This window comes from Oncorhynchus gorbuscha, linkage group LG06 (assembly GCF_021184085.1).
Source record: "Oncorhynchus gorbuscha isolate QuinsamMale2020 ecotype Even-year linkage group LG06, OgorEven_v1.0, whole genome shotgun sequence".
Lineage (NCBI taxonomy): Eukaryota > Metazoa > Chordata > Actinopteri > Salmoniformes > Salmonidae > Oncorhynchus > Oncorhynchus gorbuscha.
The window spans coordinates 102,597,700-102,886,057 of NC_060178.1; the positions used below are offsets into that span (position 1 = coordinate 102,597,700).

Here is a 288,358-nt window from a genome sequence, read left to right on the forward strand (position 1 = left end):
CCCTGATCCCCACATAACTGAGGGGCAGCTCGGGACCGAGGGGCAGCTCGGGACCGAGGGGCAGCTCGGGACAGAGGGGCAGCTCGGGACAGAGGGGCAGCTCGGGACAGAGGGGCAGCTCGGGACAGAGGGGCAGCTCGGGACAGAGGGGCAGCTCGGGACAGAGGGGCAACTCGGGATAGAGGGGCAACTCGGGATAGAGGGGCAACTCAGGATAGAGGGGCAACTCAGGATAGAGGGGCAACTCAGGATAGAGGGGCAACTCAGGATAGAGGGGCAGCCCGGGACCGAAGCAGCCCGGTACTGAGGGGAAGCCCGGTACTGAGGGGAAGCCCGGTACTGAGGGGAAGCCCGGTACTGAGGGGAAGCCCGGTACTGAGATGAAGCTCGGTACTGAGAGGAAGCTCGGTACTGAGAGGGAGCCCAGTACAGAGAGGGAGCCTAGTACTGAGAGGAAGCTCAGTACTGAGAGGAAGCTCAGGCAGGTAGTAGGCTCCGGTAAATCCTGGCTGGCTGGTGGACCTGGATGATTAAGGTTGTCTGGCCGATCTAGAAGACCTTGGTAGACTGGCACTTCTGGCGGATCCTGGCAGACTGGCACTTCTGGCGGATCCTGGCAGACTGGTGACGCTGGGCCGACTGGCGGCGCTGGGCAGACAGGAGACTCCGGCAGCGCAGGAGAGGAGAAAGGCTCTGGCTGTGCTGAACAGGCCAGGCGCACTGGACGCGCTGGGCCGACTGGGAGCACTGGTGGCGCTGGACAGACAGGAGACTCCGGCAGCGCAGGAGAGGAGAAAGGCTCTGGCTGCGCTAAACAGGCGGGAGACTCCGATAGCGCAGGAGAAGAGAACAGCTCTGGTTGCGCTAAACAAGCGGGAGACTCCGGCAGCGCAGGAGGGGAGAAAAGCACTGGCTGCGCTGAACAGGCGAGGCGCACAGGAGGCCTGGTGCGTGGTGCTGGAACTGGTGGTACTGGCGCGAGGACACGCACAGGAAGCCTGGTGCGGGGAGCTGCTACCGAGGACTGGTGTGTATAGGTGGCTCTGGATAGACCGGACCGTGCAGGCGCACTGGAGCTCTTGAGCACCGAGCCTGCCCAAGCTTACCTGGCTCGATGCCCACTCTAGCCCGGCCAATAGGAAGGGCTGGTATAAGTCGCAGCTGGCTCTGCACCCGCACTGGAAACACCGTGCGCTCCATAGCATAACACGGTGCCTGCCCGGTCTCTCTAGCCCAACGGTGAGCACAGGGAGTATGCACAGGTTTCCTACCTGGCATAACTATTCTCCCTTTTAGCCCCCCCCAATAAATTATTTGGGGTGACTTTCCGGTTTCCAACCGTGTCGCAGTGCTGCCTCCTCATACTCACGCCTCTCCGCTTTAGCTACTTCTATTTCCTCCTTGGGACGGCGATATTTTCCCGGCTGCGCCCAGGGTCCTTTTCCGTCTAATATCATCTCCCAAGACCAGAAGTCCTCATATTGCTGCTCCTCACAATTAACAGGGAGAGTAGGCTCAGGTCTGACTCCTGACTCTGCCACTCTCTCTCTGCGCTTTCCCCGTTACCTACGGTTTTCGCTTTGTATAGCCGTGCTCTCCTTTTCGATTCCATCCGTGTATAGCCCTCTTCGCATTGCTGTAGGGAATCCCAGGCGGGCTCTTGCACTCGCACTGGGTCGGCCGCCCACCTGTCGATTTCTTCCCACGTAGTATAATCCATATCGTCCTCCTTCAGATCCTGCCAGTTCACACGCTGCTCGGTCTGTGAATCGTGGTGGGTGATTCTGTAATGATCTTAGTGTTAGTCACCAGATAGGCTGTATTAGTTTCACTCGTTTGTTGTTTGAAGAGAGTCAGACCGAAATGCAGCGTGTAGGTTACTCATGACATTTCATGAAGAAAATGCTGTACATGAAATAACTGAGAATACAAACAACAAACGAGTAAAACTAATACAGCCTATCTGGTGACTAACACTAAGACAGGTACAATCACCCACGAAATACAACGCGCACTCAGGCTACCTAAATACGGTTCCCAATCCGAGACAACTAGAATCAGCTGACTCCAATTAGGAATCGCCTCAGGCAGCCAAGCCTAACTAGACACACCCCTAATAATACACACTCCCAATTAATACAAACCCTAATACGAAATACAACATATAAACCCATGTCACACCCTGGCCTACCCAAACATATAACAAAAACACAAGATACAATGACCAAGGCGTGACAACTTTGTTCTTTTATTTAGATATGGCTATTAAATTGTGATCACTACATCCTATGGATTTGGATATAGCTTTAAAGCAAATATCTGCAGCGTTAGTAAAGATGTGATCAAGATGTGATTAAGTTAGATGGGGAGTGGAGGTGAACAGCAATCTTCAAGTCTTTCCACATATTCTCAATGGGATTCAAGTCCACTCACAGACTTTTACATTCTTGTTCTTAAGTCATTCCAGCGTTGCTTTGGCTGTATGCTTGGGGTCATTGTCCTGTTGGAACGTAAATATTTATGGGTATTGTGTGTAGATGGGTGAGAAAAATGAATCTATTTAATACATTTTGAATTCAGGCTGTAGCACAACAAAATGTGGAATAAGTCCAGGGGTATGCATGGTTAGTTTAAGCAGAATGTACACAAACCATAAGCAAAACCTTTTCAATAATAACATTACTGTCTCTTCTGACTGACCCAGCATGGGCGTGATCCTTCAACCGGTGGCCATAGCAACCCACAGAGGTCAGAGAGGTCAGCAGGCCAACACAGGAGCGGTAGCGGTGACTATGACAAGTACAGCGACTACAGCGAAGACAAGTATAACTATTATGACGAGGAGGAGATGTGGCAGGTGAAAGACTCTACTTCTCCCAGCCAAGGCCTGGGCAGGGTACACAGTTCAAAGGACCAGATGAAGAGAGGTGGCATGAAGGTCATGTAGAAACAACAACAGTGTATGTATGGACTGTATGGATTTCGTGTTGAAGGTTCTTGCCCAATGGTATTCAAGTTTGTCGAGGTTAACAGTCTAGTGGCTATAGTAGTGTAAAGTGTGTGTCCATTTTGGATTTTCATATCACCTCTGACAAATGTGTTTTTTATTTTATTGCAGCTTACATAAATGTTTTACAAAGATCTACGTATTAGACCCTATTGTTCTGACTTTTAATGGTTATTGTGGTCAGTGGTGGTGGGGGAGGGGCAAGATGATGAGGAGTGGGAGGAAGGGGGCGGGGCAACATGGTCAACAAGAAGCAGATGCAGCAGATGATAGGCAACAAAAACTGGGGGTGTGGTCATGGGTGAGGAGGGGCCAAGCAGGCCAGGAAGGGGATGAAGCATGTAAGGAACAAAGATTGCTTCCTAAAATGGCTTCGGAAGCTTTTTTCCAATTAATCTTTCCTTGATTTCTTGCATCCTTTCTCCTCACCTCCTAGAATGTCAGAGGGGAGGAAACTTGGATCTTCTCCAATGCAGTTTGAGAAAGTGATGAGGAGAGAAGATGAGAAGAATCTAGGAAGGATTAATTGAGAAAGAACGCTAGAATGTACCTCGGTTTAGAGTTCAGACCAATCCATTTTGTCTGTTTGGTGACCTTTCCAATAGGAAAGAAATTAAGGGCCTTCCTGGTGGTTTTCAGAAGAAACGTCAGGGAAAAGATTCCCTTTGGTTGTCTTATCCAATAGGAGGGACAGAGGAAGGGTCCTGGGGGTTTTCAGAAGAAGCATCCCATCATGGCCAATGAGTTCATCAACCAATACACACTGGAGCACAACAGGAGATACATCTGTAAATACTTCTTGGAGGGACGATGCATTAAGGTAAGACAAGTCAAGTCAGCACCTCTGCGATGAATGTAACAACAGAAATGTAAAAAAACAGAAATGTAGATTACACTACCTAAGGTCTACAAGTAAAATGCATTATGATGCACTCATAATTCATTAAGCCTTGTCACAAGTATCTATGAACTGCTTATATTGTGTTAGTATCATGACAGTGCAGATTAAATCAATTCACTTTTAATGCTGTTATTTCGATTTGCTTTTAAAAACAGTCTTGTATTCTATCTCTATCTCCCACATCTCATACTCACCCTCAAACCGTCTTTTCTGTTTCCTCAGGAGGACCCGTGTAAGTTCAAACTCGAGCTGGTTACACTAGACAAGAAGAAGGAGCTGTGTATGTGTAAAGTATACCTCCAAGGATACTGCAGTAAAGGGGACAATTGCATCTACATGTACAATATCCTTCAACATGGATCACCAGCAAATATTCTGGATTTGTCTATGGGTGGAATGAACCTGGGTTGAGGTCAATTCCATTTCATTAAGTTCATTCATGAAGTAAACATAAGCAATGGATTGGAATTTTACTTCCAATTTACTTCCTGAAATGACTGGATTGAAATGGACCCAAACCCTGGAATGAATACATTACTCCGCCTCTTGAGGGTTTACACTTATCTGATCATGATGAAAGGAGATTCATTTGTTGACTTCCCTCATGTCTTTAGTCATGATGACTCAAGGGGTCAGTAGATGGCCATCAGATATATGGACTAGGTTAAAGATGGAAACAAATGTCTTTATAAACCACTGTGTAATATGTGTGTTATAGAATGTGAGATAAGTAGGTGATGTCCTTCATAGATATGCAATGTAGCATGTGTAATAATATTAGAATAAGAAAAACTTTGTCTAAACGATGTGGAAATTTGTCTTTGGGTTCAGCACATAAAAACAGACAATTGTAATACAAGTACTCCTGCATACGTGTCCTTGTCCTTGACTTGTGGGTGTATGTGAATATCCCTGGAAGTTCTTTCAAGTGTTATCAGGGAGACAACTGTACATTCTCCTACGATCCTTTGATAAGGTAAGAAAAAGTTGATCAGAAACTTCACAAACTGAAATAATCTTGGTCTAAACGTTCTGCATGTACATGTAGTGGTTGTGCCTGGATAGAAACCGTGACATAACAGCAACATCAGTAGTCAGTAGTCTAAACAGTAGTTAACAAGTCACTAGGTCTCTACCCACAGCCACAAAGTGAAAGTAGTTATTTTGCATCAGATTGTTTGGTTGATTATGGGCTGGTTTCACAGACGGGGCTGAGATTAAGCCAGGAGTAGGCCTTTTAGGACATTTAAGTAGCTTTTATAAACGTGGCTTAAATGTGGCTTAGTCGGAGACTATGGAGTCCTAGAGTAATTTAAGTAAGCCTAAATGAGAACACCTGGGATAAGCCTGATTAGGTTAAGTATGAGCACATGCTGTTGGTCTAATGGTGCTCATAAAAACCCGGAATGGAATAGAAAACACAGTTACTGGTATGAATCTTGAGACAAAACAATGGCAGAGGCAAAAATAATTTGTTCAAAAAACTACAGTGAGTATGAAAGTATGCTACTAAAAAACATTTTGTCAAACAATACAGTTATTGAAAGTAAAAACCATACTGCTGCTACTGAGCAGACGAAAAGGAGTGGTTGGGCTGCAATTTGCAGTGAATTCAATGCAAATGAAAATGTAACCACAAGAAGAGCACAACAACTTCAGGTGAGATATCTTCATTTATCAGTATTTCACATTTCTCATATTCATGTGACATCACTTATATTGAATGATATCTGCCCTTATAGACTCTAAAAGAGAGAATGCAGAGATCAGAAGAGAGGGATTTACTGATGGTGGTGGACCTCCAAAAAAAGACAAGACTGATGAATTGAGGGGGTTGGGGGGGTGGTACTGTCACGTCTGCTCCCGCTCTTCCGTGCTTCTACACCTGCATTGCTTGCTGTTGGGGGTTTTAGGCTGGGTTTCTGTACAGCACTTTGAGATATCAGCTGATGTAAGAAGGGCTATATAAATCCATTTGATTTGATTCGTTCCTCCAGGCGCTTGAGGGCGCCAGGTTGTCCTGCATAACGCACTCCTGCCATCCATCACGCACACCTGCCTTCCCTCATCACGCGCATCAGCGTTTTTGGACTCACCTGGACTCACCTGGACTCACCTGGACTCACCTGGACTCACCTGGACTCACTTATCACCTGTTCATTTCCTCCCCTATATTTGTCTGTTCCCCGTTGCAGCATTGTATTGTTTTTGTCTGTATTATTAGTTTGCTGACACTGTTCCTGTCTCGTTCTATGTCCGCCTTTATTAAATGTTTTACTCCCCGTACCTGCTTCGTGTCTCCAGCGTCATGTGACAGAGAAGATCCTGCCACCACCTTTCAGCAGAGAACAAAAAAGTTGACCATACATTAAAAATTAGCCAGAGAATTTCATGAGCATAAAAGAAAATAACTGAAGGAAGAACATGAAATGAGAATTCTACAGGCTGAATTGGATATGAAGTTGGAAGAGAGGTATGATCCCAAAAATATACAGTAATGAGACAATTGTGATTACCAGCCATGGTGAACAATACATGTAAAACAAATAATGATTTGTCATTTGGATATTCATGAGTGAGAATTTTAATCACAAAGACCATTTTAAACCAGCCTTGGTTTAGTCACTCATTAAATGTTGATGCACACGATTTTAATTTTGTACAGAACAAACATTATCAAAGCACTTGGCTCACAAGATGGCTCAAAGGTAACTACTTTTACTTGACGGGTTCATGTATTCTTCAATATAATGGAAAGGTTTCTGTTTGCTATAAATAACATAACGATTTATGATTCTATATAATATAGAACGTTACATTGTATATCATATATATATTATATATACAGTGAGGGAAAAAAGTATTTGATCCCCTGCGGATTTTGTACATTTGCCCACTGACAAAGAAATGATCAGTCTATAATTGTAATGGTAGATTTATTTGAACAGTGAAAGACAGAATAACAACAAAAAAATCCAGAAAAACGCATGTCAAAAATGTTATAAATTGATTTGCATTTTAATGAGGGAAATAAGTATTTGACCTCTCTGCAAAACATGACTTAGTACTTGGTGGCAAAACCCTTGTTGGCAATCAGAGGTCAGATGTTTCTTGTAGTTGGCCACCAGGTTTGCACACATCTCAGGAGGGATTTTGTCCCACTCCTCCTTGCAGATCTGTTCCAAGTCATTAAGGTTTCGAGGCTGACGTTTGGCAACTCGAACCTTCAGCTCCCTCCACAGATTTTCTATGGGATTATGGTCTGGAGACTGGCTAGGCTACTCCAGGACCTTAATGCGCTTCTTCTTGAGCCACTACTTTGTTGCTTTGGCTGTGTGTTTTGGATCATTGTCATGCTGGAATACGCATCCACGGTGGGGATGGTGTTCTTGGGGTCATAGGCAGCATTCCTCCTCCTCCAAACACAGCGAGTTGAGTTGATGCCAAAGAGCTCCATTTTGGTCTCATCTGACCACAACACTTTCACCCAGTTGTCCTCTGAATCATTCAGAGGTTCATTGGCAAACTTCAGACGGGCATGTACAGTGGGGCAAAAAAGTATTTAGTCAGCCACCAATTGTGCAAGTTCTCCCACTTAAAAAGATTAGAGAGGCCTGTAATTTTCATCATAGGTACACTTCAACTATGACAGACAAAATGAGAAAAAAAATCCAGAAAATCACATTGTAGGATTTTTTTATCAATTTATTTGAAAATGATGGTGGAAAATAAGATTTCTGTCTCTCACAGACCTGACCTCCGTGGCCTCCAATTGCTCTTAAATACAAGTAAAACTAAATGTATGCTCTTCAACCGATCGCTACCTGCACCTACCCGCCTGTCCAACATCACTACTCTGGACGGCTCTGACTTAGAATACGTGGACAACTACAAATGCTTAGGTGTCTGGTTAGACTGTAAACTCTCCTTCCAGACCCATGTCAAACATCTCCAATCCAAAGTTAAATCTAGAATTGGCTTTCTATTTCGCAACAAACCATCCTTCACTCATGCTGCCAAACATACCCTTGTAAAACTGACCATCCTACCAATCCTCGACTTTGGCGATGTCATTTACAAAATAGCCTCCAATACCCTACTCAACAAATTGGATGCAGTCTATCACAGTGCAATCTGTTTTGTCAACAAAGCCCCATATACTACCCACCATTGCGACCTGTATGCTCCTGTTGGCTGGCCCTCGCTTCATACTCGTCGCCAAACCCACTGGCTCCATGTCATCTACAAGACCCTGCTAGGTAAAGTCCCCCCTTATCTCAGCTCGCTGGTCACCATAGCATCTCCCACCTGTAGCACACGCTCCAGCAGGTATATCTCTCTAGTCACCCCCAAAACCAATTCTTTCCTTGGCCGCCTCTCCTTCCAGTTCTCTGCTGCGAATGACTGGAAAGAACTACAAAAATCTCTGAAACTGGAAACACTTATCTCCCTCACTAGCTTTAAGCACCAATTGTCAGAGCATCTTACAGATTACTGCACCTGTACATAGCCCACCTATAATTTAGCCCAAACAACTACCTATTTCCCAACTGTATTTAATTAATTTATTTATTTTGCTCCTTTGCACCCCATTATTTTTATTTCTACTTTGCACATTCTTCCATTGCAAAACTACCTTTCCAGTGTTTTACTTGTTATATTGTATTTACTTTGCCACCATGGCTTTTTTTGCCTTTACCTCCCTTCTCAACTAATTTGCTCACATTGTATATAGACTTGTTTATACTGTATTATTGACTGTATGTTTGTTTTTCTCCATGTGTAACTCTGTGTCATTGTACCTGTCGAACTGCTTTGCGTTATCTTGGCCAGGTCGCAATTGTAAATGAGAACTTGTTCTTAACTTGCCTACCTGGTTAAATAAAGGTGAAATGTTTTTTTTTTAAAGTAACTTCTTCTTTAAGAGGCTTCTCTGTCCTCCACTCGTTACCTGTATTAATGGCACCTGTTTGAACTTGTTATCAATATAAAAGACACCTGTCCACAACCTCAAACAGTCACACTCCAAACTCCACTATTGCCAAGACCCAAAGAGCTGTCAAAGGACACCAGGAACAAAATTGTTGACCTGTACCAGGCTGGGAAGACTGAATCTGCAATAGGTAAGCAGCTTGCTTTGAAGAAATCAACTGTGGGAGCAATTATTAGGAAATGGAAGACATACAAGATCACTGATAATCTCCCTCGATCTGGGGCTCCGCGCAAGATCTCACCCCGTGCGTGGGGTCAAAATTATCACAAGAACAGTGAGCAAAAATCCCAGAACCACACGGGGGGACCTAGTGAATGACCTGCAGAGAGCTGGGACCAAAGTAACAAAGCCTTCCATCAGTAACACACTACGCCGCCAGGGACTCAAATCCTGCAGTGCCAGACGTGTCCCCCTGCTTAAGCCAGTATATGTCCAGGCCGGTCTGAAGTTTGCTAGAGAGCATTTAGATGATCCAGAAGAAGATTGGGAGAATGTCATATGGTCAGATGAAGTCAAAATACAACTTTTTGGTAAAAACTCAACTCGTCGTGTTTGGAGGATGGTCCCAGCTGCCTTGAGATCATTGACAAGATCCTCCCGTGTAGTTCTGGGCTGATTCCTCAACGTTATCATGATCACTGCAACTCCACGAGGTGAGATCTTGCATGGAGCCCCAGGCCGAGGGAGATTATTTTTTTGTCAGTGGGCAAACGTACAAAATCAGCATGGGATCAAATACCTTTTTCTCTCACTGTATACTGTATTTTTGGCTACATTCTACATGATCCCATTTAAATATATATATTTTTAAATCATCGGAATTAAGAATGCATATTTTTTGCATTGCAGTGGGTCCAACTTCAATTCTCAGTCCAGGGGACAGTTTCAAGGTGAGGAGTTCAGTGGAGGGGTCCCAATGACAACATGCAGCAGAGTGGACCCAACGGCACACCCCCTGTCCTCCTTACGGGGTCTCCCACTGGCTCCATGGGGGGTCTCTCTCCTCCCTATCCATTCTACACTGAGCCACCAATGCAGGAACAGCAGAGCCCCCCTGGACAGTAACACCAACCACCCCATGGGTTCCCATGCCACCACCTCCAGGTATCAACTAGCTTGTGCCCAATGCCTCCACCTCCACGTATCAACTAGCTTGTTCCCAATGCCTCCACCTCCACGTATCAACTAGCTTGTTCCCCATGCCACCACCTCCAGGTATCAACTAGCTTGTTCCCAATGCCTCCACCTCCACGTATCAACTAGCTTGTTCCCCATGCCACCACCTCCAGGTATCTACTACCTTGTTCCCCATGCCACCACCTCCAGGTAAGTACGAGCTTGTTCCCCATGTCACCACCTCCAGGTAAGTACTAGCTTGTTCCCAATGCCACCACCTCCAGGTATCAACTAGCTTGTTCCCATGCCACCACCTCCAGGTATCTACTACCTTGTTCCCCATGTCACCACCACCAGGTAAGTACTAGCTTGTTCCCAATGCCACCACCTCCAGGTATCTACTACCTTGTTCCCCATGCCACCACCTCCAGGTAAGTACGAGCTTGTTCCCCATGCCACCACCTCCAGGTATCTACTACCTTGTTCCCCATGCCACCACCTCCAGGTAAGTACGAGCTTGTTCCCCATGCCACCACCTCCACGTAAGTACTAGCTTGTTCCCAATGCCACCACCTCCAGGTATCAACTAGCTTGTTCCCCATGCCACCACCTCCAGGTATTTACTACCTTGTTCCCAATGCCACCACCTCCACGTAAGTACTAGCTTGTTCCCAATGCCACCACCTCCAGGTATTTACTACCTTGTTCCCCATGCCACCACCTCCAGGTAAGTTCTAGCTTGTTCCCCATGCCACCACCTCCAGGTAAGTATGAGCTTTTTCCCCATGCCACCACCTCCAGGTAAGTTCTAGCTTGTTCCCCATGCCACCACCTCCAGGTAAGTACAAGCTTGTTTCCCATGCCACCACCTCCAGGTAAGTATGAGCTTGTTCCCCATGCCACCACCTCCAGGTAAGTACTAGCTTGTTCCCAATGCCACCACCTCCAGGTAAGTACGAGCTTGTTCCCCATGCCACCACCTCCAGGTAAGTACTAGCTTGTTCCCCATGCCACCACCTCCAGGTAAGTACGAGCTTGTTCCCCATGCCACCACCTCCAGGTAAGTACGAGATTGTTCCCCATGCCACCACCTCCAGGTATCTACTACCTTGTTCCCCATGCCACCACCTCCAGGTAAGTACGAGCTTGTTCCCCATGCCACCACCTCCACGTAAGTACTAGCTTGTTCCCAATGCCACCACCTCCAGGTATCAACTAGCTTGTTCCCCATGCCACCACCTCCAGGTATTTACTACCTTGTTCCCAATGCCACCACCTCCACGTAAGTACTAGCTTGTTCCCAATGCCACCACCTCCAGGTATTTACTACCTTGTTCCCCATGCCACCACCTCCAGGTAAGTTCTAGCTTGTTCCCCATGCCACCACCTCCAGGTAAGTATGAGCTTTTTCCCCATGCCACCACCTCCAGGTAAGTTCTAGCTTGTTCCCCATGCCACCACCTCCAGGTAAGTACAAGCTTGTTTCCCATGCCACCACCTCCAGGTAAGTACGAGCTTGTTCCCCATGCCACCACCTCCAGGTAAGTACTAGCTTGTTCCCCATGCCACCACCTCCAGGTAAGTACGAGCTTGTTCCCCATGCCACCACCTCCAGGTAAGTACGAGCTTGTTCCCCATGCCACCACCTCCAGGTATCTACTACCTTGTTCCCCATGCCACCACCTCCAGGTAAGTACGAGCTTGTTCCCCATGCCACCACCTCCACGTAAGTACTAGCTTGTTCCCAATGCCACCACCTCCAGGTATCAACTAGCTTGTTCCCCATGCCACCACCTCCAGGTATTTACTACCTTGTTCCCAATGCCACCACCTCCACGTAAGTACTAGCTTGTTCCCAATGCCACCACCTCCAGGTATTTACTACCTTGTTCCCCATGCCACCACCTCCAGGTAAGTTCTAGCTTGTTCCCCATGCCACCACCTCCAGGTAAGTATGAGCTTTTTCCCCATGCCACCACCTCCAGGTAAGTTCTAGCTTGTTCCCCATGCCACCACCTCCAGGTAAGTACAAGCTTGTTTCCCATGCCACCACCTCCAGGTAAGTACGAGCTTGTTCCCCATGCCACCACCTCCAGGTAAGTACGAGCTTGTTCCCCATGCCACCACCTCCAGGTAAGTACAAGCTTGTTCCCCATGCCACCACCTCCAGGTAAGTACTAGCTTGTTCCCCATGCCACCACCTCCAGGTAAGTACGAGCTTGTTCCCCATGCCACCACCTCCAGGTAAGTACGAGCTTGTTCCCCATGCCACCACCTCCAGGTAAGTACTAGCTTGTTCCCCATGCCTTGGTAAGTACTCTTGTTCCCCATGCCACCACCTCCAGGTAAGTACTTGTTCCCCAGCTTGTTCCCCATGCCACCACCTCCACCTCCAGGTAAGTACTAGCTTGTTCCCCATGCCACCACCTCCAGGTAAGTACTAGCTTGTTCCCCATGCCTCCACCAGGTATCAACTAGCTTGTTCCCCATGCCACCACCTCCAGGTAAACTAGCTTCTTCCCCATGCCACCACCTCCAGGTATCTTGTTCCCCATGCCTCCACCTCCAGGTATCAACTAGCTTCTTCCCCATGCCACCACCTCCAGGTTCCCCATGCCACCACCTCCAGGTATCAACTAGCTTGTTCCCCATGCCACCACCTCCAGGTATCAACTAGCTTGTTCCCCATGCCACCACCTCCAGGTAAGTACTAGCTTGTTCCCCCACCACCTCCACGTATCAACTGTCCAGGTAAGTACTAGCTTGTTCCCCATGCCACCACCTCCAGGTAAGTACCTTGTTCCCCATGCCACCACCTCCAGGTAAGTACTAGCTTGTTCCCCATGCCTCCACCTCCAGGTATTAGCTTGTTCCCCATGCCACCACCTCCAGGTATCAACTAGCTTGTTCCCCATGCTACCTTGTTCCCAGCTTGCCACCACCACCTCCAGGTATCAGGTATCAACTACTTGTTCCCCATGCCACCACCTCCAGGTATCAACTAGCTTGTTCCCCATGCCACCACCTCCAGGTATCAACTTCTTCCCCATGCCACCACCTTGTTCCCCATGCCACCACCTCCAGGTATCAACTAGCTTCTTCCCCATGCCTCCACCTCCAGCAACTAGCTTCTTCCCCATGCCACCACCTCCAGGTAAGTACTAGCTTGTTCCCCATGCCACCACCTCCAGGTATCTTGTTCCCCATGCCTCCACCTCCACGTACCTTCTTCCCCATGCCTCCACCTCCAGGTCACCTTGTTCCCCATGCCACCACCTCCAGGTAAGTACTAGCTTGTTCCCCATGCCACCACCTCCAGGTATCAACTAGCTTCTTCCCCATGCCTCCACCTCCACGGTATCAACTAGCTTCTTCCCCATGCCACCACCTCCAGGTAAGTACTAGCTTGTTCCCAATGCCACCACCTCCAGGTATTTACTACCTTGTTCCCAATGCCATGGTATTTACCACCACCTCCAGGTAAGTTCTAGCTTGTTCCCCATGCCACCACCTCCAGGTAAGTATGAGCTTTTTCCCCATGCCACCACCTCCAGGTAAGTTCTAGCTTGTTCCCCATGCCACCACCTCCAGGTAAGTACAAGCTTGTTTCCCATGCCACCACCTCCAGGTAAGTACGAGCTTGTTCCCCATGCCACCACCTCCAGGTAAGTACTAGCTTGTTCCCCATGCCACCACCTCCAGGTAAGTACGAGCTTGTTCCCCATGCCACCACCTCCAGGTAAGTACGAGCTTGTTCCCCATGCCACCACCTCCAGGTATCTACTACCTTGTTCCCCATGCCACCACCTCCAGGTAAGTACGAGCTTGTTCCCCATGCCACCACCTCCACGTAAGTACTAGCTTGTTCCCAATGCCACCACCTCCAGGTATCAACTAGCTTGTTCCCCATGCCACCACCTCCAGGTATTTACTACCTTGTTCCCAATGCCACCACCTCCACGTAAGTACTAGCTTGTTCCCAATGCCACCACCTCCAGGTATTTACTACCTTGTTCCCCATGCCACCACCTCCAGGTAAGTTCTAGCTTGTTCCCCATGCCACCACCTCCAGGTAAGTATGAGCTTTTTCCCCATGCCACCACCTCCAGGTAAGTTCTAGCTTGTTCCCCATGCCACCACCTCCAGGTAAGTACAAGCTTGTTTCCCATGCCACCACCTCCAGGTAAGTACGAGCTTGTTCCCCATGCCACCACCTCCAGGTAAGTACGAGCTTGTTCCCCATGCCACCACCTCCAGGTAAGTACAAGCTTGTTCCCCATGCCACCACCTCCAGGTAAGTACTAGCTTGTTCCCCATGCCACCACGTCCAGGTAAGTACGAGCTTGTTCCCCATGCCACCACCTCCAGGTAAGTACGAGCTTGTTCCCCATGCCACCACCTCCAGGTAAGTACTAGCTTGTTCCCCATGCCTCCACCTCCAGGTAAGTACTAGCTTGTTCCCCATGCCACCACCTCCAGGTAAGTACGAGCTTGTTCCCCATGCCACCACCTCCAGGTAAGTACTAGCTTGTTCCCCATGCCTCCACCTCCAGGTATCAACTAGCTTCTTCCCCTTGCCTCCACCTCCAGGTAAGTACTAGCTTGTTCCCCATGCCTCCACCTCCAGGTAAGTACTAGCTTGTTCCCCATGCCTCCACCTCCAGGTATCAACTAGCTTGTTCCCCATGCCACCACCTCCAGGTATCAACTAGCTTCTTCCCCATGCCACCACCTCCAGGTATCAACTAGCTTCTTCCCCATGCCTCCACCTCCACGTATCAACTAGCTTCTTCCCCATGCCACCACCTCCAGGTATCAACTAGCTTCTTCCCCATGCCACCACCTCCAGGTATCAACTAGCTTGTTCCCCATGCCACCACCTCCAGGTATCAACTAGCTTGTTCCCCATGCCACCACCTCCAGGTAAGTACTAGCTTGTTCCCCATGCCACCACCTCCACGTATCAACTAGCTTCTTCCCCATGCCTCCACCTCCAGGTAAGTACTAGCTTGTTCCCCATGCCACCACCTCCAGGTAAGTACTAGCTTGTTCCCCATGCCTCCACCTCCAGGTAAGTACTAGCTTGTTCCCCATGCCTCCACCTCCAGGTATCAACTAGCTTGTTCCCCATGCCACCACCTCCAGGTATCAACTAGCTTGTTCCCCATGCCACCACCTCCAGGTATCAACTAGCTTGTTCCCCATGCCACCACCTCCAGGTATCAACTAGCTTGTTCCCCATGCCACCACCTCCAGGTATCAACTAGCTTGTTCCCCATGCCACCACCTCCAGGTATCAACTACCTTGTTCCCCATGCCACCACCTCCAGGTATCAACTACCTTCTTCCCCATGCCACCACCTCCAGGTATCAGCTTCTTCCCCATGCCTCCAGCTTGTTCCCCATGCCACCACCTCCAGGTATCAATGCCACCACCTCTAGCTTGTTCCCCATGCCACCACCTCCAGGTATCAACTAGCTTCTTCCCCATGCCTCCACCTCCACGTATCAACTAGCTTCTTCCCCATGCCTCCACCTCCAGGTACGTACTAGCTTGTTCCCCATGCCACCACCTCCAGGTATCAACTAGCTTGTTCCCCATGCCTCCACCTCCACGTATCAACTAGCTTCTTCCCCATGCCTCCACCTCCACGTATCAACTAGCTTCTTCCCCATGCCACCACCTCCAGGTAAGTACTAGCTTGTTCCCCATGCCACCACCTCCAGGTATCAACTAGCTTCTTCCCCATGCCTCCACCTCCACGTATCAACTAGCTTCTTCCCCATGCCACCACCTCCAGGTAAGTACTAGCTTGTTCCCCATGCCACCACCTCCAGGTATCAACTAGCTTGTTCCCCATGCCTCCACCTCCACGTATCAACTAGCTTCTTCCCCATGCCTCCACCTCCACGTATCAACTAGCTTCTTCCCCATGTCACCACCTCCAGGTAAGTACTAGCTTGTTCCCCATGCCACCACCTCCAGGTATCAACTAGCTTGTTCCCCATGCCACCACCTCCAGGTATCAACTAGCTTGTTCCCCATGCCTCCACCTCCACGTATCAACTAGCTTCTTCCCCATGCCTCCACCTCCACGTATCAACTAGCTTCTTCCCCATGCCACCACCTCCAGGTAAGTACTAGCTTGTTCCCCATGCCACCACCTCCAGGTATCAACTAGCTTGTTCCCCATGCCTCCACCTCCACGTATCAACTAGCTTGTTCCCCATGCCTCCACCTCCACGTATCAACTAGCTTGTTCCCCATGCCACCACCTCCAGGTAAGTTCTAGCTTGTTCCCCATGCCACCACCTCCAGGTATCAACTAGCTTGTTCCCCATGCCACCACCTCCACCACTTGTTCCCCATGCCACCACCTCCAGGTATCAACTAGCTTGTTCCCCATGCCACCACCTCCAGGTATCAACTAGCTTGTTCCCCATGCCACCACCTCCAGGTATCAACTACCTTGTTCCCCATGCCACCACCTCCAGGTATCAACTACCTTGTTCCCCATGCCACCACCTCCAGGTATCAACTAGCTTCTTCCCCATGCCACCACCTCCAGGTAAGTTCCCCCCATGCCACCACCTCCAGGTATCAACTAGCTTGTTCCCCATTCCAGGTTCAAATACCTTGTTCCCCATGCCACCACCTCCAGGTATCAACTACCTTGTTCCCCATGCCACCACCTCCAGGTATCAACTCTTGTTCCCATGCCACCACCTCCAGGTATCAACTAGCTTCTTCCCCATGCCACCACCTCCAGGTATCAACTAGCTTCTTCCCCATGCCACCACCTCCAGGTAAGTACTAGCTTGTTCCCCATGCCACCACCTCCAGGTAAGTACTAGCTTGTTCCCCATGCCACCACCTCCAGGTATCAACTAGCTTCCAGGTTCCCCATGCCACCACCTCCAGGTAAGTACTAGCTTGTTCCCCATGCCACCACCTCCAGGTAAGTACTAGCTACTAGCTTTCTTCTCTTCATATTAGGTTCTCTCAATGCATCTGTAGAGGTTGATTAATTAAGACCTCTTATATTCTGTTTATTCCTGCCTCCAGGTCCACCACCAACCTTCCTGAGTCACCGATCCAATATGAACCCCAACATGAAAATATGAAACCGTTCCCTCAGTTCCCAGACCCGATGCAGATGCTACTGAACATGAACACGCCGTTACAAGCCGAAGGAACCAATCCATGGGAACCTTCTTCAGGAAGCAGGCTCAGGCCATGGGCCACAGAGGTTGGTATTAAAATGATACATGGATACATTTATTTTATAACAGCCAACAGGGATTTAACAATGCACAGTATGTGGGTTTTCAGTCTAAATGCTCCTAGCAATCACCATATTATACTCTGTTGTATTCTGTGTTCGCTTTCCAGTTTTCTATTCAGTTCTTTCAATCTGTTAGCAGATGTTGATTCATCAAAACCTCTCATTCTCTGTTTATTCCTCCATCTTATCTCCCCACCTCCTCTCTCTAGTAGGGGCTAAGCACTTCAGTCAGAACACCTCCCAACAGCAGGGGTGCGCTGACTCCCAGATGCTGTCTCTGACACAGGGCAAATTATCTTTGAAGTCTGTGTGCCATCACAGGTTCTCAAATTTATTTTTCTGAGGGCTCATGTTCAGATTCAACTGGATGTTGCAGTCCTTCCAGCTTTTCTCTTAACACTTTAAAGTGCTGGATCACCACAGAGGAGTGATCTGAAAAGCCAGAGTATGCATCCACATCTAGACTGGAGGTGAACTGCTCTGGTCCCTCCAGCCCCCTCTAGCTGAGTGAACTGTTCTGGTCCCTCCAGCCCCCTCTAGCTGAGTGAACTGTTCTGGTCCCTCCGGCCCCCTCTAGCTGAGTGAACTGTTCTGGTCCTCCGGCCCCCTCTAGCTGAGTGAACTGTTCTGGTCCTCCGGCCCCCTCTAGCTGAGTGAACTGTTCTGGTCCCTCCGGCCCCCTCTAGCTGAGTGAACTGTTCTGGTCCCTCTGGCCCCCTCTAGCTGAGTGAACTGTTCTGGTCCTTCCGGCCCCCTCTAGCTGTGTGAACTGTTCTGGTCCCCCCTACCCCCTCTAGCTGAGTGAACTGTTCTGGTCCCTCTCAATGAGTGAACTGTTCTGGTCCCTCTCAATGAGTGAACTGTTCTGGTCCCTCTCAATGAGTGAACTGTTCTGGTCCCTCCGACCCCCTCTAGCTGAGTGAACTGTTCTGGTCCTTCCGGCCCCCTCTAGCTGTGTGAACTGTTCTGGTCCCCCCTACCCCCTCTAGCTGAGTGAACTGTTCTGGTCCCTCTCAATGAGTGAACTGTTCTGGTCCCTCTCAATGAGTGAACTGTTCTGGTCCTTCCGACCCCCTCTAGCTGAGTGAACTGTTCTGGTCCTTCCGGCCCCCTCTAGCTGTGTGAACTGTTCTGGTCCCCCTACCCCCTCTAGCTGAGTGAACTGTTCTGGTCCCTCTCAATGAGTGAACTGTTCTGGTCCCTCTCAATGAGTGAACTGTTCTGGTCCTTCCGACCCCCTCTAGCTGAGTGAACTGTTCTGGTCCTTCCGGCCCCCTCTAGCTGTGTGAACTGTTCTGGTCCCCCCTACCCCCTCTAGCTGAGTGAACTGTTCTGGTCCCTCTCAATGAGTGAACTGTTCTGGTCCCTCTCAATGAGTGAACTGTTCTGGTCCCTCCGGCCCCCTCTAGCTGTGTGAACTGTTCTGGTCCCTCCGGCCCCCTCTAGCTGTGTGAACTGTTCTGGTCCCTCCGGCCCCGTCTAGCTGAGTGAATTGCTCTGGGGTCTCCGGCTGCCTCTAGCTGAGTGAACTGTTCTGGTCCCTCTCAATGAGTGAACTGTTCTGGTCCCCCCTACCCCCTCTAGCTGAGTGAACTGTTCTGGGGTCTCCGGCCCCCTCTAGCTGTGTGAACTGTTCTGGTCCCCCCTACCCCCTCTAGCTGAGTGAACTGTTCTGGTCCCTCTCAATGAGTGAACTGTTCTGGTCCCTCCGGCCCCCTCTAGCTGTGTGAACTGTTCTGGTCCCTCCGGCCCCCTCTAGCTGTGTGAACTGTTCTGGTCCCCCCTACCCCCTCTAGCTGTGTGAACTGTTCTGGGGTCTCCGGCCCCCTCTAGCTGAGTGAACTGTTCTGGTCCTTCCGGCCCCCTCTAGCTGTGTGAACTGTTCTGGTCCCCCCTACCCCCTCTAGCTGAGTGAACTGTTCTGGTCCCTCTCAATGAGTGAACTGTTCTGGTCCCTCCGGCCCCCTCTAGCTGAGTGAACTGTTCTGGGGTCTCCGGCCGCCTCCAGCTGGGTGAACTGTTCTGGTCCCTCTGGCCCCCTCTAGCTAAGTGAACTGTTCTGGTCCCTCTCAATGAGTGAACTGTTCTGGTCCCCCCTACCCCCTCTAGCTGAGTGAACTGTTCTGGGGTCTCCGGCCCCCTCTAGCTGTGTGAACTGTTCTGGTCCCTCTCAATGAGTGAACTGTTCTGGTCCCCCCTACCCCCTCTAGCTGAGTGAACTGTTCTGGTCCCTCCGGCTGCCTCTAGCTGAGTGAACTGTTCTGGTCCCTCTCAATGAGTGAACTGTTCTGGTCCCCCCTACCCCCTCTAGCTGAGTGAACTGTTCTGGGGTCTCCGGCCCCCTCTAGCTGTGTGAACTGTTCTGGTCCCCCCTACCCCCTCTAGCTGAGTGAACTGTTCTGGTCCCTCTCAATGAGTGAACTGTTCTGGTCCCTCCGGCCCCCTCTAGCTGTGTGAACTGTTCTGGTCCCTCCGGCCCCCTCTAGCTGTGTGAACTGTTCTGGTCCCCCTACCCCCTCTAGCTGTGTGAACTGTTCTGGGGTCTCCGGCCCCCTCTAGCTGAGTGAACTGTTCTGGTCCTTCCGGCCCCCTGTGTGAACTCTGTGTGCTGTGTGAACTGTTCTGGTCCCCCCTACCCCCTCTAGCTGAGTGAACTGTTCTGGGGTCTCCGGCCGCCTCCAGCTGGGTGAACTGTTCTGGTCCCTCTGGCCCCCTCTAGCTAAGTGAACTGTTCTGGTCCCTCTGGCCCCCTCTAGCTGAGTGAACTGTTCTGGGGTCTCGGCCCCCTCTAGCTGAATGAACTGTTCTGGGGTCTCGGCCCCCTCTAGCTGAGTGAACTGTTCTGGGGTCTCGGCCCCCTCTAGCTGAGTGAACTGTTCTGGGGTCTCCGGCCACCTCTAGCTGTGTGAACTGTTCTGGTCCCACCTACCCCCTCTAGCTGAGTGAACTGTTCTGGGGACTCCGGCCCCCTCTAGCTGAGTGAAATGTTCTGGGGTCTCCGGCCGCCTCTAGCTGAGTGAACTGTTCTGGGGTCTCCGGCCGCCTCTAGCTGAGTGAACTGTTCTGGGGTCTCCGGCCGCCTCTAGCTGAGTGAACTGCTCTGGTCCCTCTAGCTGAGTGAATTGCTCTGGAGTCTCCGGCTCCCTCTAGCTGTGTGAACTGTTCTGGTCCCTCTAGCTGAGTGAACTGTTCTGGTCCCTCTAGCTGAGTGAACTGTTCTGGTCCCTCCGGCCCCCTCTAGCTGAGTGAACTGCTCTGGGGTCTCCGGCCCCCTCTAGCTGAGTGAACTGTTCTGGCGTCTCCGGCCGCCTCTAGCTGAGTGAACTGTTCTGGTCCCTCTGGCCGCCTCTAGCTGAGTTAACTGCTCTGGTCCCTCTGGCCCCCTCTAGCTGAGTGAACTGCTCTGGTCCCTCCGGCCCCCTCTAGCTGAGTGAACTGTTCTGGTGTCTCCAGCCCCCTCTAGCTAAGTGAACTGTTCTGGGGTTTACGGCCCCCTCTAGCTGAGTGAATTGCTCTGGGGTTTCTGGCCGCCTCTAGCTGAGTGAACTGTTCTGGTCCCTCTAGCTAAGTGAACTGCTCTGGGGTCTCCGGCCCCCTCTGCTTGATGTGCTGATGTATCAGCTGCCGTTTCCCACTTCTCATTTTGACCGTCTGAGAAAAGACTGCTAGCAGTCTGCCAGCAGATCTTACCAAACACCACAAAAAAGCAATCCGCTGCAGCAATGTCAAACTGGGAGAACATTTCTTGATTAAAGAAAAAGAGAAAACCAGTTTTAATTTTGGATTTATCAACAGATAAATATAAAGCTTGAACATGAGCTTAAACATCAAACATAGACAGTAGTTTATCTAATACAGCATCCTAATGTGTGATATAGGTGAAACGACATAGAAATACAAAACTAAATCATCACAGTTAAAATACAACCCAATACCTCTCTGCTAATATGATTAGATAACTAAATCAGGTGCAGAGCAGATGGTGAATGTGTACAGTATTTGCCATGCCAGTGAAAGGAAGGAGTGACATTAAAATATAAGGTGTATTTCTAACAAATCAACCAATCAAATATCAATGCAGCATGATTGAGATAGACCTAAGCAATCATAGTGAGCACAGTAAAGTGTTTTAGCCTTTTATTCGGGTAACAGAGCACTGCACAAGCTGGCTTTCAAAAACTATACTTAATTTCGGGCTCTATTCAATCTGCGGAAGTTCAGCCTTCCCGCATTACGACCCGTTTATACTAGCAAGTAGCATCGCACAGTGGAAAACCGGAAGCCATAACTTTCAATGGAATGAAGTGGATTGGGCTGGAGGACCGCTGAGTGATGCGAGCATTGGCGAGGGAGCTGAAGTTTGGGAAAGACAAACATAATTCAAATCGTCTGCGAAATCGCAATGCGAGTGACCAATCAAAGCTCACCATAGCTTCCACTCCTACTGGATTGGCTGACAATGGCTGTTGATACGTACCACTAGAACGCACACGAGTGCGATGGTAGGGTGGCTAGGCAAGTGACGCTTGTGTAGTATAAATCCTCTGTTAGTTTAAACTGCATTCATGGTAAACACTGCATATATTGACTTAATCAGAAATGACCTTTACATTTCTATGGCGCAAACTGTAACGCTTCAGCGACACAGACTGAATGAGCCCCAGTTAGAGCGATGCTGAGACACTTATCTAATTTCATCGCCATCACACAAAGGCCCCTCCGAACCTCCGAAGACCTTTAATATATATGTGCCACTTATCTTTTTATACCCATCACATGCTTAATTTGGGATTGCACATTCATAAACTCTTCAACCCTTTCATAAACACACAACCTGTCAGTCTAAAAAGACAAACTGCCTTCAAAAAGTATTAACACACCTTGACTTTCTGTTGTGTTACAAAGTGAGATTAAAATGGATTTCTCATTTTTTGGTCATCAATATGCACACAACAATCTGTAATTCCAAAGTGGAAGAAACATTTAATAATGTATTTTTATGGAAATAAAACTAATATATCTTGATTAGATAAGTATTCAACCATGAGTCAATAAATGTTAGAATCACCTTTGGCAGCGATTACAGCTGTGAGTCTTTTGGGGTAAATCTCAGAGTTTTGCACACCTGGATTGTACAATATTTTCCCATTCTTCTTCAAAAAATTCTTCAAGCTCAGTCAAGTTCGTTGTTGATCATTGCTAGACAGCCAAGAAATTCATCCTAAGATGTTCAAGCTGATTTAAATCATAACTAGGCCACTTGGGAACGTTGAATGTTGTCTTGGTAAGCAACTCCAGTGTATATTTGGCCTTGTGATTTCGGTTATTGTGTTGCTGTCTGTTGGAACGCAGACTGAACCAGGTTTTCCTATAGTGTTTTGACTGTGCTTAGTTCTATTACGTTTATTTTTATCCTAAAAAAAACTCCCTGGTCCTTGTCGATGACAAGCATACCCATAACATGATGCAACCACTATGCTTGAAAAAAAATGTATTTCCCACATTTTTTACAGTATTACTTGAATGCATTATTGCAAACAGGATAGACGTTTTTCTTCTGTACGAGCTTCCTTCTTTTCTCTATCATGCAGGTTAGTATTGTGGTGTGACTACAATGTTGTTAATCCATCCTCAGTTTCCTCCCATCACAGCCATTAAACTCTGTAACTGTTTTTAAAGTCACCATTGTCCTCATAGTGAAATCTTTCAGTGGTTTTCTTCCTCTCCTGCAACTGAGTCAGGACGGACGCCTGCATCTTTGTAGTGACTGGGTGTATTGATACACCATCCAAAGTGTAATTAATAACTTCACCATGCTCAAAGGGATATTACATGTCTGCTTTTATTTTTTACCCATCTACTAATTGGTGCCCTTCTTTGCAAGGCATTGGAAAACCTCCCTGGTCTTTGTGGTTGAATCTGAGTTTGAAATCCACTGCTCGACTGAGGGACCTTACAGGTAATTGTATGTGTGGGATACAGAGATGAGGTTGTCATTCAAAAATCATGTTAAACACTTATTACACACAGAGTCCATGCAACTTATTATGTGACTTGTTAAGCACATTAAGCATGTTAAGCCTTATCTCAGCTCACTGGTCACGATGGCAACACCCAGCAGTAGCACGCGCTCCAGCAGGTGTATCTCATTGATCATCCCTAAAGCCAACACCTCATTCGGCCGCCTTTCGTTCCAGTACTCTGCTGCCTGTGACTGGAACGAATTGCAAAAATCGCTGAAGTTGGAGACTTTTATCTCCCTCACCAACTTCAAACATCAGCTAGCTGAGCAGCTAACTGATCGCTGCAGCTGTACATAATCTATTGGTAAATAGCACACTCATTTTCACCTACCTCATCCCCAGTTTTTATTTATTTACTTTTCTGCTCTTTTGCACACCAATATCTCTACCTGTACATGATCATCTGATCATTTATCACTCCAGTGTTAATCTGCAATATTGTAATTATTCGCCTACCTCCTCATGCCTTTTGCACACATTGTATATAGACTCCCCTTTTTTCTCTGTGTTATTGACTTGTTAATTGTTTACTCCATGTGTAACTCTGTGTTGTCTGTTCACACTGCTATGCTTTATTCTTGGCCAGGTCGCAGTTGCAAATGAGAACCTGTTCTCAACTAGCCTATCTGGTTAAATACAGGTGAAAAAAATAAAAAATAAAAATTGTACCCCTGAACTTATTTAGGCTTGTCATAACAAAGGGGTATAATACTTATTGATGCAAGACATTTCAGCTTTTAATTTTAATTCATTTGTAAAAATGTATTAAATCTAAATTCCACTGTGACTTTATGGGGTATTGTGTATCGATAAGTGACACAAAATCTAAAATTTGATCTATTTTAAATTCAGGCAACAAAATTAGGGAAAAGATCAAGGGGCCTGAATACTTTCTGAAGGCACTGTATCTCACAGCCAAACACATCTCACTTGTTCGTCAATTACATAATTACATGTAAGGAACGTTCTGGATTCAATTGGGTTTACTCCTATTATCAGATAACACAGATTCACTGTCTGAGAAAGAGACACTGGGGTTTACAGGGCTATGGGTCTCTTACAACTGATTAGGGGCAGCAGGGTAGCCTAGTGGTTAGAGCGTTGGACTAGTAACCGAAAGGTAGCAAGTTTGAATCCCTGAGCTGACAAGGTACAAATCTGTCGTTCTGCCCCTGAACAGGCAGTTAACCCACTGTTCCTAGGCCGTCATTGAAAATAAGAATTTGTTCTTAACTGACTTGCCTAGTAAAATAAAGGTAAAAATAAAAATAAATACAATTAATGGACCATTTCTCAAGGATACAATCCCAGATTGTAGCTCTCGTTACATACCAGTACCACTCATCCCACAGCTGTATATCCCAGACAAATGAATCCCAGATTGCAACTTTAAATGGTAGTATTCTAGACTGTTCAGTCAGATCGGTTCTTATTCCTTACAGTACATTCCATCATGTTGACTTCAAAACAAGTTGTACCCAAAAGTCTTATAGAGCTAGTAGTCTGTGCATGATGGAGTAGAGTGAAGCACATTCCCTACCTTGCTATTTATAGGGTACTAGTCAACACTGTTTCTCTGCCATGGGGAGGGGCCTTTAGGAAATTCATCCTAGCCTGGATTCAAACGGAATTGTCCAGTTTCACTATTGTAAAATTGAAAAGAAACAATAGTGAAATGGAACAATTTAGACCCAGGCTATGTTCACCTGGCCACAAAGAGTAAACCATCTTATAAGGTTCAGTACTAGTCCCAGATCTGTTTATATTGCTCTAGCCTGGTCCCAGATCTGTTTATATTGCTCTAGCCTGGTCCCAGATCTGTTTGTGCTGTATAGCCAACTCCTATTTGGTCACTGTCATGTTTGGCATTATAATCACTACATTGAGAATCATAAAAAATGGTTTACTGAAATTGAAAACCTTTTTGAAAGAGGCTAAGCTTGTGATTGATCATCTGCATACCTGAGCAATAGTTACTTGCCAAAACAGCTTTTGACATTTGATTCTCATAGAATATAGCCTATATTGCACTTTTTCTTTATACATTTCTAGTAGTTTCCACAGATTGTGTTTTTTTACGCACACATTGCTGTTTAGTTACATAGGTATAACCGCAATTTAAAGGTACAATGTTAGCTTTTCTACTCATCTCTGCCCCTAGTTCATATGATAGGATACATTTAAAACATTTTGTTGGAAAAGACCATGATTTGTGAAATGCTCCAGACTATCATCGTATTCATGGTTCTTCTCAGCTTAATTGTGCCAAGTAGAATGCGTTATTGAGCTAAAAATGATTGTTAATATATCTGTTTAAGCTATCTATCCACTATCTCCACGGCCTAACTCAGAGTACATTCAACACTGTCAGTCTGAAAACACCACACTTTGTGAAAGGTGGCAAATGAAGTGTAAATGATATTCTCTAGCTACAGTTGATGATGTCAACAGGTTGATGATGTCATGGTGTTGATGATGTCAATGGGTTGCTGGGTGGTGGATGATGTGTGTTTCCTCTTTACTGTATAAAGCACTTTGAGGGCCTGGAAAAGCGTTAACTTATACAGTGCATTCCGAAAGAATTCAGACGCCTAGTTTTGTTTGTTCCTCATCAATCTACACACAATACCCTATAATGACAAAGCATTTTTGCAAATGTATTAACAATAAAACTGAAATATCACATTTACATAAGTATTCAGACCTTTTACACAGAACTTTGTTGAAGAACCTTCAGCAGTGATTACAGTCTCAAGTCTTCTTGGGTATGATGTTACAAGCGTGGCACACCTGTACCTTTATTTCACACCTGTTTCTCCCGTTCTTCTCTGCAGATCCTCTCAAGCTCTGTTGTGTTGAATGGGAAGTGTCGCTGCACAGCTTTTTCTGATCTCTCCAGAGATTTTTGATCGGGTTCAAGTTCGGGCTCTGGCTGGGCCACTCAGGGACATTCAGAGAGTTGTCCCGAAGCCACTCCTGCTTTGTCTTGGCTTTGTGCTTAGGGTCGTTGTCCTGTTGGATGGAGAACCTTCGCCCCAGTCTGAGGTCTTGAGCGGTCTGGAGAAGGTTTTCATCAAGAATCTCTCTGTGTACTCTCTGTACTCGGTTCATCTTTCCCCTCGATCCTAACTAATCTCCCAGTCCCTGCCACTGAAAAACATCTGTACAGCATGATTCTGCCACCCCCATGCTTCACTGTAGGGATGGTGCCAAGTTTCGTCCAGACGTGACGCTTGGCATTCAGGCCAGAGTGTTCCATCTTGATTTCATCAGATCAGAGAATCTTGTTTCTCATGGTCAGAGTCTTTAGGTGTCTTTTGGCAAACTGTCATGCCCCTTTTACTGAAGAGTGGCTTCCGTCTGGCCACTCTACCGTAAATGCCTGATTGGAGTGCTGCAGAGATGTTTGTCCTTCTGGAAGGTTGTCCCATCCCCACAAAGGAACTCTAGAGCTCTGTCAGAGTGACTATCGGGTACTTGGTCACCTCCCAGACCAAGTCCCTTCTCCCACGATTGCTCAGTTTGGCCAGGTGGCCGGCTCTCAGAAGGGTCTTGGTGGTTCCAAACTTCTTCCATTTAAGAATGATGGAGGCCACTGTGTTCCTGGGGAAATTCAATGCTGCAGAAATGTTGTGGTACCCTTCCCCAGATCTGTGCCTCGACACAATCCTGTCTTGGAGCTCTATGGACAATTCCTTCGACCTCATGGCTTGGTTTTTGCTCTGATATGTTCCGTCAACTCTGGGACCTTATATAGACAGGTGTGGGCCTTCCCAAATCATGTCCAATCATTTTAATTTACCACAGCTGGACGCCAATAAAGTTGTAGAAACATCAAGGATGATCAATGGAAACAGGATGCACCGGAGCTCAATTTTGAGTCTCATAGCAAAGGGTCAGAATAAATATGTAAATAAGGTGTTTTTTGTTTTTAATCAATTTGAAAACATTTCTAAACTTATTTTTGCTTTGTCATTATGGGGCATTGTGTGTAGATTGCTGAAGACGTTATTTAATCCATTTTGGAATAAGGCCGTAATGCAACAAAATGTGGAAAAAGTCAAGAGGTCTGACTACTTTCCGAATGCACTGTATAATCAATTAAACATTTCATAGAGCTCTTTTGCTTGGTTATCAGCATTTCTTCATGACAGTGACAACTTCGATGTGTGACAAAAAAATATATCTCTGTTTATGGTGAATGGAATATAATATAATTTTGACTTGAATGGGAATGTCTGCTCCTGTAATTGTATTTCTGTGGGGCTTCATAGGACTTGCTTGGCTGGTTGCCCATATAGCTATCTATCGAAAGGAGAGGGAGATGTGTGAGATAAAGAGATATTTGTGAGCAGGAAACAGTACAGAATTAAAAAGATACAATATTTCACACTCCAGAAAATCCACGTCTCACGATACTGGATCATATAGAAATGGACTAATTTACTAAACAGAACATGCTGTATCTTTGCCCTGGAAACTAAAGGAAAGACGCTGAAATATAGCATCAACTCGGACATCAGTGCTTTAAAAAAAAACATATAGATATTCTTACATTCGACTTCAAAAACTCAAACCAACCATTTCACAAAGCCCCAATTTAATACAATATGGCTATAATATATAAAAAAATAAATGTTCACTACTATTAAAACAGAGCCCTGAGGGTTTTTGTTGTCCCGTCCGTTAATATCCGCGTCATTGCCACATCCTGTCAAAGGGTGTCCACCTCCTTGGGTGTATTCAGTGACGTGAAACACTCAGAACATTGCAGATAGAAATAGAATGTTTAGAGCTAACACATCATGCCTGTTCTGCACAATATATTTATATCTGAATGTTCTGGAACATTACAGCATCCTGAACAGGCCAGTTGTTTCTTTAACAGTTCAATTTTGTTTATTTCCGTTGGCAGGAAGTTTCCTCCATAGGGACTAATTGAATTCTATTGCGAGTGTTGTATTAATTTGACACCAAACGAATGAAAACAGACAAACAGGAATGTAATCCTTGGGTTTGTTCAATAAGAAACACTCATTTCCAATTTCCGTTGCACTGAATTAGGGTCTTAATGAATCTGACCCTAGCGAGCGACACCAACCTCCACCTCAGATTTCTGCCTGTTAGTTCCCTCGATCCCCAGTCTCCCACGCACAAAAAAAAGTCTCCCTACAAAAAATCCAGAGACTTCCAGATATGGAAGATTGAAGGGCCCTTATTCCTGATTGGCTGGCTGTGGTGAAAGCCCTCAGCTCATTGGATCCTCCATTGACCAAATCCCCACACCCTGTGCTCTCATTGTCTTCTCTTTCCCTCAGTGGTTTTTTTCCACCCAATCCCAGCTCTCGTCAGCTCTGTCCTTCCTGTTTTTCTCGGCCTCGATGATCTCCCGGTAGCGCCGGCGGAAGAAACCCATCTGGGAGAGGGGAATGAGAAAAGGAGGAGAGAAGAGGATGAGAAGGAGAGAGAAGAAAAACACTTGCTGTTAGCTCCAGTTCAGTGGTTAATGAGGTGAACCTATGACCAGATGTTTGACCTGTTAAGATTGAGTCTATAACCTCTGCTCATATGGGCCTCAATGGTCAACAGCTTAAATCTCAAAGGCAATGGTTAGTGAGTGAGATGGACCTTTGACCCCTGTCAGCTGTTCTTAGGGTCAGTGGCTTCATATATATTTTGAAAATGTATTATATAGGACAGTGAGACTAAGGATTTGCTAGCAGTGGGTCAGATTCGAACCCTCGCTTGGACTGCTGCATGTATTCCTGAGGCTGTAACTTAGACCACTAGACCATCCAGGCAACGCAGTCAGGTGTTCTAAGGGCCAATGGGAAGGAGCAGTGGTCAGTGAGATGGACCTACGGCTAGATGTTTGAACTGTTAAGATTTACTAGCCTCTATTATACTGGCCATCAGGCAGAAACCACCAGGTTAGAGCCATGTGGAATGAAGGTTTCCCTGTCTGGAGAAGCTGCTCTGGGCTCTGCTTATGTGGAATGAAGGTTTCCCTGGCTGGAGAAGCTGCTCTGGGCTCTGCTTATGTGGAATGAAGGTTTCCCTGGCTGGAGAAGCTGCTCTGGGCTCTGCTTATGTGGAATGAAGGTTTCCCTGGCTGGAAAAGCTGCTCTGGGCTCTGCTTATGTGGAATGAAGGTTTCCCTGGCTGGAGAAGCTGCTCTGGGCTCTGCTTATGTGGAATGAAGGTTTCCCTGGCTGGAAAAGCTGCTCCGGGCTCTGCTTATGTGGAATGAAGGTTTCCCTGGCTGGAGAAGCTGCTCTGGGCTCTGCTTATGTGGAATGAAGGTTTCCCTGGCTGGAGAAGCTGCTCTGGGCTCTGCTTATGTGGAATGAAGGTTTCCCTGGCTGGAGAAGCTGCTCTGGGCTCTGCTTATGTGGAATGAAGGTTTCCCTGGCTGGAGAAGCTGCTCTGGGCTCTGCTTATGTGGAATGAAGGTTTCCCTGGCTGGAGAAGCTGTTGAGGCCCTTTGTTCCATTAGGAGCTCAAAGTGAGCTTCCAGGCTCTAATCTTGTGGTGACACTAGTTGGGCTGTCTTTGTTGTGCGCCAAGTTTAAAATGTTGTTTTAAGTAGTTTCTACTATTCTAAATGTTTTATTTGATGATGAAGCTATGGTTGTGTGGTATTGTCATGTTATTGTGCCATTGTCATGGTATGCTGTCTAGTTGTTGTTGTTGTTGCTCAAAGCCCCTCAAAGATAAATCACATAAAAAACGTGTTTATTGAATAATTTAAAAAGGAATGGGAAGAATACACTGGCTACACATAGCCTCTGTTCTTACTATGTGCCTTAGTGGTCAACAGACTGAAGAATATAATTGGCCTTTTCCAGAAACATTCACCAGTTGAAAAGCAAAAAGGGGAACACCAACACCCCCTGTGGTGTTTTGGAATGCCTTAAGCGATCCTGCTACTTATATTTCTTCAAAAAACATTGACCAGTCTTGAACTGGATTCTGCACTCCATGACAATACACTGAGCGTACAAAACATTAGGAACACCTTATCTTTCCATGACAGACTGACCAGGTGAAAGCTATGATCCCTTATTGATGTCACTTGTTAAATCCACTTCACTCAGTGTAGATTTATTTTATTTTTATTTTACCTTTATTTTACTAGGCAAGTCAGTTAAGAACAAATTCTTATTTTCAATGACGGCCTAGGAACAGTGGGTTAACTGCCTGTTCTTTCTAGAGGGTGAATGGGCAAGGCAAAATATTGAAGTGCCTTTGAACCGGGTACGGTAGTAGGCAACCTTTGAACCGGGTACGGTAGTAGGCAACCTTTGAACCGGGTACGGTAGTAGGCAACCTTTGAACCGGGTACGGTAGTAGGCAACCTTTGAACCGGGTACGGTAGTAGGCAACCTTTGAACCGGGTACGGTAGTAGGCAACCTTTGAACAGGGTACGGTAGTAGGCAACCTTTGAACAGGGTACGGTAGTAGGCAACCTTTGAACAGGGGTACGGTAGTAGGCAACCTTTGAACCGGGTACGGTAGTAGGCAACCTTTGAACCGGGTACGGTAGTAGGCAACCTTTGAACCGGGTACGGTAGTAGGCAACCTTTGAACCGGGTACGGTAGTAGGCACCTTTGAACCGGGTACGGTAGTAGGCAACCTTTGAACCGGGTACGGTAGTAGGCAACCTTTGAACCGGGTACGGTAGTAGGCAACCTTTGAACCGGGTACGGTAGTAGGCGCCTTTGAACCGGGTACGGTAGTAGGAGCCTTTGAACCGGGTACGGTAGTAGGCAACCTTTGAACCGGGTACGGTAGTAGGCACCTTTGAACCGGGTACGGTAGTAGGCAACCTTTGAACCGGGTACGGTAGTAGGCAACCTTTGAACCGGGTACGGTAGTAGGCGACCTTTGAACCGGGTACGGTAGGAGGCGCCTTTGAACCGGGTACGGTAGTAGGAGCCTTTGAACCGGGTACGGTAATAGGCAACCTTTGAACCGGGTACGGTAATAGGCGCCTTAGAACCGGGTATGGTATTAGGCGCCAGGCGCACCAGTGTGTCAAGAACTGCAATGTAGCTGGGCTTTTCATGCTCAACAGTTTCCTGTGTGTATCAAGAATGGTCCACTACCCAAAGAACATCCAGTCAACTTGACAACTGTGGGAAGCATTGAACAAACATCCCTGTGGAATGCTTTCGACACCTTGTAGAGTCCTGGCCCCGACAAATTTTGGTTGTTCCGAACTCAATAGTAGGAAGGTGTTCCTACGATTCTGTACACTCAGTGTATTATTTGTATAAGGAAAATATAGAAATACAGTAAACATCAGCTAGATAGACAGATGAATAGATAGACATCAACAGATCCATGGTGTGTATCTAAACATAGAGATGACGCTACTGTGAGAAAACACTAAGGGTCAGCTCAGCGAAAAGACAACAAAAGAGATCTCTCTCTCTCTTTCTGATTCAGATAGGTTGTGTCCCAAATGGCACCCTATTGCCAACATTGTGCACTACTTCTGATTAGAGCCCTCAGAGTCCTGGTGAAAAGTAACACACTATATATGGAATAGGGTGCCATTTGAGACACAGCCTGTTTTTTTCCCCACAGGAATTTCCTCAAAGAGGAAATAGTGGACATGTGCATCTCTTGTATGTGGGGTTTACTTTGGCAGAGTGCAAGGACTTGGAGAAAGGGAGGGCTGGTGTTACAAACACACACAGTATATTCCAGGAGCAACATTTCAGGGTTTAGTCGTGCTATTCCCAGTGGGAGGAGCAAACGGGGGAAAGAAAAATAGTTGTGGAAAGGGGTCTGGTCTGTATAGAGAAGTAAAGGGGTCTGGTCTGTATAGAGAAGTAAAGGGGTCTGGTCTGTATAGAGAAGTAAAGGGGTCTGGTCTGTATAGAGAAGGAAAGGGGTCTGGTCTGTATAGAGAAGGAAAGGGGTCTGGTCTGTATAGAGAAGTAAAGGGGTCTGGTCTGTACAGAGAAGCAAAGGGGTCTGGTCTGTATAGAGAAGTAAAGGGGTCTGGTCTGTATAGAGAAGGAAAGGGGTCTGGTCTGTATAGAGAAGGAAAGGGGTCTGGTCTGTATAGAGAAGTAAAGGGGTCTGGTCTGTATAGAGAAGTAAAGGGGTCTGGTCTGTACAGAGAAGTAAAGGGGTCTGGTCTGTACAGAGAAGTAAAGGGGTATGGTCTGTATAGAGAAGGAAAGGGGTCTGGTCTGTATAGAGAAGGAAAGGGGTCTGGTCTGTATAGAGAAGTAAAGGGGTCTGGTCTGTATAGAGAAGCAAAGGGGTTTGGTCTGTACAGAGAAGCAAAGGGGTCTGGTCTGTACAGAGAAGGAAAGGGGTCTGGTCTGTACAGAGAACGAAAGGGGTCTGGTCTGTACAGAGAAGTAAAGGGGTCTGGTCTGTACAGAGAAGTAAAGGGGTCTGGTCTGTATAGAGAAGTAAAGGGGTCTGGTCTGTACAGAGAAGTAAAGGGGTCTGGTCTGTATAGAGAAGTAAAGGGGTCTGGTCTGTATAGAGAAGGAAAGGGGTCTGGTCTGTATAGAGAAGTAAAGGGGTCTGGTCTGTATAGAGAAGGAAAGGGGTCTGGTCTGTACAGAGAAGCAAAGGGGTCTGGTCTGTATAGAGAAGTAAAGGGGTCTGGTCTGTATAGAGAAGGAAAGGGGTCTGGTCTGTATAGAGAAGTAAAGGGGTCTGGTCTGTATAGAGAAGTAAAGGGGTCTGGTCTGTACAGAGAAGTAAAGGGGTCTGGTCTGTACAGAGAAGTAAAGGGGTCTGGTCTGTATAGAGAAGTAAAGGGGTCTGGTCTGTATAGAGAAGCAAAGGGGTTTGGTCTGTACAGAGAAGCAAAGGGGTCTGGTCTGTACAGAGAAGGAAAGGGGTCTGGTCTGTACAGAGAACGAAAGGGGTCTGGTCTGTACAGAGAAGTAAAGGGGTCTGGTCTGTACAGAGAAGTAAAGGGGTCTGGTCTGTACAGAGAAGTAAAGGGGTCTGGTCTGTATAGAGAAGGAAAGGGGTCTGGTCTGTATAGAGAAGTAAAGGGGTCTGGTCTGTATAGAGAAGTAAAGGGGTCTGGTCTGTACAGAGAAGCAAAGGGGTCTGGTCTGTACAGAGAAGCAAAGGGGTCTGGTCTGTACAGAGAAGCAAAGGGGTCTGGTCTGTACAGAGAAGCAAAGGGGTCTGGTCTGTACAGAGAAGCAAAGGGGTCTGGTCTGTACAGAGAAGCAAAGGGGTCTGGTCTAGACATCAATTGGGAGCCATTTCCCCTCCACGATCTTTCTTTCATGTGTGTGGTACGGGCGGGCGGGCGGGCGGGCGGGCGGACGACAGACAGACAGACAGACAGACAGACAGACAGACAGACAGACAGACAGACAGACAGACAGACAGACAGACAGACAGACAGACAGACAGACAGACAGACAGACAGACAGACAGACAGACAGACAGACAGACAGACAGACAGACAGACAGACAGACAGACAGACAGACAGACAGACAGACAGACACTCTAATCCAAGAGAAGCAGCATTTCACAACTGGACCGTGTGAACCAATCCCCGGGACCTGGAAAATGTAGCACTGATAAATGTGTGATGGCTGGAGTGTGTCCATGGTGACAGCTGATGATAAATCAGTCATACTTTATTCACGAGTGCTGTGTTTCTTTAGAACTGTAGCACTGTCACAGACTAAACAATAGGTTCAGAGATGCTCAATATAAATTGCCCAATGTGACTAGTTGTTTACAAGTTAATGCGTTAGCTTGGGGCAAACAAGTTCCTCTGACAATACGCCAAACGTCATTAGACGATTGTGGTGTCATTACACATTACCACAAAACTTTTGGGTTCTGAGAATATGAAATATAGTTATTCATGTCACTGAGGGAGAGAGGGTAATGTATAACGTTTACATTATGTCAAGATATGTTATTGTTAGCCATCAGGGATCCTCTGGGAGGAGAAGAGACACAGTCTGGTACCAGTCACCATGACAGCTGTGAGTTGGGGAGGAGTGAGCACTTTGGGGTGAGAGGTCAGGTCAGATGAAGTGAGGAAGAACAGATATCACTAAGGTTCTGTCTAGCAACAGAGACCCACTGGTTGTTCAGATGTGTAGGAGGAGACTAAGCAGAGGAGAAGGGTTAATATCAGCTGGTGTAAATATGTTTTTTTGTCAGTTCAGCTGTTCGACCCTCTGGTCTAACGAACAGTTAGAGGGGAGGTGTACTAGGTTATAGTCTAATGACCAGTCAGAGGGGAGGTGTTCTAGGTTATAGTCTAATGACCAGTCAGAGGGGAGGTGTTCTAGGTTATAGTCTAATGACCAGTTAGAGGGGAGGTGTTCTAGGTTATAGTCTAATGACCAGTTAGAGGGGACGTGTTCTAGGTTATAGTCTAATGACCAGTCAGAGGGGAGGTGTTCTAGGTTATAGTCTAATGACCAGTCAGAGGGGACGTGATCTAGGTTATAGTCTAATGACCAGTCAGAGGGGAGGTGTTCTAGGTTATAGTCTAATGACCAGTTAGAGTGGAGGTGTTCTAGGTTATAGTCTAATGACCAGTCAGAGTGGAGGTGTTCTAGGTTATAGTCTAATGACCAGTTACAGTAGAGGGGAGGTGTTCTAGGTTATAGTCTAATGACCAGTTAGAGGGGAGGTGTTCTAGGTTATAGTCTAATGACCAGTCAGAGGGGAGGTGTTCTAGGTTATAGTCTAATGACCAGTTACAGTAGAGGGGAGGTGTTCTAGGTTATAGTCTAATGACCAGTCAGAGTGGAGGCGTTCTAGGTTATAGTCTAATGACCAGTTAGAGTGGAGGTGTTCTAGGTTATAGTCTAATGACCAGTCAGAGTGGAGGTGTTCTAGGTTATAGTCTAATGACCAGTTACAGTAGAGGGGAGGTGTTCTAGGTTATAGTCTAATGACCAGTTAGAGGGGAGGTGTTCTAGGTTATAGTCTAATGACCAGTCAGAGGGGAGGTGTTCTAGGTTATAGTCTAATGACCAGTTACAGTAGAGGGGAGGTGTTCTAGGTTATAGTCTAATGACCAGTTAGAGGGGAGGTGTTCTAGGTTATAGTCTAATGACCAGTTACAGTAGAGGGGAGGTGTTCTAGGTTATAGTCTAATGACCAGTTAGAGGGGACGTGTTCTAGGTTATAGTCTAATGACCAGTTAGAGTAGAGGGGAGATGTTCTAGATTATAGTCTAACGACCGGTTAGAGGGGCGGTGTTCTAGGTTATAGTCTAATGATCAGTTACAGTAGAGGGGAGGTGTTCTAGGTTATAGTCTAATGACCAGTTAGAGGGGCGGTGTTCTAGGTTATAGTCTAATGATCAGTTACAGTAGAGGGGAGGTGTTCTAGGTTATAGTCTAATGACCAGTTAGAGGGGACGTGTTCTAGGTTATAGTCTAATGACCAGTTAGAGTAGAGGGGAGATGTTCTAGGTTATAGTCTAACGACTGGTTAGAGGGGCGGTGTTCTAGGTTATAGTCTAATGATCAGTTACAGTAGAGGGGACGTGTTCTAGGTTATAGTCTAATGACCAGTTAGAGTAGAGGGGAGATGTTCTAGGTTATAGTCTAACGACCGGTTACAGTAGAGGGGAGATGTTCTAGGTTATAGTCTAACGACCGGTTAGAGGGGCGGTGTTCTAGGTTATAGTCTACCAACAATATGAGGAACAAAAACATGGACCTCCCAATAACAAGGAAATTACATGGTATAGTCCACACTTTTTGCTGTGTGTGTGTGTGTGTGTGTGTGTGTGTGTGTGTGTGTGTGTGTGTGTGTGTGTGTGTGTGTGTGTGTGTGTGTGTGTGTGTGTGTGTGTGTGTGTGAGAGAGTGTGTGTGTTAGAGAGAGTGTGTGTGTGACAGAGAGTGAGTGTGTGTGTGTTACCTTCCAGAGCAGCACAGCCAGCAGTAGGAAGATGAGTATTCCCACCAGCAGGCTGATGGCAATGATCCAACCAACAACATATCCTCTTGGCTCCTGGCTGTGGAGCGCCTCGAACACCAGCTGAAACACAATGGCACTACAGTCAAACGTAGCCTCAAACACAGAAACACCTAGAGACACACAGCAGAGAAACGGCCCCTTGCCTCGTGGCTGTGGTGCACCTGGAACACCAGCTAAAAGAACAAGATTACAGTCAACCACAAATATTTATACCAACACATTTAAAAGTCTATATTTCTGAGATATCAATCAAACGTAAGGGCTATACAGAAACTCAGGGTTCCATAGCTGCAGGCAGAACAGTTGAAACTGGAGCAGCAGCACGACCAGGTGGACTGGGGACAGCAAGGAGTCATCAGGCCAGGTAGTTCTGAGGCATTGTCCTACGGTATTACGCATACCTACTACTATCCTAAATTTCCAGAGCAATGCAGTTGTGAAAGACTGGCAATTCAAGGTAACAGCTGGAACACACGATTCCATTGGAAACAGAGACATTCACACAGATTCCCATCTCGGATTACATTCAAACACACTTTGATACAGACACACTCAAACCATGTCAGTGAAGGAAACAGAACAGAGCACAGGATTTATATGACCTCAACGTCCTGAACACTCACACACACACACGAAGATCAGCAAGGACCTCAGCCCCCCGAGCCACGGACTGTTCACCCCATTACCATCTAGAAGGTAGAGAAAGTACAGTTGCATCAAAGCTAGGACCGAGAGATTGAGAAACGGCTACCATCTCCAGACCTAAACCTCTTCAAACTGTAACATGTTTAGTTAAAAGTATGTGCGTGTGTGCATTGGAAGCATACAGTATGTTACATTCTGATCCGTTGTCTGACTGACTGACTCCAGCAAAGTTTGTGCTGAGCTATCAATATTGAACAAATCTTTACGGGTACTAAAACGTAAGGAACCATTTCAATCGAGTCAATGAGCTCATAACGCATAGAGTAGATTATTTTTATTCTCCTATCCTTTACCTCATTTACCGGGGCCTGTTTGCATGACACGGAGGATAAACTATATCTCATCAGCTGTTGATAAGTAGCAGGCTGGAAATTGAAAGAGAGCCTCGTCACAAACCAAGGCACCAAGGGACCACAAAGCTTTCTCTAGGGACTTCAGAGCTGTTGAGGGACCAGGGCTACTGAATTCACTAAAATCTCTAATGGTTTGTGGTACGCTCAGGGGGGTGGGAGGTGTTGCTGTGGAAAATTAAAGTGGTCACTAAGTGCTGGGAGAGCAGTTGTGAATGGACACATTCACAGTATCGTCTGATTTAGCGGCTGAAGCTAGCCAAGCTCTTCTTGTGGCCTGGGGGTCGAGCAGCGAGCTGGGGGCCTAGAGGTCAGGAGACGCAGCAGCGCGGTGGGGCCTGAGTCAGGAGATGGAGCTGCGAGCTAGGGTCTGGAGGTCATCACCGTAATCAGCTGAGAGCATCGAAGATAAGGGGATGCAGAGTGCTCATCACTTCATTCCACTGCTCCACAGGCACATCTAATCACTCCACACAGAGGCTTGCCCTGTGTGTGTGTGTGTGTGTGTGTGTGTGTGTGTGTGTGTGTGTGTGTGTGTGTGTGTGTGTGTGTGTGTGTGTGTGTGTGTGTGTGTGTGTGTGTGTGTGTGATACCCTGCTGTCTCTGAGGAGACCTTGTCCTTGAGGACCACAGCTGAGGACCCCCAAATACAACCCTGCCTCACCCCCATGACATCCAGGTTGATCTGGCGTCCTGCTTCCAGCTGCTCCCCAGGCTTCAATTTCCACTAGATTCAGCTTCTAGATTCACCCCTCAGGGCTTGCCAAGGAACATCACAGCAATAAACTGGCTGGTAGAATGTCTCACAGACATGATGTGTCTACTGCATGCCGAACCTGACCCAACACACTGATTAACTCATTGATTCAGCGCTTTGCAGGAGTAAATCTATTAAGAGTGATATACTTACTGAAGTGTCTTCTGATAGCCCCTGCGGTAGCTCTATGGCCCTCCCGTCCACTCTCACATTACCCCTAGTCACGAACTGGATCAGCGATGAGCTGTCCTGTAGGTAGGTGTGTGTGTGTGAGAGAGAGAGGGGGGGGGGGATTCATACTTCCTTCAGATCCATACTGTAATAAACATTATTAGCCTAAGTAAAACATAAAAATATACTAACCAGGTAACAACCAGGTAACAACCAGGTAACAACCATGTAACAACCAGGTAACAACCAGGTAACAACCAGGTAACAACCAGGTAACAACCAGGTAACAACCAGGTAACAACCAGGTAACAACGCAACCGTTCAAAAGTTTGGGGTCACTTAGAGATTTCCTAGTTTCTCATGAGAACATACATGCAATTAGTTGTGAAATGAATAGGAAATATAGTCAAGACGGTGACAAGGTTATAAATAATGTTTTTTAATCAAAATAATAATTGTGTCCTTCAAACTTTGCTATCGTCAAAGAATCCTCCATTTGCAGCAATTACAGGCATGCAGACCTTTAGCATTCTAGTTGTCAATTTGGTAATCGAAGAGATTTCACTCCGAGCTTCCTGAAGCACCTCCCACAAGTTGGATTGGCTTGATGGGCACTTCTTACGTACCATCAAGCTGCTCCCACAACAGCTCAATAGGGTTTAGATCAAGTGACTGTGCTGGCCTCTCCATTATAGACAGAATACCAGCTGACTGCTTCTTCCCTGAATAGTTCTTGCATAGTTTGGAGCTGTGCTTTGGGTCATTGTCCTGTTGTAGGAGGAAATTGGTATCAATTTCCATCCACAGGGTATGGTGTTGCAAAATGGAGTGATAGCCTTCCTTCTTCAAGATCCCTTTTACCCTGTACAAATCTCCCACATTACCATCAACAAAGCACCCCCAGACCATCTCATTGCCTCCACCATGATTGACAGATGGCGTCAAGCACTCCTCCAGCATCTTCATTTCTTCTGGGTCTCACAAATGTTCATCTTTGTGATCCGAACAACTCAAACTTAGATTCATCTGTCCATAAGATTTTTTTTCCCCAATCTTCCTCTGTCCAGTCTCTGTGTCCTTTTGCCCATCTTCATCTTTTATTTTTATTGGCCAGTCTGAATATGGCTTTTTCTTTGCAACTCTACCTAGAAGGCCAGCATCCTGGAGTCACCTCTTCACTGTTGACAATGAGACTGTGGTTTTGCGGGTACTATTTAATGAAGCTGCGAGTTGAGGACTTGTGAGGTGTCGGTTTCTCAAATTAGGGGGGCCTCCCACTCCTCTTTCTATTCTGGTTACAGTTTGCGCTGTTCTGTGAAGGGAATAGTACACAGCATTGCACGAGCTCTTCAGTTTATTGGCAATTTCTCGAATGGAATAGCCTTAATTTCTCAGAAAGTTTTGTTTCTGGCCATTTTGAGCCTGTAATCGAACCCACAAATGCTCCAGATACTGAACTAGTTTTATTGCTTCTTTAATCAGGACAACAGTTTTGAGCTGTGCTAACATAATTGCAAAAGGGTTTTCTAATGATCAATTAACCTTTTAAAATGATAAACTTGGATTAGCTAACACAACGTGCCATTGGAACACAGAAGTGCTGATAATGGGCAAACTTTTGAACAACTATGTAATAACTAATATCCATGTACTTACCCTCTTCAGTATCTCTATGTTTAGTAGAAGTTTCACATGTATACTGACAACTTCCTCTTTGGACTGGGAGCCCAGAGTACATGAGATGGTTAAACATGCTCTCCCTGGCCGGTCACAGTCCTGTTAGAGAGAAGGAGGAGAGAGAGAAAGAGAGAGAGAGAGTAAAACAGAGAGAGAGAAAGAGAGAAAAAGAGAAAGAGAAAGCGAGAAAGAGAAAAAGAGAGCGAGAGAGAAAGAGAGAGGGAGAGAGAGAGAGAGAGAGAGAGAGAGAGAGAGAGAGAGAGAGAGAGAGAAAAAAAAGAGAGAGAAAAAGAGAGAGAGAGAGTAAAACAGAGAGAGAGAAAGAGAGAAAAAGAGAAAGCGAGAAAGAGAAAAAGAGAGAGAGAGAGAAAGAGAGAGAGAGAGAGAGAGAGAAAAAGAGAAAGAGAGAGAGAGTAAAACAGAGAGAGAGAGAAAAAGAGAAAGAGAAAGCGAGAAAGAGAAAAAGAGAGCGAGAGAGAAAGAGAGAGAGAGAGAAAGAGAAAGAGAGAGAAAGAGAAAGAAAATGAGAGAGAGAGAAAGAGAGAGAGAGAGAAAGAGAAAGAGAGAAAGAGAGAGAGAAAAAGAGAAAGCGAGAAAGAGAAAGAGAGAGAAAGAGCGAGAGAGGGAGAGAAAAAGAGAAAGCGAGAGAGAGAGAGAGAGAGGATGAAAGACAAAGAGAGACGAATAGATGCTACACAACACACACATGATACATCACCAAGGGAACCTTAAAGTCCACTGACTGGGACAGTCCAGGTGTGTGTGTGTTCATGAGTGCGTGCGTGCATGTACACGCCTCTCTCTCTCTCTGTGCCTGTGCTGTGTGTGGTCATGGGTGTGTGAGTGTATAGACCCTCTCTCTCTCTCTGTGCCTGTGCTGTGTGTGGTCATGGGTGTGTGAGTGTATAGACCCTCTCTCTCTCTCTGTGCCTGTGCTGTGTGTGTTCATGGGTGTGTGAGTGTATAGACCCTCTCTCTCTCTGTGCCTGTGCTGTGTGTGGTCATGGGTGTGTGACTGTATAGACCCTCTCTCTCTCTGTGCCTGTGCTGTGTGTGTTCATGGGTGTGTGAGTGTATAGACCCTCTCTCTCTCTCTGTGCCTGTGCTGTGTGTGTTCATGGGTGTGTGAGTGTATAGACCCTCTCTCTCTCTGTGCCTGTGCTGTGTGTGTTCATGGGTGTGTGAGTGTATAGACCCCCTCTCTCTCTGTGCCTGTGCTGTGTGTGTTCATGGGTGTGTGAGTGTATAGACCCTCTCTTTCTCTGTGCCTGTGCTGTGTGTGTTCATGGGTGTGTGAGTGTATAGACCCTCTCTCTCTCTGTGCCTGTGCTGTGTGTGTTCATGGGTGTGTGAGTGTATAGACCCTCTCTCTCTCTCTGTGCCTGTGCTGTGTGTGTTCATGGGTGTGAGAGTGTATAGACCCTCTCTCTCTCTCTGTTTATTCACCAGGACCCTGCGTCCAGACTTGGTGAAGAAGGCAAAGATGGTGTGGAAGATACTCTCTCTGTCCTGGGAGATGGAACAGGGCTGGGGGTTCCTATGAGGGGTGCAGTTCCCTTGCCCCTCCGCCACCTGGGGAAACAGAGGAAGATGAGAAAGGGCAGGGAGAATGGGAAGAGGTGGATGGGAGGAGGATGGGAGTTGGAATGTTCAACAACACATTCTACAGGTGAGTAGAGGACTCTCCTGAGAGAGACCAATACTTTTACTTTTAAGACCCACTCAGAATTTTTAACGTTTCACAATGAATTTTAATTTTTTTACTTGTTTTAAGCAGGGGCACAACTTTCACTCGTGACAACACGTCGCCCCTATATTCTGAAATTGCATTTTTGTCCCTCACAGTTTTATCATTGGAATGTGATACAAAACGAGGCAATAATGTGTTTTAGGACCATGCTGACGCCTCCGAGCCATCGGGTAGGATGTTTACAGTGTTTATATATACACAATACCAGTCAAAAGTTTGAACACACCTACTCATTCCAGGGTTTTTTTTATTGACTATTTTCTACATTGTAGAATAATAGTGAAGATATCAGAACTATGACATGACACATTTGAAATCATGTAGTAACCAAAAATGTGTTAAACAATACATATTTTATATTTGAGATTCATCATCATTGTTGCTTCAATCCACAGCCTGAGAAAGTTAGGGCTGCGTTCCAAATTGTACACTATTCCCTATATTGGGCACTACTTTTGCCTGTGTGTGTGTGTGTGTGTGTGTTTGTGTGTGTGTGTGAGACAGAGAGACCAAGAGAAAGAGAGCGAGAGAGAGTGTGTGAGAGAGAGAACGATAGTTGACCCTCATAACAACTGCACCCTGCTATTAGCTGATTTATGGTACATGAAAAAGGTCATTTCTGACATCATTGTGTAGCCCACCACTTGGTACCAGGTTGTTACCAATTACTGTTAGGATGACATTAACACATGTTGGGATGACATTAACACATGTTGGGATGACATTAACACCTGTTAGGATGACATTAACACATGTTAGGATGACATTAACACATGTTAGGATGACATTAACACATGTTAGGATGACATTAACACATGTTAGGATGACATTAACACATGTTAGGATGACATTAATACACGTTAGGATGACATTAACACATGTTAGGATGACATTAACACATGTTGGGATGACATTAACACCTGTTAGGATGACATTAATACACGTTAGGATGACATTAACACATGTTAGGATGACATTAACACATGTTAGGATGACATTAACACATGTTAGGATGACATTAACACATGTTAGGATGACATTAACACATGTTAGGATGACATTAATACACGTTAGGATGACATTAACACATGTTAGGATGACATTAACACATGTTAGGATGACATTAATACACGTTAGGATGACATTAACACATGTTAGGATGACATTAACACATGTTAGGATGACATTAACACATGTTAGGATGACATTAACACATGTTGGGATGACATTAACACATGTTAGGATGACATTAACACATGTTAGGATGACATTAACACATGTTGGGATGACATTAACACATGTTAGGATGACATTAACACATGTTAGGATGACATTAACACCTGTTAGGATGACACCTGTTAGGATGAAATTAACACATGTTAGGATGACATTAACACCTGTTAGGATGACATTAACACCTGTTAGGATGACATTAACACATGTTAGGATGACATTAACACGTTAGGATGACATTAACACCTGTTAGGATGACATTAACACATGTTAGGATGACATTACCACATGTTAGGATGACATTACCACATGTTAGGATGACATTAACACCTGTTAGGATGACATTAACACCTGTTAGGATGACATTACCACATGTTAGGATGACATTACCACATGTTAGGATGACATTAACACCTGTTAGGATGACATTAACACCTGTTAGGATGACATTAACACATGTTAGGATGACATTAACACATGTTGGGATGACATTAACACCTGTTGGGATGACATTAACACATGTTAGGATGACATTACCACCTGTTAGGATGACATTAACACATATTAGGATGAATGTAAGGTCATGACTGGAATTCAAGGAAATTGCAATATGGAAATATTTCCCCCACATTTATTTAATGCCGGCTCATGTTTATCATGTGTGTTCATCTTGTCTGTTACTCTGACCTACTACAGAAGAAGAAGAGAACCTCAGTGTGAAATTACCTCTCCTTACCCTATTGGACAGGGAGACTACAGTCAGACAGTGTTAACACAGAAAAGACTGTATTCCAAATGGCACCCTATTCCCTGTTTAGTGCACTCCTTTTGACCAGGGCCCCAGTTTCATATCTCAGTGACTCCAGATCTACGTTGGGGATGTTATAGAATAGTAGCATGCTCCGCAGGTGCCCCATTCCCCCAGTCGTTCCATGTAAAGCTCTCTGATCCCTCCAAGTAATTCCAGATGTGGGGATGCAGGGTGGGATACGGTCCGACGTCCCTACAGTCTCTGCTCCAATCCTCCCATTCAAACAGTCAACACAATTATAAGGTTGGGCTCCCCCTGATCTACCTATATGAAAGGAGTGGTGCAGGGGTTATGGAAACAAAGCACCCACTGGGGGTACCTAAATGAGAACTGTTGTTGTGAAACTAAATGGTCGCCCAGCCAGTAGTAGCTGTATCAACACTTCTTTCCCATTTATCCAAAAACATCACCAAATAGTGCCTCGCACTGTTCTAACACGTCCTGTGTTCCATGAGCAGAGACATAGATAAACAATAAGGACATTTTAACAGTATTAAAGTGTTTGCCAACGTGGATCCACAGCACTCCGCTCTGAAGGAAAACAAGAGCGATAGACTTCAGTTGGATAAAGGCAACAAAGAATGTGGATGTGTGTAGGTGGATGAACCCCTAAACAACGCCAGAGGTACTGACGTTTGGGCCAATGGGTGGATAGTGTGGATAGACTGCTGTGCCATCATTGGTCTCCCCTCAGAGCCTGGTTCCTGTCTAGATATCTTCCTTCTAGGATGTTTTTCCTGTCTCTTTGAGGTCTAGGCCTGGTTAATGTAAAAGCACCTGATGATAACTGCTGATGTATAAAGGACCTTATAAATTGTTTGAATTTGATGAATAAACTGCTGTTGAAAGGTTCCCACCTGTGTGTCCATGATGTGGAACATGTCGGCCCCATTGCCAGCCAGTCGGTTTGGGATCCTGATGTCCACTATGGAGCCAGGTAACCTGCTGGGGCCGTTGTTGATCACCTGGAAGACGATGAAAGAGGTGGAGAGAAATATTAGGGAGAGAAAGATGGTGAAGGGTAGAGAGAAATAGAAGGTCAGGGGTAAGAGAGGTAGAGGATTGAGGTAAGAGAGGTAGAGGATTGAGGTAAGAGAGGTAGAGGATTGAGGTAAGAGAGAATGTGGGGGGTAGAAAGAAAGAAAGAAAGGTGGATGGGAAACAGGGATAGGGAGAGAATAGAGTGAGAGAGTAGTGTGAGAGAGCGAAAGAGAGAGAGTAGTGTGAGAGAGCGAAAGAGAGGGCAAAAGAGAGAGAGTAGTGAGAGAGAGCGATAGAGAGGGCAAAAGAGAGAGAGTAGTGAGAGAGGGCAAAAGAGAGAGAGTAGTGAGAGAGAGCGATAGAGAGATATGTGTACAAGGAGCCAAAATAATATGCTGCATGTTTTGACGAGGTAGATGAGGTAGAGCTACTGGTACAGCCATATCAATATAATTGACTTGAATGGGGATTCCCGGATGTACAGGTGTCACCAATACCTGAAAGGTGAAGTTTAGAGGCTGGAAGTTACACTCCATGTCCTCCAGCTGCATGAAGCGAGAAGCATCGATGGAGTTCCCATACAGGAAGGATGTTGGAGTCACTAAACTGTAGACGGATAGAAAGTGATATGGTATTGCGCAGCCCCAACAGATTCATGCCAAGATCATTATTTACGGATATCAAGTCAAATGTAAAACATGTTTTTGTAGGTCTGTATGTTTTATAGATCAATGTACTGTTAGAGAGAGACTGATTAAAGACTGGTGTGTCCCCAGATGTTTTCTTCAAGTCCTGTGGTAGAGGAAAGCTGTCATGTTCTGTGAGAATAGTAGTTCTTCCACTGCTCTATCAATCGCTACATACTTTAGTCTAAGCCATCATTGAAGTCGTTTTTGGTGAGTAGGGGCACGAGGGGCGTTGTACAAAACAAAGTCATCAGCGAATGGATTGTCTCTAACTAATCAATTAGAGTATCAACGCCAATGACAAAGGAAAGATCTAGGATCTGATAAAACACCTCAGCTACAGCTCTACTCTGCTGTCTGATAATGCTGTCTGATGTCTGATAATGTAGCTCAGCTCTGTCTGGTGTCTTTCATCTTTCAAGAGGATTAGAACAGAGGTGGAGAGACCAGGCGGGGGAGAGACCAGGTAGGGTGAATCCAAGCAGTGAGAGACCAGACAGGGCGAGTCCAAGCAGGGAGAGACCAGGCAGGGCGAGTCCAAGCAGGGAGAGATCAGGCAAGGAGAGATCAAGCAGGGAGAAACCAAGCAAGGAAAGACCAAGCAGAGAGAGACCAAGCAGGGAGAGACCAAGCAGGGAGAGACCAAGCAGGGCGAGTCCAAACAGGGAGAGACCAGGCAGGGAAAGACCAGGAAGGGTGAGTCCAAGCAGGGCGAGACCAAGCAGGGAGAGTCCAAGCAAGGAGAGTCCAAGCAGGGAGAGACCAAGCAGGGCGAGTCCAAACAGGGAGAGACCAAGCAGGGCGAGACCAAGCAGGGCGAAACCAAGCAGGGCGAGACCAAGCGGGGAGAGACCAGGCAGGGAGAGACCAGGCAGGGAGAGACCAGGCAGGGAAAGACCAAGCTGGGAGAGACCAGGCAGGGAGAGACCAGGCAGGGAGAGACCAAGCTGGGAGAGACCAAGCTGGGAGAGACCAGGCAGGGAGAGATCAGGCAGGGCGAGACCAGGCAGGGCGAGACCAAGCAGGGCGAAACCAAGCAGGGAGAGACCAAGCAGGCCGAGACCAAGCAGGGCGAGACCAAGCAGGGAGAGACCAAGCAGGGAGAGACCAAGCAGGGAGAGACCAGGCAGGGAGAGACCAGGCAGGGAGAGACCAGGCAGGGAGAGACCAGGCAGGGAGAGACCAGGCAGGGAGAGACCAGGCAAGGAGAGACCAAGCAAGGAGAGACCAAGCAAGGAGAGACCAAGCAGGGAGAGACCAAGCAGGGAGACCAAGCAGGGAGAGACCAAGCAGGGAGAGACCAAGCAGGGCGAGTCCAAACAGGGAGAGACCAGGCAGGGAAAGACCAGGAAGGGTGAGTCCAAGCAGGGCGAGACCAAGCAGGGAGAGTCCAAGCAAGGAGAGTCCAAGCAGGGAGAGACCAAGCAGGGCGAGTCCAAACAGGGAGAGACCAAGCAGGGCGAAACCAAGCAGGGAGAGACCAAGCAGGCCGAGACCAAGCAGGGCGAGACCAAGCAGGGAGAGACCAAGCAGGGAGAGACCAAGCAGGGAGAGACCAAGCAGGGAGAGACCAGGCAGGGAGAGACCAGGCAGGGAGAGACCAAGCAGGAGAGAGGGAGAGACCAGACAGGGAGAGACCAGGCAGGGAGAGACCAAGCAAGGAGAGACCAAGCAAGGAGAGACCTTGCAAGGAGAGACCAAGCAGGGAGAGACCAAGCAGGGAGAGACCAAGCAGGGAGAGACCAAGCAGGGAGAGACCAAGCAGGGCGAGTCCAGACAGGGAGAGACCAGGCAGGGAAAGACCAGGAAGGGTGAGTCCAAGCAGGGCGAGACCAAGCAGGGAGAGTCCAAGCAAGGAGAGTCCAAGCAGGGAGAGACCAAGCAGGGCGAGTCCAAACAGGGAGAGACCAGGCAGGGAGAGTCCAAAGCAGGGAGAGACCAAGCAGGGAGAGTCCAAGCAAGGAGAGTCCAAGCAGGGAGAGACCAAGCAAGGAGAGACCAGGCAGGGAGAGACCAAGCAAGGAGAGACCAGGCAGGGAGAGACCAAGCAAGGAGAGACCAAGCAGGGAGAGTCCAAGCAGGGCGAGTCCAAACAGGGAGAGACCAGGCAGGGAGAGTCCAAAGCAGGGAGAGACCAAGCAGGGAGAGACCAAGCAAGGAGAGACCAGGCAGGGAGAGACCAAGCAAGGAGAGACCAGGCAGGGAGAGACCAAGCAGGGAGAGACCAGACAGGGAGAGACCAGGCAGGGAGAGACCAAGCAAGGAGAGACCAAGCAGGGAGAGTCCAAGCAGGGCGAGTCCAAACAGGGAGAGACCAGGCAGGGAGAGTCCAAAGCAGGGAGAGACCAAGCAGGGAGAGACCAAGCAAGGAGAGACCAGGCAGGGAGAGACCAAGCAAGGAGAGACCAGGCAGGGAGAGACCAAGCAAGGAGAGACCAGGCAGGGAGAGACCAAGCAGGGAGAGACCAGACAGGGCGAGACCAAGCAGGGCGAAACCAAGCAGGGAGAGACCAAGCAGGCCGAGACCAAGCAGGGCGAGACCAAGCAGGGAGAGACCAAGCAGGGAGAGACCAAGCAGGGAGAGACCAGGCAGGGAGAGACCAGGCAGGGAGAGACCAAGCAGGGAGAGACCAGGCAGGGAGAGACCAGGCAAGGAGAGACCAAGCAAGGAGAGACCAAGCAAGGAGAGACCAAGCAGGGAGAGACCAAGCAGGGAGAGACCAAGCAGGGAGAGACCAAGCAGGGAGAGACCAAGCAGGGCGAGTCCAAACAGGGAGAGACCAGGCAGGGAAAGACCAGGAAGGGTGAGTCCAAGCAGGGCGAGACCAAGCAGGGAGAGTCCAAGCAAGGAGAGTCCAAGCAGGGAGAGACCAAGCAGGGCGAGTCCAAACAGGGAGAGACCAAGCAGGGCGAAACCAAGCAGGGAGAGACCAAGCAGGCCGAGACCAAGCAGGGCGAGACCAAGCAGGGCGAGACCAAGCAGGGAGAGACCAAGCAGGGAGAGACCAAGCAGGGAGAGACCAGGCAGGGAGAGACCAGGCAGGGAGAGACCAAGCAGGGAGAGACCAGACAGGGAGAGACCAGGCAGGGAGAGACCAAGCAAGGAGAGACCAAGCAAGGAGAGACCTTGCAAGGAGAGACCAAGCAGGGAGAGACCAAGCAGGGAGAGACCAAGCAGGGAGAGACCAAGCAGGGAGAGACCAAGCAGGGAGAGACCAAGCAGGGCGAGTCCAGACAGGGAGAGACCAGGCAGGGAAAGACCAGGAAGGGTGAGTCCAAGCAGGGCGAGACCAAGCAGGGAGAGTCCAAGCAAGGAGAGTCCAAGCAGGGAGAGACCAAGCAGGGCGAGTCCAAACAGGGAGAGACCAGGCAGGGAGAGTCCAAAGCAGGGAGAGACCAAGCAGGGAGAGTCCAAGCAAGGAGAGTCCAAGCAGGGAGAGACCAAGCAAGGAGAGACCAGGCAGGGAGAGACCAAGCAAGGAGAGACCAGGCAGGGAGAGACCAAGCAAGGAGAGACCAAGCAGGGAGAGTCCAAGCAGGGCGAGTCCAAACAGGGAGAGACCAGGCAGGGAGAGTCCAAAGCAGGGAGAGACCAAGCAGGGAGAGACCAAGCAAGGAGAGACCAGGCAGGGAGAGACCAAGCAAGGAGAGACCAGGCAGGGAGAGACCAAGCAGGGAGAGACCAGACAGGGAGAGACCAGGCAGGGAGAGACCAAGCAAGGAGAGACCAAGCAAGGAGAGACCTTGCAAGGAGAGACCAAGCAGGGAGAGACCAAGCAGGGAGAGACCAAGCAGGGAGAGACCAAGCAGGGCGAGTCCAAACAGGGAGAGACCAGGCAGGGAAAGACCAGGAAGGGTGAGTCCAAGCAGGGCGAGACCAAGCAGGGAGAGTCCAAGCAAGGAGAGTCCAAGCAGGGAGAGACCAAGCAGGGCGAGTCCAAACAGGGAGAGACCAGGCAGGGAGAGTCCAAAGCAGGGAGAGACCAAGCAGGGAGAGTCCAAGCAAGGAGAGTCCAAGCAGGGAGAGACCAAGCAGGGCGAGTCCAGGCAGGGAAAGACCAGGCAGGGTGAGTCCAAGCAGGGCGAGACCAGGCAGGGCGAGTCCAAGCAGGGCGAGACCAGGCAGGGCGAGTCCAAGCAGGGAGAGACCAAGCAGGGAGAGTCCAAGCAAGGAGAGTCCAAGCAGGGAGAGACCAAGCAAGGAGAGACCAGGCAGGGAGAGACCAGGCAGGGAGAGACCAGGCAGGGAGAGACCAAGCAGGGAGAGACCAAAGCAGGGAGAGTCCAAGCAGGGAGAGTCCAAAGCAGGGAGAGTCCAAGCAGGGAGAGTCCAAGCAGGGGGAGTCCAAAGCAGGGAGAGTCCAAAGCAGGGAGAGTCCAAAGCAGTGGGAGTCCAAGCAGGGGGAGTCCAAGCAGGGAGAGTCCAAAGCAGGGAGAGTCCAAAGCAGTGGGAGTCCAAAGCAGGGAGAGTCCAAAGCAGGGAGAGTCCAAAGCAGGGAGAGTCCAAGCAGGGAGAGTCCAAGCAGGGAGAGTCCAAGCAGGGAGAGTCAAAGCAGGGAGAGTCCAAAGCAGGGAGAGTCCAAAGCAGGGAGAGTCCAAGCAGGGGGAGTCCAAGCAGGGAGAGTCCAAAGCAGGGAGAGTCCAAAGCAGTGGGAGTCCAAAGCAGGGAGAGTCCAAGCAGGGAGAGTCCAAGCAGGGAGAGTCAAAGCAGGGAGAGTCCAAAGCAGGGAGAGTCCAAAGCAGGGAGAGTCCAAAGCAGGGAGAGTCCAAGCAGGGAGAGTCCAAAGCAGGGAGATTCCAAGCAGGGAGAGTCCAAAGCAGGGAGAGTCCAAAGCAGGGAGAGTCCAAAGCAGTGGGAGTCCAAAGCAGGGAGAGTCCAAAGCAGTGGGAGTCCAAAGCAGGGAGAGTCCAAGCAGGGAGAGTCCAAGCAGGGAGAGTCCAAGCAGGGAGAGTCCAAGCAGGGAGAGTCCAAGCAGGGAGAGTCAAAGCAGGGAGAGTCCAAAGCAGGGAGAGTCCAAGCAGGGGGAGTCCAAGCAGGGAGAGTCCAAAGCAGGGAGAGTCCAAAGCAGTGGGAGTCCAAAGCAGGGAGAGTCCAAGCAGGGAGAGTCCAAGCAGGGAGAGTCAAAGCAGGGAGAGTCCAAAGCAGGGAGAGTCCAAGCAGGGGGAGTCCAAGCAGGGAGAGTCCAAGCAAGGAGAGTCCAAGCAGGGAGAGACCAAGCAAGGAGAGACCAGGCAGGGAGAGACCAAGCAAGGAGAGACCAGGCAGGGAGAGACCAAGCAAGGAGAGACCAAGCAGGGAGAGTCCAAGCAGGGCGAGTCCAAACAGGGAGAGACCAGGCAGGGAGAGTCCAAAGCAGGGAGAGACCAAGCAGGGAGAGACCAAGCAAGGAGAGACCAGGCAGGGAGAGACCAAGCAAGGAGAGACCAGGCAGGGAGAGACCAAGCAGGGAGAGACCAGACAGGGAGAGACCAGGCAGGGAGAGACCAAGCAAGGAGAGACCAAGCAAGGAGAGACCAAGCAGGGAGAGACCAAGCAGGGAGAGACCAAGCAGGGAGAGACCAAGCAGGGAGAGACCAAGCAGGGCGAGTCCAAACAGGGAGAGACCAGGCAGGGAAAGACCAGGAAGGGTGAGTCCAAGCAGGGCGAGACCAAGCAGGGAGAGTCCAAGCAAGGAGAGTCCAAGCAGGGAGAGACCAAGCAGGGCGAGTCCAAACAGGGAGAGACCAGGCAGGGAGAGTCCAAAGCAGGGAGAGACCAAGCAGGGAGAGTCCAAGCAAGGAGAGTCCAAGCAGGGAGAGACCAAGCAGGGCGAGTCCAGGCAGGGAAAGACCAGGCAGGGTGAGTCCAAGCAGGGCGAGACCAGGCAGGGCGAGTCCAAGCAGGGCGAGACCAGGCAGGGCGAGTCCAAGCAGGGAGAGACCAGGCAGGGAGAGTCCAAGCAGGGAGAGTCCAAAGCAGTGGGAGTCCAAAGCAGGGAGAGTCCAAAGCAGGGAGAGTCCAAAGCAGGGAGAGTCCAAGCAGGGAGAGTCCAAGCAGGGAGAGTCCAAGCAGGGAGAGTCCAAAGCAGGGAGAGTCCAAGCAGGGAGAGTCCAAGCAGGGAGAGTCCAGGCAGACTCATAAACTACCAGAGACACTGAGTGTTAAGTTTTGAGTTTCATCTTACTGCGACAGTTTATATTAATCATGATACAGCTCAAATAAAAAGAGACTGTCTATTAGCTTGATTCTAGCCAACCATTTAGCATCCTGTCCATGCTGATGGATAATGTATATTTGAATAATACATGGTGTTGTCTAGTGACTTCATCTGATAGCATACGTTCAGAGACTTTACCAATACATTATGTGGATTGGGTGTGTTTGGCCTAACTCTAGGAAATGGTTTACAGCATGTCTACAGTACGTGTGTATTACAGCATGTCTACAGTAAGTGTGTATTACAGCATGTCTACAGTAAGTGTGTATTACAGCATGTCTACAGTAAGTGTGTATTACAGCATGTCTACAGTAAGTGTGTATTACAGCATGTCTACAGTACATGTGTATTACAGCATGTCTACAGTAAGTGTGTATTACAGCATGTCTACAGTAAGTGTGTATTACAGCATGTCTACAGTAAGTGTCTATTACAGCATGTCTACAGTAAGTGTGTATTACAGCATGTCTACAGTAAATGTGTATTACAGCATGTCTACAGTAAGTGTGTATTACAGCATGTCTACAGTAAGTGTGTATTACAGCATGTCTACAGTAAATGTGTATTACAGCATGTCTACAGTACGTGTGTATTACAGCATGTCTACAGTACGTAGGTATTACAGCATGTCTACAGTAAGTGTGTATTACAGCATGTCTACAGTAAATGTGTATTACAGCATGTCTACAGTACGTGTGTATTACAGCATGTCTACAGTACGTGTGTATTACAGCATGTCTACAGTAAGTGTGTATTACAGCATGTCTACAGTATGTGTGTATTACAGCATGTCTACAGTAAGTGTGTATTACAGCATGTCTACAGTATGTGTGTATTACAGCATGTCTACAGTATGTGTGTATTACAGCATGTCTACAGTAAGTGTGTATTACAGCATGTCTATAGTAAGTATGTATTACAGCATGTCTACAGTAAATGTGTATTACAGCATGTCTACAGTACGTGTGTATTACAGCATGTCTACAGTAAGTGTGTATTACAGCATGTCTACAGTAAGTGTGTATTACAGAATGTCTACAGTAAGTGTGTATTACAGCATGTCTACAGTACGTGTGTATTACAGCATGTCTACAGTAAGTGTGTATTACAGCATGTCTACAGTAAGTGTGTATTACAGCATGTCTACAGTAAGTGTGTATTACAGCATGTCTACAGTAAGTGTATATTACAGCATGTCTACAGTATGTGTGTATTACAGCATGTCTACAGTAAGTGTGTATTACAGCATGTCTATAGTAAGTGTGTATTACAGCATGTCTACAGTAAATGTGTATTACAGCATGTCTACAGTACGTGTGTATTACAGCATGTCTACAGTAAGTGTGTATTACAGCATGTCTACAGTAAGTGTGTATTACAGAATGTCTACAGTAAGTGTGTATTACAGCATGTCTACAGTACGTGTGTATTACAGCATGTCTACAGTAAGTGTGTATTACAGCATGTCTACAGTAAGTGTGTATTACAGCATGTCTACAGTAAGTGTGTATTACAGCATGTCTACAGTAAGTGTGTATTACAGCATGTCTACAGTAAGTGTGTATTACAGCATGTCTACAGTAAGTGTGTATTACAGCATGTCTACAGTACGTGTGTATTACAGCATGTCTACAGTACGTGTGTATTACAGCATGTCTACAGTAAATGTGTATTACAGCATGTCTACAGTAAGTGTGTATTACAGCATGTCTACAGTAAGTGTGTATTACAGCATGTCTACAGTAAGTGTGTATTACAGCATGTCTACAGTAAGTGTGTATTACAGCATGTCTACAGTACATGTGTATTACAGCATGTCTACAGTAAGTGTGTATTACAGCATGTCTACAGTACATGTGTATTACAGCATGTCTACAGTAAGTGTGTATTACAGCATGTCTACAGTAAGTGTGTATCACAGCATGTCTACAGTAAGTGTGTATCACAGCATGTCTACAGTAAGTGTGTATTACAGCATGTCTACAGTATGTGTGTATTACAGCATGTCTACAGTATGTGTGTATTACAGCATGTCTACAGTATGTGTGTATTACAGCATGTCTACAGTAAGTGTGTATTACAGCATGTCTACAGTAAGTGTGTATTACAGCATGTCTACAGTAAATGTGTATTACAGCATGTCTACAGTACGTGTGTATTACAGCATGTCTACAGTAAGTGTGTATTACAGCATGTCTACAGTAAGTGTGTATTACAGCATGTCTACAGTAAGTGTGTATTACAGCATGTCTACAGTAAGTGTGTATTACAGCATGTCTACAGTAAGTGTGTATTACAGCATGTCTACAGTACGTGTGTATTACAGCATGTCTACAGTACGTGTGTATTACAGCATGTCTACAGTAAGTGTGTATTGCAGACAAAGTTTTATCCTCTTACCCAGTGATAGCTGTGTCCACCTCATGGACCAGTGGGATAGACAGATCCAACTTGTTGTCCAACAGCCTATGCTCAGGGTTGGCACTACAATGAGAAAACAATAGGAGGCACTTAACAAATAGTCCATATAGTAGATAATAACACATCAACTATGCCAATTTACAGAATAGTGATTTAAGTATGAAGCTTTGTCTTCTCTACAGCAAAGTGAAAGTTCAATCTTAAATTCTTCTGTCTAAAGAAAAAAGGTCTTCATCATTTTTCCACTGCTAACTTCCATACAAATCTGGCTGCTTGGAATTATTCCCCTCTCCCAATCATGTGACAGGAGACCCCTCCCAGCAGTCTAATGTGACAGGAGACCCCTCCCAGCAGTCTAATATGATGGCAGACCCCTCCCAGCAGTCTGTGACAGGAGACCCCTCACAGCAGTCTAATGTGACAGCAGACCCCTCCCAGCAGTCTGTGACAGCAGACCCCTCCCAGCAGTCTGTGACAGCAGACCCCTCCCAGCAGTCTGTGACAGCAGACCCCTCCCAGCAGTCTGTGACAGCAGACCCCTCCCAGCAGTCTGTGACAGCAGACCCCTCCCAGCAGTCTAATGTGACAGCAGACCCCTCCCAGCAGTCTAATGTGACAGCAGACCCCTCCCAGCAGTCTGTGACAGCAGACCCCTCCCAGCAGTCTGTGACAGCAGACCCCTCCCAGCAGTCTGTGACAGCAGACCCCTCCCAGCAGTCTGTGACAGCAGACCCCTCCCAGCAGTCTGTGACAGCAGACCCCTCCCAGCAGTCTGTGACAGCAGACCTCTCCCAGCAGTCTAATGTGATGGCAGACCCCTCCCAGCAGTCTGTGACAGCAGACCCCTCCCAGCAGTCTAATTTGATGGCAGACCCCTCCCAGCAGTCTAATGTGACGGCAGACCCCTCCCAGCAGTCTGTGACAGCAGACCCCTCCCAGCAGTCTGTGACGTCAGACCCCTCCCAGCATTCTGTGACAGCAGACCCCTCCCAGCAGTCTAATGTGACGGCAGACCCCTCCCAGAAGTCTTAATACCCCGACTACACCGCTCGTATCACTTACGCGACATTTAGAAATCTATATTATTCAATTATTGCACCCACACTGCTCGTGCGCACCAACGAGCGTCTGATTTGCCCAGGGCTAAAATAGAAGTCAGTTCTATTTGTGACACAGATCGCGCTGCAAGTCCTGCCTCTCCCATATCCTCATTGGTTTATAGAAGCAGGTACCCACGTGTCATCTCCTCATTGGTTATACCCACGTGGGTGATTGAAAGACGAACTGTGTTGTCGGTCATCGTGGTAATGTTATGAAAGTTTAGACGCCAATCACCATGTAAGTTCAAAGAAGAAAAAGCCTGGAAGGAGGAGAGATGACTAGAAACGAGTCGGGTTGACCGTTTTATGTGTGGATTAATTGTCGTAGTAGAGGATCTTGTGCATTTCAGGTAAAATAACAACTCACTGTTTATATCCAAGGACAAATTAGCTAGCAACAGCAGGCTAACTAAATAGGACAAATTAGGTGTGAAGGGACAAAATACATTTATGCACGATGGCACACACGCAGCCGTTTTGGGTTCCGTGTAATGTGACGGCAGATACCTCCCAGCAGTCTAATGTGACGGCGGCCCCCTCCCAGTCGTGTGTAACGGAGGCCCCCTCCCAGTCGTGTGTAACGGAGGCCCCCTCCCAGTCGTGTGTAACGGAGGCCCCCTCCCAGTCTAGTGTGACGGCGGCCCCCTCCCAGTCTAGTGTGTAACGGAGGCCCCCTCCCAGTCTAGTGTGACGGCGGCCCCCTCCCAGTCGTGTGTAACGGAGGCCCCCTCCCAGTCGTGTGTAACGGAGGCCCCCTCCCAGTCGTGTGTAACGGAGGCCCCCTCCCAGTCGTGTGTAACGGAGGCCCCCTCCCAGTCTAGTGTGACGGCGGCCCCCTCCCAGTCTAGTGTGTGACGGCGGCCCCCTCCCAGTCGTGTGTGACGGAGGCCCCCTCCCAGTCGTGTGTAACGGAGGCCCCCTCCCAGTCGTGTGTAACGGAGGCCCCCTCCCAGTCGTGTGTAACGGAGGCCCCCTCCCAGTCGTGTGTAACGGAGGCCCCCTCCCAGTCTAGTGTGACCCCCCTCCCAGTCTAGTGTGTGACGGCGGCCCCCTCCCAGTCGTGTGTGACGGAGGCCCCCTCCCAGTCGTGTGTAACGGAGGCCCCTCCCAGTCGTGTGTAACGGAGGCCCCTCCCAGTCGTGTGTAACGGAGGCCCCCTCCCAGTCGTGTGTAACGGAGGCCCCCTCCCAGTCTTGTGTGACCGCGGCCCCCTCCCAGTCTTGTGTGACGGCGGCCCCTCCCAGTCTTGTGTGACGGCGGCCCCTCCCAGTCTTGTGTGACGGCGGCCCCCTCCCAGTCTTGTGTGACGGCGGCCCCTCCCAGTCTTGTGTGACGGCGGCCCCCTCCCAGTCTTGTGTGACGGCGGCCCCTCCCAGTCTTGTGTGACGGCGGCCCCTCCCAGTCTTGTGTGACGGCGGCCCCCCCAGTCTTGTGTGACGGCGGCCCCCTCCCAGTCTTGTGTGACGGCGGCCCCCTCCCAGTCTTGTGTGACGGCGGCCCCCTCCCAGTCTTGTGTGACGGCGGCCCCCTCCCAGTCTTGTGTGACCGCGGCCCCCTCCCAGTCTTGTGTGACGGCGGCCCCCTCCCAGTCTTGTGTGACGGCGGCCCCCTCCCAGTCTTTTGTGACGGCGGCCCCCTCCCAGTCTTGTGTGACGGCGGCCCCCTCCCAGTCTTGTGTGACCGCGGCCCCCTCCCAGTCTTGTGTGACCGCGGCCCCCTCCCAGTCTTGTGTGACGGCGGCCCCCTCCCAGTCTTGTGTGACGGCGGCCCCCTCCCAGTCTTGTGTGACGGCGGCCCCCTCCCAGTCTTGTGTGACGGCGGCCCCCTCCCAGTCTTGTGTGACGGCGGCCCCCTCCCAGTCTTGTGTGACGGCGGCCCCCTCCCAAACTAACTAACTGCTCTCTGCTCAGTAGCAAACATACAAGATATGCACTTCCAGTGGTTAGACAATGATGTCAGTTGTGTACATACAGTGTGTAGGTCCAAGGCAAATGCAATTACACACGATAATGTGAGCAAACAGAATCGACTTCCACTCGACTGAGTACCTGACATGATTAGAAAGGGTACCAATCAAACCTGTAATTGTGTCTGTGTGGAGGACTTTTAATCGCAGTACCAGACATGATTAGAAAGGGTACCAATCAAACCTGTAATTGTGTCTGTGTGGAGGACTTTTAATCGCAGTACCTGACATGATTAGCAAAGCGTACAAATTAAAGGTCTATGTAGTGTGTATACATCTTCTCATTACCAACAAATAGTCTGGGTTTAGGCTTACCTTGCACTAAAACATTCCCTTGTATTACATTTATAACGTCACAACGTACCTTTTTGCATGAACTAAAAACTGCAATGTCTCATTTTCCCCTGAAAGCCGACTTGTGTCGAAGATCACTGCAAGATGATACTGAGGAAAGACAAGGAAAGAGGAGGAGTGTTGGGGAAAGACGAGTGTTGGGGGAGGCTTTTAGTTAAATAACATGATGTACATCAAGTAGCCGTCAAAATCATTTGTTTGCTTTTCAGGCTCTCCAGGGTATATTGGCAGTCAGTCAGTCAGTCAGGCCAGCAGGCAGTCAGTGGGTACTGTAGGCTACTCCATCCGGTTTTCCTCTATACAGACTATTCACATCATGGCCCATTAACTGCAGTCAATACCAGAAGGGTATAGTACGCCATCCTGTTGCATTTGAGGTTATAACTAGATTCCACATGGTTGGTATGGAAAGACATTTATGTCTGAACTACACACTGACTGTAAAACATTTATAAGTAAATATTCTGTGATCATGTTTAAGACCGTTGCCTTAATCTGTGCTCTTGATAAAGTAAATGTTATGCATGGGTAACAATGAAGACTAGACATTGAATGGTATGGTTGGTATTAGAAGACTTGAGTGTAAAAAACATAGGAACACAAGATATTTCCATGACAGACTGACCAGGTGAATCCAGGTGAAACTATGACCCCTTATTAATGTCACCTGTTAAATCCACTTCAATCAGTGTAGATGAAGCGAGGAGACAGGTTAAAGAAGGATTTTTAAGCCAATTGAAACATGGATTGTGTATAGCAGATCCTTTGTTCAGACCACCACCCAGGACAGTGGATCTAATTCCAGAAGCCGACAACATCGCCGCAGAAGAGGCAGACGGTGTGGCCTCCTGGTCAGGCTCCGTTGGTGTGCACACCGCCCACCACTTCTGAGTATACTACTCGCCAATGTCCAGTCTCTTGACAACAAGGTAGACTAATTATAGCAAGGGTTGCTTTCCAGAGAGACATCAGAGACAGTAGAATTCTCTGTTTCACGGAAACATGGCTCTCTCGGGATACATTGTAGGATTCGGGTCAGCCACCGGGCTTCTTCATGCATCGCGCCAACAGAGATAAACACCTCTCTGGGAAGAAGGGCGGGGGTGTATGCTTCATGAGTACCAACTTATGGTGTACTCACAACAACATTGTCCTTCTGGTCACCCGACCTAGAATTATTTACAATCAAATGCCGGCCATATTATCTCCAAGATAATTTTTGTCAGTTATTTTCACAGCTGTGTGTATACCCCCTCAAGCAGGCACCACGACTGCCCTCAAAGAACTTCACTGGACTATGTAAACTGGAAATATATCCTGAGGCTGCATGTACTGTAGCTGGGGACAAAGCTACCTATATTCTATCACCATATTGATTGCAGCATTAACACGGGCAATATTTATTTAATTTGTATTTATTTTTCTTTAACTAGGCACTTCAGTTAAGAACAAATTCTTATTTAAAATGATGGCCTAGGAACAGCAGGTTAACTGTCTTGTACACTCACTGTTACTCTTACATCCGCAATGCATACAAGGCCCTCCCTCGCCCTCCCTTTGGCAAATCCGACCACGACTCCATCTTGCTCCTACCGTCTTCTAGGCAGAAACTCAAACAGGATGTACCCGTGACTAGAACCATTCAACGCTGGTTTGACCAATCGGAATCTACACTTCAAGATTGTTTTGATCACATGGACTGGGAAACATTCCGAGCAGCCTCAGAGAATAACATCAATCTATACGCTAACTCCGTGAGTAAGTTTAAAAGGAAGTGCATTGGAGATGTGACTATTAAAACCTACCCTAACCAGAAACTGTGGATGGATTGCGGAATTTGCGCAAAACTGAAAGTGCGAACCACCGCATTTAACCATGGAAAGAGGACTGGGAATATGGCCGAATATAAACAGTGTAGTTATTCCCTCTGCAAGGCAAACAAACAAGCGAAATGTCAGTATAGGGACAAAGTGGAGTCTCATTCCAACGGCTCAGACACAAGACATATGTGGCAGGGTCTACAGGAAATTAAGGACTATAAAAACAAAACCAGCCACGTTAAGGACACCAACATCTACTTCCAGACAAACTAACCACCTTCGTTGCCCGCTTTGAGGATAATACAGTGCCACCACGGTGGGCTGCAAACAAGGACTACACCCCCCCCCACTTCTCCTTCTCCGTGGCCAATGTGAGTAAGACATTTAAACTTGTTAACCCTTGCCAGGCTGCTAGCCCAGACGGCATCCCTAGCCGCGTCCTCAGAGCATACGCATACCAGCTGGCTGGTGTGTTCACGGACATTCAATCGCTCTCTATCCCAGTCCGCTGTCCCCAAAGGCTTCAAGATGGCCACCATTGTTCCTGTACCCAAGAAGGTAAAGATAATTGAACTAAATGACTACCGCCCTGTAGCACTCACTTCTGTCATCATGAAGTGCTTTGAGAGACTAGTCAAGGATCATATCACCTCCACCGCCCCCAGGTGGTAGGAAACAACATCTCCACTTCGCTGACCCTCAACGCTGGGGCCCCACAAGGGTGAGTGCTCCCTGTTCACCCATGACTGCGTGGCCATGCATGCCTCCAACTCAATCATCAAGTTTGCAGAAGACACAACAGTAGTGGGCTTGATTACCATCAATGACGAGAGAGCCTACAGGGAGGAGGTGAGGGCACTCGGAGTGTGGTGTCTGGAAAACAACCACTCAACGTCAACAAAACGAAGGAGATGATCGTGGACTTCAGGAAACAGCAGAGCGAGCACCCCCCTATCCACATCGAAGGGACAGTAGTGGAGAAGATTGAACGTTTTAAGTGCCTCGGTGTACACATTACGGACAAACTGAACCTCGGGAGGCTGAAGAAATTTGGCTTGTCACCTAAAACCCTGCAAACTTTTACAGATGCACAATCGAGAGCATCCTGTCGGGCTAGTACGGCAACTGCACCACCCTCAACCGTAAGGCTGTCCAGATGGTGGTGCGGTCTGCACAACACATCACCAGGGGCAAACTACCTGCCCTCCAAGACACCTACAAGTCACAGGTAGTCCAAAAAGATCATTAAGGACAACAGCCATCTGAGTCACTGCATGTTCACCGCTCCACCATCCAGAAGGCGATTTCAGTGCAGGTGCATCAAAGATGGGACCGAGAGACTGAAAAACAGCTTCTATCTCAAGGCCATCAGACTGCTAAACAGCATTCACTAACTCAGAGAGGCTGCTGCCTACATAGAGACTCATATCACTGACCACTGTAATAAATGGATTACTAGTCACTTTAAACAATGCCACTTTAATAATGCTAACATATCTCACATTACTCATCTCATATGTATATACTGTATCTTATACCATCTACTGCACCATGCCTATTCCGCACATCCATATATGTTCATATTCTCATTCACCCCTTTAGATCTGTGTGTATCAGGCAGTTGTTGGGGAATTGTTAGATTACTTCTTAGATATTACTGCACTGTCGGAACTAGAAGCACAAGCATTTCAATAAACTCACATTAACATCTGCTCAGCATGTGCATGTGACCAATAAATGTGATTTGATGTGTGCCATTCAGAGGGTGAATAAGCAAGACAAAATATTTAAGTGCCTTTGAAAGTGATATGGTAGTAGGTGCCACGAGTACTGGTTTGAGAGTGCCAAGAACTGCAACGCTGCTGGGTTTTTCACACTCAAAAGTTTCCTGTGTGTATCAAGAATGCTCCACCACCCAAAGGACATCCAGCCAACTTAACACAACTGTTGGAAATATTGGAGTCAACATGGGCCAGCATCCCTGTGGAGCGCTTTCGACACCTTGTAGAGTCCATGTCCCGAAGAGTTGAGGCTGTTCTGAGGGCAAAAGGGGGTGTGACTCAATGTAAGGAAGGTGTTCCTTATGTTTTGTCAACTCAGTGTTAATGTAGAAACAACAAAACATGGAATATATTTATAAGGATTCTGGCATACCTTAGTCAGATATTTATAAACATTCTGCCATGACCAGTAGGAGCCATACCGTAGTCAGATATTTATAAACATTCTGCCATGACCAGTAGGAGCCATACCTTAGTCAGATATTTATAAACATTCTGCCATGACCAGTAGGAGCCATACCGTAGTCAGATATTTATAAACATTCTGCCATGACCGTTAGGAGCCATACCTTAGTCAGATATTTATAAACATTCTGCCATGACTGTTAGGAGCCATACCTTAGTCAGATACTTATAAACATTCTGCCATGACCGTTAGGAGCCATACCTTAGTCAGATACTTATAAACATTCTGCCATGACCGTTAGGAGCCATACCTTAGTCAGATACTTATAAACATTCTGCCATGACCGTTAGGAGCCATACCTTAGTCAGATACTTATAAACATTCTGCCATGACCGTTAGGAGCCATACCTTAGTCAGATATTTAGAAACATTCTGTCATGACCAGTAGGAGCCATACCTTAGTCAGATATTTAGAAACATTCTGTCATGACCAGTAGGAGCCATACCTTAGTCAGATATTTAGAAACATTCTGTCATGACCAGTAGGAGCCATACCTTAGTCAGATATTTAGAAACATTCTGTCATGACCAGTAGGAGCCATACCTTAGTCAGATATTTAGAAACATTCTGCCATGACCGTTAGGAGCCATACCTTAGTCTTTGCTCTCATGAAGGGAAATCCCACGCTGCATTGGAGGAAGTCTAAAGCAACAAGACCACAGGAAATGCCCTTCTCTTCCTTGAATAGAGAAACAAACATGGAGGAAGGGACAGGGGAGAGAGAGAGAGACAGAGGGACGGGGGAGAGCGAGCGAGAGCGAGCGAGAGAGAGAGAAGGGAGGGAGGGACGGGGGAAACAGTGAGAACCAAGGTGGAGGCAGCACAGAGAAAATATGATCACAGTGAAATACTCACTTCACAATATATAACAACTGTGCCTGTGAGGAATGAACTTGTTGGAGGGGAAACACAAACACAAACACAGAGAGAGAGAGAGAGAGAGAGAGAGAGAGAGAGAGAGAGAGAGAGAGAGAGAGAGAGAGAGAGAGAGAGAGAGAGAGAGAGAGAGAGAGAGAGAGAGAGAGAGAGACACAGAGAGAGAGACACAGAGAGACACAGACACAGAGAGAGACACAGACAGACAGACAGACAGACAGACAGACAGACAGACAGACAGACAGACAGACAGACAGACAGACAGACAGACAGACAGACAGAGAGAGAGAGAGAGAGAGAGAGAGAGAGAGAGAGAGAGAGAGAGAGAGAGAGAGAGAGAGAGAGAGAGAGAGAGAGAGAGAGAGACAGAGAGAGAGACAGAGAGAAAGACAGAGAGAGAGACAGAGAGAAAGACAGAGAGAAAGACAGAGAGAAAGACAGAGAGAAAGACAGAGAGAGAGACAGAGAATCAGAAAGGAAAACACTACAGCACAAAAATAAAATAAAAGATCTCTCTGTAGGACAGGATAGTAATAGGGAGGTCAACCTCTATGTCCACTCTGTGTCCCAAATGGTGTGTGTGTAAACACTAACCCTGAGAGGAGGAAGAAACCAAACAGTTTGTGTTCACTAAGGGGCTGCTGTTTCTGTGTGTGTGTGTGTACAGGGCGGGACTGTGTGTGTGTGTGTGTGTGTGTGTGTGTGTGTGTGTGTGTGTGTGTGTGTGTGTGTGTGTGTGTGTGTGTGTGTGTGTGTGTGTGTGTGTGTGTGTGTGTGTGTGTGTGTGTGTGTGTGTGTGTGTGTGTGTGTGTGTGTGTGTGTGTGTGTGTAGTCATTAAAACCCGTTTTTCAACCACTCCACAAATGTCTTGTTAATAAACTATAGTTTTGGCAAGTCTGTTAGGACATCGACTTTGTGCATGACAAGTAATTTTTCCAAGAATTGTTTACAGACAGATTATTTCACTTATAATTCACTGTATCACAATTCCAGTGGGTCAGAAGTTTACATACACTAAGTTGACTGTGCCTTTAAACAGCTTTAGAAGCTTCTGATTGACATCATTTGATTCAATTGGAGATTCAAGGCCTACCTGCAATTCAATGCCTACGTTCAAACTCAGTGTCTCTTCGCTTGGCATCATGGGCAAATCAGAATGAATCAGCCAAGACCTCAGAAAAAAATTGTAGACCTCCACAAGTCTGGTTCATCCTTGGGAGCAATTTTGAAACGCCTGAAGGTACCACGTTCATCTGTACAAACAATAGTATTGTCATGACGTTGCCCTCTTTGGGTACAGCGAGCACCATCCCCCGCTCTCTGCTCCTACAACCAGACTGCTGTGGTCAGAGAGAGGACGTAAATTCCTGAGGAGAGAATCTCCTCATGGCCACACAGAGTGAATTTTCATAGAGAACAAAGGAATGTCTTCCACCTCACAGAACTTGAGGTCCGAACAACATTTATGTTCCGGAGAAGGTATAAAAGATCGGTGAAGAATCCAGCTACAAACTGGTCCGTTTGTTACATTTTGGTGAGGCTCATGGGTGACGGTGCGGCCACATTACCATCATGCTATTTATATAATAGCCTCAGATATGAGGTTTACATCGAATTGTTGTACAAGATGAATGAGTGAGGATGATACTGTTTGTAAAATTGTGTAATGTGATTTTGGACTGTTTAATGAAGGAAACTCCAATTCCCTTTTGAGTTTAACTAAATCAGAGGACCGCCCATGAACCAGTTAGGGTCGGACATCCTGGGACAGGCCCTTACTTTGTTTGTTTGTGTGTGTGTGCACTTCTGTGATTGTTTAGTTAGTTAATAAATACATGTTTTAAGACAATTGATGTATGGATGACTGATACTGTGTTCGTGCAGATAACCAACAATTTACAACGTTTGGAATGAGACTAACGTGAGGTAAAATAAATCATTCATTAATCAGAAGACGATTGATCAGATATGGAAATATCTGAAAGGTTATATTAGGAAATTATAACTTTGCAATCTGAATATTTTCCTTGGTGCCCCGACTTCCTAGTTAATTACAGTTACATGATTAATCAGTTTGATCATGTAATACTAATTACAGAGGATCTTTGATAAAAACGAAGTCTTCAATTTAATGATAGTAAAGACACGACAGTATGCAAGTATAAACACCATGGGACCACGCAGCCGTCATACCGCTCAAGAAGGAGACACGTTCTGTCTCCTAGAGATGAATGTACTTTGTTGCGTAAAGTGCAAATCAATCCCAGAACAACAGCAAAGGACCTTGTGCTGATGCTGAAGGAAACAGGATCAAAAGTATCTATATCCACAGTAAAACGAGTCCTATAATCAACATAACCCGAAAGGCCAATAAGCAAGGAAGAAGCCACTGCTCCAAAAGCGCCATTAAAAAGCCAGACTATGGTTTGCAATTGTACATGGGGACAAAGATCATACTTTTTGGAGAAATGTCTTCTGGTCTGATGAAACAAAAATGTAACTGTTTGGCCATGATGACCATCGTTATGTTTCGAGGAAAAAGGGAGGAGGCTTGCTAGCCAAAGAACACCATCCCAACCGTGAAGCACGGGGGGGCATCATCCTGTTGTGGGGGTGCTTTGCTGCAAGAGGGACTGGTGCACTTCACAAAATAGATGGCTTCATGAGGGAGGAAAATGATGTGGATATATTGAAGCAACATGTCAAGACATCAGTCAGGAAGTTAAAAGCTTGGTCGCAAATGGGTCTTTCAAATGGACAATGACCCCACAAAATACTTCGAAAGTTGTGACAAAATGGTTTAAGGACAACAAAGTCAAGGAATTGGAGTGGCCATCACAAAGCCCTGACCTCAATCCTATAGAACAGTTGTGGGCAGAACTGAAAAAGCTTGTGCTTCCAAACGGACAAAGACCCCAAGCATACTTCCATACTTCTTATCATTAACACTGGAGTGATAGATGTTCTCCCCACTGTATATATCCATACACACATGCATACATATACACATATATACATACACATACCTATATAGACATACATACTTTTTTAAAGAATATACCTTTATTATTATTCCCGGCAAACCCTACCACCGATCCCCCAATTTGAGTAAACTAATAAACACTTCGGCTTTTACCTTCAATCTATACATCTAAACATCTTATACACACTATACATTCACAGTCACAATAGCTATTTTCTATTTGTTTTTAGTCCCTACCCTATTTCTGATGTCCATTCAGTTTGATTTCTATTTGTAACTGTGCTATTTCACAAAAGTTCTGAACATATATATGACAAATGTCTTAATTTAGGCCTGCAGTGAACCCTAACGCAGGTCTTAATATTTTAAAATACTATTGTTATTGTCAGTTTGGAAAACTCCTAAATTAACTGGTTACAGTAAAACATTTTTTAAATTTAACTTGGCAAGTCAGTTAAGAACAAATTATTATTTACAATGACGGCCTAACGAGGACCAGTGGGTTAACTGCCTTGTTCAGGGGCAGAACGGCAGAATTTTACCTAGTCATCTCTGGGATTCAATCCAGCAACCTTTTGGTTACTGGCCCAACGCTCTAACCGCTAGGCTACCTGCCACCACAGCATTCAATCGGGAGTGACCTGGTTACAGTATTCAATAGGGAGTGACCTGGTTACAGTATTCAATAGGGAGTGATCTGGTTACAGTATTCAATAGGGAGTGACCTGGTTACAGTATTCAATAGGGAGTGACCTGGTTACAGTATTCAATAGGGAGTGATCTGGTTACAGTATTCAATAGGGAGTGACCTGGTTACAATATTCAATAGGGAGTGACCTGGTTACAATATTCAATCGGGAGTGACCTGGTTACAATATTCAATCGGGAGTGACCTGGTTACAATATTCAATAGGGAGTGACCTGGTTACAGTATTCCTTTCTAAAATTATCTGCTGAAATTGTTGCCACCCCTATTACTAGCCTGTTCAACCTCTCTTTCGTGTCGTCTGAGATTCCCAAAGATTGGAAAACAGCTGCGGTCACCCCCATCTTCAAAGGGGAGGGGGCACTCTTGACCCAAACTGCTACAGACCAATATCTATCCTACCCTGCCTTTCTAAGGTCTTCGAAAGCCAAGACGACAAACAGATTACCGACCATTTCGAATCTCACCATACCTTCTCTGCTATGCAATCTGGTTTCAGAGCTGGTCATGGGTGCACCTCAGCCACGCTCAAGGTCCTACACGATATCTTGACCGCCATCGATAAGAAACATTACTGTGCAGCCGTATTCATTGATCTGGCCAAGGCTTTCGACTCTGTCAATCACCACATTGCCTAGCCTGGTTCACCAAATACTTCTCTGATAGAGTTCAGTGTGTCAAATCGGAGGGTCTGTTGTCCGGACCTCTGGCAGTCTCTATAGGGGTGCCACAGGGTTAAATTCTTGGACCGACTCTCTTCTCTGTATACATCAATGATGTCGCTCTTGCTGTTGGTGAGTCTCTGATCCACCTCTACGCAGACGACACCATTCTGTATACTTCCGGCCCTTCTTTGGACACTGTGTTAACAACCCTCCAGGCAAGATTCAATGCCATACAACTCTCCTTCTGTGGTCTCCAATTGCTCTTAAATACAAGTAAAATGAAATACCTGCTCTTCAACCGATCGCTGCCTGCACCTGCCCGCCTGTCCAACATCACTACTCTGAAAGGCTCTGACTTAGAATATGTGGACAACTATAAATACCTAGGTGTCTGGTTAGACTGTAAACTCTCCTTCCAGACGCACATCAAACATCTCCAATCCAAAGTTAAATCTAGAATTGGCTTCCTATTTCGCAACAAAGCATCCTTCACTCATGCTATACCCTTGTAAAACTGACCATCCTACCAATCCTCAACTTCGGCGATGTCATTTACAAAATAGCTTCCAACCCTCTACTCAACAAATTGGATGCGGTCTATCACAGTGCCATCCGTTTTGTCACCAAAGCCCCATGACCTACCCACCATTGCGACCTGTACGCTCTCGTTGGCTGGCCCTCGCTTCATACTCGTCGTCAAACCCACTGGCTCCATGTCATCTACAAGACCCTGCTAGGTAAAGTCCCCCCTTATCTCAGCTCCCTGGTCACCATAGCATCACCCACCTGTAGCACACGCTCCAGCAGGTATATCTCTCTAGTCACCCCCAAAACCAATTATTTCTTTGGCCGCCTCTCCTTCCAGTTCTCTGCTGCCAATGACTGGAACGAACTGCAAAAATCTATGAAACTGGAAACACTTATCTCCCTCACTAGCTTTAAGCACCAGCTGCCAGAGCAGCTCACAGATTACTGCACCTGTACATAGCCCATCTATAATTTAGCCCAAACAACTACCTCTTTCCCTACCGTATTTATTTTATTTATTTATTTATTTTGCTCCTTTGCACCCCATTATTTTTATTTCTACTTTGCACATTCTTCCACTGCAAATCTACCATTCCAGTGTTTTACTTGCTATATTGTATTTACTTTGCCACCATGGCCTTTTTTTGCCTTTACCTCCCTTATCTCACCTCATTTGCTCACATCGTATATAGACTTGTTTCTACTGTATTATTGACTGTATGTTTGTTTTACTCCATGTGTAACTCTGTGTCATTGTATGTGTTGAACTGCTTTGCTTTATCTTGGCCAGGTTGCAATTGTAAATGAGAACTTGTTCTCAACTTGCCTACCTGGTTAAATAAAGGTGAAAAAAAAAAAAAATGTTTTAAAAATTCAATAGGGAGCGAACTGGTTACAGTATTCATTAGGTAGTGAACTGGTTACAGTATTCATTAGGTAGTGAACTGGTTACAGAATTCATTAGGTAGTGAACTGGTTACAGTATTCATTAGGTAGTGAACTGGTTACAGAATTCATTAGGTAGTGAACTGGTTACAGTATTCATTAGGTAGTGAACTGGTTACAGAATTCATTAGGTAGTGAACTGGTTACAGAATTCATTAGGTAGTGAACTGGTTACAGTATTCATTAGGTAGTGAACTGGTTACAGAATTCAATAGGTAGTGAACTGGTTACAGTATTCATTAGGTAGTGAACTGGTTCCAGAATTCATTAGATATTGAATACTGTAACCAGTTCACTAGGTAGTGAACTGGTTACAGTATTCATTAGGTAGTGACCTGGTTACAGTATTCAATAGGGAGTGACCTGGTTACAGTATTCAATAGGGAGTGACCTGGTTACAGTATTCAATAGGGAGTGACCTGGTTACAGTATTCATTAGGTAGTGACCTGGTTACAGTATTCAATAGGGAGTGACCTGGTTACAGTATTCAATAGGGAGTGACCTGGTTACAGTATTCAATAGGGAGTGACCTGGTTACAGTATTCATTAGGGAGTGAACTGGTTACAGTATTCAATAGGGAGTGAACTGGTTACAGTATTCAATAGGGAGTGACCTGGTTACAGTATTCAATAGGGAGTGACCTGGTTACAGTATTCAATAGGGAGTGACCTGGTTACAGTATTCAATAGGGAGTGACCTGGTTACAGTATTCAATAGGGAGTGACCTGGTTACAGTATTCAATAGGGAGTGACCTGGTTACAGTATTCAATAGGGAGTGACCTGGTTACAGTATTCAATAGGGAGTGACCTGGTTACAGTATTCAACAGTATTCAATAGGAGTGACCTGGTTACAGTATTCAATAGGGAGTGACCTGGTTACAGTATTCAATAGGGAGTGACCTGGTTACAGTATTCAATAGGGAGTGACCTGGTTACAGTATTCAATAGGGAGTGACCTGGTTACAGTATTCAATAGGGAGTGACCTGGTTACAGTATTCATTAGGTAGTGACCTGGTTACAGTATTCATTAGGTAGTGACCTGGTTACAGTATTCAATAGGGAGTGACCTGGCTTACAGTATTCAATAGGGAGTGACCTGGTTACAGAATTCAATAGGGAGTGACCTGGTTACAGTATTCAATAGGGAGTGACCTGGTTACAGTATTCAATAGGGAGTGACCTGGTTACAGTATTCAATAGGGAGTGACCTGGTTACAGTATTCAATAGGGAGTGACCTGGTTACAGTATTCATTAGGTAGTGAACTGGTTACAGTATTCATTAGGTAGTGACCTGGTTACAGTATTCAATAGGGAGTGACCTGGTTACAGTATTCAATAGGGAGTGACCTGGTTACAGTATTCAATAGGGAGTGACCTGGTTACAGTATTCAATAGGGAGTGACCTGGTTACAGTATTCATTAGGTAGTGAACTGGTTACAGTATTCAATAGGGAGTGACCTGGTTACAGTATTCGTTAGGTAGTGAACTGGTTACAGTATTCAATAGGGAGTGACCTGATTACAGTATTCATTAGGTAGTGAACTGGTTACAGTATTCAATAGGGAGTGACCTGGTTACAGTATTCAATAGGGAGTGACCTGGTTACAGTATTCAATAGGGAGTGACCTGGTTACAGTATTCAATAGGGAGTGACCTGGTTACAGTATTCGTTAGGTAGTGAACTGGTTACAGTATTCAATAGGGAGTGACCTGGTTACAGTATTCATTAGGTAGTGAACTGGTTACAGTATTCAATAGGGAGTGACCTGGTTACAGTATTCAATAGGGAGTGACCTGGTTACAGTATTCAATAGGGAACTACAGTGATATCTAATGTCATGTGGATTTTACCTAGACTCGTAACTCCTGGATATGCTGCATATTTACCAGGGAGATTAAAGATACTGTATGCTGCATATTACCTCTCCCTCCTCTGCTCACATAATTATGAGGGAAAACAAATGCATACAACTATCACTATTACAAATTCTCGTCCTCCTCGTATTGCCATAGCAACTACCAACCATTACCAGTCATTAGGATTTCCCTGCTCTGCTGACACATTTACGAGGAAACAGAAAATCACTCCACACACCTATCGTCCTGCCTCCCCTCCTCCTTCGACACCCTGCTCTCCTTACTCAGCAGTTCCCCAGCTCCAGGTCCGGGTGGGGGTTAGTGTGGGGCTGTGCCCTTCGTCTTCAATAAATCAGCTAACATAGCAAAAATCCTTGACTATGTACATATTCAGTGAGCATAGCCTTGCTATTGAAGAGACCAACATAGGCAGACCTGGCTCTCAAGAGAAGACAGGAAACTGAGCTGCACTTCACCAAATGTTTGACCACATTAGAGACATATTTTCTACAGATCACACAGAACCACAAAGAATTTGAAAACAAATCCAATATTGATAAATTCATAAGGTGAATGCACCAATTTGTAAGTCGCTCTGGTTAAGAGCGTCTGCTAAATGACTTAAATGTAAATGTAAATGTAAATACCACAATGTGCAATCAGAGCAGCAAGATGTGTGGCCCATTGCTATGACAAAAGGGCACCCAGAGGAGCACAAACAACACCGTAAATACAACCTATATTTATTTGTTTATTTCACTTGCTTTGGCAATGTAAACATATGTTTCCCATGCCAATAAGGCAATTTGAATTGATTTCAGAGAGGGGGGGTAGCCTGATTCCCCATCACTCACCTGGCAGGGCCTTGAGAGATAACAGAGCAGAGCTTTCCTTTCTCTGTGGGGAGACTAGGGAATAGAGGACTACTGTCTGTTTGTTCATCTCTCTCTCTCAATCTTTCACTGGTGTTTTCCCCCATGTCGTTTTCATTATTGTATCCCCAAACCACACACATCCCTGAGTCGCTTCTATTTTCAGTTTGCTGCAGCTAGCGACTGGAACGAGCTGCAACAAACACTCAAACTGGACAGTTTTATCTCTTCATTCAAAGACACAATCATGGACACTCTTACTGACAGTTGTGACTGCTTTGCGTGATGTATTGTTGTCTCTACCTTCTGCCCTATGTGCTGTTGTCTGTGCCATGTTTTGTGCTGCTACCATGTTGTGTTGCTACCATGTTGTCATGTTGTGTTGCCATGTGTTGCCGCCATGCTATGTTGTTGTCTTAGGTCTCTGTTAATGTAATGTTGTGGTGTCTCTCTTGTCGCGATGTGTCTTTTGTCCTATATTTTTATTTTATTTTAAATGTTTAATCCCAGTCCCCGCAGGAGACCTTTTGCCTTTTGGTAGGCCGTGATTGTAAATAAGAATTTGTTCTCAACTGACTTGCCTAGTTAAATAAAGGTTAAATAAATGTTTAAAATTCATGCCAAAGACTCTAATTGGCTAAGGCTTGAGTGTTTTTCTTCTGTGTCTTTAGTTCAGTTAAAAAACTTTCCGTATTTAGACTTTGATATGAGCTTGCCACAGCAGGACTTTACAGAAATGGTTCTCTAAATCACAACATTGCTCTGGTTACATGTCCTCAAACTAGTACCACACCAGCCTGGTCCCACACAATGTTTATAGCCAGAACCTCTGCTATAGGCGTTTGTTTACTTCTTACTTTACCACAACAGCCTGTAGCAGAGGTTCTGACTATCACAAACCCCGGACCTGTCATGATGAACATAAGCTTGCCTGGTGCAATGGAACCAAGAGTATAGTCATAAAAGTGCCAACCCCACTCTGAGGAGTGAGATGAGCTTCTGAAACTAATTCACCTCCCTGGTTTTCAAACAGCTCTGGTTGCAAGAACAACAGAGAGATAACCAGACCACCACTCTTAAAATCAGGGGGAACGGGAGTTCACACTCAGCTCCACACACACAGCACACACAGGCACACACAGAGTGAGAAAGAGCCTCAGAGGAGGAGCGGGAGCTGACCCTAACAGAACCCTTGCAGAGCAGAGAGAGGTCACATAAACACCCCTGAATTCTACCAGCAGGCAGAAGCAATTACAAAAGTCAATAGCTGTGTTTGAATACTCACACTAACCGTACTATTTGTGATGTGAATTGAGTATATAGTATAATTATTGGTCATAGTATGTATGTCATTAGTAACCCATAAGTTCCCAGTTGTTGTACTAAATTCGCCAAAATATGAAGTATACACGCAGAGGCCACTATTTCTGTTATTTAGGGCAATTCTTCAGGAAATGGGCGTGGCTTCACATAATTTTCAGATTTGAAGAAAATGGCGGAAAATATGCAGCCGAAGTACGAGAGCAGATACAAATTCATTGCTTTAACTAATTATGACAAACTTTAAGAAAATGTTGAGCGCTCAACACCCGTTGAATATGGCCGGTGTCAGTAAACGTCGGCAAAAAAAACATAATTAAATTGTTGCCTGCAGCACAGTTACAGTCACCAACTCTCTGGATAACATGAAAAGTGCTAACAGCTCTAGGGTGAGTAAAATTGTAAGAGTTATCTCATTTGTGTCTGGAAGTAGCTAGCAAGCTAGCCAACGTTAGCTTGGGTGCTTGACTGCCGTTGTAAGGTCAGAATGCTCAAATCAACCCTACTCCTCGGCCCGAGCGTCCAGTGCGCTCCGATAGCGAAATGCTCGGAATTTACAAACGGACAATCTGAAAATGCTCTGAATTCACGAGTGCACTCTGGCACTTCAGAATGAATTTAACAACACACAAGTCGTAAAATGTCTACCTAGTAATTTGTTATGCTAACTAGCTAGCAAAAATTTGCATAGCAACCGTATCAACTTCCAGTAGACAGACGAAGAGCTAGTATGCTTAACTGAAAGGATATTGTTCATTTACAGTATTCTAAAATTATCTAAAAGTATATAGTATGTAGTAAATACTCATTCATCTCTGCCCTTTTTCAATTTTCTTCTAAAAATGACATACCCAAATCGAACTGCCTGTAGCTCAGGCCCTGAAGCAAGGATATGCATAGTATTGACAACATTTGAAAGGAAATGCTTTGAAGTTTGTGGAAATGTTAAATTAATGTAGGAGAATATAACACAATAGATCTGGTAAAAGATAATACAAAGAAGAAAAAAATAATATTTTGTATGTTTTTTGTACCATCATCTTTGATGAGAGAAAGGCCATAATGCATTATTTGAGCAATTTAGATTTTGGCCACTAGATGGCAGCAGTGTATGTGCAAAGTTTTAGACTGATCAAATGAATTTCTGTTCAAATTTTGGATCAAGATTGCACAGATTTGCCTAATTTGTTTATTAACAACTTTTCATGTTCAACATTTTGCACTCTCATCAAACAATAGCATGGTATTCTTTCACTGTAATAGCTACTGTGAATTGGACAGTGCAGTTAGATTAACAATAATTTAAGCTTTCCGTCAATATCAGATATGTCCATGGAAATGTTCTTCCTACTTACAACTTCATGCTGATCGCATTAGCTCAACCGTCCTATGGATGGGACACCGATCCCGAAGAAGTTTAAAAAGCTGCTAGGTTGAGAGACTTTTTGTTTAAGAAGCTGATAGTTAGAGAGATCAGCGGGACCAGGAAGTCACAGACAGGAAGGAAACATTATTAAAAGAGGACACAGGATTCTCTCACAAATACTTTGCCTTGAGTGCCAGGTGTTGTGGGGTTTGCACTTTATGGACTGTTCCATTGGCTCCATTGCAACAGGCAAGCTCAATTAAGTAAAGCTAATATACATTATATATTATAAAGTATTTGAGATCAGTTCAAAGGTATTTAAACCCAGGTCTGGAGGAGTCTCACACACAGCAACAGCCTTAGTCTGACGACTGTAGGAAACATAAGCTGTGCTGGAATACCCATACTAGCATACTGTATTCTACACACTTAAACAGACTACCTCAACCTATTAGCTTCCCAGACAAAGAAAGAGTCTGTTACAGGAGGTAAACCAATACTAAACCTGAAGTTAATAGTTCATTCAATGAGCCAGGTGAAACGAAAACTCTTAAAATATTATTTTTGCAATATTTTAGGTCAAATATTATTGTGCATATTAGATTGAATTTATATTCAATGTCCATTCATCTCCCTCCCTCCTGCCCTCCCTCTTTCCTAAGCTTTGACTGACATGGCATCTCTCCCGGGTATGATTAGGTCTGTTCTGCTGGCCTTACAAAAACTGAGGCTGTGTCCCCATTCTCCACTCACCTTCCATTCACATGCACACTTCCCTTCCATACATGTGCACACTACCCTTTCATACAGTTTCACACTCCCCATCATGGAATTAAAACTAATTGGATTGGTGTAGAGAAAGCATTGGCTAGAGAAACATGGCATCTTACTCAGGTCTGACTAGGTCTGTCTGCTCTCTGACTATTGTTGTTGCATAGGATAACAGCAGACAGACCTAGTCAGACCTGAGTAAGATGCCATGTTTCTCTAGCCAATGTTTTGACAGACAGACAGCACACTAACCTAACCTCTAGCCTAGAGCCAACGCCCGCCCCCTCTTCTGGGAAACACATTTACAGTTACAGTTTCGGGGAAAAAGTCTGGGCTTAAATGTGGAGGTTCACAATCAGATATACTATGAATGCTGGAAAATACTGTCTCAAATACGTTTCACATCATAACGTATAAGCTGTGTTCGAATACTCACTAACCATACTATTACCGCACTAACCATACTATTTGTGATATAAATTGAGTATATAGTATGCTTATTGGTCATAGTATGGATATACAGTGGGGCAAAAAAGTATTTAGTCAGCCACCAATTGTGCAAGTTCTCCCACTTAAAACGATGAGGCCTGTAACTATGACAGACAAAATGAGAAAAAAAATCCAGAAAATCACATTGTAGGATTTTTAATGAATTTATTTGCAAATTATGGTGGAAAATAAGTATTTGGACAATAACAAAAGTTTGTCAATACTTTGTTATATACCCTTTGTTGGCAATGACAGAGGTCAAATGTTTTCTGTAAGTCTTCACAAGGTTTTCACAAACTGTTGTTGGTATTTTGGCCCATTCCTTCAGGCAAGATCTCCTCTAGAGCAGTGATGTTTTGGGGCTGTCGCTGGGCAACACGGACTTTCAACTCCCTCCAAAGATTTTCTCTGGGGTTGAGATCTGGAGACTGGCTAGGCCACTCCAGGACCATGAAATGCTTCTTACGAAGCCACTCCTTCGTTGCCCGGGCGGTGTGTTTGGGATCATTGTCATGCTGAAAGACCCAGCCACGTTTCATCTTCAATGCCCTTGCAGATGGAAGGAGGTTTTCACCCAAAATCTCACGATACATGGCCCCATTCATTCTTTCCTTTACACGGATCAGTCGTCCTGGTCCCTTTGCAGAAAACCAGCCCCAAAGCATGTTTCCACCCCCATGTTTCACAGTAGGTATGGTGTTCTTTGGATACAACTCAGCATTCTTTGTCCTCCAAACACGACGAGTTCAGTTTTTACCAAAAAGTTATATTTTGGTTTCATCTGACCATATGACATTCTCCCAATCTTCTTCTGGATCATCCAAATGCTCTCTAGCAAACTTCAGACGGGCCTGGACATGTACTGGCTTAAGCAAGGGGACATTGTGATCATTTTGACCCCACGGGGTGAGATCTTGCGTGGAGCCCCAGATCGAGGGAGATTATCAGTCGTCTTGTATGTCTTCCATTTCCTAATAATTGCTCCCACAGTTGATTTCTTCAAACCAAGCTGCTTACCTATTGCAGATTCAGTCTTCCCAGCCTGGTGCAGGTCTACAATTTTGTTTCTGGTGTCCTTTGACAGCTCTTTGGTCTTGGCCATAGTGGAGTTTGGAGTGTGACTGTTTGAGGTTGTGGACAGGTGTCTTTTATACTGATAACAAGTTCAAACAGGTGCCATTAATACAGGTAACGAGTGGAGGACAGAGGAGCCTCTTAAAGAAGAAGTTACAGGTCTGTGAGAGCCAGAAATATTGCTTGTTTGTAGGTGACCAAATACTTATTTTCCACCATAATTTGCAAATTAATTAATAAAAAATCCTACAATGTGATTTTCTGGAAAAAAATGCTCCTGTTGTCTGTCATAGTTGAAGTGTAGCTATGATGACAATTACAGGCCTCATCTTTTTAAGTGAGAGAACTTGCACAATTGGTGGCTGACAAAATAAGTTTTTTGCCCCACTGTAGTTTGCATGCCAAAAGTTTCTGGATGTTGTACTACATTTGCCAAAATTAGAAGTACACAAGCAGTGGACATTAGTTCCGTGCTTTTAGGGCCCATAATGCAATTCTTCTAAAAATGGGCATGGCTTCACATCGTTTTCAGATTTGGAGAAAATGGCGGAAGTCCAACGAGAGCGGACACAAATTCATTGCTTTAACTAATTATGACAATTGTGAAGAAAATGTTGAGCAATGTAATAAAGTAGTGACTTTTCAAATAAGTTACCTTACACGTTATATTGGCTGACAATTTGTTAGCCACACAATCCGTACGAACCACATAGCACATCATTACAACAGTATGTACCGGTATGTTAGCTAGCTACCTAACATTAGTTGGCTACGAATATATCAAGCTTGCCAGTATAGTACCTATATGCTATCAAAACCAATGCTTATTGACTTGATCATTCCAGTCAATCTTAGTCATTCTTAGCATTGTCAGTAAACCTTGGCAAAAAAATAATAATAATTCAATTGTTGCCAGCAGCACAGTTACAGTCAACAACGCTCTGGATAACCAGCTCTGCTAGGGTGGGTAAAATGGTCAGAGTGAGGTGTTCTCTCATTTGTGTCTGGAAGAAGCTAGCAAGTTAGACAACGTCAGCAAGTTATCTTGGGTGCTTGACTGTCGTTGTAAGGTCAGAATGCTTGAATGAACCCTAATCTCCTGCCAGAGCGTCCAGTTTGCGCTCTCAACGCTCCGAGAGGGAAACGCTGCGCCCAGAGTGCAGTCTAAGAGCACTCAGGAACTCCAAATTGAATTTAAGAACACATCCAAAGTCGTATAATGTCTAGCTAATAATTTGTTATGCTAACAAGCAGGCAAGAGGTTGCATAACAGCATCAACTTCCGGAAGACAGGCAAAGCACTAGGACGCTCAGCTGATAGGATACCGTTTTTTACAATATACTAATATCAACTAATAGTATGTAGTATATACTCATTAAGTATGTAGTATATGTTATGTTTGTATGGGTGTTGTTGAAATATAGCCTCAGCGAATGGTGTTGTTGAATGAGGAGTATTTTAGTTAGGTCTTGTGCTCTTGTTAGAGTTGTATAATTCTAGAAACTTAGCCAAAATTCTGAGATTTTAAAGAATTTTCAGCTGTGGGATACCCAGTTGTAGGGTTCCCTTTCTGGTTATTCCCTCCTGATTGCTGAAATCTTCCATTTCCTACAGTAACCATTGATCAACTGTTAATTCAACTTTCCCAAAATGTATTAATTTCAGAACATCACCGTAACAACCCCTAATCAAAGAAACACTAGACATGAGTCCTAAAATGTATTAATTTCAGAACATCACCGTAACAACCCCTAATCAAAGAAACACTAGACATGAGTCCTAAAATGTATTAATTTCAGAACATCACCGTAACAACCCCTAACCAAAGAAACACTAGACATGAGTCCTAAAATGTAAACAACCGACATTTCGACATGTAAACAAACATACACAACAATAGTCATGAAGAGACAGCAGAATGAAAAGACAGAACAACCAATCAATGTATGAAACCTTTCACACAACAGCCCCCACTTACAACAACAATAGAACAACAACCAACCTTCTGCCAGTAGTTGATATAGAAGACATCTCTGGAGAAGTTGAAGTAGATGTTGGTGTCGTAGGCATCGTCCCCTGCGTTGGAGATGGTCACGTTCAGAGAGACATTCCTCACTCCTCCTAGGGCCAGATGGGACCGCACGTGGAGCCTAGCCGCAGGAATGTAATAATTACTTTGATTTGATAGAGACAGAATCAGTTAAAAGATTGTGAGACGTTCCGTACGTTCCTCACTCTTGCCAAGGCTAGAGGGAGGATATGGAGCCTGGTAGAGAATATTATGGTCATTCAGAAGAAGCTTTCTTTCTTTTCTAAAGGTATTACTCTCAGTTATAAGTCATTATGAGAACTACAATGGAGTTATGAGAGATTTTCACTCCACACACAAGCAAAGGACACTAGTAATATATAACTAAGCTGTTATACTAGTAGTAATACCAGTGAACCACTGAATTACAACAGCTATTGGTTTCCAAAAGTCCACACTGCCAATGATTCATACAACAAGAGGAAAAGGACCTACCTCACTAAATATGGAGAAAGCATGGATGGCTTCCAATGACAACAAGAGGCAATGAGCACACATCATAGTTCCACTGACCACACCCACACCTCAGTGTGTACAGCATGACCTCAGTCTCCTTTCATAGCAGAGTGGTGAGCAGAGGCCAGAAGAGAACGCATGCTAGCACACACACAATCTTGTACAACTAAACTTGTGGGGACACACAATTCAGTCCCATTCAAAATCCAATTTTTCCTAACCCCTATCCTAACCCGAAAACCTAACCTTAACCCTAAATCTAACCCTAGCTCCTAACCCTAATTCTAATTCTAACCATAACCCTAAACCCCCTAGAAATAGCATTTGACTTTGTGGGGACCAACAAAATATCCCCAGTTGATCACATTTTTGTTCATTTACTACTTGTGGCTGACTTCTGGTCCTGACAAGTATAGTTAAAGACGTCCAAAACATACACTCGAATAGATATAAACCAAGTGAGTGGTCAAACAGAAGAACAGAGTGTGAGTGTGTTTTTTTACCCAGAAAGCAGTAGTTTCCCATGGAGTCTCAGGTCAGCAGCACAGTCGTCAGACAGGCAGTTCCTCTCGAACCATGTCTAGAAGAGGAAACATGACAGCGAGTAATCAAAAAATAACTAAATTGATCAATCTTCCAAATTCCGCTCAAGGAAAGAAAACACGTGGCAACACCAGGTGGTAACCGAAACCACCTCATAACGATAATCTGAGGTTATTTCTTTGAGGTCATTTCTAGACATTCCTCTGCTAACACAGAGGAAGAATATACTTTTGCTTTCAGGTACCAGTGTTAGAGGGTCGACTCCTAAAACATTTATAAAACATAAAGGAAATTGATCGGAACTAAATATACTGTATGTTTCAGTCCCTGTTTGAAAATAATTTACTTTCAACTCTGATTTGATTGTATTAGGATCTCTTTTAGTCTCCATTTGGACTAATCTTCCAAGAGTCCTTAACATTAAAATACAATTATAATACAAACACACTTTCACATATAACACACTATTACAAACATACATAATACACTAGCATAATGACCCAATAAATACTCAATCTAAAAATATATATATATATATAAAATGTTTTTTTTACATGGATTCTTCATCTACTATAGTCCCACAACATTTCTATATACTATTTTTAAATTGTTTTTAAATCTTGTTTAAAGATTGTGAAAAAATCTGCAAAAAATCTGCAAATTGATTGGCAATATCAACTGGTTTTGTTATCATTCTCCTGTCAACCTCCACACTAGATGGGCATGATGGGATAGATGTACTAAGTAAGCCCTTAACTGTGTTCCATATCTTTTTACAATCATTTTTACAATCAGTAAAAGCATTGTTGTAAAATAACTTTTTCCCCCTTCGATTCAATTTAACTGCATAATTACGTAATGTTCTATAATTCTGTTCATCAATTTCTCATTTTGACTTGGCTGCTAAGACTTTTGCCATATTTCTTTGAGAAAAAGCCTCACCCAGTTCATCATCAATCCATGGAGATGGGCGGGCACCAACTGTACTCTTTCTTATAGGGGCATGATGGTCCATTACCTCAGTGAGCAAATCAATAAAACATTCTGTAGCGTGATTTAAATCATCCTCTAGATAAATCAGCTCCCAGGGTACAGCAGCTAAATAATTTAGAAATAACTCATGATTAAATGTTTTAAAATGTATTTTGACCACAATCCTTGGGGGTTTCTTTGGAACCATGGTGTTCATGGTCACAATATTATGGTTGACTCTCAGTAGAGAGTACTGCAAGAATTCGGGGGGTAAATCAAACCAGGACTCAAACCTGGAACCAGCGACTGTCAACCACACACCTTAGCCGTTACACCAAAACTCTTAGCATGATTGCAAGGTGTTGTCACTATAGTATGTTCTGTGAGAACATTTCAACCTACATATAGGCTACACAACAGCTGTAGCCTGTTACCTCATTCAACCTACATATAGGCGACACAACAGCTGTAGCCTGTTACCTCATTCAACCTAGATATTAGGCAACAACAGCTGTAGCCTGTTACCTCATTCAACCTAGATAATAGGCAACAACAGCTGTAGCCTGTTACTTCATTCAACCTAGATAATAGGCAACAACAGCTGTAGCCTGTTACCTCATTCAACCTAGATAATAGGCAACAACAGCTGTAGCCTGTTACCTCATTCAACCTAGATAATAGGCAACAACAGCTGTAGCCTGTTACCTCATTCAACCTAGATATTAGGCAACAACAGCTGTAGCCTGTTACCTCATTCAACCTAGATAATAGGCAACAACAGCTGTAGCCTGTTACCTCATTCAACCTAGATATTAGGCAACAACAGCTGTAGCCTGTTACCTCATTCAACCTAGATATTAGGCAACAACAGCTGTAGCCTGTTACCTCATTCAACCTAGATATTAGGCAACAACAGCTGTAGCCTGTTACCTCATTCAACCTACATATAGGCAACAACAGCTGTAGCCTGTTACCTCATTCAACCTAGATAATAGGCAACAACAGCTGTAGCCTGTTACCTCATTCAACCTAGATAATAGGCAACAGCTGTAGCCTGTTACCTCATTCAACCTAGATAATAGGCAACAACAGCTGTAGCCTGTTACCTCATTCAACCTAGATATTAGGCAACAACAGCTGTAGCCTGTTACCTCATTCAACCTAGATAATAGGCAACAACAGCTGTAGCCTGTTACCTCATTCAACCTAGATATTAGGCAACAACAGCTGTAGCCTGTTACCTCATTCAACCTAGATAATAGGCAACAACAGCTGTAGCCTGTTACCTCATTCAACCTACATATAGGCAACAACAGCTGTAGCCTGTTACCTCATTCAACCTACATATAGGCGACACAACAGCTGTAGCCTGTGACTTCATTCAACCTAAATATAGGCAAAACAGCTGTAGCCTGTTACCTCATTCAACCTAGATAATAGGCAACAACAGCTGTAGCCTGTTACCCCATTCAACCTAGATATTAGGCAACAACAGCTGTAGCCTGTTACCTCATTCAACCTACATATAGGCAACAACAGCTGTAGCCTGTTACCTCATTCAACCTACATATAGGCGACACAACAGCTGTAGCCTGTGACTTCATTCAACCTAAATATAGGCAAAACAGCTGTAGCCTGTTACCTCATTCAACCTAGATATTAGGCAACAACAGCTGTAGCCTGTTACCTTATTCAACCTAGATATTAGGCAACAACAGCTGTAGACTGTTACCCCATTCAACCTAGATATTAGGCAACAACAGCTGTAGCCTGTTACCTCATTCAACCTAGATATTAGGCAACAACAGCTGTAGCCTGTTACCTCATTCAACCTAGATAATAGGCAACAACAGCTGTAGCCTGTTACCTCATTCAACCTAGATATTAGGCAACAACAGCTGTAGCCTGTTACCTCATTCAACCTAGATATTAGGCAACAACAGCTGTAGCCTGTTACCCCATTCAACCTAGATATTAGGCAACAACAGCTGTAGCCTGTTACCTCATTCAACCTAGATATTAGGCAACAACAGCTGTAGCCTGTTACCTCATTCAACCTAGATAATAGGCAACAACAGCTGTAGCCTGTTACCTCATTCAACCTACATATAGGCAACAACAGCTGTAGCCTGTTACCTCATTCAACCTAGATAATAGGCAACAACAGCTGTAGCCTGTTACCTCATTCAACCTAGATATTAGGCAACAACAGCTGTAGCCTGTTACCTCATTCAACCTAGATAATAGGCAACAACAGCTGTAGCCTGTTACCTCATTCAACCTAGATAATAGGCAACAACAGCTGTAGCCTGTTACCTCATTCAACCTATATATTAGGCAACAACAGCTGTTACCTCATTCTTTGCTGCCATCTTGTCTCCTTTCCTCCAGCGCAGTACAGGTGTAAGAGCAGGCAGGTCTTTGTCCAGGTGACCGTTCACCACATGCTTCCCCAGGGTGTAGGCCACCTCAAAGGTGATGGCTGTGAATACGTCTTTCACGTCCTTCTGTAGAGACACAAAGAGAAACCAAATGGCAGTTCAAGCACAATGTAATTTCGGAACCCACAACCAAATCTTGAATTGCTCAGATTGTTATGAGAAAGAGCCAGTGTTTAAGATATGTGTACAATACCATTCAAAAGTTTGTGGTCACTTAGAAATGTTCTTTTTTTTTGTAAGAAAAACACATTTTCTGTCCATTAAAATAACATCAAATTGATCAGAAATACATTGTTAATGTTGTAAATGACTATTGTAGCTGGAAACGGCTGATTTTTTATGGAATATCTACATAGGCATACAGAGGTCCATTAACAGCAACCATCACTCCTGTGTTCCAACGGCACGTTGTGTTAGCTAATCCAAGTTTATAATTTTAAAAGGCTAACTGATCATTAGAAAACCCTTTCGCAATTATGTTAGCACAGTTGAAAACTGCTGTTCTGATTAAAGAAGCTATAAAACTGGCCTTCCTTAGACTAGTTGAGTATCTGGAGCATCAGCGTTTTGGGGTTCGATTACAGGCTCACAATGTCTAGAAACAAAGAACATTCTTCTGAAACTTGTCAGTCTATTCTTGTTCTGAGAAATGAAGGCTATTCCATGCGAGAAATTGCCAAGAAACTGAAGCTCTCGTACAACGCTGTGTAATACTCCCTTCTTAGAGCAGGGCACACTGGCGCTAACCAGAATAGAAAGAGGAGTGGGAGGCCCCGGTGCACAACTGAGCAAGAGGACAAGTCCATTAGAGTGTCTAGTTTAAGAAACAGACGCTTCACAAGTCCTCAACTGGCAGCTTCAAGAAAAGGTTAAGACTAGCAAAAGAACACAGACACTGGACAGAGGAAGGCCAGTATCCCAGAGTTGCGTCTTCACTGTTGATGTTGAGACTGGTATTTTGCAGGTACTATTTAATGAAGCTGCCAGTTGAGGACTTGTATTCACAATTTATTTTATTTTGAATTTAATACATATGGTGTGAAATTGACACCATAGATTTGGGATGAATTGGTCCGCAGAGTGAAGGAAAAGCAGCCAACAAGTGCTCAGCATATGTGGGAACTCCTTCAAGACTGTTGGAAAAGCATTCCAGATTAAGCTGGTTAAGAGATTGCCAAGAGTGTGCAAATCTGTCATCAAGGCAAAGGGTGGCTACTATGAAGAATCTCAAATATAGAATATATATACAAATATATATTTGTTTAACACTTTTTGGGTTACTACAGGATTCTATGTGTTATTTAATAGTTTTGATGTCTTCACTAGTATTATATAATGTAGAGAATAGTACAAATAAAGAAAAACCCTGGAATGATCAGGTGTGTCCAAACTTTTGACTGGCACTGCATATATCTGAAGAATGAAATAAAACAAAGCTGTTTGACATAGAAACACCAGATTTATCTGTAAAAAAAACCATTATTAAATATGAATAACATTCCACCCATGAGGCCAAAGAGGGCAATTTTGTTCCTTGACTGCAGGAAAGGGTTGTTTTAAATGATCATTATCTGGTGAGTGGAACTGTGTTTTTGTGATAATAATGCATTCTTTTTTTGTTTTTGCTCAATCTGATTGGGTGGGCAGGACCTGGCTCCCCAGTGGGTGGGCCTGTGTCCACCAGGCAAACTCATCCCTACACCCCAAACGCAAACAGTACATCACAAATAGCCTACTAACCAAGACTTCAAACTAAGTTTTTTCAATATCTGGTTTGCACACCCATTGTTGCCTAGTTAGCATTTACTGGTAAATTGAAACATCTTTCCTACCTAACGGCTACCGATGTCATTCTGTGAGCTGATCCATGCCAAAACCAGTTGAGAGCTGCATACTCTTCCTGCCTGCAGACGATATTCTGCCGAAACTAGGCTGTGTGTGCTGCGCGCATATTCATATATTGCACATGTTTTGCGATTGTGTAGTCCACTCTGTGCATAATTTCACTATTGTACTACATAAATGGTATCTCTACTACACTACTTTGCATCAGTGGGGATTAAGAAGTGACAGTTGCTGTCCTTTGAGCAGCACAAACCTGTCACACACTAAAGTCCCCGGTCCAAATGGTTCGCCACTGCGCACACATTTCTACTGTTAAGATATTCATGTTTTGAGAAAAGAGTATATATTTGGCCTGGATAAGCAGTTTTATGTGCTCGTTGAATGAAAGCTGATAATTATGAGTTTTTTACTCCGCTGTTCTCGGGAAGAAATTACAAGTCCTTCCTGTCCGAGTCAAGACCAAGTACAAATGTATCCGACACAAGACCGAGACACTCAAAATGCTGAGTACTACAACCCTGGAAAGAACCCTATTATGTTGACATCAGATAATGTCCTCTCTAGGTGCTATCAATCTGAACTTGACTAGTAATAAAAGGCCCTTCAGAAGTGGATATGGGCTTCAGAAGACATTGCCAACCCCATCTTTACTGGCTCCGATATTTTCTCCACTCATTGTCCTTTCAGCTCAACGCAGCTCGGTTTGGATTGGCTCAGTAGGGTGAAGAGGGTAAATGTAATACATGTACTAAACAACTGGCATTGCATTGGCATGTACTGTGCTCTATCCTTTCCACTGTGAGACCATACGACCCGAGAGAACCAAAGAGAAAGTGTTTCTTTTGGCACGGGACTTGGAAACAACGAAAAGCAAAAAAACACAAGCTCTGAATATGATCAAACCCCACGTCCTCATTACAGAATACTGTTGGAAAAAGGACATGGGAAAATCACATCTTTATGTCTTTCTCTCTTTTCGTTTATTCTTTCCTGTCCATTAAACTTCACTCATTCTACCTTTAAAAAGCTAGAGACTCTGATGGTCAGGGGTTGGGCTCCAGGTTACTGTCTGGTTCCACTGACCGACCGGAGTGTCTCTCTTTGCCCATACTAGTGTCTGCCAGCTTGGAACCAAACCCCTCATGAGGGCTTCACGGTCTTCCGAACCAAACCCCTCATGAGGGCTTCATGGTCTTTTCTTCTCTGGTGGTCTCTTTCTCTCCCTCTCTCTTTCCCAGTGGTTGTGCTCTCTCTCCCTCTATTTTTTTTATATTGTTTCGTTTTCCATCATCCATCAATCCACCCATCTCCTTCCTCTTTCAGGCCATATAGGAGACCTGAAGTTCTGTCTGGTTGGATTAATACATCATCCCACACACACTTAAACACTCACACATTTAAACACTCACACATTTAAACACTCACACACTGACATCCTCTGTGAAGGGGCAGCTGTCTGCTACCTAGCAAAGTGAGAGAGTTATGGCAGGAAAGAGGAAAAGTGTGGATGTGGGCAGGACATGAATCATCAGAAACAGTCCCGGTTACAGGGCTGATTCCCCCATTGGGAGGAAAGAAAATATTGCAGGCCGCCCCTTTGATCATCAAGACCCAAATTAGAAACTTGACTAAAAGATTTATTGAATTATCCTCTTAGTACTATAGCTTACTTTGTCAAGTTTTTGGTAACGCACAGGTAAAAATACCAATATATGGAATCTTCTAAATGCTTTATCTGCTTTACTGTTGGTCATTGAATAAGTTATGAAGTCATTGTACTATATGATTGAAGTAGTTGTTTGTGAAATGTCACATTAAGCACAACACAAATATAACTGAATAGAATTTGATGGGTTTGGTTCCCAACCTTCCTATTTACATAACAGTGACAAGGCTCAGTACCATGGACGGACTATAGAAATATAATCTCATGTTAGCCGTGTTCAGCATGCCCAATGAGTGCACTGTCCAGGGGCTTTTCCTGCTCTAGTCATTCTATTTCCATGGGATGAGCACTGCTGACTGTTGACCACTGACCTACCATCCATCATTAAACTGTCTCAGAGACAGAGGCTGTGTTATTGTGGGAGATGGAGACAGAGGCTGTGATATTGTGGGAGATGGAGACAGAGGCTGTGATATTGTGGGAGATGGAGACAGAGGCTGTGATATTGTGGGAGATGGAGACAGAGGCTGTGTTATTGTGGGAGATGGAGATAGAGGCTGTGTTATTGTGGGAAATGGAGACAGAGGCTGTGTTATTGTGGGAGATGGAGACAGAGGCTGTGATATTGTGGGAGATGGAGATAGAGGCTGTGTTATTGTGGGAGATGGAGATAGAGGCTGTGTTATTGTGGGAGATGGAGACAGAGGCTGTGGTATTGTGGGAGATGGAGACAGAGGCTGTGATATTGTGGGAGATGGAGACAGAGGCTGTGTTATTGTGGGAGATGGAGACAGAGGCTGTGATATCATGGGAGATGGAGACAGAGGCTGTGTTATTGTGGGAGATGGAGACAGAGGCTGTGTTATTGTGGGAGATGGAGACAGAGGCTGTGATATTGTGGGAGATGGAGACAGAGGCTGTGATATTGTGGGAGACAGAAGATGTGTCTCAAATGACACCCTATTCCTTATAGTGCACTACTTTTTTACCAGAGCCCTATTGAACCCTATTGAGCCCTAGCCAACAGTAGTGCACTATAAAGGGAATAGGGTGACATTTGGAATACAGGCACTGCCCGGTCCCAGGGAAGGAACAGAACAATGTGTGGCTGGACTCTGAGAATGAGTGAAACTTTCATTATATCGTGCTTCTACACCTGCATTGCTTGCTGTTTGGGGTTTTAGGCTGGGTTTCTGTACAGAACTTTGAGATATCAGCTGATGTACGAACGGCTATATAAATACATTTGATTTGATTTGATCCCCTTTATGTTAGGAAACAGTGGAGGTCATTAGTAAGCCCTGCTTGGCCCAAGTTTTTATTAGGCAGTTATTAATGTTCCTTATACCACCTGCCTCCCAAGCCCCAGTCTCACCCCCAGCCCTAGTTCTAGGCTCCTACCTCACCCCGACCACCCCAGCCTCCTACCACCACACTTCATCCCAGGCTCCTCCTCCTAGGGTAGTCCACTTCTTCAGCCCCAGCCCACCCCCACTTCTCTCCCAAGCTCCTACCCCAGCTCCTGCGCACCACCACACCCTTCCCAGGCTCCTACCGCAGCCCCAGCCCACCCCACACACCCCTCCCAGGCTCCTACCGCAGTCCCAGCCCACCCCACACACCCCTCCCAGGCTCCTACCGCAGCCTCAGCCCACCCCACACACCCCTCCCAGGCTCCTACCGCAGCCCCAGCCCACCCCACACACCCCTCCCAGGCTCCTACCGCAGTCCCAGCCCACCCCATACACCCCTCCCAGGCTCCTACCGCAGCCCCAGCCCACCCCACACACCCCTCCCAGGCTCCTACCGCAGTCCCAGTCCACCCCACACACCTCTCCCAGGCTCCTACCGCAGCCTCAGCCCACCCCACACACCTCTCCCAGGCTCCTACCGCAGTCCCAGCCCACCCCACACACCCCTCCCAGGCTCCTACCGCAGTCCCAGCCCACCCCACACACCCCTCCCAGGCTCCTTACCGCAGTCCCAGCCCACCCCACACACCCCTCCCAGGCTCCTACCGCAGTCCCAGCCCACCCCACACACCCTCCCACCCCTACCCCATCACAGCGCTGCTACTACTGTATTTATAGAACACAGGAGTTCCTGAGCTCCAACTGAGACAGAGGCTGACTGGGTGTTAATGGCCTGGTGCTTTTAATTATCTGGATGGAATGGACCCACACAACAACTGGTCCTTACTTACAGTTACCTGGCACGCATGCATGCATGCACGAGCATATGCAACACCTACACAACACACACACACGAGTAACAAACACCGGTCACAGCGTCACACTCACAAATGAGAGACAACATGGCAGCAGATGACTCTCTACAGTCAAAGGCTGTCATTCTATGAACCAACGCTCGCCTAAGGGATGCTTTGTTTCATTCAAATGTACCTTTTCAAATAGGATGGAACACAAGCACGCCTAAGATGGGATGGGAGAGGATGACTGCCGTTTCATGGACTCTTAATCAACCATGCCATTTGGATTGTTTTTTTCACATTTTGTAACTTATTTTGTACATAATGTTGCTGCTACTGTCTCCTATGACTGAATAGAGCTTCTGGAAATCAGAACAGAGATTATTCACCTTGAACTAGACAAATCATTTCTCTTTAATGAGTCGGACGAGAGAGATGTACTCCAGACACGCGAACAGGCTCTCATCCCCGTCATTCAAAGGAGAAAGAGACGGAAACGATATTGTGTAAAAAGAGATTGGGGTGCCTTGGACCTGCCGACGAGTGGCTAATCTGCCCTTGGCATCCGTACAACTGGCCAACATACAATCACTGGAAAATAAATTGGACAAGCTAAAAGCACATATATCCTATCAACGGGACATGAAAACTGTAATGTCTTATGTTTCACAGAGTAGTGGCTGAACGACGATATGAATAACATACAGCTGGTAGGTTATACATTGTATCGGCAGGATAGAACAGCAGCCTCTGGTAAGACATGGGGCGGCGGTCTATGCATATTTGTAAACAATAGCTGGTGCACGATATCTAAGGAAGCCTCAAGGTTTTGCCCGCCTGAGGTAGAGTATCTCATGATTAGCTGTAGACCAGACTATCTACCTAGAGAGTTTTCATCTGTATTTTTGGTATCTGTCCACAGACCGATGCTGGCACTACGACCTCACTCAGTGAGCTGTATACCTCCATAAGCAAACAGGAAAACACTAATCCATAGGTGGTGTTCTTTGTGGCCGGGGACTTTAATGCAGGCAAATTTAAATCCGTTTTCCCTCATTTCTACCAGCATGTTAAATGTGCAACCAGAGGAGAGAAAAACTCTCGACCACCTTTACTCCAAACAAAGAGACGCAAACAAAGCTGTCCCTCGCCCTCCATTTGGCAAGTATGACCATAATTCTATCCTCCTGATTCCTGCTTATCAGCAAAAATGAAAGTAGGAGGCACCAGTGACTCGGTCAATAAACAAGTGGTCCGATGAAGCAGATGCTAAGCTACAGGGCTGTTTAACTAGCACAGACTGGAATATGTTCCGGTATTCATCTGACACCACATCAGTCACTGGCTTCATCAATAAGTGCATCGATGACGTCGTCCTTACAGTAACTGTACGTACATACCCCAACCAGAAGCCATGGATTACAGGCGACATCCACACTGAGCTAAAGGGTAGAGCTGCTGCTTTCAAGGAGCGGACTATAACCCGGAAGCTTATAAGAAATCCCGCTATGCCCCCCGACAAACCATCAAACAGGCAAAGCGTCAATACAGGACGAAGATAGGATCATACTGCTCCGACGCTCGTTAGATGTGGCAGGGCTTGCAAACAATTACAGAATACAAAGGGAAGCACAGCCGCGAGCTGTCCAGTGACACAAGCCTACCAGATGAGCTAAATTACTTCTATGCTCACTTCGAGGCAAGTAACAATGAAACATGCATGAGAGCACCAGCTGTTCCCAGACAAATGTGTGATCACCTTCTCCGCAGCCGATGTGAGTAAAACCTTTAAACAAGTTTTTCAATGTACCACATGACATTTATCTTTATAGCCGTTAGGATTGAATGTACCTACATGACATTTATGTTCATAGACGTTAGGATTTAATGTACCACATGACATTTATCTTTATAGCCGTTAGGTTTTAATGTACCACATTACATTTATCTTTATAACTGTTAGGTTTTAATGTACCACATGACATGTATCTTTATAACTGTTAGGTTTTAATGTACCACATGACATGTATCTTTAGAACTGTAAGGATTTAATGTACCACATGACATTTATCTTTATAGCCGTTAGGATTTAATGTACCACATGACATTTATCTTTATAGCTGTTGGGTTTTAATGATACCCTATTGCCTACAAATGTCACAAACACATTTGAACTCTTGATCTATGAGTATGGAGTATGTTCGCTTTCATGTCATCATTATCATCTAAAAGATAACCTGTCATGTACAGTAATATTAACCATGATGTACGTAGAGTAATTAGCCATTACTGTCATGTACAGTAATATTAACCATGATGTACGTAGAGTAATTAGCCATTACTGTCATGTACAGTAATATTAACCATGATGTACGTAGAGTAATTAGCCATTACTGTCATGTACAGTAATATTAACCATGATGTACGTAGAGTAATTAGCCATTACTGTCATGTACAGTAATATTAACCATGATGTACGTAGAGTAATTAGCCATTACTGTCATGTACAGTAATATTAACCATGATGTACGTAGAGTAATTAGCCATTACTGTCATGTACAGTAATATTAACCATGATGTACGTAGAGTAATTAGCCATTACTGTCATGTACAGTAATATTAACCATGATGTACGTAGAGTAATTAGCCATTACTGTCATGTACAGTAATATTAACCATGATGTACGTAGAGTAATTAGCCATTACTGTCATGTACAGTAATATTAACCATGATGTACGTAGAGTAATTAGCCATTACTGTCATGTACAGTAATATTAACCATGATGTACGTAGAGTAATTAGCCATTACTGTCATGTACAGTAGTATTAACCATGATGTACGTAGAGTAATTAGCCATTACTGTCATGTACAGTAATATTAACCATGATGTACGTAGAGTAATTAGCCATTACTGTCATGTACAGTAATATTAACCATGATGTACGTAGAGTAATTAGCCATTACTGTCATGTACAGTAATATTAACCATGATGTACGTAGAGTAATTAGCCATTACTGTCATGTACAGTAATATTAACCATGATGTACGTAGAGTAATTAGCCATTACTGTCATGCACAGTAATATTAACCATGATGTACGTAGAGTAATTAGCCATTACTGTCATGCACAGTAATATTAACCATGATGTACGTAGAGTAATTAGCCATTACCGTCATGCACAGTAATATTAACCATGATGTACGCCATTAGAGTAATTAGATGTACCATTACCGTCATGCACAGTAATATTAACCATGATGTACGTAGAGTAATTAGCCATTACCGTCATGCACAGTAATATTAACCATGATGTACGTAGAGTAATTAGCCATTACCGTCATGCACAGTAATATTAACCATGATGTACGTAGAGTAATTAGCCATTACCGTCATGCACAGTAATATTAACCATGATGTACGTAGAGTAATTAGCCATTACCGTCATGCACAGTAATATTAACCATGATGTACGTAGAGTAATTAGCCATTACCGTCATGCACAGTAATATTAACCATGATGTACGTAGAGTAATTAGCCATTACCGTCATGCACAGTAATATTAACCATGATGTACGTAGAGTAATTAGCCATTACTGTCATGTACAGTAATATTAACCATGATGTACGTAGAGTAATTAGCCATTACCGTCATGCACAGTAATATTAACCATGATGTACGTAGAGTAATTAGCCATTACCGTCATGCACAGTAATATTAACCATGATGTACGTAGAGTAATTAGCCATTACCGTCATGCACAGTAATATTAACCATGATGTACGTAGAGTAATTAGCCATTACCATGTCATAATTAGCACAGTAATATTAACCATGATGTACGTAGAGTAATTAGCCATTACTGCATGTACAGTAATATTAACCATGATGTACGTAGAGTAATTAGCCATTACTGTCATGTACAGTAATATTAACCATGATGTACGTAGAGTAATTAGCCATTACTGTCATGTACAGTAATATTAACCATGATGTACGTAGAGTAATTAGCCATTACTGTCATGTACAGTAATATTAACCATGATGTACGTAGAGTAATTAGCCATTACTGTCATGTACAGTAATATTAACCATGATGTACGTAGAGTAATTAGCCATTACTGTCATGTACAGTAATATTAACCATGATGTACGTAGAGTAATTAGCCATTACTGTCATGCACAGTAATATTAACCATGATGTACGTAGAGTAATTAGCCATTACTGTCATGCACAGTAATATTAACCATGATGTACGTAGAGTAATTAGCCATTACCGTCATGCACAGTAATATTAACCATGATGTACGTAGAGTAAATAGCCATTACCGTCATGCACAGTAATATTAACCATGATGTACGTAGAGTAATTAGCCATTACCGTCATGCACAGTAATATTAACCATGATGTACGTAGAGTAATTAGCCATTACCGTCATGCACAGTAATATTAACCATGATGTACGTAGAGTAATTAGCCATTACTGTCATGCACAGTAATATTAACCATGATGTACGTAGAGTAATTAGCCATTACCGTCATGCACAGTAATATTAACCATGATGTACGTAGAGTAATTAGCCATTACCGTCATGCACAGTAATATTAACCATGATGTACGTAGAGTAATTAGCCATTACCGTCATGCACAGTAATATTAACCATGATGTACGTAGAGTAATTAGCCATTACCGTCATGCACAGTAATATTAACCATGATGTACGTATAATTAGCCATTACTGTCATGCACAGTAATATTAACCATGATGTACGTAGAGTAATTAGCCATTACTGTCATGTACAGTAATATTAACCATGATGTACGTAGAGTAATTAGCCATTACTGTCATGTACAGTAATATTAACCATGATAATTAGCCACGTAGAGTAATTAGCCATTACTGTCATGTACAGTAATATTAACCATGATGTACGTAGAGTAATTAGCCATTACTGTCATGTACAGTAATATTAACCATGATGTACGTAGAGTAATTAGCCATTACTGTCATGTACAGTAATATTAACCATGATGTACGTAGAGTAATTAGCCATTACTGTCATGTACAGTAATATTAACCATGATGTACGTAGAGTAATTAGCCATTACTGTCATGTACTGTAATATTAACCATGATGTACGTAGAGTAATTAGCCATTACTGTCATGCACAGTAATATTAACCATGATGTACGTAGAGTAATTAGCCATTACTGTCATGTAGGTACATTAAAACCTAACAGCTATAAAGATAAATGTCAAACAATACTCCCAGATGGGAACAACTGCTCCAATCAGCCCCGGGGTGTATTTATCAAGCGCTTTAGAGTAGGAGTGCTGATATTGGATCAGGTCCCTGCTGTCCATGTAAACATATTCATTGTTATCTAAAAAGGTAAATACATGTTTAGATGCAGGTCCCGAAGTTCACATGCTTACATACATCACCTTTATGCTTATGGGCATAAGAGAATAGGATCGGGAATGGTTTAATTGCTTCCTGAAACAATGGCCGTGTGTGTGTTACAGTAAACCTTAATGAGCTCGGTCACATCATGTAGAAGGTATTCAGGACCCGAGACAGTTAAAACCCAGCTGGGATTCATAAAGGCACACATATACACACACACACACAGGTTTTCTGCTTCAAACACACTAAAACCATCACTACTACTTCTACATTCTGTCAACAAATGAAGAGCTTGTGGATTTCCATGCCAATGTAGATGTCTAACTACAAGGTTGTAATGGGAGTGAAAACATTCAACAAACAATGAACTTTCAGAACAAACCAACTATAAAGAAATGCCTGAACACAGCTGTACATCTTCACCCATACACACACGGGCACACGGGCACACAAACACACACACACCACGCACACACACCGCACAGTCACAGTCACACCACACAGTCACATCACGCACACACACCACGCATGTTAAGTCACTACATAAAACATCTAATTGCACTTTGGGAAGTGAAGTCAGACTATTTCCTCTAATGTACCTATGGTGCTGGAAGGGACGGCTGCAGTTTTACGGGCTCTTAACCAACTGGGCTATTTTGTGTGTTTTTTCACATTGTTTGTAACGTATTTGTACATAATGTTGCTGCTACTGTCTCTTATGACTGAAAAGAGCATCTGGATATCAGAACAGTGATTACTCACCTCCAACTGGACAAAGAGGTTTTCTTTAAAGAGTCCAACCAGGCCCAAATCCCTGTCATTCGCGAGATCGGGGTGCCTTGTGAGAATTCGTTGGCGAGTGGGTAACCATACCATCCATTCTAATGGCCAACACGCCTTCACTGGAGAAAAAACTGGATGATCTCCGTTCATGAATAACCTACAAACTGGACATTAAAAACGGTAATATCTATTATTATCTATTATTTTCCGCTGAACGATGATATGGATAATATACAGTTGGCTGGGTTTTCCGTGCATCGGCAGAACAGAACAGCTACATCTGGTAAGACGAGTGGTAAGGTTGTGTGTCTATTTGTCAATAAAACAGCTGGTCAGCAATGTCTAATATTACTCGCCTGAGGTAGAGTGCCTCATGATAAGCTGTAGACCACACTATCTACCAAGAGAGTTCTCATCTATATTTTTATAGCCATCTATTTACCATGACAAACTGATGCTGGCACTAAGACTGCACTCAAAGAGCTGTATAAGGCAATACGCAAACAATAACATTCTCATACAGAAGTGGCACTCCTAGTGGCCGGGGACTTTAATGCAGGCAAACTTAAATCGGTTTTACCTAATTTATACCAGCATGTCACATGTGCAACCACAGGAAAAACAACTCTAGACCAACTTTACTCCACACACAGAGACAGATACAAAGCTCTCCCTCCATTTGGCAAATCTGACCATAATTCTATGCTCCTGATTCCTGCTTACAAGCAAAAACTAAAGCAGGAAGTACCAGTAACTCACTCAATACGGAAGTGGTCAGAAGACGAGGATGCTACACTACAGGACTGTTTAACTAGCACAGACTGGAATATGTTCCAGGATTCATCCAATGGAATTTAAATGGTATACCACCTCAGTCACCGGCTTCATCAATAAGTCACATTTTGTTTGTCACATGCCGAATACAACAGGTGTAGACCTTACAGTGAAATGCTTCCAAGACAAACCAACAATGCTTTAAGAAGTTTAGAAAAAAAGAGATAAGAAAAAAATAGAAGTATAAAATAGAAAATAAAAGTAACAAATAATTAAACAGCAGCAGTAAAATAACTGGGGGTACTGGTACGTACTCAATTTGCGGCGGCACCGGTTAGTTGAGGTAATTGAGGTAATATGTACATGTAGGTAGAGTTAAAGTGACTATGCATAGATTATAAACAGAGTGCAGCAGCAGCGTAAATGAGGGTCGATTAGGGGTAGAAGCTATTAAGAAGCCTTTTGGACCTAGACTTGGCACTCTGGCACCGCTTGCCGTGCGGTAGCAGAGAGAACAGTCTATGACTAGGGTGGCTGGAGTCTTTGACAATTATTACGGCCTTCCTCTGACACCGCCTGGTATAGAGGTCCTGGATGGCAGGGAGCTTGGCCCAAGTGATGTACCGTCGATGAGAATGGGGGTGTGCTCGGTCCTCCTTTTCCTGTAGTCCACAATCATCTCCTTTGTCTTGATCACTTTGAGGGAGAGGTTGTCTTGGGACCACATGGCCAGGTCTCTGATCTCCCTATAGGCGGTCTCATCATTGTCGGTGATCAGGCCTACCACTGTTGTGTCATTTGCAAACTTGATGATGGTGTTGGAGTCATGCCTGGCCATGCAGTCATGAGTGAAAAGGGAGTATAGGAGGGGACTGAGCATGCACCCCTGAGCACACACCTCCCTGTGTTAATAATCAACGTGGCGGGTGTCTTGTACCCTACCCTTACCACCTGGGGGGCGGCCCATCAGGAAGTCCAGGATCCAGTTGCAGAGGGAGGTGTTTTAGTCCCAGGGTCCTTAGCTTAGTGATGAGCGCTGAGGGCACTATGGTGTTGAACGCTGAGCTGAAGTCCATTAACAGCATTCTCACATAGGTGAGAAAGGGCAGTGTGGAGTGCAATTGAGATTCCCATCATCTGTGGATCTGTTGGAGTGGTATGCAAATTGGAGTGGGTCTAAGTCTTCTGGGATAATGGTGTTGATGTGAGCCATGACCAGCCTTTCAAAGCACTTCATGGCTACAGATGTAGTCATTTAGGCAGGTTACCTTCTGCTTGAAACATGTAGGTATTACAGACTCAGTCAGGAAGAGGTTGAAAATGTCAGTTTAGACACTTGCCAGTTGGTCAGTGTATGCTCGCAGTACACGTCCTGGTAATCCCTCTGGCCCCGCGGCCTTGTGAATGTTGACCTGTTTAAAGGTCTTGCTCACATCGGCTACAGAGAGCATGATCACACAGTCGTAGGCAGGGTAGCCTAGTGGTTAGAGCGTTGGACTAGTAATCAAAAGGTTGCAAGTTCGAATTCCAGAGTTGACAAGGTACAAATCTGTCGTTCTGCCCCTGAACAGGCAGTTAACAGACTGTTCCTAGGCCATCATTGAAAATAATATTTTTTTCTTAACTGACTTGCCTAGTAAAATAAAGGTAAAAAACACACAAAAAAACAAACAGCTTAACTTAAAGGAAGACTCCCTGCTATCTGTTTCTCTCCATCACTGACCATAGCTGTAGCGGTCTGAGGCTGGAACTAGGAAGGACATCCCACGCCTCTCTTATTTTCTGAGTATACCGCTCAGTATGTGAAGTTAATACATGTATATAACCCAGTTACTAGGGTTTAGGTCAAACTTGTCCAGGAGGTGTTGGTGTTTATGTTGACCAACGCATTTTAACATTATAAAGCATTTTTCATGTAGGCTTTAAAAAATAAGTGTAACCGAATTCTATATCAAATGGTAGCTATTGACGTTCTTGGTTGCAGTTTTGAATGTACAACTAGAGAGTTTGAAGACTTCCTGAAGGTTGAAGACTTCCTGTCTTTGAGAGATCAACTTCCTGTGTCATCTTGACAGTGACTATTCGAAACTTAAAAAGGAAGCTTTTGATTTCCACTTCTCTGCATCTGATTGGACAAATGCATTCATTTTACAGACCAAAGCTCTTTGTGAAAATACCAAAGGGAGTACCAGATAGCAGTGGATAGGGAAAAGCAGATATGTTGGGTATTGTTTTAACATGTATCCAGCCTGGCTCAGCCCTGTCTGACTGAGCTCTCGCCCATTCTGGTGACAGACTGAAGAGCGCTCCAGATGCTTCCTGTAGCCTGCAGTTGATTTGGTTAAGGACACTTTTACTGGGACATTCATTGTTATTCTTGAATCCATTATTTTGGAACATTTGAACAACAGTCACTTAGCACCGTGTTTTGTTCGCAGATAGATATAAATCTTTCAAAATTGCTGTATAATGGGGCCAGCGCACTGGCTGTAGTGCATTCCAGACCTGAGTTATTTCTGGGTTTGCTTTATCTTGCCTAGAGTGCCAGGTGGGAATATTTTGCAATTTTGGGATATTTCTTCCATTCCATTGAAACAGGCAGGGACAATCAAACACAATTAAATAATTTAAAATCTCTTAAAATACTATTTGAACCCAGGTCTGCCGTGCCACACATTAAATACATCTCTGATGTGTGCATGTTTTCTATTTCCCATAGGCCAGACTCCGTCTACATACAGGAAACACAGTATGGTGATAGCAGGAGTATGCGCTTCTGGCAACAACCAGGGTGAGTTGCCAGGATCGGAGCCAGGGTGAGAAGCCATGGTGAGGAGCCAAGGTGAGGAGCCAGGGTAAGTAGTCAAGGTAGATAAGAAGTAGAGCTGTGGTCTGAACCAGGGTAGATAATAAGTAGAGATGTGGTCTGAACCAGGGTAAGTAGTCAGGGTAGATAAGAAGTAGAGCTGTGGTCTGAACCAGGGTAGATAAGAAGTAGAGCTGTGGTCTGAACCAGGGTAAGTAGTCAGGGTAGATAAGAAGTAGAGCTGTGGTCTGAACCAGGGTAGATAAGAAGTAGAGCTGTGGTCTGAACCAGGGTAAGTAGTCAGGGTAGATAAGAAGTAGAGCTGTGGTCTGAACCAGGGTAGATAATAAGTAGAGATGTGGTCTGAACCAGGGTAAGTAGTCAGGGTAGATAAGAAGTAGAGCTGTGGTCTGAACCAGGGTAGATAATAAGTAGAGCTGTGGTCTGAACCAGGGTAAGTAGTCAGGGTAGATAAGAAGTAGAGCTGTGGTCTGAACCAGGGTAGATAATAAGTAGAGCTGTGGTCTGAACCAGGGTAAGTAGTCAGGGTAGATAAGAAGTAGAGCTGTGGTCTGAACCAGGGTAGATAAGAAGTAGAGCTGTGGTCTGAACCAGGGTAAGTAGTCAGGGTAGATAAGAAGTAGAGCTGTGGTCTGAACCAGGGTAGATAAGAAGTAGAGCTGTGGTCTGAACCAGGGTAAGTAGTCAGGGTAGATAAGAAGTAGAGCTGTGGTCTGAACCAGGGTAGATAAGAAGTAGAGCTGTGGTCTGAACCAGGGTAGATAAGAAGTAGAGCTGTGGTCTGAACCAGGGTAGATAAGAAGTAGAGCTGTGGTCTGAACCAGGGTAGATAAGAAGTAGAGCTGTGGTCTGAACCAGGGTAGATAAGAAGTAGAGCTGTGGTCTGAACCAGGGTAAGTAGTCAGGGTAGATAAGAAGTAGAGTTGTGGTCTGAACCAGGGTAGATAAGAAGTAGAGCTGTGGTCTGAACCAGGGTAAGTAGTCAGGGTAGATAAGAAGTAGAGCTGTGGTCTGAACCAGGGTAGATAAGAAGTAGAGCTGTGGTCTGAACCAGGGTAAGTAGTCAGGGTAGATAAGAAGTAGAGCTGTGGTCTGAACCAGGGTAGATAAGAAGTAGAGCTGTGGTCTGAACCAGGGTAAGTAGTCAGGGTAGATAAGAAGTAGAGCTGTGGTCTGAACCAGGGTAGATAAGAAGTAGAGCTGTGGTCTGAACCAGGGTAGATAAGAAGTAGAGCTGTGGTCTGAACCAGGGTAGATAAGAAGTAGAGCTGTGGTCTGAACCAGGGTAAGTAGTCAGGGTAGATAAGAAGTAGAGCTGTGGTCTGAACCAGGGTAGATAAGAAGTAGAGCTGTGGTCTGAACCAGGTTAAGTAGCCGGGGTAGATAAGAAGTAGAGCTGGGGTCGGAGCCAGGGTGATAGCTAGGGGAGATAAGAAGTAGAGCCAGGGTGTGGAGACAGGGTAGATAAAAGTAGAGCTGGGGTGTGGAGCCAAGGTAAGTGGCCAGGGTAGATAAGAAGTAGAGCTGGGGTCTGAACCAGGGTAAGTAGCCAGGATAGATAAGAAGTAGAGCTGGGGTCGGAGCCAGGGTGATAGCTAGGGGAGATAAGAAGTAGAGCTGGGGTCGGAGCCAGGGTGATAGCTAGGGGAGATAAGAAGTAGAGCTGCGGTCAGAGCCAGGGTGATAGCTAGGGGAGATAAGAAGTAGAGCTGGGGTCGGAGCCAGGGTGATAGCTAGGGGAGATAAGAAGTAGAGCTGCGGTCAGAGCCAGGGTGATAGCTAGGGGAGATAAGAAGTAGAGCTGCGGTCAGAGCCAGGGTGATAGCTAGGGGAGATAAGAAGTAGAGCCAGGGTGTGGAGCCAAGGTAAGTGGCCATGGTAGATAAGTAGAGCCAAGGTCAGAGCCAGGATGAGAGCCAGGGTAGATAAGAAGTAGAGCTGGGGTCGGAGCCAGGGTGATAGCTAGGGGAGATAAGAAGTAGAGCCAGGGTGTGGAGACAGGGTAGATAAAAGTAGAGCTGGGGTGTGGAGACAGGGTAGATAAAAGTAGAGCTGGGGTGTGGAGCCAAGGTAAGTGGCCAGGGTAGATAAGTAGAGCCAAGGTCAGAGCCAGGATGAGAGCCAGGGTAGATAAGAAGTAGAGCCAGGGTCGGAGCCAGGGTGATAGCTAGGGGAGATAAGAAGTAGAGCCAGGGTCGGAGCCAGGGAAGATAAGCAGAGCCAAGCTCAGAGCCAGCATGAGAGCCAGGGTAGATAAGAAGTAGAGCCAGGGTCAGAGCCAGGGTTCTATATCTACAGCCATTGATGGATAAAACTTCATCATCTGCTTTTAATTGTGTGTGTGTGGTGTGAGTGTGTGTGTGTGTGTGTGCTGCGTGGTGTGTGCGTGTGTGTGCTGCGTGGTGTGTGTGTGTGTGTGTGTGTGCTGCGTGGTGTGTGTGTGTGCATGTGTGCTGTATGGTGGCATCAAGTGGCAGCTAACTAGCCAGTACAAGAGCCATCCAGGAAACCTTCTATCTTTAGTGTTCTATTGTCCTAAAAGACTACAAACCCAACTATGTGCATACAATTTCTATGATCTAGATTAGAACACAACACAGTTCTGTACATGATCCCTGTTCAGTTTAAGATTTCATCTACCTCCCCAGATCAGATTTAAAAAATGTATGTCTCTGCGTGCAGCTTGAAGGAAGTTACTAACTAGAGATAGCGCAATTGCTAACTAGTGTAGGCGCAACAACTGAAAGTGTATGGTACATGCTAGCATGCTAGAAGATATACTATATATACAGAACTATGTGGACACCCCTTCAAATTAGTGGATTCGGCAATTTTAGCCACACCCGTTGCTGACAGGTGTATCAATTCCAGCACACAGCCATGCAATCTCCATAAAAACATTGGTAGTAGAATGACCTTACTGAACAGCTTAGTGACATTCAAAGTGGCACTGTCATAGGATACCACCTTTCCAACAAGTCAGTCAAATTTCTGCCCTTCTAGAGCTGCCCCGGTCAACTGTACATGTTGTTATTGTGAAGTGGAAACGTCTTGGAGCAACAACGGCTCAGTCGTGAAGTGGTAGATTACACAAACTCGGAACGGGACCACTGAGTGCTGAAGCGTGTAAAAATTGTCTGTCCTCAGTTGCAACACTCACTACCGTGTTCCAAAGTGTCTCTGGAAGCAACGTCAGCACAAGAACTGTTCATCGGGAGCTTCATGAAATGGGTTTCCATGGCCGAGCAGCCGCACACAAGCCTAAGATCACCATGTGTAATGCCAAGCGTCGGCTGGAGTGGTGTAAAGCTCCCACCATTGGAAACGTGTTCTCTGGAGTGATGAATCACCCTTCAACATCTGGCAGTCAGATGATGAATCTGGGTTTGGCGGACGCCAGGATAACGCTACCTGCCCTAATGCATAGTGCCAAAGCTTGGTGGTGGAGGAATAATGGTCAGGGGCTGTTTTTCATGGTTCGAGCCCCTTAGTTCCAGTGAAGGGACATTTTAACGCTACAGCATACAATTAAATTCTAGATGATTCTGTGTGTCCAACAGTTTGGGGAAGGCCCTTTCCTGTTTCAACATGACTATTCCCAGTGCGCAAAGTGAGGTCCATACAGAAATAGTTTTCCGAGATCGGTGTGAAAGAGCCCTGTGTGAAATAGCCCTGCACAGAGCCCTGACCTCAACCCCATTGAAAACCTTTGGGATGAATTGGAACACCAAGTGTGAACCAGGCCTAATCGCCCAACAGCAGTGCCCAACCTCACTAATGCTCTTGTGGCTGAATGGAAGCAAGTCCCCACAGCAATGTTCCAAAATCTAGTGGAAAGCCTTCCCAGAAGAGTGGAGGTTGTTATAGCAGCAAAGGGGGGACCAACTCTGTATTAATGCCCATGGTTTTGGAATAAGATGTTCGACGAGCAGGCGTCCACATACTTTTGTTCATGTACTGTACCACAGACTTAGGCTTGCGAAACTACCTCTAACTTCATTCCTACTGGACACACAGACATGAAAATGGTATCCACAAGTTACTCTGACTCTGGAGAAGGAGACAAATGGTCTCATTGCCAAATTCCTAAAGTATCCCTTTAATGTAGTATTTGATGTGTCACCTTACAAAATAAATCAGACTGTGACAGAGTAGAATGTCCCTGTCAATGCTGTCAAACCCACATGAGAAATCCTTAACATTAGTATGCTAAAATCTAGTGCTGTAATATTGCCTAATCAGCTCAATACTTGCAGACAGTGCATTTTTATCAAAGGCTTTATTCCAAGAACAGGATTCATTCCATGTTTCCAGTGTATTTATTACTATATCCTACGCACCTCTGCTCTGACTACGTCCCACAGGGCACCCGGTTTCCTATACAAACCCTGGTCAAACCTAATGCACTATATAGGGAATAGGGTGCCCTGTGAGAGACAGCCTCTATGGGTTTTAATAGTTTTCCATCCTATGCTTTATAAATAGAGTGGTGCTGCCTTGTTTTAACAGAAACCAGCTGGATGCTATTTTCTTCCTCCTGCCCTGTCCATTCACTGTATCAGCTTTCTCTCCGTGTGTGTGTGTGTGTGTGTGTGTGTGTGTGTGTGTGTGTGTGTGTGTGTGTGTGTGTGTGTGTGTGTGTGTGTGTGTGTGTGTGTGTGTGTGTGTGTGTGTGTGTGTGTGTGTGTGTGTGTGTGTGTGTGTGTGTGTGTATTATATTCCCTTTCTTGGCCAGTGGTAAATGAAATCAGTGGAATGGCATTGAGGGAATTGAAAATGTCTTACTGCTGCAGAACTGAATAAGGAGGCCAACAAAGCATGCAGTGTGGTAGTGGTGGTACCGTGTGGATCTGGCTCTGTCTAGGAACGTGCCAGTGGTAGGCAGGGGTGTCTATGGGAGTAGGTCTCTCAGTGTTTTAATATTGCTCAGGTACAGAAGTGGAGGGAGCACTTCATTTGTCCATGGATACAGTATAGTGGAGTCGTGTAATGTGATGCGATGACGTAGCAGCTAAACTAAACTGTGTTCCACTCATTAAGACTTTACATGACGTTCCATTTAGCATTCTGGAATCTACCAGGCTCTTTAGTGAACGTCATGTTTCTCCTCCATGGAAAGCTTTATTAGACAGACCACACTACTTCTCAAACCGTCTCTGTGATCACAACATGTGGTGGGTTTACAGCATCGGCAATCCATCCTTATATGCATATTTATGCTTCAACAAGCCCATCTCACAGCCCTGTGGTGGTATGAATACAGTATGTGTCGTAAACCTGTGACAAGGGCCACTGCCATTTGCGGTCATTAAAGAGTGGTATAGCTAGCTAGCGTAGTAGGCTATTAGGTCCATTACAGACTTTATTTGATTTTTGTTCACCTTTATTTTACCAGGTAGGCCAATTGAGAACAAGTTCTCATTTACAACTGTAACCTGGCCAAGATAAAGCAAAGCAGTGCGACAAAGACACCTATTAAGACACAACGCTCAAGCCCAGCCCCCTAACAGTTGTCTAGGAACTCCTCTTGGTGCCCCACATTCCTGGCCTAATGTTCACTCTCTCTGCCCTATATGTCCCCAGTATATCCCATAATAACTTTGCCTTGGCTGGCAATATTAAATATCTTCTAGCAGATATCTCTATCTGTCCTGGCTCTAGTTTATTTATAAGCCCATTAGTCTATTATGATGGTTGGACCTTGGCGCTTCTTCTGGTGGAAACTTGGGCATCTGTCTGTCAACACTAAAATAAAGTGAAGACGCCATAGTGACGCAGAAAGGCGACCTCTTTAAGAATGTGTTCCAATCACGCTGCGCCTTGGTCTCCTCGTTATGACGAATGTGACAATAACAACCAGGTTCAGTATAATATCCAGGTTCAGTATAATATCCATGTTCAGTATAATATCCAGGTTCAGTATAATATCCAGGTTCAGTATAATATCCAGGTTTAGTATAACAACCAGGTTCAGTATAATATCCAGGTTCAGTATAATATCCAGGTTCAGTATAATATCCAGGTTCAGTATAATATCCAGGTTCAGTATAATATCCAGGTTCAGTATAATATCCAGGTTCAGTATAATATCCAGGTTCAGTATAATATCCAGGTTCAGTATAATATCCAGGTTCAGTATAATATCCAGGTTCAGTATAATATCCAGGTTTAGTATAATATCCAGATGCAAAAAGTAGATGAACACTGCAAGCTATTTCATGATACATTTTCAAGGTTAACTGATATACAGTAAGCTGAGAGACAACCAAAGAGATGATGGGCCAATTGCACGAAAATTAATGTGAGACTTGAAAATAAAGGGTGGAGAAAATTCAGCTCTTGAAATCAATCACTTACTCACACGCAAACACCACTCCTGCTCCTTTCAACCACCCAAATCATTCACACACACACACACACACACACACACACACACACACACACACACACACACACACACACACACACACACACACACACACACACAGAGAAAGCTGATACAGTGAATGGACAGGGCAGGAGGAAGAAAATTCCTGGTCCTTTCATCCATATCATTCACCATTAGAATATCCCCGTTGTCCGTCTCTAGAATGTGAGGTATGACTGTAGTAAGAAGTGCGTCATTTATTTGAGCTCAAATAACTAAACAAAGTTCATCTGGAACTCTGGCATGCCTTTGCACAGCCGTTCCCCCGCCACCCAAAACATCAATATGAAACACATTATCTGATTTCACTATCAATGAACTGGCGTTCCATAATGTCTTGTGATTTACTGAGTGAGTGATCATTCCTGGTGTTTTTCTCTGATAGACGTAGGGTTGTGTAATCTTTGTTAGTCCATGTGTTCACTGTGTGTAAGGATTTCAAGTCTAAGTCCATTACATGTTAGATGAAAATGTTGACTAACGATGAATTGATCAAGTGTTTAATCAAAATCAGATCCATATGTGTAAACTAATCTGTTTCTCTCTCTGATAAGCAGTTTTTCCACATACAGATCTGCTATCTTCATTTGATCACTGTTGTCGCATATCATTTTCTGTGAAAAATGGATCAACTCCTCCAAAAATGTTCTTCCATTATAATCCACATATTAATTTATACACCTATCGTGTAGAACTATACACACCTAACGTGTAGAACTATACACACCTAACGTGTAGAACTATACACACCTAACGTATAGAACTATACACACCTAACGTGTAGAACTATACACACCTAACGTGTAGAACTATACACACCTAACGTGTAGAACTATACACACCTAACGTGTAGAACTATACACACCTAACGTGTAGAACTATACACACCTAACGTGTAGAACTATACACACCTAACGTATAGAACTATACACACCTAACGTGTAGAACTATACACACCTAACGTGTAGAACTATACACACCTAACGTGTAGAACTATACACACCTAACGTATAGAACTATACACACCTAACGTATAGAACTATACACACCTAACGTATAGAACTATACACACGTAACGTATAGAACTATACACACCTAACGTGTAGAACTATACACACCTAACGTGAACTAGAACTATACACACCTAACGTGTAGAACTATACACACCTAACGTATAGAACTATACACACCTAACGTATAGAACTATACACACCTAACGTGTAGAACTATACACACCTAACGTATAGAACTATACACACCTAACGTATAGAACTATACACACCTAACGTATAGAACTATACACACCTAACGTGTAGAACTATACACACCTAACGTATAGAACTATACACACCTAACGTGTAGAACTATACACACCTAACGTATAGAACTATACACACCTAACGTGTAGAACTATACACACCTAACGTATAGAACTATACACACCTAACGTATAGAACTATACACACCTAACGTATAGAACTATACACACCTAACGTATAGAACTATACACACCTAACGTATAGAACTATACACACCTAACGTATAGAACTATACACACCTAACGTATAGAACTATACACACCTAACGTATAGAACTATACACACCTAACGTATAGAACTATACACACCTAACGTATAGAACTATACACACCTAACGTATAGAACTATACACACCTAACGTATAGAACTATACACACCTAACGTATAGAACTATACACACCTAACGTGTAGAACTATACACACCTAACGTATAGAACTATACACACCTAACGTATAGAACTATACACACCTAACGTATAGAACTATACACACCTAACGTATAGAACTATACACACCTAACGTATAGAACTATACACACCTAACGTATAGAACTATACACACCTAACGTATAGAACTATACACACCTAACGTATAGAACTATACACACCTAACGTGTAGAACTATACACACCTAACGTATAGAACTATACACACCTAACGTGTAGAACTATACACACCTAACGTGTAGAACTATACACACCTAACGTGTAGAACTATACACACCTAACGTGTAGAACTATACACACCTAACGTGTAGAACTATACACACCTAACGTGTAGAACTACACACACCTAACGTGTAGAACTATACACACCTAACGTATAGAACTATACACACCTAACGTATAGAACTATACACACCTAACGTATAGAACTATACACACCTAACGTATAGAACTACACACACCTAACGTATAGAACTATACACACCTAACGTATAGAACTATACACACCTAACGTATAGAACTATACACACCTAACGTGTAGGACTATACACACCTAACGTATAGGACTATACACACCTAACGTATAGAACTATACACACCTAACGTGTAGGACTATACACACCTAACGTATAGAACTATACACACCTAACGTGTAGAACTATACACACCTAACGTATAGAACTATACACACCTAACGTATAGAACTATACACACCTAACGTATAGGACTATACACACCTAACGTATAGAACTATACACACCTAACGTGTAGGACTATACACACCTAACGTATAGAACTATACACACCTAACGTGTAGAACTATACACACCTAACGTGTAGAACTATACACACCTAACGTATAGAACTATACACACCTAACGTGTAGAACTATACACACCTAACGTATAGAACTATACACACCTAACGTATAGAACTATACACACCTAACGTATAGAACTATACACACCTAACGTATAGAACTATACACACCTAACGTGTAGAACTATACACACCTAACGTATAGAACTATACACACCTAACGTATAGAACTATACACACCTAACGTATAGAACTATACACACCTAACGTATAGAACTATACACACCTAACGTATAGAACTATACACACCTAACGTATAGAACTATACACACCTAACGTATAGAACTATACACACCTAACGTATAGAACTATACACACCTAACGTATAGAACTATACACACCTAACGTATAGAACTATACACACCTAACGTGTAGAACTATACACACCTAACGTATAGAACTATACACACCTAACGTATAGAACTATACACACCTAACGTATAGAACTATACACACCTAACGTGTAGAACTATACACACCTAACGTATAGAACTATACACACCTAACGTGTAGAACTATACACACCTAACGTGTAGAACTATACACACCTAACGTATAGAACTATACACACCTAACGTATAGAACTATACACACCTAACGTATAGAACTATACACACCTAACGTATAGAACTATACACACCTAACGTATAGAACTATACACACCTAACGTATAGAACTATACACACCTAACGTATAGAACTATACACACCTAACGTATAGAACTATACACACCTAACGTATAGAACTATACACACCTAACGTATAGAACTATACACACCTAACGTATAGAACTATACACACCTAACGTATAGAACTATACACACCTAACGTATAGAACTACACACACCTAACGTATAGAACTATACACACCTAACGTATAGAACTATACACACCTAACGTATAGAACTATACACACCTAACGTATAGAACTGTATACAACTAATGTAGACAACTGTATACAACTAATGTAGACAACTGTACAGAAGTAATGTAGAGAACTGTACAGAAGTAATGTAGAGAACTGTATACAACTAATGTAGAGAACTGTATACAACTAATGTAGAGAACTGTATACAACTAATGTAGAGAACTGTATACAACTAATGTAGAGAACTGTATACAACTAATGTAGAGAACTGTACACAACTAATGTAGAGAACTGTACAGAAGTAATGTAGAGAACTGTATACAACTAATGTAGAGAACTGTATACAACTAATGTAGAGAACTGTACAGAAGTAATGTAGAGAACTGTATACAACTAATGTAGAGAACTCTATACATCTAATGTAGAGAACTGTATACAACTAATGTAGAGAACTGTATACAACTAATGTAGAGAACTGTATACAACTAATGTAGAGAACTGTATACAACTAATGTAGAACTGTATACAACTAATGTAGAGAACTGTATACAACTAATGTAGAGAACTGTATACAACTAATGTAGAGAACTGTATACAACTAATGTAGAGAACTGTACAGAAGTAATGTAGAGAACTGTGTGTGAAAAAGGTGTTAAGAAAATCTAATAAATGTAATGCACACCTTTGATTACCTAAAAAAGAAAGATAAACACCAGAGGTTATATTATTATAATATTGGAAGTTATTAAAAATGTCACACCTTTGAATACTAGTTCATTCACTAGAAAGAATGTGTCACGATCGTCTGAATGAATGGACCAAGGCGCAGCGTACTTAGAGTTCCACATGTTTCATAAATATGAAACTCACCAAAAACAATACAGAAGAAAACAAAACGTGACGTTCTGGGCTGCTCACAGGCAGCTACACAAAAACAAGGTCCCACAAACAACAGGTGGGAAAAGGCTGCCTAAATATGATCCCCAATCAGAGACAACGATAGACAGCTGCCTCTGATTGGGAACCATACCAGGCCAACAAAGAAATAGAAAACATAGATTGCCCACCCTTGTCACACCCTGACTTAACCAAATAGAGAATTAAAAGGATCTCTAAGATCAGGGGGTGACAGAATGCTATTACCAACAGGTTATTTTGAAAGTGTCATTTTGGCACCACACTTTGAACCCTATTTAACTCCACAAAGCAGACCAAGTGTTCCTCTGATCTCTGGTTAATCAAACTATTTTACATTGCCAATGCTTTTTAACAAATTCCCTCATAAGGGCAAATTCAATGATATTCTATGCTCTTCTATTCTATTCTAATACACAGATCAATTCTATGGTGACGTGGTTCTGGCCTGATCCCACCTAGTACATTACAGTACACCGAGACAAGAGAGATGCCAGTTAGTTACGTATGTGGCACGTACCAGATCGCTATTCTACAGTACACTACTGCACACCCAGAAACAGAGGCATTCCCTTTATAGTGCATTTATGCCCCATAGGACTCTGGTCAAAAGTAGTGCACTATAAAGGGAATAGGGTGCCATTTGGGATGCCAAAAATAGAGATATTGCTGTATCGAAGATGTTGAACACGTTTACATTGGGAATTAACATTACAATACTTCACATTGCTGATATATTGTGTGTATACCTACAATTGTCATAGTTGAAGCTAACAGTTTATGCCGCTGTCTGGTCACAGTGTTCAATTAGGAGAAACAACCACAAGTGTCTAATTATCAATGAATACTGTATATAGACCTCTAGGAGTTCCACAAACTCCACTGGACAGACTGGATGTTTAAGGCTCCATAATGGTGTTATGATGTGTTGTTCAAAGTCTCTCACATTATGTAGGGAGGTATGCTCAGCCCAGGGCAGGGAGGCAGACCTGGGTTCTAACACTATGGGTTGTATGGCAGGGTAGCAGACCTGGGTTCTAACACTATGGGCTGTATGGCAGGGTAGCAGACCTGGGTTCTAACACTATGGGCTGTATGGCAGGGTAGCAGACCTGGGTTCTAACACTATGGGCTGTATGGCAGGGTAGCAGACCTGGGTTCTAACACTATGGGCTGTATGGCAGGGTAGCAGACCTGGGTTCTAACACTATGGGCTGTATGGCAGGGTAGCAGACCTGGGTTCTAACACTATGGGCTGTATGGCAGGGTAGCAGACCTGGGTTCTAACACTATGGGCTGTATGGCAGGGTAGCAGACCTGGGTTCTAACACTATGGGCTGTATGGCAGGGTAGCAGACCTGGGTTCTAACACTATGGGCTGTATGGCAGGGTAGCAGACCTGGGTTCTAACACTATGGGCTGTATGGCAGGGTAGCAGACCTGGGTTCTAACACTATGGGCTGTATGGCAGGGTAGCAGACCTGGGTTCTAACACAGTCAAGCACATATAAAGTACTTGAAGTGTTTTCGAATAGTGTTTGAACCCAATACTTTTTTTGTGGGGGGGGGTCAGAGAGAGTGTGAGAAGGATAGAATGATATTGAGTTCAGTCAGGCTCAGCCTCCCAGGGAGAAATGAGCCTGGGGTCCACTGTAGAGAATGGCAGTGAAATGCACAGGCTCCGTGTGGGGTGGGACCTCTGGTCCCCATTAGCAGGAGGTGAGACATACATGGACGCCCTCAGGACATACGGTAGGTCCACTCTAAGGCTGCCTCTGAATCAGCAGGTTACGATACAGTAACTTACTATTTATGTGACTGTCTAAAGTTCCTGCTCCGGACAAGAAGCTTGTCTGCACATTAAGATGCATGCAAATTGCAGTAATTAAAACCTAGTTTCCGTCAGAGCTCTAGGCTATCTGACAATAGTGACAACGGTCTACTACGGTGACCGAAGGCTTGGAAATTAAATAACAGAAATTTGCATGGCTCAACCAGTGAGTGTGCGGAGGGATCAGTTTCCAGTTTAAGACACATATCTTCCTGCACCTTAGCTACTTATCTATGTGGTCTGTGAAGCTACTCTACCACCTACTGTTTCTATCCATTTGGAGATGATAGCGGAAAGTAAACAGTGTTGTTTTAACTGTTATGACTGCTTGCATGTCACATTTGCCCTGACCCAGCAAGCTGCAGGATAAAACCACTCAACCAGACAACTGTTGAACTTTCACACGCATGTACACACACCTATAGCCAATATACACTACTCAAAAAAATGAAGGGAACACTAAAATAACACATCCTAGATCTGAATGAATGAAATATTCTTGTTAAATCCTTTTTCTTTACATAGTTGAATGTGCTGACAACAAAATCACACAAAAATTATCAATGGAAATCAAATTTATCAACCCATGGAGGTCTGGATTTGGAGTCACACTCAAAATTAAAGTGGAAAACCACACTACGGGCTGATCCAACTTTGATGTAATGTCCTTAAAACAAGTCAAAATGATGCTCAGTAGTGTGTGTGGCCTCCACGTGCCTGTATGACCTCCCTACAACGCCTGGACATGCTCCTGATGAGGTGGCGGATGGTCTCCTGAGGGATCTCCTCCCAGACCTGGACTAAAGCATCCGCCAACTCCTGGACAGTCTGTGGTGCAATGTGGCGTTGGTGGATGGAGCAAGACATGATGTCCCAGATGTGCTCAATTGGATTCAGGTCTGGGGAACGGGCCGGCCAGTCCATAGCCTCAATGCCTTCCTCACACTCCAGCCACATGAGGTTTAGCATTGTCTTGCATTAGGAGAAACCCAGGGCCAACCGCACCAGCATATGGTCTCACAAGGGGTCTGAGGATCTCATCTCGGTACCTAATGACAGTCAGGCTACCTCTGGCGAGCTGTGCGGCCCCCCAAAGAAATGCCACCCCACACCATGACCGACCTACCGCCAAACCGGTCATGCTGGAGGATGTTGCAGGCAGCAGAACGTTCTCCACGGCGTCTCCAGACTCTGTCACGTCTGTCACGTGCTCAGTGTGAACCTGCTTTCATCTGTGAAGAGCACAGGGCTCCAGTGGCCAATTTGCCAATCTTGGTGTTCTCTGGCAAATGCCAAACGTCCTGCACGGTGTTGGGCTGTAAGCACAACCCCCACCTGTGGACGCCGGGCCCTTATTACCACCCTCATGGAGTCTGTTTCTGACCATTTGAGCAGGCACATGCACATTTGTGGCCTGCTGGAGGTCATTTTGCAGGGCTCTGGCAGTGCTCCTCCTGCTCATCCTTGCACAAAGGCGGAGGTCCTGCTGTTGGGTTGCTGCCTCCTGATGTACTGGCCTGTCTCCTGGTAGCGCCTCCATGCTCTGGACACTACGCTGACAGACACAGCAAACCTTCTTGCCACAGCTCGCATTGATGTGCCATCCTGGATGAGCTGTACTACCTGAGCCACTTGTGTGGGTTGTAGACTCCGTCTCATGCTACCACTAGAGTGAAAGCACCGCCAGCATTCAAAAGTGACCAAAACATCAGCCAGGAAGCATAGGAACTGAGAAGTGGTCTGTGGACACCACTTTATTGGGGGTGTCTTGCTTATTGCCTAATCAACACAATATTAGCCACCTTTAACGTAACATACTGAAAAAAACTATGCAAGACTTAGTATGCAAAACTAACTGTGGAAGAGATTTTCTTGTGGAGCGCATCGGAGTAGGATTTTATTGCATTGACAGCCATGACTCAGGCCCATACTCTTAACCAATCAGAGCTGCAGTAGGCCAATATGCAAATAGACCATTGCCATATATGGATCTGTGCCATTCAGTTTGAACTGGACTGTTTACAGTATGAGGGGTCGCGAATAGATATGCTTGAGATCAAAGCGAGAGCTGCATGTAGCCTGTGCAAATGTGTTAATGTTCTTTGCTACTTAGTTATTAGCACAGTTATAGCTCATTTCTAGACAACAATGAGTGGTTGCTTCCTACAAGAGCATTGAACACCACACATTGCTGCTACTGTAGGCTGAATGATAGAATGTTATGGGATGCATTCTTCTCCATTGTTATTGATTGTAGGCCAATGGTAGGACTACATTATGATCAAACATCCACAGTAGAATATTTGGCCCCTGTTATAACTAACTTAAAGGGGGTTCAGCCTCAGTGTTCACTGTAAACGTGTGTTGAAAGTTGCACAGCAGACCTGAAATTTGCTCAGTGCTGAAAAACAAAATGAGAAGGAACAATGATTATAGCCAACATGATTCATCTTTGTTTTGTTTGCCTTGCCTACAATTTCAACATTGTTTTGCGCCTGTCAAAACTATTAAGACTGAACAGGAGTTGCCACCGGAGATGCTATGGGGATTGAACGTCGCTTCAGAACATCAAAACAAACAGAAAGAAAACAGCTTGACAAACACTGCTTGAATAACCCAGTTGCCATGAGAAAGAGTTCAGTGGAGGACATGGACACAATAGCTCCAACTGAACCAGCTAACTGGGACAAATAGGGCAACATCAGGGCACATCACATCTTAACGGCATCATATCTTGTTGTAAACATGTTTTCTGGATGAGAAGTCATCATACAGTATACTATCACCTTAACCTGGTGGCACACAACACAGTCTGGTGTGTGAGACTACAACCCACTGGTCTCTGTTGGTCAACCAGAAGATGTCTTCTTGACGTTAAACAAACTTCCTTATACAACCAGTATACAACCTGACCGTGACTTTATGGCAAAAAAACTGATAATCATTGCAACCAGCTTTGACCGCTGGGGACAATCTGCTCTGAGGAAAAGGGACCTTTCTTATGTGATCTCTACAGGAATTGAACCCACAACCCTTGGCATTGCCAACCACAGGCCCACATTTTATTCATTTATTTTATTTCACCTTTATTTAACCAGGTAGGCCAGTTGAGAACAAGTTCTCATTTACAACTGCGACCTGGCCAAGATAAAGCAAAGCACTGCGACAAACTAAATTACTTCTAGGGACTCACCTTAACATATGCAGTGTACTGTTGGCAATCCTCTCTGTTGATGTCCAGACTGAGCTCGTTGCTCATTAAGCTGATCTGGGCTCCGTTCTGAATGAAGTACACTCTGGAAGACTGGCTCCTCTGCCTCTTATCCACATCAGCTGTCAGGTTATACAACAACTCTGGGGAGAGAGGAGAGAGACCAGCTGTCAGGTTATACAACAACTCTGGGGAGAGAGGAGAGAGACCAGCTGTCAGGTTATACAACAACTCTGGGGAGAGGGGAGAGAGACCAGCTGTCAGGTTATACAACAACTCTGGGGAGAGAGGAGAGAGACCAGCTGTCAGGTTATACAACAACTCTGGGGAGAGAGGAGAGATACCAGCTGTCAGGTTATACAACAACTCTGGGGAGAGAGGAGAGAGACCAGCTGTCAGGTTATACAACAACTCTGGGGAGAGAGGAGAGAGACCAGCTGTCAGGTTATACAACAACTCTGGGGAGAGAGGAGAGAGACCAGCTGTCGGGTTATACGACAACTCTGGGGAGAGAGGAGAGAGACCAGCTGTCAGGCTATACAACAACTCTGGGGAGAGAGGAGAGAGACCAGCTGTCAGGCTATACAATAACTCTGGGGAGAGAGGAGAGAGAGCCGGCTGTCAGGCTATACAACAACTCTGGGGAGAGAGGAGAGAGACCAGCTGTCAGGCTATACAACAACTCTGGGGCGAGAGGAGAGAGACCAGCTGTCAGGGTATACAACAAATCTGGGGAGAGAGGAGAGAGACCAGCTGTCAGGTTATACAACAACTCTGGGGAGAGAGGAGAGAGACCAGCTGTCAGGTTATACAACAACTCTGGGGAGAGAGGAGAGAGACCAGCTGTCAGGCTATACAACAACTCTGGGGAGAGAGGAGAGAGACCAGCTGTCAGGCTATACAACAACTCTGGGGAGAGAGGAGCGAGACCAGCTGTCAGGCTATACAACAACTCTGGGGAGAGAGGAGAGAGACCATCTGTGTTGACCGCCTTTGAGCCAGTGGATTACTGAAGAAAACGCGCCAACAAAACTGAGTTTTTGGGATATAAAAGAGGGACTTTATCGAACAAAAAAACACTTTATTGTGTACCTGGGACCCTTCTGATTGCAACCAGATGAAGATCTTCAAAGGTAAGTGATTACTTTTATCGCTATTTCTGACTTTCGTGACTCCTCTACTTGGATGGAAAATGTTTGTATGCTTTTGAAAGCGGGGCGCTGTCCTCAGATAATCGCATGGTATGCTTTTGTAAGCGGGGCACTGTCCTCAGATAATCGCATGGTATGCTTTTGTAAGCGGGGCGCTGTCCTCAGATAATCGCATGGTATGCTTTTGTAAGCGGGGCGCTGTCCTCAGATAATCACATGGTATGCTTTCGCCGTAAAGCCTTTTTGAAATCTGACAAAGCAGCTGGATTAACAAGAAGTTTTTCTTTTAACCAATGTATAACACTTGTATTTTCATGAATGCTTATTATAACTGATTCTGTATTTTGAATTTGGTGCACTGCAATTTCACCGGATGTTGTCGAGGTAGCGGCACGCCAGCGCCAAAGAGGTTTTAAGGAGTTTGCTAGAGGATTCTTTTTTTACAATTCATTTAAAAAAATTGTTTATCTACTTCAAACAACACAAATACCAAACATTATTCAAGATTATCAACAAACACGGAGTACACAAAACATTATCCAAGATGATCAACATACACGGAGTACACAAAACATTATCCAAGATGATCAACATACACGGAGTACACAAAACATTATCCAAGATGATCAACATACATGGAGTACACAAAACATTATCCAAGATGATCAACATACATGGAGTACACAAAACATTATCCAAGATGATCAACATACATGGAGTACACAAAACATTATCCAAGATGATCAACATACACTCAGTATACAAAACATTGTGAACATTATGCTTCAAACACCTTGTAGAGTCCATGCCCAATAACCTGTTCTGAGAGCAAAGGGGTGTGCAACTCAATATTAGGAAGGTGTTCCCAATGTCCGGTATACTCAGTACATGTCCTCCAAATGCTTTCAAACATTTCTATTTATAATATACCATATCTAAAGGGACATAGTTCTGTTTCTTCTCCAGTTTGGTATCAAAGGTGTTTAAATTGATAGCTATACTTTTATTTGCAGCAAATAGACTTAGATTACAAAACTTTCTCTGATATTGATCAACAATATTTTCATTTCTGAACAGACATAATTTTTTTTAAATCCGTGGAATCAATCATCGTCACGCACGAGCAAACACACACACGCGTGCGCGCACACATACACAGTCTGCAGTAAGTGCTGTAAAACAGTTGGAGGGACAGCAGCATTACACCCCAGTCACAACCAAAAGGGTACTGTGTGTGTGTGTGTGTGTGTGTGTGTGTGTGTGTGTGTGTGTGTGTGTGTGTGTGTGTGTGTGTGTGTGTGTGTGTGTGTGTGTGTGTGTGTGTGTGTGTGTGTGTGTGTGTGTGTGTGTGTGTGTGTGTGTGTGTGTGACATTGATTCATTCCACGTGTGCACGCTTATGTGTGTACGGGAGCGCCTTCCATGAGGCCCTAATCTATGGCTGGGAATACAAATATGCATCTGTTGGTCACAAATACACTATATATACAAAAGTATGTGAACACCCCTTCAAATTGTCTATTTCAGCCACATTGTATAAAATCGAGCACACATATATAACATCTCCATAGACACACATTGACAGTAGAATAGCCTTACTGAAAAGCTCAGTGACTTTCAACATGCCACCGTTCCAACTAGTCAGAGCTGCCCCGGTCAACTGTAAGTGCTGTTATTGTGAAGTGGAAACATCTAGGAGAAACAACGGCTCAGCCGCGAAAGTGGTAGGCCACACAAGCTCACAGAACAAGACTGCAGAGTGCTGAAACATGTAAAAATTGTCTGTCCTCAGTTGCAACACTCACGACCAAATTCCAAACTGCCTCTGGAAGACACGTCAGCACAATAACTGTTTGTCGGGAGCTTCATGAAATGGGTTTCCATGGCCAACAAGCCCACGATCACCATGCGCAATGCCAAGCATCGGCTGGAGTGGTGTAAAGCTCCCACCATTGGACTCCGGAGCAGTGGAACGCATTCTCTGGAGTGATGAATCATGCTTGACCATCTGGCAGTCTGACGGACTAATCTGGGTTTGGCGGATGCCAGGAGAACGCTACCTGCCCCAATGCATAGTGCCAAATGTAAAGTTTGGTGGAGGAGAAATAGTGGACTGGGGCTGTTTTTCATGGTTCGGACTTGGCCCCTTAGTTCCAGTGAAAATAAATCTTAACGCTACATCATACAATGGCATTGAATTTGAACTCTGACTGCGAGCCAGGCCTAATCGCCGAACCTCACTAATGCCCTTGTGGTTGAATGGAAGCAAGTCCCTGCAGCAATATTCCAACATCTAGTGGAAAGCTTTCCCAGAAGAGTGGAGGCTGTTACAGCAGCAAAAGAGGGACCAACTCCATTTTAATGCTTATGATTTTGGAATGAGATGTTCGACGAGCAGGTGTCCACATACCTATGGTCATGTAGTGCACCTTAAAAACAAAAAGGTAGGGGCGTGGATCAGAAAACCAGTCAGTATCTGGTATGACCAACATTTGCCTCATCCAGCGCGACACATCTCCTTCGCACCGAGTTGATCGGGCTGTTGATTGTGGCCTGTGGAATGTTGTCCCACTCGTCTTCAATGTGAAGTTGCTGGATATTGGTGGGAACTGGAACACGGTGTAGCACACATTGATCCAGAGCATCCCAAACACGTTCAATGGGTGACTGGTGAGAATGCAGGCCCTGGAACAACTGGGACATTTTCAGCTTCCAATAATTGTGTACAGATCCTTGTAACATGGGGCCATGAATTATCATGCTGAAACATGAGGTGATGGCGGATGGATGGCACGACAATGGGCTTCAGGATCTCATTTCAATACATCTGTGAATTACAATTGCAATCGATAAAATGTGATTGTGTTCGTTGTCCGTAGCTTATGCCTGCCATACCATAACCCCACCACCATATGGCACTTTGTTCACAATGTTGACATCAGCAAACTTCTCGCCTACATACACAATATAGTAATAATAATAATAATAATAAAATAATAATAATATAATAATAATAATAATATATGCCATTTAGCAGACGCTTTTATCCAAAGCGACTTACAGTCATGTGTGCATACATTCTACGTATGGGTGGTCCCGGGGATCGAACCCACTACCCTGGCGTTACAAGCGCCATGCTCTACCAACTGAGCTACACAGGACCTACACTTGGTCTGAGTACATTTTCTAGCAACAGCTCTGGTGGACATTCCTGCAGTCATCATGCCAAATACAAGCTCCTTCAAAACTTCAGACATCTGTGGCATTGTGTTGTGTGACAAAACTGCACATTTTAGAGTGGCCTTTTATTGTTCCCAGCACAAGGTTCACCTGTGTAATGATCATGCTGTTTAAATCAGCTTCAAACCTTCAGGTTGGGAGAAATAAGCTTTTTTGTGTGTATGGAACATTTCTGAGATGTTTTATTTCAGCTCATTAAACACGGGACCAACACTTTACATGTTGTGTTTATATTTTTGCTCAATGTACATCCGGTAAAACTGGCTCATTGTTCTATCTGTGCCTGAACAGTCAACCAGAACCACGCCATAACAGTCAACCAGGACCACTCCATAACAGTCAACCAGAACCACTCCATAACAGTCAACCAGGACCACACCATAACAGTCAACCAGGACCACACCATAACAGTCAACCAGGACCACTCCATAACAGTCAACCAGGACCACTCCATAACAGTCAACCAGGACCACGCCATAACAGTCAACCAGGACCACACCATAACAGTCAACCAGGACCACACCATAACAGTCAACCAGGACCACGCCATAACAGTCAACCAGGACCACACCATAACAGTCAACCAGGACCACACCATAACAGTCAACCAGAACCACGCCATAACAGTCAACCAGGACCACGCCATAACAGTCAACCAGGACCACGCCATAACAGTCAACCAGGACCACACCATAACAGTCAACCAGGACCACGCCATAACAGTCAACCAGGACCACGCCATAACAGTCAACCAGGACCACACCATAACAGTCAACCAGGACCACACCATAACAGTCAACCAGAACCACGCCATAACAGTCAACCAGAACCACACCATAACAGTCAACCAGGACCACACCATAACAGTCAACCAGAACCACGCCATAACAGTCAACCAGGACCACACCATAACAGTCAACCAGGACCACTCCATAACAGTCAACCAGAACCACACCATAACAGTCAACGAGGACCACACCATAACAGTCAACCAGGACCACTCCATAACAGTCAACCAGAACCACTCCATAACAGTCAACCAGGACCACTCCATAACAGTCAACCAGGACCACACCATAACAGTCAACCAGGACCACACCATAACAGTCAACCAGGACCACGCCATAACAGTCAACCAGGACCACACCATAACAGTCAACCAGGACCACACCATAACAGTCAACCAGGACCACTACGCTAGAACATAGATGTGTGTTGTTGTATTAGTGCTCACCTATTTGTCCTGGCAGGTGTTTTCCTCTGAAGAGCAGGCAGACTCTTGCGTTGAAACAGTTGAGGTGTTGTGGTCCCTCGTGACACTGAGGCACAGAGATGTTGATGGAGACAGGCAGGTAGATAGACACGTCCACAGTGATCACTGGCCGGGACCTAAACACCAAATATAACATGGTGTCAATGGACCTACAACCAATACAATACAACATAGTGTCAATGGACCTACAACATGGTGTCAATGGACCTACAACCAATACAATACAACATAGTGTCAATGGACCTACAACCAATACAACATAGTGTCAATGGACCTACAACCAATACAACATAGTGTCAATGGACCTACAACCAATACAACATAGTGTCAATGGACCTACAACCAATACAATACAACATAGTGTCAATGGACCTACAACCAATACAATACAACATAGTGTCAATGGACCTACAACCAATACAATACAACATAGTGTCAATGGACCTACAACCAATACAATACAACATAGTGTCAATGGACCTACAACCAATACAACATAGTGTCAATGGACCTACAACCAATACAATACAACATAGTGTCAATGGACCTACAACCAATACAACATTTACATTTAAGTCATATAGTGTCAATGGACCTACAACCAATACAACATAGTGTCAATGGACCTACAACCAATACAATACAACATAGTGTCAATGGACCTACAACCAATACAACATAGTGTCAATGGACCTACAACCAATACAATACAACATAGTGTCAATGGACCTACAACCAATACAATACAACATAGTGTCAATGGACCTACAACCAATACAACATAGTGTCAATGGACCTACAACCAATACAACATAGTGTCAATGGACCTACAACCAATACAACATAGTGTCAATGGACCTACAACCAATACAATACAACATAGTGTCAATGGACCTACAACCAATACAACATAGTGTCAATGGACCTACAACCAATACAATACAACATAGTGTCAATGGACCTACAACCAATACAATACAACATAGTGTCAATGGACCTACAACCAATACAATACAACATGGTGTCAATGGACCTACAACCAATACAATACAACATAGTGTCAATGGACCTACAACCAATACAATACAACATGGTGTCAATGGACCTACAACCAATACAATACAACATAGTGTCAATGGACCTACAACCAATACAATACAACATGGTGTCAATGGACCTACAACCAATACAACATAGTGTCAATGGACCTACAACCAATACAATACAACATAGTGTCAATGGACCTACAACATGGTGTCAATGGACCTACAACCAATACAATACAACATAGTGTCAATGGACCTACAACCAATACAACATAGTGTCAATGGACCTACAACCAATACAACATAGTGTCAATGGACCTACAACCAATACAACATAGTGTCAATGGACCTACAACCAATACAACATAGTGTCAATGGACCTACAACCAATACAATACAACATAGTGTCAATGGACCTACAACCAATACAACATTTACATTTAAGTCATATAGTGTCAATGGACCTACAACCAATACAACATAGTGTCAATGGACCTACAACCAATACAATACAACATAGTGTCAATGGACCTACAACCAATACAATACAACATAGTGTCAATGGACCTACAACCAATACAACATTTACATTTACATTTAAGTCATATAGTGTCAATGGACCTACAACCAATACAACATAGTGTCAATGGACCTACAACCAATACAACATAGTGTCAATGGACCTACAACCAATACAATACAACATAGTGTCAATGGACCTACAACCAATACAATACAACATAGTGTCAATGGACCTACAACCAATACAATACAACATAGTGTCAATGGACCTACAACCAATACAACATAGTGTCAATGGACCTACAACCAATACAACATAGTGTCAATGGACCTACAACCAATACAATACAACATAGTGTCAATGGACCTACAACCAATACAATACAACATAGTGTCAATGGACCTACAACCAATACAATACAACATGGTGTCAATGGACCTATGTTCACAACCACTGTTCCATACAATACAACATAGTGTCAATGGACCTACAACCAATACAATACAACATGGTGTCAATGGACCTACAACCAATACAATACAACATAGTGTCAATGGACCTACAACCAATACAATACAACATGGTGTCAATGGACCTACAACCAATACAACATAGTGTCAATGGACCTACAACCAATACAATACAACATGGTGTCAATGGACCTACAACCAATACAACATAGTGTCAATGGACCTACAACCAATACAATACAACATAGTGTCAATGGACCTACAACCAATACAACATAGTGTCAATGGACCTACAACCAATACAACATAGTGTCAATGGACCTACAACCAATACAACATAGTGTCAATGGACCTACAACCAATACAATACAACATAGTGTCAATGGACCTACAACCAATACAATACAACATAGTGTCAATGGACCTACAACCAATACAACATAGTGTCAATGGACCTACAACCAATACAATACAACATACAACTATGTTCCACTGTATGTGTTTATAGTACTATGTTCCACTGTATGTCTATATATTACTATGTTCCACTGTATGTGTTTATACTACTATGTTCCACTGTATGTGTTTATATTACTATGTTTCACTGTATGTGTTTATACTACTATGTTCCACTGTATGTGTTTATACTACTATGTTCCACTGTATGTGTTTATATTACTATGTTCCACTGTATGTCTATATACTACTATGTTTCACTGTATGTGTTTATACTACTATGTTCCACTGTATGTGTTTATACTACTATGTTCCACTGTATGTCTATATACTACTATGTTCCACTGTATGTCTATATACTACTATGTTCCACTGTATGTCTATATACTACTATGTTCCACTGTATGTGTTTATACTACTATGTTCCACTGTATGTCTATATACTACTATGTTCCACTGTATGTGTTTATACTACTATGTTCCACTGTATGTGTTTATACTACTATGTTCCACTGTATGTCTATATACTACTATGTTCCACTGTATGTCTATATACTACTATGTTCCACTGTATGTGTTTATACTACTATCTTCCACTGTATGTGTTTATAGTAATATGTTCCACTGTGTGTCTATATACTACTATGTTCCACTGTATGTCTATATACTACTATGTTCCACTGTATGTGTTTATACTACTATGTTCCACTGTATGTGTTTATACTACTATGTTCCACTGTATGTCCATATACTACTATGTTCCACTGTATGTCCATATACTACTATGTTCCACTGTATGTGTTTATACTACTATGTTCCACTGTATGTGTTTATACTACTATGTTCCACTGTATGTGTTTATACTACTATGTTCCACTGTATGTCTATATACTACTATGTTCCACTGTATGTGTTTATACTACTATGTTCCACTGTATGTGTTTATACTACTATGTTCCACTGTATGTCTATATACTACTATGTTCCACTGTATGTGTTTATACTACTATGTTCCACTGTATGTCTATATACTACTATGTTCCACTGTATGTCTATATACTACTATGTTCCACTGTATGTGTTTATACTACTATGTTCCACTGTATGTGTTTATACTACTATGTTCCACTGTATGTGTTTATACTACTATGTTCCACTGTATGTGTTTATACTACTATGTTCCACTGTATGTGTTTATACTACTATGTTCCACTGTATGTGTTTATACTACTATGTTCCACTGTATGTGTTTATACTACTATGTTCCACTGTATGTCTATATACTACTATGTTCCACTGTATGTGTTTATACTACTATGTTCCACTGTATGTGTTTATACTACTATGTTCCACTGTATGTCTATATACTACTATGTTCCACTGTATGTGTTTATACTACTATGTTCCACTGTATGTGTTTATACTACTATGTTCCACTGTATGTCTATATACTACTATGTTCCACTGTATGTCTATATACTACTATGTTCCACTGTATGTGTTTATACTACTATGTTCCACTGTATGTTTATACTACTATGTTCCACTGTATGTGTTTATACTACTATGTTCCACTGTATGTGTTTATACTACTATGTTCCACTGTATGTGTTTATACTACTATGTTCCACTGTATGTGTTTATACTACTATGTTCCACTGTATGTCTATATACTACTATGTTCCACTGTATGTGTTTATACTACTATGTTCCACTGTATGTATTTATACTACTATGTTCCACTGTATGTGTTTATACTACTATGTTCCACTGTATGTCTATATACTACTATGTTCCACTGTATGTGTTTATACTACTATGTTCCACTGTATGTGTTTATACTACTATGTTCCACTGTATGTCTATATACTACTATGTTCCACTGTATGTGTTTATACTACTATGTTCCACTGTATGTCTATATACTACTATGTTCCACTGTATGTCTATATACTACTATGTTCCACTGTATGTGTTTCCACTGTATACTACTATGTTCCACTGTATGTGTTTATACTACTATGTTCCACTGTATGTCTATGTTCCACTATATACTACTATGTTCCACTGTATGTCTATATACTACTATGTTCCACTGTATGTCTATATACTACTATGTTCCACTGTATGTCTATATACTACTATGTTCCACTGTGTGTGTTTATATTACTATGTTCCACTGTATGTGTTTATACTACTATGTTCCACTGTATGTGTTTATACTACTATGTTCCACTGTATGTGTTTATACTACTATGTTCCACTGTATGTGTTTATACTACTATGTTCCACTGTATGTCTATATACTACTATGTTCCACTGTATGTGTTTATACTACTATGTTCCACTGTATGTCTATACTGTATGTCTTTATACTACTATGTTCCACTGTATGTGTTTATACTACTATGTTCCACTGTATGTGTTTATACTACTATGTTCCACTGTATGTCTATATACTACTATGTTCCACTGTATGTGTTTATACTACTATGTTCCACTGTATGTGTTTATACTACTATGTTCCACTGTATGTCTATATACTACTATGTTCCACTGTATGTGTTTATACTACTATGTTCCACTGTATGTGTTTATACTACTATGTTCCACTGTATGTGTTTATACTACTATGTTCCACTGTATGTCTATATACTACTATGTTCCACTGTATGTCTATATACTACTATGTTCCACTGTATGTGTTTATACTACTATGTTCCACTGTATGTGTTTATAGTACTATGTTCCACTGTGTGTGTTTATATTACTATGTTCCACTGTATGTGTTTATACTACTATGTTCCACTGTATGTGTTTATACTTCTATGTTCCACTGTATGTGTTTATATTACAAAAAAAAAATATTACTACTATGTTCCACTGTATGTGTTTATACTACTATGTTCCACTGTATGTGTTTATACTACTATGTTCCACTGTATGTCTATATACTACTATGTTCCACTGTATGTCTATATACTACTATGTTCCACTGTATGTCTATATACTACTATGTTCCACTGTATGTGTTTATACTACTATGTTCCACTGTATGTGTTTATACTACTATGTTCCTATATCTACACTAGCATAGTCCCAATTACAATTGAGAAACGTATTGGGCCTGCATTCAAGGTGGTATGCTGGTATGGATATTGGAACAAAGCCTGACTTACAACCACTTACCTCAATAACACCACGCTATCAGCCATAAATGCACCAATGGTAATATCTGCAATGAAAGAACAACCAATGAGCGCAGCAGATTTCTCTCGTTCTTTGAAAATATGGCACGATGCACAAAGGTCATCATTAACAAGTGATGACCTTTGTGGGTCCTCATACCTGTTGTTTTCTGTTCTAGTTCTAAATGTCCACGATTGATGTGGAGCCCAGTAACAGGAGTGTTACTGGCTGACCAGTAACCACTCAGAGTCAGACAGACAGGAGTGTTACTGGCTGACCAGTAACCACTCAGAGTCAGACAGACAGGAGTGTTACTGGCTGACCAGTAACCACTCAGAGTCAGACAGACAGGAGTGTTACTGGCTGACCAGTAACCACTCAGAGTCAGACAGACAGGAGTGTTACTGGCTGACCAGTAACCACTCAGAGTCAGACAGACAGGAGTGTTACTGGCTGACCAGTAACCACTCAGAGTCAGACAGACAGGAGTGTTACTGGCTGACCAGTAACCACTCAGAGTCAGACAGACAGGAGTGTTACTGGCTGACCAGTAACCACTCAGAGTCAGACAGACAGGAGAAGGACTGAACAATGCAACAAAGATCGTTGGACATTCTTTACTTTGTCTGCTGATTCTGAGTTCATTTTATGTATTCATTTCTAAATCTAATCAAGCAGGTACAGTTGAAGTCAGAAGTTTACATACACCTTGGCCAAATATATTTAAACTCAGTTTTTCACAATTCCTGACATTTAATCCCAGTAAAAAAATCCCTGTTTTAGGTCAGTTGGCATCACCACTTTATTTTAAGAATGGGAAATGTCAGAATAAAAATAGAGAATTATTTATTTCAGATTGTATTTCTTTCATCACATTCCCAGTGGGTCAGAAGTTAACAAACACTCAATGTGTATTTGGTAGCATTGCCTTTAAATTGTTTAACTTGGGTCCAACATTTTGGGGAGCCTTCCATAATCCTTCCACAATAAATTGGGTGAATTTTGGCCCATTCCTCCTCACAGAGCTGGTGTAACTGAGTCAGGTTTGTAGGCCTCCTTGCTCGCACAAGCTTTTTCAGTTCTGCCCACAACTGTTCTATAGGATTGAGGTCAGGGCTTTGTGATGGCCACTCCAATTCATTGACTTTGTTGTCCTTAAACCATTTTGCCACAACTTTGGAAGTATGCTTGGGGTCATTGTCCATTTGAAAGACCCATTTGCGACCAAGCATTAACTTCCTGACTGATGTCTTGAGATGTTGCTTCAAGATATCCACATAATTTTCCTAACTCATGATGCCATCTATTTTGTGAAGTGCAACAGTCCGTCCTGCAGCAAAGCACCCCCACAACATGATGCTACCACCGCCTTGCTTCACGGTTGGGATGGTGTTCTTCGGCTTGCAAGCCTCTCCCTTTTTCCTCCAAACATAACGATGGTCATTGTGGCCAAACGGTTCTATTTTTGTTTCATCAGCCCAGAGGACATTTCTCCAAAAAGTACGACCTTTGTCCCTGGATCTTGTCCCTACGATCTTTTTCTGTGGATATAGATAATTTAGCACGTGTTTCCTCCAGGATTTTCACAAGGTCCTTTGCTGTTGTTCTGGGATTGATTTGCACTTTTTGCACCAAAGTACGTTCATCTCTAGGAGACAGAACGCGTCTCCTTCCTGAGTGGTATGACGGCTGCGTGGTCCCATGGTGTTTATACTGGCGTACTATTGTTTGTACAGGTGAATGTGGTACCTTCATGCGTTTGTAAATCTCTCCCAAGGATGAACCAGACTTGTGGAGGTCAACAATTGTTTTCTGAGGTCTTGGCTGATTTATTTTTATTTTCCCATGATGTCAAGCAAAGAGGCACTGAGTTTGAAGGTAGGCCTTGAAATACATCCACAGGTACACCTCCAATTGACTCAAATGATGTCAATTAGCCTATAAGAAGCTTCTAAAGCCATGACATCATTTTCTGGGATTTTCCAAGCCGTTTAAAGGCACAGTCAACTTGGTGTATGTAAACTTCTGACCCACTGAAACTGTGATACAGTGAATTATAAGTGAAATAATCTGTCTATTAAAAATTGTTGGAAAAATTACTTGTGTCATGCACAAAGTAGATGTCCTAACCAACTTGCCAAGCTATAGTTTGTTAACAAGACATTTGTGGTGGTTGAAAAATGAGTTTTAATGATTCCAACTTAAATGTATGTAAACCTCCGGCTTCAACTGTATATAATAACAACATGAAGTTGAGATGTAGGTCCTAGGTGTTCCATTAGCCCTACACCTAGTGTTGGTTATGTTGAGATGTAGGTCCTAGGTGTTTCATTAGCCCTACACCTAGTGTTGGTTATGTTGAGATGTAGGTCCTAGGTGTTTCCTAGGTGTTTCATTAGCCCTACACCTAGTGTTGGTTATGTTGAGATGTAGGTCCTAGGTGTTTCATTAGCCCTACACCTAGTGTTGGTTATGTTGAGATGTAGGTCCTAGGTGTTCCATTAGCCCTACACCTAGTGTTGGTTATGTTGAGATGTAGGTCCTAGGTGTTTCATTAGCCCTACACCTAGTGTTGGTTATGTTGAGATGTAGGTCCTAGGTGTTTCATTAGCCCTACACCTAGTGTTGGCTATGTTGAGATGTAGGTCCTAGGTGTTTCATTAGCCCTACACCTAGTGTTGGTTATGTTGAGATGTAGGTCCTAGGTGTTTCATTAGCCCTACACCTAGTGTTGGTTATGTTGAGATGTAGGTCGTAGGTGTTTCATTAGCCCTACACCTAGTGTTGGCTATGTTGCATCATGTCTGTATTGTACTGTATAATATGACCCTACCTGGATATCCATTGCTGTCCATGTCCACATTGCCAGAGATTGATTGGCCGAACATCTGGAGGGTGGGGTTAATGCTCTGTCCAGACACTCTCTGCAATGAATGATATAAAACGTGAGATAGAACATATACATACATGCAAGCACACACACTGACCTGAAGACCAAACACTGTGAACACATTACTGTAGCAGTAGGGATCAGAGTCATACCATCTAACCGTTTGAAGCACCAGTCTGCTACTATAACAGACCACTGTCTACTACCACTACTATAACAGACCACTGTCTACTACCACTACTATAACAGACCACTGTCTACTACCACTACTATAACAGACCACTGTCTGCTACCACTACTATAACAGACCACTGTCTGCTACCACTACTATAACAGACCACTGTCTACTACCACTACTATAACAGACCACTGTCTAATACCACTACTATAACAGACCACTGTCTACTACCACTACTATAACAGACCACTGTCTGCTACCACTACTAAAACAGACCACTGTCTGCTACCACTACTAAAACAGACCACTGTCTGCTACCACTACTAAAACAGACCACTGTCTGCTACCACTACTAAAACAGACCACTGTCTACTACCACTACTATAACAGACCACTGTCTGCTACCACTACTAAAACAGACCACTGTCTGCTACCACTACTATAACAGACCACTGTCTGCTACCACTACTATAACAGACCACTGTCTGCTACCACTACTAAAACAGACCACTGTCTGCTACCACTACTAAAACAGACCACTGTCTACTACCACTACTAAAACAGACCACTGTCTACTACCACTACTAAAACAGACCACTGTCTACTACCACTACTAAAACAGACCACTGTCTGCTACCACTACTATAACAGACCACTGTCTGCTACCACTACTATAACAGACCACTGTCTGCTACCACTATAAAAACAGACCACTGTCTGCTACCACTATAAAAACAGACCACTGTCTGCTACCACTATAAAAACAGACCACTGTCTGCTACCACTACTATAACAGACCACTGTCTGCTACCACTACTATAACAGACCACTGTCTACTAGCACTACTATAACAGACCACTGTCTGCTACCACTACTAAAACAGACCACTGTCTACTACCACTACTATAACAGACCACTGTCTGCTACCACTACTATAACAGACCACTGTCTGCTACCACTATAAAAACAGACCACTGTCTGCTACCACTACTATAACAGACCACTGTCTACTACCACTACTAAAACAGACCACTGTCTGCTACCACTACTATAACAGACCACTGTCTGCTACCACTACTAAAACAGACCACTGTCTGCTACCACTACTATAACAGACCACTGTCTGCTACCACTACTATAACAGACCACTGTCTGCTACCACTACTATAACAGACCACTGTCTGCTACCACTACTATAACAGACCACTGTCTGCTACCACTACTATAACAGACCACTGTCTGCTACCACTACTAAAACAGACCACTGTCTGCTACCACTACTAAAACAGACCACTGTCTGCTACCACTACTATAACAGACCACTGTCTGCTACCACTACTAAAACAGACCACTGTCTGCTACCACTACTAAAACAGACCACTGTCTGCTACCACTACTAAAACAGACCACTGTCTACTACCACTACTATAACAGACCACTGTCTGCTACCACTACTATAACAGACCACTGTCTGCTACCACTACTATAACAGACAGACCACTACTATAACAGACCACTGTCTGTCTACCACTACTATAACAGACCACTGTCTGCTACCACTACTAAAACAGACCACTGTCTGCTACCACTACTAAAACAGACCACTGTCTGCTACCACTACTAAAACAGACCACTGTCTACAACAGACCACTGTCTGCTACCACTACTAAAACAGACCACTGTCTGCTACCACTACTAAAACAGACCGCTGTCTACTACCACTACTATAACAGACCACTGTCTACTACCACTACTATAACAGACCACTGGCTGCTACCAGTACTATAACAGACCACTGTCTGCTACCACTACTATAACAGACCACTGTCTGCTACCACTACTATAACAGACCACTGTCTGCTACCACTACTATAACAGACCACTGTCTGCTACCACTACTATAACAGACCACTGGCTACTAGCACTACTATAACAGACCACTGGCTGCTACCACTACTATAACAGACCACTGTCTGCTACCACTACTATAACAGACCATTGTCTGCTACCACTACTATAGCAGACCACTGGCTGCTACCACTACTATAACAGACCACTGTCTACTAGCACTACTATAACAGACCACTGGCTGCTACCACTACTATAACAGACCACTGTCTGCTACCACTACTATAACAGACCACTGTCTGCTACCACTACTCAAACAGACCACTGTCTGCTACCACTACTATAACAGACCACTGTCTGCTACCACTACTAAAACAGACCACTGTCTGCTACCACTACTATAACAGACCACTGTCTGCTACCACTACTAAAACAGACCACTGTCTGCTACCACTACTATAACAGACCACTGTCTGCTACCACTACTATAACAGACCACTGTCTGCTACCACTACTATAACAGACCACTGTCTGCTACCACTACTAAAACAGACCACTGTCTGCTACCACTACTCAAACAGACCACTGGCTGCTACCACTACTATAACAGACCACTGTCTGCTACCACTACTAAAACAGACCACTGTCTGCTACCACTACTATAACAGACCACTGTCTGCTACCACTACTAAAACAGACCACTGTCTGCTACCACTACTATAACAGACCACTGTCTGCTACCACTACTATAACAGACCACTGTCTGCTACCACTACTATAACAGACCACTGTCTGCTACCACTACTAAAACAGACCACTGTCTGCTACCACTACTAAAACAGACCACTGTCTGCTACCACTACTAAAACAGACCACTGTCTGCTACCACTACTAAAACAGACCACTGTCTGCTACCACTACTCAAACAGACCACTGGCTGCTACCACTACTATAACAGACCACTGGCACTGTCTGCTACCACTACTAAAACAGACCACTGTCTGCTACCACTACTATAACAGACCACTGTCTGCTACCACTACTAAAACAGACCACTGTCTGCTACCACTACTATAACAGACCACTGTCTGCTACCACTACTATAACAGACCACTGTCTGCTACCACTACTATAACAGACCACTGTCTGCTACCACTACTAAAACAGACCACTGTCTGCTACCACTACTAAAACAGACCACTGTCTGCTACCACTACTAAAACAGACCACTGTCTGCTACCACTACTATAACAGACCACTGTCTACTACCACTACTATAACAGACCACTGGCTGCTACCACTACTATAACAGACCACTGTCTGCTACCACTACTAGAACAGACTGAATAAGGCTAGGGTTGGAGAAGACTATTACATTTCATCTGATACTGTATCTCTGTATCTTTCAGTAGATAAAGCTGATGGACTGCTGATGGACCATACTCCCTATGTAGTGCACTACTTTGACCTGGGACATATTGACTAATGCCATTTGGGACTCACTCTGTATAATGTTTCATGGGGCTAATATCCATTGTGGGGATCCTTTGTTCTGCATTTCCTTCGTTCTGCACTCCTGTGTTTGTGTGAGTGTGTCTTGACATTAGATGAGTACTTTGTACCGGACTACAGGTTAATGAAAACACACTCCTGTGTTTGTGTGAGTGTGTCTTGACATTAGATGAGTACTTTGTACCGGACTACAGGTTAATGAAAACACACTCCTGTGTTTGTGTGAGTGTGTCTTGACATTAGATGAGTACTTTGTACCGGACTACAGGTTAATGAAAACACACTCCTGTGTTTGTGTGAGTGTGTCTTGACATTAGATGAGTACTTTGTACCGGACTACAGGTTAATGAAAGCACACTCCTGTGTGTGTGTGTGTGTGTGTGTGTGTGTGCGTGGGTGCGTGTGTAAAATCTCCTCCCAGGATAACATTACCACCTGGGTCATTATAACACATTGGTCAGAGGTTGCTTCCCAAATGGAACCCTATTCCCTATTCAGTGCACATAGGGCTCTGTTGAAGAGTAGTGCACTATAGGGAATAGGGTGTAATTGTGGATACTGCTGCTGTGTCAACATAGATGTAGCTGTGATCTTATCTTTATTGCTAACATAATACGGTGTGTTTGTGCGCGCTCACTAAACTAGAATTGAAAAACAGATGATGATGCACCCAAGGTGTTGATTACTTGTTGTGTCTAACCATTGAAAGTATCTTTACCATAGAATATTTGGTGACGATTCCTGTGGCATCACCATGGTAAATGTAAACCGCTCCACCGTAGTCATCTTCTTTGGGTGCTCCTATGGCCACATCTAGAGAGAAGGAGAGAGAGAGAGAGGCAGAGAGAGAGAGGCAGAGAGAGAGAGAGGAATAGAGAGAGAGAGGCAGGGAGAGAGAGAGAGGCAGGGAGAGAGAGAGAGAGGCAGAGAGAGAGAGAGAGGAATAGAGAGAGAGAGGCAGGGAGAGAGAGAGGCAGGGAGAGAGAGAGAGGCAGAGAGAGAGAGAGAGGCAGAGAGAGAGAGAGGCAGAGAGAGAGAGAGGCAGGGAGAGAGAGAGGCAGAGAGAGAGAGAGAGGCAGGGAGAGAGAGAGAGGCAGGGAGAGAGAGAGAGAGGCAGAGAGAGAGAGAGAGGCAGAGAGAGAGAGAGAGGAATAGAGAGAGAGGCAGGGAGAGAGAGAGGCAGAGAGAGAGAGAGAGAGGCAGAGAGAGAGAGAGGCAGGGAGAGAGAGAGAGGCAGAGAGAGAGAGAGAGGCAGAGAGAGAGCACATTCAATGTTTTGTCCTAGCACTACACAGCTGATTCAAATAATCAAAGCTTGATGATGAGTTGGTTATTTGAATCAGCTGTGTAGTGCTAGGGTAAAAACCAAAACATGCACCCAGGGGGGGCCCCAGGACTGAGTTTGGGAAACCCTGTCTTAAAAGACAAGTGTTGTCAGTGCCCATAAACCCCAATATGATACCTCTGTGAGAGTGGAAACAGAACCATAAAGCTGAAGGCAAAATGATCATACTTCGACTGCATCCCACATGTCACCCATAAGTAGGGCTCTGGTCAAAAGTTGTGCACTATGCAAGGAATAGGGTGCCATTTGGGACGAAGACTACATCCCCTTATCCTCCCTGGCAACAAAACCTGGAAATTGCCTTTTAAAAACAAAATCAGTTTTTCAGTGATATTGTTATAGCATGTCTCAGTGAAAAGTGAATGTTTTAAAACTGAATCATATCATGGATAAGGAAGTCTTCAAGGTTTATAATGTGATTTAGCAACATACATGTACCTCATCATATTTATTTTACATGGTCAACTGAAAGAAATTCTGAAAGAAATGTAAACATACTGAATGTAATTGTTGGGTATAAAGTTGTTGTATGGCTTATCTTTAACTTTTCTTGTGAATTCGTCTTATCTAAAAAGCTGGAATCATATCGAGTGGAAATTGGCAACAGATTTTGATGCGGACATTCAAAAATCAGAGTTGTTTCCATCAAATTGACATAAAATAACTTTTGCGGTTAAATACCCATGTATCAAATAAAAAAGCACAAGTTAAACAGGTTTCCATTGCATTTCAAACTCTACTGATGGTTTTGTCTCAAAAAAGGATGTGTTATATAGCGAATGTGCCCACTCTGGTATTGGCACGTGTGCTCTAGCCAACAGCTCAGGTATAGTCTACCTGATGAGATTATTATGGACATAAAAAGCAAGATTATGTCAAACGGCAGCTAAGCATCGATCATCATGTCACCAGAATAAGACCCTTAATATTTATTGGAAAAGAGCATCAAGTTCGTCACCTTGCACTTTCACCACCCTGTGAAGTTCATCAGAACATATTTAATCTGTAGCCTAATAAACTGTATGCTTTCCTGAGTTGAAGTGGGAGGAACACACAACATGTGTGTTGCGACATCAAGTTTATATATCTGCTATAGCTGGGTGTGTGTGCTATATCTGTGTGTGTGCTATATCTGGCGGTGTGTGTGCTATATCTGGGTGTGTGTGTGTGCGTGTGCGTGTGTGTGTGTGTGTGTGTGCTATATCTGGGTGTGTGCGTGTGCTATATCTGGGTGTGTGCGTGTGCTATATCTGGGTGTGTGTGCGTGTGCTATATCTGGGTGTGTGCGTGTGCTATATCTGGGTGTGTGTGCTATATCTGGGTGTGTGTGCTATATCTGGGTGTGTGCGTGTGCTATATCTGGGTGTGTGTGTGTGCGTGTGTGCGTGTGTGTGTGTGTGTGTGTGTGTGTGTGTGTGTGTGTGTGTGTGTGTGTGTGTGTGTGTGTGTGTGTGTGTGTGTGTGTGTGTGTGTGTGTGTGTGTGTGTGTGTGTGTGTGTGTGTGTGTGTGTGTGTGTGTGTGTGTGTGTGTGTGTGTGTGTGTGCTATATCTGGGTGTGTGTGCGTGTGCTATATCTGGGTGTGTGTGCGTGTGCTATATCTGGGTGTGTGTGCTATATCTGGGTGTGTGTGCTATATCTGGGTGTGTGTGCTATATCTTGGTCTGTGTGTATGCTATATCTGTGTGTGTGTGTATGCTATATCTGTGTGTGTGTGTGCTATATCTGTGTGTGTGTGTGTGTGCTAACATTGTCGACTAGACCACTTCTCATGAAAATAATGTAATATTCATGAGTGTGTCATCGAGAAGTTTGGTATTTGTACAACAATGGTGGAGGTTGGAGGAGTAGACACATTTTCATAAGCATACATTCTATACTTGACAACACAGTGAGTTAGTTGAGAGACACTTACCTTGGTACCCATCGTCATCAATGTCTCCAATTGCAGTGATGCACTCTCCAAAGTGTGCACTGTAGGCATTATCACCATTTAAGAGTCCTGCTTCCTCCATCACACCCTGCAATTAAAGTCAGACAGGGGTACGGTTATGACGTTACACTGGGGAACGGTTATTACGTGAATCAACCTATAACTAAAGGGGAATGGTTATGACATGACACAACCCTTTAATTTAAAGGGCAATTGTTATTATAATATTTTTTTATTTATTTACCTAGGCAAGTCAGTTAACAACAAATTCTTATTTACAATGATGGCCTACACCGGTGAAACCCGGACGATGCTGGGCCAATTGTGCGCCGCCCTATGGGACTCCCAATCATGGACGGTTGTGATACAGCCTGGATTCGAACCAGGGTATCAGTAGTGATGCCTCTAGCGCTGAGATGCAGTGCCTTAGACTACTGCACCACTCGGGAGCCTAACTGAAATACATTCATATTTTTCACTAAAAACTCAAATGACCAAACTCACCGTAAGAACCTCCAAGACTAACTAGTTACAACATCCTAATGATAACTCACCGTAAGACCCTCCAAGACAAGCTAGTTACAACATCCTAATGATAACTCACCGTAAGAACCTCCAAGACAAGCTAGTTACAACATCCTAATGATAACTCACTGTAAGAACCTCCAAGACTAGCTAGTTACAGCATCCTAATGATAACTCACCGTAAGAACCTCCAAGACTAACTAGTTACAACATCCTAATGATAACTCACTGTAAGAACCTCCAAGACTAGCTAGTTACAACATCCTAATGATAACTCACTGTAAGAGCCTCCAAGACTAACTAGTTACAACATCCTAATGATAACTCACTGCAAGAACCTCCAAGACTAGCTAGTTACAACATCATAATGATAACTCACTGTAAGAACCCCCAAGACTAGCTAGTTACAAGATCCTAATGATAACTCACTGTAAGAACCCCCAAGACTAACTAGTTACAACATCCTAATGATAACTCACCGTAAGAACCTCCAAGACTAACTAGTTACAACATCCTAATGATAACTCACTGTAAGAACCTCCAAGACTAGCTAGTTACAACATCTTAATGATAACTCACTGTAAGAACCCCCAAGACTAACTAGTTACAACATCCTAATGATAACTCACCGTAAGAACCTCCAAGACTAACTAGTTACAACATCCTAATGATAACTCACGTAAGAACCTCCAAGACTAGCTAGTTACAACATCCTAATGATAACTCACGTAAGAACCTCCAAGACTAACTAGTTACAACATCCTAATGATAACTCACCGTAAGAACCTCCGAGACTAACTAGTTACAACATCCTAATGATAACTCACCGTAAGAACCTCCGAGACTAACTAGTTACAACATCCTAATGATAACTCACCGTAAGAACCTCCAAGACTAGCTAGTTACAACATCCTAATGATAACTCACCGTAAGAACCTCCAAGACTAGCTAGTTACAGCATCCTAATGATAACTCACCGTAAGAACCTCCAAGACTAGCTAGTTACAACATCCTAATGATAACTCACCGTAAGAACCTCCAAGACTAACTAGTTACAACATCCTAATGATAACTCACCGTAAGAACCTCCAAGACTAGCTAGTTACAACATCCTAATGATAACTCACCGTAAGAACCTCCAAGACTAGCTAGTTACAACATCCTAATGATAACTCACCGTAAGAACCTCCAAGACTAGCTAGTTACAACATCCTAATGATAACTCACTGTAAGAACCTCCAAGACTAGCTAGTTACAGCATCCTAATGATAACTCACCGTAAGAACCTCCAAGACTAGCTAGTTACAACATCCTAATGATAACTCACCGTAAGAACCTCCAAGACTAGCTAGTTACAACATCCTAATGATAACTCACTGTAAGAACCTCCAAGACTAGCTAGTTACAACATCCTAATGATAACTCACTGTAAGAACCTCCAAGACTAACTAGTTACAACATCCTAATGATAACTCACCGTATGAACCTCCAAGACTAGCTAGTTACAACATCTTAATGATAACTCACTGTAAGAACCTCCAAGACTAGCTAGTTACAACATCCTAATGATAACTCACTGTAAGAACCTCCAAGACTAGCTAGTTACAACATCCTAATGATAACTCACCGTAAGAACCTCCAAGACTAGCTAGTTACAACATCCTAATGATAACTCACTGTAAGAACCTCCAAGACTAACTAGTTACAACATCCTAATGATAACTCACCGTAAGAACCTCCAAGACTAACTAGTTACAACATCCTAATGATAACTCACAAATAGAACAGGACCAAACACAGACAATCCCCACTTTTAAAGCAAATACTTTTCTTTAAGTTCGTAGCATTTGGTTAACCAGCTGGTCTGACATGGACAGATGAACAATCTATGGAGGTCATATAAACTCTTTCTGCACGCTATAGGCAGCCATGTTTACATACGGAGGGCTCGACACAGGTTGACTGGAGGACTACAATATACTGTTCATTGCACATTTCTCATATTTTTCAGAAATCACATTTACAGAATTCCTAGCTGTAAGATTCCCTCCCTGGTTATTCCCTTCTGAATATCCTGCAACTTCTGAACAACATGGGCCATTTCAGAAAGTTTAGAACATTTTCGAACCCTATTCCCATTCAAGCCAGATCTTAATCTTCCCACTCACGTTGCCTTTGCTGAGGTAGACAGAGACCTGTCCCTCGTCCCGTAGCGTGCTGTGCATGGGCGCTCCAACCAGCAGGTCCGACAGGCCGTCCCTGTTCAGGTCAACTCCACATAATGAGGAGCCAAAGTAAGAGCCCATCTGGAAAATAAACAAGCACAGCCACACAGACAGACAGCATTGGGTCAGACATCACATCAGTGAAAATACATGACTTTGTATTCATCTTTTATATAATGTTTAAAGCTATAGACGGACGTAGCACTGGTTAGTGGTTTCTTAGACAAACCCAGCACTGGTCAGATCACATAGTCAAGGACTGCTTTTCAACTAAAAATTAGTAATGGTGTTGATCTAGTATAATGTTGTATCTGTCATGTGAATTACATGCGTATTTATTAGCCACAACTGAAGTTCCCACTGGGAAAAATATTATCCTCCTCTCCTCTCCTCTCCTCTCCTCTCCTCTCCTCTCCTCTCCTCTCCTCTCCTCTCCTCTCCTCTCCTCTCCTCTCCTCTCCTCTCCTCTCCTCTCCTCTCCTCTCCTCTCCTCTCCTCTCCTCTCCTCTCCTCTCCTCTCCTCTCCTCTCCTCATTGCCTAGGAGGTCTGCTTTTCTGCATACCATCAAGATAGACATGCACTTTAGTTTCATCATCCTCTCCCTCCACAATCTGACTAGATTTAATTTCCCTTTCATATCTCGACCAACATTAACAGAATATTTACAAAACGTATCTTTATCTACCAAGATATACTTGTTATTTACGCTAGCTGTGTGGTTCCTGGCCAGACGAGGGATGTGTCCCAAATGGCATGTCTTTCCCTATATAGTGTACTACTTTTGACCAAAGCCCATGGGCTGTTGTTTAGAATGCAGCGCACAGCCTCCTTCCCTCCCATTAGCTAACCACTGCTGCTCTCTAAACATTACATAGACAGCATAAACAGTGTGGTGCTCCTGAGAAAACAAAGAACTAGCAGCCTGCCATGTTTCAGCTACACCAGCTGAACTAGCAGCCTGCCATGCTTCATCTACACCTGCTATGAACTAGCATCCTGCCATGCTATAAACTAGCAGCCTACCATGCTTCTTCTACAACAGCTTTGAACTAGCAGCCTGCCTTGCTTCATCTACACCTGATATGAACTAGCATCCTGCCATGCTTAATCTACACCTGCTATGAACTAGCATCCTGCCATGCTATAAACTAGCAGCCTACCATGCTTCATCTACACCTGCTATGAACTAGCATCCTGCCATGCTATAAACTAGCAGCCTACCATGCTTCTTCTACAACAGCTTTGAACTAGCAGCCTGCCTTGCTTCATCTACACCTGATATGAACTAGCATCCTGCCATGCTTAATCTACACCTGCTATGAACTAGCAGCCTACCATGCTTCTTCTACAACAGCTATGAACTAGCAGCCTGCCATGCTTCATCTACACCTGATATGAACTAGCATCCTGCCATGCTTAATCTACACCTGCTATGAACTAGCAGCCTACCATGCTTCTTCTACAACAGCTATGAACTAGCAGCCTGCCATGCTTCATCTACACCTGCATGAACTAGCATCCTGCCATGCTTGATATACACCTGCAATGAACTAGCAGCCTACCATGCTTCTTCTACAACAGCTTTGAACTAGCATCCTGCCATGCTTGATATACACCTGCAATGAACTAGCAGCCTACCATGCTTCTTCTACAACAGCTTTGAACTAGCAGCCTGCCATGCTTCATCTACACCAGCTATGAACTAGCAACCTGCCATGCTTCATCTGCATCAGCTATGAACTAGCAGCCTGCCATGCTTAATCTACATCAGCTATGAACTAGCAGCCTGCCATGCTATGAACTAGCAACCTGCCATGCTTCATCTACATCAGCTATGAACTAGCAACCTGCCATGCTTCTTCTACATCAGCTATGAACTAGCAGCCTGCCATGCTTCATCTACACCAGCTATGAACTAGCAACCTGCCATGCTTCATCTGCATCAGCTATGAACTAGCAGCCTGCCATGCTTAATCTACATCAGCTATGAACTAGCAGCCTGCCATGCTATGAACTAGCAACCTGCCATGCTTCATCTACATCAGCTATGAACTAGCAACCTGCCATGCTTCATCTACATCAGCTATGAACTAGCAGCCTGCCATGCTTCATCTACACCAGCTATGAACTAGCAGCCTACCATGCTTCTTCTACAACAGCTTTGAACTAGCAGCCTGCCATGCTTCATCTACATCAGCTATGAACTAGCAGCCTGCCATGCTATGAACTAGCAACCTGCCATGCTTCATCTACATCAGCTATGAACTAGCAACCTGCCATGCTTCATCTACATCAGCTATGAACTAGCAGCCTGCCATGCTTCATCTACATCAGCTATGAACTAGCAACCTGCCATGCTTCATCTACATCAGCTATGAACTAGCAGCCTACCATGCTTCTTCTACATCAGCTATGAACTAGCAGCCTACCATGCTTCTTCTACAACAGCTTTGAACTAGCAGCCTGCCATGCTTCATCTACACCAGCTATGAACTAGCAACCTGCCATGCTTCATCTACATCAGCTATGAACTAGCAGCCTGCCATGCTTCATCTACATCAGCTATGAACTAGCAGCCTGCCATGCTTTATCTACACCAGCTATGAACTAGCAACCTGCCATGCTTCATCTACATCAGCTATGAACTAGCAGCCTGCTATGCTTCATCTACATCAGCTATGAACTAACAACATGCCATGCTTTATCTACACCTGCAATGAACTAGTAGCCTGCCATGCTTCATCTACACCATCCATGAACTAGCAGCCTGCCATGCTTCATCTACACCAGCTATGAACTAGCAACCTGCCATGCTTCATCTGCATCAGCTATGAACTAGCAGCCTGCCATGCTTAATCTACATCAGCTATGAACTAGCAGCCTGCCATGCTATGAACTAGCAACCTGCCATGCATCTACATCAGCTATGAACTAGCAACCTGCCATGCTTCATCTACATCAGCTATGAACTAGCAGCCTGCCATGCTTCATCTACACCAGCTATGAACTAGCAGCCTACCATGCTTCTTCTACAACAGCTTTGAACTAGCAGCCTGCCATGCTTCATCTACATCAGCTATGAACTAGCAGCCTGCCATGCTATGAACTAGCAACCTGCCATGCTTCATCTACATCAGCTATGAACTAGCAACCTGCCATGCTTCATCTACATCAGTGTATGAACTAGCAGCCTGCCATGCTTCATCTACATCAGCTATGAACTAGCAACCTGCCATGCTTCATCTACATCAGCTATGAACTAGCAGCCTACCATGCTTCTTCTACATCAGCTATGAACTAGCAGCCTACCATGCTTCTTCTACAACAGCTTTGAACTAGCAGCCTGCCATGCTTCATCTACACCAGCTATGAACTAGCAACCTGCCATGCTTCATCTACATCAGCTATGAACTAGCAGCCTGCCATGCTTCATCTACATCAGCTATGAACTAGCAGCCTGCCATGCTTTATCTACACCAGCTATGAACTAGCAACCTGCCATGCTTCATCTACATCAGCTATGAACTAGCAGCCTGCCATGCTTCATCTACATCAGCTATGAACTAGCAACCTGCCATGCTTCATCTACATCAGCTATGAACTAGCAGCCTACCATGCTTCTTCTACATCAGCTATGAACTAGCAGCCTACCATGCTTCTTCTACAACAGCTTTGAACTAGCAGCCTGCCATGCTTCATCTACACCAGCTATGAACTAGCAACCTGCCATGCTTCATCTACATCAGCTATGAACTAGCAGCCTGCCATGCTTCATCTACATCAGCTATGAACTAGCAGCCTGCCATGCTTTATCTACACCAGCTATGAACTAGCAACCTGCCATGCTTCATCTACATCAGCTATGAACTAGCAGCCTGCTATGCTTCATCTACATCAGCTATGAACTAACAACATGCCATGCTTTATCTACACCTGCAATGAACTAGTAGCCTGCCATGCTTCATCTACACCATCTATGAACTAGCAGCCTGCCATGCTTCATCTACACCAGCTATGAACTAGCAACCTGCCATGCTTCATCTGCATCAGCTATGAACTAGCAGCCTGCCATGCTTAATCTACATCAGCTATGAACTAGCAGCCTGCCATGCTATGAACTAGCAACCTGCCATGCTTCATCTACATCAGCTATGAACTAGCAACCTGCCATGCTTCATCTACATCAGCTATGAACTAGCAGCCTGCCATGCTTCATCTACACCAGCTATGAACTAGCAGCCTACCATGCTTCTTCTACAACAGCTTTGAACTAGCAGCCTGCCATGCTTCATCTACATCAGCTATGAACTAGCAGCCTGCCATGCTATGAACTAGCAACCTGCCATGCTTCATCTACATCAGCTATGAACTAGCAACCTGCCATGTTTCATCTACATCAGCTATGAACTAGCAGCCTGCCATGCTTCATCTACATCAGCTCTATGCTAACTAGCAACCTGCCATGCTTCATCTACATCAGCTATGAACTAGCAGCCTACCATGCTTCTTCTACATCAGCTATGAACTAGCAGCCTACCATGCTTCTTCTACAACAGCTTTGAACTAGCAGCCTGCCATGCTTCATCTACACCAGCTATGAACTAGCAACCTGCCATGCTTCATCTACATCAGCTATGAACTAGCAGCCTGCCATGCTTCATCTACATCAGCTATGAACTAGCAGCCTGCCATGCTTTATCTACACCAGCTATGAACTAGCAACCTGCCATGCTTCATCTACATCAGCTATGAACTAGCAGCCTGCTATGCTTCATCTACATCAGCTATGAACTAACAACATGCCATGCTTTATCTACACCTGCAATGAACTAGTAGCCTGCCATGCTTCATCTACACCATCTATGAACTAGCAGCCTGCCATGCTTCATCTACACCAGCTATGTGTACTCTACAACACATGGGGCCTGTTTTCCCAGACCCTGATCAACATTAGAGAATCTCCATTGAGCATGCTTTTTAGAACAAGACAAGGCATGTGTCCATTATCACTCAAGTGAAGCCCTATGTTATTTCTGATAACAAAGAATGCTAACAGATGCTTGAAGTGAACGGTAGTTCTTTGTTGCTCAGTTGGTAAAGCATGGTGCTTGTAATGCCAAGGTAGTGGGTTAGATTCCCGGGACCACCCATCTGTAAAATGTATTGTGCATGACGAAGTCACTTTGGGTAAAAGTGTCTGCTAAATGGCATATATTAAGAGTGATTACTACCGACACACTGGTAAATAAACAACAATATGTCACTTATGTAGTAATGGTTAAAAAGCATAGTAGCTAACTGTGAACCTTCAGACACATACCATTGTCCCTGAGGCTTGAAAGATCTTCACCAAAGACACACCATTGATTCTGAAAATGTAAACCTGGAGGGAAAGGAGTCAACAGCGTTAAAATACTGGTACGTTTCTGGTAAACAGGACAAGTATGTACGTTAGAGGTACACAGTACAGGTACACAGGACAAGTATGTACGTTAGAGGTACACAGTACAGGTAAACAGGACAAGTATGTACGTTAGAGGTACACAGTACAGGTAAACAGGACAAGTATGTACGTTAGAGGTACACAGTACAGGTACACAGGACAAGTATGTACGTTAGAGGTACACAGTACAGGTACACAGGACAAGTATGTACGTTAGAGGTACACAGTACAGGTACACAGGACAAGTATGTACGTTAGAGGTACACAGTACAGGTACACAGGACAAGTATGTACGTTAGAGGTACACAGTACAGGTACACAGGACAAGTATGTACGTTAGAGGTACACAGTACAGGTACACAGGACAAGTATGTACGTTAGAGGTACACAGTACAGGTACACAGGACAAGTATGTACGTTAGAGGTACACAGTACAGGTACACAGGACAAGTATGTACGTTAGAGGTACACAGTACAGGTACACAGGACAAGTATGTACGTTAGAGGTACACAGTACAGGTACACAGGACAAGTATGTACGTTAGAGGTACACAGTACAGGTACGTACATTACAGGTAGTCATTACAGGTATGTATGTTACAGGTACTCAGTACAGGTATGTACGTTATAGGTACACAGTACAGGTATGTACATTACAGGTACTCATTACAGGTATGTACATTACAGGTACTCAGTACGGGTATGTATGTTACAGGTACACAGGACAGGTATGTACATTACAGGTACTCAGTACAGGTATGTATGTTACAGGTACACAGGACAGGTATGTACATTACAGGTACTCAGTACAGGTATGTACATTACAGGTACTCAGTACAGGTATGTATGTTACAGGTACACAGGACAGGTATGTACATTACAGGTACTCAGGACAGGTATGTATGTTACAGGTACACAGGACAGGTATGTACATTACAGGTACTCAGGACAGGTATGTATGTTACAGGTACACAGGACAGGTATGTATGTTACAGGTACTCAGGACAGGTATGTATGTACATTACAGGTACTCAGGACAGGTATGTGCATTACAGGTACTCAGGACAGGTATGTATGTTACAGGTACACAGGACAGGTATGTACATTACAGGTACTCAGGACAGGTATGTATGTTACAGGTACACAGGACAGGTATGTACATTACAGGTACTCAGGACAGGTATGTATGTTACAGGTACACAGGACAGGTATGTATGTTACAGGTACTCAGTACAGGTATGTATGTTACAGGTACACAGGACAGGTATGTACCACACCAATGCAATAACACAACAAAGGTATAACATTCCAGTACATACTTTCCCCTCTCCACTGTGTTGTGGAGCTCCTGCAGCCACATCTATGATGTTAGGAGAGGAGAAGTGTCCAGTAGTCACGGCATAACCTGTAAAGTGTTGGTCAAACCGACAGACAGAGTTGGTCAAATGTGATAATTCACTGTTGCTCTTTGGTAGTATATGCCGTGTTACTGTAAAGCCTTACTTGCCAAACGGTTGATGTAAAAATAAGCTGTATATGAATGTGATTGATTGAGTAAACTAATCAAAGACAGGATACATACCTAGATAACTGTATCTGTGTGAGTCAATGTCTTCTTTGTTGGGGTTGTAGAAGGTGTTGGAGGTCAGGTTGTAGACCTTAACTGTTCCTGTCCAGTAGTATGATCCTGGAGCTCCCATCACCACCAGCTCCTGATATGACCACAAACACACCATATTGACTCTGTCTCTCACAAAGTCGACCCAACGAAGTCACAATACATCAGAAAGAGAGACAGAGTGACAGAGAGTAGACTGTTCAGCAATTAACTTAAGAGAAAATACTGGATCACACTTTAATGGATTGGCAAGACTTCACATTTGTATTTATTATGGATCTCCATTAGCTGCACTCTTCCTGAGGTCCAGCAAAATTATGGCAGTTTATACAATTTTAAAACATTACAATAAATTCACAACACACTGTGTGCCCTCAGGCCCCTACTCCACCACTATCACATATCTACAGTACTAAATCCATGTGTATGTATAGCGTGTGTGCGTGTGTGCCAATGTTTGTGCTGCTTCACAGTCCCCGCTGGTCCATAACGTGTTTTTTAAATCTGTTTTTTAAATCTAATTTTACTGTAGGTGTCAGTTACTTGGTGTGGAATAGAGTTCCATGTCATCATGGCTCTATGTAGTACTGTGTGCCTCCCATAGTCTGTTCTGAACTTGGGGACTGTGAAGAGACCTCGGAGCTGTGTTCCAGTAGTTTAGACAGACAGCTCGGTGCATTCAACATTTCAATACCTATTACAAATAAAAGTAGTAACGTAGTTAATCTCTCCTCCCCTTTCAGCCAGGAGAGATTGACATGCATATTATTAATATTAGCTCTCTGTGTACATCAAAGGGCTAGCCGTGCTACTCTGTTCTGAACCAATTGCAATTTTTTTGTCGGCCCTTGACCACACAACTGAACAGTAGTCAAGGTGCGACAAAACTAGGGCCTGTAGGACCTGCCTTGTTGATAGTGTTGTTAAGAAGGCAGAGCAGCGCTTTATTATGGACAGACTTCTCCCCATCTTAGCTACTACTGCATCAATATATTTTGATCATGACAGTTTACAATCTAGTGTTACTGCAAGCAGTTTAGTCATATCAACTTGTTCAATTTAAACATTCTTTATTACAAGATATAGTTGAGGTTTAGGTTTTAGTGAGTGTTTTGTTCCAAATACAATGTTTTTAGATTTAGAAATACTGCAGCTCTTTGTTGAGTGTTGACTCATTTCAGTCACTGTAGTGTTGAGTCATTCACATACATAGAAACTCTGCCTTTACTCAAATGTCGTTAGTAAAACATGTAAAAAGCAAGGGGCCTAAACAGCTACCCTGGGGAATTCCTGATTCTAACTGGATTATATTTGATACACTTCCATTAGACAAGTAACTCTTTATCCACATTACAGGCGTAAAGCCATAACACATCCATTTTTCCATCAGCAGACTATGATCGATAATATCAAAAGCTGCACTGAAGTATAACAAGACAGCCCCCACAATCATTTTATCATCAATTTGTGTAAGTGCTGTGCTTGTTGAATGTCCTTCTCTATAAGCATGCTGAAATTCTGTTGTCAATTTGTTTACTGTAATATAGCACTGGTCAAATACACTTTTTTCCAGAAGTTTACTAAGGGTTGGTAACAGGCTGATTGGTCAGCTATTTGAGCCAATAAAGGGGGCTTTACTATTCTTGGGTAGCGGAATGACTTTAGCTTCCCTCCAGGCCTGAGGGAACACACTCTCTTGTAGGCTTAAATTGAAGGTGTGGCAAATAGGAGTGTTTAGTTTTAGTTTAGTTTATTAATTCAACCATTTAAAAATACAAGCACACATAAAACTTGAAAAAACCATACATGCACATGAATAAAATCATTGAGGACAACACACAAAGTCTGGGACTTATTTCCATTGTGGCATTATCCTCAATAATTTTCCATCTAGATTGTCAGACCCTGGTGGCTTGTCATTGTTGATAGACGACAATAATGCTTTTCACCTCTTCCACACTGACTTTACAGAATTCAAAAGTAATTCTGTCTTTCATGATTTGGTCCAATATACCTGGATGTGTAGTGTCAGCGTTTGTTGCAGGCATGTCATCCCTAAGTTTGCTTATCTTGCCAATGAAAAAGTCATTAAAGTAGTTTGCAATATCAGTGGGCTTTGTGAAAAATGAGCCATCTGATTCAATGAATGGAGCCGAGTTGGCTTTTTTTCCCCAAAATGTATATTTAAGGTGCCCCAAAGTGTCACGAATCCCACTTCCTGAGTCTGTGTTTGCCTGTGTTTCTGTCCTGGAGTTTCCGGTGTCCTGGAATGCACCCTGTCTGGTTGCCGGGCGAATTAGCTTGTTGGGAGATCGATGTTCACCCGCACCTGTATCCCATCAGTAATCTGCACACCTGTCCTGATCATCACCTCTCCCCTTCAAAAGCTCTGACCTGACATCCATTCCCTGCCGGATCTTTAGCCATGAACAGTATGTTGTGCCATAGTATCAGCCTCAAATTGGATAGAATTTGTTTTGTTGTTTTTTACGTATTGCTTGACTTAAACTTACCTCCGTTTGTTCTGTCTTCAGTTACTCACCCGGATCATTTACTCCATTCCTGCCTGTTCGTCGGAGAATTCCGCTACCCCATTGGATCCACCTATTTACTCCCATCAACTCACCACCGCTGCCCGCTACGCCACCTGGATATATCTACCCATTCACATTCACTTGTAAATAAATACTCACCTTCTTCCTACTCTCCTTGTCCTGGTCTGCTTCTGGGTTCGATTTTGAAAGAACGTGACAGAACGATCCGGCCAAGGATGAACCCAGCGGACCTGGACTCCGTTTGCCAATGCCATTACCCAGCAGGGGAAGACATTGGGACAACACAAGATGGCGCTACAGGAGATAGCGGGTTCAATCCAGAACTTATCTGCTAGCTTGACACAAATCCAGGATCAGCTCAGTTTGCCGGCGATTCATTCACCACTCGTTTCACCCATATCACCTGCCGATTCGGGAGCGGGTTCCTTCCGTGAGCCCAAGGTTCCGACACCGGAGAAGTACGAGGGAGATCTGTTCATTTCTTTTAGTGTGGGTTAGTTTTTGATCTGCAGCCCTACTCTTACGCCACAGATAAGGCTAGGATGGCTTTTGTTATTGAGCTGCTGCATGGTAGAGCTCTGGAATGGGCTTCAGCTGTTTGGGAACGATGGGACACATGCATGACGTCATACCAGGGTTTCACGGCAGAGATGAGAAAGCTTTTTGACCATCCAGTCCGAGGTAAGGACGCAGCTAAACGTTTGTTCTCTCTTCGCCAAGGAGCTCGCAGTGTGGCAGACTTTGTGATAGAATTCAGGACATTGGCTGTGGAGAGTGGTTGGAATGAGGAATCACTACAAGCGGTTTTTTACCAGGGGTTGTCGGAGCAACTCAAGGACGAGCTGATCTCCTATCCAGAGCCTAGTGACCTAGATAGTTTGGTCACTTTAGCTATTCGGGTAGATAATAGAGTCCGAGAGAGAAGGAGGGAGAAGCAGTGGGGTCCATCTAATCAATCTGAGACTCGGTTACCATTCGGGTCAGGAAGTGGACCAGAACGGGTTGATCATTTTCCCTCACACGGGATTAGTAGAGGAGTCCTGCCGCCAGATCCTGAACCTATGCAAGTGGGGCGGCACGGGTTAACTAAGGACGAGCGCCAACGTAGACGTGAGACCAACATCTGCCTCTACTGTGGTAGCTCGGGACATTACATCTCCGTTTGTCCTCAGCGCCCGTTAAACTGCTCGGCTCGTTAAGTTTGGGAGGTTTGTTAGCGAGCCAGTTTCAACCTCTTAAGAGCCCTGTCAGACCTCGTTTTCCTGCTACCCTCATAAATAAGAATCAGAGTTTAGCGATTAACGCTTTCATCGATTCAGGTGCCGATGACAGCTTCATTGATGCCGACTTAGTGGAACAGCTGGGGCTTTCCAAGGAGCAATTACCAGAAGCCATTGAAGCATCCACTCTGAACGGCAGTAGTCTGGCACGGATCAGTATGAGGACTGAACCGGTTAAGATGATGTTGTCGGGGAATCATTCAGAGGTTATTTCTTTTTTCATTTTGCCTTCCCCCCCCATGTTCCTCTGGTTCTTGGATACCCCTGGCTAAGAGAACACAATCCTTCGTTCGATTGGGTGACTGGTAAGGTAACTAGTTGGAGCATATTACTCCAGTGCTAGCCTCTACACTGGCTTCCTGTCAAAGCAAGGGCTGATTTCAAAGTTTTACTGCTAACCTACAAAGCATTAAATGGGCTTGCTCCTACCTATCTCTGATTTGGTCCTGCCGTACATACCTACACGTACGCTACGGTCACAAGACGCAGGCCTCCTAATTGTCCCTAGAATTTCTAAGCAAACAGCTGGAGGCAGGGCTTTCTCCTATTGAGCTCCATATTTATGGAACGGTCTGCCTACCCATGTCAGAGACGCAAACTCGGTCTCAACCTTTAAGTCTTTACTGAAGACTCATCTCTTCAGTGGGTCATATGATTGAGTGTAGTCTGGCCCAGGAGTGGGAGGGTGAACCGAAAGGCTCTGGAGCAACGAACCGCCCTTGCTGTCTCTGCCTGGCCGGTTAACCCTCTTTCCACTGGGATTCTCTGCCTCTAACCCTATTACAGGGGCTGAGTCACTGGCTTACTGGGGCTCTCTCATGCCGTCCCTGCAGGGGTGCATCACCTGAGTGGGTTGCATCACTGTTGTGGTCATCCTGTCTGGGTTGGCGCCCCCCCCTTGGGTTGTGCCGTGGCGGAGATCTTTGTGGGCTATACTCCGCCTTGTCTCAGGATGGTAAGTTGGTGGTTGAAGATATCCCTCTAGTGGTGTGGGGGCTGTGCTTTGGCAAAGTGGGTGGGGTTATATCCTTCCTGTTTGGCCCTGTCCGGGGGTGTCCTCGGATGGGGCCACAGTGTCTCCTGTCCCCTCCTGTCTCAGCCTCCAGTATTTATGCTGCAGTAGTTTGTGTCCGGGGGCTAGGGTCAGTTTGTTATATCTGGAGTACTTCTCCTGTCCTATTCGGTGTCCTGTGTGAATCTAAGTGTGCGTTCTCTAATTCTCTCCTTCTCTATTTCTCTCTCTCGGAGGACCTGAGCCCTAGGACCATGCCCCAGGACTACCTGACATGATGACTCCTTGCTGTCCCCAGTCCACCTGGCCATGCTGCTGCTCCAGTTTCAACTGTTCTGCCTTACTATTATTCGACCATGCTGGTCATTTATGAACATTTGAACATCTTGGCCATGTTCTGTTATAATCTCCACCCGGCACAGCCAGAAGAGGACTGGCCACCCCACATATGCTCTCTCTAATTCTCTCTTTCTTTCTCTCTCTCGGAGGACCTGAGCCCTAGGACCGTGCCCCAGGACTACCTGGCATGATGACTCCTTGCTGTCCCCGGTCCACCTGACTGTGCTGCTGCTCCAGTTTCAACTGTTCTGCCTTGTTATTATTCGACCATGCTGGTCATTTATGAACATTTGAACATCTTGGCCATGTTCTGTTATAATCTCCACCCGGCACAGCCAGAAGAGGACTGGCCACCCCACATAGCCTGGTTCCTCTCTAGGTTTCTTCCTGGGTTTGGCCTTTCTAGGGAGTTTTTCCTAGCCACCGTGCTTCTACAGCTGCATTGCTTGCTGTTTGGGGTTTTAGGCTGGGTTTCTGTACAGCACTTTGAGATATCAGATGATGTACGAAGGGCTATATAAATAAATTTTGATTTGATTCATTGAGTGCCATGCTAACTGCCTCAGGACTGCCTGTTCTCATGCTGTCCCCAGTCGGGTCAGTGAGTCTGCTCCTCCTGATTTGTCCCTGGTTCCTGAAACATATCACGAGTTGGGTGAGGTGTTCAGTAAGCAGAAAGCTCAGTCACTTCCTCCCCACCGACCTTATGATTGTACAATTAAGCTGTTCCCTGGGGCTGCCTTTCCCAAGGGACGGTTATACAGTACTTCTCGACCTGAGCGGGAAGCCCTGGAGACCTACATAAAAGAGTCTCTTGCTGCAGGTCTCATTCGTCCCTCGGCATCACCCCTGGGAGTTGGATTTTTTTTGTGAGTAAGAAGGATGGCTCTCTTCGACCGTGTATTGATTATCGGGGGTTGAATGATATTACGGTCAAGAACAAGTACCCCTTGCCCTTGATGAGCTCCGCTTTCGATTCTTTACAGGGTGCTACTGTGTTTACGAAGCTTGATCTACGCAATGCGTATCATCTGGTTCGGATCAAGGAGGGGGACGAGTGGTTGACTGGATTCAATACACCTATGGGACATTTCGAGTACCAGGTGATACCGTTTGGACTTTCCAGCAGTGTTCCAAAGTTTGGTGAATGACGTGCTGAGGGATATGATCGGTCTGTTTGTGTTCGTTTACCTGGATGACATCCTGATTTTCTCCAAGGAGCTTTCCAGCCACATCCAGCATGTTAAGCAGGTCCTGCAGCGGTTATTGGAGAACCGTCTGTTTGTGAAGGCAGAGAAGTGTGATTTTCACGCCCACACTACATCCTTCCTCGGGTACATCATTTCCAGGGGTGAGATCAAGATGGACCAAGAGAAGGTTCGGGATTGGGCCCGGCCCGGTACGAGATTGCAGCTCCAGAGATTCCTGGGATTTGCGAACTTCAATCGGAGGTTTATCCGTGATTACAGCCGGGTGGCCGCCCCTTTAACTGCTCTAACGTCTTGCACCAGAATTTTCTGTTGGACTCCTGAGGCAGACCGAGCATTTCTAAACTTGAAGAGCCGATTCACCAACGCACCGATTGTCTCTCAACCTGACACTTCCCGTCAGTTTGTTGTTGAGGTGGACGCGTCTGATGTGGGGGTGGGCGCCATCCTGTTCCAGCGTAGCTCCACTGACGGTAAACTCCATCCCTGCGCCTTCTACTCTTGTCGTCTTTCACCAGCCGAGAGAAACTACGATGTGGGTAACCGAGAGCTTCTCGCTGTGAAGCTTGCCTTGGAGTGGCGTCACTGGTTGGAGGGAGCGGAGCAACCGTTTGTGGTCTGGACTGACCACAAGAATCTGACTTATGTGCAATCGGCTAAACGTCTCAACTCCCGTCAGGCCAAGTGGGCTTTGTTTTTTGGACGCTTCAATTTTTCCCTGACGTTCTGACCTGGGTCGAAGAACGGCAAAGCGGACGCCTTTTCCCGGATGTTCTCCAAGACGGATGAGAGTGGGGCCAAGACTGAGACGATTCTTCCCCAGAACCTTGTCATGGGAGCCGTTACATGGAGGATTGAGGAGGATGTGATGGCGGCCTTTCGGACGCAGCCCGGCCCCGGTAACGGTCCATCCGGTCGGTTGTTCGTGCCTGAGTCGGTCCGTTCTGCTGTTCTTCAGTGGTTCCACGCCAGCAAGATAGCTTGTCACCCTGGCGTTGCTCGGACTATGGCGCTACTGCGCAGACGATTTTGGTGGCCTGCCATGGGAGAAGATACCCGGAGGTTTGTTGCCACATGTCCTGTTTGTGCTACCAGTACCAATCGGCCCAGCTCTGGGCTTCTTTACCCCCTACCTATTCCTCGGCGACCTTGGTCGCATCTGGCCCTGGATTTTGTCACGGGATTGCCCCCTTCTGTTGGGAACACGGTCATTCTGACCATTGTGGACAGATTCAGCAAGTTTGCTCATTTTGTCCCTCTCTCCAAGCTTCCATCTGCCACGGAGACGTCCGAGATCCTCTTTAGGGAGGTTTTCAGGGTCCACGGATTGCCCAGTGACATTGTTTCTGACCGTGGTCCTCAGTTTACCTCTGCTGTCTGGAGATCCTTCTGTTTGGCCATTGGAGCTACAGTCAGTCTCACTTCTGGATTTCACCCACAATCTAATGGTCAGGCGGAGAAAGCCAACCAGAAGATGGAGTCCACGCTGCGTTGTCTTGTCTCCTCTGATCCCACCTCTTGGTCATCTCAATTACCCTGGGTCGAGTATGCCCATAATACCCTTCCTTCATCTGCCACTGGGATGTCCCCCTTCCAATGCCTGTACGGATACCAACCTCCCTTGATTCCTTCTCAGGAGAGGGATCTTTCGGTTCCTTCTGTCCAGGCCCACATTCGTCGTTGCCACCGGACCTGGCATCGGGCCAGGAAGGTCCTCCTTAGAGTTTCTGACCGGTATCAGATCCAGGCGAATCGTCGCCGTATTCCTGCTCCCGCTTATACCATCGGAGATAAGATTTGGTTGGCTACACGGGATCTTCCTCTACGGACTGAGCCGAGGAAACTGTCACCAAAGTTCATTAGTCCGTTTGTGGTGGAGAGAATCATTAACCCTGTTGTGGTCCGACTCAAATTGCCGGCAACGCTTCGAGTACACCCCACCTTTCATGTCTCCTGCCTCAAGCCGGTTCTCCTCAGTCCTCTGTTTCCCCCTCCTCCTCGTCCTCCTCCTCCTCGGATGATCGGAGGTGGTCCTGCCTACACGGTGCGCCGCATAATGGATTCCAGACGGCGGGGTCGAGGTTTCCAATATCTCGTGGATTGGGAAGGATATGGTCCAGAGGAGAGGAGTTGGATTCCTCGGCGTCAGATCCTTGATGACGACCTGCTTCGTGACTTCTACCGCCTCCACCCTGGCGCTCCAGGTAGTCCGCCCGGTGGCGTTCATCAGAGGGGGGGTACTGTCACGAATCCCGCTTCCTGAGTCTGTGTTTGCCTGTGTTTCTGTCCTGGAGTGTGTTTCCGGTGTCCTGGAACGCACCCTGTCTGGTTGCCGGGCAAATTAGCTTGTTGGGAGATCGATGTTCACCCACACCTGTATCCCATCAGTAATCTGCACACCTGTCCTGATCATCACCTCTCCCCTTCAAAAGCTCTGACCTGACATCCATTCACTGCCGTATCGTTAGCCATGAACAGTATGTTGTGCCATAGTATCAGCCTCAAATTGGATAGAATTTGTTTTGTTGTTTTTTACGTATTGCTTGCCTTAAACTTACCTCCGTTTGTTCTGTCTTCAGTTACTCACCCGGATCATTTACTCCATTCCCGCCTGGTCGTCGGAGAATTCCTCTACCCCATTGGATCCACCTATTTACTCCCATCAACTCACCACCGCTGCCTGCTACGCCACCTGGATATATCTACCCATTCACATTCACTTGTAAATAAATACTCACCTTCTTCCTACTCTCCTTGTCCTGGTCTGCTTCTGGGTTCGATTTTGAAAGAACGTGACGCAAAGCTTTTTACTATCATTCTTTATATAATTTATCCTTGTTGCATAGTGTAGTTTAATTTGATTTTTATTTAGTTTAGTCACATGATTTATACATTTGCAGTACGTTTGCCAATCAGTCGGGCTGTCATACCTTATTGCCATACCTTTTGGCTCATCCCTCTCAACCATACAATTTTTTAATTTCTCATCAATCCAAGGGGATTGAACCATTTTTACAGTAATTTTCTTAATGGGTGCGTGCTTATTGGTAACAGGAATAAGTAGTTTCTGGTTGCTCCTCATTACACACCACAGACCAGGGCGCACTACTGTTAGACAAGTCTTTAAATCAATCACTCCAACAAAGTACAGACTCAGTACAAAGAGCATGGATGTATCACAAATGGCCCCCTAGTCCCTATATAGTTCACCAATTTTGACCATAGAGCTATGGGCCCTGGTCAGTAGCGGCTATATATGGAATATGGAGTCATTTGGGATGCAGCCCATGTGGTCAAGTGCTAAACCATGTGAGCCTAACCACACTCCAGGTTAGGAGATGTTAACAAGCTGGTGTAACTTAGTAACTCACTGTGAGCATGTGAGCCTAACCACACTCCAGTATTTCATTATCTGAAGAAAACACGTCTTGTGCAAATAATCTGGAAAAATCAGACTGAGGAAAAGGAAGTGTGAATGGAAGAACGTAGGGTTTGACTGATAGCCACGTTTCTGCAGTTGAGGCAAAATATGTTTTGATTTCCTTCTGACCCTATCCCTTTATAGGGGAGGAAAAGGCAAGGCCTAGAGCGTAACAGAGAGGTAAAGTCTGGTGAATTTCACCCAATATTTTGGAGAAATACCAGGCAGACCGTGTGATTACCTTTATCCAGAGCTGATGTTGAAGATTGCTGAGAGCCCAGCCTTGAAAACAGAGCCCAAACAGACGAAAAGCAGCTTCATAACAGTTTGACTGCCGTCTGTAGGTGAGTCTGGATGTGTTAGTGTGTCTGGTGTGTATCTGGTGCGTCCGGTGTATGTCTGGTGCGTCCGGTGTGCGTCTGGTGTGCGTCTGGTGTGCGTCTGGTGCGCGTCTGGTGCATCCGGTGTGCGTCTGGTGCGTCCGGTGTGCGTCTGGTGCGTCCGGTGTGCGTCTGGTGCGTCCGGTGTGCGTCTGGTGCGTCCGGTGTGCATCTGGTGCGTCCGGTGTGCGTCTGGTGCGAGTCTGGTGCGTCCGGTGTGCGTCTGGTGCGTCCGGTGTGCGTCTGGTGTTTCCGGTGTGTGTCCGGTGTACGTCTGGTGCGTCTGGTGCATCCGCTGTGCATCTGGTGTGTGGTGTGCGTGTCCGGTGTGTCCCCGGTGTGTGGTGTGCGTCTGGTGTGTGCCCGTCCGGTGTGTGTCTGGTGTGTGTGGTATGTGTGTGTGTTTGTGTCTGGTGTGTGTTTGTGTCTGGTGTTTGTGTGTGTGTGTGTGTCTGGTATGTGTGGTGTGTGTGTGCATCTGGTGTGTGTGTGGTGTGTGTCTGGTATGTGTCTGGTGTGTGTGTGTGTGTGTCTGGTATGTGTGGTGTGTGTGTGTGCATCTGGTGTGTGTGTCTGGTATGTGTCTGGTGTGTGTGGTGTGTGTCTGGTATGTGTGGTGTGTGTGTGCATCTGGTGTGTGTGGTGTGTGTCTGGTATGTGTCTGGTGTGTGTGGTGTGTCTGGTATGTGTCTGGTGTGTGTGCATCTGGTGTGTGTCTGGTATGTGTCTGGTGTGTGTCTGGTGTGTGTCTGGTGTGTGTTTGTGTCTGGTGTGTCCGGTGTGTGTCTGTTGTGTGGTGTCCGTCTGGTGTGGTGTGTGTCTGGTTTGTGTGTGGTGTGTGTCTGTGTGTGTGGTGTGCATCTGGTATGCATCTGGTGTGCGTCTGGTGTGTGTCTGGTGTGTATGTGTGTGGTGTGTGCGTGTGTTTGGTGTACGTCTGGTCTGTCTGTGCGTCTGTCTGTCTGTCTGTGCGTCTGTCTGTCTGTCTGTGCGTCTGTCTGTCTGTGCGTCTGTCTGTCTGTCTGTGCGTCTGTCTGTCTGTCTGTGCGTCTGTCTGTCTGTCTGTCTGTCTGTCTGTCTGTCTGTCTGTCTGTCTGTCTGTCTGTGCGTCTGTCTGTCTGTCTGTGCGTCTGTCTGTCTGTCTGTGCGTCTGTCTGTCTGTCTGTCTGTCTGTCTGTCTGTCTGTCTGTCTGTCTGTCTGTCTGTCTGTCTGTCTGTCTGTCTGTCTGTGCGTCTGTCTGTCTGTCTGTGCGTCTGTCTGTCTGTCTGTGCGTCTGTCTGTCTGTCTGTCTGTGCGTCTGTCTGTCTGTCTGTCTCTGTCTGTCTGTCTGTCTGTCTGTCTGTCTGTCTGTCTGTCTGTCTGTGCGTCTGTCTGTCTGTCTGTGCGTCTGTCTGTCTGTCTGTCTGTGCGTCTGTCTGTCTGTCTGTGCGTCTGTCTGTCTGTCTGTGCGTCTGTCTGTCTGTCTGTGCGTCTGTCTGTCTGTCTGTGCGTCTGTCTGTCTGTCTGTGCGTCTGTCTGTGCGTCTGTCTGTGCGTCTGTCTGTGCGTCTGTCTGTCTGTCTGTCTGTGCGTCTGTCTGTCTGTGCGTCTGTCTGTCTGTGCGTCTGTCTGTCTGTGCGTCTGTCTGTCTGTGCGTCTGTCTGTCTGTGCGTCTGTCTGTCTGTGCGTCTGTCTGTCTGTGCGTCTGTCTGTGCATCTGTCTGTGCATCTGTCTGTCTGTGCGTCTGTCTGTCTGTGCGTCTGTCTGTCTGTGCGTCTGTCTGTCTGTGCGTCTGTCTGTCTGTCTGTCTGTGCGTCTGTCTGTCTGTGCGTCTGTCTGTCTGTGCGTCTGTCTGTCCGTCTGTCTGTGCGTCTGTCTGTGCGTCTGTCTGTCTGTGCGTCTGTCTGTGCGTCTGTCTGTGCGTCTGGTGTGGTGTGTGTGCTCATGTGTTTTCTCTACCATTAAAAGGTATCCCAGACTGAAAGAGCAGCCTGAGATAACAGCAACACAAACAGAGCAGTACCACATGTATTAGAGGAAGAGAAGAGATGAACATGGAGAATGCACTGCCACTGACCTCAGTAAAAACGCCTGCTATCCCCGCTTGGCACGAGCCGTGCTCTTCCCCATACTTCTGCTTATAGTCTGCAAAGAAAAAACAAACCACAAATGACTTTGCTGTGTACCTGAGCCAGCATTTATACACTTCTCCCTGCATTCCATATGGAGCTAGACAACGTCTTCAGCGCAGGCCAAGTAATAATCTGGAAACTGGGGGAAGAAAGTTTGGTTACGTCCCACATGGCACCTTATTCCCTGTATAGTGCACTACTTTTGACCAGGGCCGTATGGGATCCCCATGGGCCCTGATCAAAAGTAGTGCACTATATAGGGGATAGGGTTCCAATTGGAATGCATTAAAACTACAGAGTCTGCCTCTACGGGGTGGGGGTGGGGGCACTCTGCCTCTATGGGGGCGAGCACTCTGCCTCTATGGGGAGGCGAGCACTCTGCCTCTATGGGGGAGCACTCTGCCTCTATGGGGAGCGAGCACTCTGCCTCTATGGGGAGGCGAGCACTCTGCCTCTATGGGGGAGGCGAGCACTCTGCCTCTATGGGGGAGGCGAGCACTCTGCCTCTATGGGGGAGGCGAGCACTCCGCCTCTATGGGGGAGGCGAGCACTCTGCCTCTATGGGGGAGGCGAGCACTCTGCCTCTATGGGGGAGGCGAGCACTCTGCCTCTATGGGGGAGGCGAGCACTCTGCCTCTATGGGGGAGGCGAGCACTCAGCCTCTATGGGGAGGCGAGCACTCTGCCTCTATGGGGGAGGCGGCACTCTGGGGGAGGCGAGCACTCTGCCTCTATGGGGAGGAGAGCACTCCGCCTCTATGGGGTGGGGAGGAGAACTCTGCCTCTATGGGGTGGGGAGCACTCCGAACTCTGGGGGAGCGAGCACTCCGCCTCTATGGGGGAGGCGGGGTCTATGGGGAGGAGAACTCCGCCTCTATGGGGTGGGAGCACTCCGCCTCTATGGGGTGGGGAGGCGAACTCCGCCTCTATGGGGTCCGCCTCTATGGGGGAGGAGAGCACTCTGCCTCTATGGGTGGGGAGGAGAACTCTGCCTCTATGGGGGGAGCTCTGTGCCTCCACGGGGAGAACTCTGCCTCTATGGGGTGGGGAGGAGAACTCTGCCTCTATGGGGTGGGGAGGAGAACTCTGCCTCTATGGGGTGGGGAGGAGAACTCTGCCTCTATGGGGTGGGGAGGAGAACTCTGCCTCTATGGGGTGGGGAGGAGAACTCTGCCTCTATGGGGTGGGGAGGAGAACTCTGCCTTTATGGGGTGGGGAGGAGAACTCTGCCTCTATGGGGTGGGGAGGAGAACTCTGCCTCTATGGGGTGGGGAGGAGAACCCTTCCTCTTGGGGGGGAGGAGAACTCTGCCCCTTGGGGGGGGAGAAGAACTCTGCCTCTCAGGTGGAGGGGTATATGTGTGTGTGTGTGTGTGTGTGTGTGTGTGTGTGTTTCTGTGTCTGTGTGTGTGTTTCTGTGTGTGTTTCTGTGTCTGTGTGTGTGTGTTTCTGTGTGTGTTTCTGTGTGTGTGTGTGTGTTTCTGTGTGTGTTTCTGTGTGTGTGTGTGTGTGTTTCTGTGTGTGTTTCTGTGTGTGTGTGTGTGTTTCTGTGTGTGTTTCTGTGTGTGTGTGTGTGTGTGTGTGTTTCTGTGTTTGTGTGTGTGTGTGTGTGTGTGTGTGTGTGTGTGTGTGTGTGTGTGTGTGTGTGTGTGTGTGTGTGTGTGTGTGTGTGTGTGTGTGTGTGTGTGTGTGTGTGTGTGTGTGTGTGTGTGTGTTTCTGTGTGTGTGTGTGTGTGTGTGTGTGTGTGTGTTTCTGTGTGTGTGTGTGTGTGTGTGTTTCTGTGTGTGTTTCTGTGTGTGTTTCTGTGTGTGTGTGTGTGTTTCTGTGTGTGTGTGTTTCTGTGTGTGTTTCTGTGTGTGTGTGTGTGTTTCTCTGTGTGTGTGTGTGTGTTTCTCTGTGTGTGTGTGTGTGTGTGTGTGTGTGTGTGTGTTTGTTTGTGTGTGTGTGTGTGTGTGTGTGTGTGTGTGTGTGTGTTTCTGTGTGTGTGTTTTCTGTGTGTGTGTGTGTGTGTGTGTGTGTGTGTGTGTGTGTGTTTCTGTGTGTGTGTGTGTGTTTCTGTGTGTGTGTGTGTGTGTGTGTGTGTGTGTGTGTGTGTGTGTGTGTGTGTGTGTGTGTGTGTGTGTGTGTGTGTGTGTGTGTGTGTGTGTGTGTGTGTGTGTGTGTGTGTGTGTGTGTGTGTGTGCCTAGTTGCTTGGCAGGAGTTGCTCCGTGCGATTGGCGGCAAGTGCAGAAAGGAAGACACTAAAAAAGCTCCCTTGAAAGAGGAACTCACTTGGCTGAATCAAAACAAATCATTTCAATAAATCATGTACTGAGTCCCAAATGGCACATCATTCCCTATATAGTGCACTACTTTTGGGACGTAGGTCATGATACTTGTATAGGAAATGCTTTTCTATAGATCCTTTTTCAAACCACCTTCATTGTGTTAGAGTGTACAAGGCCTATAAATTACTTGGAGGGCAGAGAAACCTGACAGTGGACCAATTTAATAAACATATTTTTATTTAATTTAATTAGGCAAATCAGTTAAGAACAAATTCTTATTTACAATAACGGCCTAGAAACAGTGGGTTAACTGCCTTGTTCAGGGGCAGAACAACAGATTTGTACCTTGTCAGCTCGGGGATTCGATATAGGTGAGTAGGTCATGCATAAACTACAGTATTGTATCTGGGGCCATATTCACAAAGAGTCTCAGAGTAGGAGTGCTGAACTAGGATCAGTTCTGCCTTTTAGATAATAATGAATATCCAAGATTACCACTCCTACTCTGAGACGCTATTTGAAAATGGGCCCCAGTTGAAAATGGGCCTCTCACTACCAGGACGTCATTGTAAATATGAATATTGTTCCTGATTCGATTGGTTAAAAAAAGTTTCATAAATTAATAAATTCAGTCTGCAAATATTCTTAAACGCCTTGAAAAACACCAGGCCAATAGTGTTTTCAACACAGCTTCCTAAAGAAAACATTTGCGAGGGAATCAAGGGCGAAATTAGGGGGTAGATATTGGAGGGGACAAATAATTGCATTTCCTGCAAATCTACATAGTTTGACATGACTTATTATGCCTCTCTTGAGGGGTATATGGATGGATGGGTATTTTCAAACGTGGAAAACAGTTAACTTCCTGAATTTCAACACATTTGAAAAATGTACCGTTTTAAAATGCTATTCTACACACTGTCATGAGTCAGACATATTTTTGCACTTTTAAAACACATTTTCTGCAATTTTACAAATTTTCCCATGGGACAGAAATAAACATTTGCTTGTTTAAAATCTCATCTCATGCTATTCTTAACATTTTGCCATGAGGATGAGAGAATGGTGTAGTTTTAAAGTAAACAGTTAGGGGAATATCTCACTTTTAAAAGTTCATATTCTGTTAACTCATACCCCCAAATAATGCTATTGACTCATCCTATACTCGTATGTAGCCAAAGCATAAATTGGGGGAAAAACTATTCAAAAACCCCATCTCAAACAGAACATTTAAAAAATGCTTGCTATTTCCTCATAGACAATGATGTCATCCTCCTGAGGTATACGCCCACACCATTCCAACACAGAAAAGCTGCTTTTTAACATTAATTAAAGGTCATATTTCATAGAAATCTGTAATCACTGGACAGGTACTTTAAAGGTTGATGTTTGTGCAAAAACGCACAAATAGCTGCGTAACAGCTTGAAACTGTATAACTCAGGGGTGGGCAATTCCAGTTCTCGAGGGCCTGATTGGTCTCACAGTTTGCCCCAGCCCCAGCTAACACACCTGACTCCAATAATCATCTAATCATGATCTTCAGTTTAGAATGCAATCTGATTAAATCAGCTGTGTTTGCTAGGGATGGAGAAAGAGTGTGAGACCAATCAGACCCTGGAGGAGTGGAGCTGCCCACCCCTGGCATAACTGATCAATGCACCATCATACCAGCCTATTTATTGCTTAAAACCCCCAAATGGATGAATAAGATATTTGGATACAGAAGTGACATTTCTTACCAATCTCTACAGCTTCCATTCAATCCTGTGAAATGACGGCAACACATACTGGAGGAGTTACTGGCTAGCTTCAAATGGCTATGTTCCCCCATCCCCGTGGCAATTTAGTCTATGGAGGGAATACACATTCCTACATCTCTACCTCAATTAGCTGGACCTAAACACTAGCTAGGTTTCAATCCAAATTGGCTACAGATTGTCATGCGAATACTCTAAAAACTGCATAAAACAATATATTCCTACCAGAGATGTTTCCATCTAATTGACTTGTTGCAGATAAAAGGCTGTGTGTGATGACGTAGTGCACATACAAATACCTTTGCGGTTAAATTCCAGCATAACTTATAAAAAGTCACAAGTTAAACGGGTTTCCATCGCATTTCAAACTCTACTGATGGTTTTGTCTCAAAAAAGGATGTGTTATATAGCGAATGTGCCCACTCTGGTATTGGCACGTGTGCTCTAGCCAACAGCTCGGGTATAGTCTACCTGAAGAGATTATTATGGACATAAAAAGCAAGATTATGTCAAACGGCAGCTAAGCATCGATCATCATGTCACCAGAATAAGACCCTTAATATTTATTGGAAAAGAGCATCAAGTTCGTCACCTTGCACTTTCACCACCCTGTGAAGTTCATCAGAACATATTTCATCTGTAGCCTAATAAACTGCATGCTTTCCTGAGTTGAAGTGGCAGGACAACACAACTTCATTCACTTGACTTCAAGTTTACTTCAATATGATGTTTATTATATCAATATTTGCACATAAAAGCGTCCAACGTTTCTTGCATAATTGATTTTACAGATACAAAAAGATCCCACCTTGTCGAGCTTATTTTGTTTTGACGACATTTGGAAGGTTCACAGAAAAATGTTCTGTTTCCATTAGTCCTGTCGTCATGACAATTTTTATCCGGCATGTACTTTACTCGTATAAAAAGTTTGGATGGAAACCTGGTTAGTATGTGGAATATTTTATCCTTTAACAGCATAGCGAAGTGTGTGTGTGTCCTTGGAATCTCCAGGTGTTGGGTCCTGCAAGACTGAGCTCATATTTCTCTCTTGAGTTTGAGTTTGAGAGAGAAAATTTCAAGGCTCTTACAGTGCCTGATAGCCTTGTGTGTGTGTGTGTGTGTGTGTGTGTGTGTGTGTGTGTGTGTGTGTGTGTGTGTGTGTGTGTGTGTGTGTGTGTGTGTGTGTGTGTGTGTGTGTGTGTGTGTGTGTGTGTGTGTGTGTGTGTGTGTGTGTGTGAGTCTATAAATCATTGTGAGACCTGGAGAGAAAGTGTGTCATGATAAAATCCCTGCACTGTCTAACCCGGGGCCAAGGGTATACACAGCATGTACACACACAGATTAGGATGTACACACACAGATTAGGATGTACACACACAGATTAGGATGTACACACACAGATTAGGATGTACACACACAGATTAGGATGTACACACACAGATTAGGATGTACACACACAGTTTAAACACACAAGCCCTCTCCCCCTTATCCTCCTTATAAACTCAGTAAACTTCAGTCTGTATCTCTGTCTATATGTTGTGTACATTGTGAGCTGAAGGAAGAATTCCATTGAAAGTTACTGTGCAGTAACCATGACATTAATGTCTGTTTGTATGAAGCCATTCAAGCACAGTGCCTTCACAAAGTATTCACACCCCTTGACTTTTTGTGTTACAAAGTGGGATTGAAATTAATATAATTATCATTTTTTGTCAATGACCTACACAAAATAATCTGTAATGTCAAGCGGAAGAAAATATTCTAACATTTGTAAAAAATTTAACATTTAAAAAGAAATACAAAAAATAAAACACTAATATATATTGATCATATAAGTATTCAACCAACTAAGCCAATAAATGTTAGATCTACCTTTGGCAGCAATTCCAGCTGTGAGTCTTTCTGCGTAAGTCTCTAAGAGCTTTTACACACCTGGACAATATTTGCACTTTATTCTTTTAAAAATTCATCAAGGTGGTTGTTGATCTTTGCTAGACAGCCATTTTCAAGTCTTGACATAGATTTTCATGTATATTTAAGTACAAGCTGTAACTAGGCCCCTCATGATCATTCAATGTCATCTTGGTTAGCAACTCCAGTGCATTGTGATTTAGGTTATCGTCCTCCTGAAAGGTAAACTTGTCTCCAGTGTCTGTTGGAAAGCAGACTGAATTGGATTTTCATCTAGGATTTTGCAAAAGCTTAGCTCTATTCTGTTTATTTTTATCATAAACTCTAGTCCTTGCAAATGACAAGCATACCAATAACATGAAGCAGCACCACCATGCTTGAAAATATGTAGAGTGGTACTCAGTAGCGTGTTGTATTGGGTTTGCAACAAACATAGGTAGATTTTTTTACCACATTTTTTTTGCAGTTTTAGATTCATGCCTTATTGTAAACCGGATGCATATTTTGGAATATTTTTGTTCTGTACAAGCATATTCAATGTCTGCTTCTTTCATTTATCCCTGTCCACCAATAGATGGCCTAATTTATTTTGTATTTTTGATTGAATATTAAAAATATAATCTAACTGCAATGAAGACACTCAACATTACATTCAGCAATCTATCAGACTCCCATCGAGAGTGACCCACAGGAGCAACCAGGGTCAAGCGCCCCGCCCAAGGACACGTTGACAGATCTCACACCAAGTCAAATCAGAGCCAGAACCAGCGACATATCGGCCAAAGCTCCCAACTATCAGGCCACCAACCATCCAAGATCCCCCCCAACAGTTCCCAGAGAGCTGCCCCTCCACCATCCGAGACTAATGTAATGATCAGAGTTTGATGTAAGTTTGTCATTCAAAGTAACTTTTTTTTAAATGTTGTTGTTATTTTTGACTTTCATCTTTGACCGTCATTCTATTCCCACCCAGCAACTCCACTCCCACTTGTCTCAAGCTCCACACCCCAACACTCCCTCAGCCCATCCCACCTATCTCTGCTGGGCACACTCTTCGGATTTCTACAGTTGAAGTCGGAAGTATACATACACTTAGGTTGGAGTCATTAAAACTCGTTTTTCAACCACTCCACACATTTCTTATTAACAAACTATAGTATTAGCAAGTCAGTTAGGACATCTACTTCATGCATGACACAAAACAATTGTTTACAGACAGATTATTTCACTTATAATTCACTGTATCACAATTCTAGTGGGTCAGAAGTTTCAGTTACACCAGCTCTGTCAGGAGGAATGGGCCAAAATTCAACCAATTTATTGTGGGAAGCTTGTGGAAGGTTACCCAAAACATTTGACCCAAGTTAAACAATTTAAAGGCAATGCTACCAAATACTAATTGAGTGTATGTAAACTTCTGACCCACTGGGAATGTGTGTGTGTGTGTGTGTGTGTGTGTGTGTGTGTGTGTGTGTGTGTGTGTGTGTGTGTGTGTGTGTGTGTGTGTGTGTGTGTGTGTGTGTGTGTGTGTGTGTGTGTGTGTGTGTGTGTGTGTGTGTGTGTGTGTGTGTGTGTGTGTGTGTGTGTGTGTGTGACTGTACCTTCGTAGCAGGGGATGAGGGCTTGGGTCCGGCCCTGTAGCGTAGGAGGGATGATGGAACAGTAACCATGGGGAAGGATGAGCTCAGAGTCATAGAAGACATTCTTCCAACGGTGGGCACAAGCCTGCATCAGACACAAGAGGGGCACAGGCCTGCATCAGACACACGAGAGACACAGGCCTGCATCAAACACATGAGAGGCACAGGCCTGCATCAGACACAAGAGAGGCACAGGCCTGCATCAGACACATGAGAGACACAGGCCTGCATCAGACACAAGAGAGGCACAGGCCTGCATCAGACACAAGAGGGGCACAGGCCTGCATCAGACACAAGAGGGGCACAGGCCTGCATCAGACACATGAGAGACACAGGCCTGCATCAGACACATGAGAGACACAGGCCTGCATCAGACACATGAGAGGCACAGGCCTGCATCAGACATAAGAGAGGCACAGGCCTGCATCAGACACAAGAGGGGCACAGGCCTGCATCAGACACAAGAGAGGCACAGGCCTGCATCAGACACAAGAGAGGCACAGTCAGAACACAAAGACAGAGACGTGACGTCTCACTCAGGTGTGACTGGATCTGCTGGCCTACTCTGAGATAACAGAGAGCAGAAAGGTGGACAGGCGGCAGGACAGACAGACAAGATGACAGATGTACGCAGCACGCACGCACGCACGCACACACCATCATACCCCCACACACTTTAACCAATCTGCTAAATGAACTGTTCTGAGAGAAGAGAAGGGATGAAGTCACAGCCAACTGTGACCATAACGGCCCTGGTCTCATTAGTCTGTGGTGTGACTATCCGGACATCAGATTAAGAACAACCCCTGCTTCATAATAACATCCTGAGTTCCTAACAGTTCTCATAACATGTTCATCATAACATCCTGGGTTGCTTTCTAGTATTCGTGTGCATCCACAGGTAGGGGTATTTCTTTACACATGTTCATTTCAGCACAGTTCCAGCAACTGCAGTGGATGCACAACCAGGCCAGCTCAGTTCAGCTTGGTTCGGCTCACAGTCCTCTGGATTAACAGTCCTCTGGACTAACAGTCTTCTGGATTAATAACGGAGTTCTAACAGTCCTGTAGTGTAATAACGGAGCTATAACAGTCCTCTAGTGTAAAAACTAAGTTCTAACAGTCCTCTAGTTTAGTAACCGAGTTATAACAGTCCTCTAGTGTAATAACTGAGTTCTAACAGTCCTCTAGTGTAATAACTGAGTTATGACAGTCCTCTAGTGTAATAACGGAGCTGTAACAGTCCTCTAGTGTAATAACGGAGCTGTAACAGTCCTCTAGTGTAATAACGGAGCTGTAACAGTCCTCTAGTGTAATAACGGAGCTGTAACAGTCCTCTAGTGTAATAACGGAGCTGTAACAGTCCTCTAGTGTAATAACGGAGCTGTAACAGTCCTCTAGTGTAATAACGGAGCTGTAACAGTCCTCTAGTGTAATAACGGAGTTCTAACAGTCCTCTAGTGTAATAACGGAGCTGTAACAGTCCTCTAGTGTAATAACGGAGCTGTAACAGTTGTCTAGTGTAATAACGGAGCTGTAACAGTCCTCTAGTGTAATAACGGAGCTGTAACAGTCCTCTAGTGTAATAACGGAGCTGTAACAGTCCTCTAGTGTAATAACCTAGCGCTAGCAGAGCAGCCTGGCCTACAACGCTAGCAGAGCAGCCTGGCCTACAACGCTAGCAGAGCAGCCTGGCCTACAAGTCTAACAGTACTATTGATGTTCCAACAAGCTACTAAACCATATTCGGTACTAGAACACAAGCAGTATGCCTACTCAGTATATTATACAAGTAATACACTTTAGTTAGCCCATAATGTTAAGGTTTTTTTTTTTTTACCAGGATCAGAGACCAAATTATGGAGCTGTTCTATTATCATACATGCTGCTGTCCTGTCTGAGAGCTGATTGGTTTAGGTATTCAGTTAAAGACAGCTTATTGGTAATACTTTAGGCCTCTTTCAGCAACACACAGATGAAATAACTGTAGTTCAGGGGCTGCAAGCATCTCAGAGTACAACCCCTGCTTCATAATAACATCCTGAGTTCCTAACAGTTCTCATAACATGTTCATCATAACATCCTGGGTTGCTTTCTAGTATTCGTGTGCATCCACAGGTAGGGGTATTTCTTTACACATGTTCATTTCAGCACAGTTCCAGCAACTGCAGTGGATGCACAACCAGGCCAGCTCAGTTCAGCTTGGTTCGGCTCACAGTCCTCTGGATTAACAGTCCTCTGGACTAACAGTCTTCTGGATTAATAACGGAGTTCTAACAGTCCTGTAGTGTAATAACGGAGCTATAACAGTCCTCTAGTGTAAAAACTAAGTTCTAACAGTCCTCTAGTTTAGTAACCGAGTTATAACAGTCCTCTAGTGTAATAACTGAGTTCTAACAGTCCTCTAGTGTAATAACTGAGTTATGACAGTCCTCTAGTGTAATAACGGAGCTGTAACAGTCCTCTAGTGTAATAACTGTAATAACAGTCAGTCCTCTAGTGTAATAACGGAGCTGTAACAGTCCTCTAGTGTAATAACGGAGCTGTAACAGTCCTCTAGTGTAATAACGGAGCTGTAACAGTCCTCTAGTGTAATAACGGAGCTGTAACAGTCCTCTAGTGTAATAACGGAGCTGTAACAGTCCTCTAGTGTAATAACGGAGCTGTAACAGTCCTCTAGTGTAATAACGGAGTTCTAACAGTCCTCTAGTGTAATAACGGAGCTGTAACAGTCCTCTAGTGTAATAACGGAGCTGTAACAGTTGTCTAGTGTAATAACGGAGCTGTAACAGTCCTCTAGTGTAATAACGGAGCTGTAACAGTCCTCTAGTGTAATAACGGAGCTGTAACAGTCCTCTAGTGTAATAACCTAACAGTCGCTAGCAGAGCAGTCCTGGCCTAACGGAGCTGTAACGTCTCTAGCAGAGCAGCCTCTAGGCCTACAACGCTAGCAGAGCAGCCTGGCCTACAAGTCTAACAGTACTATTGATGTTCCAACAAGCTACTAAACCAGTGTATTCGGTACTAGAACACAAGCAGTATGCCTACTCAGTATATTATACAAGTAATACACTTTAGTTAGCCCATAATGTTAACAGTCCTCTAGTTTTTTTTTTTGTAATAACCAGGATCAGAGACCAAATTATGGAGCTGTTCTAGTGTAATCATACATGCTGCTGTAACAGTTGTCCTGTCTGAGAGCTGATTGGTTTAGGTATTCAGTTAAAGACAGCTTATTGGTAAGTCCTCTTGTAATAACGGGCCTCTTTCAGCAACACACAGATGAAATAACTGTAGTTCAGGGGCTGCAAGCATCTCCTCTAGTGTAATAACTGACAACCCCTGCTTCATAATAACATCCTGAGTTCTAACAGTTCTCATAACATGTTCATCATAACATCCTGGGTTGTTTCTAGTATTCCTCTAGTGTGCATCCACAGGTAGGGGTATTTCTTTACACATGTTCATTTCAGCACAGTTCCAGCAACTGCAGTGGATGCACAACCAGGCCAGCTCAGTTCAGCTTGGTTCGGCTCACAGTCCTCTGGATTAACAGTCCTCTGGACTAACAGTCTTCTGGATTAATAACGGAGTTCTAACAGTCCTGTAGTGTAATAACGGAGCTATAACAGTCCTCTAGTGTAAAAACTAAGTTCTAACAGTCCTCTAGTTTAGTAACCGAGTTATAACAGTCCTCTAGTGTAATAACGGAGCTGTAACAGTTGTCTAGTGTAATAACGGAGTTCTAACAGTCCTCTAGTGTAATAACGGAGCTGTAACAGTCTTCTAGTGTAATAACGGAGCTGTAACAGTTGTCTAGTGTAATAACGGAGCTGTAACAGTCCTCTAGTGTAATAACGGAGCTGTAACAGTCCTCTAGTGTAATAACGGAGCTGTAACAGTCCTCTAGTGTAATAACGGAGCTGTAACAGTTGTCTAGTGTAATAACGGAGCTGTAACAGTCCTCTAGTGTAATAACGGAGCTGTAACAGTTGTCTAGTGTAATAACGGAGCTGTAACAGTCCTCTAGTGTAATAACGGAGCTGTAACAGTCCTCTAGTGTAATAACGGAGCTGTAACAGTCCTCTAGTGTAATAACGGAGCTGTAACAGTTGTCTAGTGTAATAACCTAGCGCTAGCAGAGCAGCCTGGCCTACAACGCTAGCAGAGCAGCCTGGCCTACAAGTCTAACAGTACTATTGATGTTCCAACAAGCTACTAAACCATATTCGGTACTAGAACACAAGCAGTATGCCTACTCAGTATATTATACAAGTAATACACTTTAGTTAGCCCATAATGTTAAGTTTTTTTTTTTTTTTACCAGGATCAGAGACCAAATTATGGAGCTGTTCTATTATCATACATGCTGCTGTCCTGTCTGACAGCTGATTGGTTTAGGTATTCAGTTAAAGACAGCTTATTGGTAATACTTTAGGCCTCTTTCAGCAACACACAGATGAAATAACTGTAGTTCAGGGGCTGTAAGCATCTCAGAGTAGGAGTACTGATCTAAGATCAGATTCCCCCTGCCAATGTAACCATATTCATGGTGATCTAAAATACAAAACAGATCCTAGATCAGCACTTGATTATGTATCAAACACAGTACAGAGCCACATCTGCCAAGCAGCCGGTCCTTGCAGAGAAACTTGAGTCACTGAGTCCATTCAGATGAGATAAAAACAAACGTCAGCAGGGATCTACAGGGGCCCCATGCATGGACACATGACTCCGGAACATCACTACCTTTCTGTTATCACCAAACCTGATGGACAGTTTAAAACAACTACTGGGACAAACTGCCACTTGATTTGCTATAAAATCTAAATGTTTTTGTCCTTTTACAGATGGTCTACTACTATCAACAACATATAAAGTGCAACTCTGTTGATAAGCAACAACTTGATCGTGGTAGGGTCAAGGTAAGAGTTAGGGCCAGGTTAATAGTTGAACATCTATAAACCACCTGTAAGGGAAAACAGCATGTTAAATACTTAGAGGTTCTTTCAAGGTGATTGATGCATAATAACCATTGGAAGTGGTATGAACATTATGCCAATATACTCCCTCAGATAATGGAAGTAATAAAATGGAGAATGACCATGGCAAAAACAGGCTTCAGGTCCATGCAATGTCCCCCAGGGCCAGAGAGGCTTCATGGCCATGGAATGTCCACCCGGGCCAGAGACAGGCTTGAAGGCACTGTAATGTACCCCAGGGCCAGGCTTCAGGGACATGGAATGTCCCCAAGAGCCAGAAGCAGGCTTCAGGGAACTGTAATGTCTCCCAGGGCCAGAGACAGGCTTCAAGGCCATGGAATGTCCCCCAGAGGCAAACTTCAGGGCCATGGGATGTCCCCCAGAGGCAGGCTTCAGGGCCATGGGATGTCCCCAGAGGCAGGCTTCAAGGCCATGGAATGTCCCCCAGAGGTAGGCTTCAGGGCCATGGGCTGTCCCCCAGAGGCAGGCTTCAGGGCCATGGGATGTCCCCCAGAGGCAGGCTTCAGGGCCATGGAATGTCCCCCAGAGGCAGGCATCAGGGCCATGGAATGTCCCCCAGGGCCAGAGGCAGGCTTCAGGGCCATGGGATGTCCCCCAGAGGCAGGCATCAGGGCCATGGGATGTCCCCCAGAGGCAGGTATCAGGGCCATGGAATGTCCCCCAGGGCCAGAGGCAGGCTTCAGGGCCATGGAATGTCCCCCAGAGGCAGGCATCAGGGCCATGGAATGTCCCCCAGGGCCAGAGGCTGGCTTCATGGCCATGGGATGTCCCCCAGAGGCAGGCTTCAGGGCCATGGGATGTCCCCCAGAGGCATGCTTCAGGGCCATGGGATGTCCCCCAGAGGCAGGCTTCAGGGCCATGGGATGTTCCCCAGAGGCAGGCATCAGGGCCATGGAATGTCCCCCAGGGCCAGAGGCAGGCTTCAGGGCCATGAAATGTCCCCCAGGCAGGCCTCAGGGCTATGTAATGTCCCCCAGGCAGGCATCAGGGCCATGGAATGCCCCCCAGGGCCAGAGGCAGGCTTCAGGGCCATGGAAAGTCCCCCAGGGCCAGAGGCAGGCTTCAGGGCCATGGAATGTCCCACAGGGCCAGAGGCAGGCATTAGGGCCAAAGAGAGAGGCTTGGATCCTTCATCACCCGCTGCAGGAGTTCAAAAAACACTTCAAAAAAGTAAGGTTAGAAGATCACCACCGTGGAGGGGCCAGGGATATGCAGTGATATGTGAGTAGGTCTGACAGCTGGTGCTTAAAGCTAGTGAGGAAGATATGAATCTCCAGCTTCAGTGATTTTTGAAATTCATTCCAGACATTGGTAGCAGAGAGCTGGAAGGCGGCCAAAGGAGGAGTTGGCTTTGGGGGTGACCAGTGAAATATACCTGCTGGAGCGCATGCTACGGGTGGGTGCTGCTATGCTGACCAGTGAGCTGAGATAAGGCAGGGCTTCACCTAGTAAAGACTTATAGATGACCTGGAGCCAGTGGGTTCGGCGACGAATATGAAACGAGGACCAGCCAACGAGAGCATACAGGTCGCAGTGGTGGGTGGTATATGGGGCTTTGATGACAAAATGGATAGCACTGATGCACTGCATCCAATTTGCTGAGTAGTGTTGGAGGTTATTTTGTAAATTACATCGCCGATGTCAAGGATCGGTAGGATAGTCAGATTTACGAGGGTATGTTTGGCAGCGTGAGTGAAGGATGCTTTGTTGGGAAATAGGAAGCCGATTCTAGATTTAATTTTGGATTGGAGATGTTAATTGTGAGTCTGGAAGGAGAGTTTACAGTCTAACCAGACACCTAGGCATTTGTAGTTGTCCACATATTCTAAGTCAGAACCGTCCAGAGTAGTGATGCTGGACTGGCGGGCAGGTGCGGCAGCGATCGGTTGAAGAGCATGCATTTAGTTTTACTAACAGTTAAGAGCAGTTGGAGGCCACGGAAGGAGAATTGTATGGCATTGAAGTTCATCTGGTGGTTAGTTAACACAGTGTCCAAAGAAGGGCCAGAGGTATACAGAATGGTGTTGTCTGCGTAGAGGTAGGTGGATCAGAGAATCACCAGCAGCAAGAGCGACATCACTGATGTATACAGAGAAAAGAGTCGGCCCGAGAATTGAACCCTGTGGCACCCCCATAGAGACTTCCAGAGGTCCGGACAACATGCCCTCCGATTTGACACACTGAACTCTGCCTGAGAAGTAGTTGGTGAACCAGGCGAGGCAGTCATTTGAGAAACCAAGGCTGTTGAATTAGCCGATAAGAATGTGGTGATTGACAGAGTAGAAAGCCTTGGCCAGGTCGATGAATACAGCTACACAGTATTGTCTTTTATCGATGGCGGTTATGATATCGTTTATAACCTTGAGCGTGGCCGAGGTGCACCCATGACCAGCTTGGAAACCAGATTGCACAGCGGGGAAGGTACGGTGGGATTCGAAATGGTCGGTAACTGTTTGTTAACTTGGCTTTCAAAGACCTTAGAAAGGCAGGGGCAAAAAAGTATTTAGTCAACCACCTTGTGCAAGTTCTCCTACTTAAGAAGATGAGAGAGGCCTGTAATTTTCATCATAGGTACACATCAACTATGACAGACAAAATGAGAAACAAAAATCCACAAAATCACATTGTAGGATTTTTAATGAATTTATTTGCAAATTATGGTGGAAAATAAGTATTTGGTCACCTACAAACAAGCAAGATTTCTGGCTCTCACAGACCTGTAACTTCTTCTTTAAGAGTCTTAATATAGCTGTTGAGACGCCTCTTGGACCTAGACTTGGCGCTCCGGTACCGCTTGCCATGCGGTAGCAGAGAGAACAGTCTATGACTAGGGTGGCTGAAGTCTTTGACGATCTTTAGGGCATTCCTCTGACACTGCCTTGTATAGAAGTCCTGGATGGCAGGAAGCTTTGCCCCATGTACTTTGTGATGTACTGGGCCGTACGCACTACCTCGTAGTGCCTTGCGGTCGGAGGCCGAGCAGTTGCCATACCAGGCAGTGATGCAACCAGTCAAGATGCTCTCGATGGTGCAGCTGTAGAACCTTTTGAGGATCTGAGGACCCCTGCCAAATCTTTTCAGTCTCAACGCCTCCTCACGACTGTGTTGGTGTGTTTGGATGTGGACACCAAGGAACTTGAAGCTCTCAACCTGCTCCACTACAGCCACGTCGATGAGAATGGGGGCGTGCTCGGTCCTCCTTTTCCTGTAGTCCACAATCATCTCTTTTGTCTTGATCATGTTGAGGGAGAGGTTGTTGTCCTGGCACCACACGGCCAGGTCTCTGATCTCCTCCCGGTGAAACACCTACCTACTGTTGTGTCATCAGCAAACTTAATGATGGTGTTGGAGTCGTGCCTGGTCATGCAGTCATGAGTGAACAGGGAGTACAGGAAGGGACTGAGCACGCACCCCTGAGGGGCCCCTGTGTTCAATTCAAATCAAATGTATTTATATAGCCCTTCGTACATCAGCTGATATTTCAAAGTGCTATACAGAAACCCAGCCTAAAACCCCAAACAGCAAGCAATGCAGGTGTAGAAGCACGGTGGCTTGGAAAAACTCCCTAGAAAGGCCAAAACCTATGAAGAAACCTAGAGAGGAACCAGGCTATGAGGGGTGGCCAGTCCTCTTCTGGCTGTGCCGGGTGGAGATTATAACAGAACATGGCCAAGATGTTCAAATGTTCATAAATGACCAGCATGGTCAAATAATAGGTCTGGGACAGGTAGCACGTCCGGTGAACAGGTCAGGATTCCATAGCCGCAGGCTGTGTTGAGGATCAGCATGGCGTATGTGTTGTTACCTACCCTTAACACCTGAGAGCGGCCCTTCAGGAAGTCCAGGATCCAGTTGCAGAGGGAGGTGTTTAGTCCCAGGATCCTTAGCTTAATGATGAGCTTTGAGGGCACTATGGTGTTGAGCTGAGCTGCAGTCAATGAATAGCATTTTCACAAAGGTGTTCCTTTTGTCCAGGTGTGAAAGGGAAAGTGTGGAGTGCAATAGAGATTGTATCATCTGTGGATCTGTTGGTGCGGTATGCAAATTGGAGTGGGTCTCGGGTTTCTTGGATAATGGCGTTGATGTGGGCCATGACCAGCCTTTCAAAGCACTTCATGGCTACAGACGTGAGTGCTATGGGTCCAATGTAAGGGAATGTGCAAGTATAGACTTCTGGACACACAGATGATTCAAACAGATGTACAGGGCTGTACTGTGACCTTTGAACTCACCAGTATTTTGCCATTGGGTTTGTCCTGCCGGGCGAGGCTGACCCCCATCCACTCATCATCCCTGTCTCCCTGGCATGTCTTCCCACAAGACTCCCGGGGCTTATTCCCTGCAGGAGCGGGACAGAAGTGTTAACAATGACTGTTATATGGCGTTACAAAGAGGATGACTTTCCCATTCCCGGGAGCCGACAGATGGAAGTGTTACCTAGAGACAGTCTCTAATACAGTTCTAAATACTAGTTGAAGTTGATCTTTGATCTTTTGTAGATGTAGCAGAAGTGGTTTGGTGAACTTTGTTCCTATGATCAGTGATCTTGTTTGATATCTGAGGACTTGTGTTAGCTGCCCTTAGATAATGCCTTGGCTTTAGCTCATCCATTGAACAAAGTCTTAAGGCATAGGTTCAACCCTGGATTAAGTGAGGTTTACTGTTGAACAGTCTGACAATTTCAGGCCATGGACTGAATACCTATCAGTGTTGACAAGCCCATGTAGTGTGTGTGTCAAATTAAAATAAAATGTTATTTGTCACATGCGACGAATACAACAGGTGTAGGTAGACCTTAGTGAAATGCTTACTATACAAGCCCTTAACCAACAATGCAGTTTTAAGAAAATAGAGTTAAGAAAATATTAACTTAACAAACTAAAGTTTTTTTTTAAAATAGAACAAAAAAGTAACACAATAAAAAAACAATACGGAGGCCATATACGACAAAACCTTTTCCCCCTCAGGAGACTGAAAATATTTAGATTTAGGGTCCTCAGATCCTCAAAAGGTTATACAGGTGCACCATCGAGAGCATCCTGACTTGTTGCATCACTGCCTGGTATGGCAACTGCTCGGCCCCCGACCGCAAAGCACTACAGAGAGTAGTGTGAACGGCCCAGTACATGACTGGGGCCAAGCTTTCTGCCATCTAAGATCTCTATACCAGGCGGTGTCAGAGGAAGGCCCTGAAAATTGTCAGACTCCAGCCACCCTAGTCATAGACTGTTCTCTCTGCTACCGCACGGCAAGCGATACCGGAGCGCCAAGTCTAGATCAAAGAGGCTTCTAAACAGCTTCTACTCCCAAGCCATAAGACTTCTGAACACCTAACCAACTGTCTACCCAGACTATTAGCATTGGCCCTCCTCCCCCTCTTTTCCACCACTGCTACTCTCTGTTGATATCATCTATGCATAGTCACTTTAATAACTCTTACCTTCATGTATATATTACCTTAACTAATCGGTGCCCCCCCCCCCACACACACACACATTGACTCTGTACCGGTACCCCCCTGTATAAAGTCTCGCTGTTGTTATTTTTACTGCTGCTCTTTAATTACTTGTTACTTTTATTTCTTATTCGTATTTGTTTTTTTAAACTGCATTGTTGGTTAAGGGCGTGCAAGTAACCATTTCACTGTAAGGTTTGAAATAGCACCCATAGTGCATTACTTTTAACCAGAGATCTATGTAGGGAATAGGGTGCCATTCGAGACAGAGTTGCAGTTAGGTCATCCTATCCTGTTTAATCATTACAGAGTGTGTAGCAGGCCTCTAAGCCAAAGGAGCTCCCCGATTATTTCACTTTTGCTAACAGATAAAAGTTGCTTAGAAAACAAAACATCCCTTTAAAGGTGCGGAGCTAAATTTTGACTGGTTTCTTGGCCTCTAATTGCATTGGATGTCAACTTCAATCAATTCTTAAATCTTAATGAAGATCAAAAAGACCCAAGGAATGTCTGAGAAAGGAGTAAGTCTGTCTCCATCCCAAATGGCAAAGTTAACTACATTTGACCAGGGCCCATAAGGACATAGGGGGCCATTTGCGATGCAGCCTCAGACATAAAAACATGAGTTGCCATGAAGACATAAGCCTGTAAACAGCAGTAAGAAAAGGAACACACTTATTCACTTTAACAAGAATGCACTAAACTGGCAAATAAAGTGGATTAGGATCTGTTGGGTGAATTCAAAGGCATCACACAAGGAATTGGGCAATCAAGGCGCTGCTTTACAGAGTCTGAATCCAACGAATAACTTTAGAAAAAAGCAGTGGGGATCTCTCTCTCTCATCATGGGTACCAACAACCCTTAAACGGTTCAGTTCCTCTGCCTCCCGTCTCAGATGGCAGGCTGTGTCTCTAATGGCAACCTTCGCCCTATAGTGCACTACTTTTGACCAGGCACCATAAGGCTCTGTTGAAAAGTAGTGCACTAAGCTATATAGGAAAGAGGGTGCCATTAGAGACACGCACACATTTACTAGAGCAATTAGTGTAAATAAGTATAGTTATAACTGAGGCTACTTCCAGAGTTCATCGCTAATATTTTCTCTGAGACAACCTGGGGCTGAACTCCCTCTGTCTGGCGTGATTCATAGTAGCCCTCTATCCCACTGCAACAAGGCCCCAAGTTTGTCCTGACACTTTGTTTAATAACGTATGTCATGTTGGTGACAGTGAGGAGTAAGTAGGGGTTTCTATTAAACCCACATAAACCTTCTCTCTCGACCACAAGAAAAGGAACTGCAGGAAATGTCTTCGGCTCAAACTTTCTGGCATAACCACTTGGAAAACATTAGTTAAAACAATCATATTTATCAAAATATTTTGGAACTTCTGGCACCTCGACATTATTATGTTAAATGGGGCATGAAGTACGTGAAACAGCTTTTTCCTGCAATCTATAGCAAAAATCACCATGCATAATTCTATGTAAAAAAAACATGTAAGATGGTTAAACAAGCAACTCTAACTGGCTTGGTAGCTAGTTATAAGGTTGGGAGATAGATTCCCCTTCTAGCTGGCAAGCTTAAAACTACTTCATAAAATTGCTGGTCCAGACAGTGTTCCCCCTTCACAAAATACAGCTGACAGATGTTTTATAAATAATTATGATCAAATTTGGGTTTAAAAATTCAGTTTAATAATTAATGAAAAGTCTGAATGATTCTAAAACAAGACAAATCTGAGGCGGCACATGACTTTGTGTCCCCTACTGGCATGACGCCTGGTCCTGGATTAGTATAATGTGTGGTTGTTCAGTGGTTCTTCGTAAGGCTCTGGTCCTAGGATGAGTATGTGTGGTTGTTCAGTGGTTCTCCGTAAGGCTCTGGTCCTAGGGTGAGTATAATGTGTGGTTGTTCAGTGGTTCTTCGTAAGGCTCTGGTCCTAGGATGAGTATAATGTGTGGTTGTTCAGTGGTTCTCCGTAAGGCTCTGGTCCTAGGGTGAGTATAATGTGTGGTTGTTCAGTGGTTCTCCGTAAGGCTCTGGTCCTAGGGTTAGTATAATGTGTGGTTGTTCAGTGGTTCTCCGTAAGGCTCTGGTCCTAGGGTGAGTATAATGTGTGGTTGTTCAGTGGTTCTCCGTAAGGCTCTGGTCCTAGGGTGAGTATAATGTGTGGTTGTTCAGTGGTTCTCCGTAAGGCTCTGGTCCTAGGGTGAGTATAATGTGTGGTTGTTCAGTGGTTCTCCGTAAGGCTCTGGTCCCTGGTGACTGTGTGTTTCATGGTTCAGTACGGACCTCGGCCCAGGTTCATCTCCGTGCAGCGTCTCTCTGGGTTGCTGTGGACACGGCACTTGAACACGGCTCCCGGGGTGTGAAGTGAGCTGCTGTAGGAAGAGTTGGCCTTGGGGGCCCCTACCAGAACCCTGTAGACAGAAAGAAACATAGTGTAAACTTTACACATCCGGTCACAGCAGTCAGTCACATAATTAAGAAGAAGAAGAGTTGGCCTTGGGCCCCTACCAACACCCCGTAGACAGAGACAACGGGCCCCTACCAGCACCCCGTAGACAGAGACAACGGGCCCCTACTAGCACCCCGTAGACAGAGACAACGGGCCCATACCAGCACCCCGTAGACAGAGACAACGGGCCCCCTACCAGCACCCCGTAGACAAAGACAACGGGCCCCTACCAGCACCCCGTAGACAGAGACAACGGGCCCCTACCAGCACCCCGTAGACAGAGACAACGGGCCCCTACCAGCACCATGTAGACAGAGACAACGGGCCCCTACCAGCACCCCCTAGAGACAATGGGCCCCTACCAGCACCCCGTAGACAGAGACAACGGGCCCCTACCAGCACCCTGTAGAGACAACTGGCCCCTACCAGCACCCTGTAGACAGAGACAACGGGCCCCTATCAGCACCCCGTAGACAGAGACAATGGGCCCCTACCAGTACCCCGTAGACAGAGACAACGGGCCCCTACCAGCACCCTGTAAACAGAGACAACGGGCCCCCTACCAGCACCCCGTAGACAGAGACAATGGGCCCCTACCAGCACCCTGTAGACAGAGACAACCGGCCCCTATCAGCACCCCGTAGACAGAGACAACGGGCCCCTACCAGCACCCTGTAGACAGAGACAACGGGCCCCTATCAACACCCCGTAGACAGAGACAATGGGCCCCTACCAGTACCCCGTAGACAGAGACAACGGGCCCCTATCAGCATCCCGTAGACAGAGACAACGGGCCCCTATCAGCACCCCGTAGACAGAGACAATGGGCCCCTACCAGCACCCTGTAGACAGAGACAACCGGCCCCTATCAGCACCCCGTAGACAGAGACAACGGGCCCCTACCAGCACCCTGTAGACAGAGACAACGGGCCCCTATCAACACCCCGTAGACAGAGACAATGGGCCCCTACCAGCACCCCGTAGACAGAGACAACGGGCCCCTACCAGCACCCTGTAAACAGAGACAACGGGCCCCCTACCAGCAGCCCGTAGACAGAGACAACGGGCCCCCTACCAGCACCCTGTAAACAGAGACAACGGGCCCCTATCAGCACCCCCTAGATACAACGGGCCCCTACCAGCACCCTGTAGACAGAGACAACGGGCCCCTATCAGCACCCCCTAGATACAACGGGCCCCTACCAGCACCCTGTAGACAGAGACAACGGGCCCCTATCAGCACCCCGTAGACAGAGACAATGGAAGGGACACAGTTATTATTAAAGAACACCACAGTGTCAAACAGTCATGATGTCACACAGTGAAGAAGGAAAAGCATTTCCCTACACCTGCAATACCATCTGCTAAATATGTGTATGTGACCAATAACATCTGCTCAATATGTGTATGTGACCAATAACATCTGCTCAATATGTGTATGTGACCAATAACATCTGCTAAATATGTGTATGTGACCAATAACATCTGCTAAATATGTGTATGTGACCAATAACATCTGCTAAATATGTGTATGTGACCAATAACATCTGCTAAATATGTGTATGTGACCAATAACATTTGCGTTGATGAGAAGAGCAGGTGAAAACCACCTTGAAGGATGGGAGTCACCCGGCATCAAGGATAACACACATCCTGTCTCAATGAAGTGGCATAATGGCATCTCATAATCATCTTCATCAGGCCCACTGTAGCACAGAGTAATTCCCCCATGTTTAATACAAGTATGGTAGCCTATATTCAGGCTGGAACCGGGGTAGAACACAATTCACAATTCCACCCCTGGATGGAAACTGAGTGTACAAAACATTAGGAACACCTCTTTCCATGACATAGACGGACCAGGTGAATCCAGGTGAAAACTATGATCCCTTATTGATATCACCTGTTAAATCCACTTCAACTCAATATTAGGAAGGTGTTCCTAATGTTTGGTACACTCAGTGCATAAGGCATCAGCAGACTGACTCATGACAATGAAGACAATGGTGGGTGTTGTGACATCTATGGGACATGATCACTTAACCTTAGGCTGCTACCTGCTGGAATATGGGACAGGTCAGCTTGGCTGCTACATGTTGGAATCTGGGACAGATCAGCTAGGCTGCTACATGCTGGAATCTGGGACAGATCAGCTAGGCTGCTACATGCTGGAATCTGGGACAGGTCAGTTTGGCTGCTACATGCTGGAATCTGGGACAGATCAGCTAGGCTGCTACATGCTGGAATCTGGGACAGATCAGCTAGGCTGCTACATGCTGGAATCTGGGACAGGTCAGTTTGGCTGCTACATGCTGGAATCTGGGACAGATCAGCTAGGCTGCTACATGCTGGGATCTGGGACAGATCAGCTAGGCTGCTACATGCTGGAATCTGGGACAGGTCAGCTTGGCTGCTACATGCTGGAATCTGGGACAGATCAGCTTGGCTGCTACATGCTGGAATCTGGGACAGATCAGCTAGGCTGCTACATGCTGGAATCTGGGACAGGTCAGCTTGGCTGCTACATGCTGGACACTGGGACAGGTCAGCTAGGCTGCTACATGCTGGAATCTGGGACAGGTCAGCTTGGCTGCTACATGCTGGACTCTGGGACAGATCAGCTAGGCTGCTACATGCTGGAATCTGGGACAGGTCAGCTTGGCTGCTACATGCTGGAATCTGGGACAGATCAGCTAGGCTGCTACATGCTGGAATCTGGGACAGGTCAGCTTGGCTGCTACATGCTGGAATCTGGGACAGATCAGCTAGGCTGCTACAGAACAACGGTCCAAATGAAACCAAACAACACTGCACATCAATCGAACTGTTGACATAATTAAGACAATATATCACCGTCATATAAATCAACTGTTTTTCTAAAGAAGAGAAAGACGTTTACGCAGTCAAATGAGACAGTCTATTGATTTCGAATATTTTACTGATTTTGTAGGCGATAGCTCACATCATTTGGCTATTCTTCAACATATGCAAGCAGGTTACACAGCGTGCCCAAAAGTGAATAGCCCAAATACAAACCATAAGAATTGCAACCAAACCCTGCCATTAATGGTCAAGCAAGGGATGATACATAAGTGCATAAACAGTCGGGACTGTAATTGCTATAAGATAGTTAATAGCCTTGATAGGCCTCTTGGTAGCTTGAGACTCACCAGCGCGTGTTGTCATGATAGTGCTCCAGAACAGAGTATCCAAAGAAACTCGAGTCAGGTCCACGGAACACAACAGCATGTTCTAAGTCAATGTTGTAGGACTGAACTACAGAAACAGACAAATACACGCAGAGAACATCCAAAAGGCTCCTCTTCTGATTCAGAACATGACCCATCCTTTGGCGCATCCTTGAGAGGAACAACACCATGGAAGAAGTATATAAAACAAAACAAAGCCCTTCAAGGTTTCAGTGCTAAAGAAAAAGTTACAAAAACGAACAGTTCTGACTACTTTCTGAAGTCTAGCACTATAAAGACGGAAAAACGACAGGGGTAGTGGATCGAGAATAAAAAATAACGGTCCATTGAAAAGTGACGATCTCGCCAGCAGCTCTGCAGACTGTGAATCTGAAGAACTGGTGTCTGTCTCCAGCACGGAGTTGCTTGCGGTGTTGATAAGTGCGGTCATGGCAGAAGGCGAATTTCTCAATGGGTTCCCAGCTCAAGCGTCACATTTCACCAAATAACCCGCCTCGCGCTACCAACTTTTACGAACGACGATGCCCTCTGTCGTTTGGTATGGGGAGCGAGTCAAGGACCAAATACAAATGGCCTGTTGATGGCCAATCCAATTTGTTATTGGCTGCTGATGTTTGATATGTCTTCATTACTTGTTCAAATGTTTTGGAAACGCTTCCTTGTAAGATACTAATGCTTGGTTCAGTTTCCCTGGCCATTCCCTGCTAAAACGTTAGCATTTGTGAAACCATGGTTGTAACGACCCTGGGTTTATACGCGTGGATATCACAGTCGATAGCGCGCTCGACTTCGGGCTAGAAGGTCGAGGGTTTGAGACCTGCTCATTGCCTGTTTCATTACATTGGTGTCAGAAGTGATCGGACCTTGCAACCACGACAGTGTAGGTGCTTGGCCGGTGAGCGCATTCCTATAAGACGTGGAGTCGCTAGCTAGCCTGAGGATGCGCTCTTTGAAAGGAGGAGTAGTGGAACGACCCTGGCTTTATAAACGAGGATATCGACTCTGCTGCTTGAGCATGATTTTGCTGCACAGTTGATAGCGCGCTGGAGTTCGGGCTAGAAGGTCGAGGGTTCGGGATCTGCTCCCTGCTGTTTCATTACAGTATTTTGTACTTTGGGTAAATCTATCCCTTTAACAATGACATAATTCCTTGAGTTAAATTAAATGTAACAGTCAACATAGATTACTGCTATTGTGGCTGCCAAAGTAATTACTGAGTAAGTAAAAAGGCTCTTATTAAATCTTACCCATTTCTAATACAGATGTTACTAATTTCCAAACCTGAAAATGTTATGAAACAGACTTCCCTCATTTCCTCTGTCAGTTTGCAAAACAGTTCTATTAATACTTATATGCTTCCTGACGTGAAATGTCCTGTTTTGATTAGAGCTGGTGTTCTGTTCCCTCCATACAGTTAGAAAACAACCAGGTGATCACTTCATCATCCTCAGAAGCTTTCATCTTGTCATACAGATCAAAAAGGTGGAAACACCTCTTTCTGAAAAATCCCAATATGTGACCATTCAGGACAAATTTACAAAATGTCCTACCGAAATACAGCATCTCACTCTGAAATATACCTGGTCATACAAAATTATGAAAGTCATACTTGAATATAGCACATGTACATACTGTAAACAGCATACATACGGTATATTCACTGAGTGGAAAAAACATTAAGAACACCTTCCTAATCATATGGAGTCCACCCCCTTTTGCCCTCAGAAAAGCCTCAATTTGTCGGGGCATGGACTCAACAAGGTGTCGAAAGCGTGCCACATGCTAATCCATGTTGACTCACAATGCTTCCCAGTTGTGTCAAGTTGGCTGGATGTCCTTTGGGAAGATCATTCTTGATACACATGGGAAAATGTTGAGCGTTAAAACCCAGCAGCATTGCAGTTCTTGACACAAAGCGGTGAGCCTGGCTCTTACTACCATACCCCATTCAAAGGCAGTTACGTATTTTATCTTGCCCATTCACCCTCTAAATGGGGAACACGTACACAATCCATGTCTCAATTGTCTCAAGGTGTAAAAAATATTTCTTAACCGGTCTCCTCCCCTTCACCGACTCTCTTCTCTTTATACATCAATGATGTCCCTCTTGCTGCTGGTGATTCTCTGATCCACCTCTACGCAGACGACACCATTCTGTATACTGTACATCTGGCCCTTCTATGGAAACGGTGTTAACAAACCTCCAAACGAGCTTCAACATCATACAACACTCCTTCTGTGGCCTCAAACTGCTCTTAAATGCTAATAAAACTAAGTGCATGCTCTTGAACTGATTGCTGCCCGCACCCTCCCGCCCGACTAGCATCACTACTCTGGACGGTTCTGACTTAGAATATGTGGACAACTACAAATACCTAGGTGTCTGGTAAGACTGTAAACTCTCCTTCCAGACTAACATCAAACATCTCCAATCCAAAGTTAAATCTAGAATTGGCTTCCTATTTCACAACAAAGCATCCTTCACTCATGCTGCCAAACATACCCTCGTAAAACTGACCATCCTACCGATCCTTGACTTTGGCGATGTCATCTACAAAATAGCCTCCAATACCCTACTCAATAAATTGGATGCAGTCTATCACAGTGCCAGCCGTTTTGTCACCAAAGCCCCATATACTACCCACCACTGCGACCTGTACGCTCTTGTTGGCTGGCCCTCGCTTCATACTCGTCGCCAAACAACCCACTGGCTCCATGTCATCTACAAGACCCTGCTAGGTGAAGTTCCCCCTTATCTCAGCTCGCTTGGTCACCATAGCAGCACCCACCTGTAGCACGCGCTCCAGCAGGTATATCTCTCTAGTCACCCCCAAAACCAATTCCTCCTATGGCCGCCTCTCCTTCCAGTTCTCTGCTGCCAATGACTGGAACAAACTACAAAAACATCTCTGAAACTGGAAACACTTATCCCCCTCACTAGCTTTAAACACCAGCTGTCAGAGCAGCTCACAGATTACTGCACCTGTACATAGCCCATCTATAATTTAGCCCAAACAACTACCTCTTCCCCTACTGTATTTATTTATTTTGCTCCTTTGCACCCCATTATTTATACTTTGCACATTCTTCCACTGCAAATCTACCATTCCAGTGTTTTACTTGCTATATTGTATTTACTTCGCCACCATGGCCTTTTTTTTGCCTTTACCTCCCTTATCTCACCTCATTTGCTCACATTGTATATATACTTATTTTTCTACTGTATTATTGACTGTATGTTTGTTTTACTCCATGTGTCACTGTGTCATTGTACCTGTCTAACTGCTTTGCTTTATCTTGGCCAGGTCACAATAGTAAATGAGAACTTGTTCTCAACTTGCCTACCTGGTTAAATAAAGGGACAAAAAAAAATGTAAAAAAATAAATCTATGCTGATTGAAGTGGATTTAACAAGTGACATCAATAAGGGATCATAGCTTTCACCTGGACTCACCTGGTCAGTCTGTCATGGAAAGAGCAGATGATCCTAATGTTATATACATTCAGTTTACACCATTCACAATATTCACATTTCAACAAAGTGAACAATGAGCAGAGGAAGACAGAACATCTGAGTAAATAAAATTGTATTAGCTCATCTCAAAATGTATTAGCATTGTGCCCTATAGTACAGATTCACTTTGTGTATTTACACTTTACATTATGCTGAGTCTTTATTTTATTGTCTTCACAAAATATCAAGTAGAAAAGCTGTGGGAAACTAACAAGCCAGGGTGTCTAAGTGGTACAGTTCAGGGACAGGAAGAGACAGTTCAGGGACAGGAAGGTACAGTCAAAGGGTTATCTCATCCATATAAATAGAAAGTAGATTCATATTTAGAATCCCTAGAAATAGTCTACATATTGTATTTCTACGATTCCATCAGACAGTCATAAGGAGGAAGTGACCCACAGTAGAAATACAACCAAAACTCTACTGATACAAACAACCTAAAACCATAAATCAACTGAAAAAAAACAACCAAAGAATCAACTCGAAATCACAATCAACCCAATGATCAACAAAAACTTATTGCACAAGCCATCTGTAAAATAGATATATAATTAACCCTGGAATGTTTTTGTTTGTTGTATAATTCATGATTTTAAATTCGTAATTTCATTGTGTGAAATTAGATTGGAAGAAATAGCAACTGGGATGATCCTTACATGGTCTATTTTCTACCTCCCTCGTACCACACACACACACACACACACACACACACACACACACACACACACACACACACACACACACACACACACACACACACACACACACACACACACACACACACACACAAAAGAAAGGACATAAAAGTAGAAGGGCTAGATCTGGTCCACAGTGGTGCAGCAGTCTGCAGTCCTTCAGCAGCAGTTAAGTCCATCTCCATCCTTAAAGTACCAGCATCATCCTGATACCTGACCCTCATCGTAGCCAGGGCTGAAACAGCAGGGAGAAGAAAGATACAGGATTACATTAACTGCACAAACAGTCATATAAACTCAGTATAAAAAGAAAACGGTCCTCTTTCAGGACCCGGTCTTTTAAAGATATGTAAAAATCCTAATAACTTCACAGATCTTCATTGTAAAGGGTTTAAACACTGTTTCCCATGCTTGTTCAACAAACCATAAACAATTAATGAACATATACCTGTGGAACGGTCATTAAGACACTAACAGCTTACAGACGGTAGGCAATTAATTAAGGTCACAGTTATGAAAGCTTAGGACACTAAAGAGGCCTTTCTACTGACTCTGAAAAACACCAAAAGAAAGGGTCCCTGCTCATCTGCGTGAATGTGCCTTAGGCATGCTGCAAGGAGGCATGAGGACTGCAGATGTGGTTGTCTCACCAGGGGTGATGGTTGGATTTGAGTTTATCGTCAAAGGAATGAGCGTTACAGAGACCTGTACTCTGGAGCAGGATCGATTTGGAGGTGGAGGGTCCGTCATGGTCTGGGGCGGTGTGTCACAACATCATCGGACTGAGCTTGTTGTTATTGCAGGCAATCTCAATACTGTGCATTACAGGGAAGACATCCTCCTCCCTCATGTGGTACCCTTCCTGCAGGCTCATCCTGACATGACCCTCCAGCATGACAATGCCACCAGCCATACTGCTCATTCTGAGTGTGACTTCCTGCAAGACAGGAACGTCAGTGTTCTGCCTTGGCCAGCGAAGAGCCTGGATCACAATCCCATTGAGCACGTCTGGAACCTGTTGGATCGGAGGGTGAGGGCTAGGGCCATTCTCCCCCATAAATGTCCAGGAACTTGCAGGTGCCTTGGTGGAAGAGTGGGGTAACATCTCCCAGCAATAACTGGCAAATCTGGTGCAGTCCATGAGGAGGAGATGCACTGCAGTACTTAATGCAGCTGGTGGCCACACCAGATACTGACTGTTACTTTTGATTTTGACCCCCCTTTGTTCAGGGACACATTATTCCATTTCTGTTAGTCACATGTCTGTGGAACATCTTCAGTTTATGTATCTTATGTTCATACAAACATTTACACGTTAAGGTTGCTGAAAATAAACTCAGTTGACAGTGAGAGGACGTTTCATTTTTTGCTGAGTTTACTACTTTGACTGGTAAGTTGCTTAAAGAACAGAAGCACAAATATCAACCCCCATCTAACCTAAAACACTGTTTTGACTCCACTACAGCCAGATCTAATATATTGTATGCTTGTACACAGTGCTTACCAATATACCTCAATACTGTAACAGACAAGAGATAAGACATGTCTTCCCCCTCCATGTTCAAATTGCTGTAACTGATACTGTAGTCAGAGCAAAGTGCTCTACATGGTTATTGTTGTTTAAGATGCTGATGATCTGGAAGAGATGATCAATATACAATGCATTCGGAAAGTATTCAGACCCCTTCCCTTTTCCACATTTTGTTACATTACAGCATTATTCTAAAAGTGATGAAATACATTTTGTTCCTCATCAATCTACAAACAATACCCCATAATGACAAAAGCAAAACCCAAAAAACAGATACCTTATGTAAGTATTCACACTTTACTATGAGACTCGAAATTGAGCTCAAGTGCATCCTGTTTCCATTGATCATCCTTGAGATGTTTCTACAACTTGATTGGATTCCACCTGTGGTAAATTCAATTGATTGGACATGATTTGGAAAGACACACACCTGTCTATATAAGGTCCCACAGTTGACAGTGCATGTCAGGGCAAAAACCAAGCCATGAGGCCGAAGGAATTGTCCGTAGAGCTCAGCGACAGGACTGTGTCGAGTAACAGATCTGGGGAAAGGTACCAAAACATTTCTGCAGCATTGAATGTCCCCAAGAGCACAGCAGCATTCATCCTTCTAAAATGGAAGAAGTTAGTAACCAACAAGTCTCTTCCTAGAGCTGGATACCCAGTCAAACTGAGCAATCAGGGGAGAAGGGCCTTGGTTAGGGAGGTGACCAAGAACCCAATGGACACTGACAGAGCTCCAAAGTTCCTCTGTGGAGATTGGAGAACATTCCAGAAGGACAACCATCTCTGCAGCACTCCACCAATCAGGACATTCTGGTAGTGGCCAGACAGAAGCCACTCCTTAGTAAAAGGCACATGACAGCCTGTTGGAGTTTTCCAAAAGGCACCTAAAGACTCTCAGACCATAAGAAACAAGATTGAACTCTATGGCCTGAATGCCAAGCGTCACGTCTGGAGGAAACCTGGCACCATCCCTACGGTGAAGCATGGTGATGGCAGCATCATGCTGTGGGGATAATTTTCAGTGGCAGGGAATGGGAGACAAGTCAGGATCGAGGGAAAGATGAACGGAGCATTGTACAGAGAGATCCTTCATGAAAACCTGCTCCAGAGTACTCAGGACTAAATTCAAAGAGTTAAATCTTGCTTTTCAATGTAAATACATTTAAACTGGGTCAAAGGTTCACCTTCTAACAGGACAACAACCTTAAGCACACAGCCAAGACAATGCAGGAGTGGTTTTGGGACAAGTCTCTGAGTGGCCCAGCTAGAGCCCAGACTTGAACCCAATCTAACATTTCTGGAGAGACCTGAAAATAGCTGTGAAGCAACACTCCCTATCCAACCTGACAGAGCTTGAGAGGATCTGCAGAGAAGAATGTGCGAAAATCCTCACATGCAGGTATGCTAAGCTTGTAGCGTCATACCAAAGAAGACTCGACGCTGTAATCGCTGCCAAAGGTGCTTCAACAAAGTACTGAGTACAGGGTCTGAAAACTTATGCAAATTTGATATCAGTTTATTTTTATAAAATGTAAAAAATTATACAAATCTGTTTTTGCTTTGTCATTATGGGGTATTGTGTGTGGATTGATGAGGAATGAAAACAATTTAAATACATTTTATAATAAGGCTCTAACGTAACAAAATGTGGAAAAAGTTAAGGGGTTTGAATACTTTCCGAATGCACTATAAGCCAAGGTAATGTCTGTAAGCAATTGCTGACAAAGCACGGACTGTGTGTGAGACTGTCTGTGTGTGGTTGCATATGGCTCATCGTTAGTAGCTTTACAACAAGGAAGAGCAGATGCTTACAATTGCTTTTGTATCCTCTTTCTCCAGAACCTGCTGAGCTTGGTCTGGTGGGAACTTGAGCATGGAGGTTATGACTTTAGCCATAGTCTGTGGGAGGGAAGAGAAAACACAGAAATTACTTAGCCATATGACAAAGAAAAGTAGGATACATTCAAATAGGCTGTTTTTTAAAACCTTTTTTTTCATTTGAAAAAACCTTAAACTTCAACTTTAAGGTGGGGCTGTGGATGTCAATGATATATTTTGGGAAACTGATGACAGTTTCACAACTACAACTGTGTTACGTTCACCAGTTTGTGTTGTTGTGGGTTTGTACGCATATTTCAAGAAGTGGCTTCCTGGATTCCTAAAGCAACCGATTGATTGGCCCCATCACTGATTGGAGCTATGACCCCTCCCTCTCGTCAGGGGATACAGCTGTCTCTTCAATTACAAACTCCTTCTCCAGCTTGATAAAAGCCAGTGTTGCTTCGTCAGAAGAGAGCTTCTTTTTATGTCCTGTGTTGGTCAGTGAAAGTTTTGTTGATATTATTATTTTGTAGCCGCTCCTTCAGAGGTATGTGTATGACAATAGGACGTTCATTTTTCACTTATTCTGTTTCATTGGTTCCCATGGTGGAAGGGGAACACACCTTGGGAGTGTTTAAGCAAGAGGCCTGCGGGCATACATAACCCGTAGTATTTAATCTGTCTATGCACACTAGGTAAGACCTGGGCGGACCACCCCTGTATTTTGGTTAGTGCGCCAGGCGGTGCTAAAGGATAGGTAATTAGTGGGAAGGTAGGTAAGGTAGGAGAGGGGATTCCTTTACTAACTTTCTCTGATTTGGTTCCGTCCAGCCCCTTTTCCCCACATTACCATGTTAAGGAATAATAAATTCCCTGTAAACTGTATTTATCTGCCTCTGTCGTCCATCCCCGCACCTACGATCACACAACTTTTTCACTCCACGGGGAGTTGGGGGGTTGCGTTCCCTCCTCCGAGAGGCGTATGTAACACATGGGTATCCCGCCACATGGTTCCAATGTTTTTCACTGTCAATTCTTGGCATCCGGGTTTGGATCATGGCAGTGAACCTAGTACTAAATATCCTGGTTTGTCCAGCCACTCTCCCAGCCCAGATCCAACATTGATGCTCAGTGAACCACTGTCCAGCTATTCACGAACGTCAGATCCCCGACTGCAACCCACGACAATCCAACAATGACACTGAGTTAACCCTTAACCAGCCATTCACCCAACACAGATTGTCCACAACACCCCATACTGAACCAACTTGGGAGTCTAACTCTGTGACCCTCATCACGATCATATCCAAAATGGAAGTTCAGTGAACCCAAGTCCAGCCATTCACCACCTCAGATCCCTCACTGCAGCCCATAAGACTCTGGGAACCCCTGCTCTCAACACCACCATCAGCTACCCAATCAAATAAGCCTGCTCACAGAGCAATTAACCCATTATCTTCATCCTAATAAACTCCAGGACTATATGCCAGAGTTAGCAGCATGCGTTAGCTATCCCATAAATACTGGGCCTAATCATAAACAGTGCTGCTGAGGAAAGCAGGGCAACAACCACCGAAAGATCTCTGTGTGCTAGAGGAGCTAAACAAGGCCAGCAAGTCTTTAAAATGGCAGCGTGCATCACGTGAATAGTATATGTCTCGGGCCAGGCCTCCTTCAGGACATCCTTCCATTCACAGGGAGGCCATAATGATATGGCTATGACATACAGCTTACTGAGGACCTAGAGGGTAACCCTACTAGCTTTATGCGAGTATCTGATACCCCGCTGACTTTAGGACCGGGTCAACTAGCACTGTTAATTCCCATGCAGAATCATTCATTAGTCCCTGGGCTAAAGAAAACAGAAACACACAATTACTTTTGTATCACTAACTGGGTGATTGTTCTATGTGGGAACGGTGACATTTATTGGCCTCTCTCCATCCAGCCTCCTTTCCCTCCATTTTCTATCACCTCCTTCTCATCCCTCCTTTCCCTCCATTTTCTATCGCCTCCTTCTCATCCCATCTTTCCCTCCATTTTTACCGCCTCCTTCTCCTCTCACCTTTTCATTGAGGGTAAGCAACTAAATACATGGCAACGTATCCGGAGCAGAAAAAAAGGGAAGTGTGATACCGGTTGTTATATTTCAAGAAACTGGGATTATGAGCTCATATGACCCATTTCAGGAAACTAGGCATGTGTTGCGGATCACTACTTCACACAAGAGCTATTTGAATGTAATCTTTTTTTTTATTATCAAAATGCATTTTGGAACATGTGAACTTTCATGTGCCTTAATAACAAACTTGTATGCCATCTAAATACGAATAAAATTACGAGCCTAGTTGGTTTAGCCACAGAGCCAACAACCTTCCCGCTAGCCATGATTGGCTGAGATAATGAGTGGGCTGGACATGCTGAGAGAGGAGTTGGTTTTGGTCTGCCATGTAGCAGGCTTCTGTCTATTTAAGCTGGTCAGTATGAGTAGGTAATCCTGTCTAACGTGGATTTTTATATATGTTGCTTAGTAGAACTGCATAACTGTTGCTCTCCACTTTCTGGAGGACCAAGTTTTGAATTCAGTGGAATTAGAGTACGATAGCTAAGGAGGTGGAGAAAACACCTGTCTCCGGGTTACATCTTCAAACTAAGGGCAACCATGGCATCCGTGACAGGGAGAAACGTCCAACAATGATGTATATGGGTAAGACAGCTAGCTACATTTTCAGATATTATACGTTTCTAAATTTAACAGTCATTTTCATTTCAAGTTAAAGTGTAATGTTAGCTAGCTAATGTTAGCTGGGTGGCTCGCTATCTTAGGTTACATGTATGATCTTATTTGTATCTCAGAGCCATTTGCTTGGCTAGTTATAGCCTAATGTTAGCTAGCTAACATTGAACCTTGTTGGTTAGCTACCTGTAGAATCATGCACGGTAGTAACATCATGAGTTGGGATTATGGTTAATTATTTACCTATCTAGCTAGCTACATGTTTCAACAAAAGACTCCACTAAGCAAATAACCATTTCGGGTGCATTCGTAAATTAAACTCTATTTCAGAGCGGAGAATAACTGATGAATTTATGAATGCTCAACACCTGTTGAATATGGCCAGTGTCAATAAACATCTGCAAAAAAAACAATCAAATTGCTGTCAACAGCACAGTTAGTCACCAATGCTCTGGATAACACGAAAACAGCCTAACCAGCTCTGCTAGGCCGAGTAAAATGGTCAGAGTGGGGTGTGTAACAAGCTAGCCAATTACTTCCCCCTTGTTCATCAACTGTAGTGTATGATATCATTTTGTAGCTCTGTCTCTGCTTTTATCCAATGTAACGAACATAATAAAGATGTTGCTACATAAGACTAAATCAAGGCGGTGGGTCACATAAGGGAACATTGACAGTGCACGTATCAGAAAAGGTTACTTTAATCCCCTAAAGTCGATTGACACGCCGGTGCATAAAATCTAATTGGCATAATAATACAAAATCTGTCAGTTTCAGCAAGAGATGGTTTTTTTTGCATTTGGATGCATCTGAATCCACCCCATCTGCTGATGTAACAGCCAAAATCGTGCAACAGTCAAAAGCACTGCACCACAAGTGCTGAGGCGCCACTACAATGTGACCGTCTGTTTGTAGCGTCCGAACCATTTGGGCTACAAGTGTGACCCCACTGTGGAAAGGGGAGATTTTCACGGACACCATGGTGTTCTCCGCTCTAAGACGCCCACAAATGTCACAGGACTCATTTGAAAGAAACCCGGAACAGTTTAAAAAATGAATGGAAGTAGTTTTGTGCATATCCAAAAAAGGGCTTAAATATGTGTACAAAAAATATTTACTGAGCTTTCTTATATCTCATAGATATAGGACAATCACTTCAAAACCTTTTTTCTTAGCAGTTATTTTTTAACCGTCTTTTTTCACATTTATGCATGTGTTTCTCTGAGCTATTGTGTTTCTCTAATCTAAATTTAACAAATCATTGTTATAAATGTTTTTGAAACCCTAAGGGGTTCTAAAACTCATAATGAAATTGCTAAATGATCCATAGAATAATCGTAAAACAATTCCATATGTCAGCTTAGGACCCCCCCCCCACCCTAATGGCTTAGACTTTTAAGAATGAATGCTAAAGGTGTATATTGATTAAATGACCTTGGTTTCCCGCCCCATCATGTACTCAAACAGGACCTTCCTCAGGTACTCAAACTCTGTGAGTTCTGAGAAGGACTCAGCACTGTAATGGCCAGGATCTGGAACACACAAAACAAAGGTCAGGTTAATGTCAGATAACATAACACATCAGCTCATAGACACTGACATTTGACAATGTGACTAATTCACATCTATGATGGAGAAGTATTGAATGCTCATTTCTCAACTTCAAGAGCTCATTAATAACATTTTCTATTCAAACACACACCATTATAAATATATACACACACAATATCACGTGTGTATATATAAATAAATAAATAGCGTGTGTATCTATGTAATGATGTGTGTGTCTATATAATGTGTGTGTGTCCTGACATTTAATCAGAGTAAAAATCTTGGGTCAGTTAGGATCACCACTTTATTTTAAAAATGTAGAATAATAGTATAGAATGATTTATTTCAGATTGTGTTTCTTTCATCACATTCCCAGTGGGTCAGAAGTTTACATACACTCAATTAGTATTTGGTAGCGTTGCCTTTAAATTGGGTCAAACGTAGTCTTCCACAAGCTGCCCACAATAAGTTGGTTGAATTTTGGCCCATTCCTCCTGACAGAGCTGGTGTAACTAGGTCAGGTTTGTAGGCCTCCTTATGGCGGTTTTGGAGCAATGGCTTCTTCCTTGCTGAGCGGCCTTTCAGGTTATGTCGATATAGGACTCGCTTTACTGTGGACTTTTGTACCGGTTTCCTCCAGCATATTCACAAGGTCCTTTGCTGTTCTGGGATTGATTTGTACTTTTCGCACAAGAGTATGTTCATCTCTAGGAGACAGAACGCATCTCCTTCCTGAGTGGGATGATGGCTGCATGGTCCCATGGCGTTTATACTTGCGTACTATTGTTTGTACAGATGAACGTGGTACCTTCAGGAGTTTGTAAATTGCTCCCAAGGATGAACCAGACTTGTGGAGGTCTACAATTTATTTTCCCGAGATCTTGGCTGATTTCTTTAGATTTTCCCATGATGTCAAGCAAAGAGGCACTGAGTTTGAAGGTAGGTCTTGAAATACATCCACAGGTACACTTCCAATTGACTCAAATTATGTCAATTAGCCTATCAGAATCTTTTAAAGTCATGACATCATTTTCTGGAATTTTCCAAGCTGTTGTATGGCAGTCAATTTAGTGTATGTGAACTTCTGACCCACTGGAATTGTGATACAGTGAAATATAAGTTAAGTAATCTGTCTGTAAACAATTGTTGGAAAAATTACTTGTGTCATGCACGAAGTGGATGTCCTAACCGACCTGCCAAAACTATAGTTTGTTACCAAGAAATTTGTGGAGTGGTTGAAAAACAAGTTTTAATGACTCCAACCTAAGTGTATGTAAACTTCCGACTTCAACTGTAGATACACGCACACACACCAATTTACATTGCGATGTACAGGTAACTGTCAAAATAAAGGAAACACCGACATAAAGTGTCTTAATAGGGCCACTAAGAGCCAGAACAGCTTCAATGCATCATGGCAAAGATTCAACAAGTGTCTGGAACTCTATTGGAGGGATGCGACACCATTCTTCCAAGAGAAATTCCATAATTTGGTGTTTTGTTGGTGGTGAACGCTGTCCTCGCCACCGCACCAGAATCTCATAAGTGTTCAATTGGGTTGAGATTTGGTGACAGATGGCCATGTTATATGGTTTACATCATTTTCATGCTCAATAAACCACTCAGTGACCACTTGTACCCTGTGGATGGGGGCATTGGCCTGCCCAGCATATATATATTTTTTTTCATTTTCCAATTAAGAACATTCAAAACAAAAGTGAAAAGATATTAGACAACGATAGGACAAAGTGACAGTAACAGGCGAACGTAACAAAAATAAATTATAATTATAGTTATATAAACAAACATACAATAATAAATAATAAATCAATAAATAAAAATATTTTAAAAAATAACGAGACATTGGATCACCTGCCGTAGGTTTATCTAGCCCAGGCAGTGTTAGACCTGACATAAGAGCATTGTAAACACGGGAAATGGTCTTGAACAGTGGTTGGTCTGCGTGGCAGAGTTGTTCAATAGGTGACATCTTAGGTAGGTTCCATTGTCCCTTGAGAGTCACCCCAAAAACATTTCGTAGTTGTAGGTAGCTAAAGAAGTCCCTGTTAGGCAAGTGGTATTTCTGTTTCAGCTGATCAAAAGGCATAAGAACTCCCTCCTCGTAACAATGTTCCAGAAGAGTGATCCCCTTATCAGACCATGGTCTAAAGTTACTATTCTGGAAAAACATAGGGATCAATCTATTGTTCCATAAAGGGGTTTTAGGGGAAAGGAATCCCCCTCGTCCGAACAGCTCATGCAGTTTGCACCATGCCAGGACAGAATGTATGATTAAAGGGTTGTCTGTGATGGTTTTGGGTATGGGGGCCCACCTCAAAGCCATGTATGTCAGGGCACGTTCTAATAGCCTCAGCCAACGGTTCGATGGTGAGGGCAAAGAGGTAGGGGCTACTTGGGCAACCTTGTCAGTTCCCCCTATAAAGAGGGAAAGAGGAGGAAGTAATCCCATTGGTAGCAATCCTAGCTTTAGGAGATTTGTAGAGTGATTTTATCAAATTTACAAACACGGTACCTAAACCAAACTTTTCCAAGACGCGAAAGAGGTATGGCCATTCAACCCTATCAAAGGCCTTTTCAGCGTCGAGGGAGACTGCAACACCAGGTATTTTGTTTTTGTTAGCAAGGTGAATTATATCGAAGAACCTTCTGAGATTATTGGAGGACAATCTATTATTTCTGATCTGGGTTGACCAACAGGGGAAGACATGACTCCAGTCTCTTAGATAGCATCTTGGTGATCAGTTTACAATCTGTGTTAGGGAGAGATATTGGTCTATAGGAGGCGCACTTTAGCGGGTTTTTCCCTTTCTTGTGGATTACAGTAATCACTGCTTGAGAGAAGGACTCTGGAAAGCAGTTGTCTTCTCTGGCTTTTTTAAGTACCTCCATAAGGTAGGGGACCAACAGCTCCCTAAATTCTTTATAGAACTCTGGAGGGAAGCCTTCCTCCCCAGGATATTTATTAGAAGGTAAGGATTTAATGGCCTCCAACAATTCAGGGACTGAGAAGTGTTCACTCAGGCGCTCGCTGTCTTCCCCTGACAGGCATGGGAGGTTGAGAGAGGAGAGAAAGGAGTCTATCTCTGATAGATCATCGCTTGATTGGGACGTGTAGAGGTCTTCATAGTATTTCTTAAAATTATTATTAATTTCAGTAGGGTCGAAAGATATCTCTTTAGTGAGAGTTTCTATGGCATTAATTGTCCTCTTACTTTCCTCTGCTTTCAGTTGCCATGCCAATACTTTGTGAGCTTTTTCTCCAAGCTCATAATAACGCTGTTTTGATTTAGTGATGGCCCTCTCAGCTTGATATGTGTTCAGAATATTATATTTAAGTTTTTTATTTACCAAAAGCCTGTATAGATCTTTAGTCGGGCCTCTTTGGTAGGTTCTCTAGCTCGGAGATTTCAGATTCAAGGGCACTCAGTTCCGCACCGTGTTTTTTCTTCAGCCCTTTAGTATAGGAAATAATCTGTCCCCTCAGGTAGGCCTTCAATGTGTCCCAAAGAATGAAGCTGTCAGGAGCAGAGGGTTTGTTTGTCAAAGTAAAAATATTGATCTGCTCTTTGATGAATGCACAAAATTCAGGTTGCTTTAGAAGTGTAGAATTTAGTCTCCATCTATATGTTCCATTTACCTTGGTAGGAATGGAGATTGATAATACCAAAGGAGAATGGTCACTAAGCAATCTGGGGAGATACTCGACATCTAACACTCTATGAAACAGTTGTGTCGAAAGTAAAAAGTTATCTATGCGTGTGTGTGTGAATAAAAAGAGTAGTCCCTATCCTGTGGGTGCAACTGTCTCCAGATGTCTAGTAAATTGAGATCTTTCATGAATGACATGGTGAGCTTGCCGGCTTTGGTAAGAAGTGAGGGTTTATCAGAAGACCTATCAAGAACTGTATCTAAGCAAAAATTAAAATCTCCAACCAGTAGCCATCCTGGTGGTGCTTGAGCAACCTGAAGGAAGACATTCTGAATAAACATATGGCAATCGAAGTTAGGAGCATAAATATACTCTGAAAACATATGCCCCTGCACCAAAACAAACCTGCCAGAGGGATCAGAGATGGTGTTGTTGACGCAGAAGGGGATGTGTCTACTTATCAAAACTGCATTTCCTCTTGCTTTGGAGTTAAGATGCAAAAACTTGTCCTACCCATTCCCTCTTCAATTTCTTGTGTTCACTGGCTGTAAGATGTGTTTCTTGTAAGAACACAATGTCAGCCTTTAATTTCTTAAGGTATGTATAGACTCTTTTCCTTTTAATCCGGCTGTTAAGACCTTTTACGTTGAATGTGACATATTTTAGTGGATTAAGCATAGGTTGAGTTTCAAATATGAAACTGAATAGAAATCTATCATATGCAGATAATTAGGAAATGTTTCAACTTTGGTTTGAGCACAAAAGTGACCTGTGTGTCTCTTTAGGAAGGAAACAATAAACATAGAAAAAAGGAAGAAAAAACTCATAAAAATCCCACCCACCCCGATTGTCAGACTAGAACAACAGTCCCAACAATCAAACATGAATACACTTGTAGAGATACGTTGCTGCTCGCTTTCCATCTTGCTCTTACTAGCTAAACCTTGGCGTAAACTAAAACCTGCGAGCTCTCTAAATTGAAAACAAACGTTGTGAATAGATATTTATGGCTGAATATTTACTGCCCACGGTAAGGGCTGCTTGAGTCTCTTTACGAAAGATGAACATAAATGAGGGGGAAAGCAGTGGGCCTAAACCCACTTATTGCTTCGCCCAGTAGATATGGACTAAACCAAAATATACTCTCCTGTAAATGTAAGAGAACTCACCCCGGGAAGATACGGTTAGTTGAAAATGTACAAATCAATTATAGCGACCGGGAGATACCAGCAGTTCAATCCGGATAAGAGAAAACAAACAAACTGCATTTTATCCCCCAGAGAGACCGTCCTGGCTCAGACTCAGACGTTGCTCAGTTCTTTGAGAAAAGTGTGCACTTCTCCCGGTGTGTTGAAGAGATGGCTTCGGCCTTTGTACTGAACTTTCATCCGCGCAGGGTGGATGAGGTAGCCGGTGATGTTCTTCTCCTTCAGTGCTTTGGCGGCAGGTCTGAACTGCTTGCGGCATCTGGCGAGGTCCACGCTCATATCCGGGAAAAGGCTGACCCTCTTCCCATCGATGGCGATGTCCCCTTTGGCTCTTGCGAGTTGCAGTATCTTCTCTCTGTCTTGGAAACGGAGGAACCTGATCAGGGCGGCTCGTGGGGGCTCATCTGGCCGGGGTTTCGGCGCTGATGTTCTGTGGGCGCGTTCGATTTCCAGCGGCTTGGTGAAGTTGGTTATGCCAAGGACCTCCGGGATCCATTGAGTGAAGAAACGGACCGGGTCACGGCCCTCGCTGTCCTCTTTCAATCCCACCACACGGATATTACTACGTCTACTCTGGTTCTCCATCTGATCTACTTTGTTTTTGAGGTAGGCATTGTCCTTTTGCAGTTGTGTCAAGACCTGGTCATGTCTAGCGATGGTATCTTCAACTGTGCTATTGCGCAGCTCTGCCTCAGACGTTCTCAAAAGGAGATCATTCATGGAGGATTTCAGGTCGTCAATGGAAGAATGGAGTTCAGCCGATTTCTTATCGATTTTCAGAGAAAGACCTCTGTTACCATCCTGAATTTCCCGGAGGAGAGTAGCCAGCATGTCGGCAGGCTCGCAAGAGGCTGCTGAGAGCAACAGTCTGGAACTGTCGTCTGAGTTATGAGGGCTAATGCTAATCTTGCTAGCTGTAGCGTTATCTTGGGAATCAACAACGTTTTGGTCGTCCTTCTTGCCTCTCGGTCGGAGGTCCATGGCTCTTTGGGAAGGTAAGTACTTGACAATTTATCAGCCTATGTTAGAATATTGTTTCAACGTTGTTATTTAGGTAAAAATAGAATAAATTTGAAGAGCTCGGTTTGTCAACGTCTGCTCAGCTCCGCGGCATCACGTGTCTCCCCTGCCCAGCAATTTTATACATGAACCTAAGCATGATGGGATGTTAACTGCATAAATAACACAGGAACCACACCTGTGTGTAAGTACCTGCTTTCAATATTAAACAATATTAATATTAAAAGAAACGGCCCTCTTTCAGGACCCTGTCTTTCAAAGATAATTCGTAAAAATCCAAATAATTTCACAGAACTTCATTGTAAAGGGTTTAAACACTGTTTCCCCATGCTTGTTCAATGAACCATAAACAATTAATGAACATGCACCTGTGGAACGGACGTTAAGACACTAACAGCTTACAGATGGTAGGCAATTAAGGTCACAGTTATGAAAACTTAGGACACAAAAGAGGCCTTTCTACTAACTCTGAAAAACATAAAACGAAAGATGCCCAGGGTCCCTGCTCATCTGCGTGAATGTGCATTAGGCATACTGCAAGGAGACATGAGGACTGCAGGTTTGGTCAGGGCAATAAATTGCAATGTCCGTACTGTGAGACATCTAAGACAGCACTACAGGGAGACAGGACGGACAGCTGATCGTCCTTGCAGTGGCAGACCACGTGTAACGACACCTACACAGGATCCAAACATCACACCTGTGTGACAGGTACAAGATGGCAACAACAACTGCCAGAGTTACTCCAGGAACGCACAATCCCTCCATCAGTGCTCCGACTGTCTCCGCAATATGCTGAGAGAGGCTGGACTGAGGGCTTGAAGGCCTGTTGTAAGGCAGGTCCTCACCAGCAACAACGTCGCTGGACCAGACAGGACTGGCAAATCCCATTGAGCACATCTGGGACCTGTTGTATCTGAGTGTGAGGGCTAGAGCCATTCCACCCAGAAATGTCCGGGAACTTGCAGGTGCCTTGGTGGAAGAGTGGGGTAACATCTCACTGCAAGAACTGGCAAATCTGGTGCAGTCCATTAGGAGGAGATGCACTGCAGTGCTTAATGCAGCTGGTGGCCACACCAGATACTGACTGTTGCTTTTGATTATTATTCCATTTATGTTAATCACATGTCTGTGGAACTTGTTCAGTTGATGTCAGTTGTTGAATCTTGTTGCATTCATACAAATATTTACACATGTTAAGTTTGCTGAAAATAAACGCAGTTGACAGTGAGAGAATGTTTCTTTTTTTTGCTTAGTTTACTTTGTATCCCTCATTTACTCATGAGTTTCCTTTATGTTGGCAGTTACGTGTAGTTCTCAGTTCTAAAGGTGTATTCCATTATTCATCGGCTCTATGTAAATGCCACTTCTAAATTTGGCACGGAGTCATCTAATGTTCCACCCTGATTCTGTCGGCCATACTGTTCAGCTGACATGACATTATGTTTCAATTAGCAACAGTTCTGAACATAGAAACCCTGATAGCAGTGAACAGGGGTAGGTTCAAACCATCAAAACTAGAAAGAATGGCACATGGCCCTACATGAGCACTTGTACACTGCAAGAAAATTCCAACCAGGCCTGTTCAGATGCATTGCTCCATCATCGCTGTACCTAGGGAGACAGAGTTATGTCTCAATTACCACGGTGTGAAATCCCAACCGGTCACACTTCAAAATAGCAATCATGTTAGTTCTTCTCCATCCTCTTCAAGGGAAACACTGTCAGGTGTGACGTGGGTGAAGGATTAACTCCATATAGTCTATACCTTATTGCTTTTCTATTTCATTTAGGTCTGCTATTTTCTGACTTGTTTAATTCTTAGTTGTTTGTTTCTTGTTGTGATTCTATGCGACTTGTTCTTATTTTGTATGTAACTTGGAGCTGTGGAAAGAAGTTCCTCTGATTTGTTTTGATTACATTTCTTGTTCTTCCAAAGTCCATTCCATGGAGATGTTTAGGCCAGTGAATGGGTTGCAACTTAAAAACACCCTCCCATTTCTCTGGAATAGCCATTTACATTTTAGTCATTTAACAGATGCTCTTATCCAGAGCGACTGACATTAGTGCATTCATCAGATACACGATGACACTGTAGGCCCCTGGCTGTGCCAGCAGAGAAGAGCAGCTTGATGTTGAAAGGAACAGGGTTAGGAAAGCTGGGAAAATGAAGGGGTGATGAAGAGAAAGAGAAGAGGTAGTGGCCAAACTAGTCTTTGATCATCAGGCGTGGAGAAATGGCCTGGCTAATAAATCCTTTCAGCTTTATGTCCTCCTGACCTCCAGGCCCCGGACCCCAGGAAGAGTAGCCCAGATGAACCCACAGTAGAGTAACACTCACACTGGGGCATGAGGACCCACACTACACAACACAGCAGAAAGCACCTCTACCTGGAACCACTACTCATTGGCCTCTTGACCAGGAGCCATGACAGTGGTTTAAACACCATCTGTGCTGGCTTGGAAATGTTTTCACATTGTCCACATTGTCCATTCCAACCACTATGTTGGAGCACAGCTCAGCTCAGCAGTGTTATTAGAGGTCCACAGTGGTCAGGACAGCAGAAGCCACATTGAGATGGTGTTAATATATACTGAGGCTGTCAACAGTGGTGTGAGTCAGATCACTGGGCCAGCAGGCTTCTCTTCAGCTGGAGTAGACAAGCTATGGAGTACAGCTGGGTGATATGGACCAAAGTCCATGTCACAATCAATTAACAGAATTATCACCATAAAAATCAATTGAACGATATGTTATTAACAATGTGCACCAGTTACTTATTTTTATTGTGCTGCTGCTGCTAATGTTGTAGCTATCAATTGTCCCGTTAGCAATAGTCCATATTAGCAGAATTACATTTTAAACTTCACATTCCTCTAATAAAGGCAATTTATTGTTATTATCAGTAAAATGTCCTCGATATATGGTCAGTTTGGTCGGTATCGATTATTTTCAGTTTATCGTTCCTGCTCTAATATGAAGTAATGGGGTATGCATAAGGGGGAAAGGTTAGGATGTGACCTGGCTGAGAGGGTTGTTCAGACACCCAGAGGGTTGTTCAGACACCCAGAGGGTTGTTCAGACACCCAGAGGGTTGTTCAGACACCCAGAGGGTTGTTCAGACACCAAGAGGGTTGTTCAGACACCAAGAGGGTTGTTCAGACACCAAGAGGGTTGTTCAGACACCAAGAGGGTTGTTCAGACACCAAGAGGGTTGTTCAGACACCCAGAGGGTTGTTCAGACACCCAGAGGGTTGTTCAGACACCCAGAGGGTTGTTCAGACACCAAGAGGGTTGTTCAGACACCCAGAGGGTTGTTCAGACACCAAGAGGGTTGTTCAGACACCCAGAGGGTTGTTCAGACACCCAGGCAAAACAGTGGACTACTAAAGTCTTGGGTTGGAGAGAGTGTTAAAAATTGAGTGGTGTAACTTCAGGCCAGGGGGGCAGTGCGCTGTGCTGCGTTAGAGGTTTTCACATGGGAAACAAGACCGCAGCCTGCAAAAGTCATTATGTCCTGGGATGAATTGTCACCCCTACCTCCTCACCCCCCTTTCCCATCCAACAGACGATTATCTTTATTACGCCAGCAGGGAAAGTCCATAAGAGGTTAGAATTTAGTTTGACAGTCCTCCCCCTCTACCCTGTCCTCCATGCAGCGAAGATATAATTTATAATAGGGTTGAGGTTGATATGATTGAGACACTAATGTGGGGACTTCATCTTAGTGATGTTGAACTAACAGCAGCAATGTCCTATCACACTAAATGGCTGACTGAATAGCCGTACTCATTTTCCATGAGGTCCTTTTGAGCTAAGAAGATGATTGAAAAGTTGATATTTTTCAGAAAACATCTTACAGAGGAAGTTAACATTACTTTTTGAATGTATGTTTATATTTAAAGTAGTATAGACGTTTAATATAGATGAATATAGATGTTTACATTACCTTTGAACGTGGTCCCCAGATGAGTCACCACTGAGTTTTTGTGGAATAATTTCATCTTGTCCTCCAGTGAGTGGATCTAGGAGAGAGAGAGTGCAGTAGAAAAACATATGACTCCCAATGAATGTGGATCAAGGAGCGAGAGAGAGAACACCACCACTACTGAACCAAGCTGTACTGGACTTACCTGATAACATCACCACTACTGAACCAAGCTATACTGGACTTACCTGATAACAACACCACTACTGAACCAAGCTGTACTGGACTAACCTGATAACACCACCACTACTGAACCAAGCTGTACTGGACTTACCTGATAACACCACCACTACTGAACCAAGCTGATAACAACACCACTACTGAACCAAGCTGTACTGGACTAACCTGATAACACCACCACTACTGAACCAAGCTGTACTGGACTTACCTGATAACACCACCACTAGTGAACCATGCTGTACTGAACTAACCTGATAACACCACCATTACTGAACCAAGCTGATAACAACACCACTACTGAAACAAGCTGTACTGAACTAACCTGATAACACCACCACTACTGAACCAAGCTGTACTGGACTAACCTGATAACACCACCACTACTGAACCAAGCTGATAACAACACCACTACTGAACCAAGCTGTACTGGACTAACCTGATAACACCACCACTACTGAACCAAGCTGATAACAACACCACTACTGAACCAAGCTGTACTGAACTAACCTGATAACACCACCACTACTGAACCAAGCTGATAACACCACCACTACTGAACCAAGCTGATAACAACACCACTACTGAACCAAGCTGTACTGGACTAACCTGATAACACCACCACTACTGAACCAAGCTGTACTGGACTTACCTGATAACACCACCATTACTGAACCAAGCTGTACTGGACTAACCTGATAACACCACCACTACTGAACCAAGCTGTACTGGACTAACCTGATAACACCACCACTACTGAACCAAGCTGTACTGGACTAACCTGATAACACCACCACTACTGAACCAAGCTGTACTGGACTTACCTGATAACACCACCACTACTGAACAAAGCTAATAACAACACCACTACTGAACCAAGCTGTACTGGACTAACCTGATAACACCACCACTACTGAACCAAGCTGTACTGGACTTACCTGATAACACCACCATTACTGAACCAAGCTGTACTGGACTAACCTGATAACACCACCACTACTGAACCAAGCTGTACTGGACTTACCTGATAACACCACCACTACTGAACCAAGCTGATAACAACACCACTACTGAACCAAGCTGTACTGGACTAACCTGATAACACCACCACAATTGCTGGAACCACAATGGATAGGTCAATGTGAAAAGGACACTTCCAAGCCAGCAGAGTATGGTTTGGCTTGGTACTGTACTGTGATCACCCCTTAACACTCACCCTGTCGACAAAGTGCTGTTCCTTCAGCCTGGCCTCACTCAGCAGGGTGGTCTTCTCAGCTAGCTGGGCCTGCAGCTCCTCCACACCCATCTGAAACAACACGATCATCAATAACAGACATGAGTAACAAATCATTGCAGACATTTAGGTCTGGTTTTAGACCTTCCTCCTAAACGAATGGTGAAATGGTTTTTGAATCGTTTCAGAGCTCCCTTGAAAAGATATTCCAATCTCAAATGGGATTCACCCGGACAATGTATCAATAAAGTACATGTGACTTGACTAGGAGAATTGTGTGAGTAAATCATGGATATATAGTGCAATACTTATTGGAAACAGGCGCACGCACACACAGACAGACAGGCGCACACACACACAGACAGGCGCACACACACAGACAGGCGCACACACACACACAGACAGGCGCACACAAACAGACAGGCGCACACACACAGACAGGCGCGCACACACACAGACAGGCGCGCACACACACAGACAGGCGCGCACACACACAGACAGGCGCACACACACAGACAGGCGCACGCACACACACACAGGCACACGCACACACAGGCACACGCACACACACACACACACACACACGCACACACACACACACACACACTCACACGCACACAGACAAGCGCACACAGACACACACACACACGCGCACACACAGACAGGCACACACACACAGACAGGCGCACACACACAGACAGGTGCACCTGTCGCACACACACACACACACACACACACACACACACACACACACACACACACACAGGCGCGCGCACACACACAGGCGCGCGCACACACACACAGGCGCGCGCACACACACACAGGCGCGCGCACACACACACACACACGCGCACACAGGCGCACACAGACAGGCGCACACAAACACACAGACAGGCGCACACACACAGACAGGCAGGCGCACACACACACAGGTACACACACACACAGACAGGCGCACACACACATACTGTCGCACACACACACACTGTCGCACACACACAGACAGGCACACACACACATACTGTCGCACACACACACACACATACTGTCACACACACACACACACACACACACACACACACACACACACACACACACACACACACACACACACACACACACACACACACACACACACACACACACACAGACAGGCACACACACACACACACACACACACACACACACACACACACACACACACACACACACACACACACACACACACACACACACACACACACACACACACACAGACAGGCGCACACACACACACAGACAGGCGCACACACACACACAGACAGGCGCACACACACACACAGACAGGCGCACACACACACACACAGACAGGCGCGCACACACACACACACAGACAGGCGCACACAAACACACACACAGACAGGCGCACACATACAGACAGGCGCACACACACAGACAGGCAGGCGCACACACACACACAGACAGGTACACACACACACAGACAGGCGCACACACACACAGACAGGCGCACACACACATACTGTCGCACACGCACACACACACTGTCGCACACACACAGACAGGCACACACACACATACTGTCGCACACACACACACACATACTGTCGCACACACACACACACACACACACACATACTGGCGCACACACAGACAGGCGCACACACACACACAGACAGGCGCACACACACACACAGACAGGCGCACACACACACACAGACAGGCGCGCACACACACACAGACAGGCGCGCACACACACACACACAGACAGGCGCGCACACACACACACAGACAGGCGCGCACACACACACACACACAGACAGGCGCACACAGACAGGCGCGCACACACACACACACACAGACAGGCGCACACAGACAGGCGCACACACACACACACACACAGACAGGCGCACACAGACAGGCGCACACACATACTGTCGCACACACAGACAGGCGCACACACACAGACAGGCGCACACACACATACTGTCGCACACACACACAAACATACTGTCGCACACACACATACTGTCGCACACACACACATACTGTCGCACACACACACATACTGTCGCACACACACACACACATACTGGCGCACACACACACATACTGGCGCACACACAGACAGACGCACACACACACACACAGACAGGCGCACACACACACACAAAGACAGGCGCACACACACACACAAAGACAGGCGCACACACACACACATACTGTCGCACACACACACACACACACACTGTCGCACACACACACACACACACACATACTGTCGCGCGCACACACACACACACACACACACACACACACACACACACACACACACACGCACGCACACACACACACAGGCGCACACACACACACACACACAGACAGGCGCACACACAGACAGGCGCACCTGTCGCACACACACACACACACACTGTCGCACACACACATACTGTCGCACACACACAGACAGGCGTACACTCACAGACAGGCGTACACACACAGACAGGCGCACACACACAGACACACAGGCGCACACACACAGACAGACAGGCGCACACACACACACAGGCGCACATACACACACAGGCGCGCACACACACAGACAGGCGCACACACACACAGACAGGCGCACACACACACGCACACAGACAGGCGCACACACACACACAGACAGGCGCACACAGACAGGCGCGCACGCACACACACAGACAGGCAGGCGCACACAGACACACAGGCGTGCACACACACACACACAGACAGGCGCGCACACACACACAGTCAGGCGCGCACACACACACAGACAGGCGCGCACACACACACAGACAGGCGCGCACACACAGACAGGCGCACACACACACACACAGACAGGCGCACAGAGACAGACAGGCGCACAGAGACAGACAGGCGCACACAGACACAGACAGGCGCACACAGACACAGACAGGCGCACACAGACACAGACAGGCGCACACAAACACAGACAGGCGCACACAAACACAGACAGGCGCACACAGACACACACAGACAGGCGCACACAGACACACACAGACAGGCGCACGCGCACAGACAGGCGCACGCGCACACACACAGACAGGCAGGCGCACACACACAGACAGGCAGGCGCACACACACACACACAGGCGCACACACACACACACAGACAGGCGCGCACACACAGACAGACAGGCGCATACACACAGACAGACAGGTGCACACACACAGACAGACAGGTGCACACACACAGACAGACAGGTGCACACACACAGACAGGCGCACACACACAGACAGACAGGCGCACACACACAGACAGGCGCACACACACAGACAGGCGCACACACACAGACAGGCGCACACACACATACTGTCGCACACGCACACACACACTGTCGCACACACACAGACAGGCACACACACACATACTGTCGCACACACACACACACATACTGTCGCACACACACACACACACACACACACATACTGGCGCACACACAGACAGGCGCACACACACACACAGACAGGCGCACACACACACACAGACAGGCGCACACACACACACAAAGACAGGCGCGCACACACACACAGGCGCGCACACAGACAGGCGCGCACACACACACACAGACAGGCGCGCACACACACACACACACACAGGCGCACACAGACAGGCGCACACACACACACACACAGACAGGCGCACACAGACAGGCGCACACACACACACACACACAGACAGGCGCACACAGACAGGCGCACACACATACTGTCGCACACACAGACAGGCGCACACACACAGACAGGCGCACACACACATACTGTCGCACACACACACAAACATACTGTCGCACACACACACATACTGTCGCACACACACACATACTGTCGCACACACACACATACTGGCGCACACACACACATACTGGCGCACACACAGACAGACGCACACACACACACACAGACAGGCGCACACACACACACAGACAGGCGCACACACACACACAAAGACAGGCGCACACACACACACACACACACACACACACACACTGTGTCGCACACACACACACACACACACATACTGTCGCACACACACAGACAGGCGCGCACACACACACACACACATACTGTACACACACACACACAGACAGGCGCACACACACACACACACAGGCACACACACACACACACACACACACACACACACACACACACACACACACACACACACACACACACACAGACAGACAGACAGGCGCACCTGTCGCACACACACACACACACACTGTCGCACACACACATACTGTCGCACACACACAGACAGGCGTACACTCACAGACAGGCGTACACACACAAACAGGCGCACACACACAGACACACACACACAGACAGACAGGCGCACACACACACACAGGCGCACATACACACACAGGCGCGCACACACACAGACAGGCGCACACACACACGCACACAGACAGGCGCACACACACACGCACACAGACAGGCGCACACAGACAGGCGCGCACGCACACACACAGACAGGCAGGCGCACACAGACACACAGGCGTGCACACACACACACACAGACAGGCGCGCACACACACACAGTCAGGCGCGCACACACACACAGACAGGCGCGCACACACACACAGACAGGCGCGCACACACACACAGACAGGCGCGCACACACAGACAGGCGCACACACACAGACAGGCGCACACACACAGACAGGCGCACACACACAGACAGGCGCACACACACACACACAGACAGGCGCACAGAGACAGACAGGCGCACAGAGACAGACAGGCGCACACAGACACAGACAGGCGCACACAGACACAGACAGGCGCACACAAACACAGACAGGCGCACACAAACACAGACAGGCGCACACAGACACACACAGACAGGCGCACACAGACACACACAGACAGGCGCACGCGCACAGACAGGCGCACGCGCACACACACAGACAGGCAGGCGCACACACACAGACAGGCAGGCGCACACACACACACACAGGCGCACGCACACACACACAGACAGGCGCGCACACACAGACAGACAGGCGCATACACACAGACAGACAGGTGCACACACACAGACAGACAGGTGCACACACACAGACAGACAGGTGCACACACACAGACAGGCGCACACACACAGACAGACAGGCGCACACACACAGACAGGCGCACACACACAGACAGGCGCACACACACACACAGACACAGACAGGCGCACAGAGACAGACAGGCGCACAGAGACAGACAGGCACACACAGACAGGCGCACACAAACACAGACAGGTGCACACAGACACCAACACAGGCGCAAAGACAGACATACACCCACACCCACACACAGACACCCCCACACCGACAGACAGACAGACAGACAGACAGACAGACAGACAGACAGACAGACAGACAGACAGACAGACAGACAGACGTTTTCCTCCACAACTAAGTAGAAGATTGGTGAAACAAAACTGTTCATCTCTTTTAGAACTGGAACTTATAAAGGACCTGAGAGTAGGCCTATGTCGACTGGCTTAACTTTCCACACTGAACCAGTAATCTTTCTTCCGTCAGACACATGGGTGTTTCAAATAGAGGTCCACAGAGAGGTTGGGTCAACACAATTGCAGTTGGTGTGGAGGTGTGTCTGTCTGTTAGTGTGTGTGTGTCCTTTGTGAGGGGGGCGAGCAGGAAACTGTATTACTGTATTGCTTCAACAGAAACCCATTGTGAATGTCAGCTATCCAATCCAAGCCGACTAAAAAACACTGTATTGAAACACAGGCTCCAGTCTATATAGAGAAAATGGTGCCATGTGGGACACGTACCATTAGTTTCTAGCATCTGCGCAGTCGGTGGTCGTGTCCCAAATACCATCCTATTCCCTTTATAGTGCACTACTTTTGGCCAGAGATCTATGGGTTCTGGTCCAAAGTAGTGCACTAAATAGGGACTAGTGAGTCATTTGGGACACACAGTCGGTGGGAAAATACCACAGATATGTCATCCTCTTGACATCCTGTCTGCGGGGGTAAATTAAATACAGTCTGTGTAAACCGGTTAACCTGTAGTGATGGGAGTGGCGATATCCTCAAAGTTAAAATAGGCAGGCCAGTAACCAGAGGGTTGCCGGTTTGAATCTGGTAGGAGTGAGCCAAGCAACCAGTGCTCTGCGGCTAATGCTACTGTATTTTTCTAGCTGTGCTGCTTGCTTCACCCTGTAAACATGGATGAACTGAGATACTGTACCTCTCCACTGGCGCTGTGGGTCCTTGCCTGCAGGTCCTCCAGCTTTTTCTGTACCTGACACACTCTGTCCCCCATCTCCTCCTCTCGATTCTTGACGGGAAGAAAAAGGAAAATCACAGCTAGTCATTTCCTACAGTCATTTCCAACCACAGCCTCCCAGTGACTTGGATTACAGGCACCACATCTCTTACAAAATACTCAAAAACGGCATTAGTTGCCAAAAACGTACCCTTTTTCTTCTTTTTGTCAATATTTTTTTTATAAAGTTCTTTGTCTCCACATATTATTTGTTGTTTATTTTGTCACAAATAATTCAGCTAAAAGCCCTTCAGTGTGGATCAGTATAGTCTGATATCACAGTATTGTCAGTCCGTGTTACTCTACTTCAGGCCTCCCTACTTTAATTATATCTGGTGATGAGTGGGAGAAGAAAGCTTTTACTTTAGCCAATCCTCAACAACCTATTTTTCCTGATGAAATCTATGTGGGAAAAAAACTACTATTACAAATGACTTTTAGTTGACAGAAATGTGAAGAGCTGAGAATTCCACGTGACTAATGGACATTTGATTTGACATGGAGCTCCTTTTCATCTGTTGTCCAATCAGAAGCATGCAGAATATTTCAAGCAATCCTCTCACTGGCAGAATGGACATCTTTCAGTGGTGCGGTTTGACTGAGCTGATCTGCCCGGCTCTCCCACACAGCTCCCAGGCGGTCTCTTCAGTCACTCGTCAATCTTTTCAACTGATGTGAAGCCAGGACATTGGATTTGTAGCTAACCTCAACTAGAAACAATGTTTCCGCTCTCTTAATTTCATTTAGGGTATTTTTGCCTTGATTACATCAGAAGCTCTACTTTCCCATGTGTGCAGTTATTCATTCATCTGTGTTGCCACTACCATGCCGTGGTCTGCAAATGAAAAACAAATGCTATTTGTTGAATATTAGGACTAAAGTAAAATATTTTTGTAAAGCTCAAACTCTCTGCTTTTTAAGGAAACCACTTATTTACCACCCTTGACAGTTAAGATGGGGAGAAAATCAGAGCTGTAAATTGTTTAACCTGTAGCCAAGTCTTTATAACCTTTATGGTTAATTATGGCTGGCATTGGTAACAATATCAATGTTGCCAGCTTTATGAGGGCATAGCTGGAAAAGGCCATGTGAATGACTTAAAACTAGGCTAAAATTGTCCAGAGTTTTAGTCGACTGATAATAACTAAAACTAACAAAGGATGACATTACTAAAATGTGACGAAGACTAAAAAGTATTTAAGACTAAATCTAAAATAGCTGCCAAAATGAAGACTGCTAGAGACTGACAGGAGGGAGGTGGTTCCATGTCAGTAATAGTTTTATGAGGATGGGTGGAGTACATGTACTTTTCCTTTAAAGTTCAAAGCTGAAAAATATGTCAGGAACTGATAGGAGTTTCCATATGATAGTGCGGACTAGTGTTTTCACAATACTTGTATCACAATACTCTGAGAATCATGGCATGGAAACAAAACAGGAAGCGGACAGATTATTCTGAGGAAAACCGTCCTAATGTTGGGCCAGTAACTCCTACTGGTAATCTACTTCCTAAAAGCAAACCAGTTAGTCTGTGTATAATGATTCATGTCAATAGTCTAATCTAACCATACACGTTAAATTGCACGGTCTACGTAGCTACACAGTAATAGCTGTAGTAATAAAGTTCTAGTTACATAGGAACTACAATATTATTACATTGTGTTATTGATTCGTACTGTACCTGGAGGACCTGCTCATATCGTTGGACCGTTTTGTTTAAGTCATCATCTTTCTGGATGATCACCTTCTGGAGCTGATTGGTCTCCTCCCGATGGCTGTCCATAAGCTCCACCTCCACGCTCTGGGCCTTCCCTGGTTGGTGGAGAAGAGAGGAGGAGTGAGGAAAGAGGAGGAGTGCTGATATAGGATCAGTTTGGCTTTTTAGATCAGATGAAATTGTATTAGTTACATGTGCCGAATACAACCAGTTTGATAATTTGATCTAACCTTACAGTGAAACACTTACTTACAAGCCCCTAAACGTCAGTGCAGTTAAAATAAATACAGATAAGAAGAGAGAAAAGTAAAAGTAATTATAGAGAAGCAGTAAAAAATAAATTAAAAAATATATATATATATACAGTGGGGAGAACAAGTATTTGATACACAAGTTTTCCTACTTACAAAGCATGTAAAGGTCTGTCATTTTTTATCATAGGTACACTTCAACTGTGAGAGACGGAATCTAAAACAAAAATCCAGAAAATCACATTGTATGATTTTTAAGTAATTAATTTGCATTTTATTGCATGACATAAGTATTTGATCACCTACCAACCAGTAAGAATTCCAGCTCTCACAGACCTGTTAGTTTTTCTTTAAGAAGCCCTCCTGTTCTCCACTCATTACCTGTATTAACTGCACCTGTTTGAACTTGTTACCTGTATAAAAGACCTGTCCACACACTCAAACAGACTCCATCCTCTCCACAATGGCCAAGAACAGAGAGCTGTGTAAGGACATCAGGGATACAATTGTAGACCTGCACAAGGCTGGGATGGGCTACAGGACAATAGGCAAGCAGCTTGGTGAGAAGGCAACAACTGTTGGCGCAATTATTAGAAAATGGAAGAAGTTCAAGTTGACGGTCAATCACCCTCGGTCTGGGGCTCCATGCAAGATCTCACCTCATGGGGCATCAATGATCATGTGGAAGGTGAGGGATCAGCCCAGGACTACACGGCAGGACCTGGTCAATGACCTGAAGAGAGCTGGGACCACAGTCTCAAAGAAAACCATTAGTAACACACAACGCCGTAATGGATTAAAATCCTGCAGTGCACGCAAGGTCCCCCTGCTCAAGCAAGCGCATGTCCAGGCCCGTCTAAAGTTTGCCAATGGCCATTTGGATGATCCAGAGGAGGAATGGGAGAATGCCATGTGGTCTGATGAGACAAAAATAGAGCTTTTTGGTCTAAACTCCACTCGCCGTGTTTGGAGGAAGAAGGATGAGTACAACCCCAAGAACACCATCCCAACCGTGAAGCATTTAGGTGGAAACATTGTTCTTTGGGGATGCTTTTCTGCAAAGGGGACAGGACGACTGCACCGTATTGAGGGGAGGATGGATGGGGCCATGTATCGTGAGATCATGGCCAACAACCTCCTTCCCTCAGTAAGAGCATTGAAGATGGGTCGTGGCTGGGTCTTCCAGCATGACAACGACCCGAAACACACAGCCAGGGTAACTAAGGAGTGGCTCCGTAAGAAGCATCTCAAGGTCCTGGAGTGGCCTAGCCAGTCTCCAGACCTGAACCCAATAGAAAATCTTTGGATAGAGCTGAAAGTCCGTATTGCCCAGCCCCGAAACCTGAAGGATCTGGAGGTCTGTATGGAGGAGTGGGCCAAAATCACTGCTGCAGTGTGTGCAAACCTGGTCAAGAACTACAGGAAACATATGATCTCTGTAATTGCAAAAAGGTTACTGTATCAAATATTAAGTTTTGCTTTACTGATGTATCAAATACTTATGTCATGCAATAAAATGCTAATTAATTACTTAAAAATCATACAATGTGATTTTTTGGATTTTTGTTTTAGATTCCGTCTCTCATAGTTGAAGTGTACCTCTACATGCTTTGTAAGTAGGGAAACCTGCAAAATCGGCAGTGTATCAAATACTTGTTCTCTCCACTGTATATATACACAGGGGTGTGCCGGTACAGAGTCAATGTGCGGGGGAACCGGTTAGCTGAGGTAGTATGTACATGTAGGTAGAGTTAAATAAAGTGACTATGCATAGATGACAACAGAGAGTGGCAATGCAAAGTCTCGGTAGTCATTTGATTAGATGTTCAGGAGTCTTATGGCTTGGGGGATAGAATAAGCTGTTTAGAAGCCTCTTGGACCGAGACTTGGCGCTCCAGTACCGCTTGCCGTGTGGTAGCAGGGAGAACAGTCAATGACTAGGGTGGCTGGAGTCTGACAATCTTTAGGGCCTGCCTCTGACACCGCCTGGTATAGAAGTCCTGGATGACAGGAAGCTTGGCCCCAGTGAAGTACTGGGCCGTACGCACTACCTTCTGTAGTGCCTTGCGGTCGGAGGCCGAGCAGTTGCCATACCAGGCAGTGATGCAACAAGTCAGGATGCTCTCGATGGTGCAGCTGTAAAACCTTTTGAGGATCTGAGGACCCATGCCAAATCCTTTCAGTCTCCTGAGGGGGAATAGGTTTTGTCGTGCCCTCTTCACGACTGTCTTGGTGTGCTTGGACCAAGACAGTCGTGTAGACCATGTTAGTTTGTTGGTGATGTGGACACCAAGGAAATTGAATCTCTCAACCTGCTCCACTGCAGCCCCGTCAATGAGAAGGTGCTCGATCCTCTCGGTCCTCTTTTTCCTGTAGTCCACAATCATCTCCTTTGTCTTAATCACGTTGAGGGAGAGGTTGTTGTCCCGGAACCACACGGCCAGGTCTCTGACCTCATCCCGGTCTCATTGTTGTCGATGATCAGGCCTACCGCTGTTGTGTCAACAGCAAATTTAATGATGGTGTTGTAGTCGTGCCTGGCCTTGCAGTCGTGGGTGAACAGGGAGTACAGGAGGGGGCTGAGCACGCACCCCTGAGTGGCCCCTGTGTTGAGGATCAGCGTGGCGGATGTGTTGTTACCTACCCATACCACCTGGGGGCAGCCCGTCAGGAGGTCCAGTTGCAGATGGAGGTGTTTAGTCCCAGGATCCTTAGCTTATTGATGAGCTTTGAGGGCACTATGATGTTGAACGCTGAGCTGTAGTAAATGAGTAGCATTTTCACGTAGGTGTTCCTTTTGTCCAGGTGGGAAAGGGCAGTGTGGAGTGCAATAGAGACTGCATCATCTGTTGATCTGTTGGGGCGGAATGACAATTGGCATGGGTTTCGGGTTTCTAGGAGTCATTTAGGCAGGTTACCTTAGTGTTCTTGGGCACAGGCACTATGGTGGTCTGCTTAAAGCATGTTGGTATTACAGACACGGTATTACAGACCCTTTGTCGTCTGTAATGGTTTGCAGGCCATGCCATATCCGATGACCGTCAGAGCCGATGTCGTACGATTCGATCTTAGTCCTGTATTGATGCTTGCCTGTTTGATGGTTTGTCGGAGGGCATAGCAGATTTCTTATAAGCTTCAGGGTTAGAGTCCTGCACCTTGAAAGCGGCAGCTCTAGCCTTTAGCTTAGTGTGGATACTGCCTGTAATCCATGGCTCCTGGTTGGGGTATGTACGTACTATCTGAGTGGGGACGATGCAGTTTTTGATGAAGCCAATGACAGATGAGGTGTACTCCTCAATGCCATTGGAATAATCCCAGAACATATTCCAGCCTTTGCTTGCAAAATAGTCATGTATCTTAGCATCTGCTTCATCTGACCACATTTTTTGATCATACTGAAAAGGTTGAAATGGACAATGCGCAATCAGATTTAACACTCCTACTCTGATGCGGTTTTTGAATACGGGCCCAGAATCTAAGCACGAAGTAGACCTTGAAATTCACATATTCCAAACCAGTCACTCACTTCCGCTATTGGAATGCAGTGTGAATGACTGGACTACAGTGAAAACATATGGTGATTCATTCAGAAAGAGACTGTTTCTTAACCTCTATTTCACCCCTACTGTTCTGTCTGAAAAGTCACTCATCTTTCAAATTAATTTAATTTAATCTAGAAAAAAATATTCAAATGAGTCCTACAAGGACACCAACACCAATTACACTTTCATGTATGTGGATTTTACTCAATTCCACACATTCATGACAAATGATAAAACAATTAATAATTTGTATTGGTGAAGTTTGAGAGTACTGTTAGACTATAAACTAACAACTTAAACCATTTGTTACACAAAACAAATGTACTTTTGAAACAATGATTTAATATTGTATATTTATTTCTAAGTGTTTTGGGCAGTGACAGTCAATGGTAATAGTAACATAAGTAGCTAGAAGCAGAAACCCCAAAAAACTTGCTGAGGCGCTGACTAATAGAAAGTGAACTGTAGAAAAAGAAAGCTATGACTTTATTAATCTGAAGGTTCAATGGGAATACAGTGTCTCATCATTCAACGGCACTCTCTCTCACCAATGGTCTCCTTCACTGCAGCAGTCAGCTCCTGTTCTTTCAAAGCCATCTGTGTGTTGAACTCCCTCATCAGCTGCTTCAGGGACGAGTTGTGCTTCATCTCCAGATCTTCAACCTCAAGCCTGTTCAATGGGGAGAATAACATAAAATACAGTATGGATGGAGAGAAAACACAGAGGAAGACAGAATTTGAAAGTAAAAACAGGAATAATGGAAAGGAAATAAACACAATTATTTTCTGAACTCAAATGACAAAGGGCTTTCTCAACAATTGTATTTGTTTGATTGTTTGACTAAGGCAGAACATTAGGTCAAACTTACATGAGTTTCTTCTCGTTCTCTTGGGTCAACTCTTTCTTCACATACTCCAGGTCTTGCTGGTGTTCCTTCCTCAGGGTTCGCAGGTATTTCTGTAGATTCTGCTTCTCCTGCACCGCCTCCGTAAGCTTATTCTGCATGGACAACAGAGATTCAGCATCCCCATCTTCCTGCGTCAGAGAGTGGTTCTCCCCCTTGTCTGCTGTAAGACTCTTGGTTTGCTCTGCAGTGCAATGCGCCACAACCTCCACTGCATTCTGACCCTGTGTTTCTAAGCGGACTAATTCTGTATTTTGCTGTTCAATCAGTGCAGTCTTCTCAAGCAGATCTTCCTTGAGGTGGCTGATTTCAGCCAGAAGGTTGACCTTCTCCTCCTCCACTTCCTTGAGCTTCTTCTCAAACTCAAGCCTTGAGACGGTCTCGTCTGCTTTGGTCTCCTCCTGGTTCGAAACATCTCTCCGATACGACAATAACTTTCCCTCGAACATGTTCTTTGAGCTCTCTTTCGCAAGTCTCTCGTCATTCCGAAGCTGCTCGAGGTGCTTTTCTTGTTCTTCCTTACACTTGGCTAGGGCTTTCTCCTGGTTCAAAATGTCTCTCTGGAGCAACGATAGCTTTTCCTCGTACATGTCCTTCAAACTCTGTAAAGAGCTCTCTTTTTCCAGTCTCTCATCACTATGAATTTGCTCAATGTGTTTCTCCTGTTCTTCCTTCATCTTGGCCATGGCTTCCTCAAGGGATGTTCCTTTCTCCTCCAGGGTTTCCGCCCCCTGCTTTTTTGTCGCTTTGTCTACCTTGGCCTCCTCCAACTGTGTCCGAAGGGCTTTGACACCAGTCTTTTCCTTCTCCTCGAGTTGTGAGGTCAACGGTTTCTGAATCTGGTTTATTTTCTGCTCAGCTTTCTTCTTCAGCTCAGCCACTTTCCCAGCATTGCCTTTTGACAACTTCTCTTCAGCCACCTTCAGAGTCTCATCTTTGGTCTTGAGAATCTCATCCTTCATCTTGTCAAAGACTTCCCTCTGCCGTTCCAGCTCTTTTTTCAAAGTTTGGTTCTCTCTCTCCATGGACTGCAATTTCTCCTCTGTTGCCTGGACTAGATTTCCATTCTGGATTCTGAACTGCTCCTGAGTCTGTTGTAGATGCTCTGTGAGCTCTCGTTTCTCATGCTCCCTGATACTGTGCTGCTGCTTCAGGTCAGCAGTTAGCTGCTCGCTCTCCTTTGTCTTGAAGACCAACTGCTCCTCCAGCTCACTGAGCCGGCTGTTACAGCTCTCCACTTCCAAAGAAAGGGCACTGACTTTCTGCTCCTTTTCACTCAAGACTTGGTCCATTTCTGACTTGCTAATGGACTGATTGTCAATGCTGGCTATCAGCCTCTGTAAGGCCTCATCCTTCTCAGAGATCTGTTTCTCCGTATCATCAAGTCTGGTCTGCAGAGACTTAACAGTATTGTGGTTCTGAGAGAACTTGGACTCTGCTTTCCTCTTGAACTCTGTGAGGTTGTTCTTGAAGGCGTTGGCTTGCTCCACTGCAAATGTCTTCTCTTTCTCTAGTCTGTCAATGGTCTCCGCCATTTGGCAAACAAGTCTCTCTCTCTCCTCCTTGTGCTGCTGATCAAGCAGTGATATCGCTTCATCCTTCCCAGTAAGACTACCTGCGAACTGGGTCTTCAAGTCATTTATGATACTCTCCAAGTTGCTGATATGCACCAAATTTGTTTTGACATTCTCTGAGATTGTTTGGTTTTCCTCACTGAGCTGTTCGATGCAGATTACTTTTTCTGAGAGAGCTTGAAAGTGATTTTCAGCCTCCCTCTGTAGAGACTCCCTCTCAGCAGTTAAGGATTTGATATCATCTTTGTGTATATTTAGTTGAACAGTCATCTGCTCTAGTGAACTGCATAGGTTCTTCTTCCCCTCTGTACTCTGCTGGAGTTGTTTCTCCAAAGTGTGTATCCTGTCAACCTTTGTAAGGATAACATTTTTAAGATGTGCTATCTTCTTCTGATTACCCAGAACTCGGTCTTTCAGCTCGCTCACTCTGCTCTCGACCCGTTCAGAGAGCTCCTTTGTACCATCTTCGATGCTGGCCTCAATGTCACGGCAGTAACGCATTAATTCCTTGCTGATCCCAGCGAACTGCTTCTGCATTTCGTTTTCCTTGACTTCTAGTTGAAGAGAATGTTGTTCAAGTCTCCTCTGAACTGCCTCCCCTTCCTTACCCTTAGAAGCCTCAAGAGCTTGAAGCTGCTTCTCAGTGTCTACAAACCTCTCAGACAGAGACTTGAGCTTCTCTCTTGCCTTATTCTCAGTCTTGTTCAGCTGATCCTGGAAGGAGTTCCTCTCATTAAGAGCAGTGTTCAGATTCCTCTCGACCGCCTCCATTTGCTTTTTGAACATTGCCTCAGCTTGAGATAAACTCTCCATTTTGACTGCGGCTTCCTTCAGTTGGGCCTGCAGTTTCTGCACAGTGGTCTGTCTCATCACCAACTCTTCCTTCAAGTCCTTCACTTCCTGCACAACTTGCTCTTTTTCTTCCATGGTGGTTGCAAGCTGCTGGTTGACCTCCTCCACTTCCTGTATCTTCTCCTGTAGTATTTGTGTGTGTTTCTCCTGCATTTCTTCTTCCTGTTGTCCCATCTTTTCCTGCCAATGATTCTCAAACTTTTCCTTCTCTTGCTTATGGACTTCACACATCTTCTCTAGTTCTTCCTTGTGATTGGACTCAAGCTGGTATATAGCACTGCTCAGGCCTTCTGAACTTGTCTGAGAGTCCAGGATGTTTTCTTTAAGTTTTTGTTCTTTCTGCTGTAGCTCTGACTCCTTCTTTGACAGTTGCTTTTTCAAAGATTCGTCTTGCTCCTGAAGCTTCTTCTTAAATTTATCCTGCATCTCTTTGGTCTTAGTTTTACAATTCTCCATCTTTGTCTCCTGTGATTTCCACTTGGCCGCCATGTCTTTCTTAATGTTGTCCACCTTCTTCTCATGAGCAGCCTTCTGGTCTTCCAGGTGTTTCTTTAATCGTTTTTCTTCCTCTTGCTTAGAGTTCAGTTCGTCAGTGTAAGATTTATCCTGGTCAGAGAGCTCCTTCTTAGCCTGCTGCAACTGCTTCTCTAGCACTTCAAGCTCCTGTACCTTTTGTTGAAGAGTGTCCTCTTTCTGCTGGCAGTCAGTTTGAGTTGTTTCCAGTTTATGCACAAAATATTTTAATTGACTCCTGCACTCTGAGAGTTCATCTCTAATCTTACTGAGTTGGGCATTAGATTTCTCAAGGCCCTTCTTTTCTGATTGGGCCTGCTTTAAACTCTTTCTAAGCTCCTCCAATTCCTTAACCTTCGCATTCCTGTCTTGAAGAACCATCTTGGACTCTTCTTTCAGGCTTTTCTCATAGACAAGTTGAGCCTCAAGCTCTTTCTCTTTCTCCTTCAGCACTATCGTCACCTTGTTGAGTTCATCTTTTAGCATCTTCTCCATTCCTCCCAGGGACTGCTCATGCTGCAGCTTGATCTCCTCAATATCTGTACTGTGCTTGGTCAGCACCTCCTGTAGCCTCTGCTCCAACTCCTGCCTGGCTAACCCACCAGCGTTTTCAACTGCATCCAGTCTCTCCTCGAGAACCTGTTTGATCCTCAACAACTCCTGGAGCTCAAAGGAAAGGGCTTCCATCTGAGTCTGTTTCACATCCAGCTTCTCCATTGTCTTCTGGTTCATGTCCTCATCATGGGCTTGTAACTGGACCGTTTTCTCCTTCAAGATGGTCTCCACTTCAGCTCTGTGTTTTGCCCTGAGCTCCTCCATAGCAGCATTGTGTTGGGCTAAGAGCTCCTGATGCAGCTCTAGCTTGTGCTTCTCCATCTCCTCGCAGTGCTTCTCCTCTAGTGCAGTCACCTCATTCTTGCGTTTCATCCTTAGCTCCTCCATCGGAGTAGAGAGATCATCTGTTGATGGAACTGATCCAGGTTGGGTGTACTTTTCCAGAGAGCTCTCGAGTTTCAGTATTCTCTGTAATGAGATGTGCAGTATTTATTGTATGTTTGCCATAGAATCAACCAACAATGTAAAGCTTGTAGATACAGTCGAGTATATAATTAGCTGTAGAATCAACAATGTGTAGCATTTTTGGAGATAGAGTATCTTAACGTTCAAGAGGAGAACTCACAGTTCTGGCAGTCTCCAGCTCCAGCCCTATCTCATTAGCCTTGGTCTGCGACTCGGTCTCTATGGCAGCCTTCTGCTGCTCCTTATCCTTGGCAGCCTGGGCCAGTTCCTCTTTGCACTGATCCTACACAAAACACACACAATTGAAGTTTAAAGTTTAATTTGCCATATGTAATAATTACATTGGAAATCTTACTCAGAACTCTCACAATAAAACAGAACTAGAAACAACAAGTAGAAATATGCACAAAATATAGAATAACTGTTTCAACTGGTGCTAGTAACTTTTTCAGTTGATGGCACCAGCACATGATTTGGTCAGACCAATTTTTCGCGGTTGCACACCGATAGTGACAATCAGTTTGAATAAGCTTTTTACCAATCTAACTACATAACAACACAATGGTACTAATTTATTTGAATGGTACATCTCTATTAATAAACTGGGTAAATCAAGATGTAGCCTATTCACAATACAGGTGAAAAACAATACATTTCCCTTCCAATTGGGACAGATTTTATTGTACTGATCAACAACATTTGCATAAAAGAAGAAATCTCTTGTTTCATAAAAGTGCATGCTGTCTCTAAGACCTAATGACGTCTTTCACACAGTGAGAAAGACAGAAGAGACGTGAGACCAGGGAGACGAAGTGAATGAATCAAGTTCTCTTTTGGAATAACTACGGTTTTTGGTTGCAATCAGCATATTTTGCATTATGGGTAGTGCATTGCTGTAAGCTAGCAAGGAAAGTGACCCTACAAAGCTGGAAGCTACCGGTATTTTCTTGCAGTGTTCTAGCCTGTAATGGACATAGTTTTGCAAACAGTAAAAACAAGACCAGTATAGCAATGTATTTTCCAAGGCAGAAATGAAAACACAAAGCAGTTCAAACTCTTTGGTGCTTTAAAAACCTGCATTATGTCAAATAGTGTGTGATATAGTTTGGAAAATAAATAAATGTGACTCTGGATGACAGCATAATGATATTTGTTTCCAACATTAGGGCTGCTTTCCTAAACAAGTTAAAAATCTGCTTTGTGTTTTGTTCGCTTTCAACTATACTAATGAATAATGAGAACTTGTTCTCAACTAGCCTACCTGGTTGAATAAAGGTGAAATAAAAAATATTGCAATACTAGTATTGTTCCTACCCTAGTAATTAACAGTTGCAACATTTCTACCTGTCGTGTTGCATTATTCAAGTGTGTTAACTTATACGCAGCATGAGTGGGGCTCTAACATGATGCAGCCTAGACTCCCAGTGAGTGCAGTGGTTCCTCAGGACAGGCTAGAGCCAGCAGTGAGTGAGTGGAGCAGGCACGGAACTCTCGTGCTATAAGGATTGCGGCTGTGCTGATAGACATTATCCTCTCTCAATACCGGAAGTACCTCAAATTTGAGTACCGAACCATTTTTCATGTTCTAGTATCAAAAAAGTACAGAAGTTTCAGAATACCATGCAAAACTAAACTATCGTGACCAGCTAAATCATTCTCACTGGCACCCTAGCGACCAATACATTTTTTTGTGTGGCTCTGTCATGTCAAAGGATCACAAATAAGGATGTTCTGGACGCAGTCTCGAACCCTGATTTAAACGTACAGCTCAAACACTTTGTACAATAGTAGAAGTGAGTTTGTTTTGCAGTATATATGTTACAACTTGAAAGTGGAGAGGGTGATATGAACTTACCACAGCCTGGTTGATTCGAGCACTGAGCTCTTGTTCTTTACTGGCCAGTGCTTCACTATGTAGCTTGTCCATCTCTGCCATCTTCTCCTCTGAGGATTTCTACAACACACAATGTAGCACAACAGTAGTCCTTCATATGACTGCAATGTAGGAGTCATAGGGGTAGGTAGTCGGTAAGAGCATCGCTCTAGCAACATCATGGGTCCCCAAAAACACTCCCAAAGGGATCCTCTGAATATCATGCTGATATGTAGTAGTAAATCAGATCACTATTTATCATTTGTTTGAAAAAATGTTGCTAAAGTGTTTGTGCTGAAGAGATGATATGCCTTCATGCCTTAGGAACCCCTTCGTTGACACGGCATTATACTGATCTGCTTTGAATTGCTAGCCTGGGTGCTACTTGGCCCATGCTAACTCTACAGGGAAACACGAGTCTTTGTTTGAGTAGGGGCTAGGGAATCCCATGGCATGAGCAGAAACAGTTCTTTGTGTGCAGAAGATTTAACTTTACCTGGAGAATATCCAGAATGCATGAGAACGTTAATGTCCTTGTCAAATGTGTGTTCGGTTATTCTTGACTTATGGTTACCGCAATGTGTATGAATCATATTGTTAACCACAGAGGTGAATCTATTCAATTTAAATGTGCGGTGATGCATGATGATACATACAGTGGGACAACCAAGAACATGGCAATCTGTATCCTGATACCTGACAAAAAGCCAGAGGAATGAGAAAATCTGGGGAAATAATTGTTCTTCCACATTGAAGTTTAGGAGCAGAGTTGATTCAGGAAAAGTTGTCAGAGAGGGAGTTACAAAAACCTGTCAAAATGGAAACTAAAACGCTTTGTGCACACTATGGTAATTAAAATGATTTTCAAGTCCAAATACCCAAGTAAAAAGAAGCTGGATGTGGTTTCCGTAGTCTGAGTCTTGAAGGTGAAATGGAGTGAAACAGGACAACATAACAAACCGGAGCAGTAAATGGTTATAAAAGAGGCAAACCTGAAATAAATCATCAACATTTAAATAAACTAGCTAATAGGCAATATGAAACAAACGGGTGCGATACAATATATGCAGAGGTGGTTTTTATTGTTATATTACAATATAACTCATTGAATAATGGTTTTCCTCTGTTCTAAAGAGCTCTTGGTCAGGGTTGTGGTCAATTCCATTTACTTCAGGAAGTACACTGAAATTCCAAATCTATTCTATGCTGTTAATAAGGACATTGGGAATTATTTAACTTTGTGAATTGACTACTGAAATGGAATTGACACTTGGTCTTGACACTTGGAATTGCTCTTGGTAGTGGGTGAGTAGTGATCGTTTACTCCATAAGTTCTGAAGGAGTATTCCATTAGTATTTAGATGTACAGTAGATGTACCTCACCTTCAAAATGGTGACCACCTCCTGCTTGACCCTGGTGAGCTCCTGCTGCAGACCCCTCCTCTCCTCCTCCCCAGCCCTCTCCACCTCCTTCACCTGCTCCTGTAGCTGGAGCTGCAGCAGCCGCCGCGCCTCCTCAGCCCTCCGGCCCACGGCCAGAGCCTTCTCCAGCTCCTCAAACGCTGGGGGAAGGAGGTGCAAACACACATCCTCAGTTAGATACTGGACATGCACACTGATATAGAGGAAGAGGAGACGAGGAGGAGATCCACTGACCAGCTTTCTCAGACTTCTCTTTCTGCTCCTGCAGTTCTGCTGTCTGGGCGGTGGCCATCTTGCTTCTGGAGCGGAGCTGGGCGATCTCCTCCTCCTTCATCTCCAGAGTCTCATGCATCTGACGCTTCGTCTCTGCAATCACCATGCCCTGAAGGTAGAGCCAGGATTAGATTGAATTTGACTTTCAATGTTATAATAGGTGCTGTATATCAACCAGATGTGATCTCAGAGGATAACACATTCATGAAAACACTTATTTCCAAAGTGGAAGCATTCATTCAGTTTTGATCTGTGTGCTTCCAATCAGACAGGTATCATTTCTAACCAGGAAGCAAGGAAGCAGACAGGACACATGAAGGACTTTTTGGGATGTGAGTCAAACACTCTCCTTACATTGTTGGCATGAATGTATCTAAATAACTTAAGATGTCTGCCAGTAATCCACTGATTGATGTTGTCTCCTACGTACTGTGTCTTAATCAAATCCCAGGCCCCTAAATTGTTCTGACTGTTACGCTGTACCTCTAACTCTAACCCACATTCCTCAGTGACCTCACGAACGACCGTCTCGACTCCAGCAGAGCTGGGGTCAAACACACACACACATTTCTCCTGCAGAGGTAGAGGTTAAGGGTCATGCGCAATAAACGTGAATGAAGTGTCTCTGCGCTCAGTGGCAGAGCACAAGCATGTCTACATTTCACAGATTCACACTAAGCATCACTGCAGGAGTGAGAAGGACATTTCAGGGGCAGACAAAGTTAGGAGCAGAGCAGTCGAGGCTGGTAGAGGGAGGATGGGGTGATTGTAATGGTTTCCATGTGTTATAACATTCCATTACAATGTGTCTGTCCTCCAATTTAAAGTGCCACTAGCCTCCAACTGACTCAGACGCTTAAAAAAAAAACTTCAATCAAGATATATGACCAACCTTATAAAATGAACAGTTCACTTTTAATCAAATATTTTTTAAAGTTTGATAGCTGGCTTAGCTATATCCAGAATCTCCTGACTTGCATTTTCAACACCCTGGGACAAGGTAGGTCGATCGATCCCTTTAAGAACCCCTCTTCTTCACTCACCTTGTCCTGCTCCAGCTGTTCTATGAGGTTCTCAGCACCACGCAGCTGAGTGGTGTGCAGCTCCTGTAGGGTAGACAAACAAAAAGAGATACATCAAAAATAGTTTAATGTGCAAGGTATCAAAGCAACCATAAGGACTGAGACGGAAGGAGAGAGCTGTTAATAAATGTTAACGGGAGAAAGCGATGAGAAGCTCTACAGCATAGATTGTAGGTGCTCTTTGGGTAAGGATTAATGGACATCTTTGACAGTAAAACATCTATTCATCTGGAAGTTATCAAAGGAACAGGAGAACCACTATAGTTAAGGAACAGGAGAACCACTGTAGTTAAGGAACAGGAGAACCACTGTAGTTAAGGAACAGAAGAACCACTGTAGTTAAGGAACAGGAGAACCACTGTAGTTAAGGAACAGGAGAACCACTGTAGTTAAGGAACAGGAGAACCACTGTAGTTAAGGAACAGGAGAATTAGTTAGGAACAGGAGAACCACTGTAGTTAAGGAACAGGAGAACCACTGTAGTTAAGGAACAGGAGAACCACTGTAGTTAAGGAACAGGAGAACCGCTGTAGTTAAGGTCAGGGCACTGTACTGAATAACACTGCCCTGAATTTAGACAACCAACTACCCCTCATAACCATTAAGCAGGGGTACAAGCATCAGATATCATACAAATGGATGAACCCTTCGTACAACATTTTGTTTAAAGCATCAGGACCGTGCGCAGGTTATTGCACAGGTTACCCTTGCAAGAGGTTATGAACCTCAAGGCTCTTTCCTGGTAGCCTGGTCCAATATGATTGTGTGTTGTATAGCCAACTCCTATGGTCATTGGCCCTACTGCATGAACAGCTCTGGGACCAGGCTACTTTCCTGGTTAGATAAAATCAAGGAAGGACCAAGATAGTTTCCAAAGTGTTTGTACATGGCAGGCAGGCAGAGAGCTCATCAGATACCAATGCAGCACCACACCGCTCCCTAGTCTCCCTTCACTACCCATGAGGCCTGGCCACTACAGCCACAAGGCGGTCGCTAACAGGGGCTGCATACGAGGCCAACTACCACACAGACCTAAATTACAGACAAGGTTAGGTTGGTTTAGCAGCAGTGGCGTGTAGCTCTCTGACACTACCGTGTGAGAACATACAATAAGACAAATAGGAAACAGACATCAGCACCATAGAAATACCAGATCCCGAAGGTCAAAGGGTGGCCTGGGAGACAGCTTATGTCTGTCTGTGTGTGTGTCCTCTCTGTACCCCTCACATACAATTATCTTTAAGGTCCCTCAGTCAAGCAGCACATTTCCAACACACAATCATCCACAAAGACCAGGTAGGTTTTCCAATGCCTCACAAAGTGCACCTATTGGTAGATGGGTAAAAATAAAGTAAAACGTATATCCCTTTGAGTATAGTGAAGTTATTAATTACACTTTAGATGGTGTATCAATACACCCAGTCACTACAAAGATACAGGTAACCTTCATAACCCAGTTACAAGGGAGAAAAGAAACCGCTCTGAGATTTTACCACGAGGCCAATGGTGAGTTTAAAACAGAGTTGAATGGCTATGATAGGAGAACACTGAGGATGGATCAACAATATTGTAGTTACTCCACAATACTAACCTAAATGACAGAATAACAACCAGGCACTAAAGTAATAGTGCAAAACATGCATCCGGAATACAAAGTGTTATGTTTGAGCCAAATCCAACACATGACATCACAGGACTCTGGTCGAAAAGTAGTGCACTATATAGGGAAAACGGTGCCATTTGGGACGCACACTGTTCTAGAGATAGTTTGTGTGTGTACAGCATGTGTGCATGTGTGAGAGATATGTAGTGATCCCACAGACCAGGTACATCATCACTAAACCATGAAGACTCCTATGGATGATGTGTGAGAGATATGTAGTGATCCCACAGACCAGGTACATCATCACTAAACCATGAAGACTCCTATGGATGATGTGTCAGAGATATGTAGTCATCCCACAGACCAGGTACATCATCACTAAACCATGAAGACTCCTATGGATGATGTATCAGAGATATGTAGTCATCCCACAGACCAGGTACATCATCACTAAACCATGAAGACTCCTATGGATGATGTGTCAGAGATATGTAGTCATCCCACAGACCAGGTACATCATCACTAAACCATGAAGACTCCTATGGATGATGTGTCAGAGATATGTAGTCATCCCACAGACCAGGTACATCATCACTAAACCATGAAGACTCCTATGGATGATGTGTCAGAGATATGTAGTCATCCCACAGACCAGGTACATCATCACTAAACCATGAAGACTCCTATGGATGATGTGTCAGAGATATGTAGTCATCCCACAGACCAGGTACATCATCACTAAACCATGAAGACTCCTATGGATGATGTGTCAGAGATATGTAGTCATCCCACAGACCAGGTACATCATCACTAAACCATGAAGACTCCTATGGATGATGTGTCAGAGATATGTAGTCATCCCACAGACCAGGTACATCATCACTAAACCATGAAGACTCCTATGGATGATGTGTCAGAGATATGTAGTCATCCCACAGACCAGGTACATCATCACTAAACCATGAAGACTCCTATGGATGATGTGGAACAGTGCACATGGTGTTACCCTTCAGGCAATACAACAGTGTTGGATTCTGGGTATCAGACACTCAGTAGAACATCTCATCTTCAGACCCATGTATTAAAGTACCTTCATAACTACAGCGCACTAAAGTACAGACGGGTCAATTCTGTGGCGGCTATATGAGGAAATGTCGTTCCACTTCATGATTGTGTCCCACTTGTTGTTGATTCTTCACAAAAAAATACAGTTTTATATCTTTATGTTTGAAGCCTGAAAATTGATCAGAAGATGGATTGTGGCTGAAGTGGCTCACTGTAATGGCTGGAACGTAGGTTAAACTTAGTGGCTCACTGTAATGGCTGGAACGCAGGTTAAACCTTGTGGCTCACTGTAATTCTGGAACGTAAAAAACCTAGTAGCTCACTGTAATGGCTGGAAGTTAAACCTAGTGGCTCACTGTAATGGCTGGAACGCAGGTTAAACCTAGTGGCTCACTGTAATTGCTGGAACGCAGGTTAAACCTAGTGACTCACTGTAATGGCTGGTTAAACGTAGTGGCTCACTGTAATGGCTGGAATGCAGGTTAAACCTAGTGGCTCACTGTAATGGCTGGAACGCAGGTTAAACCTAGTGGCTCACTGTAATGGCTGGAACGCAGGTTAAACCTAGTGGCTCACTGTAATGGCTGGAACGCAGGTTAAACCTAGTGGCTCACTGTAATGGCTGGAACGCAGGTTAAACCTAGTGGCTCACTGTAATGGCTGGAACGTAGGTTAAACCTAGTGGCTCACTGTAATGGCTGGAACGCAGGTTAAACCTAGTGGCTCACTGTAATGGCTGGAACGCAGGTTACACCTACTGGCTCACTGTAATGGCTGGAACGCAATAATGCTAATTTATGATCGCACAACTTTCATCTTCATTTCATGAAGTACTATCATAGTACATCCTCTCCATTTCTCCCTCCACTGACATTGGTCAACACACCTTGTTTTTCTCCAGCTCCTGTAGTCTCTCTTGCAAAGTGTCGTTCTCGCTGGTCAACTGGGTGTTGCGCTCCTTGTATGTCCTCAGCAGCTCCTTACACTTCTGGAGCAGATTCTCCTGGTGTGTCACCCTCTTCTGCAGTACCTCAATGCTTTTAGATGGGTCAGCGCTGCCCCCTGCTGTTTAGAGCAGGTAAAGAGGATCAGTCAGAAAAGGGAGGACTAACTATGACAGAGGCACTAACGCTTGGTGTTGTTGTTGTGGTTTTATGAACTCGATAAATGGCAAATGGCTCTGTGACAAACATTTTGACAATACATTACTCGGACTTGGGTCCAAATAGTATTTGAAATCCAAAAACTTTGGAGTGTTTGGTTGAGCCCGCCAATAGTACCAGATGGGCAGGGTTGGCTCCTTGGGAACTAATCGATTGGTTCCATTGCAGCAGACATTATTAGAACCCAGGTCTGCTACTGTCCATCATTATAATCATCATTAAGACTATGGTTCTGTACTGTATAGCACCTGTGTCTGTGGAGGGGCTCTGTTGGGCAGACCCGGAGTCATCTTCAGTCTGGAGAGGGTGTTCAACCTCAGGGGCCACAGCTCCACCAGGGACCCCCTTCAGATGCTTCTTCATCAGGGCCACCTGGCAGTTGAAACACAGAGCAACCCAGGCTAGTGACCACACATTATTCAACAGTCAACATTATACAGACAGTGTTTAACATAACATTTTTGTGTTTCAATGTGTGTATTTTATTTCATATCAACTGTAGAAATTAAATGATCTCCGAAAGTATTGGGACAGTGACATGTTTTGTTTGTTTTGGCTCTGTACTCCAGCACTTTGAAATAATACAATGAGGTTATTTAAGGGTATTTTCATCCATATCGTGTGAACCGTTTAGAAATTACAGCACTTTTTGTACATGCTTTTTTCCCCTAAAATTGAGAGAGTATTGGGATAAATTCACATGTGTATTAAAGTATTCAAAAGTTTAGTATGTCTCAGTTGTCTCGATCCTTCAAAATCCTCCTCCCCTTCATCTACACTGACACATGGATTTAACCAATTACATCAATAAGGGTTTCACCTGGATTCACCTGGTCAGTCTGTCATGGAAGGAGCAGCTGTTCTTCATGTTTGGTAGAGTTTGTGTATATAAACACCCACCTGTGTCTGAAGCACAGTAATCATCTGGTCCTTCTCCTCCAGGGCAGCATCAAACTCCTCCTGAAGGTGCTTTTTAGTCTGCTGGTCCACCTGCAGCTCCTGGGGAGGAACAAGTCATACTCAAGGTTCACAGCACTCAGAGAATCGTGTTTCTATACTTTCTACATACTGTATAGGGAACACTGCTTCTAGTGAGATATTTTGTGATTGACTGAATGGCCGTCGTACTTCTCACTGAATCACTGATCTACAATAACACCTTACATCCCAAATAACTACTCATTATGTGATCAAGATAAGTAGTTATGTGCATTGCCTTGCTCACACTGATGGCCTTGTCAAACACCATCATGATTCAGAGAAGACTAGTGTTGCTTATCAAACACCATCATGGTTCAGAGAAGACTTAGCTGATCCTCCTTCTCCATATTCTATTTCCTTGACTTAGCTGACCTCCTGCTCGATCTTCTCTTTCCTTGACTTAGCTGACCTTCTCCATATTCTATTTCCTTGACTTAGCTGATCTCCTGCTCGATCTTCTCTTTCCTTGGACTTAGCTGACCTCCTTCTCCATATTCTATTTCCTTGACTTAGCTGACCTCCTTCTCCATATTCTATTTCCTTGACTTAGCTGACCTCCTGCTCGATCTTCTCTTTCCTTGACTTAGCTGACCTCCTTCTCCACATTCTATTTCCTTGACTTAGCTGACCTCCTTCTCCATATTCTATTTCCTTGACTTAGCTGACCTCCTGCTCGATCTTCTCTTTCCTTGACTAAGCTGACCTCCTTCTACACATTCTATTTCCTTGACTTAGCTGACCTCCTTCTCCATATTCTATTTTCTTGACTTAGCTGACCTTCTCCATATTCTATTTCCTTGACTTAGCTGACCTCCTCCATATTCTATTTCCTTGACTTAGCTGACCTTCTCCATCTTCTCTTTCCTTGACTTAGCTGACCTTCTCCATCTTCTCTTTCCTTGACTTAGCTAACCTCCTGCTCCGGTCTTCCTTCCTTTAGCTCAGCCCGCTTTTTTTTGTCATGACTGATAAAGAATTCAGGAGTTCCAACTCTACTGCTGTGACTCAGGGGTGGTCTGCGTCTTAAAAGCTTTTGAGTTCAATCAGAGAGAGTAACGGGTAATAACAGAGTGCTTTTGGACTAAAATAAGACCCCATAAACAGTACTTTGATAGAGTTCAACATTTTACAGGTTTTTATCAGAGAGAGAGAGATGCTGGTCCTACTCGTACCTCTCTCAACTCCCCTATCCTACGGAGGGCTTTGTCTTGACTCTGGCTTAGAATGGTCTGAGGAGAAAAGCAGAACATCAGTGTAGTTAATGAGGAGCATTCAGTGAGTGTTGATAGAAGTGTTTTCCATCCTCCAATCGTACACAGCATATCTATATGTAATCTGGTATTGAGGCAGTTTAGGAAAATTACCTGGCTTTTCTCTTTCTCTCTCTGTACCGTTCTGTAGGTAGTGACCAACTGGGCGGGGGAGTGAACACAGAGAGAGACGGAGAGACAGACAGAAAAAGAGAAGTTGATGGAATGATAAAGACAATGTTTAGAAAGGTAAATCAAACATGGACATAGCAGGCCAAGTTCCTACTCATCTGTATTAGAGACCGACTGGATGAGAAAGAGAGGACTGATCATAGTGACTGGTACATCAGAGGTGTATTATAGACATACAGCATCCTAACTTCCTGCTCTAGATCATAGTGACTCATTACTTGCTGAAACAGTAATCACCTATTGATTGCATAGTTATTACACTTGGATTTCTTTTGAGACTAATTTCTACAAGCCACCTCAGAGCATTTGAAACCCCCACCTCAGAGCATTTGAAACCCCCACCTCAGAGCATTTGAAACCCCATTTGAAACCCCCACCTCAGAGCATTTGAAACCCCCACCTCAGAGCATTTGAAACCCCCACCTCAGAGCATTTGAAACCCCCACCTCAGAGCATTTGAAACCCCCACCTCAGAGCATTTGAAACCCCCACCTCAGAGCATTTGAAACCCCCACCTCAGAGCATTTGAAACCCCCACCTCAGAGCATTTGAAACCCCCACCTCAGAGCATTTGAAACCCCCACCTCAGAGCATTTGAAACCCCCACCTCAGAGCATTTGAAACCCCCACCTCAGAGCATTTGAAACCCCCACCTCAGAGCATTTGAACCCCCACCTCAGAGCATTTGAACCCCCACCTCAGAGCATTTGAACCCCCACCTCAGAGCATTTGAACCCCCACCTCAGAGCATTTGAACCCCCACCTCAGAGCATTTGAACCCCCACCTCAGAGCATTTGAACCCCCACCTCAGAGCATTTGAACCCCCACCTCAGAGTATTTCCCTCTGTAGTTCCCCAGGCTCTTCTCCACCCTGTGTAGCCGATGGATCAGCTGTTCTCTAGACAGGGCAGACAGGACCTCAGAGCTACCATATGACTCCTCTGCCTCGCTCTCAATGTCTGATGGAGGGTCGTAGGCTGGGGATGGAGGGCCGTAGGCTGGGGTGGGAGGGGTGGCAGAGGGGGAGGCCAGGGCCTCATTCTCCCCCAGGGGGGTGAGGGAGTTGAGAGAGGGGCTGCGGTTCAAGCCCTCTTTGGGCGGGGAACGGAAGAGGCCCTCGGCCCGGCTGGCACCACGGAGGAGGAGAGACTCCACAGATGGGACACGGAGCTTCTGGGTAAACGACTGGGACTCCTCTCTCTGTGTGGAGAAGGACAGGACAGTGGAGTGTATTACTGACAGGACAGTGGAGTGTTTTACTTCATTCATTTCCATGATAGCCAACTACACTGAACTGAAATGCATGTACATAGCCTTTGCTAGAGACTAGAGGTCGACATGGGATAAGAATGAGGGTTAAAGAACAAAGCCACTCCTTCTGTTAAACTATCTACATCCAGATGTTTATCAGAATGCATCTTCTACTGCCTCTGCAGATGATTCACTGTCATAGCAACTTAACCTTCATTCTTAGTTGCTTTACCTGTTCTGAAATTAGGACATAAGTCACATTTAAAGGAGAAGGTAAAAGGGATGAACAAGCTAGAGGAAGATGTTAGGAGGGTGGGTATGAACTTGCCTGAGGAGAAGCCCTCCCATCTCCATTGAGGCTTCCTCTGGGGGATCCTGCGGTGCCTCTCTATGGCAGGAGAGAAAGAGGTTAGAACAAACGTAACCAGGGGTTATTCAGGGGTGTCTCTGAAATGGCACTCTATAACATAGATAGTGAACAACTTGGACCAGGCCCAAACAGCCTATTCCCTATAAAGTGCACTACTTTTGAATATGGACCCTGTTGAAAGAGTAGTGCACTATATAGGGGCCACGTAGAACAGGGAATAAAAATGGGTGCCATGTTAGACGCAGCCCTGGTACCTGGACCTGTTAGTCTTCCATATGTCCCACACCCAGCCAGCCCTGGTACATGGACCTGTTAGTCTTCCATATGTCCCACACCCAGCCAGCCCTGGTACCTGGACCTGTTAGTCTTCCATATGTCCCACACCCAGCCAGCCCTGGTACATGGACCTGTTAGTCTTCCATATGTCCCACACCCAGCCAGCCCTGGTACCTGGACCTGTTAGTCTTCCATATGTCCCACACCCAGCCAGCCCTGGTACCTGGACCTGTTAGTCTTCCATATGTCCCACACCCAGCCAGCCCTGGTACCTGGACCTGTTAGTCTTCCATATGTCCCACACCCAGCCAGCCCTGTACTGCTACGCCCTGATGACTCTGTATAGGGTCAAGCAATATTAGCCCTGATGACTGTATAGGGTCAAGCAATATTAGCCCTGACTGTATAGGGTCAAGCAATATTAGCCCTGATGACTCTGTACAGGGTCAAGCAATATTAGCCCTGATGACTCTGTACAGGGTCAAGCAATATTAGCCCTGATGACTCTGTACAGGGTCAAGCAATATTAGCCCTGATGACTCTGTACAGGGTCAAGCAATATTAGACTCTGTACAGGGTCAAGCAATATTAGCCCTGATGACTCTGTACAGGGTCAAGCAATATTAGCCCTGATGACTGTATAGGGTCAAGCAATATTAGCCCTGATGACTGTATAGGGTCAAGCAATATTAGCCCTGATGACTGTATAGGGTCAAGCAATATTAGCAGGGCCATCTAATATACATGGCTCTGAACATCAGTATTGCTTGGACAGGAGCAATGCAAGCCACTGTAGTTGGGTACCCTCATGGAAACTTGGGAGAAAACAGCAGGGTTAAACTACAACATAGAAGGCATCTCTCTACTGTAGTTTACACGTATAGTAACGGAACAGAGAGGGGTTCAAATAGAACTACAAGTGATAGCCATTAGAAACAACAATGGGTAGCCATTTTTCTGCTCAGCAGCCATAACAAACAGTCAAACTCAATCAGGAGCCAGCAGCTGAAGATGAAGGACAAAGGCTTGGCATTGCTGTACATGGTTGTCACTGCAGCAGGATGCTATTGTAGGCTAGCTGGAGCGTAGTATTGTGACCGTTAGCTGGGTGGGCTGGATGGTTCAGACCATTTGTTAACTGGTTAACACTTTCCTCCTCCTGTTCACTCTCCTCCTTCCCATTGGTCTTTTGGAAACAGACATATTGCACAGTCAGATGTAATCTCACACACCTATCTAAGAATGTCTGATATTGATCATACTAGATAATATTTTTATATTTTTATTTTAAAGGTCAAATTACAGTAACTATGAAACCAAAGAAAATTAAATAGTCTACTTTAGATAACGCTTCATAGAATGACCTGAAAATATTGAATCACTACACAGCAGCAACCCCAGTTCACAAAGTGGTAACCTATATATGGGAGGCAGCTTTTTGTGACACCGATGAGAAAGGACACACTTCACAATGTGTTTGGTCTGCTGTAAGGCTACAAAGCTGGGTCTGCTTTGACTACAATAAACAGACATTTGCCTTTGGGCCAGAGTTCAGGCCTAGTGTGTTTTGTAGGTCATACCACTGACCCTGCCTCACAGGCACACAAGGAAAAGACAGAGTGGTGGAACACAGGCTAGCCCTGAATCAGTTATGTATGGCCTAACGTCCTGCTGTACTGGTGTCATTCTACAACACATTCCCATTGCCACACCATCTACAACCACAGCCAGTCATTCCACGATCCTGTCTAGGATCCTGGCTAGGTTAGGTCATGTGTGCTAGACAAGGCACAGTCCGATGCAGGAAGTGAGCTGTGGATCATTCTGGGAAGATTTTCCCTTCACTCAGTCCTCTTTTCCAGGTCTGACAGGACATGTGAAGGCAGTAATGGAGGAAACTAGGTGGAGCTGTTGCTTAGCCTACAACTAACCGATTGTCTCAGATCTAAGAAGGGACGTAAACAAGGGCAAGATAACATCTTCCTGGAATGAAACAGATATAATCACTAAGGTAAATAGTACTGGACCTCTGGATGTGAAGACTGAAGGAAGCAGTCTCGTACAGTCTGTCATGGTGTGTAAGCGACAGCAACCAGCCATTCGTCCAGTTTGCTCCCTACTCCTTCCCCATCAATAATGGAAGATCTGAGGGGGCTGGATAGGTAAAAGCAGGGTAGTTGTGGAGCAGAATGTGGTTTCTAATGTTAAATCAGGGTAGTTGTGGAGCAGAATGTGGTCTCTGTAGTGGTATAAGCAGAATGTGGTGGTGGAGCTCTGTAGTGGTGGAGCAGGATGTGGTGTCTGTAGTGGTATAAGCAGGGTAGTGGTGGAACATGTGGTCTCTGTAGTGGTATAAGTGTGGTGGAAGACAGCAACCAGCCATTCGTCCAGTTTGCTCCCTACTCCTTCCCCATCAATAATGGAAGATCTGAGGGGGCTGGATAGGTAAAAGCAGGGTAGTTGTGGAGCAGAATGTGGTTTCTAATGTTAAATCAGGGTAGTTGTGGAGCAGAATGTGGTCTCTGTAGTGGTATAAGCAGGGTAGTTGTGGAGCAGGATGTGGTCTCTGTAGTGGTATAAGCAGTGTAGTGGTAGCAGGATGTGGTCTCTGTAGTGGTATAAGCAGGGTAGTGGTGGAACAGGATGTGGTCTCTGTAGTGGTATAAGCAGGGTAATGGTGGAGCAGGATGTGTGTCTGTCAATAATGGAATCTGAAGCTGGATAGGTAAAAGCAGGGTAGTGGTGTGGTTTCTAATGTTAAATCAGGATGTGGTGTCTGTAGTGGTATAAGCAGGGTAGTGGTGGAACAGGATGTGGTCTCTGTAGTGGTATAAGCAGGGTAGTGGTGGAGCAGGATGTGGTCTCTGTAGTGGTATAAGCAGGGTAGTGGTGGAGCAGGATGTGGTGTCTGTAGTGGTATAAGCAGGGTAGTGGTGGAGCAGGATGTGGTCTCTGTAGTAGTATAAGCAGGGTAATGGTGGAGCAGGATGTGGTGTCTGTAGTAGTATAAGCAGGGTAGTTGTGGAGCAGGATGTGGTCTCTGTGGTGGTATAAGCAGGGTAGTGGTGGAGCAGGATGTGGTGTCTGTAGTGGTATAAGCAGGGTAGTGGTGGAGCAGGATGTGGTCTCTGTAGTGGTATAAGCAGGTTAGTGGTGGAGCAGGATGTGGTGTCTGTGGTGCTAGAAGCAGGGTAGAGGTGGAGCAGGATGTGGTGTCTGTGGTGGTACACAGTCTCTCAGGCCAGAGTGGATAAGTAAGGGCTATCTCTAGCAGATTACTACGAGTACTGGTCTGGTGGTACTGTGTCAACAGCTAACTATCCAGCCTGGCTTGGCTTCCAAACCCCAGGTGATGGAATGTCAAGGACGTCTGCAGTCAAACACAATAAAAAACTTAGTTAATAGGATGGCTGCTAGCCTAGAGGGCTCCAAGATGGCTAACATGGACAGGTTAGTATGCCACTATTGTGTTACACTGAACAGCTCTTTGCAGTGAGAAACAAATACATTTATAAAAAGGTACATTTACTTCCAGTTAAGAGTTTTATCAACACACAGTCACAAACAGGTAATATTTATGGGCTAATATTAGGAAATAATTCCTACTTAACATTGCTCAAAGCAGCAACACATCTGAGTCAGTACCTTAATTTAAACAACTCGCCTATCATTTGCAATATCTGTGGAATGTACTCTACACTTATAGTCAGGCAATGAAAGATGACATGGTTCAATGGTGACAGTAGTGTAGGCCACATGTTAATTCTAAAGCAGTGTGATGACAACCTAGAGAAGGATTAGGCCCATCTCTAAACGCAGATAATGTGCAAATCCTCCAGATAGACGAGGCTCGCCAGCACAACCTGCTCTGTTTTTCAAAAGCAATCTAGCCTACAGCCTAGTCAAGTTATCAAGGTGGGGTCAGACTAGCTTGTAGCCTAGTCTAGTTGCCTGTAGCCTAGTCAAGTTACCAGGGTAGGGTCAAACTAGCTTGTAGCCTAGTCTAGATACCAGGGTGGGCTCAAACTAGCCTGTAGCCTAGTCTAGTTACCAGGGTGGGCTCAAACTAGCCTGTAGCCTAGTCTAGTTACCAGGGTGGGGTCAAACTAGCCTGTAGCCTAGTCTAGTTACCAGGGTGGGGTCAAACTAGCTTGTAGCCTAGTCTATTTACCAGGGTGGGCTCAAACTAGCCTGTAGCCTAGTCTAGTTACCAGGGTGGGGTCAAACAAGCTTGTAGCCAAGTGTAGTTTACCAGGGTGGGGTCAAACTAGCCTGTAGCCTAGTCTAGTTACCAGGGTGGGGTCAAACTAGCCTACAGCCTAGTCTAGTTACCAGGCTGGGGTCAATTTAGCCTCTCTGGAGAGACCTAAAATAGCTGTGCAGTGAAGCTACCCATCCAAACTGACAGAGCTTGAGAGGATCTTCAGAGAATGTGAGAAACTCCCCAAATACAAGTGTGCCAAGCTTGTAGAGTCATACTCAAGAAGACTCGAGGCTCTAACCGCTGCCAAAGGTGCTTCAACAAAGTACTGGAAAAAGGTTCTGAATACTTATGTAAACGTGATGAGGTTAAAAAATATATATTATAATACATTTGCAATAATTTCTAAAAACCTGTTTTAATTTGTCATTATGGGGTATTGTGCGTAGTTTGATGAGGGGGAAAACGATTAAATACATTTTATAATAAGGCTGTAACATAACAAAATGTGGAAAAGGTCAAGGGGTCTGAATTAGAGGTCGACCAATTATGATTTTTCAACGCCGATACCGATTATTGGAGGGCCAAAATAGGCGATACCAGAATTTTTTTATTTTTTGTAATAATGACAATTACAACAATACTGAATGAACACTTATTTTAACTTAATATAATACATCAATAAAATCAATTTAGCCTCAAGTAAATAATGAAACATGTTCAATTTGTTTCAGCAGGATGTTGTATCTATATATATACCTTATGTCATGCCTTATAGGAATGGATTTATTGATAATATCTGTTGGGAAAAAGTTTGGATGTTGCCACACACATACCTACTTGTTAACAAAATTAAGGAAGTTTCCTTTAAAATTATTCATAAATATTATCCTGCCAACCAATATATGAAGAAGTTTAAGGAAAACATCAACTCAAATTACTCCTTTAGTAATGACCACCCAGAAACAGTTTTGCATCTTTTTTTGGCATTGTATGCATGTAAGAAAACTGTGGCAAGACATCAGTAGGTTTATAACACATTTATGAAGATTTTACACTATTGTGGAGAGATGTACTGTTTGGATTCTTTACATACAATAGAAATAAGCGGAAACATTTTTATGTAATTCATTTCATTATTCTTTTGGCCAAATTTCATATACACAAATGTACATTTAAAAACAGAAAACCACATTTTCGTACCCTACAAAAAGAAATTGAACTGTATTTTAAAGACGGTTAAATGCTCTACTAACAAAAAAAAAGCTGTTAGAATTGTAAGTATATGCATGTCCCTTAAGGTCCTTGTGTAATTGTACTGTGATATTGTACCCCCCTAGCTCGATTGTCTATTGTTTGTAATCTAAGTCGCTCTGGATAAGAGCGTCTGCTAAATGACTTAAATGTAAATGTAAATATGTATGCTTGTGTTCTCTCATGTACTTTATGTATTGATTTGTTGCTAATAAAACATTTTTAAAGGTTGTCATCTAGTGGAAATCACTGCCATTTCCTGGTTGGTTAAATGCTACACTGTTCGCTCAATTTCAGGTTATGTGAGAACATGCACTGAATAGTGTAGGGAATCATTGCACTATATCTAAAGCACTGTGAAATATTTTAAATAACTAAAAATATAAGATATTGAAAATATATTTAATGGTACAATGATTCCCAACCATTTTCAATGCTTGTATTCTCACAAACCGAAATTGAGCAAACAGTGTAGAATTTTTGCAACCAGGAAGTGACAGACAAATTTTCACTAGATAACACAGCCAGAAAGTCAGAACAGCTTTCCCAGTTTGTCAACAGATGCTGCTCCGGTGGGAGAAATCAATTGGCAATCACAACAATGGCGGGTAAGTAATACTGTGAAACACCATCATTCCACTATTACTGCAGATATGGACATTTTCTGAAATTACAATGCAAAATGTTTATAAAATTCCCTCGTCCAATGTCAATGACTTATGTATAATGGAACTGAGAGTCATGATTAAGGCCAAGGACTAGTAGGAACTAACTAGCTAACATTACAGTACTAGTTAAGTCTCTCAGTCAATTAGTTATGTAAAGATGCCCTGGCTGGCACAAAACGGCTAACTTAGTTAGCGGTGCGCGCTAAATAGCGTTTCAATCGGTGACATCACTTGCTCTGAGACCTTGAAGTAGTGGTTCTCCTTGCGCTGCAAGGGCCGCGGTTTTTGTGGAGTGATGGGTAACGATGCTTCGTGGGTGACTGTTGTTGATGTGTGCAGAGGGTCCCTGGTTCACGCCCGGGTATGGGCGAGGGGATGGTCTAAAGATATACTGTTACACACAGACAACAATTGATTTGATTATATTTATGTAGTGTTTCTAACATGACACTAGCTAGAATAGTTTAGTTTAATTAGCTTAGATTAGTTTAATTAGCCAACTAATATATACATCAATGAGGTCGCTCTTGCTGTTGGTGATTCTCTGATCCACCTCTACACATACGACAGCATTCTGTATACTTCTGGCCCTTCTTTGGACACTGTGTTAACTAACTCCAGGCGAGCTTCAATGCCATTCAACTCTCCTTCCATGGCCTCCAACTGCTCTTAAAAACTAAATGCATGCTCTTCAACCGATCGCTGCCTGCACCTGCCCGCCCGTCCAGCATCACTAATCTGGACGGTTTTGACTTAGAATATGTGGACTACAAATACCTAGGTGTCTGGCTAGACTGTAAACTCTCCTTCCAGACTCACATTAAGCAAATCCAATCCAAAATTAAATGTAGAATTGGCTTCCTATTTCTCAACAAAGCATTCTTCACTCCTGCTTCCAAACATACCCTCGTAAAACTGACTATCCTGCCGATCCTTTACTTTGGCAATGTCATTTACAAAATAACCTCCAACACTCTACTCAACAAATTGGATGCAGTCAATCACAGTGCCATCAGTCTTGTCACCAAAGCCCCATATACTACCCACCACTGCGACCTGTATGCTCTCATTGGCTGGCCCTCGCTTCATATTCGTCACCAAACCCATTGGCCCCAGGTCATCTATAAGTCTTTGTTAAGGTAAAGCCCAGCCTTATCTCAACTCACTGGTCACCATAGCAGCACCCACCCATAGTACGCGCTCCAGCAGGTATATTTCACTGGTCACCCCCAAAGCCAATTCCTCTTTGCCACCTTTCCTTCCAGTTCTCTGTTGCCAACGACTGGAACGAATTGCAAAAATAATAATAATAATAATAATATATGCCAGTTAGCAGACGCTTTTATCCAAAGCGACTTACAATCATGTGTGCATACATTCTACGTAATCACTGAAGCTGGAGACTCATATCTCCCTCACTAGCTTTAAGCACCAGCTGTCAGAGCAGCTCACAGATCACTGCACCTGTACATAACCAATCTGTAATTAGCCCATCCAACTTGCACCCCATTATCTCTACTTGCACATTCATCTTCTGCACATTATCACTCGTGTTAAATTGCTAAATTGTAAATATTTCGCCACTATGGCCCATTTACTGCCTTACCTCCCTTATCTTACCTCATTTGCACACACTGTATTTAGACTTTTTCTATAGTATTATTGACTGTATGTTTGTTTATTCCATGTGTAACTCTGTGTTGTATGTGTCGAACTGCTTTGCTTTATCTTGGCCAGGTCGCAGTTGTAAATGAGAACAAGTTCTCATTCACAACTAGCCTACCAGGTTAAATAAAGGTTAAGCAAAAATAAATAAAACTAACGTGAGACTTTAGTTCAGAGCTGCTCAGACTATCGATTATAAGCAGTAACTAGCTAGACATTAGTTTCGTTTTACAGAATAGTATTAGTAGCAGGGACATACTAGCGCGGTTATACATGTTGTGTTTAACACAAAACAATAAGGTAGCAAGCAAGCCTAGACGTAGGTTCTAGTTATCTAGCTAGCTTCGCAAATCAAAATAATGTATTCTGTGCTAACTAACGTTAGCTAGCATGCTAACGCTGTAGCTCGACCTGCTGAGCCTGACAACTAGCTAACGTTAGCTGAACCAACCTGCTGGGCCTGTTGCGGTGACTGCGCATTCCTTTGCGCCGATTGCTCCTCGTTCATCTTTTGCTTTAGTTTCATAAACATATTTTCACCCAGATTCTGTACTTCCAAGTGAAATATATTGTTTTAAAATGTAATTCCTGCATCCAGCATTCTTACTGGTCGCCAGTCTTTCATCTCTTGCAGGTGACTAGTGCGCATGTGCAGCCGGCGTGGAGCAAAATTAGCAACTGAGTGGCCATCACAGATAAATTCATTATTATTTTAATTGTTAATATTGTAAATGTATCACTTAATAATTTCCAAAGTACGCTTTTGGCAATATGTACATTGTTACATCATGCCATTAAAGTACATTTTATTGAATTGACTGTCCTGTATTGTAGTCTACCATTACCTGTTTACTGTCCTGTATTGTAGTCTAACATTACCTGTTTACTGTCCTGTGGTGTAGTCTAACATTACCTGTTTACTGTCCTGTATTGTAGTCTACCATTACCTGTTTACTGTCCTATATTGTAGTCTACCATTACCTGGTTACTGTCCTGTATTGTAGTCTAACATTACCTGTTTACTGTCCTGTATTGTAGTCTAACATTACCTGTTTACTGTCCTGTATTGTAGTCTACCATTACCTGTTTACTGTCCTGTATTGTAGTCTACCATTACCTGTTTACTGTCCTATATTGTAGTCTACCATTACCTGTTTACTGTCCTGTATTGTAGTCTACCATTACCTGGTTACTGTCCTGTATTGTAGTCTACCATTACCTGGTTACTGTCCTGTATTGTAGTCTACCATTACCTGGTTACTGTCCTGTATTGTAGTCTACCATTACCTGTTTACTGTCCTGTATTGTAGTCTACCATTACCTGGTTACTGTCCTGTATTGTAGTCTACTATTACCTGGTTACTGTCCTGTTTTGTAGTCTACCATGACCTGTTTACTGTCCTGTATTGTAGTCTACCATTACCTGGTTACTGTCCTGTATTGTAGTCTACTATTACCTGGTTACTGTCCTGTTTTGTAGTCTACCATGACCTGTTTACTGTCCTGTATTGTAGTCTACCATTACCTGGTTACTGTCCTGTATTGTAGTCTACTATTACCTGGTTACTGTCCTGTTTTGTAGTCTACCATGACCTGTATACTGTCCTGTATTGTAGTCTACCATTACCTGTTTACTGTCCTGTATTGTAGTCTACCATTACCTGGTTACTGTCCTGTATTGTAGTCTACTATTACCTGGTTACTGTCCTGTTTTGTAGTCTACCATGACCTGTATACTGTCCTGTATTGTAGTCTACCATTAACTGTCTGTTTTTGAATGCTATCAATAAAACCTAATATCTCATTAAAATGCTACAGTAGTACTGTACTGTTAAGGGGAGCTTGCAGGAAGCATTTTTCTGTACCGTTTACACCTGCTGTATCTTGAGCATGTGTAGCTATAAGGGCTGCTGTGCAACAAAGAAAATGAACACCCTGCAGTTCAACTCACCTTTCTTGTACTAAACATACTTACTATGACTGTGAGATGTGGTTGTCATACCTAGGTAGTTAAAGATTAATGTACTAACTGTAAAATGCTTTGAATTAGAGCATCTGCTAAATAACTGAATTGTAATGTAAGTGCTGTTAACTGCACTTGTTGGCTAGAGGAGGGTCCTGATATTGGACATTACAGTCTTGTTGAAACACATGTAGACTAACTATAATGTTGTCTCTCCACAGTTGGATTTTGAGACAGGTTCATCCTCGGTCGGTAGGACCCATCAAATGATATGTCATTTCACTACAGAGTAGTAAGAATGGCTGCCCAGGTGACATCTTTGGCCAGACTCCCAGAACCTGTTCCAATGAGATGGTCTCCTGGGGTAATATTCTTCTGTCCTACTACTACAACATATGCATGAGCACACACACACCATACACACTCCCCTGACATCCATGAGTGTTTGTTCAGCATGGTAGTGCTGTTTCTGTTTTGTGTTGTTGTGACAGGTTCTGTCTCTCCTTTGGCTGCTTTTATTTTATTGTGACAAAATATCCATCTCTCCTTTGTGCTGTTGTTATTTTATTGTGACAGGTTCCATCTCTCCTTTGTGCAGTTGTTATTTTATTGTGACAGGTTCCATCTCTCCTTTGTGCTGTTGTTATTTTATTGTGACAAAATATCCATCTCTCCTTTGTGCTGTTGTTATTTTATTGTGACAGGTTCCATCTCTCCTTTGTGCTGTTGTTATTTTATTGTGACAGGTTCCATCTCTCCTTTGTGCTGGTGTTATTTTATTGTGACAGGTTCCATCTCTCCTTTGTGCTGTTGTTATTTTATTGTGACAGGTTCCATCTCTACTTTGTGCTGGTGTTATTTTATTGTGACAGGTTCCATCTCCCCTTTGTGCTGGTGTTATTTTATTGTGACAGGTTCCATCTCTCCTTTGTGCTGTTGTTATTTTATTGTGACAGGTTCCATCTCTCCTTTGTGCTGGTGTTATTTTATTGTGACAGGTTCCATCTCTCCTTTGTGCTGTTGTTATTGTCATGCAGGTGAAAGAGGACCCAAAAGCGACTTAACAGAAACAGAGTTTATTTAAGTCCAAAACGGAATAACAGAAATCCTCTAGACTTGTAGAGGGGAAACAACTGGAGAAGCGGCCACAGACTGCAGGTCGCTTCGGGTAGGCGCAGGCCGTAGTCGACAGAGACACCTGCTCACACGCAGCATCTGATGAAGGCAAAAAAACACGACAGGACAGGGCGATACACAATCACGGCAAAAACACGACAGGACAGGGCGAAACGCAATCACAGCATGGTGAATACAATACAAGGAACCGACGGGACAGGAACGGATCACAAAGGAATAAATAGGGACTCTAATCAGGGGAAAGGATCGGGAACAGGTGTGGGAAGACTAAATGATGATTAGGGGAATAGGAACAGCTGGGAGCAGGAACGGAACGATAGAGAGAAGAGAGAGCGAGAGAGTGAGAGAGGGAGGGGGAGAGAGAGGGATAGAAGGAGGGAAAGAACCAAATAAGACCAGCAGAGGGAAACGAATAGCATGGGGAGCACAGGGACAAGACATGATAATAAATGACAAACATGACAGTACCCCCACTCACCGAGCGCCTCCTGGCGCACTCGAGGAGGAATCCTGGCGGCAACGGAGGAAATCATCGATGAGTGAACGGTCCAGCACGTCCCGAGACGGAACCCAACTCCTCTCCTCAGGACCGTAACCCTCCCAATCCACTAGGTATTGGTGACCCCGTCCCCGAGAACGCATGTCCATGATCTTATGTACCTTGTAAATAGGTGCGCTCTCGACAAGGACGGGAGGGGGGGAAGACGAACGGGGTGCGAAGAAAGGGCTTAACACAGGAGACATGGAAGACAGGATGGACGCGACGAAGATGTCGCGGAAGAAGCAGTCGCACAGCGACAGGATTGACGACCTGGGAGACACGGAACGGACCAATGAACCGCGGAGTCAACTTACGAGAAGCTGTCGTAAGAGGAAGGTTGCGAGTGGAAAGCCACACTCTCTGGCCGCAACAATACCTTGGACTCTTAATCCTGCGTTTATTGGCGGCTCTCACCGTCTGTGCCCTGTAACGGCAAAGTGCAGACCTCACCCTCCTCCAGGTGCGCTCACAACGTTGGACAAACGCTGAGCGGAGGGAACGCTGGACTCGGCAAGCTGGGATGAGAACAGAGGAGGCTGGTAACCCAGACTACTCTGAAACGGAGATAACCCGGTAGCAGACGAAGGATGCGAATTGTGAGCATATTCTGCCCAGGGGAGCTGTTCTGCCCAAGACGCAGGGTTTCTGAAAGAAAGGCTGCGTAGTATGCGACCAATCGTCTGATTGGCCCTCTCTGCTTGACCGTTAGACTGGGGATGAAACCCGGAAGAGAGACTGACGGACGCACCAATCAAACGACAGAACTCCTCCAAAACTGTGACGTGAATTGCGGGCCTCTGTCTGAAACGGCGTCTAACGGGAGGCCATGAATTCTGAATACATTCTCAATAATGATTTGTGCCGTCTCCTTAGCGGAAGGAAGTTTAGCGAGGGAATGAAATGTGCCGCCTTAGAGAACCTATCGACAACCGTCAGAATCACAGTCTTCCCCGCAGACAAAGGCAGACCGGTAATGAAGTCTAAGGCAATGTGAGACCATGGTCGAGAAGGAATGGGGAGCGGTCTGAGACGACCGGCAGGAGGAGAGTTACCCGACTTAGTCTGCGCGCAGTCCGAACAAGCAGCCACGAAACGGCGCGTGTCACGCTCCTGAGTCGGCCACCAAAAGCGCTGGCGAATAGACGCAAGAGTGCCTCGAACACCGGGATGACCAGCTAACTTGGCAGAGTGAGCCCACTGAAGAACAGCCAGACGAGTGGAAACAGGAACGAAAAGGAGGTTACTAGGACAAGCGCGCGGCGACGCAGTGTGCGTGAGTGCTTGCTTAACCTGTCTTTCAATTCCCCAGACTGTTAACCCGACAACACGCCCATAAGGAAGAATCCCTCGGGATCAGTAGAAGCCACAGAAGAACTAAACAGACGGGATAAGGCATCAGGCTTGGTGTTCTTGCTACCCGGACGGTAAGAAATCACAAACTCGAAACGAGCGAAAAACAACGCCCAACGAGCTTGACGGGCATTAAGTCGTTTGGCAGAACGGATGTACTCAAGGTTCTTATGGTCTGTCCAAACGACAAAAGGAACGGTCGCCCCCTCCAACCACTGTCGCCATTCGCCTAGGGCTAAGCGGATGGCGAGCAGTTCACGGTTACCCACATCATAGTTGCGCTCAGATGGCGACAGGCGATGAGAAAAATAAGCGCAAGGATGAACCTTATCTGGTCAGACTGGAAGCGCTGGGATAGAATGGCTCCCACGCCTACCTCTGAAGCGTCAACCTCGACAATGAATTGTCTAGTGACGTCAGGAGTAACGAGGATAGGAGCGGACGTAAAACGTTCTTTAAGAAGATCAAAAGCCCCCTGGGCGGAACCGGACCACTTAAAACACGTCTTGACAGAAGTAAGAGCTGTGAGAGGGGCAGCAACTTGACCGAAATTACGAATGAAACGCCGATAGAAATTAGCGAAACCTAAAAAGCGCTGCAACTCGACACGTGACCTTGGAACGGGCCAATCACTGACAGCTTGGACCTTAGCGGAATCCATCTGAATGCCTTCAGCGGAAATAACGGAACCGAGAAAAGTAACGGAGGAGACATGAAAAGAGCACTTCTCAGCCTTTACGTAGAGACAATTCTCTAAAAGGCGCTGTAGAACACGTCGAACGTGCTGAACATGAATCTCGAGTGACGGAGAAAAAATCAGGATATCGTCAAGATAGACAAAAACAAAAATGTTCAGCATGTCTCTCAGAACATCATTAACTAATGCCTGAAAAACAGCTGGCGCATTGGCGAGACCGAACGGCAGAACCCGGTACTCAAAATGCCCTAACGGAGTGTTAAACGCCGTTTTCCACTCGTCCCCCTCTCTGATGCGCACGAGATGGTAAGCGTTACGAAGGTCCAACTTAGTAAAGCACCTGGCTCCCTGCAGAATCTCGAAGGCTGATGACATAAGGGGAAGCGGATAACGATTCTTAACCGTTATGTCATTCAGCCCTCGATAATCCACGCAGGGGCGCAGAGTACCGTCCTTCTTCTTAACAAAAAGAACCCCGCCCCGGCCGGAGAAGAAGAAGGCACTATGGTACCGGCGTCAAGAGACACAGACAAATAATCCTCGAGAGCCTTACGTTCGGGAGCCGACAGAGAGTATAGTCTACCTCGAGGAGGAGTGGTCCCCGGAAGGAGATCAATACTACAATCATACGACCGGTGAGGAGGAAGGGAGTTGGCTCGGGACCGACTGAAGACCGTGCGCAGATCATGATATTCCTCCGGCACTCCTGTCAAATCGCCAGGTTCCTCCTGAGAAGTAGGGACAGAAGAAACGGGAGGGATGGCAGACATTAAACACTTCACATGACAAGAAACGTTCCAGGATAGGATAGAATTACTAGACCAATTAATAGAAGGATTATGACATACTAGCCAGGGATGACCCAAAACAACAGGTGTAAACGGTGAACGGAAAATCAAAAAAGAAATAGTCTCACTGTGGTTACCAGATACTGTGAGGGTTAAAGGTAGTGTCTCAAATCTGATACTGGGAAGATGACTACCATCTAAGGCGAACATGGGCGTAGGCTTATCTAACTCTCTGAAAGGAATGTCATGTTTCCGAACCCATGCTTCGTCCATGAAACAACCCTCAGCCCCAGAGTCTATCAAGGCACTACATGTAGCACCCGAACCGGTCCAGCGTAGGTGGACCGACAAAGTAGTACAGGACCTTGATGGAGAGACTTGAGTAGTTGCGCTCACCTGTAGCCCTCCGCTTACAGATGAGCTCTGGCTTTTACTGGACATGAATTAACAAAATGTCCAGCAACTCCGCAATAGAGGCACAGGCGGTTGGTGATCCTCCGTTCCCTCTCCTTATTCGAGATGCGAATCCCTCCCAGCTGCATGGGCTCAGTCTCAAAGCCAGAGGAGGGAGATGGTTGCGATGCGGAGCAGGGAAACACCGTTGATGCGAGCTCTCTTCCACGAGCCCGGTGACGAAGATCTACCCGTCGTTCTATGCGGATGGCGAGAGCAATCAAAGAGTCCACATCTGAAGGAACCTCCCGGGAGAGAATCTCATCCTTAACCACTGCGTGGAGTCCCTCCAGAAAACGAGCGAGCAGCGCCGGCTCGTTCCACTCACTAGAGGCAGCAAGAGTGCGAAACTCAATGGAATAATCCGTTATGGACCGTTCACCTTGGCATAAGGAAGCCAGGGCCCTAGAAGCCTCCCCACCAAAAACTGAACGGTCAAAAACCCGAATCATCTCCTCTTTAAAGTTCTGGAATTTGTTAGAGCAATCAGCCCTTGCCTCCCAGATAGCTGTGCCCCATTCTCGAGCCCGGCCAGTAAGGAGTGAAATGACGTAAGCAACCCGAGCTCTCTCTCTAGAGTATGTGTGGGGTTGGAGAGAGAACACAATCTCACACTGCGTGAGAAAGGAGCGGCACTCAGTGGGCTGCCCGGAGTAGCAAGGTGGGTTATTAACCCTAGGTTCTGGAGGCTCGGCAGGCCAGGAAGTAACAGGTGGCACGAGACGTAGACTCTGGAACTGTCCAGAGAGGTCGGAAACCTGAGCGGCCAGGTTCTCCACGGCATGGCGAGCAGCGGACAATTCCTGCTCGTGTCTGCCGAGCATGGCTCCTTGGATCTCGACGGCAGTGTAACGAGCGTCTGAAGTCGCTGGGTCCATTCCTTGGTCGGTTCCTTCTGTCATGCAGGTGAAAGAGGACCCAAAAGCGACTTAACAGAAACAGAGTTTATTTAAGTCCAAAACGGAATAACAGAAATCCTCTAGACTTGTAGAGGGGAAACAACTGGAGAAGCGGCCACAGACTGCAGGTCGCTTCGGGTAGGCGCAGGCCGTAGTCGACAGAGACACCTGCTCACACGCAGCATCTGATGAAGGCAAAAAAACACGACAGGACAGGGCGATACACAATCACGGCAAAAACACGACAGGACAGGGCGAAACGCAATCACAGCATGGTGAATACAATACAAGGAACCGACGGGACAGGAACGGATCACAAAGGAATAAATAGGGACTCTAATCAGGGGAAAGGATCGGGAACAGGTGTGGGAAGACTAAATGATGATTAGGGGAATAGGAACAGCTGGGAGCAGGAACGGAACGATAGAGAGAAGAGAGAGCGAGAGAGTGAGAGAGGGAGGGGGAGAGAGAGGGATAGAAGGAGGGAAAGAACCAAATAAGACCAGCAGAGGGAAACGAATAGCATGGGGAGCACAGGGACAAGACATGATAATAAATGACAAACATGACAGTTATTTTATTGTGACAGGTTCCATCTCTCCTTTGTGCTGGTGTTATTTTATTGTGACAGGTTCCATCTCTCCTTTGTGCTGGTGTTATTTTATTGTGACAGGTTCCATCTCTCCTTTGTGCTGTTGTTATTTTATTGTGACAGGTTCCATCTCTCCTTTGTGCTGTTGTTATTTTATTGTGACAGGTTCCATCTCTCCTTTGTGCTGTTGTTATTTTATTGTGACAGGTTCCATCTCTCCTTTGTGCTGTTGTTATTTTGTGACAGGTTCCATCTCTCCTTTGTGCTGTTGTTATTTTATTGTGACAGGTTCCATCTCTCCTTTGTGCTGTTGTTATTTTATTGTGACAGGTTCCATCTCTCCTTTGTGCTGGTGTTATTTTATTGTGACAGGTTCCATCTCTCCTTTGTGCTGGTGTTATTTTATTGTGACAGGTTCCATCTCTCCTATATGCTGCTGTTATTTTATTGTGACAGGTTCCATCTCTCCTTTGTGCTGGTGTTATTTTATTGTGACAGGTTCCATCTCTCCTTTGTGCTGTTGTTATTTTATTGTGACAGGTTCCATCTCTCCTTTGTGCTGTTGTTATTTTATTGTGACAGGTTCCATCTCTCCTTTGTGCTGGTGTTATTTTATTGTGACAGGTTCCATCTCTCCTTTGTGCTGTTGTTATTTTATTGTGACAGGTTCCATCTCTCCTTTGTGCTGGTGTTATTTTATTGTGACAGGTTCCATCTCCCCTTTGTGCTGGTGTTATTTTATTGTGACAGGTTCCATCTCTCCTTTGTGCTGTTGTTATTTTATTGTGACAGGTTCCATCTCTCCTTTGTGCTGGTGTTATTTTATTGTGACAGGTTCCATCTCTCCTTTGTGCTGTTGTTATTTTATTGTGACAGGTTCCATCTCTCCTTTGTGCTGTTGTTATTTTATTTTTCCATTGCTGGTGTTATTTTATTGTGACAGGTTCCATCTCTCCTTTGTGCTGGTGTTATTTTATTGTGACAGGTTCCATCTCTCCTTTGTGCTGTTGTTATTTTATTGTGACAGGTTCCATCTCTCCTTTGTGCTGTTGTTATTTTATTGTGACAGGTTCCATCTCTCCTTTGTGCTGTTGTTATTTTATTGTGACAGGTTCCATCTCTCCTTTGTGCTGTTGTTATTTTATTGTGACAGGTTCCATCTCTCCTTTGTGCTGTTGTTATTTTATTGTGACAGGTTCCATCTCTCCTTTGTGCTGTTGTTATTTTATTGTGACAGGTTCCATCTCTCCTTTGTGCTGGTGTTATTTTATTGTGACAGGTTCCATCTCTCCTTTGTGCTGGTGTTATTTTATTGTGACAGGTTCCATCTCTCCTATATGCTGGTGTTATTTTATTGTGACAGGTTCCATCTCTCCTTTGTGCTGGTGTTATTTTATTGTGACAGGTTCCATCTCTCCTTTGTGCTGTTGTTATTTTATTGTGACAGGTTCCATCTCTCCTTTGTGCTGTTGTTATTTTATTGTGACAGGTTCCATCTCTCCTTTGTGCTGTTGTTATTTTATTGTGACAGGTTCCATCTCTCCTTTGTGCTGTTGTTATTTTATTGTGACAGGTTCCATCTCTCCTTTGTGCTGTTGTTATTTTATTGTGACAGGTTCCATCTCTCCTTTGTGCTGGTGTTATTTTATTTTGACAGGTTCCATATCTCCTTTGTGCTGTTGTTATTTTATTGTGACAGGTTCCATCACTCCTTTGTGCTGTTGTTATTTTATTGTGACAGGTTCCATATCTCCTTTGTGCTGTTGTTACTTTGTGAAAGCTTCCATCTCTCCTTTGTGTTGTTGTTACCTTGTGACAGGTTCCATCTCTCCTTTGTGCTGTTGTTACTTTGTGACAGGTTCCATCTCTCCTTTGTGTTGTTGTTACTTTGTGACAGGTTCCATCTCTCCTTTGTGCTGTTGTTATTTTATTGTGACAGGTTCCATATCTCCTTTGTGCTGTTGTTACTTTGTGACAGGTTCCATCTCTCCTTTGTGCTGTTGTTACTTTGTGACAGGTTCCATCTCTCCTTTGTGTTGTTGTTACTTTGTGACAGGTTCCATCTCTCCTTTGTGCTGTTGTTATTTTATTGTGACAGGTTCCATATCTCCTTTGTGCTGTTGTTACTTTGTGACAGGTTCCATCTCTCCTTTGTGCTGTTGTTACTTTGACAGGTTCCATCTCTCCTTTGTGCTGTTGTTATTTTATTGTGACAGGTTCCATCTCTCCTTTGTGCTGTTGTTATTTTATTGTGACAGGTTCCATCTCTCCTTTGTGCTGTTGTTATTTTATTGTGACAGGTTCCATCTCTCCTTTGTGCTGTTGTTATTTTATTGTGACAGGTTCCATCTCTCCTTTGTGCTGTTGTTATTTTATTGTGACAGGTTCCATCTCTCCTTTGTGCTGTTGTTATTTTATTGTGACAGGTTCCATCTCTCCTTTGTGCTGTTGTTATTTTATTGTGACAGGTTCCATCTCTCCTTTGTGCTGTTGTTATTTTATTGTGACAGGTTCCATCTCTCCTTTGTGCTGTTGTTATTTTATTGTGACAGGTTCCATCTCTCCTTTGTGCTGTTGTTATTTTATTGTGACAGGTTCCATCTCTCCTTTGTGCTGGTGTTATTTTATTGTGACAGGTTCCATCCCTCCTATATGCTGGTGTTATTTTATTGTGACAGGTTCCATCTCTCCTTTGTGCTGGTGTTATTTTATTGTGACAGGTTCCATCTCTCCTTTGTGCTGTTGTTATTTTATTGTGACAGGTTCCATCTCTCCTTTGTGCTGTTGTTATTTTATTGTGACAGGTTCCATCTCTCCTTTGTGCTGTTGTTATTTTATTGTGACAGGTTCCATCTCTCCTTTGTGCTGTTGTTATTTTATTGTGACAGGTTCCATCTCTCCTTTGTGCTGTTGTTATTTTATTGTGACAGGTTCCATCTCTCCTTTGTGCTGTTGTTATTTTATTGTGACAGGTTCCATCTCTCCTTTGTGCTGTTGTTATTTTATTGTGACAGGTTCCATATCTCCTTTGTGCTGTTGTTATTTTATTGTGACAGGTTCCATCTCTCCTTTGTGCTGTTGTTATTTTATTGTGACAGGTTCCATCTCTCCTTTGTGCTGTTGTTATTTTATTGTGACAGGTTCCATATCTCCTTTGTGCTGTTGTTATTTTATTGTGACAGGTTCCATCTCTCCTTTGTGCTGTTGTTATTTTATTGTGACAGGTTCCATCTCTCCTTTGTGCTGTTGTTATTTTATTGTGACAGGTTCCATCTCTCCTTTGTGCTGGTGTTATTTTATTGTGACAGGTTCCATATCTCCTTTGTGCTGTTGTTATTTTATTGTGACAGGTTCCATCACTCCTTTGTGCTGTTGTTATTTTATTGTGACAGGTTCCATATCTCCTTTGTGCTGTTGTTACTTTGTGACAGGTTCCATCTCTCCTTTGTGTTGTTGTTACTTTACTTTGTGACAGGTTCCATCTCTCCTTTGTGCTGTTGTTACTTTGTGACAGGTTCCATCTCTCCTTTGTGCTGTTGTTACTTTGTGACAGGTTCCATCTCTCCTTTGTGCTGTTGTTATTTTATTGTGACAGGTTCCATCTCTCCTTTGTGCTGTTGTTACTTTGTGACAGGTTCCATCTCTCCTTTGTGTTGTTGTTACTTTGTGACAGGTTCCATCTCTCCTTTGTGCTGTTGTTATTTTGTGACAGGTTCCATCTCTCCTTTGTGCTGTTGTTATTTTATTGTGACAGGTTCCATCTCTCCTTTGTGCTGTTGTTATTTTATTGTGACAGGTTCCATCTCTCCTTTGTGCTGTTGTTATTTTATTGTGACAGGTTCCATCTCTCCTTTGTGCTGGTGTTATTTTATTGTGACAGGTTCCATCTCTCCTATATGCTGGTGTTATTTTATTGTGACAGGTTCCATCTCTCCTTTGTGCTGGTGTTATTTTATTGTGACAGGTTCCATCTCTCCTTTGTGCTGTTGTTATTTTATTGTGACAGGTTCCATCTCTCCTTTGTGCTGTTGTTATTTTATTGTGACAGGTTCCATCTCTCCTTTGTGCTGTTGTTATTTTATTGTGACAGGTTCCATCTCTCCTTTGTGCTGTTGTTATTTTATTGTGACAGGTTCCATCTCTCCTTTGTGCTGTTGTTATTTTATTGTGACAGGTTCCATCTCTCCTTTGTGCTGTTGTTATTTTATTGTGACAGGTTCCATCTCTCCTTTGTGCTGTTGTTATTTTATTGTGACAGGTTCCATATCTCCTTTGTGCTGTTGTTATTTTATTGTGACAGGTTCCATCTCTCCTTTGTGCTGTTGTTATTTTATTGTGACAGGTTCCATCTCTCCTTTGTGCTGTTGTTATTTTATTGTGACAGGTTCCATCTCTCCTTTGTGCTGTTGTTATTTTATTGTGACAGGTTCCATCTCTCCTTTGTGCTGTTGTTATTTTATTGTGACAGGTTCCATCTCTCCTTTGTGCTGTTGTTATTTTATTGTGACAGGTTCCATATCTCCTTTGTGCTGGTGTTATTTTATTGTGACAGGTTCCATATCTCCTTTGTGCTGTTGTTATTTTATTGTGACAGGTTCCATCACTCCTTTGTGCTGTTGTTATTTTATTGTGACAGGTTCCATATCTCCTTTGTGCTGTTGTTACTTTGTGACAGGTTCCATCTCTCCTTTGTGTTGTTGTTACTTTGTGACAGGTTCCATCTCTCCTTTGTGCTGTTGTTACTTTGTGACAGGTTCCATCTCTCCTTTGTGTTGTTGTTACTTTGTGACAGGTTCCATCTCTCCTTTGTGCTGTTGTTATTTTATTGTGACAGGTTCCATATCTCCTTTGTGCTGTTGTTACTTTGTGACAGGTTCCATCTCTCCTTTGTGCTGTTGTTACTTTGTGACAGGTTCCATCTCTCCTTTGTGTTGTTGTTACTTTGTGACAGGTTCCATCTCTCCTTTGTGCTGTTGTTATTTTATTGTGACAGGTTCCATATCTCCTTTGTGCTGTTGTTACTTTGTGACAGGTTCCATCTCTCCTTTGTGCTGTTGTTACTTTGACAGGTTCCATCTCTCCTTTGTGCTGTTGTTATTTTATTGTGACAGGTTCCATCTCTCCTTTGTGCTGTTGTTATTTTATTGTGACAGGTTCCATCTCTCCTTTGTGCTGTTGTTATTTTATTGTGACAGGTTCCATCTCTCCTTTGTGCTGTTGTTATTTTATTGTGACAGGTTCCATCTCTCCTTTGTGCTGTTGTTATTTTATTGTGACAGGTTCCATCTCTCCTTTGTGCTGTTGTTATTTTATTGTGACAGGTTCCATATCTCCTTTGTGCTGTTGTTACTTTGTGACAGGTTCCATCTCTCCTTTGTGCTGTTGTTATTTTATTGTGACAGGTTCCATCTCTCCTTTGTGCTGTTGTTATTTTATTGTGACAGGTTCCATCTCCTCTGTTGTTATTTTGTGCTGTTGTTATTTTATTGTGACAGGTTCCATCTCTCCTTTGTGCTGTTGTTATTTTATTGTGACAGGTTCCATCTCTCCTTTGTGCTGTTGTTATTTTATTGTGACAGGTTCCATCTCTCCTTTGTGCTGTTGTTATTTTATTGTGACAGGTTCCATCTCTCCTTTGTGCTGTTGTTATTTTATATTGACAGGTTCCATCTCTCCTTTGTGCTGTCTTATTTCCTCACCTACATCAGTCAGCAGCAAGCTACTCAGGTACTGGCTGAAAGTATTTCTTAGCATGGCAGCATACCAAAACAACTAAACGTTGGGTTACCATGAAAAAATAACTTGAGTGACAGTCATGGAGTTAGTGGATTCCCTGTTAGCTGATGCCTAGTCTTCCTGGGGTCAAACTGTAAAGCTCTCCTCAAAGTTGGCTATAAAAGGCCTTTGTTACTGGTCTCCTCCTCCCCGTTAACAGGGAACGTTGTTAGTTAGTTGGTGATGCTTATGACACACACACAGAGACAGAGGAGGTACAACTCCTATAGTCCCAACCCATCCACTTACACTCTTCTGATTGACTCAGGGCATGCAGGCTCTTCCACAGCCGCTGTGTGTAGTGGGTGAACCTGGCACAGTGCCGACGGGCAAATGGGGGTCTCCATCATACTGGCATTACCCATCCATCGCTCTTCTCATCCTCCACCCCAGGCTCTCTCTCTTTCACACACTCCTGTAGCATTACCCAGCCATCTCTCTTCCCATCCTCCTCCCCTTCACCCGCGGCCCACGCACACCTAGCCCAGGCGCGAAGCCCTAGACGAGTTGTGAGAGGCATTAGAGGGTGAAATGGGGGAAAATTTAAATTATAGTTGTTATATTTTCTTTCCACTGGGGGTTGAGCTACAGGGTGTCTTCTTTCTCGCTCCCTCTCTGTTACTCCCTGTATCTTTCCATCTTTGCCCCACACTTCTCTACATATCCCTCCCTCTCCCAGCCTCTCTCTCTCTCTGTCACAACAGTGCTGAGCCTGTCAATAATTCTTCCCAGAATCCTATTTGTGTGTCTGCAGCATTTTGTTCTATTTCCACTGGGACAGAGATTCAGGAGACATAGCCATCTTTCTCACCCCACCCTTCTTTCCCCCTCCATATAAAAAGTGAGTTTTCATAACACTTCTATAGATCAGCAACTAACAGTGAGTCTATTTTCAGACAGTGGAAACACTGCGTCAGCCTTTAATCACATTGAAGGAAGAGAAAACGGTGAAGAGAAAAGAAAGCAAAGAGTTTAGTGCTGAGAGATGAGGCTGTAGGTTATTCACTTCCTCCTCTTCAAGACCATAAAGGGGTTGCAGTTGCATCACCTACCAACCACTCTTGGTGCCATTTTGGAAGACCAGAGTCAGTCTGGTGGAAGACATACAATCGTCAACATGGCTGGCTGCATTTTACTAACACCAGAAATATAATTATTTTCCAACAAAAACATAATTTCATTTTTTAAGGACCCAGAAAACAGAGGCAGGGAGAACCTATTCAACTAAGTAAATATATTTTGAAAATGATGATAACTATACACTGTGAGCTCCAAAAGTATTAGGACAATGAAATTGTTGTTTTGGCTCTGTACTCCAGCACTTTGACATAATACAATGTTAAAGTGCAGACTGGCAGATATTTTGAGGGTATTTTCATCCATATCAGGTAAACCGTTTAGAAATTACAATGCTTTTTGTACATAGTCCTCCAATTTTAGTGGATCAAAAGTATTGGGACAAATTCAGTTGTGTAATAAAGTAGTCAAACGTTGAATATTTGGTCCCATATTCCTAACACACAATGATTACATGACACTTGTCTACCAACTTGTTGGATGTGTTTGCTGTTTGTTTTGGTTGTGTTTCAGATTATTTTGTGCTCAATAGAAACAAATGCTAAATAATGTATTGCGTCAACTCTTGGGGGTGGGGAATGGAATTCATTGTTTTTTTTCCCCGGGGGGGGGGGGGACGACTGTGGGAGGGGTCTCGAATGGTTGAGGGACAGCTATTGGGGAACTGTGGGGGGGTTCTTGGAGGGTGCGGGTCTCACAAGATTGTGATCATGAAAAAGGAAATGATGGCATATATTTTATATCACTATCATGCACACGCACCCTCACACATAAGGATGCCTCTGTTGCAGAAAGACTGATACATGTTTGATAGTGTCTTGATGCTGTATTGTTTGTCCTTCATGTTTTAATACTTTAATGTTACCCTTTCCTTGTGTTTATTGTAATAAAAAAACAATAAAAATAAAACGCATTTGTAGTTTGGTAGGTAGCTAGCTCAATCAATCATAAAGCCCTTTTTACAGCCAATGTCACAAAGTGTTATACAGAAACCCAGCCTAAAATGCCAAACAGCAAGCAATGCAGGTGTAGAAGCATGGTGGTTAGGAAAAACTCCCTAGAAAGGCGGGAACATAGGTAGAGAGGAACCGGGCTCTGAGTGGTGGCTGTGACGTGTGGAGATTATAACAGTACTTGGTCAAGATGTTCAAATGTTCATAGATGACCAGCAGGGTCAAATAATAATAATAACCACAGTGGTTGTAGAGGGTGCAACAGGTCAGCACCTCAGGAGTAAATGTCAGTTGGTTTTTCATAGCCGAGCATTTAGAGTTCTAGACAGCAGGTGCGGTAGAGAGAGAGAGTTGAAAACAGCAGGTCAGGGACATGGTAGCACGTCCGGTGAACAGGTCAAGGTTCTGTAGCCACAGGCAGAACAGATGAAACTGGGGCAGCAGCACGACCAGGTGGACTGGGGACAGCAAGGAGTCATCAGGCCAGGTAGTCCTGAGGCATGGTCCTAGGGCTCAGATCCTGCTGGAGGGGAGGGAGAGAGAGCGAATTAGAGGGAGCTTACTTAAATTCACACAGGACACCGGATAAGACAGGAGTATTACACCTGATAATAACAGACTGACCCTAGCCCTCGACACAAACTATTGCAGAGGCGGTGACAGGAGGGGCCGGAGACACTGTGGCTCCATCTGACGATACCCCCGGACAGGGCCAACCAAGATGGTGTTAAGATGTTAAGATGGCGCAGAAGAACATGACTTATGTTTTACATTCTCCCTAACAATTGTGCAAATTATTTATTTTTTAAATTACATTTTGTGTAACTTATTTTTTAAACTTATTGTGAACATGATGTTGCTGCTACTGTCTCTTATGACCGTAAATAACTTCTGGACAAAGGAACAGCTATTACCGCGGACTGGAAGAAATGTTTTCTTTGAACGAGTTCGACGAGAAGGATATACTGCTTTCACTGGAACAGGCCCAGATCACACCCTTTTGCATGAAGAAAAGGGGCCACAGATTGGGCAGCCTTCTGAGAATCCGTAGGCAAGCGAGTAAACTCCCACTGCCATCCGTTCTTCTTGCTAACGTGCAATCATTGGAAAATAAAATTGATCTAAGAATAAGATTATCATACCAACGGGAAATTAAAAACTGTAATATCTTATGTTGAACGACGATACGGATAATATAGAGCTAGTGGGATTTTCCATGCAACGGAAAAACGGAGATGCTACTTCTGGCAAGACGAGGGGTGGGGGTGTGTGTCTATTTGTCAATAATAGCTGTTGTGCGACATCTAATATTAAAGAAGTCTCGAGGTATTGCTCGCCTGAGGTAGAATACCTTATGATAAGCTGTAGACCACACTATCTACCAAGAGAGTTCTCATCTATATTATTTGTAGCCGTCTATTTACCACCACAGAACAAAGCTGGCACTAAAACCGCTCTCAACCAACTCTATAAGGCCATAAGCAAAGAAGAAAAAGCTCACCCAGAAGCGGGGACGTTAATTGCCGGGGACGTTAAACTTAAATCAGTTTTACCAAATGTGCAACCAGAGGGGGAAAAAAAGACCACCTTTACTCCACCCGCAGAGATGCATAAAAAGCTCTCCTCTGCCCTCCATTTGGCAAATCTGACCATAATTATATCCTCCTGATTCCTGCTTTACAAGCAATGAGCCAATGAGCCTACCAGATGAGATGAAGCGAGCATAAAAGGCATTTGAGGCAAGCAACACTGATGCATGCACAAGCGCACCAGCTGTTCTGGATGACTGTGTGATAACGCTCTCGGTGGCCAATGTGAACAAAACCTTTAAACAGGTTAACATTCACAAAGCCGTTGTGCCAGACTGATTTTCAGGATGTGTACTCGGCATGCGCGGACCAACTGTCAAGTGTTTTCACTGATATTTTCAACACCTCCCTGACCGAGTCTGTTATACCTATATGTTTCAAGCAGACCACCATACTCCCTGTGCCCAAGGAAGTGAAGGTAACCTGCCTAAATGATTACCACCCCGTGGCACTCATCGGTAGGCATAAAGTGCTTTGAAAGGCTGATCAATGCACACATCATCATCCTAGACCCAGTCCAATTCGCATACCGCCCCAACAGATCCACAGATGACGAAATCTCAATCGCACTCCACACTACTCTTTCTCACCTGGACAAAAGGAACACCTGTGTGAGAATGCTGTTCATTGACTACAGCTCACCGTTCAACTCCATAGTGCCCTCGAAGATCATCACTAAGCTAAGGACCCCGGTACTAAACACATCCCTCTGCAACTGGATCCTCGACTTCCTGATGGGTAGCCCCTAGGTGGTAAAAGTAGGCAACAACATTCTGATCCTTAACATTGGGGCCCCTCAGGGGTGTGTACTTAGTCCCCTCCTGTACTCCCTGTTCACCTAAGACTGCATGGCCAAACATGACTCCAATACCATCATTAAGTTTGCTGACGACAAAACAGTGGTAGGCCTGATCACCAACAACGATAGTGAGGAGGTCAGAGACCTGGCTGTGTGATACCAGCACAACCTCTCCCTCAATGTGAGCAAGGCGGGCCGAACAGGCCCCCATTAACATCAGCGGGCTGCAGTGGAGCAGGTCGAGAGTTTGAAGTTCATTGGTGTCCACATCACCAAAGAACTATCATGGTCCAAACATACACGACAAAACATTTTCCCCCTCAGGAGACTGAAAATATTTGCATTAGGTCCCCAGATCCTCAAAAGGTTCTACAGCTGCACCATCGAGAGCATTCTGATCAGTTGCATCACCGCCTTGTATGGTAACTGCTCTGCATCTGACCGTAAGGCGCTACATAGGGTAGTGCGAACGGCCCAGTACATCACTGGGGCCAAGCTTCCTGCCGTCCAGGACCTATATAATGTCAGAGGAAAGCCCATAAAATTGTCAGAGACTCCAGTCAGATTGTCTTCTCTGCTACCGCACCGCAAGTGGTACCAGAGCGTCAAGTCTAGGACCAAAAGGCTCCTCAACAGCTTCTATCCCCAAGCCATAAGACTGCTGAACAATTAGTAAAATTGCCACCTGGACAATTTACATTGACCCTTGACCCCCCCCCCTTTGTACACTGCTACTACTCACTGTTTATTATCTATGCATAGTCACTTCACACCTACCTACTGTACATGTACAAAATACCTCAACTAACCTGTACCCCTTCACACTGACTCGGTACCGGTGCCCCTTGTATATAGCCTCGTTATTCTTATTGTGTTACTTTTATAATTATTTTTTTTACTTCAGTCTACTTGGTAAATATTTTCTTAACTCTTCTTGAACTGCACTGGTGGTTAAGGGGTTGTAAGGAAACATTTCACGGTAAGGTCCACACTTGTTGTATTCGGCGTATGTGACAAATAAAGTTTGATTTGATTTGAACCAGGCAGGATACAACTTTGCCAAGGCACAGAACCACACACCACTAGAGGGATATCCGCAAACCACCAACCGGCCAGGCAGAGACAGAAAGGGCTGTTCGTCGCTCCAGTGCCTTTCTGTTCACCTTTGCACCCCTGGGCCAGACTACACTCAATCATAGAACCCTACTGAAGTGATGAATCTTCAATAAAGACTTAAAGGTTGAGACCGAGTCTGCATCTCTCACATGGGTAGGCAGACCATTCCATAAAAATTGAGCTCTATAGGAGGAAGCCCTGCCTCCAGCTGTTTGCTTAGAAATTCTATGGACAATAAGCATATGTGTAGGTATGTACGGCAGGACCAAATCGGAAAGATGGGTAGGAGCAAGCCCATGTAATGGTTTGTAGGTTAGCAGTAAAACCTTGAAATCAGCCCTAGCCTTAACAGGAAGCCAGTGTAGACAGGTTAGCACTGGAGTAATATGATCAATTGTTTTGGTTCTAGTCAAGATTCAAGCAGCCGTGTTTAGCACTAACTGGAGTTTATTTAGTGCTTTATCCGGGTAGCCGGAAAGCAGAGCATTGCAATAGTCTCATCTAGAAGTGACAAAAGCATGGATTAGCTTTTCTGCATAATTTTTGGACTGAAATTTTCAGATTTTTGCAATGTTACGAAGATGGAAAAAAGCTGTCCTTGAAATGTTTGTCAAAAGAGAGATCAGGGTCCAGAGTAATGCAGAGGTCCTTCACAGTATAATTTGAGACGACTGTTTAACCTTCAAGATGAATTGTTTAAAAGTAAAATATTTGCCACCCACTTCTTTATGTCTGAAACACAGGCTAACAACCATGCAAGAGGGTGAAAGATTCAGCACTTCCAGCTGTCAGATAAGGGAGAGAGTATGCTACTCTTGGTAGGGCAGGTACATTTGTGGGAGGACAGGAAAATATTCTCCAGTTTCAGTCCCTAGAGGGGGGAACTGAGGACAGAGAACTATATCAACACAATATTCAGTGCTGTCTAATGTGAGTATTATGCAGCTGGTTTCTTTGTTTTCTGTCCTCAGATACAAAGAGCTATGAAACCCTGTCCGCAGATGAAGAGGTCCCAATGAATGTCCCAACATAATAAGGGATTACATGTGTACCTATAGTAGCACATTTTGTGAAAAAATACAATTTAAAAGTCACACAATGTATAAACCTGTAACAGCTGGAGCAGGCCAACCCTGCTGGGTGTGCAGGCTTCTGTTCCAGCCCAGCATTAAGACACCTGATTCAATAAATCAAACATAATGAGTTAATAATCAAGTGTGCTATTGCTGGACTGGAACAGAAGTCTGCTCACCCAGTAGATCAGCGTGGTATTGACACTTTGTTTTGTTTACCTGAACTTATGCTTGGCTAAGATTAAGATGGCTAACCTTTACATATGAGTTAGCTTACACTTTGAAATGATATGCAACGAAGTGTTTCTTATTTGAAGTGAAGTGTTTAAACTGAATTGTTAAAATGTTTTCACGATGAACTATTGTTAATGTTGATTAATCACAGATCACAATCCTGCAATAAAGAGGGAGAGGGAATCTCTCATTTGTCTGTGTTCCTGTGTTGTATTCTCAAATGAGCATGGCCTTTTTGTACAGTTGTAAGCTTCCAATTAGGTTTATTTGATTGTCACTATTTCTCAGAATATCAGCCATGTGAACCCATGTTACAGCTAATGATAATGGAATGCAACAGCAATGTAGCCATGGGCCTACAGCAGGGATTCCTGGACAAGCACACCTGATTCAACTAATTGAGGGCCTGATGATTAGTTGACAAGTTGAATCAGGTGTTTGTCTGGGGCTACAATAAAAATGTGTACGGTTGGCGATACTCGAGGACCGGAGTTGGGAACCACTGGCCTACAGTATGACGGCATTAGCCGTATGGGCATTTTCAATGCACCGCTTGTCATTGTGCATCTGAAGCAGAGAATACGTTAACTTACACAATGTTTACATATCCAGTCCACATGGGTTTCTTGATTGATGTCAGCTGGTGAACCTACAGTACATAAACAAATGAAAAGGACACCTGATGTTAGAATACCACTTCTTCAGGTCACGTATACCATCAGGGCTCTTGATTGATTGGTTGTGTTAAATTCATTTACGTGTTTAAGTGTCATATAAAGGTGACATTTATTGTTGGGGTGGAACAACCAATAGACAACACAGCAGGCTGTCCTATCCCAATGAGGCCTTTGTCCTATGCTGTAATAACCATACATTTCCCCCCCTCTTATGAATAAAGTTTTCAACAAATTATAATTGTTTTTTTAACAATAATGTCTTCCTCCAGGCTAGATGGTCATCATATTGTACAATTTGTGTCTCCTTTCCATAGGCATGGATTAGATGGTTTCATTCAAGACAAGGTCCTTTTTATTGATTTGTTTGACCGTGTCAGCAAAGTAGACTACCCCGTGATTACGCGTATGAAAAAATATTTTGCTATTGTCTCTGGTCACAAAATAGTAGAGTAGTAGAATTGCAAGAAATGTGTTTCTTAAAGGCCACATTTTCCCTGTGCAAAAGAAAAGAAACGTCTCTGACGTAGCCTAAAGACCTATGCCACTACGCCTCAGCCATGCACAGTGATTAGATTGAGTTATATTAATAGCCGAATAAATGATGACTGTCCAATCCACTCATCACATTAGGAACAGTAGGCATACATTAGTCTGTAAATTCGATGATAGATGCATGCAACCCTTTATTATACAGGTGAATTTATGGTGAAGAAATAGCTTACCAAAACTTGAAACTCGCTATGAGGGAGACGCATGCTAATAGTTAGACTACAAGCTATTTAGCTAATATTGGCTAACTTAGTGCTGTTGTTAACGCCAGGTTAGCATAACAGCTAACAGCTAAACTCGATCAGACTTACCAGTGATGAAATAAGGGGAGCAGACAATGTACTGACAGTTGTCTGTGTTCAGGTCTTGACAGAGCAGACCCTGTACTGACAGCTGTCTGGGTTCAGGTCTTGACAGAGCAGACCCTGTACTGACAGCTGTCTGGGTTCAGGTCTTGACAGAGCAGACCCTGTACTGACAGCTGTCTGGGTTCAGGTCTTGACAGAGCAGAACCTGTACTGACAGTTGTCTGTGTTCAGGTCTTGACAGAGCAGACCCTGTACTGACAGCTGTCTGGGTTCAGGTCTTGACAGAGCAGACCCTGTACTGACAGCTGTCTGGGTTCAGGTCTTGACAGAGCAGACCCTGTACTGGCAGCTGACTGGGTTCAGGTCTTGACAGAGCAGACCCTGTACTGACAGCTGTCTGGGTTCAGGTCTTGACAGAGCAGGCCTTGTACTGACAGCTGACTGGGTTCAGGTCTTGACAGAGCAGACCCTGTACTGACAGCTGTCTGAGTTCAGGTCTTGACAGAGCAGACCCTGTACTGACAGCTGTTTGGGTTCAGGTCTTGACAGAGCAGACCCTGTACTGACAGCTGTCTGGGTTCAGGTCTTGACAGAGCAGACCCTGTACTGACAGCTGTCTGGGTTCAGGTCTTGACAGAGCAGACCCTGTACTGACAGCTGTCTGGGTTCAGGTCTTGACAGAGCAGACCCTGTACTGACAGCTGACTGGGTTCAGGTCTTGACGGGCACAATGGTTTATTCACTTCTCTAAGATTTATTGGGTATTGTGTCCTTGGTGTTTCATGACTGCATGGTAATTTGTAAAATAAATAAATTCCTGTTGTCCTCCTGACTTGTAAGAGCAACCAAATACTGCACAGAAAATTACCATTGTGATGAAAGAAACGTCCTCACTGTCAACTGAGTTTATATTCAGGAAACTTAAGATGCAACAACTGAGACATAAACTTAACAAGTTCCATAGACATGTGACTAACAGAAATGGAAAAATGTGTCCCTGAACAAAGCTCTGTCCGATAGGACAAGCTCTGTCCGATGATGCTGTGACACACCGTCCCAGACCATGACGGACGTCACAGTACGGACATTGCAACTTATTGCCCTGGCCACATCTGCAGTTCTCATGCCTCCTTGCAGCATGCCTCACACAGATGAGCAGGGACTGTGTTGCATCTTTCTTTTATGCACTGAAACTAGGCACTCCACTGTTTTTGTCGGAGGAATTGATGTGGTGGTTTTCCAAAATGGCTGCCAGGAGACGTAAGTACGTTACCTGACAACACTCTATGTCAACATACATTGAAAAGTTCCTGACCATTCCCCGTAAACTTATAGGCTGGAGGTGTGGTAGAGTATAATGTTGAAAATAATGGTTGCACACACACCACTGTCCTTCCTATCACTTTTTCCCTGACCTCCTCTTCACCTAGGTAACAGACTGTAACCCACACCATCTGAGAACCTAAACGATCAATGAGAGCTTACCTCATATGTCCTCTGTTTCCAGAAATTGGCACAGGCGTTGGTTGGCAACATGGCCACGGCCTATAGAACAATATGCATTTTTCTTACCTGGCCTCTGCAGTGATAACAATACGTAATGACGATCACACCACAGAGAGTGTGTATCACACACACACACTCCACATAACAATATCTAGTCTTGAAACATCGTCACCTTCCTGAACTGTTCTAGTTATTTAGTATGGCAAGAAATACTACTATCCATTCTTCCTGAGCAAGCTGGCCCTTATCCCAATACCCATTCATCCTGAGCAAGCTGGCCCTTATCCCAATACCCATTCCTCCTGAGCAAGCTGGCCATTTTCCCAATATCCATTCTTCCTGAGCAAGCTGGCCCTTATCCCAATACCCATTCCTCCTAAGCAAGCTGGCCCTTATCCCAATACCAATTCCTCCTGAGCAAGCTGGCCCTTATACCAATACCCATTCCTCCTGAGCAAGCTGGCCCTTATCCCAATACCCATTCCTCCTGAGCAAGCTGGCCCTTATCCCAATACCCATTCCTCCTGAGCAAGCTGGCTCTTTTACCAATATCCATTATTCCTGAGCAAGCTGGCCCTTTTACCAATATCCATTATTCCTGAGCAAGCTGGCCCTTATCCCAATAACCATTCCTCCTGAGCAAGCTGGCCCTTATCCCAATACCCATTCCTCCTGAGCAAGCTGGCTCTTTTACCAATATCAACAATGCACCAAGGGAGGATGATTGATGGGTAGGTACAGCAGAATACTTGTTGAGGGGAGGATGATGAGTGGGTAGGTACAGTAGATACTTGTTGAGGGGAGGATGATGAGTGGGTAGGTACAGTAGATACTTGTTGAAGGGAGGATGATGAGTGGGTAGGTACAGTAGATACTTGTTGAAGGGAGGATGATGAGTGGGTAGGTACAGTAGATACTTGTTGAGGGGAGGATGATGAGTGGGTAGGTACAGTAGATACTTGTTGAAGGGAGGATGATGAATGGGTAGGTACAGTAGATACTTGTTGAAGGGAGGATGATGAATGGGTAGGTACAGTAGATACTTGTTGAAGGGAGGATGATGAATGGGTAGGTACAGTAGATACTTGTTGAAGGGAGGATGATGAATGGGTAGGTACAGTAGATACTTGTTGAGGGGAGGATGATGAGTGGGTAGGTACAGCAGAATACTTGTTGAAGGGAGGATGATTGATTAATGGGTAGGTACAGTAGATACTTGTTGAAGGGAGGATGATGAGTGGGTAGGTACAGTAGATACTTGTTGAAGGGAGGATGATTGATTAATGGGTAGGTACTGTAGATACTTGTTGAAGGGAGGATGATGAGTGGGTAGGTACAGTAGATACTTGTTGAAGGGAGGATGATGAGTGGGTAGGTACAGTAGATACTTGTTGAAGGGAGGATGATTGATTAATGGGTAGGTACAGTAGATACTTGTTGAAGGGAGGATGATGAATGGGTAGGTACAGTAGATACTTGTTGAAGGGAGGATGATGAATGGGTAGGTACAGTAGATACTTGTTGAAGGGAGGATGATGAGTGGGTAGGTACAGTAGATACTTGTTGAAGGGAGGATGATGAGTGGGTAGGTACAGTAGATACTTGTTGAAGGGAGGATGATGAGTGGGTAGGTACAGTAGATACTTGTTGAAGGGAGGATGATTGATTAATGGGTAGGTACTGTAGATACTTGTTGAAGGGAGGATGATGAGTGGGTAGGTACAGTAGATACTTGTTGAAGGGAGGATGATTGATTAATGGGTAGGTACAGTAGATACTTGTTGAAGGGAGGATGATGAATGGGTAGGTACAGTAGATACTTGTTGAAGGGAGGATGATGAGTGGGTAGGTACAGTAGATACTTGTTGAAGGGAGGATGATGAATGGGTAGGTACAGTAGATACTTGTTGAAGGGAGGATGATGAATGGGTAGGTACAGTAGATACTTGTTGAAGGGAGGATGATGAATGGGTAGGTTCAGTAGATACTTGTTGAAGGGAGGATGATGAATGGGTAGGTACAGTAGATACTTGTTGAAGGGAGGATGATGAATGGGTAGGTACAGTAGATACTTGTTGAAGGGAGGATGATGAGTGGGTAGGTACAGTAGATACTTGTTGAAGGGAGGATGATGAATGGGTAGGTACAGTAGATACTTGTTGAAGGGAGGATGATGAATGGGTAGGTACAGTAGATACTTGTTGAAGGGAGGATGATGAATGGGTAGGTTCAGTAGATACTTGTTGAAGGGAGGATGATGAATGGGTAGGTACAGTAGATACTTGTTGAAGGGAGGATGATGAATGGGTAGGTACAGTAGATACTTGTTGAAGGGAGGATGATGAGTGGGTAGGTACAGTAGATACTTGTTGAAGGGAGGATGATGAATGGGTAGGTACAGTAGATACTTGTTGAAGGGAGGATGATGAATGGGTAGGTACAGTAGATACTTGTTGAAGGGAGGATGATGAGTGGGTAGGTACAGTAGATACTTGTTGAGGGGAGGATGATGAGTGGGTAGGTACAGTAGATACTTGTTGAAGGGAGGATGGTTGAAGAAGATAAAAGCTGAGTGAACTTGTGTCTAAGAAAGGCTGAGTATATGACCGGCAGCTAATCATCCAAATGATATGTTGAAAATAGTCTCCTCAATGACACTGCTCAAATGGACCTGTGCTCTTGACTTTGGCCTTTCTGTTTAGCTCCTAATAATGCAGCAAAGATTTTGGCCTTTCTGTTTAGCTCCTAATAATGCAGCAAAGATTTTGGCCTTTCTGTTTAGCTCCTAATAATGCAGCAAAGATTTTGGCCTTTCTGTTTAGCTCCTAATAATGCAGCAAAGACTTTGGCCTTTCTGTTTAGCTCCTAATAATGCAGCAAAGACTTTTTCTGTTTAGCTCTTTCAGCAAAGACTTTGTTTAGCTCCTAATAATGCAGCAAAGACTTTGGCCTTTCTGTTTAGCTCCTAATAATGCAGCAAAGACTTTGGCCTTTCTGTTTAGCTCCTAATAATGCAGCAAAGACTTTGGCCTTTCTGTTTAGCTCCTAATAATGCAGCAAAGATTTTGGCCTTTCTGTTTAGCTCCTAATAATGCAGCAAAGACTTTGGCTTATATGTTTAGCTCCTAATAATTACCACTATAGATACAGGGAATTAGCTTTCATGACCTCTTGCTTGACTTGATGACAGTAGTGTGTTCTTATTTTAACCAAACCATGATCCAGAACAGAAAAAAACTATATAAACCAAAAGTGCATTTAATTATTGCTGGAATAGTATTTTATGCAAGTGAATATTCCTGAGACATAAGTGGTCTTTTATATACTGTGACAGCTGACCCATGCTCTGGTTGAGGCTATATAACTCTCACTATAACAGAAGGAATATTCCTGGATCTGCGTAGGATTATGGTTCAGGGCCCCAAGCAACCTTGAGTTATTCACAGTTGACTCACACACACACACACACACACACACACACACACACACACACACACACACACACACACACACACACACACACACACACACACACACACACACACACACACACACACACACACACACACACACACACACACACACACACACACACACACACACACACACACACACACACACACACACACACACACACACACTAACATTAGCATAGTACAAATATATTTCGTTGACCCAGTACCAATTCATATGCATAATAAACTGCATAGATGAGAGAAACCACGAGTGTCCCAAATGGCACCCTATTCCCTGTATACTGCACTGGAGTGCACTACTTTTGTAATAGTGAACTGTATAGGGAATAGGGTGCCCTTTGCGACGCATCCCAAGGCAGAGGAGATGCTACAGCTTGCTTGACTATGTCATACACGGCTTTATCAATCTGGTAAGAGATGGAAATAAATAGAAGTTACCCAATCCTCTTATTATGACAAACAAGTTACCTAATCGGATTGGGCCAATGCCCTTGTAATGCAATAAACACAGAAAAACACTGAACTGGTGTTAAAATAACACTTTGGAAAGTGTTAAAGGTTTAACTCTGTTGCAGTGTTCCCCATTAGTTGTGGTGTTTGCATAGCTCTACTGTAGAATAAAACCCAACACCTACATTGTAAATCATAACACTCCATTTAGAGTAAAGTGGACTCAGTGCTGACACTGTTATACTTTCTCAGTGTAAGAAATTAACAGCTGTAGGGTTACAGTAAATAATTTTGGGGTGTTGTTTTAACACTGTATGGTGTAAAACCTAATTTGCATATTTCCCATGATATCTATTATTTTGAGTATATTGTAGTGGTAAACTTGCAAAGGCATAAATATCACCCCCCCCCAAAAAAAATTACAACAAAACAACTAAAGAAATTATAGCAAATGCATCCAACACATGTGTAGAGTCACAAGCTTGATGTAATCATAGAGTGCTAGGAATATGGGACCAAATACTCAACTTTTGGTACACACATTTTAGTCTCCCAAAACGGAGGGACTATGTTCAAAAAGTGCTTCTAAATTTCTAAAGGTTTCACCTGATATGGATGAAAAAATCACCACTTCATCGTGTCATTTCATATCCAAAGTGCTGGAGTACAGAGCTAAAATAACACCAAAAAGGGTCACTGTCCCAATAGTTTTGGAACTCATTGTACATAGACATTGAACTGCATGTTTTATGTAGTCATTGTGTATTAGGTATATAGGAGAAGGACAGCGTTTTATGTAGTCATTGTGTATTAGGTATATAGGAGAGGGACAGCGTTTTATGTAGTCATTGTGTATTAGGTATATAGGAGAAGGACAGTGTTTTATGTAGTCATTGTGTATTAGGTATATAGGAGAAGGACAGCGTTTTATGTAGTCATTGTGTATTAGGTATATAGGAGAAGGACAGTGTTTTATGTAGTCATTGTGTATTAGGTATATAGGAGAAGGACAGCGTTTTATGTAGTCATTGTGTATTAGGTATATAGGAGAAGGACAGCGTTTTATGTAGTCATTGTGTATTAGGAATATAGGAGAAGGACAACGTTTTGTTCCTTTTTTCTACTGCTGATTGCCGCTTTAACTCCTGAATCAATACTAGAAACGTTACACTTAAAAATCAACAGGCCAATTTGCTGTGAAAGTTATCCAATCCCCTTGTCATGACAAGGATTACTGACAGGGAAAGGGGAAACCAGAGTCAGACAGTGAAGGGGGGATAGGAGGGGAGGGGAGAAAGGGAGGAGAGGGGGAGAGAGAGCAGAGGGGGAGAGAGGGAAAGAGAGAAAGAGAAAGAGGGAGGGCGGAGAAAGAGGGAGATAGATAGAGGAGAGAAAGGAAGGCAAAGTCAGAGGGAGAAAGAGAGAGCGGGAGTGATGGGCAGAGAGGGAAAGAGAGAGAGAGTGGAGAAAGCAAGAGAGATACAGAGAGAGAGGGTGAAATCCGAAGGGGAGGAATAATGGATGGACAACGGCACAATCGTTATCTTGCATCGGTTTTGGTACGGCGGAAACATTGAGCCCATAGTTCTGGTCTTTTGTCACTGCCAGTGAGAGTGCTGCTTACATAATGAATGACATTATAAATTGAATATGACAAGAAACAACCAGAGACAGGATGGTAGTGATAGCAGTATAGCAGCAGCACATTCACAACAGGAACATGAACATTGGTGGCTGTAGTTTAAAAATCAACACATAGAAGAGAGCAGCACGCTGTTTAGCCGCTAAGAGGGATGATATTGATGATGTTCAGGGTGTAGTTGGGAGCCTGTAGTCACAGAGTCCTACTGTAGGACTGCTGATATAGGATCAATTTAGCATTTTAGGTCATAATGAGTAAATGTATATGAATAGGGGGACCTGATCCTAGATCAGCGCTCCTAATCTGGGATGCTTTGTGAATACGGGCCCACAAGCAATTGTGCACCTCTATCAATACATTAACCATACATGCACAAACTTACTGTATATGTGAACCCCGCAGGAATGAACCCATGACCTTGGCGTTACTGGTACCATGTTGTTTCCAATTGGACTACACAGGACACAACAGGACCACAAAGGACCACACAGGACCACAAAGGACCACACAGGACCACATAGCACAGCAAGAGGAGCATGATAATCAACAATGGTCGCATGTCACGAGCCGTGGACGCCAGCGGCCTTCCAGAAAGCAGTCAACACTCCCAATAAGAGGCTGGTTACAAACAGCGAATAGTTTCACCGCCCTGGAGCCTGATCTTCCTGCACCTTCATCGCTGGGGGTGCCTGTGTCTGTGGCCGCAGTGCCTACAACTACGAAGTCGACATTGACAACCTTCCGTCCCTGATCTGGATCGAGTGGGGCTTCTCCATCTGTTGGAGGCCTGCACCAGGTGCCGGGAGCAACGGGCTCAAGTTATCCTGCCTATCGCTCAGCCATAAAGGGTTCTCTGAATCCTGAGAAGAGTGGGAGTGGGCGGATTTCCTCGTCCATCTCGCCAGCCGTGATTTTGGGCAGCTCCATGGTAAGAAATGTTACCGTTCCTGGTGCAAAAACAATATCCTATCCGTGAACTCGAGTAAATTGCTGCTCCCGAATTTACTAAGTAAGGACATGGAGATCGATTCTATTGTAGTCCATGTGGCTTTTAATGACATTATGAAAGGCAGCTCTGAACAGTTGAAACTGGATTTTAAAGAGCTGATTAACTCTCTGCTAAACACTAATAAAATACCCATCATATCTGGCCCTGTGCCCTCTCTGAATCGTGGCATTGAAAGGTTTAGCAAGATCGTTTTTTTCTTCACAACTGGCTACTATTATTGCAGCTCAATGGGAGAAACTTTGGTTGACAATTTCGATACCTTTTGGGAAACAAAACACGTTTTATAAGGAGGATGGGATCCAACCAAATAATTTGGTTCCTGTATCCTTTCACAGCATTATAAGGCTGCATTGAGACAATGACTTATCAATGGCCCAAGCCCAGCTCAGTTAATCCCTACCATCGTGACACTGAGTTGTCATAATGCTTCAGCAAATGTACATTACACCAGGGGTGTTGGTAGACGCAATATAAAGTAACCTAATTTATGTCCCTTTAACTGCCCTGAATGCCTCTACTGATCCTACAGCTATTTTATGCAGTAATCATGTGCCTATGAACCAGATTTATACTGTTAGCACGAAGCCGGTGTGCCCCAGTAGGAAGTCCACTGTGAGCAGCTCACCCTGCACTAACATAAATAGCATGAGCACAGCTAAGCATCCCAGTAAAGCAATGAAAACAAGTAAGCATCCCGGAAGAAAAGTGCTCAAAATAGCCCATGTTAACATACAGTTGAAGTCGGAAGTTTCCATACACGTTAGCCAAATACATTTAAACTCAGTTTTTCACAATTCCTGACATTTAATCCCAGTAATATTTCCCTGTTTTAGGTCAGGTACGATCACCACTTTCTTTTAAGAATGTGAAATGTCAGAATAATAGCAGAGAGAATGATTTATTTCAGCTTTTATTTCTATCATCACATTCCCAGTGGGTCAGCAGTTTACATACACTCAATTAGTATTTGGTAGCATTTCCTTTAAATTGTTTAACTTGGGTCAAACGTAGACTTCCACAAGCTTCCCACAATAAGTTGGGTGAATTTTAGCCCATTCCTCCTGACAGAGCTGGTGTAACTGAGTCAGGTTTGTAGGCCTCCTTGCTCGCACACACTTTTTCAGTTCTGCCCACACATTTTCTATGGGATTGAGGTCAGGGCTTTGTGATGGTGCCTCCAATACCTTGACTTTGTTATCCTTAAGCCATTTTGCCACAACTTTGGAAGTATGCTTGGGGTCATTGTCCATTTGGAAAACCCATTGCGACCAAGCTTTAACTTCCTGACTAATGTCTTGAGATGTTGCTTCAATATATCCACATAATTGTCCTCCCTCATGATGTCATCTATTTTGTAAAGTGCCCCAATCCCTCATGCAGCAAAGCACCCCCACAACATGATGCTGCCACCCCGCTCTTCACGGTTGGGATGGTGTTCTTCAGCTTGCAAGACTCCCCCTTTCTCCTCCAAACATAACAATGGTCAATATGGCCAAACAGTTCAATTTTTGTTTCATCAGACCAGAGGACATTTCTCCAAAAAGTATGATCTTTGTCCCCATGTGAAGTTGCAAACTGTAGTCTGGATTTTTTTATGGCAGTTTTGGAGCAGTGGCTTCTTCCTTGCTGAGTGGACTTTTAGGTTGTTGATACAGGACTTGTTTTACTGTGGATATAGATATTTTTATACCTGTTTCCTCCAGCATCTTCACAAGGTCCTTTGCTGTTGTTCTGGGATGGATTTGCTCTTTTCACACCAAAGTATGTTAATCTTTAGGAGACGGAACGCGTCTTCTTCCTGAGCGGTATGATGGCTGCGTGGTCCCATGGTGTTTATACTTGCGTACTATTGTTTGTACAGATGAATGTGGTACCTTCAGGCGTTTGTAAATTGCTCCCAAGGATGAACCAGACTTGTGGAGGTCTACAATTGTTTTTCTGAGACCTTGGCTGATTTCTTTTGATTTTCCCATGATGTCAAGCAAAGAGGCACTGAGTTTGAAGGTATGACTTGAAATACATCCACAGGTAGACCTCTAATTGACTCAAATTATGTCAATTAGCAGAAGCTTCGAAAGCCATGATATAATTTTCTGGAATTTTGCAAGCTGTGGCACAGTCAACTTGGTGTATGTAAACTTCTGACACACTGGAATTGTGATACAGTGAATTATAAGTGAAATAATCTGTCTGTAAACAATTGTTGGAAAAATGTGTTGTTTCATGCACATAGTAATGTCCTAACCGAGTTGCTAAACAAGAAATTTGTGGAGTGGTTTAAAAACAAGTTTTAATGACTCCAACCTAAGTGTATGTAAACGTCCGACTTCAACTGTAAGTAGCTTAAGAAACAAAGTTCATTAAATCAATCATTTGCTAGTAACAGATGACATTCATTTTCTCTGAAACTCACTTAGTGAATACCTTTGTATTTCTACCACTGTATCATCAAAGTTATAACATTTACAAAAATGGAGCTAATGGTGGAGGTGTTGCTGTTTATATTCAGAAACACATTCCTGTAATGCTTAGAGAGGATATCATGTTAAATACTGTTTAAGTAATATGGCTACAGGTTCATCTGCCTTACCCAAAGCCCATTCTTGTGGGAAGCTGCCATAGACCACTAAGTGCTAACAGTCAGTATCTGAATAACATGTGTGAAATGCTTGATAATGTATGTGATATCAACAGAGAGGTGTATTTTATGGGTGATTTGAATATTGACTGGCTTTCATCAAGCTACCCACTCAGGGTAGCCTAGTGGTTAGAGTGTTGGGCTAGTACCTGAAAAGGTTGCAAGTTGTAAATTCCCAACCTGGCAAGGTACACATCTGTTGTTCTGCCCCTGAAGAGGCAGTTAACCCACTGTTCCTAAGCCATCATTGAAAATAATCATTTGTTCTTAACTGACTTGCCTAGTTAAATAAAGGTCAACATTTTTTTTTAAAGCTTCAAACTGTAACCAGTGCTTGCAACCTGGTACAGGTGATCAGTCAACCTACCAGGGTAGTTGCAACAGGAATGAAATCATCAACATGTATTGATCAAATATTTAGTAATGCTGCAGAAATTTGCTTGAAAGCACTATCCAGATTCATCGCATGTTGTGATCACAATATAGTAGCCATATCTAAAAAAAAAATAAAGTCCAAAGGCTGGGCCTAAAATAGTATATAAGAGGTCCTACAATACGTTTTGTAGTGATTCTTATGTTGATGTAAAGATCATTTGTTGGTCCGTGGTGTGTAATGGGGAGTACTTGACACATTTATGAAATTGCTTATTCCAGTTACAAATAAGCATGCACCCATTAAGAAAATGACTGTCAATCATAGTCTGCTGCTGGAAAAAAACATGTGTTATGGCTTTACAACCCCTGCTATATTGTGGATAAAGAGTTACCTGTCTAACAGAGGGTGTTCTTTAATGGAAGCCTCTCCAACATAATCCAGGTAGAATCAGGAATTCCCCAGGGCAGCTGCCTATGCACCTTACTTTTTTCAAACTTTATTAATGACATGCCACTGGCTTTGAGTAAAGCTAGTGTGTCTATGTATGTGGATGACTCAACTCTATACAAATCAGCTACTGCAGTGACTGAAATAACTGCAATACTTAACAAAGAGCTGCAGTAAGTTTCAGAGTGGGCCACAAGCAATAAGTTAGTCCTAAATATTTCTACAACTATAAGTATTGTATTTGGGACATATCATTCACCAACCCTAAACCACAACTATATCTTGTAATAAATCATGTGTAAATTGAGCATGTTGAGGTGACTAAACTGCTTTGAGTAACCCTGGATTGTATACTGTGTCATACTACTCCTGTGAGAATCCAAAGATCAGGTTACAATGGATCAACATCTACCAGACCCCTCTCACCCACAGAGGGAAGGAGGGATTGATGTGGGTTTTTTATTACAGCTCATGCCAATCGGAAATTGTATGCAGCAGGGGACTCTTTTTGGTCTTCAGTAGTGGTGATTGTAATCTCTTTGTTACAGAGAGGTTTTGCCACCCAAAAGTCAACATTGGGACAATATTTTTAACATCTGAATGTGGGGAATGATGAGAGATGGAATATGGGAAATTAATATCTATTTTGCGATATAAAAAACACGAGATGACGCACACCCATAATAATAGTTTGTGTGGAGGAGCTGACTAACAGCAAATACACTATAAGCTATCAAAATAAAGAAAGTTGCACACTCCATGTGTAATTGGGTAAATACTCTGTCTATTTTGTGATGTCATATATTTTTTAAATAAAAGTGATATAATGAAAATATTGTAATGTGAAGAGCTTTCACAATATGTATGTCAGGTTTACATCCTTTACGTTGTGTAGGATCAAGGATGAAGAGAATATTTGTGTTAACTAAAATCACATTCCTATCTTTTCTTACGAGATCATAGTTTTGATGATACTTTGCCCAGTAAGTAGCCACACCCGAGGGAGCTCAGAGAGCGTATCAGCATGACGGAAACGTCCCTTTTTTACTAGAGTGTATAAGGATCAGAATGATGAGAATTAACATACAGTATCAGACCATTCAATGTGATGACATTGAATCAATGGGGAAAACTGATTGGAATTGAAAAAAGTCAAACTTGAACCCAAATCCAATGATGTGGCAACCTTTTTTGTGGATTTCACTTTGAATTCACGTTAGCTGACAAGTCAACCAAATGTAAATCATAACTCGACGTTGATCTGATGTCTGTGCCCAGTGGGTACTGCCACGTAGGTACATGCATGCACGTTCGAAGACAGACAGACAGACAGACAGACAGACAGACAGACAGACAGACAGACAGACAGACAGACAGACAGACAGACAGACAGACAGACAGACAGACAGACAGACAGACAGACAGACAGACAGACAGACAGACAGACAGACAGACAGACAGACAGACAGACAGACAGACAGACAGACAGACAGAGGCATGTGCATGCATTGAGCGTCTCTGCATGAATCACAAAGCCATAGCACAGGTGATTGAAATGTTATACATATACTGTGTGTCCAAAGCAGCATGTCATCATACACTGAGTGTACAAAACATTAGGAATACCTTAATAATATTGAGTTGAACCCCTTTTGCCCCCAGAACAACATCAATTTGTCAAGGAATGGACTCTACAAGGTGTGGAAAGCTTTCCACAGGGGTGCTGGCCCATGCTGACTCCAATGTCAAGTTGCCTGGATGTCTTTTGGGTGGACTCTTGATACACATCGTTAACTGTTGAGCATGAAAAATGCCGCAGCATTGCAGCTCTTGACACAAACCAGTGTGACTGGCACCTACTACCATACCCCGTTCAAAGGCACTTAAATCTTCACCCTCTGAAAAGCACATACACAATCCAAGTCAATCCATGTCATAATCCACATACACAATCCAAATCCAAGGCTTAAAAATCCTTCTTTAACCTGTCTCATCGCCTTAATCTACAAGAACTGAAGTGGATTCAATAAGGGATCATAGCTTTCACCTGGATTCACCTGGTCGGTCTATGTCATGGAAAGAGCAGGTGTTCTTAATGTTTTGTCCACTCGGTGTAAATGCAAAGGTCCACCATTATAGTAAACTGTAGACATTTAAATCATTATCAATTCTTATGATTGACTTTTGAAAATAATTCTAATCCCCTCATTGTTTGTCAAATTCAGGTAGAGATTTGGAGAAGTGCTACTACAGGTAAGAGGAGATCACTGTAGTTTGTGGCTTTTAAGTTTATCTTGCATTTTCATCATAGTCAGTTACTCACATAGAGTTGCTCTTTAGGTGGTCCTTTATAACAACGCACCAACATGAAAATAGAGTCAATACCACCTGAGGAAAGAACCAAGGGGAGCGACAGATAAAGGGAAGATAATCAAGGAGGTGATGGAGTCCAGGTGAGTGTTATGAGGCGCAGTTGAGCGAGAAGATGGTGACAGGGGCCGGACAGGGAGTATACGTGACAATTTTATCAATTACCTTAATGACCAGAAAAAAATATATCAAGTTTACTCATCCAGAGCTAAGCTTTAGCAATGTTGCTAATTATCCATAGGATATCGTGTTTTTGTCATTTTAGGAAACTATCGCTTTAACTGCCACCACCTTGCTTCACCGTAGGGATGGTGCCAGATTTCCTCCAGACGTGAAGCTTGGCGTTCAGGCCAAAGATTTCTTTGATTGATTTGAATTCCTCAGACCAGAGAATCTTGTTTCTCATGGTCTGAGAGTCTTTAGGTGCCTTTTGGCAAACTCCAAGCGGGCTGTATTGTGCCTTTTACTGAGGATTGGCTTCAGTCCGGCCACTCTACCATAAAGGCCTGATTGGTGGAGTGCTGCAGAGATGGTTGTCCTTCTGGAAGATTCTCCTATCTCCACAGAGAAACTCTGGAGCTCTGTCAGAGTGACCATATGGTTCTTGGTCACCTCTCTGACCAAATAGTTATCAGTTTTGAGCAGTTTAATTAAGTGATAGTTAATTGTATTTGGTTCTGCTGTACATGTACGCTGCGGTCACAAGACACAGGTCCACTTATTGTCCCTAGAATTTCTAAGCAAACAGCTGGTGGCAGGGTTTTCTCCCATTGTGCTCCATTTTTTTGGAATGGTCTGCCTATCGATGTGAGAGACGCAGACTCGGTCTCAACCTGTTAAGTCTTTATTGAAGACTCATCTTTTCAGTAGGTCCTATGATTGAGTATAGTCTGGCCCAGGGGTGCGAAGGTGAACAGCAAGGCACTGGAGTGATGAACCACACTTGCTGTCTCTGCCTGGCTGGCTCCCCTCTCCCCACTGGGATTTTCTGCCTCTGACCCTACTACGGGGACTGAGTCACTGGCTTACTAGTGCTCTTCCATACTGGCCCTAGGAGGGGTGCATCAGGTCATGCCAGTCTTTTTTTGCAATACTCAACTTGAGTGAATTGAGTCACTGATGTGATCTTCCTGTCCAGTTTTGCATCCCCTCGGGCTCATGCGGTGGAGGAGATCTTTGTGGGCCGGGCTATACTCAACCTTGTCTCAGTAAGTTGGTGGTCTGTTGATATGCCTCTAGGGGTGTGGTGACTGTGCTTTGGCAAAGTGGGTAGGGTTTTATCCTACCTGGTTGGCCCTGTCCAGGTCGGACAGTGCCACAGTGGCCACCGACCCCCCTTGTCTCAGTCCCCAGTGTCTATGCTGCAGAGTCTATGTGCAGGGGCCTAGCAGTCTATCCTATCTGGTGAAATTATCCTTTCTTATCTGTTTTTTTCTGTTTCTCTCTCTCTCCCCTCCCGGAAGACCTGAGTCTTAGGACCATGTCTCAGGACTACCCGATGACTCCTGGCTGTCGCAGTCTCCAGTCCACCTGGTTGTTCTGTTCCAGTTTCTGCTGGTCTAACTGTGGTTAAGAAACCCTGACCTGTTCACCGGACATGCTACCTTGTCCCGGACCTGCTGTTGTTGAGCATCTCTCTCCCTCTCCCCTCTCTCTCTCTCTCTCTCTCTTTTCCTCTCTCTCTACCGCATCTGCTGTCTCAACCTCGGAATGCTGGGCTATGAAAAGCCAACTGACATTTACTCCTGAGGTGCTGACCTGTTGCACCCTCTACGACCACTGTGATTATTATTTGACCCTGTTGATCATCTATGAATGTTTGAACATCTTGACGAACTATCTGGCCTTAATGGCCAGGTACTCTTATAATCTCCACCTTGCACAGCCAGGTTCCTGCTGGAGTTAAATATTGTCTTAATATTTTACAAATGTTCCATCCCGAGAATAAATCACTTTTCTCCCGGATAAGTGTCATTCAAAAGCATTACATAGCATAAAAGCCCATAGATGTAGCTAGCTGTATGCACTCTTGCATAAATACATAAAACTAGCTTTGGTAGGCCAATCTTTTTGAGTGTGAACTGTATTACTGTACTGTATTGTCTTAGTATTATATGGACTGGAATTACACACACCATTCTAGACATGATAAAGCAGGAGAGAACATGTGATTCTGGTGCAGCATATCCGGCCTACAAAGTTACAAGTATAGGCAAGTGAATTTGATTTTAATTTTGAAATATAATACAGTCAATATGCATAATTCCTAGGCTGACGCATCCCTACATATATTTCATAATATTTAACCTAATGTTATTAGCCTTCCTCCTCTCTCTATTGTTGCTTCATTCCTTCCTTGCTTTCAACAGTTAAATGAAATACGTTCCTTATCTTCATCATTCTAACGACGTCCTTGAATAATATATTATTAGAATTCGATGCAGAAGGCTTTCACTTTCACAATTCTGATAACTCTATGAAGGGATCAGAAGGAAAATGGCGGACTTAAGACAGTGTGGTGCGGCAAGTGCCGCTTCTCATTCGAATGCTGTAATTTTATCTAAACCATCAGGTTTACGCCGATCCCAGCTAAGTAACTCATGCAAAGAGTTAAAGCGCAATTATGTGTTTTATCTACCATACTCTGCCATGATTGTCAGTTATGTAGCTGCTCTACTGATAATCTCAGTGCGTCCTTGCTGGGATGACACAATCAGTCTACTACCTGAGAATATCAATACCAAACACATTGGTTCACCGTTCCACAGGAGCGGACAGTACACAGCATACCATAATGTTCTGAATAATGGTCAAGTCTACCTCGCTCCTTATTCTACTGAACCGCTTAGGCGTAACAAACACAAGTCCAACATTTATCGGAAACTGTTAAACTACTTGTTCACTACCCTCCTGCTCTCCGGGGATGTACAACTCAATCCTGGGCCCAATATCACCGAGCCAGTGATACGCACTGGAGTGGAGAGCGGTTGCTGCTTGGAGGTGGGTGAGTGCTATGGTCCTATGGTTTCTCTCGACTTAGGATAGATTTTGACTCTTCAAACATACCAGAGTCGCTATATGTGATCCCTGACTCTGCTTCTGGTATGTATTTTTAATTAGTTCCCCGCATCCAGTGCAGGCGGAGGGATTGTTAATTGCGCTCAACTGCCCCTAATCAAAACGAAACAAAACGGCCTAAACCCAGCCGCCAGAAAACACAAAAAATTTAACTTTTTTCAATGTGTTAATCACTTCGAGTCATCTGGGACCCACGAGCTAAGCCAAGGGACTACTAGGGGGGCACTTGAACATTCGTAGTGTCATTCCAAAAAGTGATCAAATTCAACATCTACTCACAGACTCCAACCTTGACTTTCTCTGCCTCTCAGAGACATGGCTCCATAAACACTCTCCATATGCTGCTTTGATTGTGCTTGGCTACAATGTTTTCAGAAGAGACAGGATTGAAGGAAGAGGAGGGGGTGTGATGATTTACATTAAAGAACATATCCGATGTAAACAAATTGAGTGGTCATGTGATAATGAACTAGAATGTATTGGCCTGAATGTTACACTGTCTCCCCAAATGTATTTTACCCTTATTGGAATGTATAGCCCACCTTCCACCAAAAGTGTGTTTTTTGATCAGTTTAATACCATGCTTAGGGAATGTGATTTTGGGAAAGAGGTCATCTTAATGGGAGATTTTAACATTAATTATGAAGACAAATGTTGTAGGAAAACCCTCAAACGGATCACTAATACCTTTGACCTTACACAGTTAGTTAAAGGGCCAACCAGGGTGACTTGTTGCTCTAAAACACAGATTGATTTGGTGTTCAGTAATAAACCAGAGAGAGTGACTAAATCATTCAATATGGTTACCAATTTGTAAGTCGCTCTGGATAAGAGCGTTAAATGACTTAAATGTAAATGTACTGGGCTATCTGAACATAATCTGACACTTATAGCCAGAAAGCTGTCTAAGAGCAGGTTTAACCTCTCTACTGTTAGAAAGCCGGATCAACTCAGAATACCTAAGAGTGAATTAAACTATTTTGAAAAAGCAATTAAGGGAATAAACTGGAATGATCTCTTGTCCTATACAGACGTGGAAGCTGATAGTCAGGTTTTTCTATCCACAATCCAGACTACAATAAATGGCTTCCTAAAGAAAATCAAATCCAAACCTGGCCAAAAGAGCACTCTTCCTTGGCTAAATGGAGAAATCTGGAAATTGATGAAAGAACGAGATTATGCTCTAAAAATAGCCCTAAAATCTAAATTAGAGCATGACAGACAGGTTTACCATGTTGAGAAATAAGGTGATGAAAGAAATCAGACAGGCCAAGGCAAACTTTTTTATTAACATAATTGGTGAAGCAAAGGGAAATTCTAAATTGATATGGGAGAATCTAAAAAAGTTAACAGGGAAAGACCATAGTAGCACTGCAAAAAGACTAGAAATCATGGTGAATAACAGTCTAACACAGGATGCAGTCCAATAGCCTTCAATTCCTACTTTATTGACTCTGTCACTGACACAGAACCCTCCACTGGTTTCTTGGGCTCAGTGCTAAATGACACTCAACCTGTCTTCATCATAAGGGAGGTTTCTGAGTCAAAGAACAAGGTGATTAGCTCACTAAAGAACTGAGTCACTCATTACTAAGGTCAAACACATCTATTGGTCTCGGTGTGTTTCAAGGGTATGGAAGTCACGTGAGTAACTACAGGCCCATTAGTATACTACCTGTGGTGTCAAAGGTTGTTGAAAAGTGTGTAGCAGAACAACTGATTGCCCACCTGCAGTCTTGCTTCAGAGCGAAACACTCCACAGTAACGGCCAACTGCTTTCTTCTGAAAATGTGAAGTCCAAGATGGACAAAGGGGGTGCTGTTCAAGATCCTTAATGGCCTGGCTCCCCCTCCACTCAATATTTTTGTTAAACAGAAAACCCAGACATATGGCAGCAGATCCACTAGGTCTGCCATGAGAGGTGACTGTATAGTTCCCCTAAGGAAAAGCACCTTTAGTAAATCTGCATTCTCTGTGAGAGCTTCCCATGTCTGGAATACACTGCCATCAGACACACATAACTGCACCACATATCACACTTTCACAAAATGCTTGAAGACATGGCTAAAGGTCAATCAGATTTGTGAACATGGTCCCTAGCTGTGTGTTGCCGCTTTCCATGTTGTCTGTTGTCTGTAGCTTGTGAGGTGTGGAAACACTTTGTTGCTTTTATGAATTTTGTCTTGCTGCTTTTTGTTCTATGTTGCTCTGTCTGTATGCTACGTCTTGCTTGTCCTATGTTGCTCTGTCTGTATGTTATGTCTTGCTTGTCCTATGTTGCTATGTTTTGCTTGTTCTATGTTGCTATTGTCTATATTGTAATTGTTTTTAATAACCTGCCCAGGGACTGCGGTTGAAAATTAGCCGGCTGGCTAAAACCGACACTTTTACTGAAACGTTGATTAATGTGCACTGTCCCTGTAAAAATAAAAAATAAACTAAACTAAACTAAACTTTTCTTCACAAAGACTGAATGTTTAATTATGGGTATGAATAAATAACTGCTATAGCCTACATCACGAGTTCGCTTTTCTGTCTAACTAGTTCTATTTGCTGCTATATGTAACATTCAGCAAAAAAAAACTTGTGTCCCTCTTCAAATAGTCAATTGGTATAAGATATTCAAAAAAAATGTATGACCAGTAAGTTCTTCTAGTCTAGCTTTTCCTGCATGGGACACCAAGGAGAGAGGAGGAGAGAGGCTAGCGGAGGAGGAGAGAGGCTAGCGGAGGAGGAGAGAGGCTAGCGGAGGAGGAGAGAGGCTAGCGGAGGAGGAGAGAGGCTAGCGGAGCACAGGTGCTTGCATATTGAGCAAGAGACAGAGGCTAAAAGTTAGAAGCTTATTATGCATAACCAGTGTCGACTCATCATTCAGGGCCGTCATTCATTGAGTTAATAAAGCTGCATACAAACTTGGTCTCTTTCTTACTTTTTGAGTAAGGAAGCCTAGCTCAGTGCTTTCTGTGGTCGTGGGGCAGCCAGCAGAAATTACGGTCCAGATGTTCTCTAGTGAACATTACCAGTGGCTCAGAGTTCTGTCACTCATGGGGGCACTACATCACCACAAAATCTATGGGTAGAGCTAAAAAAAATGTAATCCCCTTGGGTGCTGCCATAGATTTACATTACAATTACCCATCTAAGAAGACTCAAAGTCATTGGCCACAGAAACAATTGTGTCAAATCGCGGTATAGCTACAGTAACTTTGATTGGACTGATCATATCAACATTATACTTTCAAAATCTTAGCTAGCAAGCTAGCAGTTATCATCATGAATCAAGTCGACAATCTACTGGCAAATCCTTTTCAAACCTTGTGATATGAAGAGAAATAATGGAGAGAAATTATAGATAAAATGTATCGGTGCTCATCGCCGATTGAACACAAACATTACACAACAAGTTGAAAATCGCAAATTCAACAATGAGTGGTTTGGGTTAGGGTTAGGGTTAGGGTTAGGAATCAGTGGCTAACTGCATGCATTGCAAAACAATCCTACCCTGCTATTCAGTGGAGTGGGTGTGTGATCCAAGTCTAGGTTTAAGGGTCTCTTTTCCAAGTTTAAAAGGATAAACATTCAACATTGGTCATGCTGTCTATCCAGCATGACTTCTGCCGCGCTCAAATCAACTGGAAACTCGGAACTGGGAAATCTGAACCTTGTTTTTTCCAAGTTCCCAGTTGTCTTGAAAGCACCATAAATCCAATTTAAATGGTCCAGATGGCAATTTGATTACTTGTTCAGCAGTCTTATGACTTGGGGGTAGAAGCTGTTAAAGGAGCCTTTTGGACCTAGACTTGGCATTCTGGGACTGCTTGCCTTGCGGTAGAGGAGAGAATAGTCTATGACTTGGGTGCAAGGAGTCTTTGACAATTTGTGAGGCATTCCTCTGAAACCGCCTAATATGTAGGTCCTGGATGACAGGAAGCTTGGCCCCATTGATGTACTGAGCCGTACGCACTACCCTAGTGCCTTATGGTCAAGATGCCGAGCAGTTACCATACCAGGCGGTGATGCAACTGATTAGGATGCTCTCAATGGTGCAGTTGTAGAACGTTTTGAGGATCTGGGGACCCATGCCAAATATTCTCAGTCTCCTGAGAGGGAAAAGTCATTGTTGTGCCTTTTTCACGACTGTCTTGTTGTGTTTGGACCATGATAGTTGGTGGTCTAGAGTGTTTTTCATCTGGTTGCACATGTGACATGCTGGTAGACATTAAGTAAAGCGGATTTAAGTTTGCCGGTCTTTATATTACAGTAGTATAGGCTATGCTGCAGCAAACATAGGCCTACCTGTCACAAGACAAAAAGTTCCCATGATGAGATGATATGTAGGTCTACATACATGGTGAACTGCGTCCCACACTGAGATGGGCTGTATGTGCCAACACTGAGGGTAGATTCATCATGCAAAGGCCTTAGAGAAGCCAGATTTAGACATGACATATCATTTAACAGGTCCATTTCACACCATGCTGTTCATATAATGTATTAGAATTTACCGGTTTCTCACAGTTATTTATCCTGGGAAAAGGGAGTGGTTTTGGCCGGTAAATCCCGGTATATCTCAATATCCCACCATTGAACCCTAGTTCCTGCCTTTCTATGAGTTTGTCCTAGCTACATATGCATTGCTTGCTGTTTGGGGTTGTAGACTTAGTTTCTGTAGAAGCACTTTGTGACATCTGCTGTTTTGATTTGATATTATTAACAAGTGACATGAAAATCCCATCAAAAGTAAAGTGGATTTTATTTTTTTGGGTGGGGTTGTGATGGTGTGGTCTTGCATTGTAATTGTGTTTGTTGTAGCTATAAAGTATTCACCCACCTTGGCATTTTTCCTAATTTGTTGCCTTAGAACCTGGAATTAAAATAGGGGTTGTATATCATATAATTTTCACAATATGCCTGCCACTTAGATATAAAATATTTTTTATTGTGAAACAAACAAGAAATGAGACAAAAGAAAACAGAAAACTTGAGCCTGTATAACCATTCATCCCCCAGTCAATACTTTGTAGAGCCACCTTTTGCAGCAATTACAGCTGCAAGTCTCTTGGGGTATGTCTCTATAAGCTTGGCACATCTAGCCACTGCAACTTTTTCCCATTCTTCAAGGCAAAACTGCTCCATCTCCGTCAAGATGGATGGGTTCCGCTGGAGTACAGCAATCTTTAAGTCATACCACAGATTCTCAATTGGATTGAGGTCTGGGCTTTGACTAGGCCATTCCAAGACATTTAAATGTTTCCCCTTACCACTCAAGGGTTGCTTTAGCATTATGCTGAGGTTCATTGTCCTGCTGGAAGGTGAACCTCCGACCCAGTGTCAAATCTATGGAAGACTGAAACAGGTTTCCCTTAAGAATTTCCCTGTATTTAGCGACATCCATCATTCCTTCAATTCTGACCATTTTCCCCGTCCCTGCCGATGAAAAACATCCTCACAGCATGATGCTGCCACTACCATGCTTCACTGTGGGGATGTTGTTTTTGGGGTGATGAGAGGTGTTGTGCTTGTGCCAGACATAGTGTTTTCCTTGATGGCCAAAAAGCTCAATTTTTGTCTCATGTGACCAGAGTACCTTCTTCCATATGTTTGGGGAGTCTCCCACATGCCTTTTGGTGAACTCCAAACTTGTTTGCTTACTTTTTTCTTCAAGCAATGTTTTTTTTAGGCCTCTCTTCCATAAAGCCCAGCTCTGTGGAATGTGTGGCTTAAAGTGGTCCTATGGACAGATGCTCCAATCTCCGCTGTGGAGCTTTGCAGCTCCTTCAGGGTTATCTTTGGTCTCTTTGTTGCCTTTTTGATTAATGCCCCTCTTGCCTGGTCCGTGTGTTTTGGTGGTGGTGCTCTCTTGGCAGGTCTGTTGTGGTGCCATATTTTTTCAATTTTTTAAATAACGGATTTAATGGTGCTCCATGGGCTGTTCAAAGTGTCTGATAATCTTTTAGAACCCAACCCTGATCTTTACTTCTCCACAACCTTATCCCAGAATTGTTTAGAGAGCTCTTTGGTATTCATGGTGTCTCTTGCTTGGTGGTGCCTCTTGCTTAGTGGTGTTGCAGACTCTGGGGCCTTTCGGAGCAGGTGTATAAATACTGAGATCATGTGACACTTAAATAATGTCCACCTGTGTGCAATCTAACTAATAATGTGACTTCTGATGGTAATTGTTTGCACCAGATTGTCGTGTCTTTGGCTATGCTGGATTAAGTGATATGACATGCTATTCTATAATTTTTTAAAATCTGTAATTAATATTACCTGATTGAACTAATCATGTAAATGTAATTAACTAGAAAGTCGGGGCACCACAAAATAATGTTTATAGAGCTGTTATCTTCCGAATAAACTCTTAAAGACCTGATAATCTTTTACCTCAATAGCAGTCAATATTTAATCATAACCTTATTCAGTCTCATCTGAAAGTTAACTAACAAGTAGAATCAGCAATATAAAATTTGGTTTAATTATTTATTTACTAAATATCTAAATAATCTCGCAGAATTACATCTACACAGAATGGATCATACATTGATTACAAACGGCGTCGTAAAGGAAAACGTCCCTAGTGGACGGAACAGATATGACGGCTGTTTACACAAAGAAAGGGGGTTGGGTTTTGAATGAAAGAGTGGAAGACTGAGGAACAAAAATATTTTGTGTCTCTATCGGGCCATAGGCAGCTATGCTATCGTAACTACAGTATATTATGCATTCTAAATAACCGGCCATTTGAAAATGAAAAATGCAATAAATGTTTAGATTGGTCGTATATAGAAGGCCGGGTTGTCCAGCTTGGATCTCTTGTCCTCTGAAGAATGTCTAGTGCTGAACTGGATCGTGGTAGACGGATACTCTGTCCGTCTTCTCCTAGCCCACGTTTACAGTTGCTGCGGCTAACTCAATCGGCTAGGAGGTTTCACTTCTTTAGTGAATATGAGTTCAAAGTTCATACCAAGTTGCCATACTTTAAACTCATGCTATATTCTGGCTGGTATTGTCGAAACTCATCCTTTCGGAGTGTTGATCGTCATCTTCATGCTGAAATTTGATGCTAATTTCGTTAGGTTCTTGTCGTTCAACCAGAACTCACGCTGAGGTTGGCTTAGATGATCTTGTTCTTTTAACGCAAGGACCGCAAGTCCTCACATCCTTGGAACAGAAAGTTGTATTTTCATCAACAGGTTTATATTGTGGTGAAAGAAGGGCGTGTTTCATAGTTTCAACCAATGTCTGTTCACTTGGGCAGGGCCTCTGAGTGAGCAGAGTTTACTCTATGACAACCAATTCTCTTATTTAGAAGCTAAAATTACATGTAATCTTTTCACAGATAGTTTCACATTTAAACATTTAAATTGCACAACAATTCCATGTGAATCTGATAACTATAATGTGTAGACTTTCCAAGATACAGTTTATGTCATACTATCATTAGTAATACAACTGGTTGGATTACTGAAATATGGTTCCGTTTCCACCTTTTGATGTTACCAGACTCTCAATGTTACAAAGGCTTTACAAGTGTCAACTCAATAAAGTAGAGAGAGAGAAAAGGGGAAAGGTATTTATGGG

The 288,358-nt window shown here is 44.5% G+C and overlaps 2 protein-coding genes across 4 annotated transcripts; both read right to left on the minus strand.

Annotated features, from left to right (window-relative positions):
• Positions 1 to 28,000: 28,000 nt before the first annotated feature.
• On the minus strand, positions 28,001 to 181,587 carry LOC124038637 (integrin alpha-9-like). Its single transcript, XM_046354722.1, has 28 exons — positions 180,725 to 181,587; positions 177,389 to 177,516; positions 173,872 to 173,978; positions 164,598 to 164,721; positions 157,006 to 157,073; positions 144,718 to 144,847; positions 144,455 to 144,540; positions 143,013 to 143,075; positions 137,635 to 137,772; positions 134,924 to 135,029; positions 132,383 to 132,477; positions 128,070 to 128,160; positions 125,237 to 125,282; positions 119,514 to 119,668; positions 113,872 to 114,032; positions 82,388 to 82,540; positions 79,022 to 79,098; positions 77,976 to 78,123; positions 62,105 to 62,191; positions 57,455 to 57,534; positions 54,004 to 54,087; positions 45,218 to 45,326; positions 44,597 to 44,704; positions 41,392 to 41,517; positions 39,925 to 40,044; positions 38,251 to 38,346; positions 36,226 to 36,345; positions 28,001 to 28,742 (listed from the first exon to the last, which is right to left on the minus strand). Exons 1-28 carry the CDS (start codon positions 180,931 to 180,933, stop codon positions 28,641 to 28,643), a joined length of 3,117 nt encoding a protein of 1,038 aa, XP_046210678.1. The 5' UTR covers positions 180,934 to 181,587; the 3' UTR covers positions 28,001 to 28,640.
• Positions 181,588 to 184,333: 2,746 nt separating this feature from the next.
• LOC124038636 (golgin subfamily A member 4-like) lies at positions 184,334 to 241,847 on the minus strand. Of its 3 annotated transcripts, none has more exons than XM_046354720.1 (22): positions 241,667 to 241,847; positions 233,110 to 233,169; positions 232,359 to 232,730; positions 231,452 to 231,499; positions 231,260 to 231,316; positions 230,007 to 230,105; positions 229,355 to 229,478; positions 228,830 to 229,005; positions 225,237 to 225,299; positions 224,155 to 224,302; positions 223,882 to 224,060; positions 222,481 to 222,579; positions 220,786 to 220,908; positions 216,631 to 220,628; positions 216,310 to 216,431; positions 211,933 to 212,063; positions 210,174 to 210,263; positions 203,899 to 203,988; positions 202,467 to 202,542; positions 192,502 to 192,599; positions 188,322 to 188,408; positions 184,334 to 185,207 (listed from the first exon to the last, which is right to left on the minus strand). In XM_046354720.1, exons 1-22 carry the CDS (start codon positions 241,745 to 241,747, stop codon positions 185,193 to 185,195), a joined length of 6,336 nt encoding a protein of 2,111 aa, XP_046210676.1. In that variant the 5' UTR covers positions 241,748 to 241,847; the 3' UTR covers positions 184,334 to 185,192. The 3 variants fall into 3 exon arrangements, with proteins under 3 accessions (XP_046210676.1, XP_046210675.1, XP_046210677.1); XM_046354719.1 differs by having other exon boundaries at positions 228,830 to 229,008; XM_046354721.1 differs by lacking the exons at positions 184,334 to 185,207; positions 188,322 to 188,408; positions 192,502 to 192,599 and adding an exon at positions 200,054 to 200,130 and having other exon boundaries at positions 228,830 to 229,008.
• Positions 241,848 to 288,358: the final 46,511 nt, after the last annotated feature.

Coding starts and splice junctions, on each gene's coding strand:
- LOC124038637 (XM_046354722.1), bottom strand. CDS start 180,933: ATGGTGTTGTTCCTCTCAAGGATGCGCCAAAGGATGGGTCATGTTCTG. Junction 79,099..82,387: donor AGATGGCAGCAAAGAATGAG/GTAACAGCTGTT, acceptor TTCCTCTTCTAG/ACATGGTTCGAGAGGAACTG. Junction 45,327..54,003: donor GTGGACACAGCTATCACTGG/GTAAGAGGATAA, acceptor ATCCGTCTACAG/TTTAGTGACTCCAACATCCT.
- LOC124038636 (XM_046354719.1), bottom strand. CDS start 241,747: ATGTTTATGAAACTAAAGCAAAAGATGAACGAGGAGCAATCGGCGCAA. Junction 229,479..230,006: donor TTACTGTGCTTCAGACACAG/GTGGGTGTTTAT, acceptor TTCAACTGCCAG/GTGGCCCTGATGAAGAAGCA. Junction 192,600..202,466: donor TCTGGGGACCACGTTCAAAG/GTAATGTAAACA, acceptor TGTGTGTTCCAG/ATCCTGGCCATTACAGTGCT.